The 288,358-nt window shown below is 45.3% G+C and overlaps 2 protein-coding genes across 3 annotated transcripts; one reads left to right on the top strand and one right to left on the bottom strand.

Moving 5' to 3' along the window:
• The first annotated feature begins 18,804 nt into the window (after positions 1-18,804).
• ARHGAP44 (Rho GTPase activating protein 44) lies at positions 18,805-165,651 on the top strand. The gene is made up of 21 exons (XM_068530687.1): positions 18,805-18,892; positions 94,518-94,557; positions 94,931-95,035; positions 105,429-105,505; positions 112,197-112,308; positions 114,393-114,469; positions 120,702-120,819; positions 130,530-130,598; positions 132,829-132,910; positions 133,352-133,479; positions 138,931-139,042; positions 139,455-139,536; positions 143,171-143,251; positions 146,012-146,125; positions 146,732-146,823; positions 148,809-148,989; positions 155,593-155,610; positions 156,302-156,523; positions 158,049-158,206; positions 161,376-161,756; positions 165,515-165,651. Exons 1-21 carry the CDS (start codon positions 18,840-18,842, stop codon positions 165,649-165,651), a joined length of 2,439 nt encoding a protein of 812 aa, XP_068386788.1. The 5' UTR covers positions 18,805-18,839.
• A 1,289-nt stretch (positions 165,652-166,940) lies between these two features.
• On the bottom strand, positions 166,941-194,936 carry ELAC2 (elaC ribonuclease Z 2). 2 transcript variants are annotated; one of them, XM_068530888.1, is made up of 24 exons: positions 194,624-194,936; positions 194,006-194,056; positions 193,807-193,877; positions 193,002-193,066; positions 191,720-191,777; positions 190,845-190,913; positions 189,417-189,524; positions 188,106-188,164; positions 176,150-176,208; positions 175,989-176,061; positions 175,300-175,412; positions 175,002-175,097; positions 174,051-174,189; positions 173,885-173,970; positions 172,593-172,711; positions 171,514-171,610; positions 170,309-170,447; positions 170,026-170,064; positions 169,743-169,852; positions 169,397-169,496; positions 169,164-169,284; positions 168,942-169,020; positions 168,333-168,477; positions 166,941-167,984 (listed from the first exon to the last, which is right to left on the bottom strand). In XM_068530888.1, the coding sequence occupies exons 1-24, from the start codon at positions 194,854-194,856 to the stop codon at positions 167,766-167,768; spliced, it is 2,448 nt and encodes an 815-aa protein (XP_068386989.1). In that variant the 5' UTR covers positions 194,857-194,936; the 3' UTR covers positions 166,941-167,765. The 2 variants fall into 2 exon arrangements, with proteins under 2 accessions (XP_068386989.1, XP_068386990.1); XM_068530889.1 differs by lacking the exon at positions 189,417-189,524.
• Positions 194,937-288,358: the final 93,422 nt, after the last annotated feature.

Genomic DNA, 288,358 nt, shown 5'->3' on the forward strand with positions numbered 1-288,358 from the left:
AAGGATGCCAAAAGAAAAAAAAAAAAAAAATTCTTCCACTGCCTTTTCAAACACCAGTCTTTTTTCTAGCCTGTAGTTTTTCTCAGGCATTGTTGGGGCATAATCTCACTTTGTAAGCTTTTCTCATGAATTTGTTACACATACTGCGGAAAGAAGATGTAAGCTCTCTTGGGAGCACAGGGAAGCCAGTCCATCAGAGGTGATGGAGGACGTACCCATGACGGAAGCTGCTTCCTGTCTCTCTGTCACCTGGCTTTCAAAGTAGAAGTCAGGCCCAGTGTCAGGTTCTTAAGGCAGAACAGAGGGACAGGACCAATCCATTCCCAGGGGAGTGAAATGAACTCAGCGTCCCTCAGCCACAAAGCTGCCCCGTTGCAGTGGCCCCAATTCTGACCCACAGCCGACCCACCTTTGGCCTAAAGAACCCCACCTAGTATTTCCCTCCTTCTCAACCAGTAGCCGAATCATTCCCACTGTCTCCGTGGTGATAAGCGCTGTGAAACAGGCAAGGACCCTAAAGCAAGAAGAAAAGCAAAACCTTCTGCCATAGACTGTTCTCCAGCACAACCCCCTTTAGTGTCAAAGACTAGAGAGGACCGTGTAGGCAGATCAGAAGACGGTTCTCTCTAGCCTCAGGAAGCCATATCAGAGAGAATTCAGACAGGACGAGAGAACATCGTTTCACGTGTCATGGAAATAAATACCATGGGTTACTATCACAGGACGATTATTTATAGAAGTCAGGCTGCTTTTCTTGTTTTCTTATTGGTGGGAGGTGGTCCACCTCTGCTTACCTTTCTCCCGCTCTACTTTTCTTTCAAGATATCAGTCCTTTCTTGCTCCTCTTTTGGAGATCTTTCCTTTTCTGCCCCACAATCGGGAGAAGAGAACTTCTGCCGTCTAACCAGCTGTCATACCCCTAATAAAGCCATATGTTAAAAAGCTAAAAAATCGAGGTTCTCCTGGAGAACCCATGCTCCATATGCGTAATTTGCTACAAAAGGAAGTCAAAAGAACGTCCTCGGGAAGAAACCAATGACTTGGCCCATCAGTCACAAAGCTGTCTCTACCCTCATTTGATTAATAGCAATCACTGATTTGGGTTGCTCTGGGGAAGTCGGAAATCATTATGTGGTAAAGATAAATACGAATCATAGTTACAAAGAGAGAGTATTTCAGGTCTGGGTTTCTGAAAGAAAACACAGTTGCACGTTGAGAAGGATGGAAGGAGAAAAGACGTCGGTCTCGTGTGCATTCCTCATCACCTCTTGCGCTTTTGCTGGGAATTGAAAAACTTAAATTGCACGATCGTCTCCCTAAGGCTCACTGTGGTTCCAGCTCACCGTTTCATAGTGTTGCATGCTGTAGAAAGTAGCTATCGCTGTTTTTATTTTTTATTTAAATCACTAAGGCACTGTTTCCTTCGTTTGTAAAAAAAAAAAAAAAAAAATTGTTCACTGTGCACTTATGGAGAAAATAACCGAACATGTTGTGATTTTAGAAGTTCTCTTTTTGAAAAAAAACCAAAGATTTAGAAGTCATTCCATTGTTAACTTGTAAACGTGTGTGAACACAGAGTGTTTTTGGTGACTGCTACTCTGAAAGCTGCCAGATCTTATTGGGGGGTGGGGAGGGAAGGAGAGGGATATGGATATATATATATATATATATATATATATATATATATATATATATATATATATGCATATATATATATATACACACACACACACACGCATGTGTGTATAGATATATACGTATGTATATGTATGTGTGTCTATAGGTGTGTGTGTATATATGTATCCATATATACACATACATATGTACATATACATACACATGTGTGTATGTGTGTGTATCTTCAAGGCAGTGTTAGAGTTCCATACCAAAAGCCTTTAAGCCTCCATCTGCTGTGAAATGATCTTGCCCTTTCTCACTACGAGTTCCTGATTAATCACCCAGATTACACGTTGCCTCTCTGTGTATGACTCATGGCTCCAGCCCAGTGACTCACAACCACCTGCTTACCATGAACAAGCTCGTCTTGACAGTGACTGTGATGTGAAAAGACAGCAGAGCATCACCGTTGGTCGCTGGAAAGGGTACCACCATCTCTCATGGGAGAGCATCAGTGGAAGATGACAGTCGTTTTACATTCCTTCATCTGCATTGTGCTTTAAAAGAGCCACACGGTACACTCTGCTTTTATGTCCGTCATCAGAACCAAAAATCTAGAGGGGAAAATTGCCAATCTCTTCTCTGACAATGAAGCTAATGGAGAAGAAAACCTTCATGACACATTCCTCACATTTGTGTGTTCCTCAGACGTTGAAGTTTTATTCGGATCTTGATAAAGCTCGCTGGTCCGTCCATTTCTCATATGCCACGTTGTGTGATTTTTTTTAATGTTATTTTCGTCCCCCTTCCTTTGGAAAACAATCGCACAGCAATCTCTGAGACTTTGGTCTGAGTGTCAATTATTTTTTCCTTTGGGTGTTTCTGTCTGAAGTGCTAGACTTGGTCAGGAGGCCCCTATCTTTGTAAGACTATGCATTTTCACTGGGATATTTTTAGGATATTATCTGGCACTGACATATACGCCTCACAGTTAACAGAAGATATTCGCTGCTACAGACCAACACACAATCCAGAGCAGACTCCTGGACTGTTGTTTTTGACCTCCTCCCACAGTCTCCACCCACCATATTCACTGTCTCTTCGTAGATCAGATGTGATATTTGCAAGATAAAACTGAGGATAATTGGGAGAAGGTTGATGAAGTTAGTTGCTCCCAGATCATCTGTGTTAATTCACCTGTCTCCTATAGAGGATTTTTTTTTTTTTTTAAGTTCTTTTAAACTCTTAGTTGTGTCTCCTTTTCTGGTGACAAATTGAGCATGACTAAAAGATGTACAGAGACTTAGGAAGATGGCCATTGTCAAGGTTAGCTTGAAACTAGCCACATGTAGTTCTCTTAAGACCCCTGGGACTCCCCCTTGGTAAAGCAGACCTGCAGACATTTGCAGCTTTTCCCAACGCTGGTGCAGTAGGTTCACACTTACCCAGTGGAGTCAGGAAATTCCTTTGTGCAAATGCTTTCCTTAAGCCAGTGCTCACTAGAAGCTCTGCTTCTAACAGCATTATTGAGATGACACACACTCTACTATAAAGGGGGGGGGGGAGGAAAGAAAGAAGGAAGGAAGTAGAAGGAAAGAAGGGAGGGAGGGAGGGAGGAAGAAGGAAAGGAAAGCAAAGAAGGAAGGAAGTTGAAGGAAGGAAGGAAAGAAGGAAGGAAGGGAGGGAGGGAGAAAGAAGGAAGGAAAGGAAAGGAACGGAAAGGAAAGGAAAGGAAGGGAAGGTCCTAACCTCTCAGTTCAACGAAGACTCTGCATTATGAAAAGCAAATCGCAAAATTTTGGATGAGAAATGATTCTCTCCAATGAAACGATTGCACTGGTAAATGAGGAAAGCAAGAGGGTCTTCACCTAAATAGTCAAGGGTCTGTGAACTGGTGGCCTTTGCCATTCAGAAACATTTATTTCCAATCTGAAAAAAAGACTCAAAAACCTACCCCAAGCGTTCAAGACAGTCCTTTTCCAAAAATGTTCAGACACCATCAGCTCTTCTAGAAATCAATGCTGGCCTAGCCGAAAACTCCCACGTCCAATTTACTCATCCAGTGGCTAAGTACTTGATGTCTCACCTGTGCAAAGGACGCAAACCCCCAAATGTATAATACCATGTAGACTCTGCACAGATGGTTCAGATTTTGAGTGACTGGGGAGTTGCAAGAACACTGGGAATCTCCCAGTCCTCCAACCAGAAACCCTTTACCTGTGGTGACAAAGGGATCTTCGTTTCTCCAGAAGGTAGAGGGGAGGGCCCCCTTTTAGGTAAAAGCTGTGCCCATGCTAACATTTTTTTTTTCTTCTCTAACAGCCTCGATGTGTCACTTAGACATCTTTCCATACTTGCACCACTTAAAACATCTGTGAGAGCTTTAGGGTTTGTTTTCATTGCCAGATAGAGAAGCCTCTTGAAAATCAGGGAAGGGTAAAGGAAACTTTTTTTTTTTTGCCTCACCCCCTAGTCTTGATCTTCAGAACAAGCTCTCTGGACCAAAGGGACACTTAAGGGCGGGGGTGTGTCCGCGGGGAGCCTCCATCGTTTAGGAGAAAAGCTGCAGGGTTGTGAGGGCAGCTTGGTCCCCCTTCAGGGCTTGGCTGTGGTCCTCACAGGGGAAGTCCACAGATGCACACAGTTTGCTATCAGCTACGAGAGAACTCGGATTAAAAGAGTCTGGAGTGTTCATTTTCCTATAAATCCAGTAGAAACCAGCAGGGCGGTTCAGATGCTGAAACTGCTAATGCTTTATTAGATGATATTACTAGACACACAGAGTCCAGGTCCTGGAACAAGACAGTCCTGTAAGTCTGAGAGCCGCTCAGTGTGGTGAGGAACTGGGTTCGATTCTGGAATCCACATTTTCAGAGCAACCCTGTCTAGGCTGGGACTACACATTAGGAGATGATTTTAAGACAGGAAGAGGTCTGAGAAAAAATTTCTCTATCATCTTCCAGGGAAACTGTAATAGGATTCATTGAGTTTGATAACATATGTATAAGTTCCCTCCTGATTGTAGGAGTTGGTGGCTTCTAGGCTTCTAGAATTCTGCGGATTAAGACCAACTCCTGATTGTCTCTTGTGCTTATTTTAATCACCTTCAGCCTCATGGACACTGGTCACGTGAGTTTCCTGTACATGTTTTAACAGCTCCCGAGGGTTTATGGGGAAAGGGAGGGTAACGTTGAGGATCCTGGAGGCTGTTGTAATGTTTTCCAAAGGAAGGGAATCCACACTGCTCTCCCCGGGGTCTCTCCAGTGCGCCCGCAGTGAGGAAAGAGGGCAATGTGTGACTGGGTACTTGAAATCCTCCCTTGGCGAAACACAAAGAGACACATTGTGAAGAAGTCAAAAGAGCCAGCGTACGTTCTCTGCAGGGACCCTGTGTGGTGGAGTTTTCACGTCGGCCTCCTTTGCTCAACGATACATAACTAGAAAGAAATGTGGGTGACCAGGAAGAGAAAAGAAGCAATGGCTAAATACCAAAGTTGGCATGTGTTCTTTTTAAAAAATATATGTATATTTTTAAATAAAATGTTTATTTTAGAAAGAGATGGAAGCTTTTTTCTAAACTATGTGATGTACCGGGCATTGTGCTGTTATTTCGCTCAATTCTCACAATGGTCCCATGAAGCGGTACCATGATTATCCCCAGTTTACATTGAAGAAACAGAGTTTGGAAAGGCTAAGTTAATCGCTTCAGGTTACGCGTCTCAAAATTGACAGAACCAGTAATCACACTTTATTTATCTCCGATGTCCCTGATCTCAAACACTGTACATCTCACCCGCACTTACCACTGATGATACTAATAAAACGAGGACTTCAGTGAAAAGGAACAGAGTCTGCAGTTACATATATGCTGTTAAAACACACGCACAGATAAGTCAGCCAACCCGATGTTCTCATCAGTTTCGCAGCTGAGCAAACCGAATGGTAATGTAGAACAAATTGGGCATCAAGGTGATCTATAAAATCTGTAGAGGGGCTTCCCTGGTGGCGCAGTGGTTGAGAATCTGCCTGCCAATGCAGGGCACACGGGTTCGAGCCCTGGTCTGGGAAGATCCCACGTGCCGCGAAGCAGCTGGGCCCGTGAGCCACAACTACTGAGCCCGCGCGTCCGGAGCCTGTGCTCCGCAATAAGAGAGGCCGCGATAGTGAGAGGCCCGCGCACCGCGATGAAGAGTGGCCCCCGCTCGCCGCAACTAGAGAAAGCCCTCGCACAGAAGCGAAGACCCAACACAGCCATAAATAAATAAATTAAAAAAAAAAAAATCTGTAGAGACTCCCCAAGGAAGACTTGAGTTTTTATCTTCTTTTCTCCCCTAGATTTATTCCTGACCATCATTTTCTCATCAGTGCATATATAAACCAAATGGAGGAGCTGAGATTTTGTGAAAGAGCCCTGGAATGGGGGTCCTCAGCTCTAGTTCAGACTAGCATTGATCTTGCCCCATGCCATGGCTCTGCCTTCCCTGCTCTGGCCTTACTTTCTCATGGGTTCTCCCCGCGTAGAAGCAAGAAGGTCACAAGTGGCCAGAAGCCCCAGGTGTTCGTCCTGCCAGATTAGCAGTTCCAGCAAAAAGAGAATTTCTCATTCCTAAGAGTCACAGCAGAAATCTGACAGCTGTCTCTCACTGGTCTCATCCATGAACCAATCTCTGTGGCCGTGAGCATGAGATACAAATTCATCCATAGGGTCTGGATTTCCTGTTTAGCCCTGAGCTGCGGCGTGGGATCATTTGAATCTCGTGGACTGACAGTGGAGAAGGTGAGCTTTTCTAAAGCACGGTTGAGGTGCTTTTACCAAAAGGTGGAAAGGATGCACAAACTATAGATTACTCTATACAGCCCCTGTTGATGAGAAGTTTGTCACCTAGTGGAGGAAACAAACAAGGAATGACAACGTAGCCTAAGTTGCTTACATGCGGGTAAGTGCATACTGCTCCCATGTGGTGTGTGGTAGAGAAAGGGCATTTAAGGAAGTCTTGGGTGGGGAGGATGGTCAAGAAGGGCTCTCCAGAGGAGACCACCAAGCCAGGATAGCTACAACAATGGAGTTAGCCAGGCCGAAGCAGAGGAAGAAAGCATTCCAAGCAGAGGCAACAGCCTGTGTAAAGGCCTGGAGATAAATGAGAATTTGCCATAAGTGTGAACTTATCTTTGAAACACGAGGGTATCATTGAAGCATTTTAAGCAAGGAAGTGCTATAATAATCTTTACACTTTATGTTTTAATTTTTATTGTTTTATTATTTTTATTATTTAGTTTTTATTATTTTTACTATAATTTTTTTATTGAAGTATACTTGATTTACAGTGTTTCAGGTGTACAGCAAAGTGATTCAGTTATACATATATATCTCTATTCTTCTTCACATTTCTTTTCCATTATAGATTATTACAAGATATTGAATATAGTTCCCTGTGCTATACAGTAGGTCCTCGTAGTTTATCTATTTTTATATATAGTAGTCTGTATCTGTTAATCCCAAATTCCAAATTTATCTGTCCCCTAAGTTTCTAAATTTACAATTTAGAAAGAGAACTCTGACTATAGTGTGGAAATGGATTGGAGTGACAAAGATAAGGGAAGGGCAGCCGAGTAAATTGTGAATTCGTTTGATAAATCATTGGTGCCCTTCTTATTCTACAGGCATGAGAACTTCAAGGGAAATTCAACATGTTGAATTTAGTACACGAGGAATGATGGGGTAAGGCTAGGGGTTAGAGTGAAGGTAGTAACCTAAGAACCCGTAATAAACCAGCCAACAAACAGATGGTGACTCGACTAAGAAAACGGTGGTAGGAATAGAGAGATTAAGGTAGATTTGAAATTGGAAAGGATGAGTCTTGATCACTGGATGTGGAGAGCAAAGGAGAGGATTCGGATCTGGGAGGGGTAGGTGGTTGTCCAATGTATGTTCATTCCATTCACAGAGGCAAAAGGCCAGAATGAGTGACTTAATAGGAAAAATTGTGAATTTGAGTTTTGAGCGACTGTTGCCTGTAGGGCGCTCAAGTCAAAAGCATTCACGAGGGAGGTCTGGAACTCAGAGTCCTTTGTGTAGAGATTTAGGGATGGGAGAAGTCAGCATACGGAAATTAACTGAAATCATGGGGATGACTATGAGCTACACAATGTGTGGAGTGAGAAGAAAAGAGGATGCTGAGGACCACCAACACGTAAGATACTGGTGAAGGCGAGGAAAGGGCGTGGCTAGAAAACCAGGAAGAAGACCGGAAGAAGGTGGTATCCCAGGCACGGAGAAAATGTCAAGAAAGAGGGAGTCTTCAATCGTGTCTAGCGCTACTGTTTCAGTAAGGTAAGAAATGAAGAGTGTTGTTTGATTTAATAATAAGGAGGTGGTGAGAGCATCTTGGGTGCAGTGGTGAAGCCGGGTGGATGTAAGACCGAGGAATTGAAAGGCGGTGAGGAAATGGAGACGGTAAATCCAGACACTGCCTTTCAAGAAGCATGCCCATGTGAGGAAGAAGACACACAGGACCAAAGCAGAGAGTCAGAAATTCAAAGGATTGCTTGTCAAGAGGAGAGATATTTGAGGTAACCTAAAAGCGAATGAGAGTTTGGTAGTACACACAAGAGAGAAGGTGGTAGGGATACACGGCTGTATCACCTTTATTTGTCCACTCTACTGTGGGTGGATGTTTCAGTTGTTTCCAATTTCTGACTATTGAAAATGTTGCTGATACAAACATCCTAGCGCATGCCTTTTGGTACAGATATGTACACATTTTTGTTGAACATGTGAAATTGTTGGGTCATGGGCTTTGCATACTGCTAAGCCTTAGCTGATAATGTAAAACAGCTTTCTGAGGGGCTTGTCCTCCCATCAAAATATATGAGCTTCAGGTGAGCTACATCCTCGCCAACGCTTGGTTTTTGCCAATCTTTTTCAATTTTAGCCAGGCTATGGTGGTGTTTTGGTATTCCCTTGTAAAATCGATTGGCATATATTGGATGACTAATGAGGTTCGGCAACTTTTCATATGTCCTTTGGCCATTTGGATTTGTCTCTGTGGTAAGGTGACCGTTCACATCCCCCGTCCATTTTTCTTTTAGGTTTTCTGCCTTTTTCCTATTGTATTGTAGAATTCTTTATATATCCTGGAGTTGAGTCCTTTGACTATTATGTGGTTTGCAAGTAACTTCTCCCACTCTGAGGATTGCTTTTTTTATTCTCTTAATGGTATTATCTGATAAACCGAGGTCTTTCATTGTTAAGTAATCCCATTTATCAATATTTCCTTTAAGGTGAGAGTTTTTGGTGTCATGTTTAAGGAATCATTCCCTACCCCAAGTTCCTATAGAAAATGTTCTCTCTTGTTCTTTATTTTGATTTTTTATTTCTTTTGGGAAGAATAATTTTTTTAGAGAATGGGTGGCTGATAAACCTTTCCAGGCATTGCATGTTTAAAAATGACTTTCTTTTGCCCTTGTTTGTGAATGTCAGACCAGATGTAGAATTTTTGAGTCGCACTTGAGTTGCAACCTGTTTCTATTGGAACTCTGTAAACATGGCTCCAAATTTTATTGCATTGAGTGTTGCCAATAGGAAACATTGAGAGAATCGGCTTTTCTTCAGAGACAAACTTTTCTTGGAACAGTACTTAATATACATTTGTATCTATCCATCTTCGTTTTTTTGTGGTGGTGGTGGCGGTTGTTTTAATTTATTTATTGGAGTATAGTTGATTTACAATGTTGTGTTAATTTCTACTCTACAGCAAAGTGATTCAGTTATACATATATATATATGTATATATACATTCTTTTTTTATATTCTTTTCCATTATGGTTTATCACAGGATACTGAATATAGTTCTTTGTGCTATACAGTAGGACCTTGAGGTTTATCCGTTCCATATATCATAGCTCACATCTGCTAACCCCAACTCCCCACTCCATCCCTCCCCCACCCCCCTCCCCCTTGGCAGTGGTTGTCGTTTTAGATTGAGGTATAATTGATATATAACGTTATATTAGTTTCAGGTATACAACATAATGATTCGATATTTGTATATATTGTGAAATGATCACCACAATTAGTTAACATCTATGCCACACAAATGACAATTTTTTTTCTTATGATGAGAACTTTTAAGATTTACTCTTAGCAAATTTCAAATATACAGTGCAGTATGTGTCTATCTTTGAAATTCAGAAGTTTTACCAAAATACATCTAGGACTCCCACCTCTACCCACTGCAGTAATATATTCTGGCACTTGATGAATGATTTCAATTTTGATTTGGGCTTTTCTTCAGCTGTGCAGAATATCTTTTCAAGAACTTTTATGCTATTTTCTTCTTCATCATCTGCTCTGGAAATGCTATTACATGTATATATATATTTTAATGTTCTGAAAAAGATTCCATGTCTGTCTTCCTTTTCCTTTCATTTCATTGAATTACCTACTTTTTTCCTCTGAATTTTGGGGAGCTTTCTTCCAGCCCGTGTTGGAATGCACCAGTTTTGCTTCGGGCAGTGCCAAATCTGCTATTTCCTGCCTCTGTTGAATTTCATTAGTTTGGAAGTCATATGTTTCTCATCCAAGAACTCTTTCTTGTTTAATATGGCTCTTTTTCGTGGCAACCAGCACCTGTCATATTAAAGCAATGTTCTCTCTGTTCTCACCAAGAATACAAATTAGACTTTAAAAAATGTATTTCCCTTACTTCCTGCTTAACTTTTTCACTGGAGGACATTTCTCTGAATTCTCAGATTCGCCTCCCTGTGTTATGGAGGTAAAAACCTGTAATACAAGCACAGGCATTTGAACTAGAAAAACCTCGGTTTGCATCCCAGTGATGGCACTTGAATGACTGACTATTCACAGAAACCCTCTGTGCTTTGATTTATTTGATGGGTGTAATAAAACCCTCACCCCAGAGTTCTTTTCAGGATTGAACAAGATAATGAGTGTTGAGATACTTACAATATTGCTTAGCTATATGGTTTATTATTATTATATTATTGATAATATATATCATCAATATATTATTATTATATTCACTTGGTATCATCACTGTCGGCGTCATCATCATCTTTACTATTATATTGAACTACTCAGTCTTTTTGTGTGTGTGTGTGTGTGTGTGCGTTTGTTCATTCTCAGAGAGGTCCGGTTAGTCAGGATTTGGTGGCCGAGATGGTGGGGGCAGTGGTCTGTCGGAGATGGTGTTGGTCTCTGTTTAATTTCCCCCAACGGGTTACCACACATAGTAACGTTCTCCTGGACAGCTTCCCTGACTCAGAATCACTGGTACTATTTTCTGCCAAGCTAGCAAGTAGGACGTTTCCCTAATTTTCACCAGTGAAATAGAATTTTTCAAATATATATATATATATATACACACACACACACACACACACACACACACACACACACACATATATTTGAATTATTTCAGAATGATTTTGGAGGAAGAAATGAGTCAAAACTACCGGCTCTAGTTAACTTTTTGGTCCCCAAAGTTGAATTTAAAATTTATTCTAAATAAAGAGAAGTAACACATGAAAGGGCTTAGGTGAAAATACAGTTGAATATTTCTACCCTTTGAGGATAGGGTAGACTTTCTAAGCATTAAACTAAGGGCATAAAACATAAAGGAAAAGATTGATGGATTTGACCACATGAAAAATGTAAAATTCCTGGAAGACAAAAATCAACATTAGAGATTTTAAAAGGGGGAAGGCCAAACTAGAGGAAACATTTGCCATAAGATACAATAGCATTAGTATAGTTAATATAACAAAAGAGCTTTTTAATATCACTAAGAAAATATGGAACGCCATAAGAGAAAAACCAGGCTGAGGATATGAAGAAGTGAGCAATTAACTGAAGAAGAAACACTCATAGCCATGAAACATGTGAGAAAAATGTTTAATGTGATAAAAAAGAAAAACCCTGCAAATTAAAATAGCACTATAATGCTATCTCTTAGCTCTTCAACTGGCAGGATTATTAAAATTGGTACCCCACTTTTAATGGGGTACTTTTAATTAATATGGGGTCCTATATGGACCCCATATAGGTCAGGGTGTGGGGAAAATAGAACATTTATGCATGGTAGGTGGGCCTGCAAAATGTTTCCATTTTTCAATCTAGAGGATAATTTGGCAATACAAGAATAAACTTGAAAACATGACACACTCTGATGCAGAAATTCTCTTTTTAAATTGAACTCTAGTTGATTTACAATGTTGTGTTATTTTCAGGTGTACAGCAAAGTGATTCAGTTATATATATATGTATATATACACATACATACATATATACACACACACATATATATATATTTCAGTTTCTTTTCCATTATAGGTTATTACAAGGTATTGAATATAGTTCCCTGTGCTATATAGTAGGTCCTTGTTGTTTATCTATTTTATATACAGTGGTGTGTATCTTGATGCAGAAATCCTAATTCTTTAATTTTGATCTTAAGAAAGTATATGTGCAAAGTTTTAGTCACCATGTTAATCACAGAGATATTTAAAATAACAGAAGATGGGAATGAACATATTGACCTAACAACTGTGATCCCTTTTTTGAAATATATGTATAAATTCATAATGTTATCTTGGTTAGTAAGAATAGGCACGGTTTTTATTTTTTAATTTATCTGCACTATTCATTCCTCAATAAATACCATGAAAACGTACCTGCATTTATATGTAAACACATGTAGTGTTAGATTTTATTCATTAACATTCTATTAGTGGATTTATTTTATTCATAATTTTTATGTCTACTCTTAAGATACTGGTTTGTTGTTTTTGTGTTTGTTTCATGTTTGTGCTACATTCATCAGGTTTGGTCACAGGGTTAGGCCAATTTCATAAAATGAACTGAGTTACTTTCCCTTTATTTCTGTGCTCCGGAACACTTTAAATAGCAGAAGAGTGATCTGTTTCTTGAATCTTTAAAATAAATTTATAGTTTAAATAAATGAAATAGATATATTTTAAATAAATGAAATTATCTGAGCCTGACTACTTCGGGGAGTGTTGTTTTGTAACAACTTTTCCAATTTTTTCAGTGTTCTTGTTCTACTCATTCTTGCTACCTATTTTATCTATTTTTATTTTTTTAAATTTATTTTATTGAAATATAGTTGATTTACACTGTTGTGTTAGTTTCTGGTGTACAGCAAAGTGATTCAGTTATACATATATATATACATTCTTTTTTGTATTCTTTTCCATTATGTTTTTATCACAGGATATTGAATATAGTTCCCTGTGCTATACAGTAAGACCTTGTTGTTTATCCATCCTGTATATAATAGTTTGCATCTGCTGACCCCAAACTCCCAATCCATCCCTCTCCTACCCTCTCCCCCTTGGCAACCACAAGTCTGTTCTCTTCGTCTGTGAGTCTGTTTCTGTTTTGTAGGTAAGTTCATTTGTGTCATGTTTTAGATTCCATATGTAAGTGATATCATATGGTATTTGTCTTTGTCTGACTTACTTCACTTAGTATGATAATCTCTAGGTCCATCCATGTTGCTGCAAATGGCATTATTTCATTCTTTTTTATGGCTGAGTAGTATTCCATTGTATATATGTACCACATCTTCTTTATCCATTCATCTGTTGATGGACATTTAGGTTGTTTCCATGTCTTGGCTATTGTAAATAGTGCTGCTATGAACATAGGGGTCTTGCTACCTATTTTTTTTGGCTGTACTGTGCAGCATGCCGGATCTTAGTTTCCAGACCGGCGATTGAACCTGTGCCCCCTGCATTGGGAACACGGAGTCTTAACCACTGGACTGCCATGGAAGTCCCCATTGCTACCTATTTTAAAAACATCTGTAGTAATATATATTTTCCTAGTGAAAAAAGAGCTTACTTTGAAACAAGTAGACATAAAATTGCAAAAGTATTCTCATAATTTTTTTGGCATCTGTGATTAAATCCTTTTTCTCATTCCTAAAGTTGTGCCTTTCAGTTTTTCTTCTTTTTCCCTTTCTTGAGCTCTATTCATTTTATCTATCTTTTAAAGTAGCCAGCCCTAGAATGAGTTCATCAATTACTCCCTTAATTTCAGCTGTGGTCCTTATCAGGCCTGCCTCAACAACTGTTCGTTCTGGAGCCCAAGGTGACAGACAGATAGTCCCCTCGGGGAAGTTCATCTTATGGCACTGACAGAGGTGAAGAAAGCCTCTTAATGCATTGGGTGGAGGTGGCACGTGTCCCTTCCACCCACATGCCATTGGCCAAAGCCGTCACATAGCCAAGTCCAAAGTTACTAGGTAGGGAAATACACTCTGTCCATGATAAGGTTCTGGCAAAGATATAGATCCAAGGAGAGCTGAAAAATTGGAGTTGATATGCCCCAAGATGGGAACATCTATCATCCTGTTTAAAGATACTTTGGACTAACAGATATGTTTTAATGGTGTAAGTTTTATACTTGCTGGTATAAAGGTGATTGGAATCTGAAAAGGATAATAATATCCTTCAGTTATAGCGTTAACAGTGAATATAACTTTGGACATGTTAAATCCTGGAAGGCTTAGGCATATCCAGGCCAACAGCGATTTATTGAGCAAGTAGATTGGCCAGTTGGTTGATTTCCCAAAACTTAAGGCTTAGAGATCTTGGGCTATAAACCCCCATATAGTAGGTGAGGGAAGAATACCCTGGAGAGGTCAAATAAAATGACCGGCCATTGTTGACCGGCTCAACACTGAGCTTGTCACTTCCTGTTCGGTTTTCTCTCTTCTGGTGGACTGTGTTTTGTTTTTTTTTAAATTTTTTAAATTGAACTAGAGTGGATTTACAATGTTGTGTTAGTTTCTGGTGTACAGCAAAGTGATTTTATATATATATATATATATATATATATATATATATATATATATATACATACATACACACACACATATATATATATATTCTTTTTCATATTCTTTTCCATTATGGTTTATCATAGGATATTGAATATAGTTCCCTGTGCTCTACAGTAGGACCTTGTTGATTATCTATTTTATATATAATAGTGTGTATCTGCTAATCCCAAACTCCTAATTTATCCCTCCCCCACCCCCTTTACCCTTTGGTAACCATAAATGTGTTTTCTATGTGAGTCTGTTTCGGTTTTGTAAGTAAGTTCATTTGTCTCATATTTTAGGTTTCACATATAAGTGATACCGTATGGTATTTGGATGCTGTATTTTGAATTCTGTTCTAAAGGCCAGTACTGTCCAATAGGACTTTCAGTGATGACATTGATGCCCTATTTTACACTAGCTAATATGGCAGACACAAGCTATGTGTGGTTTTGGGGTATTTGAAATTTGGCTAGTGTCACTGAGGAACTAAATTTCTAACTCTATTGAACTTAATTTAAACTTAAATTTAAATAACCATTTTTCTTTAGTGACTCCTGAGTTGGACAGGGCAGCTCCAGCCAATGCTGGGACTGAGGATTAAGATGCTAAAACCGCTCTAATTCAGGGGCTCCCAAATGGAATATCAGATTTCAAAGGAAACGGATCTCAGATAAATAGTACTACCACATTGTTGAAGCAAGTAAGAGACCCTGGTTTTGTTGGTCAAAGCAAGTCACGTGGCCACATTTAAGGTCCATAGGAGCGGGAAGTATTATAGTTCCATAGATCAAAGTCAGGTATAAAATAAAATAGAATTTTCTTTCTTCTTTCTCTTCCCCCTCCTCTCTCCTCCTCCTCCTCTTCCTCCTTCTCCTCCTTTTCATTGTCTTCTTCAAATGCACTTCACTGAAACATTCAGTCCATTCCTCTGGTGGTAGAAATTGAATGTCAGAGTACTTTGGGGCTTCTTGATTCCACACCTCAGCCATTGCTGCCTTCTCATCATCTCTGATGCCAGCAGCATCACGTGTCCAGCTCTTTCTGGTACCTTTGTAAGCCCTCCTGGCACACACACGTTCGTTGCACGTGGCTTGGTGCAGGGAACTCTGGAGCCACCACAGCACTGTGTTTTGGGCGCTCCAGGCCCTCACATGGAGGCTCTCTGTGACCTTTGCTCTATGACCTAAAGCTACATGATATGTCTGCGTCCAACCTGCCCGTACCCAACTTAAGTTTTGACCCCGGGAAGGGCAAGGGGCAAGTCGCTTTCTCAGAGATTCCCTCTGTGGTAGTCAGCTTAGACTCAGTGACGCTGCAGGAACAAACAGTCCCCAAACCTCTGACAACAACAAAGGTGTCGCTTTTCATTCCAGTTGGATCACCACGACTGTGATCCACAGCTGCCCCTACCTGGCTCATTGCTGGTCTCACGGCAGAGTGAAAAAAGAAGGGGGCAGCGTCTCTAAATGACTCTGAAAACTTCTCCTCTGCAGTGACAAAAATCACTCCTGTGCACATTCTGTGTCCAAGGAAAATCACCTGATCGATTTTGACCTCAAAGAGAAGAGGAAGTATAATCCCTTCCTATAGGGAAGGCAGTGACGTTTTTGAACAGTAATGAAATCTGCACACTCATCGTCTACTTTTCATCTCCCTCTCTCCCCTCCCACTCCCCTATCATCTTCTTCAACACCCCACAGCTTGTGGGTTCTTTATCTAGAGTAGGAAGGACAGGATATTCTTCAAACTCTGCTATTAATGGCGTAGACTATTAACATTCCAAAGCCCGTAGTCTTGAAACTGCAAACCTCTTTCTTTTAAAGCCCTGCTCTCTCACATGTGTTTCTGAAGCCTGCTTTGAAAGATCAAAAGAGTAGTCTTGATGCTCCTTGCTCTTTTTTTCTGCACTGTCATCCTCTCCCTGGGGTAGGAAGCAGAAAAAGCCCCGGCTGAATGGAGGAAAAGCTCATGGGAGAACAGAAATTTGTGAAGAAACCACCAGTTAATAAACTATTATTGGACCACACTCTAGCAGGGTAGGCTGTCTTTTGTGGAGAAGCAGAACTGAACTGAAATATCTCAGAATTGAAGGCAGGGTCTGGCGTGATATTGGAGCGGTCTGCCAGAGTTCTGTGCTGTCCAGTACAGCATCCCCTAGCCACATGGGGCTATGAAGCCCTTAAAATGTGGCTAGGGTGACTGAGGAACTACATTTTAAATTTTATTGAATTTTCATTTCAGTAGCCATATGTAGTTGGTGGCTACTATACTGGACAGTGCGGTTCTAGACGTTACCGGAGACAGTGCTACTAAAAGTCAGCCAGTGCCCTTAATGCCTCACTATTATTTATACATATGAAAACGTGCTGTGCCTTGGTTTTTAAAAAAAAATCTCAAAACGGAAATAACTTCAGTTTGTATAAAAATTAAGTTGATATTATAGACATAACACAGTTGGTTGAAAGCAAATAATGCTTTCACTTATTAATTGGCTAGAGCTGCTGACCTAATAAGCTGAGGCTAAATTCACAACTAATTAAAGATTTCATGTTCATTCAGCCAAGACATGCCTCAAACCATCTTTTTTTTGTTCAGCTGGCCAGCAAGATACTTAGAACCATATTTGGGACATCTTGCAACTATAATCAACGTATGCAACATATCCCGTTTCAAAAAAGTTCTTTCATTTATCACATTAGTACTTCTGTTGTAGGAATAGCATTTTTCTCTATTGCACTCACAATAATCATATTTGTAGTAAATGAAGATGACATAATGTACTACATAGAAATTTAGGTGTTATTTGATTGTTGGTAATTTAGCAAATAGTTCTCTAACTTTGCTATTTCTCATGCAGTATTATTTCTCTATTAGAGATGAGAAAACTGAGGCTTAGGGAGGGTGTGCATTTTTCCCTAAGGGTATATAATTGGTATTTGGAATTCTAATATAAACTCATATCGGTTTGATCCAAAGACCCTACCACGCAACAACACTGCTCTTACTTGGTAGATCATGATAAAACCGAACTGCAATCACCTTTGTTTTCCTAAGGATAGAGGCTGCAGAAAGTCAACGAGCCCTTTTCAAGAGCCAGCTGAGGTCAATGGGCTGCCCCTGTGTAGGACCCTGTGTAGGACGCTGCAGGCGGGTCACAGCTGATGACCCAGCGGCGGAAGGGAAATGAGGCTGGAATGTAAGCCACACAAGAAAGTTGTCCTGGTCAAATTCGGCCCGTGATTACGATGCCACTATCATTATATTGGCTTCTGGTTACCTACTAGGTTTGGTGAAAAGCGAGGATCAAATTTCTGGGATGCAAACTATGCCTGGTTCAAAATCTGACCATCAACTGCTGTGCCCCAAGCTTAACCCCGCCCCTCAGTGTTAATCAGGTGCAACTTTATGAGCCACGTTCCTGCTGGCGTAAATCCTCCTCCTGCGAATTCAAAGCAGCGACGCCTCCCGTTCACTTAAAATACACACAGGTGGTTGCCAGAAGAGACGAGGGTGGAGGGGCTGCAGGCGAAAGAGGTGAAGGGGATTAAGAGGTTCAAACCTCCAGTTATATAATAAGTCACGGAGATGTAATATACAGCATAAGGGATATGGTCAGTAATATTGTAAAACTTGTGTGGGTACATATGGTTACTAGACTTATGGTGGTGATCATTTCATAATGTATGCGAATGTCACATCATTATGTAGTACACCTGAAACTAACAGGATATTGTACGTCACCTGTATTTCATTTTAAAAAAGAGACAATGGAAGACAGATGCTCATAATGTGCCGTTGTATTCTCGGTTCCACTTTATTTCTAAAGCAGGAAAACCTTTCCCTTCCGAGAATGCTAAGGGCAAAGCCGCCGGCGACGCCGCCTCCGCCCACCTCCGCGCCCCGCCGCACGTGGTAACTTCGGGCAGAGGAGAGGTGGGCGCCGGGCGCAGAACTACAAGTCCCAGAATGCACGGCGCCCTCCGCACAGGCGCAGCGGGGACCCCCCGGCCGCCGGCCAGCCAGCCTGCGGAGACCCGGGTCCCGCGCCGGAGCTGGGCTGGGGGCAAGCAGCCGGGGCGGACCCGGCGGCGCCCAGGGCGGCCCGGGCGTTGGGATGAAGACGCCGCAGCGCGCGTGAGGAGGAGGATGCGGCAGCCGGCGCCGCGGCGGCAGGGGGAGTAGGCGGTGGAGCCCCCGGGAGGGAGGCGCGCTCGGGGCCAGACGGCTCCGGAGGCTCCGCAGTGCCGCCGCCGTCGCCCGGGAGGCTCCGCGCGGGAGCCATGTAACCCTGCGGCGGGCTCCGGGCTGCTCCGTCCTCCCCAGCTCCAGGGCTAGCGCGCCAGCGGGGCCACGATGAAGAAGCAGTTTAACCGCATGCGCCAGCTGGCCAACCAGACGGTGGGCAGGTAGGTCACCCGCTGGCCGCCGCGGGCCGGGGCGCGCTGCGAGCCTGCATCCGCCGGGCGCGCAGGTGATGGAGCGGGCGCGCCGGCCTCCCGCCATCCGCCCTCCGCCCTCCGCTCCCTGCCGGCCCTCGCCCCCTCGGGGCGCCGCTCGCGGGCGCAAGCCCTCCTCCCTGAACTTCCCGGACCCCTTCTCATGCTCTGCCCGCCGCTCCGGGGCTCCGGTTGCCAAGCGCAAAGCGTGACGCATCCTTTACCTGCGTCCCCAGCTGCCCCTTCACCTCGTCCTCCCTGCCTTTCCCCGGGACTCCCTTCTCCCTCTGGCCCCAGAGCTTCCTGGAAACAGGTGTTCGCTCTTATGGCGCTGGAGGCCGCCGAACCGCGGTCGCTCTGCGAAGATGCTTTCCCCTGCGCCGAGTTCGGGGCTCCTCGGGGGTCCGGGGGAGTGTTGGGCCTGGTCGGCTTGGCCGAGCTGAGCCTGCCCCTCCTGCCGTGTTTGTTTCCTGGGGCTCTGACCGTATGAGATTCTGGATCTCTCTCTTGGCCGGGTTTGTCGAGGCGTTAGGTGGTGGAGAGAGCATCTGTAGGGGTGGGGGGAGCGGGGGCAGGGCAGGTGCTGGTGGAATGGCGCTGCTGTCGGCTTGGTTCTGAGACAGGTTTCAGCGCAGGGAGGGAGGGAGGGAGGCCCAGCTCTTCTGGAAGATGAGTTAAGCAGAAGATCACAGCCAGGTAGGGGAGGGGGACCGAGGCCTCACAGTCAGGAAGAGCCAGGCCCTAGGACGCTGCGAGACCCAGCCGGCTGTGGCCGTCATCGCGGTGAAAATGGGCTACATCTGGGCTAGTGTCTCCAGAAGGTGCTCCGCGGGGTGCCAGCCTCTGTTGATGTTACAGAAGGGTTCTGGTGGGTCTCTTCCAAAGCTCGACAGGCTCTGCACGCAGGGGGGTTAGGTAGAGGGGTTTTTTCGTGGAACTTATGTCCCTGGGGAGGGATTTCTGTTGCTGCTGTGGTCAAGGAATGCAGGCGTGCCCTACTAAGGCCGGCGGCGGAAAGCAGAGAACGCAGCCTTGGGTGCAGTTCAAGTGCGAGCCCAGCACATCGAGGGCCCTCCACTAGGTTTACCAAGAAACCCAATACCTTTCTTGGGTGGGAAATGGAGCCCGAACTGGCATTTGGTAGGGCGGGGGTGGGGACCTAACTGGGGACACTGAATGCCCATGTAAGCATACTGCCCTAATTACGGTGGGCATTTGAGGGCAGGGGATGTGACGGCTTCGTATGCTTCCAGGGACGCCAGATGGTTTCCAAGTAACCATGTCTAAAATTGACTTGGATGCATTTTCCTTTCCCAAACACATGTGCTTTCACATGGGGGAGAATTTATGAATAGCAGAGTCAGGTTAGCCCAGATTTCTGGCATGGTATTGCCACAGATATAGCTTCACGCAGGCTGCCTTTGGATATGTTGGACGCGGAAACAGTGTTTTCCTGTCTGGGTTGTTTAGCAGATGACAGTTGAGTTGACATGTCTTTAGTGACTTGACTTCTGCATCACTCTGCTGGCTGGCCTCTGTCATCAGGTCATCGCACCAGACCAGCCACGTGACCAAGAGGCCCCTGACCGTAGACTTGGATTGCCCTTCTCACTTGGTCTTGGGGTGTCACTTTGGTGCTGGAAGCGAAATGGTAACAAGGTGTTCACGCTTCCTCCCTGGCGCCCCTGAAACACAGCTCTTTCTCTCTTCAGGACTTGTTTTGAAGTGGTAAGATTTACGAGCCTTGGGCATAAAACCTGATTTCCACCCTCATCCATGGATGTAATGACCAAGGGAAAAGGGAGGAAGTTGGGTTTCAGAATAGGTACCAGATGATCTTACTAATTTGAAAGCACGTTCTTGGAAGTCCAAACAGCTGGTCACTAAGAGGTACTTTCCACTTGTTTATGGCGTCTCTGATGGATGCTGGCGTGTGGATGAGTTCTGGCTCTTCATCGGATGGCATCTGTGGTGTCCTGCACCGGGTAAAGTGGGGGCCAGCCCACTACTGAGTATCACTAGCTTGTATCCATTTTGGTGACATTCTGAGTGAACCTTTTAGAGCAAAAACCAGTTTGTGCCGCTTTGCTGCTTGAAAGCCCCCAGGGGCGTCTCAATGCACCGAGCGCCCCAAATCTTTCCAGGGGTCTACAAGACCCTGTCCGACTTGACCCCCTCCTTGTCTTTCCATACTCCTTCTGTTCCACCCGCCCACCTGCCCGCCCCTCCTCCACTGTGCTCCAGCCACGATAGGCTTCCTTGCCCCAAACACACCAAGCTCATTTCCATCTAGGGGCTTTGTTCGAGGTGTTTCCCAGTTTCCCTGCCCAGCTGAGGGTCTGCTCTTCCCATATTGCCTCTTCCTCATCATCCAGGTCTTAGCTCAAAGGGCTTCGAGAGGCCCCCCTCCCCCCTTCACGCTCCAGCCCATCCTCCTGTTCGTTTTTGTTACAGCACTCATCACTCTTTGAAATGCTTAGTTTTCATTTTTTTGACTTCTTACAGATACAGTGCCACAGAATGTATAGATCGCCACTCTATGCTCATTGTATATAGCACAGTGCCTTGTAGGCAGTTGGTGCTCAGTTCATGTTTATTGACAAGGTTAAAAGAGTTTACCGTCGGGTCCATGCAGGTAAATAAAAGGGGCAGCCTTTACTTTGTCTTATTTTGAGAATGTAGTGAGGCGTGATCCTAACATTGCTTCTTAATTTCTTGAATCGGTGGAAGCAATAGGATTGGACGCTTGGAATTCAGGTGTGGGGTTGGCGGACCACCTAGTGGAGTGGCTTTAACAAGCCGCTGGATTCTTGTCCTTGTGTGTCTTTGAAGTGAGGACATTCTTGTCTTTGAGGGAAGGCTGAGAGGTGGGCTGGAGGGTTGCCCTTCCTCACGGCTCTTCACCCAGCTCGCCTTCCATAAGTTGCAGGTTTTGGAGGTCTTCTGAATATAAAACCTCCAGAGGTCAGATCCAGTCCCTTTAACAGCGTAGGAATTGCCGTGCTTACACGTACCCTGTGGAGCTAATAGTATTTCCTCTTGAAGTGCTCACCTCTCCATGGAGAGGGTGCCGGCGACTGGGAAGAGTTTCATCTCCTCCTTGGTCTGCTTCTCCCATCTTTGCATACATTCCTTCTGCTTTGGACTCTCTCCCCTCTGTCCTTTCACTTCAACTCATCCTCTGGGAAGCATCCCTGGCCCTTCAAGACTGGACCACCGTGTGCCTCATGGTTCCAGCTAGCTCCGGCTTTCGAGTGGGATGGATCTGGTTGGTTGGTTACTGACTACGGGATCTTGAGCTGAAATCTGCACCTTAGTTTCCTCATCTGCAGAATGGGCATAACAGGAGTTGCACTGTGGTAATGTAATAGGGAAGACCCTTTGTGTTCTATTACAAGTCAGTCACTAAAGGGATGTTGCCCTATAAGCTTAAATTACACATAATGGGCCATCTCTGGGAACCCTGCCTCCCAGGTCATGAGCATTAAGCTAAAATACCTTTGTTTAGCTCACAGGAAACATCCTGACCAGGCCCACCTGTGAATGACCGCAGGGAGGAAGAAATGAACACCTCCCCTCTGGAGGCTGATGGGAACCAGGAAGTGTTTGGCTTTACCCCCTCCCCTTTTAGTATAAAAGGAGCCTGAATTCTAACTCAGGCAAGACAGTTCTTTGGGGCACGAGTCCACCATTTTCTGGGTCTGCTGACTTTCGGAATAAAGTCATTATTCCCTGCCCCGTCAACTCGTCTCTCGATTTATTGGCCTGTCACGCGGCAAGCAGCACAAGCTTGGACTCGGTAACAGTAATGTGGTAATTGTGGCAATGAGGACATGAGCTTACCCCTGAAAAGCACCCAACACCGTGCTCAGTACTAGGGCATGCTCCATAAATAGTAGCTACAAGTATCTTTGGGCATATGCTATAACTGTTACTGGGTTGTATGCACGTGGCACTCGTTCATTCTTTCCTTTATTCAGTAAATGCTTATTGGATGCCCGCTGTGTGCCAGGCTCTGCGCTGGTTCAGGGGCTCTTGCAGTGCAGGGTAAACAAAATCCCTGTTTTTCTCCTGGAATCTGTGTCCGCAAGGCATGCATTGTTTTTGTCTCGTCTTGTTTACCTTTCCCACTAGACTTTAAGTTCCTCGCAGGCAGGGACAGCTGTCCTAATGCCTGGTGTATAGTCTTGTTCTCTGAAATTCTTTGGCAGCTGAAGGCATGAGTGAGCAAGAGATCCCTGCATCATAGACAAAGATGCAAGAGGCTCCTGACACCGCGCCTCTTTCATTTTGTGGTGGGAAGGGGCGTACAGAGGCGTGAGCACAGCTGCGCGTCTGGGCTTTGGAAGGACAGAGCAAGATTTAAGGGAGGAACTAGTTCATGCCCGACTTACGTTGCCTTTTTTTTTTTTTTTTTTTTTAATGGAAATGCTAGTTTTTTGGGTTTTTTTTAAGATGTTTTCTGACTTTATTTATTTTTATGGCTGTGTTGGGTCTTCGTTTCTGTGCGAGGGCTTTTTCTCTAGTTGCGGCGAGCGGGGGCCACTCTTCATCGCGGTGCGCGGGCCTCTCACTATTGCAGCCTCTCTTGCTGCAGAGCACAGGCTCCAGACGCGCAGGCTCAGTAGTTGTGGCTCACGGGCCCAGTTGCTCCGCGGCATGTGGGATCCTCCCAGACCAGGGCTCGAACCCGTGTCCCCTGCATTGGCAGGCAGATTCTCAACCACTGTGCCACCAGGGAAGCCCTTTTTTTTTTTTTTTTTTATGCCTTCAGGAGAGTCTATTGGTTGCTGGGGTGAGAGGCATCCTGAAAGGCATAGAGTATGTTTCTTGCAAGTGGTGTTTGGTTTGTGTTGGGTGGAATTGGTTGGTTGGTCTCCCTGAGCTGAGATTTAGAGACCTGCTAAGTGACCGAGAAAATGGAAGTAAAACTGGCACTTGGACCTGGTGAGGAGGAGGGTTTTCTTCAATCTGCACAGTGGGGGGGGTCACAGTAGCCCTTGCCTCAGAAGACGGTTAAGAGCTAAAGGGAGCCTGGCTTACACCAAGTGCCCAAGAAATGGTCGGTGAGGTTCCTTGTCGTTTTCTGCTTCTTGCCCATTCAGTTCTCCAAAAACGCTGGCCTTCCAAGTGTAAGGGGCGTCTTAGACTCCCAGGGCCGCTGCCCGATGACGGCCGTCAATGGGCTCTGTGCTCTCGTGCAAAACGGGGGACACTCAAGAAGCCCGAGAGTAGGCAGGGAGCTCTGGAAGTGTGAGAGAGAGGCGTGGAAGGGCGGGAGCAGGGCCGGTGGGGTTGGATTCTTTGGTTCTCAAGTCTGTGAGTTGGTGAGTGGAAGGCCAGGTTTGGTGTGCACAGCCCCCGTCTTCCGTTCCTAGACTGCTCAGCCTGCCACCGTGATTGGGCTTGGCTTCTGGTGCAGAGCCGGGCTGAGCATCCCTGCTGCTGTGCAGCTCTCAGGATGTCCCTGCCGTCGCCAGCGGTACCCAGATAGATGCGGAGGATGCAGCAGCCTCTAGGAGCACTGGTGCCGCAGGCATTTTTTGCTCGGGCCAAAGCAGCCGAAGCCAGCAAGGATCTTTTCCTTGAAGGCGTCTCTGAGACCCTGCCTTGCCCATCAGCAGGCCTCCTGAGAGCCATGATCCAATCCATAGGGCATCATGGAAAGGTCATTCCAAATTAGTCATCGGCCTGCTTGGCTCCCACCTCTACTTCCCTGTTAGTCCAGCAGGGCTGGGCAGACCCAATCCTGTCCCCCAAGGTGCACGTTTATGAGGTCTCAAAGCGAAGTTTTTCATCAGTTTTATGGAAGCCCGTGTCTGGCCACCTGCTGTGGTGTGTCTGTGTGACAGAGAACAGAATGTACTCACAAACTGATGAACGGGCTAGCGAATCTGGAGAGAATATTCTCTGCTCCTGTCTTCTAAGCTCCTTGCTGTACAGCCCTGCCAGCTTGCAGCCTTCGGCTGGGCTGCCCCCAGTCGTCAGGATTTCCTGCAGAATTCTGTTCTCCCAGACCTGCAAGTCATTGCGAGGGAGCCATTCCTTTCGACAGCAATTAATGACTTGCCCTCCCAGTGTCCATCCAGCAAAGAAATGTATCAGTAGTCATTAGCGTTTTTCATGATGGGTGATAAGGACCAATTTTTTTTCTCTAGAAAGAGTGAATCCGTAGCCATGTGAGCAAAACAGTCATTTAATTTATGGTGGTTCCTTTTAGAGGGGATAAGTAAGGAGCTCTTTTATTAACAACCAAGAGATTCAAATGCTATACTGATAATGACAACATGTATTTCAAATGCTATTTTGATAACAACAGCAGATAATACACTGAGGCTTCAGCTCCGTGTGAAGTTAGTTGTAGGTTGGAGAGAAGCTGGGGGGCGGGCTGGGGGGAGCCGGGGAGAGTTAGGGCTCTCCTGTTGGGTGCAGGGCGTCCCAGCAAGCTGGCACCTGGCACCCCACAGCCTGTGGGAAGTGTGTGGCTGTCGAGCAATTTTAAACTATCCTTTCTGTCCAGGAAGCAGATGTTTTTGCTTTCATTTTCCAACTTCAGAGTTTATTTTTAGGATATATGTTTATTTTCCCACAGAATTCAATCTACTTTTTTTTAACTTTCTTTTTGGTTGCATAAGTGATACTTGTTTATCGTAGAAAAGTTTTAAACTCATGGGTGGGCAAAAAGGCAAAAAAAAAAAAAAATCACCAATAATCTCACTACCTGGAGACCACAGTGAATATTTTGGATATGGTCTTCCAAGTTTTTTCATAGGTGTATATCTGTTCTTAAAGAGCTAGAGACCGTTTGGTGTGTACTGTTTTGCAACCTGATTTTTCCTCCTTTGTCTTTTTTTTTTTTTTTTTATAGAGAGAAAGTCTTGTTATTTATTTATTTATTTATTTATGGCTGTGTTGGGTCTTCGTTTCTGTGCGAAGGCTTTCTCCAGTTGTGGCAAGTGGGGACCACTCTTCATCGCGGTGCGCGGGCCTCTCACTATCGCGGCCTCTCTTGTTGCAGAGCACAGGCTCCAGACGCACAGGCTCAGTAATTGTGGCTCACGGGCCTAGTCGCTCCGCGGCATGTGGGATCTTCCCAGACCAGGGCTCGAACCCGTGTCCCCTGCATTGGCAGGCAGATTCTCAACCACTGCGCCACCAGGGAAGCCCTCCTTTGTCTTTTTTAAAAAAAATTAATTAATTTATTTTTAGCTGTGTTGGGTCTTCGTTGCTGTGCGTGGGCTTTCTCTAGTTGCGGCGAGCGGGGGCTCCTCTTCGTTGGGGTACGTGGGCTTCTCATTGCGGTGGCTTCTCTTGTTGCAGAGCACGGGCTCTAAGCGCGCGGGCTTCAGTAGTTGTGGCACATGTGCTCAGTAGTTGTGACTCGCGGGCTCTAGAGCGCAGGCTCAGTAGTTGTGGCACACGGGCTTAGTTGCTCCGCGGCATGTGGGATCTTCCCGGACCAGGGCTCGAGCCTGTGTCCCCTGCATTGGCAGGCAGATTCTTAACCACTGCGCCACCAGGGAAGCCCCTCCCCCTTCATCTTGAATATCATCCCATGTCAATAATTGTGTGTCTCCAGCATAATTTTTTAACTATGTAATATTCCATTAGAGTCCGCTGATTTCCTTTGGTAATCATGTAGCAAATATATCCTATGGGTTTACTTTCCTAGGATGAAGTCTTAGAAATAGAATTGCTGGGCCAAAGAATATGTAAGTTTTTAAGACTGAGAATGTACGTTTTATATATATGAACACACACACATATTCTATTTTCATCCTCAGAAGAATTGTTAATTTCTTCTCCCCAACTCTATCAGCAACTAATATTATAACTTTGTTAATTACCTGAATAAAACCAAAACCTTCTCTTTTCTCCTCTCAAATTTCTAGTGAGGTTGAGCATTTGTTATGTCTGCTGGACATTCATGGACTTTCCTGAGTTGCCTGCATAATCCTTTGCCCCACTTCTTTAAAGTCATGTTCATAACTGTTTTCTTACTGACTTTTAGGTAATTGTTAATAAGCATATACAAGCTTTGTCTTATGCCATGCATATCTCCCTGTAGCTTTTTCTGCCTTTTATATTTTGTTTTATGTCATTTATAATATTTCATGATCTCAAGTCTATCAATTTATGGTTTGTGCTTTAAATGTTATGCTTTGGAACACTTTTCTCAGCCTAAGATGACATAAATATTTACACATTTTCATTACCATTTATATAATTTTATTTTGCCATCAAATCTTTAATTCGTCAAATTCTTTAATTTTGGTGTGGAACATCACGCAGGTGTCACATTTCGTTTTTCTTTTTTTTTTTTTTAAACAGTTACCGTGATATAAAATTGAATGATGTAACTCATACCCACTGTATTGAAATGTCATCATTATTATGTACTAAAAGATTTCATCTACTTGTATCTGTTTCTGGGATTCTAGTTTGTTCTCTTGACCTGCCAGCTGACAGGGATTTAAGGTGGGCTCTACTGCCCAGGTGAGCAGGGGTGGATCGGTGCAGCCCAGGCTTTGGGCGGGGGGTGCAGTGGAGTTGGTCTGGGCCCCTCATCTCAGCTTCATCTGGGGCAGCTCCTTGGCTTGGCAGTTAGGACTCAACAGCTTTGCCTAAAGATCTTGTTGTGCCTTAATCACAGCTAATTTACAAATTGCTTTCTTACTTAAAAAAAAAAAAAAAGTTGATTATATTCTTTTGGCTTCACTCATTGGTTTATTCTTTGTTAGTATTTTTTAAAATGTATGCATTAATTTGGGGAAACTGACAATTTTGCAATATTTAGTATGATAATTCTTCCCATCTGGGCATAGGGTATGTTAATTCAAGTCTGTTTATGATCCTATAAACTAGTTTTTGTCTACTTGCGTCCTGCATAATTTTGCTTCTGTGCTTTAGGTAATTTGTCATTGTCATTACTGTAGACTTAATGCTTGGAATCTTTTGTTATGTTTTCTTACTCCTTATTGCTGGAATGTAGGAAAGTTACTGATTTTTGTGTATCTTAAACAATCACCTTCATAAACTTTCTCATTATTTTTAAGTACTTTAAAAAAATTGACTCTATTGAATTTTCCAGGTAGCAATCATAAATATTTTCTACAAATAGTAATTTTGCTTCTTCCTCTTCAGTATTATATTTATTTTATTTTCTTGTCTAATTGCACTGTCTAGGACTTGTAGAACAGTGTTAAAATGTTGGTGAATAAATGGCAAAATGTGGGCTTCCCTGTCTTCTCCTTATCCTCTTTGGAAATGCGTGATAATTGGTTTGAGAGATTTTATTTTTTAATCATGTTACATGCTGCATAAATGTATTTTATTTTGAGTTTTTCTTTGGCATTAAAGTTAAATTTGATTAACTATATTATTATGGTCTTTAGAGATAATCATATGTTTTTCTCCCTTAAGTTATTCATATACTCACTCAATAATTTATGCCACAGATATTTATTGAGCACTTACTTTGTTCCAGGCATTGTTTTCTGTGCTGGGGATACACCAATGATAGTTCCTACAGTTCCTACACATGAGGACCTTGTGTTTTACATTCTTGAACCTCAATAGATTTTCTAATATTGAGCTCTCCTTGCCTTCCTGTAATTGATCTTATTTGACTATGGTTTGCTAATTATTCTTATACAATGCTAGATTTAGTTGTTTTATTTAGGATTTTGGCATTCAGTATTCATATACGAGAGCATCTGAATTTTTTTCTTCTGCTAAACTTGTCACATTTTAATAACATTGTAAAATGAACTGTCCGTTTTCTTCTTTTTCTGTGCAATGGTGAGGTAAGGAATTACTTGTTCTTTGAAGGTTCGAAACGACTTTTCCAGGACAGTTTTTGGAGGTAGTTCTTTGACAGCTTTCCCAATTTCTTCAGTGATCATTGGACTATTTATGTTTTCTATCTTTTCCTGAGTCATTTTTAGTAACCTGTTTTATAGAAAAGCATTAATTTTGTGATGATTTTAAAATTTAATAGAATCTTTTTTGAGTATATACGTGTATCTCCTTTGTCAGCCTAATTTGTATTTCTCTCTTTTCTCACCTGGACTAGCTTTGCTAGAGGGTTTCCTTCCCCCAACACCCTATAGAATCAGCTTTTAGGTTTAATCTATTTTTTAAAAAAATTTCTTTCTTATTAGCTCTTGATTGGTGCATTTTTTTTTTCCTATTTGTAGTAAATTCTGCTTCTTTAATTTTTAAATTCCTTCCTCCTGATTTCCTTGGCTTTATTTTGTTCTTTTCCTAGTCTCGAGTCTTCCATGTTGTCTCAATATTAGGATGTTAGGCTCTGCCATGGTAACACCTGAGCTTTGGAACCTCAGTGGCTTAACGTACCAATAGTTTGTTTTAAGCTCATGAGACATGTCATGGGAGTCAGGGGACTTTCTCCATGCATGATTCAGTGATCCACCCCCCATCTCAATATGTGGCTTTCAGTCTCTACTAAAGGTGAAGAGAGGATGTAGAGATGGCATCCTGGCTCTTACATACCTTGACCTGGAATTGACAGATGTCACCTTTGTTCACATCTCATTGGCTTGAACTAGTCACAAAGCTCCCCTAGATATGACTGGTGGAAGGGAGCCTCTGCCACAGTTGAATAACCGGGAGTATATCTCTCTCCTCTCCCACTGCCTGTCTTTGAAATCCTCCTTGTACCCCTGCTCACTCCGGTCCCCTCTGGCTGCTCTCTCCTTCTGTGTGCAGCTATGAGAAAGGTCATTCTTTGTCTCCATCATAGGAGGGTGGCTGTAGATTCTCACGGTGTCCAGGAATCTGTCAGGTCCTTCAGAGAGGAGCATCTTTAGGATAACAAAGTTTTCTCTTGCTGATACCTACCATCTCTCATGTCAGAATTTGTGTGTGTGTGTGTATGTATGCATATATATATAAAAATTTTAAAGCCTTTTTACAGTGGGGAGAGGAACCATGAGAACAGAATTTCTCATCCTGTCACACTGGAATGACACCTAATGTATGGGCTGATTGCCAGGATTAAATAAGATAATAAATAGAATATCCTCAGCCTAACCCCTGTAAGCACTCAATACATTGTAGTTATTACCACGATCCCCTGCTGTGCTGAAAGCCTCTTTGACATGAGACACTCGTTCCGGCCTTATTTATATTCTTAAGTACCTGAAAATTACAAGTTGAAATTGATACCCATTTGTCTTGTTTTCCCAAATCAAACCCAGTTTTTCTATGTTTAGTGGCAAACATGAAACATCTTGAGATATTAATAATACTGGTGGCCTCACTCATTTAAAACTCACTGTGACTACTAGTTATTGTATTCTTCAGGATGGTCCATGTTATGCTGCTGTAACAAAAACCCTCAAGATCTCGGTGGCTTAGGCTCTGGCCAGTCGGGGCTGGGGGTGGCCCCTCAAGGACCCAGGCTCTGTTCCACGTGCACCTCTGTGATGGTACTGGGTGAGTGAATGAAGATGTGGTGAATCATACATTGGCTCCTAAGGTTCCTCCTGGAAGTGACACATGTCACTTCTGCTCACATTCATGGGCCAGAGCAAATCACACAGCCCATGCCACTTGAGCTGGGGCAGGGAAATGCAGTCCCTCATGGATTCGGAAGAGCAGAACCACAAAAGCCACAGCTCTGTCCCCTGTCGCCAAGGACTGCTGGGCTGTGTCCTTTATAGGCATTATTTTTATTGGCTCATGGCAACATGGATAGGCATTGGGTGCTCTTTGTAGCTCCGTTTTGCAGAAGTAGCAGACTAAGAAAGGGGCAGACCATATCTGGGCTGCGTCCTAAGTAGGTCAAGTACAGGCAAATGCTCCCCCTGGTCCGCTGTCTCCTGAGGGTGGATCTTAGCAGCCTCAGGGTCCCTCCAGTTACTTCAGTTTAGGTGGTTCTGGAAATGCTAATGAACCGCTCTTGACATGAATAAAAATAAAACTGTCACATTCATTTAAGGTAATCGAGTGTCTTCTAGGTAGCCAACCACAAAGAGCATACAAGGAAAATCTGCCGATAGAAAATTCTTCACTTTGTTTCCTGACTGCAGTTTCACCAGAAAGGGTAAGAAGAGTGCCCTTTGAAAGTACTTTTTTTTTTTTTTTTAAGCTCTATGTTGAAAGAAAAGCAGTTTCTGTATCTGCAAAAGCCCCTACAGACTCCTACATAACGAATAAACCAAACAGGGACCATTATAAAATAAGGAGTATGATAAGCGGGCAGAGCTTTTAGCTGTTTGCTTATGGGCACTGTTGTGATGGCTGCTCTTGGCTGAGTTTTCATAGCTGCTCTTGGTTGAGTGTGTCCTCCAACAGACACTTTCATGGACTTTACAGATATTCCTGTTTCATCCTCACAGCGACACTTCAGAGTAGGTTCTGATCTGTCCTCAGTTGTCTGCACAAATCTCTGAGCAGGTGAGTACGTGTTGCTGCTGGGTGCGTAGTTGGTAAGAGAAGGACAGTTGTTAAGATTTGCTCCCAGATCTGCTGGCTCTGACACCAGTGTTCTTTATCGTTGTACTTTAATGATTTTGCAGGAGGGGAAAAAGTGGAAAACTTTCAATGTCTAATGTTAGTGGGATGGTTAAGTAAATTCTGGCACATCTCTGCAGTTGTAACAATCTTAGTGTTTTCCTAACATTCAAAAAAATTTAAGGGCTTGGGAGAAATGTTTAAGATAAGGAAACAGGGTACAGAAGTGCATACATAGTTGAGATTGTACACTATTTTTTAAAAAAAGCACATAGAACACACTGGAAGGAAATCTGGAAGGACTGGACAGTTTAGCATGTAGTGTTTACCTTTGGGTAGGATTAGGACTGATTTGGTTTCTTGCTGCTTTCTAAAAATTTCCAAATTCTTTAAAATGAACATTAAAAAAAACAAATCCAAACTCTTCCAGGACTCAAAACAAAGAGGGCAAATGTAAAATGTAGCTGGAAATTCTCATACTGATGTTTTAAGTTTGGGGCCCTGAAAGGTCTGATTAGAAATATGTTTGAAGTTCTCCTGAACCTTAGTTTCAAACATGGGAAACTTCTTATCGTCATGCTCTGGAAAGGACAGATGTCAGATCTCATTTTACAGAATAAAATAGTCTGCTCTTAGGAAGTGATCGGCTAGTAGCCTTTGAGGGTGGCTAATTTCCAAGACACATCACATTTTGAAATTGTCTGCGTGACTTGGAGCTGAGGACCAGTGGTTCCCTGTGACCTGTTAGGGTTCTCTGGTTGCAGCAGTAGAAGGAGCTAATTTAAGCCAAAATGGAGATTTGGGAAGGATGGGGGTGGCTCAGAAAATCAAAGGAGTGACCAGGTGCAGGGCGACAGGAGAGCTCTTCAGAGGCCACCTTCGAAAGGGTTACTTCCCTGCGAATGAACTTATGTATCAAACAGAAACAGACGCACAGACATAGACAACAAACTTATGGTTACCGAAGGGAAGTGGGGGGCAGGGATATATGAGGAATTTGGGTGTAACATATACACATTACTATATATAAAGTAGGTAACCAACAAGGAGCTACTGTATAGCAGAGGGAACTATACTCAATATTTTATAATAACGTATATGGGAAAAGAATCTGAAAAAGAATATATATATATATATATATATATATATATATATATATACTCACACATATACATATATATATATATATATATATATATATATATAAAATTATATATATGTGTATAATTGAATCACTTTGCTGTACACCAGAAACTAATGCAACATTGTAAACCAACTATATTTCAAAAAAAAGATAAATTTAAAAAGTTAAAAAAAAAAAAAAGGGTTACTTCCCAGTTGTTTTCTGTCATTGGGCCACTCAGGATTCCATTGCAGAAGAGAGTCTGATTGGCTTGGTTTGGGTCATGTGACCTGGCCAACCCTTGGGGACAGTGGCAGGGTAGAGAGTTGACTAGATTGCATGCCCACACAGACTGCAAGTGGGGAGAAGCAGTTCCCAAAAGGAAAATTAGAGGCTTCTGCCCAAAGGACCAAGAAGGGATGGTGGCCGTTCAGTCCACCCGGATGGTTGACCAGACCCTAATCAATGACATCAAAGACTCTACCTTGGTCACTTTGCCAGGGATCCATGACCTTAGCAGTGACCTAGAGAGCATGCTTCCTGGTATTCCGAGGTCATCCCTCACCCCTCCATATCCAGTCAGTTCCTGCAGATCTCTCTCTGAATTATAGTTTATCTATCACTATATCTGCTATTTCATCTCTGATTCTTCACTGCCATCTATGTCCCTACCCTTGACTATTGCGGTGTCCTCCTTATTTGTATTCTCGCCTGGAATCTCTTCTCTCTGGCTTCCTGCAGCACAGGGCATATGATGTTTTTGAATACATGGACAGAAGAATGTCCTTTTCCTTCTTTATCAAGTTTTGTTCTGTGGGAAAAAAATCCTCGGATTGTGAGGAATGTGGCACAGTGTAGATTCTTCTTAGGAACTTACAGTCTATATTTCTATTTAAGGCTCTCAAGTTCTGTAGTAAAGAAAACTGTTGATCATTTGTATCACCTAGAATGCTTTTAATTATAGTAACAGCTGTCAATCCAGAGAGACTTAAACAATAAGGAGACTGTTTCAGGTGACAGGGCGTCCAAAGGAAGGGAGAGTCCAAGGCCCTGTGATCTGGGCCCCTGCTGTCTTTCTTGCCATTTCCCTTTGCTTTGCCTTCATCTGTGTCTTGGCCTTTTCCTCAGACTGGCTTTTTTCATGGTCACAATATAGCTGCTAGCAGCAACTGAGGTACTTTGTTTTCATGCTTATAAACCCACAAAGGACCAGGGAGAGAGATGCTTTGCTAAAACTGCTGCAGAAGCTTTAGAGTAAAATAGAAGGAAGCTTTAAATCTGAGTAGAATATGATGAGGGATTATGTTAGAGTAGCAATGGCACATGCCCATCCCTGCCATTCTAAGGAGAATAAGTCATAAAAAGTTCTTGAGTGTGATGAAAAGGTATGAAAAATGGAAAGAAACTCTAAACTGTCATTACTTTCAGATATGATTGTCTATGTAAGAAACCCCAAAACCCTGCAAATAAATAATTAGAATTATTAAGAGTTTGTCAAGTTTGCTCCATTCAAAAGAAAAGGGTGAACATATTCATATCAAATATGGTAAACTTCAGATCCAGGAAAATTACAGCGATAAGGAAAGATATCAATATTACATGACAATAAGAGGTTCAACTAATCAAAAAGACATAATAATCCTAAATGAGAACAGAAGTTCAAAAATACATGCAGCAAGAAGTGATAGATTAAAAAGAGAAGTAGACAAATCCACAGTTACAGGTGGGGACTCAAAAGCTCTTCTCTGGTATTGATAGCATTAGTAGACAGAATATCAACAAGGATATAGAAGAATTAATAACAGTATAAACTAACTGAATCTATTTGGCATTTATAGAACACTTCCCCCAACAGCAAGATGGTGCATATTCTTTTCAAGTGCCCCTGAAACATTTACCAAGGTTGACCATATCGTGGGTCATAAAATAAATCTTAAATTTAAACATTTGAAATCATGCAAAGTGTGTTCTCTGGCCATAATGGAATTCAACTAGAAATCAATGACAGAAAGATAACTAGAAGATCCCAGTGTTACACAATATGCTTATAAGTTATCCATGGGCCAAAGAGGATAGTTCATGGGAAATTAAAAAATATTTTGAATGAAACTGAAACTATAGCATCAAAATTTGTAAGATACAGCTAAAACTTAGAGGGACATTAATAGCATTAAATGCTTACATTAGAAAAGAAAAACAGTCTCAAATCAATAATCTAAGCTCTCACCTTAAGAAAATAGAAAAATAAAAAATAAACCCAAACCAAACAGAAAGAAGTGATAAAGAGGTGAATGAGAATCAATGAAATAGAAAACAGCAAAACAGTAGAGCGGATACATGAAACCAAAAGCTGATGTTCTGAAAAGATTAATAAGGTTGATCTCGCGAAACTAAGGAAAAAGGTGAGAAGACACAGATGACTAATCTCAGGAATAAAAGAGAAGATATCACTGCAGCTCTGACAAGTTATTAAAAGGATTAAAAAATACTGCAAACAACTCTGCACCTAAATTGGACAACGTAGATAAAATGTACCAATTGCTTGAAAACCACAAATTACCAAAACTCACCAAAGAAGAGTCAATATAACTGGAATTGTCTTATATCTATAAAGAAATTGCGTTCTTTCCAAAAACAAAATGCCAGGTCCAGATGGTTTCATTGGTGATTTCTACAAAACACTGAAAGAAATAACATCAATTCTACACAATTTCTTTCAGAAGAGGAAAGAGAGGAGAACGCTTTCCACCTAGTTTGTGAGGCCAGCCTTACCCTGATAACAAAGCCAGACATACGCATTACAAGCAAAAGAAACTGTAGACCAACAGCAGATCAAATATAGCAACAAATAAAAAGAATCATGCACTGTGACCAAGTGGGGTTTATCCCAGGAATGTATGATTGGTCTAACATTCACAAATCAATCAATGTAACCTTCTATATTAAATGAAGAAGAAAAACCAAATGCTCATATTAACTGGTGTAGCAAAAGCACATGACAAAATTTAAAATTCATTCATGATAAAATATCTAACTAGAAATAATAGGAACTTGAGTCTGATAAAGGGTATCTAAGAAAACTCTGAAGCTAACATCATATTTAATGGTGAAAGACTGAATGCTTTTCCCTTAACCCTGGAACCAAGGCAAGGATGTTCTGTTACTTCTATTCATCCTTGTACTGGAGAGCCTCACCAGTGCAAACAGGCAAGAAAAATAAAAGATACACAGGTTGGAAAGGAATAAATAAAACTGCCCCATTTATAGATGACCTGATTACATATGGATAAAATACTAAAGAATCTATGAAAAAGCTCTTAGAACTAATAAGTGAACTTATCAAAGGCTCAGGATGCAAAATGAACATACAAAAGTCAATTGTAGGGGCTTCCCTGGTGGCATAGTGGTTAAGAATCCGCCTGCCAATGCAGGGGACATGGGTTCGAGCCCTGGTCCGGGAAGATCCCACATGCCACGGAGCAACTAAGCCTGTGCGCCACAACTACTGAGCCTGCGCTCTAGAGCCCGGGAGCCACAACTACTGAAGCCCGTGCGCCTAGAGCCCGTGCTCCGCAACAAGAGAAGCCACCGCAATGAGAAGCCCGCGCACCTCAACGAAGAGTAGCCCCCGCTCGCCACAACTAGAGAAAGCCTGCGTGCAGCAACGAAGACCCAACACAGCCAAAAAGAAATAATAAATAAAATAAATAAATTTTAAAAATATATATGTGTTTAATAAAAAAAAAGTCAATTGTATTTTTAATAACTTGCGGTGAACATTTGGAAATAAAATTTAGAAAACAGGAATAAATCTAAGAAAATATGTGCAGGGTCAGTATGCTGAAAACTTGAAAGCAGTGATGAAATAAAGAAGACCTAAATAGGGAGACAGATCATATTCGAGATTGCAAGACTCAATCTAGTTATGATGTCAATTCTCCTTATATTAATCTATAGGTTTAATGCAATTCCAATCGAAATTTCAGCAAGATATTTTTGTAGATACAGAGAAGCTGACACTAAAATTTGCAGGGAAAGGCAATGGAACTAGAGTATCAGAAACACTTTTGAAAAAGAGGAATATTGTTGGAGGGATCATACTACCCAATTTTAATAATTACTGTAAAGCTACTGTGATCAACACAGAGTGGTAATGACAGAGACATCACTTAGATCAGCTGAACAGAATAGAGCGTTCAGAAAAGGACTCACACAAATATGGTCAATTGATTTTGGACAAAGATGCAGAGACAATTCAATGAAGAAAGGATTGACTTTTCAACAAATGGCGCTGGAATGATTGGATGTGTTCTTTTGTGTCTGGCTGCTTCTCTCAACATATCATTTGCAAAATTCATTCACGTTGTAATAAGTATCAGTAGCTTATTCATTTTCCCTCCTCTTTAGTATTTAGTATATTCAGATATACCCACAATTTGTTTATCCATTCACCTACTAGTGGACATTTGGGCTTTTTCCAGTTTTTAGGTTTTTTTTTTTTTTTTTTTTTTTAAATGTGCTCTGAACATTCTCGTGCAAGTCTTTTTGTGAACATAGGCTTGTTTCTTTGGCCACATACCCTGGAGTGTAATTGCTGGTCAATTTTATAAGAAACTGTCAAACGGTTTTCCAAAGTGCTTGTGTCATTTTCACTCCCATCAGTTATGTGTAAGAGTCTATTTCCTCCATACTTGTGACAATACTTGGCATTGTCTGTCCTTTTGATCTTTGTCACTCCAGTGGGTGTGTGGCTTTAATTTGCATTTTCCCTAACAACTAAAGATGTTGAACACCTTTTCATGAGTTTATTGGCTATTCAGATCTCTCCTTTTGTGAAGTGTATATACAATCTTTTGCTCATACTTAAATTAGATTTTGTGTATCTTCATTATTGATTTGTAGGGGTTCTTTATATATTTTGGAGAGAAGTCCTTTGTTATATTATTACCAGTACTTTCTGCCATTTGTTGGCCTTTTCACTTTCTTGATGTCTTTTGAGGAACAGAGGTTTTTTTTTTTTTAAATTTGGAAAGAAATTGTTTAAATTTATTTATTATTTATTTTCTGCTGTGTTGGGTCTTTGTTTCTGTGCGAGGGCTTTCTCTAGTTGTGGCGAGCGGGGGCCACTCTTCATCGCGGTGCGCAGGCCTCTCACTATCGCGGCCTCTCTTGTTGCGGAGCACAGGCTCCAGACGCGCAGGCTCAGTAATTGTGGCTCACGGGCCCAGCTGCTCCGCGGCATGTGGGATCTTCCCAGACCAGGGCTCGAACCCGTGTGCCCTGCATTGGCAGGCAGACTCTCAACCACTGCGCCACCAGGGAAGCCCCAAGAACAGAGGTTTTTAATTTTGATAAAATCCAAGTTTTCTTTTATGGTTAGTAGTTTTTGTACCTTGTTGAAGAAATCATTGCCTACCCCATAGAAGAAAATATTCTTCTATATTTTCTTCTAGAGGTTTATCATTTTACCTTTTACATTTAGGTCTAAAATTCACCTTAAATAGGTATTTGAGTATGTTGTAACATAGGGGTCAATTTCATCTTTTTTCTAGATGAATAGCCCATTTCTCCAGCACCATTTATTAAAAAGCCCATCCTTTCCCCATTACATTGCAGTGTTCTCCTCGTCATAAATCAGTTGATAGTACATGTGGGTCTGTCTCTGGACTATACTTCTGTTGCATTTTACCCATCTTTTTAATGTTTTAAATATTCTTTTGTAACTACTCTATTTAGTAACACATTTTAAAAACCACAGCTAAAGATGAAAAAAGTTACTGGTTATAATAGGTGGAGACTATTTCATTAGGATTTACACAACATTGTATAGCAACTGTACTTAAAAAAAATGAATTTAAAACTTAAAAATCATTTTTAGATTGCGGGCCATACAAAAACAGGCGACGAGCTGGATTTGCCTACTGGCCATAGTTGGCCGACCCTGCAGTAGGTTGCCATTGACTTCCCTTGGCCTGGGAGGGAGAGTGGTGACACCCCTTCAGGTACCTGGGTTCAAACTTCTGTGCCTCAGGGAGTTCAGTGCCAGCAGGTCTACGGAGCACCAGTAAGGCCGTACTCTGTTTAATAAACCATTACTGTTAATTATTCAGAAATTATTCAGAAGGAAACCAAAGTCTAGAATGCAAGTCATTTACAAACCAGGATAGAATCGTCTCATCACTTGAGGCCCTGAGTAGAAGTGATGAGAGCTGAACAAAGACAACTGTGTCCAGCAGTAGAGCCAGAAAGAAGATACCCTGGATAATGACGTTTGGTTCCCCGGCTGTCCTCCTTGCCTGGGGACTCCATCATCTTTCTCTTCCCAAGGCACATATCTGACGCTGAGGCTGGACTTAGGTAATTAAATGTTAAGTCTGCGAAAGAGGCAGTTGTTCTGCTGCACAAGTTGATGGCCAGGCCAACAAGAAGTGTTGGATCTATCCTGTTTTCTTAAAATAGCAAGATGGTGATAGTACTGGGGAGACCTTTTTCCTTCTCTGCTGCGCTGCACAGATAGATTCTGCTTTTCTAGCTTCTTTCATCCACGTAGTCTCGTAACTCAGAAATCTGCTGTGGTTAAATACCAACTTAGTGTAGACTCTCTAATTATAGAGTAATGTTCTGTTTGGCACTCTTGACATTGGAGATCAGCAACAGCTGGTTTCTTGGGAGGGCATGAGAATCTCAGGTTCCTTTAATACTTCTAATCACCTTGCAAACCATTGAACCCTCTTGAAGTATTTCCCCATGAGATTTTTTTTTTTTTTTAAATTTATTTTTGGCTGCGTTGGGTCTTTGTTGCTGTGCAGGGGCTTTCTCTAGTTGCAGCGAGCGGGGGCTACTCTTCGTTGCGGTGCGCGGGCTTCTCATTGCGGTGGCTTCTCTTGTTGCAGAGCACGGGCTCTAGGTGCGTGGACTTCAGTAGTTGTGGCTCGCGGGCTCAGCAGTTCTGGCTCACGGGCTCTAGAGCGCAGGCTCAGTAGTTGTGGCACATGGGCTTAGTTGCTCTGCGGCATGTGGGATCTTCCTGGACCAGGGCTCGAACCCGTGTCCCCTGCACTGGCAGGTGAATTCTTAACCACTGCGCCACCAGGGAAGTCCCTCCCCATGAGCTTTGTGCCTGTATCTGAGGCGGTAAACCCTGCCGTTGGAAGTGACTCAACAAGGCAGGTTGGTACTCTTATGAATTCTTTACCATCCAACTTGAATGGGCCCCCGTTGCTGCCTCTGAATCCTACTGTTTGTCAGGTCAGCTCGTTCTGTCCTTCACCAAAACAATAGTACTTCCCTTTCCAACTTTCCTCAAACTTCCTCATCCCCAGCCCTTTCCCTCACCACGACTACCCTCACCTTCTACTTCCTATAGAAAACTGAAGCTCTGCCAGATGGACGGGATGGCCTTAACTTTCCACTGTGAAGTCCAAAGACCACCTCTCTCTGTATTCTCTCTTCCTTCTCACCTTTTCCAATAGAGGAGGAATCCTTTTTCTCTTCTTTCTATCCTTCCATCTGTGCTGTGGGTCTCATCTCCTCCTGAACCTTATTATGTTATCAGGTCTCCCTTCTTTCTCATGTATATTCAACTACTTTTTCAAACAGTTCATTCCATCAAGATGTGAAGGTGTTCAGTCCTTTCCATCTCGGCAACAAAACCTCCCTTGACACTCCCACACCCTGACTTACCTCTCCTCTTTTATAGCCAGACTTTTTGGAAAGGTGTCTGTATTCACAGCCTCCATTTCTTTGCCTCCTCTTTTTTTTTTGCATTTTATTTTTATTGAAGTGTAGCTGATTTACAATGTTGTGTTAATTTCTGCTGTACAGCAAAGTGACTCAGTTATACACATGTATACGTTATTTTTTTATATTCTTTCCCATTATGGCTTGCCCCAGGACATTGGATGTAGTTCCCTGTGCTCTACAGTAGGACCTTGTTATTTATCCATTCTACATGTAATAGTTTGCATCTACCAACCCCAAACTCCCAGTCCATCCCTCTCCTTCCCCCCCTTCCCCTTGGCAACCACAAGTCTGTTCTCTACGTCTATGAGTCTGTTTCCGTTTTGTTGATAGGTTCATTTGTGCCATATTGTAGATTCCACATATAAGTGATATCATATGGTATTTGTCTTTCTCTTTCTGACTTATTTCACTTAGTGTGATCATCTCTAGTGGCATCCATGTTGCTGCAAATGTCGTTGCCTCCTCTTCACTCTATATTCCCCCCGCCTGGCTTCTGGTCCTATTCCTTACCCACATCACTCTGCCTGAACTCAGTAAGGTACCAAAAAGGCACCAGACTCCATATTGCTAAATCCGCTGGACATCTCTGAGTCTTTACTATTTAACGTTTCAGCAGCCTTGGTTGATCACCTTTTCTTTCTTTTTTTTTTTTTTTTAATTTATTTATTTATTTTTGGCTGCATTGGGTCTTCGTTGGTGCGTGCGGGCTTTCTCTAGTTGCGGCGAGCGGGGGCTACTCTTCGCTGTGGTGAGTGGGCTTCTCATTGTGGTGGCTTCTCTTGTTGTGGAGCATGGGCTCTGGGTGCGCGGGCTTCAGTAGTTGTGGCGCGTGGGCTTAGCTGCTCCGTGGCATGTGGAATCTTCCTGGACCAGGGCTCGAACCAGTGTCGCCTGCATTGGCAGGTGGATTCTTAACCACTGCGCCACCAGGGAAGTCCCTGATCACCTTTTCTTGAAGTGCTTTTTTCTCTCCCTTGGCCTCAGTGATACTGTATTCTTCCGGGATTCTTCCTGTTTTTCTGGTCATTCCTTATCTGTCTCCATTGCAGGAAATAATGGATTTCCTCACGCATCATTCTACAGTCCTGCCTATGCAATTTCCTTCATGCCCTTGGCTTCAGTGACCACTCTGTGCAGGTGACTGAATGCTCATAAGCCCTCTTGGAGCTGCCTTTGGTAGAGCCCCAGGTCCTTAATACACCATGGAAAAGAGTTTGAAATTTTCTGTGAAAAAGTAATATGGTTTTACTGACATTTTAAAAAGATTACTCTTCCTGCTGTGTGCACCGTACATAGTTGAGAGGCAAGAGTGGAAGCAGGGAAACCTCTTAGGAGGCTAATATCCAGAAAAGAAGTCATGGGGGCCTCCAGTTAGATTTCAAACGTGCCTTAAACTCAACATTTCCAAGGCCTAATTCAAGATCTTCTACCCAGGCTTCCTTATTGTTGTGTCTGCGGTCAACACCCATCCAGTTGGATGAGTTAGAAACGCTGACCCCCACCTGTCTTAGTCTGTTCTGACTACTGTAACAAAATACCATAGACTGGAGATCTTATAAACCATAGAAATTTATTTCTCATAGTTATGGAGGCTGGAAGTCCAAGATCAAGGTAGCAGCATGGTCTGGTTCTGGTGGGAACCCTCTTCCTGGTTCAGAGCTGGCACCTTCTCGCTGTGTCCTCACATAGCGGAAGGAGCTAGGGGGTCTCTCTGGAGCTTCTTTTATAAGAACATTTATGTCATGCATGAAGCCTCCACCTCCTAATATCATCATCTTTGAGAGTTAGGATTTCAACATATGAATTTTAGGGGGACACAGGCATTCAGACCATAGCATCACCTTTTCCTTCCAATTCAGTTATGCACTCTGGCCCTCTTCTATTCTGTTTCTTACATAGTAGCCTGAGTCTTCACAAAGCAGATCTGATGTTATCCCCAAACTGATTCCTTTCAGTGCTTTCCCATTGCTCTGAGGATAATGAACCCCATGTAAGGTTCTTCACGGGCTGGCCTTGATGTACCTACCTGACCTCCTTTTCTACCTGCTTCCTTTTGCTTCTTCACTGCTCTGTCTTCTGCCTGAGTCACTCTCTGCCACCCTGACTGCCATTGCCTGCGTATCTCCTCTTCTTCCAGAATCTTGGCTGAAGTGTCCCTTTTGGTGAAGATTTCCCAGAGCACTTGACCCCAGTTTAGGTCAGATTCTCTTATGTCATGTTCCTATAGAATGGGATTTCTTTCCCTTTTGTAGGCTAATCTTAGTTTTAAAATATATGTTCACTTATAGAGTCTTTGATTGCTATTTTTTAATGACACGAGGAACTGTGCTCATCAGAGTTCTCCAGAGAAACAAAACCAATAGGATGTATATATGTAGACAAGAGAGAGATTTATTTTAAGGAATTGGCTCACGTGATTATGGGATCTGGTAAGTCTGAAATCTGTGGGGCAGGCGAGTAGGCTGGAGAACCAGGGAAAAGTTGATGTTGCCATCTGGAGTCTGAAGACGGTCTGGGGGCAGAATTCATTCTTTCTCAGAGGTCCTCAGTGTTTTCTGTAAAGGCCCTCAACTGATTGGAGGTGGTCCACTCACAGTATGGAGGGTGCTGGGGACTGGATGTTTGTGTCCTCCCAAAGTTCTTTTGTTGAAACCTATTTTCCAATGTGGTGGTCTTTGAAATTGGGGCCTTTGGGAGGTGATTAGGTCATGAGGGTGGAGCCCTCATGAATGGGATGAGTGCCCTTTTATAAAAAGAGACCCCAGAGAGATCCTTCTCCCCTTCTGCCATGTGAGGACCCAGCGAAAAGACAGCTGAACCGGGAAGTGGGCCCTCACCAGACATGGACTATACCAACACCTTGATCTTGGACTTCCCAGCCTCCAGAACTTTGAGAGATAAATTTCTGTTGTTTATAAGCCACCTAGTTAATCTATTCTGTTATAGCTGCCCAAATGGACTTAGAGGGTAATCTGCTCTGCTTCAAGTCTACTGATTTAAATGTTATTCACATCTAAAAAATACCTTCACAGCAACATCTAGACTGATGTTTGGCCCAAAACTTGGTGCTATAGCCAAGCCAGGTAGCCACATAAAATTAACCATCACAGGGACCATGTCTGTTTGAGCCCGTCATTGCATCCTCAGTGTCTGTCACAGTGCGTGATATGTAGAAGGCACTCAGTAAATATTGATTATGTGGCTTTGGGAGTGTTAGGTTTCTAGATTTTCTGCCTGCAGCCAATGCCAATGGGAGTAATGCATCTTGCGGCTGCATGCACTGTTCTTTAGCGTCATTCTTTGTGTTCATTCTAAAGTATATTATTATTTTCTTAAAATTATTTATTTATTTTTGGCTGCATTGGGTCTTCATTGCTGCACGCGAGCTTTCTCTAGTTGCGGCGAGCAGGGGCTACTCCTCGCTGTGGTGCGCGGGCTTCTCATTGCAGTGGCTTCTCGTTGCGGAGCACAGGCTAGCTCTAGGCACGTGGGCTTCAGTAGTTGTGGCACGCGGGCTTCAGTAGTTGTGGCTCGTGGGCTCTAGAGTGCAGGCTCAGTAGTTGTGGTACACGGGCTTAGTTGCTCTGCGGCATGTGGGATCTTCCTGGACCAGGGCTCGAACCTGTGTCCCCTGCATTGGCAGACGGACTCTTTTTTTTTTTTTTTAACATCTTTATTGGAGTATAATTGCTTTACAGTGGTGTGTTAGTTTCTGCTTTATAACAGAGTGAATCAGCTATACGTATACATATATCCCCATATCTCCTCCCTCTTGCGTCTCCCTCCCACCCTCCCTATCCCACCCCTCTAGGTGGTCACAAAGCACCGAGCTGATCTCCCTGTGCTATGCGGTTGCTTCCCACTAGCTGTCTATTTTACATTTGGTAGTGTATATATGTCCATGCCACTCTCTCACTTCGTCCCAGCTTACCCTTCCCCCTCCCCATGTTCTCAAGTCCATTCTCTACGTCTGCGTCTTTATTCCTGTCCTGGCAGGAGGATTCTTAACCACTGCGTCACCAGGGAAGTCCTAAAGTATATTATTGATAAACACTTTTCTGGTTCAACAGATCTCTCTTATTTTTGACAAATCTGCTTCTTTATAATTCATTTATAATCCCTCTTAGATTGTTTCTTTACCAGCTCTTTGAAGGAGTCTGGTGAGGAAGCCATCTCAGCCATTTGACTTAATCATTTGATTTCCTCTTCTCTGGTCTTCTTCCTCTTTGTGTCTTTTTCCTGTTTTTTGGGTACGGTAACCAGAGCTAGCTATGTTGCCAGTGTCATTGGACCGTGACTTCACCTAAGGAGGTCGCTTCATTTAAATTTCCCAGTGCCCTTACATTTTATTGGCCATTTTGGCTACAGCAGCACATTGTGCTGAATTTTCTATTTCTGAAATCCAACTTATCCTCCTGGCTCCATCTCCAGAGTTTTCTGTTTCCGTCCTTGGTGCCAGACACCAAGACGAGAAAGCTTGGAGTCATCTTTGTCTTTTCCACGCCCACAATCCCCGTTCAGTTCTAAGATTCTCTTGATTCTTTCTTGATATGGTCCCTCCAAGTTGATCCTTTCATTTTTCCATTTCTTCCAAAGAGGACTCAAGGGCCCCTGCCATGGGAATAGATTTATCACCGGTGTTCCTGCCACTGTCCTCTCCCAGCCTCAACCCACTGTAGCCACCAATGTCAGGTGAGCCTTCCTAAGTGTCATCTTGAGAACATTCTCTTCTCCCCAGCTGTCGACACCCAGTCACTACCTTGAAACTTGTTTACTAAGCCCTCCTTACATACCACGTGATCCAAACTTCATTCCTTTTCTTTATTGGACCTTCAGCACAGAGGGTTAAGTTAGCTTCTCAGATCACGGCACACATCCTCTGGTCTATGTAAGCCTGTTGTCTTTTTAATCTTTTTTTTTTCTCTTTCCCCATAAAAACAGTTTGAATGTATTGTCTTTCATCTGTGTGCGTTCTTATAAAATATGTACTGTAATTTTGGGTGTTTTAATTTACATGAATTGTACTCTAGATCTCATTTTGTTCTGTATGTAGCACCGCTTTTCAGATCGATGCATGATGCAGTGTGAACATATAGGCTAGTGCTTCTCATTACTGTTTTTCTTTTAATCACATCATAATCTGTATTTATTAGAGTTTAATATTTTTCACTGTAGAGAATGTATTGGTTGATTTCTTTATATTTCATGGTTCATAATGCTCTTGTGATTGGTATATTATTATCCTATATTTTATAGTTGGATTTTGCTGCTGTAATGAGATTGATTGGGGGGGCAAGTTATCCTATATCGGCAACCTTGATGAAGTCTCTTATTACTTCTCATAGTTGGTTACCTACTAACCTTACTTTGAACCAAGTTGCTAAACTTACATTGAACCATATGACATTGCTGATGTTTGACCATTTTTGCCTATAAAACTGTAATTTCAAACAGTTTAACCTAATAGAGCATCATATTATCTACAAATAATGATAGCTTTAAAATTTTTTTTTATACTTATTTGTTCTTTTCCTAGGTGTTTCAGAAATTCCAGACCATGTTAAATAGCGCTGATAGTATCATACAGGTTTCCTGTTTATCATTTTGTTCTAGGTTTTTGTTTCATGTATAGGTACTCTAACAAGTTTATCAGGTTCCTTCTTATCCTCATTTGCAATGAGGTATTTTTACTTATTTATTTATTTAAAATCACAAATAGAAGTTGAATTGTATTAAATGCTGTTTCTGCATCCATCGAGATAATCATAAGTTTTCTCCTTGACTATATATAAATGTACATGAAATCAATAAATTTTTATGTTGAATCATCCTGGACTTACTGGGATAAACACGACTTAATTATGTATTTTTAAAATATACAGTTGGACTTGTTTAGCGAGTATTTTATTTTGGATTTTTGTATCACATTCATAAGGAAATTGGCAGGAACTCTGTTTTCTTATAGTTCTTGTGTGGCTTAGGAATTCAGTTCACAAAGTTTAGTCTCATTAAATAAGTTGGGCAACTTTTGTTTCTATTTTCTGGAACACTTTGTATAAGGCAGGTGTCAAGTGCTCCTTGGAAGGCAGAACTCACATGAAAACTGTTGGTTCTTGGGGCCCAAACTACCTGTGCATCCTAACCTGTCACCCTGCTCAGCTAATCAAGCTGGTCCCTCATTCCTGTTTCCATCTGAGCGTGTTTCCTCTCACTGTTCTTGATTGACCAACTTTCTTTTCCTCTGCTTATCTAAACTTTATCCTCTAAAACCCACAGTACACCCCAAATCACTCCTGAAATCCTCTCTGATGCTCCCAGCCTTCCAGCAGCCCTCCTAGTTTTGACTTTCTATAGCATTTATTGTCTGTTTCACTTTTTTGACCCTTAGCACAAGCTACATTGCACAGTTATTTTTCCCCATGTATATATGTGTCTAGGACCCCCTCCGGGTCACCTCTCCCAAACCTGGATTTTAAGCCTCAAACATAGTGCCTCGGTTTTATTATAAGCTCTAATTGTTTTTCTTTTGTTTTATCTTTATAAATTTATTTTATTTATTTATTTTTGGCTGTGTTGGGTCTTCGTTGCTGCGCGCGGGCTTTCCCTAGTTGTGGCGAGCAGGGGCTACTCTTCGTTGTGGTGTGAGGGCTCCTCATTGCGGTGGCTTCTCTTGTTGCAGAGCACGGGCTCTAGGCACACGGGCTTCAGTAGTTGTGGCGCACGGGCTCAGTAGTTGTAGTTCGTGGGCTCTGGAGTGCAGGCTCAGTAGTTGTGGCGCACAGGCTTAGTTGCTCCACGACATATGGGATCTTCCCGGACCAGGGATCGAACCCATGTCCCCTGCATTGGCAGGCAGATTCCTAACCACCGCACCACCAGGGAAGCCCATCAGCTCTAATTGTTGATGGTGATCATTTGATTAGCTCACACTCACCTTTGATCAAACTGACCTTTTCATGTAATAATCATACCAAACATATTTTCACCTTAATTAAGGTATTTCCCTACCTTTACGAAGTCTTTGCCCAAATGTCACTTTCCTGATAGAGCCTCTCTTGGCCACATACCTAAAATCGCAATCCCAGTGCCTTAGCATTCCACCTTAGCACTTACCACCTACTTACTATACATATATAGATATTATGTTTATTTTCTTTCTCCCCCCACTATAATGTAAGATCCTCAAAGGCAGAGATTTTGGTCTGTTTTTTCACTGACTATCTTGGTGTCTAAAAGTGTACCTGTAACATAGTTGGCACTCAATAAATATTAGAATAAATGACTAAAGTCAAATATGCCAGCCTTCAATTAAGAACTTACCCTGCAGTTTAGGCCTCCTCCCACTACATGGCAGCAAAGAAGTACTGGTTGTGTGAGCTCTGGGGGTTTGGGATTTCAAGGAGATAGAAGTCTTTTCATAAGTATTTATTTGAATGCTTTCCTTCTTTGCCTAAAAGAGTGATGAGTCTTTTTGCTCTGATTGCTAAATTCTCTTTGGCCAAGGAACTTATTTTCTGTCTTGAGATGCTCTGTCAGGAAGATCATCTTATGTGCTGTCAGGTGCTAGTGACAAGAGATGCCTTCCATTTCCCTGATTCTCTTACTGCTCTGGGCTCAGACTCTCATCTCTGTCTCTCTTGATTCATTTAGGGGGTGGGCGAAGATTGATTTCTCAGATTCTTAAATCTTTACGTTTCAGATTGTTTTGAACTTAATGTCTTGTAACTCAGATTTCTTGTCCTTATTGGGGATATTTCCTGGGTCGATGTTACATTTTCCTTTATACTGTTACTATGAGAAATTGACAGGGTGTGGTTAGATTACCTTCTAGGTCCAGTCTCATCACTGATTGCCTTGGGACCTTGGGCAAGTCACTTTGCCTCTGGAGGCTTAAGACTTGCCTCCTGTATAACGGAGGAATCAAATTAGGTGTCCTGTAAATTCTTTTTTCCAGCAGCTAAACAAGAAAAAAAATCTATGAAATTTGTTATATTTTTTTCCTTTGGATGGGGACCTATTCCAGACAGCTCTCATCTGGTGTTTTGCTTAATTTACACACAATGATTAATTTACACACAAGCTTAGCCTGTATCCCTTGGCAACACTTAGCAACCGCCTGCTTTAGGAAAGAGGTTTGGCCAGGTTGTTTAAAGGGACATTATCCCATGTATCAGAGAAAAGAAGTGAGGGTAAAGTTGATTTCGTTTGGGAACACATCTTCTGACTTTGCAGTTATTTTTCTTTCAGTGTGTTACATTCCCCTGGCTTTGGTTTTCTGTCCCCTTGTCCAGTTTTAATGAGTCCTTCCAGAGGTTTAGTTCTGTTTGCTTTTTTAGGCACTACTCTGTTCAGCACTTCTGATATTCCGGACATGGCCTACATTCATGCCATGTCTTACTTCATGCTTCAGCAAATCTTGTGAGGTAGAGGCTGGTGTTTCCTTTTACAGATTCAGGAAAGCATCTTGAGGTCACAGTCAGTCGGTGACCAAGCCCAGTGGTCAGAGCCCGGGCTGCCTGTTCACTTCCTGCTGTCATTTTTTCCTTAATTTTGCTAAGGTAAAGCGATAAGGACAAATTTTTATCAGTAAAGTCAAACAGTAATCAGTATCAAGGCTGCGGAGAGCAAAGAGCTTTATCTGGGGTCTTAAGAATTGCAATTCAGGGGACACAGATTTGGATAAAAAAGAGAGTATTCCGGGGAAGAGAAAGAATCAGGGACTTAGGGGCTTCCCTGGTGGCGCAGTGATTGAGAATCTGCCTGCCAGTGCAGGGGACACAGGTTCGAGCCCTGGTCTGGGAAGATCCCACATGCCACGGAGCAACTAGGCCCGTGCGCCACAACTACTGAGCCTGCGCGTCTGGAGCTTGTGCTCCGCAACAAGAGAGGCCACGATAGTGAGAGGCCCGTGCACCGCGATGAAGAGTGGCCCCCGCTCGCCGCAACTAGAGAAAGCCCTCGCACAGAAACGAAGACCCAACGCAGCCAAAAATAAATAAATAAATTAATTAATTAATTTAAAAAAATTAAAAAAGAACAAAAAAAGAATCAGGGACTTACAAAGACAAAAGCTACGAGGTTGTTCAAGAACTGTGGTTGAAGCTGGTGGAAGAAAGGGAATATGTGTCCTTAAGGGGTAGGCTGTCAGGAGTTACTTTAGGAGAAGGGTCTAATATGTATCTTGAGTTTCTGGGACATTGGGCAGATGTTCTGGATGCCTGCATTAAGAAAGAAGTGTCACAGTTCAGATTCCATCTGGGCTGAGATGTACGTAAGTCATACTTTCTCAGTGGCCTCCTGGGCCTTTGAATCATCATCTGGTCCTGTTCATCCTCTTCTTTGAATTCTCAGCCTCCCCACCTCCTTTTTAAAATTGGAAGCACTTACTAAATGCCGGGGCTGTTCCATCCCCTCCCCACTGCTCTCTCTTCTTGTTCCTGCCTCTCAGCTACTCACTTTCCTACCTTGATCTCTTCCTCACCTGTTCTTCCAAATGTCTAATTGACAGTATGCTCCTACAAACCATACCAAATGTAGAGATGAGGTTCACATTCTCTGCATGAGGAATAGAGCTGCTGTGAAATTCTGCAGCATTGGACAGCTAGTTGTGTGAAACTAAAATTCTGCACCAGATTGTGAATTTCACTTATTCATCCAACTAGTAAAATGTCTGCTGTCTCCATCGCTGGGTTGGCGTTGAGGATACAATATAGTCTTTTCCCTCATGGAATTTGTTTTCTAGTAAAAATGATTTCCTCAGAAGAGGCATAACATTTGGGTGTTGGAGAACCAGGTGAAATCAGTGGGAAATAGACAATTTGGGGAAACTTAAAATACATTGTTTGTTTGTTTCTTTTATAATGCTATAGTGTCCCTTTTTTAATAATCATATAAATACATGATATGTAATTTTGTTTTTTTCCTATCATAATATTTAGTATATTAGGTTTTATAAATATAGTTTATTCTAATCGTTGAAGGTTTAATTGCTTTTAATTATTTCAAGGTTTTGATTACTAAGGCACCTGAAAACCAGGCTTGCTAAGAGGGTTGGAAAGGTCTGAAAAATTAAATGCATTTTTCTTCATCCCAGATAATCTTGTATGTGTGAGAGAGAGAGAGAGAGATTGATTCATTGTGATCCAGAGAAAAGAGAACATCCCATAGAAACCCTTGTGGCTTCAGGCTCTAGTCTTTAGACAAGTTTAATTTAGAAAGGACTTATCAAACCAGGGGAAAGGCTTTCAGCTAACCTGTAAATGACCAAATGGTGCCAATCAGTATGAAAAAATTGGAAAAGCTGAAATGAGTGGTGATCATTTTGTAATGTATAGAAATATCGAATTGCTATATATTGTGCACCAGGAATTAACAAAGTGTTGTAGGTCATTTAACTCCAAAACCAAACAAACTCATAGAAAAAGAGATCGGATTTGTGGTTACCAGAGGTGGGAGCGGGGGAGGGGGAATTAAACGAAGGTGGTCAAAAGACACAAACTTCCAGTTATAAGATAAATACGTACTAGGGATGAAATGTCCAACATGATAAAGATAATTAACACAGATGTCTGTTTTAATACAATTTTATTTTATTTTATTATTATTATTATTATTATTTTTTGGGCTGCGTTGGATCTTCGTTGATGCTCACGGGCTTTCTCTAGTTGCAGCGAGCGGGGGTTCCTCTTCGTTGCAGTGCGCGGGCTTCTCATTGCGGTGGCTTCTCGTTACAGAGCATGGGCTCTAGGCACGTGGGCTTCAGTAGTTGTGGCACGTGGGCTCAATAGTTGCAGCACATGGGCTCAGTAGTTGTGGCTCGCAGGCTCTAGAGCGCAGGCTCAGCAGTTGTGGCGCACGGGCTTAGTTGCTCCACTGCATGTGGGATCTTCCCGGACCAGGGCTCGAACCCGTGTCCCCTGCATTGGCAGGCAGATTCTTAACCACTGCGCCACCAGGGAAGCCCCAGCTGTCTGTTTCATGTGAAAGTTGTTCAGAGCGTTAAACCCTAAGAGTTCTTCTCATCACAGGGGAAATTTTTTTTTCTTTTCTTTTGTATCTGAGATAATATGTTCACTAAACTTATTGTAATCACTTCATGATGTATGTAAGTCAAATCATCATGCTGTGCACCTTAAACCTGTACAGTGCTGTATGTCAATTATAGCTCAATAAAACTGGAAGGAAAAAAAAAAACCTTTTGGTAGAGGCTTACCAAAACCCTTAAGAACAAGAAAAGAAAGGGGTGTGTGCGTGTGTGTGTGTGTGTAGGATATTTTCGGTCACGTTCAAACATGATGAAGAACAAGATATATCAGTTTCTGGGCTTCATAATAAAGTGTAGAAAACATAAGCCAACTCCTTGGGCTTGATAATATAAGTTGGTGAATAAAAAGGAGAAGACTAGACTTCTCAATTACTTTTTGTTTTCTATCCAAAGAAGACAGAGAAGAGTGATCTGATTTAAAAGGGTAAAATGAGCTTTAGTGATTTGGTTAAAGCCTCAGATATTATAAGAGAACATTACCTCTTTTTTTATCGTTGCCACCTGGCCTGGTCCAATTGCCAAACAATGACTGGTAAATTTATTTTTAAAATAATTGAAAAAAAATTTTTAATTGTAAAAAAACCCCGCATAACATAGAATTTACCATATTAACCATTTTTAAGCATATAGTTCAATAATGTTTAGTGTATTTTATTTTGCAAGCGATCTGCAGATTTTTTTTTTTCATTTTGCAGAACTGAAACTCCGTTCCCATTCAACACCTCCCATTTTCCTCTCCCCCAACCCTTGGTAACCACCATTCTGCTGTCTGTCTCTATGAACTTAACTACTTTTGTTACCTCATATCCATGCAATCGTACAGTATTTCCCTTTTGGTGTCGGGCCTAGCGTTTCACTTACCGTAATGCCCTCAAAGTGCATCCATGTTGTAGCATGTGACAGGATTTCCTTTTTAAGGCTGGGTAATATTTTACGTATAGACCACATTTTGTCTATCTGTTGATCTGTGGATGGACACTGGGTTGCTTCCACCACTTGGCTATTGCGAATAATGCTGCTATGAACAGGGGTGTACAGATACCTCTTCGAGATCCTGGTTTCCGTTCTCTTGAGTATATAACCAGAAGTGGGAATGGCCGGTATCTTTTAAGAACCTGTGGATCAGGACAGAAATGCTTGCAGAACAGAGCTGAACAAAGTCATGCTAGGGTGTTTTGTTTTGTTTTCTTTAAGGAAAGAGGGTTGATTTTTAAATAGAGTTGATGGGTGTGTCTGACTCAAATCCCAAGCAAGATGCTAGGATGCATGATGACTGTGTTGTCTTGTAGAGATTTAGAAAAGGAAGCAGCGGTCACTAGGAGCTAGCCTAAGAAGAGTCAGAACAAGGGTCAGACTGAGAGGCTAATCACTCTCATTTTTTTAATCAGGTCACTAGTCCTATAGATGTTGGCAGATGGCAGAGCTGATGGATGTAAATGGCTTTGGCAAGGCTGACAGTGATTGAGTAATACGAGGAGATGTGTGGGATGCTGGCATTGGTAGGGTGAGTGGTACATGGATAAATCACTTATTATATATTGAGGGCACCTGTAGAGGTGAGGGGGTTAGAGAGGTGCTTTATAGAACTGTGCTCTGTGGGCCCTGCCCTGTTGATGGCTGGTGTGAGTAATCAGGTGTATAACCTTGTATTTGAAGATGATGAATTTGCCCCATCCAGAATCCCTCCTTGCAGTTTCCCAGCATCCTTCTCCCACTCACAGGCTTTTCCACTTCTCCATCGCCTCACGGCTGTCTGCTTTTGGCTCCTCTTCATCAGTTTTCCTCCCTTTCCATCTCTCTTTTGTAATAGGTAAACCCGTGAACTATTTCTTTATTGTTCATTTCCTCATCATAATAAATATTTAAATAACATCTTGTAAAAAGCAGATGGATCCTTGGGACTTCCCTGGTGGCGCAGTGGTTAAGAATCTGGCTGCCACTGCAGGGGACACGCGTTCAAGCCCTGGTCCAGGAAGATCCCACATCGCGGAGCAGTTAAGCCCGTGCGCCACAACTACTGAGCCTGTGAGCCACAACTACTGAGCCTGTGTGCCACAATTACTGAGCCCACGTGCTGCAACTACTGAAGCCCATGCGCCTAGAGCCCATGCTCCGCAACAAGAGAAGCCACCGCAATGAGAAGTCCACGCACCGCAACGAAGAGTAGCCCCCGCTCGCCGCAACTAGAGAAAGCCCGCCCGCAGCAAAGAAGACCCAACACAGCCAAAAAAAAAAAAAGGATCCTTTTGTATGCCTTACTTAAGAGTAATTCCTAGAGGTATCACTGTCTTTAAAAGTGATGTGTTTACAGAATTTCTCAAGACCTGGAAAGATGTGTTTCCCTGGAAAATGTTAAGTGAGCAGAAAAGTAGGATACACAGTGATGTTTGCACATTCACAGTCCTCTTAAAATACCTGTGTATACGTATCAAAAGTCTGAAAGAAAATACATCTAAAAGTTAGCGAAAGTTTTGAATATTTCAGATGTTGTTTTTTCTTTTAGCAATTTCCTGTATTTTCCAAGTGGCCAGCTTTCCTTTGAATATATCAGCGGTTGACTGTTGTGTCCTTCCTGTGCTAGAAATCACTGGTCTCCAACTTTAATAGTACTCAAGCTCTCCTTATTGTAAAGTGAATTAGTCCTATATTTGGGGTGAGGTAGCCTCACTGGGAAAATTCCTTCTGAGTTTGTGGTTTGGGCCCAGGAGGGAATGGGAAATGTAGTCATCTCCTTCCCAACTCCAAGTTTTTAAATTTTAATTATTTTTTATTTTTTACGATGTGTTAGTTTCAGGTGTACAGCAACGTGATTCCGTTATACATATACATACATTCTTTTTCAGATTCTTTTCCATTACAGGATATTGAATATAGTCCCCTGTGCTGTACAGTAGGATATTATTGTTTATCTGTTTTAACTAGTTTTATATTTACCAGGTTGCTGATTTCATCTCTACCAAACCTTTTTTGATTGTGTTCTATGAGAATTTTACTAGTGGAGAGACAGCTGCAAAAAGATCCCCTGCTAGGCTGTTTATTCAGTGGTTGAAAAGTTGGCATGTCAGTTAACACTTCGCCAGGCGTCATGGTCTGGTCCCAGTGTATCTTATTTCTTGCCAGGGGCTCACCTTTGTAAAAGTGGGATCTTCCTATCTTGAAATTGATGGCAGTTGTCGTGCGTCTTTGCAGCATGTGCTTCTTGCGTGTTCCTGCATCTTTGAGCCAGATCTGGTTTCCTCCTCATCATCCTTTGAATCCTTCTTTACCATGTCCTGTGAGCTTTATGGAAAACAGTTTTCTCTCCTTGAGTTAGTACAAACAACATTCGTTCTTAACAAAATGAAGTGCAGTGGTTGACCACGTGCTTTTACTTACACTGATGAAATTTGGTCCTAGACACTTCTTCTAATTTCCATGTCTCAACTTGCTGGGAATTATTTGTAGATTCTGGGCTGGATTATATTCCATTTTAGAGTTTTTCAAACCAGATGAAAGGAAACCTGCAAAGATTTAGTAGAGGTATTTTATCAATGATCCTAGGCTTAAAGTGTTTTTTGTTCAAGAAGGAAGAATTCAGTACTTGAAATTGAGAGGATATTATTTTTTACTTTCCTCCTGGCTCCTCTTCTGTTTCCAAATTATAGCTCATCTTCACACAGGTCATATTTATTTCCAAATACAGTTAAGAGGTTAACCCCAAAACAAAACAGAGGTCAAGCACTCACACTTACAGATAAATAATATGTTAGTTTTGTTCTGTGATCCAGATCAAGGCTAATTTAAAAAGGACAAGAAATAACAACCAGCATTCACCCTCAAACATTGATTTTTCTCAATTGTAAAAATTTCAGATATACCCAACTCCAGTTCCCAGTATATCTCCCCAACGTTTATTGTTCTTGAGTGAAAGACCAGCATACATTTTGCCTTCTTGTCACGTGCTGTGGATGTAGTCACTAAAACTAGATTTCTTAATCGTTCTTTTATGATTTAGATTTTCAGTATTGAGATTTTTCTGTCATCAGGAAGTTTAATAATAGTAAACATATTTTATTCTATATCCCAATCTTTGAAAATGGATCCGTTTTACTAACCTACCTCTTTGTTTTGTGCAACCTGGTACAAATGCCCCTCACTTTTTCAGCCCAATAGTGTGCATGTGATTATACTGGGCGGGCAGTTTATTGTGGCCAAAACATCTTCGGACTGTGTTCTTTGCTTTGTCAGAATGGCTCTGCCACGTCTTGGTTTTTATCTTCATCTTAGATTTCAAAGGAATGGCAAATTAGGTACACAACCAATGTACCAATGACCTTCTGGATCTCTTGATGCTGACCTAGGGAGCCAAGGTCAAAGAAGGCACTTTTGTTGGTCACTAGTTGGCCACGCTTTCATCTCAACAGTCCTTTAGTTGCTTTCTTTGACCTTCCGCCCCGTTTCTTGGGGCACCAACTTGTGTCCGAGGCCACCACTCCCCCTTCCATGAGGGTAGCAACAAGCAGTGTCTGGCCTGGGAGAGCACAGCAAGGTGAGTGGCAGGTGGTACTGGGTGGCTTATCTGGGTCGAGGAGGTAGAAAAGAGGTGCTGTTCCCCTGGGGAGAAGATTAGGGACCCTTCAGGGCCACCGTGAAGGCAACTGGTGTCACCTGCCCAAGGGGCCTCAGGTAAGGGGATCACCTTGGTGCTCGGCGGTGCCCAGACCTGGCCGGACCCCGAGCATCCCCCGAGCAGGACTCCGACCCTGGCGTGGTCCCCTCCAGGTGTGTGGGTGGCGGGTGCTGTCCCGCAGCCGCGTGTTCAGCTGAGTCCCCAGGGTCCTCCAGGCAGAGTTCTTCACACGGTGCAGATACAGGGTAGCCTTGGCTAGTTTTCCTTGAGGAAGGGGTGCCCTCTCCAGTTTGCACAAAGGCGCGTCCTGAGGCAGCAGCAGTCTGGCTTGAGGGTAGGAAAGAAAGCACAGCTGGGAGGAAATTCACCTTGGGAGTGAGGGCCCAGGACCAGGGAATGGGATTGCCAGTGACTTGAGGTTCTTCAAAACGTGGTCTTTGCAGGGACACCTTGGGCTCTGTTTTCACTGCCACTTCCAAGCTCATGTGATCTCGGGCATGCTAATTACCCTCTCTGAGCTGCAATTTTTTCATTTTTAACATGGAGACAATTGAGGTAGAGCTACTTTATCTATGAAGCTTCAATGATTTGGGGTGGGGGCTTCTTTAAAAAAAAGTTTCACATTTTCTTTTGCGAATTTTATAAGCGCATACAGCTATGTGAACACCTTGGAGAAAGAACATTCCAGGGATGCAGAATACAGCCGGCCCTCCGTATCCTCTGTTCTGCATCCGCCATTTCAACCAATAGCCTTTTGATCTACAGATGCGAAGGGCTGACTGTAATAGGCCATTTTATATAAGGGACTTGAGCCTCCGCGGATTTTGATACACACGGGGGTCCTGGAACCGATCCCCCATGGATACCGAGGAACGTCTGATTGTAGCGTGAACAAATGAAAGAAGTTTGAAACAGCAGAACCACTCCAGGGAAATAAAAGTAACTCTGCAAGGTCTTTGGGGTAACGCGATGCTGAGCTTTGGCTGAACGTGGGAAATCATATGCGGAGCTGCAGATACTGATGCCCACATCCCACCCCCAAAGGCCTGAGACGTCATTGGTATGTGGTGCAGCCTGGCCACTGGGATTTTTAAACCTCCCCAAGTGACTCAAATATACTGGCGAGGTTGAGAACACTGATTGGTTCCTGGTTCACTGGCCCACCAACTAACGTGTGCATCAGAATCGCCTGGAGGGCTTGTTAAAACTGGTCTCCACCTCCAGAGTTTCTGATTCAAGAGGTCTAGAGTGGGACTCAATAAAATGCATCCAACAAGTTTCCAGGTGCTGCTGATGCTGCAGGGCTGGGGCCATACTTTGAGAACCACAGGTGTAGCCAGTATGGGTAGCATGTGACCTTGACTAAACCCTGAATATCCATCCCGGAGGACAGGAAAACAGAGCAAGCAAGGCCTTAGAGTAGATTTAGAACAATATGAAAAAAATTTTTTTGCAGTGTTTCTGGTTACCTTGACCAACCAGAGACACCTTCAAATGCCATGGAATCTCTCCTAATGCCATTCTTGGAGGTACATATATGAGTAAAAGAGACAGAGATGGAATGCGTCAAAGGGCTAGATTGTAGACTACTTCAAATGATTTCAAGTGGGGAACACTTTTATGGTTTGTTTCTTTAGTTTCTTTAGCTATGCAGGTGAAATTCATCATGGTGTTGCTTGTGCTACAAAATAATTTCACAGGGTCTTCTCTCCTTCAGGGGAGAACTTGTATGGTGCTCGAATGGAGCTGAGAATTCTCTGTCGCGGTCTTTGTAGGTTGTTTCAGGTTTACCCACTAAGTAATACCGAGTTGACGAAGTCGTCATTGAAGTGGCCTGCTGTGTTACCTGGGCTTTACCCCGTCCTGAACTACATCTTTCTTATCCAGCTTTAGCTCAGCACACCGCGGCACAATTTGATTTATCCCATTGGATACGTAAAGTTCTTTAAAATAATGCTTAGGGAAACAGTACAGGCTGATTTGCTACAAAGTATGTTTGGACACACTAGGAAAAAAAAATGTGAATTAGACAATGAGTGATGAGTGGGGGGATGATGTCCATAGAATGTGGAAGTTGCATTGTTCCAAAGGCCGTTTTCCCAGCATGTTGTTGTTGTTATTTTTATTTTTTTATTTGTTTTTTACTGAAGTATAGTTGATTTACAATATCGTGTTAGTTTAAGGTGTACAGCAAAGTGATTCGATTATACATATATATATATAGTTATATATATGTGTGTGTGTGTGTATATTTTTTCAGATTCTTTTTCCTTATAGGTTATTACAAAATACTGAGTATAGTTCCCTGTGCTATAAGTAAGTCTTTGTTGTCTACCTGTTTTATACATAGTAGCGTGTATATGTTAATCCCAAACTCCTAATTTATCTCCCCACCCTTTCCCCTTTGGTAACCATAAGTTTGTTTTCTATGTCTGTGAGTCTATTTCTATTTTGTAAATAAGTTTATTTGTATCTTTTTTTAAAGATTCCACATATAAGTGATATTGTATGATATTTGTCTTTGTCTGACTTACTTTACTTAATATGATAATCTCTAGGTCCATCCATGTTCCTGCAGATGGCATGATTTCATTCTTTTTTATGGCAGAAGGTGATCTTGAATAAAGTCAGATATCAGCCCGCTTCTTGTTCCCTGCTATTTGCAATAAGAATAGAATGGAAAATGGGGAAACTCTTATTCATGTTCTTTGGTGAAGTATAGCCTAGAAATCTTTCTGTTAAATGTTATATTAATAGTAACTTTGAATCAAAGGGTAGAAGTGCCATTTTTCAAGTGGCCGTCTTCCCGGGGAGTTCCTGTACTGCCTTTTTTTTTGGTGTCGATTTCTAGCCTTTGAAATGATTTGTTTTCACTGCATGGAAACGCTCTGTGCTGCTTCAGTCACCTTGTCAGCACCAACGCACTCATTTCTCACTTTTTATTGAATTTGTTGGTTGGGTATGAAACATGAATATCCTTCAAGTATTCTTGCTGATACATTTTTCCTGTAATTCATACCAAAGCCTTCCCCTGTTTTTTTTTTTTTTTTTTAAGTCAGAAGCTACTTCCGGAAATTGATTACCAAGTTCTCTGGGAATGTTCGTCAAACCTGTATCAGGGCACTTAGATGCCTCTGAAATCCTGATTTGCTTCACCATCTCTACTAGATTCTAAGATCCATGAGGGCAGAGACAGTTCTTACTGGGCAGTATCCTATGTTTCTAGAAGGAACACAAAATGCATGTTGTTTTATCAAAATAAATGTTGGCTACATTCTCCATTCAGATTCTAGCCCATAAAAGAACATTCAGAGTCTAGCTGCAGAGAGCATTAAAACTATAGCTTTTCTGTTGTCATGAGAATGAGTTGTTGTTTCTAGGGTTTGCAGGTCAGAGAACTTTTCCTGAGGTTTCTGTGTGTGGGCTTTTCACAGTCTGTCTCATGCGCTTTACAGAGTCCTTTCAAAAGCATTTGGGTGAACAGAGCTGTGTGACCCGGCAGTTCCCCTGCCCCTGTGCCTTCCTCTCCGTTCTGTTCATCGCCTGCCTTCCCACCCTGACCCCGTACCAGTCTGTGTCTGTGCTTGGTGCCCACAATGCTTGACACTCTGTGTACTGTTTCTAACCCTGGCTTGGCTTGTTCACATGAATCTGATTTTCTGTTTCTGGTTTGAATCCTGGTTGCTACCTGGAACCTGCTCTCTCTGGTTTCTGATGTTTGTTAAGGAACTTAGTCTTTCCTTCTGATTTTGGTCCTTTTTTGTGTTTAGGCCCTTGTGTTTTCACCTTGTCTGGCCCCAATGAGCCCTGCATTTGCTCATCATTAAGAAACAAAGTCACAGACATAGAGAACAGACTTGTGGTTCCTGGGGGTGGGGGAGAGGGATGGATCGGGAGTTGGGGGTTAGTAGATGCAAACTATTATATACAGAATGAATAAACAACAAGGTCCTACCGTAGAGCACAGGGAACTATGTATATTCAATATCCTGTGATAAACCATCATGGAAAGGAATATGAAAAAGAATATATATGTGTATAACTGACTCACTTTACCGTACAGCAGAAATTAAACACGACATTGTAAATCAACTATACTTCAGTTAAAAAAAAAAAGAATTGCCCAAACCCAGGCCCTAAAAGGGTCTGATGATAAACATTTAACAATATCTGCTAATTATTGGCTTTTGAAAATATTAATTCCTGCCGTGTCCAAAAATATGACGGCACTTATTATAAACGATACATAGCATCTTCTCCTGTATACCTTTGCTTCCTTTTTTCCAGGCAGCATTTGACGCTCCGTGATTGAGGGTGACAAGCTTGTCCATGATAGGTTGCTGTGAGCGTACGACTCTGTGATGAGTCACTTTGTCTGTCACTGAAATGTTCATTTTATCCAAGACCGAAAAACATTGCCCATAAAAGAGCATTCGGATTGTCCTTATGCTTCACTCTAGGCGCCAGATTCACTTTTGCCTGCTAGGAGGGAAGTTGGTAAGCATTGCCAAAGTGGAGTGTCACAGACATATAATGACTTGTCAAGGGATAAATCAACTATAAATATAAAATGATCCAATTTTGGAGTCAAGAAAGCTCAAGAGAGCATGTTCCAACCAGCTCTGTTTTAAAGTCAAGGACATGAGGAAGGCTTAGATGGTTGAAGCGAGTTGCCCAAGACCCAATGCAGAACTGATGGATAAGGAGTCTGGCCCGAGTCAGGCTTTCATACCGACAAAATTATACGGAGCCAATTGCTTTTCACTGCGCGTGTTACACATTGACGGGATCTAACTTTAAAATAAGACAGAGGCAAGGAGTAGAGCACCGTTTTCTCTTTTTTTAGAAATTGCAATTGCCTTACTCAGTTTCACTGACCTGTACGGGATCCTTTGCCTTCTCGTTTGTGGTGGGTAAGACTACCTTTCTCTGAGCCCACATGTCCATGGAGGGGTCCAAGAATGTGAGGGGCTTTCCCGGGCTCTGACCATCATCCCTCTGCTGGCTTCAACCATGGGTAGGAGTGGAGGGAGGGCCCAGGGGCTCCAGAATGTCTCACCTCATTTACCTGCCTTAATCCCATCAGCCTCACCTCCACCTGCTGTCTGCCTGGAGACATCGGGACTTATCCTTGTGTTCCTAGGGCCCAGGCCAGTTCCTGGTCCGTAGCAGTTTTGCTCAGTAAGCATTTGGTGAATGAATGAACATTTGGCTGAAGTTAGAAGCTTCTAATCTTTGAGAATCATGCATATAACAGACAGCTTGGGATCTGGGTGGAAATCAGAAGAACTGGATTTTACTTCCCACTTTGGCTTTGAACACTTGTGAGTTTTGATTTGTAATAGGAAATATATATTTAGTCTTTGTCCCTAGAGCTCCTAAATATATATTTAGAACTCCTAAAACTCTTGGAATTTCCCAAGTGATAAGAGCAGCTAAAGGTGTCTGGATATTTAGAACCAACCCCTTTCAACCACACCTGAGCTTACATAAATGAGAAGACTTTCGGAAAGCACCAAAGCGTGGGGCTGGCTGGAGGGTTAGAACTTTCAATCCCATCCCCTTGACCTCCAGGGAGAGGAATGGGGCTGGAGGTTGAATCGATTACCTATGGCCAGTGATTTAATTAGTCGTGACAATGTAACAAAGCCTCCACAAAGCCCCAGAAGGATTGGGTTTGGAGAGCTTCTGGGGTGGTGAACACTTGGAGGTGCTGGGAAGATGGCGCCCTTGGAGAGATCATGGAAGAAGCTCTGGGCCCTTTCCCCATCCCTTTCCCTGTGCATTGCTTCCACTCTGCTGTTCCTGAGTTATATACTCTAAACCAGTAATCTCGTAAGTACAGTTGACCGTTGAACAACATGAGTTTGAACTGTGTGGGTCCACTTATATGTGGACATTTTTCAACAAATACTCTAGTATTACATGATCTGCACCTGTGATTGGTTGAAGGCTTGGGTGCAGAGCTGCAGGTAGGAAGGCCGACTATGGGACTTGAGCATCCTCAGATTCTGGTCTTGGGCGGATCCTGGACCCAATCTCCTGCATTGTTCAAGGGTCAGCTGCATAATGTTTCTCTGAATTCTGTGAGCCCCTCCTAGCCAATTAATCGAACCTGAGGAGGGGGTCGTGGGAACCTCAGACCTGTAGCAGGTCAGTGAGAAGCACAGGTGACTACCTGGACTGGCGATTGGCATCTGAAATGGGGGGTGGGAGGTGGGTGGTGCAGTCTCATGGGACTGAGCCCTGAACCTGGGGGATCTGATGCCATCTCCAGGTAGATAGTGTCAGAGTTGAGTTGAATTGTAGGAAGCGCAGCTGGTATTGCAGAAGGTTGCTTGGTGGAGTGAAAGGAGCCCACACACACGTGGGAATTGGAATCAGAATTGTACCAGTGCATCAACTTTTGTGAGCCATTTCCACTCTGCTCACGGGTAAAATGAGAGAGTTGGCTGTGTCCATTTGTAGGGTCCCTCCCAGCTGTCTTGTTTCTGTGCTCAAGCATCCGCACAGAACAGCTTCGCCAGCATCGCAGGAAGCAAAGCCCTCTCGTCCTCAGGTCCCTCCTGTCAGGGGTTTTCTCAGCTACGGGGGCAAGGCTGGTAGCTTCCCCACCTCCCGGATCTCTCCTGCTCAACTGGCTGTTGGAATCAGCTTTGGGTTGCATATAACAGAAAAGTCCTAGATGGTTGAGCTTTAAACAAAAAAGAAGCCTCGACAAAGGCAGAAGCTTATTTATCTCTTACAGAGAGGGCTAGAAGGTAGGGAGGACCTAAAGTTTCACCCCAGAACTCTCTTCCCCACGGCTCTCCCGCCCAGGTGACTCTTCTTACATTCTAAACCAGGGGTCCTCAACCCCCGGCTACAGCCTGAACCTTCCCCCGCACCCCCCCTCCCCTGCATCCATGGAAAAATTGTCTTCCACGAAACTGGTCCCTGGTGCTAAAAAGGTTGGGGACCGCTGTTCTAAACAGAAGAAGGGAATTACTTTCTAAATAGATGAAGTCTGAACAGAAGAAGGGAATTACTTTCTAAATAGATGAAGTCTGTGGGAGAAAACTTTCCAGAAACCAGGTTGCGCATGCTTTTGTCTGCGTTTCGTTGGCCCAGAATAGGGACCATCTAAGTCAGAGGGGGGTTAGGGAGTATAATCTTTTAGGAGGAGTGGACTACGCCTGCTGAAAATCTGTGGTTATAAAAATGAGCTTGTCTCATCAGTTTCCTTGTTGCTGTCTGTATTTGATTCTGGTTTCAAGGGTGTAGAAGGCATTGACCCCGATTCCTCTGTTCTTTGGAGTAGTTTGAGGAGATAGGATGGAAATAACCTGTTCCCTGATGGGGTGTTCAGCTTGCCTGCAAGATCATCTGAAACGTGTGAATTGTTTGCTTTATCTTAGGGGGCGGTGATCATGAGGAGAATAGGTTTTAAATTCTGGTTAAATTTATTTCACCAGTAAGTCCTTACTTATAAAGACTTTTTTTTTTTTTTTCGGTTTGTGCAGTTTATATGTTTCTGGAAATTTTTAAAAAACGCTTCTTTTTTTTTTTTTTAACATCTTTATTGGAGTATAAGTGCTTTACAATGGTGTGTTAGTTTCTGCTGTATAACAAAGTGAATCAGCTGTGTGTATACGTATATCCCCATATCTCCTCCCTCTTGCGTCTCCCTCCCTCCCACCCCTCTAGGTGGACACAAAGCACCGAGCTGATCTCCCTGAGCTATGGGGCTGCTTCCCACTGGCTATCAATTTTACATTTGGTAGGGTAAGCTGGGACGAAGTGAGAGAGTGGCATGGACGTAAAAACGCTTCTTTTTCATTCACAGTATTTGTCATTTGTGCCTTTGCTTGGTTTTTCTTGATTAGTTTTCCCAGGGGCTTGTCTGTTTCGCGTCTTTTTAAAGAACCCATATTAGCTTTGGTTAATTCCCTCTATTGCTTATATTATCTTTTTTCTTAATATACATATATATTTATAAATAATACATTTATATATGTTTATATGTACATTTATATATGATACATTTATATGTATATTTTGTCTATGCTATTTGGTTTCATTCTGCTGCTTTTGTTTAATTGATTGCATATGGTCAGGCGAGGTTTTTTGGTTCATTTCTCAGGCAGTTTTGGTGATTTAATATCTCATTACATCGATGTTTGTTCTAACATTCTAAAGAGTTAAAAAAATCTCTACAGTATATGTAGTCATATTGCCTCGTGTTTTTTTTGCTGTAAATGTTTTGAATTTGCTAAATCTCTCTACTGCTTAACTGTCTTGGAAGATGCTTGCATATTCCATTATTTTTTGTTTTATTGATCAATTCTGTTTTCTATTCTTATATACTCATTTCTGTCCTTAACATTTTATTTTTTCCCTTTTTTTTCCTTTGGGTTTACTCTCTTTCCTAGCCTCAAGTTAAACATTTATCTCTTTTCTTCTAATGGCATTTTGCTTGTAATAAATGTAGTCAGTGCTCTCTAAGGAATATTTCTTAATATTTCTAATATATTTAATAATTATTAAATATTTCTCTCTAAGGAATATTTACCTCCACCCCACAACACTGATAAATTATACTTTATCATTTAGTTCTAAATATTTAACAATTTCCATTGTGATTTCCTTTATTTTTTATTGAAGTATAATTACCGTATAACATTGAGTTTCAGGTGTACAAGGTAATGATTTGATATTTGTATGTATTGTGAAATGATCACCGCAATATATAGTTAAAAGTATAGTTAACATCTGTCACCGTTTATAATTACAAAAATTAGGGTCTTTTTTTTTTTTGGCCGCTCGGCATTTGGCATTCGGGATCTTAGTTCCCTGACCAGGGATCGAACCCGCACCCCCTGCAGGGAAAGCATGGAGTCTTACCCACTGGACTGCTAGGGAAGTCCCTTGGGGTCCTTTTGAAGGGAAAAGTAAATGTGTGGCACGCGGGGAAGGACATTCTGGGTGTGGGGCACGTCATTTCATGCAGTGGGTATTTCGAGGCACCACCTATGTTCATGCCCGTGTATTAAGCATCAAAGGGCCTAAGATAAAACAATGGATCTGTACAATCCTGCAGCCTGTGGACCAAAAACCACAGTTACAGAAAGATAGAGAAGATGAAAAGGCAGAGGGCTATGTACCAGATGAAGGAACAAGAAAAAACCCCAGAAAAACAACTAAATGAAGTGGAGATAGGCAACCTTCCAGAAAAAGAATTCAGAATAATGATAGTGAAGATGATCCAGGACCTCGGAATAAGAATGGAGGCAAAGATTGAGAAGATGCAAGAAATGATTAACAAAGACCTAGAAGAATTAAAGAACAAACAAACAGAGATGACCAATACAATAACTGAAATGAAAACTACACTAGAAGGAATCAATAGCAGAATAACTGAGGCAGAAGAACGGATAAGTGACCTGGAAGACAGAATGGTGGAATTCACTGCTGCGGAACAGACTAAAGAAAAAAGAATGAAAAGAAATGAAGACAGCCTAAGAGACCTCTGGGACAACATTAAACGCAACAACATTCGCATTATAGGGGTCCCAGAAGGAGAAGAGAGAGAGAAAGGACCAGGGAAAATATTTGAAGAGATTATAGTCGAAAACTTCCCTAACATGGGAAAGGAAATAGCCACCCAAGTCCAGGAAGCGCAGAGAGCCCCATACAGAATAAACCCAAGGAGAAACACGCCGAGACACATAGTAATCAAAGTGGCAAAAATTAAAGACAAAGAAAAATTATTGAAAGCAGCAAGGGAAAAACGACAAATAACATACAAGGGAACTCCCATAAGGTTAACAGCTGATTTCTCAGCAGAAACTCTGCAAGCCAGAAGGGAGTGGCATGATATACTTAAAGTGATGAAAGGGAAGAACCTACAACCAAGATTACTCTACCCGGCAAGGATCTCATTTAGATTTGATGGAGAAATCAAAAGCTTTACAGACAAGCAAAAGCTAAGAGAATTCAGCACCACCAAACCAGCTCTACAACAAATGCTAAAGGAACTTCTCTAAGTGGGAAACACAAGAGAAGAAAAGGACCTACAAAAACAAACCCAAAACAATTAAGAAAATGGTCATAGGAACATACATATCGATAATTACCTTAAACGCGAATGGATTAAATGCCCCAACCAAAAGACATAGACTGGCTGAATGGATACAAAAACAAGACCCATATATATGCTGTCTACAAGAGACCCACTTTAGACCTAGGGACACATACAGACTGAAAGTGAGGGGATGGAAAAAGATATTCCATGCAAATGGAAATCAAAAGAAAGCTGGAGTAGCTATATCGTATCAGATAAAATAGACTTTAAAATAAAGAATGTTACAAGAGACAAGGAAGGACACTACATAATGATCCAGGGATCAATCCAAGAAGAAGATATAACAATTATAAATATATATGCACCCAACATAGGAGCACCTCAATACATAAGGCAACTGCTAACAGCTATAAAAGAGGAAATCGACAGTAACACAATAATAGTGGGGGACTTTAACTCCTCACTTACACCAATGGACAGATCATCCAAAATGAAAATAAATAAGGAAACAGAAGCTTTAAATGACACAATAGACCAGATAGATTTAATTGATATATATAGGACATTCCATCCAAAAACAGCAGATTACACGTTCTTCTCAAGTGCGCACGGAACATTCTCCAGGATAGATCACATCTTGGGTCACAAATCAAGCCTCAGTAAATTTAAGAAAATTGAAATCATATCAAGCATCTTTTCTGACCACAACGCGATGAGATTAGAAATGAATTACAGGGAAAAAAACGTAAAAAAGACAAACACATGGAGGCTAAACAATACGTTACTAAATAACCAAGAGATCACTGAAGAAATCAAAGAGGAAATAAAAAACTACCTAGAGACAAATGACAATGAAAACACGACGACCCAAAACCTATGGGATGCAGCAAAAGCGGTTCTAAGAGGGAACTTTATAGCTATACAAGCCTACCTAAAGAAACAAGAAAAATCTCAAGTAAACAATCTAACCTTACACCTAAAGAAACTAGAGAAAGAAGAACAAACAAAACCCAAAGTTAGCAGAAGGAAAGAAATCATAAAGATCAGAGCAGAAATAAATGAAATAGAAACAAAGAAAACAATAGCAAAGATCAATAAAACTAAAAGTTGGTTCTTTGAGAAGATAAACCAAATTGATAAGCCATTAGCCAGACTCTTCAAGAAAAAGAGGGAGAGGACTCAAATCAATAAAATCAGAAATGAAAAAGGAGAAGTTACAACAGACACTGCAGAAATACAAAGCATCCTAAGAGACTACTACAAGCAACTTTATGCCAATAAAATGGACAACCTGGAAGAAATGGACAAATTCTTAGAAAGGTATAACCTTCCAAGACTGAATCAGGAAGAAACAGAAAATATGAACAGACCAATCACAAGTAATGAAATTGAAACTGTGATTAAAAATCTTCCAACAAACAAAAGTCCAGGACCAGATGGCTTCACAGGTGAATTCTATCAAACATTTAGAGAAGAGCTAACACCCATCCTTCTCAAACTCTTCCAAAAAATTGCAGAGGAAGGAACACTCCCAAACTCATTCTATGAGGCCACCATCACCCTGATACCAAAACCAGACAAAGACACTACAAAAAAAGAAAATTACAGACCAATATCACTGATGAATATAGATGCAAAAATCCTCAACAAAATACTAGCAAACAGAATCCAAGAACACATTAAAAGGATCATACACCACGATCAAGTGGGATTTATCCCAGGGATGCAAGGATTCTTCAATATACGCAAATCAATCAATGTGATACACCATATTAACAAATTGAAGAATAAAAACCATATGATCATCTCAATAGATGCAGAAAAAGCTTTTGACAAAATTCAACACCCATTTCTGATAAAAACTCTCCAGAAAGTGGGCATAGAGGGAACCTACCTCAACATAATAAAGGCCATATATGACAAACCCACAGCAAACATCATTCTCAATGGTGAAAAACTGAAAGCATTTCCTCTAAGATCAGGAACGAGACAAGGATGTCCACTCTCACCACTATTATTCAACATAGTTCTGGAAGTCCTAGCCACGGCAATCAGAGAAGAAAAAGAAATAAAAGGAATCCAGATTGGAAAAGAAGAAGTAAAACTGTCACTGTTTGTGGATGACATGATACTATACATAGAGAATCCTAAAACTGCCACCAGAAAACTGCTAGAGCTAATTAATGACTATGGTAAAGTTGCAGGATACAAAATTAATGCACAGAAATCTCTTGCATTCCTATACACTAATGATGAAAAATCTGAAAGAGAAATTATGGAAACACTCCCATTTACCATTGCAACAAAAAGAATAAAATACCTAGGAATAAACCTACCTAGGGAGACAAAAGACCTGTATGCAGAAAACTATAAGACACTGATGAAAGAAATCAAAGATGATAGCGACAGATGGAGAGATATACCGTGTTCTTGGATTGGAAGAATCAACATTGTGAAAATGAGTATACTACCCAAAGCAATCTACAGATTCAATGCAATCCCTATCAAATTACCAATGGCATTTTTTACGGAGCTAGAACAAGTCATCTTAAAATTTGTATGGAGACACAAAAGACCCCGAATAGCCAAAGCAGTCTTGAGGCAAAAAAATGGAGCTGGAGGAATCAGACTCCCTGACTTCAGACTCTACTACAAAGCTACAGTAATCAAGACAATATGGTACTGGCACAAAAACAGAAACATAGATCAATGGAACAAGATAGAAAGCCCAGAGATTAACCCACGCACCTATGGTCAACTAATCTATGACAAAGGAGGCAAAGATATACAATGGAGAAAAGACAGTCTCTTCAATAAGTGGTGCTGGGAAAACTGGACAGCTACATGTAAAAGAATGAAATTAGAATACTCCCTAACACCATACACAAAAATAAACTCAAAATGGATTAGAGACCTAAATATAAGACTGGACACTATAAAAGTCTTAGAGGAAAACATAGGAAGAACACTCTTTGACATAAATCACAGCAAGATCTTTTTTGATCCACCTCCTAGAGTAATGGAAATAAAAACAAAAATAAACAAGTGGGACCTAAAAAAAAAAAAAAAAAAAAAACCAACAATGGATCTGCCCAGGGGAGGGGGAGGAGTTAAAACACAGGCTGCTGGAGGCGAGGACAGGAAGGATAGAACGAGCGTTGGGAAAGTGGAGGTGAGCCGTTCGTGAGAAACATTTGGCGGTTACAGAGGACGGAAATGTGAATGTGAGGAAGGGTGGTGCAGGGGACAAGGGAGCTGGAAGCCCCAGGGTAGGAGCAGGATGCCCCCCGCCCCGGGAATTGCTTTACCTCGGACCCAGCAGTCCCTCGTGTCAGCTGTTCCAATTCCCCGAATCCACTGTGTAGAAGACCCCCCGCGATGCGCAGAGCATCACCTGGGTTTCCCGCTCTCGGGTGGCTCTGCTGCACCTGTCGGGGACCCTCAGTCCCTGCACATCTCCTGGTTCCCGACTCAACTGCCTGAGCGCCCTGCCGCCTGCCTTTCTCTCCTGGTGGACTTGTCCTCTGTCTCTGCCTGGCTTCTCACCCACCTCTTAGCCCAGTGACCCCAGCACATGCCATCCCCCCGACTCTGACTCCTGGTTCCTTTTACCCTGATTCTGTCGGGTCTGTACCGATCGTGCTTCCCTCTCCCTTTGGGGCTTCTCAGGGCTGCCCTCTGACTTGGCCTGTCAGGGGGCAGGGTGGAGGGCAGCAAGGATGAGAGGCTGCGTTGAGAAGCACATGCTGCGTGTCATGTTGGTGAGCAGACGGGCAGGCGCCGGCACCATGCGGTGTCCAACCAGAGGCGGAGGTTGTAAATGGTTTCCGCAGCCTCAGCAAGCGAGGGAATGAGGTGGGTTAGCTCCTTGTGAGCAGGGATGTGGGTGAAGTTGGTGCGTGTTGATAGTGGTCTGGTCTGCAGTGTTCTCTCCCCAGAGCACATGGTATCCCTGAATGGGAATTTAGGCAGCTAATGGCTGGGGGGCTGGAGGGTGGTAAGGCAGGCTTGGTGGGAGTTAGAGCTAATGAAGCCCTCCCCAGGATGGTACACGGAGGGATGTTGGGTGGGTGAGCCTTGCATCTCAGGACTCCAGGGTCCTCTTCGCCTTGTCCAAGCAGGGCCCAGCCTGCTTGCAGAAGCCCCAGAGCGGGGCTTCCCGACCTCTGAGACTCCAGCCACGTTACACTGCAGCAAAATGGCCTGTGCAAACACTGTCATTGACATGCCACATCACCGGAACCTGTTTTTGAGATGCTAGGTACAACGTCTTACCGTGCCATGACCGCCATCTTGCGTTATTGGCCACAAGTTCAGCGGTGACTGGCCATCATCACACGTGTGCAGTCAGTACCTCCTAGCATGTGAGCACATTTCGTCATCTGCAAAGCCCGGGAGGGGCCAGGGAGGCTAGACATTTCTAGAGAAACGTGAGTGGGAGGATGGAAGTTGAGTTTGGAGGTGAAGGACCAGTGTTGGAAGGCAGCTCTGATCGTTCACTCTTGAGGTTGGTATATTTGTTCGATCAGTTGCTCCTTTAATTATGTCCACATGACTAGCATAATGGCCCTTAAGGACTCCACGGTCTTACCCAATACAGCTACTTCCTGATAATCTTATTTTCCTTTGGGGTGAGGGACATGGTTCCTGGGAGACCAATTCTGAGAATGCCTGTAGCGCCATCTCCAGGTATTGCAGGTTAACTCGTGGACCTCCCTTCTGGTCCTCCAAGGACCCTCAGCTGTAATCACTGACTTTGCCCCCAAATCACAGCCTCCTCATCCCCACTTGTAAAAGCAGCCGTGCTTCCCACGTTTTGACTTCCGGTAACAGGCGCACTAATACCAGGTGATCCATCAGAGCTCTTCTGTCCTTCACTTTCACGATGTGTAAAAATACACAAGAATCCTGTTCTCACCCAGAGACCATTCTTTAGTAGCCTCCACCCTCTAGAACACAGCTGAAAACCCACAGGTTAAGTGGGGAAAGGCGTCTGAGTGACTGAAATCATTGTCAGTGATTGAAATCGAGAGCCATACCTTCTGTCTCCATTCAGAATTTATTAACTCATCCCGAAACTTACTTTCTCTGATGATTAAAGTATTAGTGTTCACCGTAGAAAAATGATCAACCACAGAAGAGTCTAAACGAACTATGTCACTCAGTCCAATTGTCAGGTTGTATCCACTAGTCATACTTGTGGTATGTTTGTTCTAATTTGCTTTCTCTGTACATATGTGTGTGGTTGTTTTTAAAACCAAGTTAGGGTAATATTGTATATAGTTTTGTAAACTTTTTCCAGTTTGACACTGTTATGACACATATACACAAAGGTGAATGTACATGATGTTGATGGGCACATTTATAACAGAATCACTGGAAACAAATATTTCTCAGTTGGAGAAGGGTTAAATAAATGCTGATACAGTGAGTGGTATCTAACACAGCTGATAAAGTTGGGTAGACGTATATGTAGATGCTTAGAAAGATCTCTAAGATGTGTTATGTGGAAAACATCAAATCACACACAGTACAGACAGTATGAGCCCAATTATGTAAAAAAGAAAAAGGGTGTCTGTGAACTTACATGTATATATATGTATATAGATGTATAGTTGTCCGTTGATTTCCAGGGGGGATGGGTCCCACCACCCCTCATATACCAAAATCTGTGGATGCTCAAGTCCCCTTTATGAAATGGCATAGTATTTGCTTATAACCTACATACAACCTCCCACATACTTTATATTTTTTTAAGAAGTCTTTATTGAATTTTTGTTACAATATTGCTTCTGTTTTATGTTTTGGTTTTTTGGCCAGGAGACATGTGGGATCTTAGCTCCCTGACCAGGGATCGAACCCACGCCCCCTGCGCCGGAAGGTGAAGTCTTAACTATTGGACTGCCAGGGAAGTCCCCTCCCACATACTTTAAATCATCTATGGATTATAATACCGAATACACTGTAAAAGCTATGTAAATAGTTGTAAATACAATGTAAATACTATGTAGATAGTTTCCTGTGTGCCGTCAATTCAAGTTTACTTTCTGGAACTTTCTGGAATTTATTTTTCCCAGTTATTTTGAATCCACAGTGTGGAACGCTCACTGTGTAGAATAAGGATAGAAAGGGTAGGTTTCAGGGGTTCCTCTGGAGGGAAGATTCAGGCTACAGGTAGATGGGAGAAAGGCTTCACGTTTCACCCTACGCTTTGTAAATGCCCTGGAAACCTTTGCAAAGAGGAGTGGGTGCTTTGTTATGTATATTGCAGGTGTTTTCTTCTAGGCTGTCGTTTGTCATTTATTATTATGACTTTTCTCCCATAGCAGTTTAAGAAATTGGTCACAGAATCTTTTGACATTATGACTTATGACTTTAGAATCCTGCCTGGGAAGGCCTTTCTCGCCTTAAGATTATACACTGTCTTGATTTTTTTCATCATCTTATTTTTTTTTTTTTTTTTTACAATGAACGATGTCGTCCACTTCCTGTGTATTTTTCTATGTGGTCCAAGGAATGGAACACTTCCAAATGGATATCCAGTTGCTCGCACACCATTGATTGGACAATCGGCCAATCTGATTTTGTGCCTTCTAAATTCCCACACATACTTGGACTGCTTATTAAAATTCGTCTAAAATTGGGGGTCTGTTTGTCTACAGCAGTGAAGTGGTCCATCGATGTTGAAGAGTTGAGCGACCCTGTGTGATGAAGTGTCCAGTGGGGCCCTGGCACTAAGGGAAAGCTGCTCTTAAAGAAACGTAATAACAGAAGGAGGAGTGGGATGCCTGGGCTGGGCTGTGTGGATGAAGAGGCCCTACTTGTTTGTCTTGGGGCAAAGCCCTAGATTGCAAAATGCAAAACACGAGACAGAAAACCCTCAAGCTGCATTAAGGAAAGGGCAGTTGATTATAAGCACCCAGAAGCAGGCACCCTCGTGATGCTGACCCTGAAGGATAACTAGGTACCTGTCACGGCAGTGAGAGATGTGCTGCCACTGGGAGCCAAGGGGCCGCGTCCCCCAGGCTGTCCTGTCTTTCTCTGCCCTCACCAGTTCTGTTCCTGCAATTTTCCTTATAGACAGCCCATCCGAGCCACTGGCCCTGACAGGTCCAGCCCCAGCTGACTGTCCTCTCTTATTATAAAATCCCAGGAGCATCTAATTAGCTGTCTGTCTTCACTACACCGCCTCCCCCAGCCCAGTCATTTCTGGCTGCAGGGATGGGAGTTGTCACATTGTCCGTGGGGTGGCTGCTTCCAGAGGTGTTAGGGCAGATGAAACCAGAAGTCTACTGGGCCTGGTGGGGAAATGTCCTTCGTCTCTGCTTCCCTATAGGTAGCCTGACGAGCGATGGTTTTCTGCTGTTTTTTGAAAAGCAGTAAGACTATATTTAGAACTCTATCGAAAGCTAAGCCCTAAGCAGTTGTGAAGTAGGCAAAGTTTATTTTTGCCTTCCCTGCCTCACTATCTTCCATAATCGGAGTTTTCATTTGGAAGGCATTTCAAGGATTGCCAGGATCTCTAAACATTTTTAAAAGCTGTGATGATATAGAGGTTGCGAAAGTGGGCTCTGAGCTCAGACTATATTCACAAGATGCTTCTCCAAGCTTTGTGACCTTGGGCGCATTATGTACACTTGCTAAACCTCAATTTCCCCATCAATAAAATGATGTTATTAATAGTCCCGACCTCAGGGGTTGTTGGGAAAGTTAAATGAATGTCAGGTTTTAACATACTGCAGGGTACTTAGTGGGGAATTAATAAATGTTTGTTTTGGTGGTTTTTTTGTTTTTTAAATTTTTGCTTGTGGCCTTTTTTCAAGTTTATTTATTTATTTATTTATTTTTGGCTGTGTCAGGTCTTCGTTTCTGTGCGAGGGCTTTCTCCAGTTGCGGCAAGCGGGGGCCACTCTTCATCGCGGTGCGCGCGGGCCTCTCACTATCGCGGCCTCTCTTGATGCGGAGCACAGGCTCCAGACGCGCAGGCTCAGTAATTGTGGCTCACGGGCCTAGCTGCTCCGCGGCATATGGGATCTTCCCGGACCAGGGCTCGAACCCGTGTCCCCTGCATTGGCAGGCAGATTCTCAACCACTGCGCCACCAGGGAAGCCCAGTTTTGGTGGTTTTTAATGAATAAAGACACTGCCCATGACTCTGCGTTCTCTGTGCATTTTCTGCGTTATCGCTGTGCCTTCCCAAACTTTGAGATTTACTTTCTGTAATCCGTATTCTGAAAATAACATATCACTAGAAGTATAATGATGATACTTTTTTCCAGGAAAACTCTTCCCCCACCTCTTGCCAGACTTTATTGAAAAAAAAAAAAAAAGTCGGCTCACTTCTGTAAACCTCATTGCTCTGCAGCTAATTGATGGCAAAGCCATTTCTGAGTCCTAGAGCAGAGGCCTTTTTCCCCACTTGCTGCCGCTTCCTCTGGAAGCTTGTTCTTAGGCGAGGACCTGGTTGAATCCTCCCTGAGGAGGCCTGCAGTGACTAATGACATCTAATAGAGGATAGCGTCTTAAGCCACCAAAGGATTGGATGCTTCATGGTGGTATTTTAGACATCACTCCCCCCGCATTTGAAAGGATAAGGAATGAACTACCTTGAAATACTAAGTCACCTCACACGGGACTCAGGAGCTTAATTAAATGTGAATCTAGCCGCCATCTGAAAAAGAAAGTTTATCCTTTCACTAGGTTCTGCACTGATCAGACCCTAAATAGACCACTTGGGTTCATGAGCTGCTGATGAATTTGAGGAGGATTTGGAGAACCTACAGTTCAGGACAGATTAAATATTAATATTCAGATTAGAGAGTTAAAAAGGAATATTTTGTCAAAAAGCCAGACACATGCCGTTTAGTGAATGCCCCAGATCATGGTGTTCCTTCCAACCAGAGCTCAAGGCCGTCTGTAATTCGGCCGAAAACTGGCCGTGACTGATCCATAGCCCCATGTGACCACTGGGGAACCAGGAAGTGTTGAAATTGGCCACGGCCCAGATAAGATAGAGTAATTGTCCCCCTCTCCTCTTACACACATGGTGCTGGAGACTGAATATTTGTGTCCCTCCACACACACAATTCATACAGTAAATCCTGTTAAAAAAGCAGAATTCAGCTGCGTAAATTTGAAGATCTAATTTGCTCTAATGATTCATGAATCGGGCAGCATCCCATCTTAGCACATAGAAAGGAGCAAAAAGGAAGCTGTGCAAAGTGAAAGACTTTTATAGGCAGAAGGGGATGGAAAAAGGAAGTTTCTAGCCTAGAGTGGATTGTTTCAGGCAAGGTCGCCTTCCTTTCGGGGAAGGTAGGGGTTCTATCAGGCAGAATCTCACTAGTGCTGGTCACTAGTTAAAGGTCATTTTCCTGCGAGAGGCCAAAACTGCAGTTAGGTGTTGAGTCTCGGTTTGCTGACGTGGGATTTAGCACAAGTGAATCCATTTTTAGCCTGTTTCTTTTTAACAATCCTAATCCCCCAATGTGAGGGTATTTGGAGGTGATTATGTCATGAGGGTGGAGCCCTTGTGAATGGGAGTACCCTTATAAGAGAGACCCCAGAAACCTCCCTTGTTCCTTCCACCACATGAAGACACAGGGAGAAAACGTGGGCTGTCAACCAGAAAGCGGGTCCTCACCAGACTGTGTATCTGCTGGTGCCTTGATCGTGGACTTCCCAGTCTCCAGAACTGTGAGAACTGAATTTCTGTTCTCTGTAAGCCACGCTATCTAAGGTGTTTTGTTATAGTCACCTGAACAGACAAAGACAGGTGGGAAATGGATACTTGCCATTGAGTGTCTGCTCTTTGAGTACGAGTGGATTTATATTCTTGTGGAGGAAAAAAAAAAAAAGGCTTTCCAATGCAACTGTCCTGGAGAATATTCTATAATGGCAGAATGGCTTGGAGCTAGCTGCGTTTTCTAGGAAATGACTCGTGCGAGACCATGTTTCCTGTAAAAGGATACTCTGTCTGCTAACAAGCTTTACTTGCATTGGCTGTTCATGTTATTTATTTGTTTATATCCTGCCCCATGCCAAAAGGGACTTGTAAATTTATTCATCAGATATCATCAGATGTTGCTAAAGATTATGTCCGATTTGGGGCAGATCTGCTTTTCAGGCTAGGGTTGCTGGCAAGGAAGATGCATTTAGTCAGTGCTAGTGGGTTGGAAGGTTGCTGTCACTTGCCCTGTTTGTCCTTGTGCCACTGGTATTACTTGTGCTCAGGACCCCATAGGTTCTCACTTCTATATATTTTGAGAAGCCAACATTTGCTCGAGCTTGGAAGGAGGAACAGGAGTAAGACTTACGCCAAGTGTGTAGTAAGCCTTCGGCTGTGTATTAGCCCACGGCGTGTGGGCACAGGAATCTTATGAATGGAAAGTGCTGACCACGTCTGCTATTCTAAAATCACCCGGGTCAGCCAAGTAGAGGAGCTGTGTGTACAGCGGCCATATCTCATCCCCTTCCTTTACCTGCCCTGCCCTCTGGTAGTTGTGATGATCTGTGAAGTACCCCAGCCAGAGCCCCCTCACTCACCACCACTTTGGTGCCCAGGAGGGAGGACGAGGAGAGTCAGCGGGTCGCTGGCGGGGGTGTGACTATTTCAGCGGGGATCCTGCAGGTGTGCAAGGATTCCTTTCATGGCTCTAGCATCAGGCCAGATAAAGGAACCCTCCTAGACCCCTTTTCCGTAGTTGAAGCTCTCAGCCTGTGATGTTGTGATTTATCATAAGAAATATGTATTTGGTCTTGGTCCTCTTTCTGGCACAGAACTTTTAAAACCCTTGGAATTTCCGAAGTGGTGAGAGCTATAACGGTGTCTTTTTAGCTTTTTAGTTATGTTAATGAGGTGACTTTTGGATGGTACCTGAGGATGGGGGTTGGTGGTCAGGGAAACCAACCCTGTGATTAGAGGCTGATCCTGAGTTATATCCTTTTATAGTAAACCGGTAATCTAGTAAGGAAAATGTTTCTTTGAGTTCTGTGAGCCACTCTAGCAAATTAATCGAACCCAAGGAGGGGGTTCTTTGGAACCTTCAATCTATAGCCAATCAGAAGGCCAGGTGACAACCAGGACTTGAGACTGGCGTCTGAAGTGTATGTGTCGGGGAGAGGGGACAATCTTGTGAGACTGAGCCCTTAAACTGTGGGATTGGACGCTGTCTTCAGTTAGATGGTGTCAGGACTGAATTGAACTGTAGGACACCCACCTGCCGTCTGAAAATTGGTGTTGTGGTGACCACACACACACACCCCACAGGAATTGCATGATCAGAATTGGTGATCTGAACCCTTTTATTGGCCTTCTGGGTTTTACTTTGAAAGTAGCAAAGAGGGGTGGATTGGATGAACTAAAGAAAAAGAACACCAGTGAAATGGATGCGGAGCTCTTATGGGTTGAATTGTGTTCCCCCCAGAAGATGTTGAAGTCCTAACCCCCAGCACCTGGGAAGGTGACCTTATATAGAAATAGTCTTTACGGATGATCGAGTTAAGATGAGGTCATTAGGGTGGGTCCTAATCCAGTGGGCCCGTGTGTGTCTTTATAAGAAGGGAAAATTTGGACAGACATCCACGCACAGAAGGAACATCATCTACGAGCTGAGGAATGCCCGAGGCAACCACAACCTAGAAGAGAGTCTCCCTCTCGGCCCTGGGAAGGAACCCCCCAGCCAGCCCCTTGATTGCAGATCTCTGGCCTCCAGAGCTGCGAGGCAATACACTTCTGTTGTGGAAGCCGCCCCTCTGTGGCACTTTGTTACTGCAGCCCTAGGAGACGAGTACAGGAGCTTTTCATACGTTCTACAGGAAGGGATCTGCCCTCCTCTTCCTGGCGTGAAGCTCTTACCCCAGGGGGTCTGCTTGGACCCAGGAGACACCTGTCCTCATCATCTCGGAAACTTTCCAGGCTGCTTTACTGCCCACGTGTTGGGCTGGCACCCAGGTCCTAACGATCGTCCCTTGACTCTCCTCTGTTCTTCTCTCTCAGTGCTTCCTGAGATGTCCCCCTGTTCTTGTGGAGTCCTGTCTGCCACCCTCTGCTCTAAAATGTACCTGGGACTTGTTCTGAGGAGGTGGAGTGAGACGCATAGACATGCAAATGATGGCCAGGAAGGAAGAAGCTTTTTATTACTCACAGCCCCTTAGAAGCAGGAGTCACGGCCGGCCACTCAGGGCCACGCGGGGAAGCAGCTTGTTTCAGTTGAAGTGGGAGGAAGCGGGCGTAGCAGGGGAAGCAGGTGGCACAGACCTGTGATTGGGTAGTGGGAATAATGTTGGTGGTCAAACATTTCTCTGCCTCATCATTGCGTGGCTTCTCCTGGTGAGGGTGGTGGCAGAGATCCCACGGGCAGGGCATGAATGAATCACGCTTTTATTGCTCTTCAGGGCATAGGGTGCAGCTGTATACTGAGAACATCTGGGCTGATCCCCACAAGCAGAGTTTCATGGTAGCATATTGTTCTGATGGTGGGGATTCTGTTTCTTCCTCTCTTGTCTCTTAATCTCTCACTTGCTTGCTAACCTCTCAGGCTGTCTTCAGTTCTTCCATACGTGAAATGATGGGGTTGGGTGGACAGCATGTTCTTGGTATCGACCTATGAATATTCATTAGATGGCCGAGCTCACAGGATCTTCTTAAAGATCACTGAGCCCAATTTCCTTGCATAACGGATGAGGGAACTTGGAGAGGCTAAGAAGCTTCCCTGGAGAATCAACAGCCCAGAGAGAAGCGAGGACCTCTGCTTGCTGATGCCGTTACCCACGTTTCTAAAACTCCTTGACCTAGTTGAGTGAATTCATGCTTGTCATGTACAGGTAGTTTCCCCTAAAATTTGTAAAATCTAATGTCATTCACTGAGCCAACTCAAAATATTTGCATCTCGACCCGAGAACTGACATAACATTTACATGTCTTCCTCTGCTATACTTGCATAAAATAGAATTATTATTTTATGCCAGTTTCCTCCCATTTTACCTCTCACTGACAGTCATTTTAGTACCAAAGAAGTGGGTGGTTCTAGAATCTTCTCAAAGCCATCCCTAAGACCAAGAAAGCTGGAGATAACGTGAATCCTTGTTGAGAACGATGGAAATTCTGCATCAAAATATAAATGCTGGAGGATTCTAGGGAGAAGCTGGTCTGAGCCCAGGTCCTTGATTTCTTGTGTGGAATAGCATGGTGGGCCATGGTGACCATTCTGGTTATCTAGTAATGTGGTATAACAAACCACCCCAAAAACTAGTGGCCTTAAACTAACAATGACGTTTTCCTCATGAATCTGCTCTTGGGTGGGGCTCAGAGGGGACAGCTCATTTCTGTTGCGCTTGATGTTGGCTGTGATGGTTCAGATGCTGACGCCGGTGTCATCTGAAGGCTTGCTCACCTGTCTGGAGGTCTTTGCTGACCATCAACTGGGACCTTAGCTGGAGCTGTTGGCCAAATACCCACACATGGCCACTCTGTGTGGCTCGGGCTTCTTCTCAACACGGTGGCTGGGTTTTAGGACGGAGTATCCTTGTGACCTAGCCTGGGAGGTTATTTCTGTGCAGCCACAAAGGCCCTCCCAGGTTCAAGAGGATGGAAATAAACTTCACCTCCTGATGGAGCAGTGGAAGTGCCCTGGCAGGGCACGTAGGACTGGAAATCCTGCCGTTTTGAAAACTACTTTCTGCTATAGTGGCAAAGCTTCAGAGGTTGAGTCTGAAGCCAAGAATTTACCTAGGATATCCAGAGATGAGAGACAGTGCTGGGCTCAATTTTGTGTGTGTGCACTTGGGTAGTTTTTTGGGGGGAGGGTGGGGAGCTGCTGTGAATTGAGAGGCCAGAGTGGTGTAGGCTGATCCATCCTCAGTCCTTAGTGTAAGCACTTGTTTGTCTTGCAGGAGCTATTTGATACTTAAAAATAATTTTTTTTTAGTTGAGGTATAGTTGGTTTACAATGTTGTGTTAATTACTGCTGTACAACAAAGTGATTCAGTTTACATATGTATACATTTTAAAATATTCTTTTCCATTATGGTTTATCGTAGGATATTGGATATGATTCCCTGTGCTATACAGTAGGACCTTGTTGTCTATCCATCCTGTATATACTAGTTTGCATGTGCTGACCCCACCCTCCCACTCCATCCATCCCCCAACCCCCCTTCCCCTTGGCAACCACCAGTCTGTTCTCTATGTCCGTGATTCTGTTTCATAGATAGGTTTGTGTCGTATTTTAGATTCCGCGTATAAGTGATATCATATGGTATTTGTCTTTCTCTCTGACTTATTTCACTTAGTATGATCATCTCTGGTTGCATTCCTGTTGCTGCAAATGGCCTTATTTAATTCTTTTCTATGTCTGAGTAGTATTGCATTGTATGTACCACATCTTCTTTATCCATTTATCTGTCAGTGGACATTTAGGTTGTTTCCATGTCTTGGCTATTGTGAACAGTGCTGCTATGAACATAGGGGTACATGTTTCTTTTTGAATTATAGTTTTGTCTGGATATATGCCCAGCAGTGGCATTGCTGGATTGTATGGTCATTCTATTTTTAGTTTTCTGAGGAACCTCCTTACTGTTTTCCATAGTGGCTGCACCAACTTACATTCCCACCGACAGTGTAGGAGGGTTCCCTTTTCTCCACATCCTCTCCAGCATTTGTTATTTGTAGACATTTTAATGATGGCCCTTCTGACTGGTGTGAGGTGGTACTTCATTGTAGTTTTGATTTGAGTTTCCTATTTGATACTTTTGACCGCCAAAGGTTCAGCGAGGACTGACTTGGGAGGCTGAATTACTTCTTAACTTTGTGATTCAGAAACGATGAGCATTGCCATCCAGTACCATTGTGGTACCTCCTCTAACCCTTCAACACCAGCCTTCAGGGAGCTGTATCTCCCCCCATCTGCTTTTGTCCTACTGACTCAACACCAGTAGCCTAACCTGTGCAGGTGCTGAGGGACACGTACCTGTGAGTAGGCGGGGAACCATGACAGCTCACTTCCAAGGTCATGGTAACAAGAAGTTAGGAGCGCGAACTTGAAACTAGAAGAAATAGCTCCTGTCGAGGTAGAGTTGAAGAAAGAGATGGAAGAGGACTTTAACAAAATGCAGTGAACTCTCAAGAAAATACCAGTGTAGTAAATAAAATAGATAAATAAAAGACTTCATGGAACTGAAAACATTGTTTCCACATTATAAGGAACTGTTTTCCAGATGTATGTAAAAAATAGTCACTGCTAAGAACATAATGACTCTCTCTTCTAGAAGATCAAGAGAAACAGATTTCTCAGGCCATAGAGCAAAGGCATTTAGAGGTGAAAAACATGAGGGAAAAGATAAGAAACTTGGAGGTCAGATTCAAGAGACTTAACATGAACCCGGAGGAGAAAAAGAACCAGACAGAAGAGCAACTGTTAAGTAAAAGTAGAAGGAAAGTTCTCTGAGTTGACAAGTCAGGCAGGGTGGGTGAATGTTTCAGGCTATGTGTATAGATGTTTCCTGGTGAAATTCTGGAATTCTGCAGATAAAGAGAAATTTTGCACATCTGGACAGACAGAACCAGAAGAACTAGACTAATATCAGACTTCTTATCAGCAGCTCCAGAAGGAAGAAGACCATTAAAGAATATCTATAGACTTACGGACAAAAAGGTTATGATCAAAAATCCTATATCAAACCCGGTTACCCAATTTGTAAGGTTAACACATAAAAGGCTTTGGAGTTATACTCCTATAGCATCTGTTTATTACTCATGTAACATCACTTTTTAAGGGCATGGAGGCCTTAGAGTTTATTTATTTATTTACTTATTTGTATAATTTAGCAGGAGAAAACTGGCAAAATGGCCAATCTGATGGGGAGCTCCAGAAACTAGAAGAGGACAGAAAAGAGAAGTGAGCAGTGAATCCTGCGACCAGTAGGTAGTTTAGCCTAAACAGATGAGGTGATTTTTTGCCAGGAATCTGTTGTGTATGCTAAGTAGTGATTATTGCAACAAAACAGACAAACTCTAAAGGAAAAAGCTAATAAGAGCCTCAAGTCAAATTGCGACCAAACTCAGGAGTGGGGATGAGAGTTGGCGGTGGGAGAGGGTCATTGGAAAAATAAACATGTTCTAAGTGTTTCTTCTCGTGGATCAGGGGAGAAACAGCTTGGTGGGGGACATAATTATCTTCTACTGATGTGTAGATAGAGGAGATTAGGTTCAGTTATGATTTCAGGGGAAGGAAGTTCCTTTATAAATCAAATCGGGGTTCTCCTCTCCTCTCCTGGGTCCTTGCCCTACCACCGGGAGAAAGCTGATTTTTAACATCTGCGTTTCATTGTTTGCCTTGATAGTTTTGATGCCAGACAAACTGAGGTTTGGACTACTTTGCTTGGAAAAGGTTTCCCCCCAAAACCCTAACCTTGAGAGCATCACCGGAACCCTTGTTTCTGCAGCCCACAGCGTCAGCCTGGACCGCGGTCTGCCTGGCTTCATTTATGGCTGCATCCCTGCCCGGGAGCCTTCACAGTGTGGCTTGGAGATGAATTGAGCCGCACTTGAGAAAGAGTGTGGGAACGGGGTCTAAAATGTGTTCCTCTCGCCCACTAGGGAGTATGACAGGTAACAGGTCTAAGACAGAACTGAGAGAGTGGTGGAGAGGGGGTGCCTGTGGGGTAGAGAAGGACACCAAAAGAGAGGCCAGAAGCCCTGACATCAGTGTTTTGTCCGGATGGGGACACTTCTGGAATAGCACCTGTCTCAGCAAGATAACATTTTGTTGGTCTCTCTGAGCCCTGTCCTGCCAGAACTGCCAAGGGCAGGAGGCTAGTAATGGGAAAGCCCATGTTTGTGGTCCTGGTCCTCTCGCTATAGTGAATTGTGTCCAAAATCCTGCCCGCTGGACCCTGGGGCCAGCCTCCCCGTGTAAAATCTGCAAGTCGCACTGGAGCTGGGCACCAGGGTATTCTCTCATTTTCAGTGTCACAGACTTGCCCCTCAGAGACCTGTACTTCCAAGCCACTTTCCGTTGGTCTGGGATCACAGGTTTCTTTTTAAAACTGTGCCCAAACCATAGACCAGAAAAGGACCTTGGCAAGTCATTGAGTCCAGGCCTTAACTTCAGAGAGAATCACACTTAAAAACTCCACCCCGGAGAACCCTTCTGCAATGACAGATACCATGAAAATTGCTCCCGAGGATGGCTTGGAATCTGTTCATCCTGAGCTGTTTAATCCCTTCACTTTCAGGAAGCACATCAGGTCCTGTTCTTTTGGTCACCAGACCCTGGTCTCTGACAAACACGGACCCCAAATCATGAGCACAGGACACTGTGATAGTCGTGCAATGCTTTTTACTCTGTTCTGTGGCCCCGAGATCATGCTATAATCCATCCTTAAAACCACAAAGGTCCACAGCGCTCAGATTTCACAAGTGACCACGAGGTGGGTGGAGGTGGAAGATGCAGAATGCACTCATGTGTGGGTCTGCAGGGGCCGCCAAACAAAGTGCCACCGCCGGGGGGCTTAACAATGGAAATTTATTTTCTCATAATTTCAGAGGCTGGAAGTCTGAGATCAAGGTGTCCACGGGGTTGGTTCCTTCTGAGGCCTCTCTCTTTGGCTTGCAGATGGCCGTCTTCTCCGTGTCCTCACATGGTCGTCTCTTTGTGTGTCTGGTCTTGATCTCCTCTTCTTATGAGGTCACCAGTCATACTGGCTAAGGGCCCACCCTAATGACCTCATTTTAACTTTATCAACCTCTCTAAAGGCCCTGTCTCTAAATACAGTCACATTCTAGGGTAAGGGAGGTTAGGACTTCCACATAGGAGTTTTGGGGGGAACATAATTTAGCCCATAACAACTCCAGAGATCAGATATCACCAAGACCACTGTATTTGCATCCTAAAATCACTTCCAAAATCATGGGGAAAGCCCATTCTTCACAACCCTGGTCCATGTTCGAAAAATTGTGAGAAATTAAAAAAAGAAAACATTTAAAATAATACATAAAAATATTATATAATTAACATTACTAATTTAAATATTATGAATAATCATATTAATATATTATGTATAGTCTTATGCACATCTATGCATTATTTTTAAATTATATATTCTTACCTTAAACCAGCATAAAATTATTTGGAGGGCACGAGAAATACATATGTAAAGATTTAGTATAATAAGTATCAAGACATTTGAGATTTAAACATCTTATTTTCGAGAGGGAAGTACTAATTAACCGTGGGGCTCGAAAACGTCCTTGGAAATGATTGATACTGTTGGAAAGACTCAAAGGAAGCAATGAGGAATTGGTAGGGTTTGGATTAGAGATTAAAAAATAATGCCTGGATATTTTGGAACCAGCAGGAATATTCCTGTTTTGGGATGAGGGAAAAAGTAACATGGGAGAGAATCTAAAATATTTGCAATACCTTTAAAACTCCTCTTAGAAATGTACTCATTTGGTTGACCTTCGCAATATTAAAATATGGTGTTTATAACTTGCTGTGTTCATAAATTTATCACATGTGACATAAAATATTCCAGTTTACATTATTTTGTAATACAATTATTTTGTTTTTTAAAGACTTTGTTTTTAGAGCAGTTTTAGGTTTACAACAAAATTGAGAGAAAGGTACAGAGATTTCTCATAAACCCCCTCCCCTGCACATGGATATTCTCCCTCATTATCAACATCACTCACCAGAATGTTACATTTGTTACCAAGAATGAACCTACACTGACACATCATAATCACACCCAAAGTTCATAGTTTACCTCGGGTTCACTCTTGGTGCTGTCCATTCTGTGGATTTGGACAAATGTATATATAAACATATCGATCATTATAGTATCACACAACATATTTTCACTGCCTTAAATATTTTTTAAATTTATTTTTGTTTTTTAAATGTAGTAAAAATACAACATAAATTTACCATCTTAACCATTTTTATGTATGCAATTCAGTGGCATTAATCACATTCACACTTTTGTGCTACCATCACCACCATCCATCCATAGAATTCCTCACCTTGCAAAGCTGAAACTGTACCCATGAAACAGTAACTCCCCGCCAGCCCCTGGTAACCACCTTTGCACTACATTTTACAATACTTAATACTGTCTCTTGTATCAATAGAAGAATTAGAACATTCAACACAAGGGAAGAACAGAGGGCTGACAACACTTTGACATATACCTTAGCATATTTTTTTTTGCTTCTGAGTATCCATATATGTATGTTTTTTACTGTGCGTACTGGTTTATAGCTTGTTCCTTCTCGCTTAATTTATCAATACCTTTACATTTCAAATATATGTCATCATTTTTAATACTTATATGAAAGTCCATCCATTTAAACAATCCCCTTTGGATTTGAGGGAAAATCTTTGGATATTTTTCCAATATATCCATATACTGAAGGGCTGGAAACAAAAGATTAAGTATAAACGTAGACCTCCATAGGGCAATGCTCTGATGACCTTTCTTACAGTTAAATCTTCATCTACATCCTCAATTATTTCTTCAGGATGAGTTCCTCCATTTAAGTTACTTTGAGAAAGGTTTTCTATATTTTCAGTCTTTTAAAATATATTGCCAAATTGCCTTCAAGAAAGATCGTACCATTTCATGCTTCCAACAGCTGTGGTGGGCACACCTATTTTCCATGCCTTCAGCAACCTTGTCCCTTAAAAATCAAAATAATAGGTGGCTGTGGTTTTTTAAAAAATCAAGTTGTAGAGAAGGACTTATAATGAAAAGGTATCAGCCGTCTTACCCTGATTCCACTCCCAGCCCTGCTCTCTGGAGACAATTACGTTTAATGACTTCTGTATTCAATTCCTCTGTAATTTAGCTCCCCATCTTTAAATAATATGCTTGTCCTGTGGGTTCTCTCTCATATACCCACAAACACACAATTTGCTTCCTGTTAGGGAGATGGGGTGTTGATTCTATTATACCACTTGCCTTCCCCTCCATACCTATTTTTTCAATTGTTGTAACAAAGAGCATTTTACTTCTTATGTTTAAACCTCCCTGCAGTTGCCACAGATGGTACAGTTTCTCTTGGCTGGCTTTAGTGAGCATTATTCACCTCTCTCTCTCAACTGTTTGCTTCTCCCTCCTTCTTTCCTTTCTTTCCCATTTTTCCTTCCTCTTTTTTCTCTTTCTCTTTTTCACATCTTGAAGATTGATAAAATTTACATTCATTCTCTCCTGTAATCATCATAATTATGTCTTCTGTGTTTTGTTCATGGGTTGATTCTAAAAGTTCAACAGTCAACTAAGTACTTCTTTTATAGCTACTTAAATGTTGTTCATTGCAGAGCCAAGTAATATGTCAATAATATTTCATGCTCTGTGGTTCCAGCATAAAGATATCTGCCCAGATAAAGGAGACTTTGCCTAGTGCCAAGGTTAAATAAATACTCTTTTCTTACATTCTACAGATGAGTCAATCATGCATCACTTTACTTTGATTCATATTTGTTCGTTTTTTGATTCATATTTGAATCCTATCTTTCTTGGGCACTTTTCCTGGAATTTCTTTGGGATTATCTTGTTTTCTTCTATTGGGAGAATCATATGCCTTCATACCTTCCAACTTACTCATTTCATCTATTATTTTGTTTGCTCTCTTCATCTTAGAGGCCACTGAGTTCCGATTTGTATTTATTGCTCTCCGAGCCTCCTGCGGGTCTGACATCCTGGGATTTCCTCTTGGCTGGTCTCAGGTTTATTTCTGTCATTTCTTACTGGATTAAAGTTTTATCCTTATTTTTTCTGGAGTGCATCCTCAAGGGGGTTTCTCAGAAAGAGAGGTAACATCCTTTTCTATTTCTAAAAATGATTTTATTTTGCCTCTATACTTGACTGATAAGTTATCATAATTTTTTTTTTTTTGGATTGAAATGAATTTTCACTCAGAACTTTGGAATTGCTCCGTTATAGTCTAGCATCAATTATTGCTGATAAATTCTGCTGCTGGTCCGATTGTTGCAGCTTGACAGCTTCCTCCTCTTGGAAGGGGCCAGAATGAAGAGTGGGAGATGCCTGGGCATAGAACAGTGGGGACAGTTCGGAGGACCTTGAAGAGAGAAATTTTGTTGACTCAGTAGGATTTTCCAAAGCAGAGATTTTTAGATTTTATTCCATACAACAGTGTTTCTTTTTTTTTTTTTTAATTTGTTTGTTTGTTTATTTATTTATTTATTTATGGCTGTGTTGGGTCTTCGTTTCTGTGCGAGGGCTTTTCTCTAGTTGCGGCAAGCGGGGGCCACTCTTCATCGCGGTGCGCGGGCCTCTCACTATCGCGGCCTGTCTTGTTGCGGAGCACAGGCTTCAGACACGCAGGCTCAGTAATTGTGGCTCACGGGCCCAGCCGCTCCGCGGCATGTGGGATCTTCCCAGACCAGGGCTCGAACCCGTGTCCCCTGCATTGGCAGGCGGATTCTCAACCACTGCGCCACCAGGGAAGCCCACCAGTGTTTCTTAACATGCATTGGAGTCACCTGGAGGGCATCTTAAAACAGATTTTAGAGCTCACTCCCAGAATTTCTGACTCAGTAGGTCTGGTTGGGGCTGGAGAATTTACATTTCTAACAAGTTTGAAAGTGATGCTGATGTAGTAGCTCCAGGACTATATTTTGGTATCTTGCACCAAGGTGATGACTTAATTCAGAGTAACCTCATTTTCTTGTTTAAAAAAATGGGGATAATAACACCTTCCAGGGTTTTTTTTTTTAAGGAATGAGTGATTGTATTCACTATGTTTTCTGTATTCCAGATGCTGAGGCATCTGAAGCCTCACTGACTTGGGAGAGACTGCCCCTCTGAGGCCTGGCTAATTCCTAGAGAGAGCAAACAGTTTGCCTGAAAGCGTATCTTTGATGCGCTTGAATCTTTGATTCAACCAATTCTGAATCCATACCTCCACCTACCTCTTTTCAGGCTCCTGTAGTCTGGACAGTATCCTCCTGCCCCTAAAAAACTCCAGGGCCAAGTACTGGACTATTAGGGCCCTCCCCGCATAGCCCAGAGCCCACCAAAATTACTCAGATTTTCCCACTTTAAACCTGCCCAGCTTGCTTGCTTTGTCAACCCATCCTTCTTGTGGAAACCACAGTAAAGACTGTTGCCCACACTGTCCCCTAGCTCTCTCTGCCTCCTGACCTGCCCTGGTTTATCCCTGTGTGTCCCTGCATGGTGTGCCATGCCTCCTGATTCTAGGAACCTGTAAGTGTAAGTTTCTTCATGACAGTTCCACGTCTGCATGTCTTATCTACCTGATTGAAACAAATCTCAGGTACATTTTTAAACAGTGGTACAAAGCTTGTAAAGCACTTAGCAGAGCACCTCTTTGGCATTAGGTAAAAGGGACATTTTAGGAAGAATATCTAAAGGCAGTGTGAATGATGAATGGGAAGATGCTGGAGACGGGGGCATCGGTTAGAAGGATCTCGTGGCTGCTCCATGGGACCCAGCCTGAGACTCTGCAAATAGAAAGAGAGCAACAGGTGCTGAAAATATTAGTGATAGACAAATTGAGAGCATTTGACAACTTCTTGGGTTGTTATTATTGTCTTGGTTGGTGACTTACTGAAATGTTTTGTAATGAGACTATCTCTGCGTTAAAGGCAGCCTCACTGTTTCCTTCCGTGACTTCTGTAGTGACAGCTGAGAGTCCTCATTGCTTGGCTCTCAATCCAACCGAGTGTCTTTCTGTGATGAGGCCAGAACTCCAAGGTAGCATGTCAGGGAAGATCTCCAAGATGTCCTGTAGTGAATATTACCTTCATCTTCATGTTTCCTAAACTATATTCAGCACTCAGGGTGTAGTCGTTAACTGGTGTTATGTGAAATATATTTTTATAGATTTGGGGAACGACGAGTTAGCCAAAATTAAGCCATTTAAATTTCCTGCAGGACTTCTCAGAGCATTTAATATTTTAATGAAACTCTGTTAATGGAGAATATAGCCTTCAGTGTTTCCTAACTTATTTGTCCACAGAACCTTTTTCTTCAGGGTGTCTAATGAGTCTATTTTTTCATGGAACACATTCTGGGAAATGCTGCCGTGACCTGACAAGCTAATGTATGACACCAGTGACAATCAAGATTTTTGTGGGTGGCAGTGATTGTTCTTCTAAAGCCCATCAGGAGAACAGTGCACAATTTTTAGATCCATTTGCCAAGGCTCTGTTTTGCTTTAGTCTATTGGTGTAAAAAATAAAATGAAAAGACATAACTTGTACCCAGATGTCACCTACACGGTGCCTATCATCCTGTAAAATGACTCATCCTCTGAAAATAGTAGCGTTCATTGTCTTGATAGTGAACAATGCTCTTTCATTTACAAAGATGAGGCCCAAAATACCAGGCTTCCTAAAATTAGCGTCACCTGTTAGCCCGCCTCCTTCCTCGGGTCAGTCTTTTTCATTTTATTTTATTTTTTAAAATTTTATTTATTTTTTATTTTTATTTTTGGCTGCGTTGGGTCTTCGTTGCTGTGTGTGGGCTTTCTCTAGTTGCGGCGAGCGGGGGCTACTCTTCGCTGCGGTGCGCAGGCTTCTCATTGCGGTGGCTTCTCTTGTTGTGGAGCACAGGCTCTAGGCGCACAGGCTTCAGTAGTTGTGGCACGCGAGCTCAGTAGTTGTGGCTTGCAAGCTCTAGAGTACAGGCTCAGTAGTTGTGGTGCACAGGCTTAGTTGCTCCACAGCATGTGGGATCTTCCCAGACCAGGGCTCGAACCCGTGTCGCCTGCATTGGCAGGCGGATTCTTAACCACTGCACCACGAGGGAAGCCGCGAAGCTTTTAATTTAGATGAAGTCTAATGTATCCCTTTTTTTGTTTGTTTTGCGGATCATCCTTTTGATGTTATTTCTAAGAACTCATTGCCTCACCGAAGGTCAAAGATATTTTCTCACGTTTTCTTCAAAAGTTTTATAGTCTCATGTTTTGTATTTAGGTCCATGAACCATTATGAGTGAATTTTTGTACATGATGTGAAGCATGGGTCAAAGTTCATAGTTTTGCATATGAATATCCAATTGTACCAGCACAATTTGTTAGAAAGACTCTTCTCCCTCCTTTGCATCTTTGTCAGAAATCAGTTGCTTACATCTGTCTAGGTGCATTTTCCTTATTCTGTCCCACTGATCTGTTTTTCTGCCCTTTCACTACCATATTCTTTTGATTACTTAGTTTTATAGTAAGTCTTAAAACTGGGTAGTGAGTACTACAAATTTATTCTTTCTAAAAATTGTTTTAGGTCTTCTGCTTCCTTTGCAGTTTCGTATCAGTTTTAGAATCAGTTTGTATTTACAACAAATCCTGTTGAAATTTTGATTGGGATTGCATTTAACCATGACTAATTTTCTGAGTATTGACATCTTTATTAGGTTGAGTCTTCCAATCCACAGACACAGTATTTCTCCCTTTATTTAGACTTTGATTTCTTTTATTATTTTGTAGTTTTCAACAGACACATTCTTTGCATATATTTATAAATTGATACCTAAGTATTTTATTTTCTAAAGCAGTTGTTAATAGTATTTTATTTTTAGTCTCAGTATTAATGTATTCATTACTAGTGTATAGAAATAAAATTTATTTTTGTATGTTTACCTTACGTCCCGCAACCTTGCTGAACTCATTTATTAGCTCTAGGAATTTTTTTTTGGTAGATTCCTTGGCATTTTCTACATAGACAAGCATGTCATCTGGAAATAGGGACATTTTTATTTGTTCCTTTCATATCTATATGTTTTTTATTTCCTTTTCTTGCCTTATTGCACTGATTCAAACTTCCAGCACTATGTTGAATGAATGTTGAGTACAGACATACTTGCCTTGATCCCAGTCTTAGGGGGGAAAGCATCTAGTCTTTCACCATTAAGCATAATGTTAATTACAGGGTTTTTTTTTTTTTTTTTTGCAGATGTTATTTATCAGTTTGAGGAAGTTCTATCTCTTCTGTGTGTTCTGAGAGTTTTTACCAAGAATGGGTGTTGAATTTTTGTCAAATGCTGTTTTTACATCGATTAATGTGATCATGTAGTTTTTTTTCTTTGATCTGTTAATGTGGTAAATTACATTGATTGATTAAAAAACCCCTGGAATAATATCCCTGGACTAAACCTAAGTTGGTCATGGTGAAAAATTCTTTTTATAGGTTGTTGAATTATATTTGGTAATATTTTGTTAAGGACTTTTGCATCTATATCATGAGGAATATTGGTCCATAGTTAGCTTTCTTTGTTACTATTCTTTGTCTGGTTTTGGTATCAAAGGAATGCTAGCTTCATAAAATGAATTGGGAACTATTTCCTCGTCTTCTGTATTCTGGAAGAGATTATGTAGAATTGGGGCTAATTCTTCTTTAAACATTTGGTAAAATTCTCTTGTGAAGCCTTCTGGGTCTGAATATTTTTTCTGAGACTTTTAATAGTACAGGTTCAATTTATTAACAGTTACAGGGCTCTTCCAGTTATTTGTTTCATATTGAGTGTATTGAAATTTATGGTTTTTAAGTACAGTAGTCCATTTCATGTAAATTGTCAAATGTACATATGTGTATTAGTTGTTCAAAGACGTTCTTTTGAAATCTACAGGATTTTGTAGTGATACTTCCTCTTTCCTGTTCTTGGTAATTTGTCTTCTCTTTTTCCTTCTTTTCAATTGTGCTAGAGGTTTTTCAATTGTATTTATCTTCTCAAAGAAGCAGCTCTTTGTCTCATTACTTTTCTCCGTTTTTATTTTTGTTTTAAATTTATTATGCCCTTTGTGCTTGCTTTCCTTCTGCTTGCTTTGGGCTTATTCTTGGTCTTCTTTTTATAGATTGCCACAATAGGAGCTAAGATTCTCATTTGAAAATGTTTCTCTTTTCTAATATATGATTTTAGTGCTATAAAATTTCCTCCCAGCACTGCTTTGGCTGTGTCCACCATTTTGATATATTGCATTTTCATTTTTGTTCAGTTCATTTTTTTTTTCCCCTTGAGACTTCCTCTGTTCCATGGATTATTTAGAAGCATTTGGTACTTTCCTGGTTGTCCAGTGGTAAAGAATCCGCCTTACAATGCAGGGGATATGGGTTCGGTCCCTGGTCAGGAAACTGAGATCCCACATGCTGTGCGGCAATGAAGCCCATGCGCACCACAACTACTGAGCTTGTGCGCCTCAACTAGAGGAGAGAAAACCTGTGTGCCACAACTAGAGAGAAGCCCGAGAGCCGCAACGGAAGATCCCACATGCCTTAACGAAGATCCCGCATGCCGCAACTAAGACCCGGCGCAGCCAAAAATAAATTAAATAAATAAATAAATAAATAATAAATAGAAGCTTGCTGTTTGGTGTCTGGGTGTTTGGATATTTTCTTCTTATATTTCTGTTAGTGATAAGAGAATACACTGTATATGATTTCAGTTCTTTCACATTAGTTATTTTAGGGAATTCCCTGGTGGTCCAGTGGTTAGGACTCTGTGTTTCCACTGCAGGGGGCGTGGGTTTGATCCCTGGTTGGGGAACTGAGATCCTGCAAGCTGCACAGTGTGGCAAAAAACCACCGCCACCACCACCAACATCATCAAATTAGTTATTTTATGGACCCAGATGTTGCCCATCTTGGTATATGTACTGGAAAAGAATGTGTATACTGCTTATGTTGGTTGGAGTGTTCCATAAATGTCAATTAAATTCTTTTGGTTAATTGAATTGTTGTGTTCTCACTTATTCTTGCTGATTTGTTTTTTATCTAGCTGGTCTGTCAGTTGTTGAGAGAGGGGATATTGAAGTCTTTATGTGGATTTGTCTATTTTTCCTTTCAGTTCTGTCAGTTTTTGCTTCACATATTTTTGCAGCTTTGTTTAGTGCATACACATTTAAGATTGCTACATCTTCTTGGTGGATTGATCCTTTTATCATTATATTATGCTCCTCTATGTTTCTGGTCATTTACTTTATTCTGAATTTACTTTATCTAACATTAATACAGCCACTTCTGCTTTCTTTTGATGAATGTTTGTGTGGTATCTTTTCCTACCCTTTTACCTTCAGCCTGCCTATGTCATATTTGAAGTGAGATTCTCATAGATTGAATGTTTTCAATTCACTCTGTCAATCTATCTTTTAATTGGCATATTTAGGCCATTTACATTTAATATAGTTATGACTATGTTAAGGCTTAAGTCTGCCATTTAATTTTTTGTTTTATGTTTGTTCTTTCTGTTTTTTATTGCTTTGTGTTCTTTTTTAAAATTAATTAATAAAATTTATTTATTTATTTTTGGCTGCATTGGGTCTTTGTTGCTGCGCGCGGGCTTTCTCTAGTTGCAGTGAGCGGGGGCTACTCTTCATTGTGGTGCACAGGCTTCTCATTGCGGTGGCTTCTCTTGTTGCGGAGCACGGGCTCTAGGCACGCGGGCTTCAGTAGTTGTAGCACACGGGCTTCAGTAGTTGTGGCTGGCAGGCTCTAGAGCGCAGGCTCAGTAGTTGTGGCACACGGCCTTAGTTGCTCCGTGGCATGTGGGATCTTCCCAGACCAGGGATCGAACCCGTGTCCCCTACATTGGCAGGTGGATTCTTAACCACTGCGCCACCCAGGGAAGTCCCTTGTGTTCTTTTTCTTTTCTTTCTGTGGGTTAGTTTATATTTTGATTTATCTGTTGTGTTTTTGAGTGTATCTCTTTGCGCTTTGCTCCAAGAAGATTTGCATTCTCCTCTGATGTGAGACAGGGGTTGCTAACAGGTTGGGACACTCCAGCTGACGTCCAAGGTCTTTCCCTGAATGTGTTAACCCCCGGTTCCAGCCCCCCACTTTCTGGGTGGAGTAGGGGGGCTCACACTGGTGACCAGATCTCAGTGGTGGCATTTGCATTTGTCACCAGGACTCAATGCTGTCTCTGTGTTTGCTGTTGATCAATCTCTGCTCAGATATTCAAGCTACTTTTGCTTGTTTGTTTGGGGGAGACCAAGGGGGATGGGTGGAGGAAACTACTTAATTCTGTTACTTGGAAAAAAAAAATCTGGAGACAGAAGAAGTGTGTTTGTTGTGCTTCATCCAGTTTCCATGCTGTAGCAGGAGACTCCTCAGACCATCCTGTTTACCATGTTTTTGCTGGAATGCTGGTTCCTTGAGGTTCCTAGTAAATTCCAGTACTGTCTATATTTTCTCTTGATAGAAATAGCTGCTGTTGATGCAAACTTGTGTATATAGGATGGATAAAGAACAAGGTCCTACTGTATAGCACAGGGAACTATGTTCAATATCCTGGGATAAACATAATGGAAAAGAAGATGAAAAAGAATATATTGAATATATATGTATAACTGAGTCACTTTGCTGTACAGCAGGAATTAACACAACATTGTAAATCAACTATACTTCCACAAAATTTTTAAAAAATAGCTGCTATTAATGTCTCTGTTTTTCTAATCTCTCTATAAGTGGGGAGAGAGTGGAGAGTAATTATGAGACTATATTCCTAGTTTTTTGTGTTTTTTTTTTTTAACTGATATTTCTCTCCATTTTCTCTTTAGGGCAGAGAAGACTGAAGTCCTGAGCGAAGACCTTCTTCAGGTAAGGTTGTCGCTGGCCTGTAGCTCATAGATGCCAAAGACATATTCCCTTTTACAGCCGAGCCCTTCCCGATGCTGTTCAAGCTGCTCCACTGCTCCTCATCTGGTCTATTTAGAGACACAGCTTTTATCCTTTATGATAGCCCCTTGCATTGTGAACACCAGTCTGGGTGAGGTTTTTCAGGAGACATTTGAAGGCATTTGATTGCACGGTTAGCAGAGAGTCCCTGAGTCTGTGATCCCCTCCTTTTCTCCTGCATTGGATGTTGTCTCTGCAGGAACATGGGTCAGTCTTGTCCCTTGATTGTCCAGATCTGTGACCCCACTTCTGACCTCCCCTCACCCAGGAGCCCCACCCACTGCTCTGTCCGCAGGTGGAGAAGCGGCTGGAGCTGGTGAAGCAGGTCTCCCACAGCACACACAAGAAGCTCACGGCATGTCTGCAGGGCCAGCAAGGGGCGGAGGCCGACAAGCGCTCGGTAAGTGCCCTCCCAGCCCTGGGGGATGTGAAACTTGCCTGCTGACGGACCAGGCGGTATCTGAGAATTGTCTTGTGGTGTGGCAGCGCCTCCCACCCCTCCGTGCCCTATAACCCTGCCTGAAGCATCCCCTACCCTCACCAAGCAAGATTTGGTCCCCGTCCTTGTCCTCCCCAGACAGGGGCAACCCCTGAGGAGAGGAGGGGCGCGCTGAGATCCCACCGTGAGGGAGACCGTCAGCTTTCTCTTACCCCTGCTGTTTGTTCACAACTTCCGTTTGCCTCCATAGTATCTTAAGATCACATGGAAGAAAATTACACTGCGGTTTTGGAGGTTACAGGTGGCCTATAAAGGCTCTTGTGAAAATTGTTTTTGCTGTAATGAAGCAATAAAGAAAACCTGCTACATGAAAGCGCTCCAGGGTCTTTGTCTAGAAGGGCATTAGTACTAAAGACATTGCATAGTGTGACTCCATCAAATGAGCGGTCCTTGGGGTGAACGATCGTGGAGATGTGCTTCCCTTTGACCCCTCCACCCGCCTCAAGTCCACCAGAGATGAAAAGCTATTCTTAGCTGTTCACTTGGCTTTGTTACAGGGGAGATGCAATCCAGGTGGTTTCTTTCCTCCTTGAGTTTATGATCGACGTGTTTGGTGTCTGTTTGATTTTCTCTGACCTGGAGTTCTTGTTGACTTCTCTTCCCATTGGTCGCCCCGAGCCCCCCAGGTTCTATTGGCCTCACTTGTATTGGTTATCATGGTATGTGCCCTGATAACGCCCACCATCTCATGCTGCAGGACCAGAACGGCTCCGCTTGCTCTACCAATCATTCCATTTTCTCTTCCCAGCCCTGGTTTCTTCTTTCTTAATATTCCCAGCAGAAATCACTCACGTGTGGTAGAAATAAAATGTTTACAGCTTTGGAAAGTGTCTGTGGAAATAACTCTGTGTATATCAGGACTTTCAGCAAGGGGAGCCTGACAGCCTAAAGGCAGAGTTTGCAATACTGCTTTCGACATGAAACCCTTTCATCAAACAAACACGTATATGGGACTCCAGAAGCTGGTCCAGGTGTGGGGCCTGTAGCCAGGCCTACCTGTGACCTACTTCCGTCCTTTTGTTCCAGAAAGCACTGTTTTTAAAACAAGCGGTCAAGGGACTTCCCTGGCGGTCCAGTGGTTAAGACTCCACGCTTCCGCTGCAGGGGGCACAGCTTTGATCCCTGGTCGGGGAACTAAGATCCCACATGTCTCTCGGCCAAAGATAAAATAAAATAAAATAACTGGTCAACAGGAATTGTATATTTTGGTGTCAAGAGTAGCATCTGACTGTTGGCACCAGAGTCTTGAAACTGACCTTTGGTGTTGGTAGGTTGATTACTACTAGCGTTATTTCTTGAGGATAAGGTCAAGTTACCCAGATTTATAAGCTTTTAATTGGATTGAGGGTCTTGTGAATTATATAGGAGGCTTTTGGCTCTCCAAGTTTTCTAAAATATCATGAATCAATAGCAAATTTGGGATATGGCAAGGCCGACAGGTCAGAGGATGATTGGCACTGAAAAGGCAGTTGGTTACTCACACTTCCCCAGAGGAGGGGGCATGTGGGCCACGTGGGGAGCGCCAGGATGCCAGGAGGCACAGGCCACACTGGTGCAGTGATTACCATATGCACCGGACAGCTATGCAGTGGACGTGGAAGACGTGTGCGGTGGAAATAAGCTCAGGCATGTACAGATCAGTGATTTCACTGCACAGATGACAGGTGCTTGATTTTGTCCATGATTTCTTTTTTTTAAAGATTCTTTTGATGAGGACCATTTTTAAAGTCTTTATTGAATATGTTACACTGTTGCTTCTGTTTTACGTTTTGGTGTTTTCGGCCGCGAGGCACGTGGGATCCTAGCTCCCCGAGCAGGGATCAAACCCCCTGCATTGGAAGGCGAAGTCTTAACCACTGGACTGCCAGGGAAGTGCCTGCCCATGATTTCTTGAGCTGAGCAGTCTTTCCTTATTCTCATCTGACTGAATAAATGATCAAACTGAAAAGAAATTCAAAGTGACCTTTAAGGACAAGCTAAAGGTGGCAGCACTGACACTGATAAAAGTGCTTTCAGGTTAGGGTGCGCCATGTGTGGATTTTCCAGAGACGGGAAGGCGTTTGGCATTTTTGAGCAACACGAAGGTGACCCGAGTGACTAGAGGTTAGGGAATGACAAGGAGAGGGTGTGAGATGGGATGGCAGGGGACCCGGTCTCACCACGGTCAGCATCTGGATTTTTTTCCCCCGAGATCCGTGGGAGGCCAGTGTGTTAATCAGAAGTAACATGATGAGATTTGTTGGTGATTGTGTGATGAATGGATAAATGGGGTGGGGCTATGGTGGAAGTCAGGGTCCAGTTAGACAGGTAGGGGCGCAGTCAAGGTGGGACGCGATGGGGTCAGTGAAGATGGAGAGAGGTCGGAGATGTGATGGATGTTGGACGTAGGGTACCAGGACTTGGCAGTTGAATGGATGTGGGGTATGAGGAAGGGAGAGGGGTTTCCAGGTCCCTGGCTTGAGGACTTGTTGAATCCATGGGAGTTGATGAGATCACCCAGGGAGAAAATACAGGTGAGAACACAAGGGGCCTTGAATCAAGACCCGCCAGGAACTACAGCATTTGAAGCTCTCACAGGAGGAGGACCTAGCAGAGAAGGGATGGTACTGTTAATCCACCCACTTGCTCGGGTCTACATCCCGGGCATCATCCTTTATCCTTACTCTTCATTCTTTCCCCACGTGCATTTCAGTAAGTCCTGCTGGCTCTTCCTCCAAAGAATCTCCATTTGCTTTAGCGTTCATCAGCCCGGTCCACGTGACAATCATCTGTTGCCTGAACACAACAGTGTTCCCATCGGGGTCTCTGCTCTCCACTCCGACCCCCCCGGCCCCTTCATCATCTGGTCTCTACAACACTCACTCTGCCTGAGTGAGTGTTTAAAATGAAATCAGATGCTTCAGTCCCACCAAAGGATTCCCACTGTAGCACAAAATCCCAGCTTCTTAGCTTGGCCCTTGGTCCCTAATGGTACATCTTCCACCTGCATCTCTGAGCTCAGCTCTTGCCCCCGCCCACTGTCCTCCTCTGCCCCCATCATCATCCTCCAAGTGCGCTGACCTGCGATTGAACTCGCCTTGTTCATATCCATGCGGAGGCTTCGTGTGGGATCTCCCCTCCACGTGGAATATTCTTACCCAGCATTTCAGGCCAGCAACTTCCTTTTATTTTATTTTAATTTTATTTAAGTATAGTTGATTTACGATGTATTGATTTCTGCTGTACAGCAGAGTGATTGAGTTATACACATATATACATTCTTCTTCATTTTCTTTTCCATTATGGTTTATCACAGGATATTGAATATAGTTCCCTGTGCTCTACATTAGGACCTTGTTGTTTATCCATCCTGTATATAATCGTTTGCATCTGCTAACCCCAACCTCCCAATCCATCCCTCCCCCTTGGCAACCACAAGTCTGTTCTCTGTATGAGTCTGTTTCTGTTTCGTAGATAAGTTCATTTGTGTCATATTTTAGAGTCCACATATAAGTGGTATCATATGGTATTTGTCTTTCTCTTTCTGACTTACTTCGCTTAGTATGACAATCTCTAGGTCCATCCATGTTGCTGGAAATGGCATGATTTCCTTCTTTTTTATGGCTGCGTAGTATTCCATTGTGTATATATATACACACCAGACCTTCTTTATCCATGCGTCTGTGGATGGACATTTAGGTTGTTTCCATGTCTTCGCTGTTGTGAATAGTCACACCAGCAACTTCTCACCGTTTGATTCTCAGTTCAGATGTCACCGTCTCGGTGCAGCTTCCCTTACCACCGGATGTGTGTGCTCCCTCCTTCCCCCAGTCACATCCCCCTGTTTCATGTTCTTCATAGCATGTGTTAGCCTCTAAAATCATCCTGCTCATTCATTTGCTGCTGTGTCTGTTCCCATCACCAGTATGTGAGCTACACGGGAGCAGGGATCTTGTCTTCCCATCACGGCTGCATTCTCAATGCCTAGAACGGGGCCTGCCACATGTAGGCAGCGCTAAAAATAGACGTGTCACGACTGGATGGCCCATGCCTATTTTAGGCACAGAACCTACCCAGTGCATCGCGCCAGTTTGACTCGTTCCTATGCTTTACGGAAGCGATTTAGCGTGATGGCTCTGAGTTTAAGTGCTGGGATCTGACTCTCCAAGGTGGAAGCCCAGCTCTACTGCTTCCTAATTTTGCCTGACAGTGGGCAAGTCAATTACCCCTATATGCCTTGGTTTCTTCCCTTGGAAAATAGTCATAACAATGAATTCCTACCCAGTAGGGTTTGAGAGTTAAGTGAGGGAATGCATGTAAATGCCTAGCGCAGTGCTTGACATGAATACATAGTAAAGAAATAGAAACTGCTGCTGTCATTAGGGCCCCGCCGTTAGTCCAAAATCACCACTGAGAACTGCTGAGCCCCGAGGAGCAAGTCTGCCTGCATTAGCGGACAGTAGACAGCCGTTTTCAGAGATGGAGGGGCGTGTGTGCGTGTGTGTATGTTTAGGAAACAGAGTGGATATTAGAATGAGACTTTCTGTCTCTTGAGTCATCCTACAAGCTGTGCTGCTGATGAAGATAATTTGAGAGAGGGCACTCATCTCAGACAAGTCAGATCGACTACTTCCAAACCCTGGGACGTTCTGTCTCCCCTTCCCTCAGCTCTTAAGGATCTCTCGGCGCACTAGAATCAGGGATAGCTTCTCTTTGACCCGGAAAACCACTGGTCAGGGTGAAGCTTGCTAAGTAAGGTCTCTTTACCTGGGCGCTAACGGTCCCCGGAATAGTGGGTGATTCTCTCAGCCTAGACGCTCGTCTGCAAGAGAAACACATTTTGGCAGCGTTTCTGGACATGTGGGCAATTGAATCCTTCAGAGATTCAGTATCCTTCTACGTGAAGTGGGGGTGAGCAGAGTGTGGAGGAGAGAGCAAAGAATACCTCAGTCACGGGTAGGCGTAAGGTTAAATAAATCAGCACAGTACCCCGCGTCTACCGAGCCCTCAGCTTTTCCTTTGTCTCAGAGCATTTCTTTAGAAATAGAAATAATTTGTAGTCTGTAGTGAGTTGCAATCCATTAACTTCTTCTATTTGCCTGCCTTTGATTATAGATTTTCACCATCCCCTTTTTGACATGAAAGTATGTCACCTTAATCCATTTCTTCCTTCCTTTTTTTCTTTTGGTAGCTTCCTTCTAATCGCTTGATTCTTTTCTTTTCCTTTTCTTAATTTCTTGACTCTTAAAGCATCTACACAAGCAAAGACTCACCACTAATTGAGGTTTTACCCCAGTAACACCTGTGCCCTTGGAATCCAAGTGCTCACATCACCCTCAGTGTCTCCCCTACAGTGAAAGCATTCTTAGGAACCTCACCTGGGCCACAAGCACAGGCCCTAGCTTGTGGCCTATCCCCTTACACCATCACTACAGGACTTGTTTAAATACATGTTGTCATCTTCATTCAATGATCTGTGTAGCCATTTAAAAAAAAAGGATGAGGCAGCTCTCTATGTCTTGGTAGGAAATTACATGAATGATACCTCTACATGAAAAGGAAAGCAAAGTGTAGAGGGGGTTATATCATGTGTTAACAGTTGTGAGGGAAAATGTGTCCGTTAAAAATGGACACATGGGGGGCTTCCCGGGTGGCGCAGTGGTTGAGAATCTGCCTGCCAATGCAGGGGACACGGGTTCGAGCCCTGGTCTGGGAGGATCTCCCGTGCCACGGAGCGACTGGGCCCGTGAGCCACAATTGCTGAGCCTGCGCGTCTGGAGCCTGTGCTCCGCAACAAGAGAGGCCGCGATAGTGAGAGGCCCGCGCACCGCGATGAAGAGTGGCCCCCGCTTGCTGCAACTAGAGAAAGCCCTCGCACAGAAACGAAGACCCAACACAGCCATAAATAAATAAATAGATAGATAGATAGATAGATAGACAGACAGACAGACAGACAGACAGACAGACAGACACATGGGGCTTCCATGGTGGTCCGGTGGTTAAAATTCCGAGCTCCCAATGCAGGGGGCCCAGGTTCGATCCCTGGTCAGTGAGATCCCACATGCCGCGACTGAAGATCCCGCGTGCTGCAACTAAGACCCGGCGCAGCCAAATAAATAAATAAATAATTTTAAAAAAATGGACACACACTCACATATACAACTGGATCTTCTTAGAATATTTATGGAAGGATACATAGAAAACTGATCACTGGCATGGTTTCTGGAGAGGGGAACCCAGTGGCTGAGGGTTAAGGATGGGAGAAGACTTTCTGCTGTAAACCCTCCAGCACCTTTTGAGTTTTGTACCATTCGCTTTTCAAAAATGAATTCATTTGAGATAGAGAAAGAGAGAGAAAGCTTATTCTCCATGTTAAAATCTTAGGAATTAACGTGCAGTTGAAACAGGAATAACTTTCTCATTCTGTGGTCCTTCGTCACTTAACGTGGCTCTCTTTTCCACCTAAAAGCATGTCAAAATCATCAGTGAGGATGTTGAGTGACTGGAAATGACTAGAAGATAAAGTTGGCCCCCTGCTTGGGAGAAGGGCCCCTCCAGTCATACCATTTCCAACTGGTTTTTCCTGTGTGAATCTGGAAACCAGACACCTGGCTGTCCCCTCACCACCTCCCTCCCAAGACCGATGGCTTCGTGGTCCTCAGTGCTGTTCTTGTTCTTGACCTTCAGTCTGCTAGGCATCCTGGGCATGGTTTTCTGCTCCACTCACTGAAAGGACTAATTGGACTGATCTTTTTCATTTGGAAAAACTCCACTCACTGGTAGATATATTTCTCCAAAGGATGTCAACTTCCAGGCCATTAGAAGTTGCCTGTCATCTGCTGTAGGCAAGATCCTCCCTTGCCTTGCTTCCTTGTCAAATTCTGAAGGAGGACTCAGAAAGGCTTCAGTCCTGCCCGAAAGGCAGGTGGGTCATGGGTCTCTGGATCCTCAGCATAAACAAAATGGTCTTGTGTGGCTGTACTACCTGACATTCGTGGGCGGAGCGTGTTCAGTGGTTGGTTATTCAGATATTTTAGGAACTTGCAGATTGAACACCTTTCTTTAAACCCAAACCTCAGCACTCTTGATGTTTTGGGCTGGAAAATTCTTTGTTTCAGGGGGCTTTCTGATGCATTGTAGGATGCGTAGCTGCATCCCTGGCCTCTACCCACTAGATACCGGAGATGTTCCCCACGTCGTGACAATCACATACATCTCCAGACTTTGCCAAACATCCCGGGGGGACAAAAATTAACCCTGGTCAAGAACTCTAATACCTTAATCCATCCTTTTTCTCTGAGCATAACAAATGTTATACCTGCACAACTCCTTTTCTTTTTTAACCATTTTAGACATTTTTCTAAAATGTGCTTTAAGTAACTTTTTTTTGAAAGGTGAGGGTGGGAGCAGATGCTCTCCAAAGATACTGTTCCTCTGCCTTTAATTAAGTCTGTGGAAACCTGGACCTAATAGCTTTGTAGGACAACTAGAAAGTGGTGTTTGAATTTGGATATATTAGTACTTAGTTGCCTGGTCTCGTTTGTACCAAGAAGAACGTCCCATTTTATGTGAAATGATGGGGTAGCAAGATTATTCCTCGAGTGAAAGGGATCTGACCTCTGTGGAGTGGACGTGTCTAAGGGCAGGGAGGGGGTTATATTTTAGACCCGTTGAGGACACCTGGTGTCCTGGGCTCCCCTCCACCTGGACTAACCCCAGGAACCCTAGGAACTTCCATACCACTCTTGGGGGTTGGTCTACCTCCTGTGACCTTCCCCGGAGATACCTAGAGCCCATGGGTCTCCTGGGGATGTTCAAACCAGATTCCTAAAACTCTACCTCCAGCTTGGTACCTCTCTCAAGTCCTCCAGTTGCCTGTCTCAGGATTGAGTTATTTTAATCCGATCATGTTGTTCTTAAACAAGCCCTCAATGGTGCCCAAGTGCCCCTAGAATGAAACCCCAGTGCCTGCCTCTGGCTGGCGAGGCCCCGCACCATCTCGCCTCCGCCCCCTCCCCCAACGTCTCCCCCATCACACACTGTGCTCCAGCCACGCTGGTCTGCTGGGGATGCTGAGCCGGCTACCTAGCCCACCTCCGGGCCTTTGCACCTGCAGTTCCTCTGCCCGGAATGTTCCTTCCCAGGTCATCTGGAGGTATGGCTGACTTTCTCTCCCTTCAGGTTGCTTCTTAAGTGTCCCCCCTCGGGGGTGGGGGGCAGTCTTTTCTCCTCACCGCCCTCTCCCCACAGCTGCCCACTCTGCCCATTGTCCTGCTTTCTGCTGTTCCCATGGCACTTCCAACTCTCGAAAGGGTCTCCTTCAAAGTGTGTGTGTTTAGTGTCTGTCTCCCTGCCCTGGGATGTACGTTCCATGAGAGCAGTGTCTGGTCTCGGACACCATGGGTGTGGTTCCCAGGTAGGCACCCCATTCATGCTGGGGAGTAAGCGAGTTACAGCTGAGGGTCTCTGGGTGCTAAGACAGGAGATTCTGGGCTGGGAGGGGCTCCATCACTTTCTGTTTGAAGATCTGTCTGTGTGGCAGTGGGGACTGGAAGACCCGAGGACATCTGGCTGTTCTTTTTTGAATTTTTTGGCCACGCTGGGCGGCATGTGGGATCTTAGTACCCTGACCAGGGATCGAACCTGTGTCCCCTGTAGTGGAAGCGCAGAGTCTTAACCAGTGGGCCGACAAGGAAGTCCCAGATATCTAGCTGTTCTTATCTTACTGTTCTCCATGTGTGCTGGGTGGTTTCAGCTCAGGAAGGAGAGGGCTTGTTGACACTTAAGGAGGGAAGATGGATCATGCTGTGGTCCTTCTGCCTGCCCACCTCCCTCCCTCCTTCTTTCCTTCCCTCCCTCCCTCTCTTCCCACATAACATAAAGCTTACCAATTTAGCTATTTTAAAGAGTACAGTTCAGGGACTTTTAGTACAGTCACAATATTGTGAAACTACCACCATGATCTACTTCCAGAACATTTCCATCACCCCGAAAGGAAATCCCATACTCATTAATCAGTCATTCCCCTTTCCCCCTCCCCCCAGCTCTTGGCAACCATGAATCTACCTTCTGCCCCTATGGATTTGTTTATTCTGGATATCTTATATAAATAGAACTGTACGTTATGTGCCTGGCTTATCTCACTTATTGTGATGCCTTCAAGATTCACCCATGTTGTAATCTGTGTCAGGAGTTCATTCCGTTTTTATGGCTGCATAATATTCCGTTGCATGGATAGACCACATTGTGTTTATTCATTCATCCGTTGATGGACGTTTTTGCTGTTTCCACCTTCTGGCTATTGTGAATTGGGCTGCTCTTCACATCATGCACATGTTTTTGTTCAGCCATCTGTTTCAAATTACTTTGAGTACATACCCAAGAGTGGAATCACTGGGCCATATGGTAATTTTGTTTAACTTCTTGAAATGCTGCCAAACTTTTCTACAGTGCTGGACCATTTTACATCTCTACTGGCAAAGCATGAAGGTTCCAATATCTCCACATACTCACCAATATTTATTTTTTGTATTTAAAATATAAATTATTAATATTATGGTAGCCATCCTAGTGGGTGTGAGATGGTATCTCATTGCAGCTTTGATTTGGGTTTCCTTAATGACTAATGATGTTAAGCATCTTTTCATGTGCCCATTGGCCATTTTATATCTTCTTTGGAGTATGCCTTATTTTGATGATTATTTTGTTTGCATTGTAATTCTGTGTGAACATTTTTCTCTCTCTTCCTTGACCATAAGCTGCCTTATTTATAAAATGGGGCTAATATATTTCTCGAGAGAGATGATTTTTAGAAATTAAGGCATGGCTCAAATCTTTAGCATAAGTTTGAAGTCTTCTCTTTTTTCCCTGCTGCTATTCTGCTTTATTTTAAAATGCAGCATGTAGGGAATTCCCTGACAGTCCAGTGGTTAGGACTTCACGCTTTCACTGCCGTGGTCCAGGTTCAATCCCCGGTTGGGGAACTAAATTCCCACAAGCTGCACAGCGCAGCCGAAAAATGAAATGAAATGAAACAAAATGAAAATAAAATTAAATTAAATTAAAAATGCAGCATGTAAACCTTAGCCTTATTTTCCAACTTAGCAAATTTAATCGTTTTAATTTTCTGAATTTTGACATCTCTGAGTCTAACCCACCATTGTATCCTCTGAATTTTTAGGTTTTATTCATATTTTAAAGTCAGTTTGTTTCTTAGCTAATGTAATATCTAGGCAAGGATTTGACTCCTTGCTATTTTAGTGTAAGTGGGTGGCTGTTGAAGTAGTTTTCATTACCACGTTTTCTTCCTTTTCAGAAAAAGTTGCCTTTGACCACACTGGCTCAGTGTCTGGTGGAAGGATCAGCTGTGCTGGGAGATGACACGCTTCTTGGGTAAGGCAGTTCCATGTATGGGTTTGTGCTGAATCTAGGTGAGTCCCCATCCTTACAAGGGGACTAACAGCCCTCACGGAGGTAGTGAGGACACCTGTGGTCTGGCTGGAGCCTGGACGGGGAAGAAGGAAAGGTTGCCAGTGAGACATTGAGCCCCCAGGTCCAGGAGTCATAGTGTCTGTGCAGGCGGCAGCTCCCAAGGGGGGAGAAATTAACATGAAACCGTTGGGACTTCCCTGGCGGTCCAGTGGTTAGGACTCTGCACTTCCACCGCAGGGGACACGGGTTCCATCCCTGGTAGGGGAACTAAGATCCTGCATCCCGCATGCCGCAGTGTGGCCCGGAGGGGGGTGCGGAGAAGGCTGTTGAAGGACGCTTGAAATCCCTTGGGCTCCAGCAGAAGCAAATATGAAATCTCTCGGTGTCAGATGTCAGAACTTATAGGATTCCCAGAAGAACAACCCTTGCTGATTTCGAGCTCACAATAAAAACAAACTAAATATAGAATCATCATGAGAGAAGATCAGCGGGCACAGTCGGTGGGAGAATCAGACCCTAAAAACTAAAAATCATGGACAACCTGAAGGGAAATGAACAGTAATTATGTTTAAAATGAAATTTAAAAATTTAATAAAGACAAAACACACTAGGGGTGAAAAAAGAAGAGGCAGGATCAAAGAAAAACCAAATAGAACTTTTAAGAATTCAAATTATATTTATTATAATTTAAAAACTTACTTGAGAGAAACTGGAAGTTGCACACAGATATGGAAATTGGTGAACTTAAAGAGATCTGGAGTTTAGAATTTACAGAATAAAGTACAAGAGGTAAGGCTACAGGCAGCATTAAATGGAGAGACTCAGATGGCAGGATGTAAAGATACAGCATTATGTGTAGCAGTCGCTCCTGAAGAAGAAAGTAGAAAGGGAAGTTTATGGCTGAATTTTCCTTTTCTAGATTTGAATACAGACATGAGTCTTTAGATTTAAGAAGCACCAGAAGTCCTGATTGAGATCAGCCAAAAGAAATCCATCCCTGGACACATCGTCATAAAACTACACACTATTAATAAAAAAGAAATTTAAGGTCAACGAGAGAAAGAGATGATTGTGTATAAAAGAGCAATTAGACTGGTAACAGACTATTCAGGAGCCGCAATAAATGCCAGGAAATAATGGAGGAGTATCTTCAAGTAGTGAGTGAAAATGTAAGATATCTAGATTCAGTGATAGACTAAATCTTTATTCAGGAATAAGGGGAAAATAAACATATTTTCAGGCACAGATTTAGAGAAGTTACTACTTGCGTGTTCTCACTGAAAAACTAGTTAAGGATGTGTGAAGTAGATTATGTCCAGAAGAAAAGAATGAAATGCAGGTAACAAGATAGCATTTTAAAAAAACAGTAGTGGGACTTCCCTGGTGGTCCAGTGGTTAAGACTCCACCTTCCAATGCAGGGGGCGTGGGTTCGATCCCTGGTCAGGGAGCTAAGATCCCACATGCCTCGCAGCCAAGAGACCAAAACATAAAACAGAAGCAATATTGTAACAGATTCAATAAAGACTTTAAACATGGTCCACATCAAAAAAAAAAAAAATCTTTAAAAAAAAAAAAAGTGTGGAAAAAAAAAAAAAAGTAGCGTGGGAATTCCCTGGCGGTCCAGTGGTTAGGACTCAGCGCTTTTACTCTGAGGGCCCGGGTTCAGTCCCTGGTGGGGGAACTCAGATCCCGCAAGCTGTGCAGTGTGGTTATAAAAAAAAAAAAAGAACCAGAAAACAAAAAACCTTTAAAAAAAAAAAAAATAGTGAATGTGGTGTAAGGGACTTTTTCTCTCTTCCCATCTTAGGTTCCTTCACAGGGCCCTGCAAATTAAATTGACAAAAAACAGATTAATAAGAGAATAGCGTACACATTTGATTAACGTGCAGTGCGTACACATGGCAGAACTCAGTGATGAGTAACTCAAAGGGGTGGCTGGAACTTGGGCTTATATAGCATTTTAAACCAAAGAACAGTGATTTTTAGAGAAGTGACAAACAAGACAGAGGAAAAAATGTTAGTTTCTAGGGCAACGAATTGTAGGAAGGTAAGTAAAGGAGGGACTAGTAGAAGATAAGGGTTAGTTGGTGAGGTTTGTAATGTAGAGTCCACTGGTGCCGTCTCTGGGCTGATAAGGGTCTAGAATTATCTCTGGTGATTAACATCTGTCTTTCCTGGTAGAGAGGGGAGGGGGGCACCTTGACAAATTCATGTCCTGCTTTTAGGCAAATAGGGGAAGGGTGGAGAGCTTTTTTTGTGTCTGCTTCTTCTCCATTGCCTTCAGTTCAAACTAATCCTTATGCCAAAGTGGCATACTTTGGGGAGGTGTATCCTGCTACCCTTCAGTGTAAAGAAATATAAATAAACATTGAATTAAGAAATAGCAATGTAATAATAATCTGGGGGGCGGGGGGCAGTTAAAGCAAAGGAAAACTAAAATACTAGAAAATAATGATAGGGAGCTTTGGAAAGGGCATCAGTGTTTCAAGCTCCTGTATGAAAGGAGGATAGAGATATTGCATTAAATTTAAAGTGAAGTGTGCATGTTAGAAAGGTAAGAACGACCACAAGAAGAAAAGTAATAGAACGTGTAACTTCAAAACTAGGTGGAGGATGGAGAGAGGAATAAACAAAATAGAAAAAAAAGCCCACAGAACGGGCTAAAAGAGAAAAAAAGGTCAGCAAAGAAAAGCATAACAAGTAGAAAACAGAAAAATGAAGGTAATAACAATTACTGCCTCTTTGCCTGTAAATCTTACACAGCAAATGGAATAAACTCAACTGTTCATAATGTACAGATTCTCAGGTGGGTAAACGTGGAATCCCGTTGTATCAGTATGTTCTTTCTGAGAGACTTGCCTGAAACGTGACACAGCAAGGTTGAAAGTAAGGGATGGAGGACACCAGGTAAAGATGCCAGAGTGAACACACTTATCTAATTTTTGTTCCCTTCCAAAACGGGCTATAATCCAGGGGGGTTTTTTCTGAAAAGACATAAACCCACAAAGGCAGGAAAAAACAGGAGAGAAGACAAGAGGGTTTTGTAAAGCATATGATTGACTGGGACCTGACTCAGCACGTCCCAGAAAGCTGACTCCCAAGCCAGAAGTAGATGTGCAGAGAGCTGAGATGTTTATACCATGAAATGCTGACAAGGCTCAGGAATTGGTGGCCCCAGGGATCTCAGGAACAGTGGGTCGTTGCAGGGAGGTGGTGATGAAAATCACAAATGGGGGTTGAAAGCTACTCAGGTGCTATTTGGATCACTCAGACCCAGCTTTTATCCACACCGCTGGGACACTCTCATCCCCTTGCCCCCAAGCCCAGCAAAAGTCTGGAGCTTTATCTCTGGGGAGGGTAAAACAGAGCATCCCGAGACTGGGGGCACCGGGCACAGTGGAGTGTAGGGGTAGCAGTCAGTAAGGTAGTTAGATTTTCGAGAGATAAGAGAAGATAATGTGTCCATGAAATAAAAAACAGGACGTTAATTAAGAAATACAAGAAAGAAATATTCAGAGGACGTTAATTAAGAAGTACTTACAGGAAAGAAATATTCAGAGATCAAAAGCAAACTCACAGAAATGAAAAATATGACCTTCTCAGTAGAAGGTTTGGAAGGTAAAGTTGAAATCATCCAGAAAAGAGAGCAAAAGACAAGGACACGCAAAATAGAGAGGTTAGAAGAATAGAGCGCCAATCCAGGAAGTCTTAGGCCTGAATAACAGGAATTGCAAGAAGAGGAGAGGAAGAAATCATAATTATAGTTTAAAAAATAATCCAAAGATATTTTCCAGAAGTGAAGGATGTGAGTTTCTATATTGAAAGGGCCCACCGATCTCCTAATACAATAGGAAAAATTAAACCTATGCCAGGACTCACCAGTAGTGAGTACTAGTGACAAATAAAAGAATTCTACACCTTCTAGAGAAAACATTATCATATATGAGGGGTCAGGAATCTGAATTCTTCCGGCCTTATCAAAAGCAATAGTGGAAGCTGGAAGATTATTATTATTTTTTAAAATAAATTGATTGATTGATTGATTGATTGATTGGCTGTGTTAGGTCTTCGTTGCTGCTCACGGGCTTTCTCTAGTTGGGGTGAGCGGGGGCTACTCTTTGTTGCGGTGCGTGGGCTTCTCATTGCGGTGGCTTCTTGTTGCGGAGCACGGGCTCTAGCTGCACAGGCTTCAGTAGTTGCGGCACGCAGGCTTCAGTAGTTGTGGCTCGTGGGCTCTAGAGCGCAGGCTCAGTAGTTGTGGCGCATGGGCTTAGTTGCTCCGCGGCATGTGGGATTTTCCCGGACCAGGGCTTGAACCCGTGTCCCCTGCATTGGCAGGTGGATTCTTAACCACTGAGCCATCTGGGAAGCCCGAAGCTAGAAGATTATTGAACAATGCCTTCAAAATTCTGGGGGAATATGAAGCATAGAATGTAGTTTCCTGTCTAACTTTCATTCAGCCTGAGGGTAAAGAGAAGTTGTGACATGCAGGGTCTCAAAAAATGGACTTCCCACACACTTTCTCAGAAAGCCAATGTGTGGTGGGCCCACAGTGAGGCAGTGACCGAGACAGGCAGGGGTAGGGGAGTAGGAAACAGGATCTCCATCCCAGGACAGGGAGAGAGAAAATCCAGCAAATGGTGAAGGGAGATTTCAGGAAGACCGCCGTGCCTGGAGAGAGAAGGAAAACTCAATGCAGATGGACATGGGTCTGGGAGAGACTGATTCAAGAAGATGAAATACGAATTCACATCGGGGTGGTTCAGTGGCTTAAGAGACAAATAAGAAGAGCGGCAGAGGATTTGGGGTGCAGTCAGGTACACAGAAAACTAAACAAGCAAGCCGAAATAAGGCAATTATTAACTCCCAAGAGAACAAATAAATGTGCAGGAAGGACCAGTAATCATCGTCCACAACCCAGCTTTGCTCCGAATAGCAGATGGAGTCAAAAGGTAGTGTAAATACTAAATATCTACTGATAGAAATAAATGGAGGAAGGAGAAATGTAAATAGAGCTAATTCTTCTTTCCCATGGTTGAGAGTCAGTAGTGAATGCTTAACAATTCTAAAAAGAAGCAGCCATTGAAATAGGGAGCTAAGAACCAGAAAAATCAGAGAAAAGACACCATTAAAAAGATACAGAGATAAACCCACAACCTGGGAGTTGACATTTGCAGCAGATCTGAAAAAGAATTTAAATCTACTCTACACCCACACACATACCTGTAAGTATATAAAGAACTCCTACAAATAAAAAGATCGTAATACAAAAATCACCAAAAAATACGAATAGACACTTCATGGACGAGGGACCCTAAGTGACCCAGTTAAAAACTTTTACATCCATGGTTTGACACTGAACCTATTCTTCTATTACTTGCTTTTTAAATTCATCATTATGTTTGGGGCTTATCCATCCAGATATACATGCAGAATTAGCTGAAACCTAATGATGAATGTAAAAAGCAAGCAATTTAGCTGGCTGAAGCAGCTGTATTATGTATTGCATGTGAACACACACATATGTAAGAAAAGTGTAAAAGTGTGGACAGGGGGACTTCCCTGGTGGCACAGTGGTTAAGAATCCACCTGCCAATGCAGGGGACACGGGATTGAGCCGTGGTCCTGGAAGATCCCACATGCCGTGGAGCAGCTAAACCCGTGTGCCACAACTACGGAGCCTGCACTCTAGAGCCTGTGAGCCACAACTTCTGAGCCCACGTGCCACAGCTACTGAAGCCTGCATGCCTAGAGCCCGTGCTCTACAACAAGAGAAGCCACCGCAATGAGAAGTCCGTCCACCACAATGAAGAGTAGCCCCCGCTCGCTGCAACTAGAGAAAGCCCATGCGTAGCAACGAAGACCCAAGGCAGCCAAAAATAAAAATTAATTAATTAATTTAAAAAATATATATGGACAGGAAAAGTACATACTAACTTTAGAATAGTATTACCGCTTTCTATACTTTTGTTAATTTGTAAAAACTTTTTACATGAGTTTCAGGTAACATTGTACCGTGAAAAGGGAGGGCTGCTTGTATGCCCTTCAGGGGAAATGAACATCTTTGAAATATTGTATTCTCCCGTCTAGGAATATGGCATAACTTTTTCTACTCATTCAGGTCTTATGTAATTCGCTCATTATTAATAAACTTTTACATGGTTTTCCATTCCAGTTTTTCGTTGGAAAATCGTCCGCTCATCCTATATTAAATAAGTTTTCATGGCTTGGGAGAAGGAGTTTTCTTTCTGTTAGAGCCCACTGGCATTGAGGTTTTGGTATGTGTTTGAAGGTATGTTGGTTTGTTGGCACATTGACTTTAGCTGGTTTCTCCAGTGGTCTCAGGAGGGAGAAGCATCTGGCTCTTTCTAAGCCTGTGGATTTGGCATGTGTGAATCTGTTCTCTCCACATCTCTCTTACTTTCCCCACAAATCCCCTTTTAGCCCAGGCACACAGTAGGTACTCAGCATTCTTCAGAAAGTAGACAGTGTCAGAAATGAAACCACATGCAGCCAGTTGGTCAGTGGGACGGCACAGCAGTCAACTACTTTATTAACACCATCTCGTGCGTGTTTACCTGGCCGGGGGGTGATGGGTCACATCTTTCTCTGCAGGGTACTCAGGATGGTTTTTCTTCCCTTCTGTCACAGGAAGATGCTGAAACTCTGTGGCGAGGCGGAGGACAAGCTGGCCCAGGAGCTGATTCATTTTGAATTGCAGGTCGAGAGAGATGTGATCGAGCCCCTGTTCCTGCTGGCCGAGGTCAGAAGCAGGAGTGAGGCTGGGCCCGCGCGAGCGGGGAGGGTGGAGTGGTGGGCTCTGGGGTCCTTCTGCTTCGGCCTCATGGCTATTTCTACCCCTCACCCCGCTTTGTGGCACAGTGTTTCACCGGGGATCGCTCCTACCCGACTGGCTGGGGTTCCCCAGCCTGGTAGCCCTTTGAGCTGCGGGCTGCCCCCTTCTTCCACCCACCCTCTCCTCTGCTGGCATCCCCATGGGTGAAGCTGCAAGGCTGGTGGCATCACCGCGTCCCCCGCAGGGTCTCCGCCCCATCTCCACCCCTGCCCTCCACCCATCTCAAGTCTTCAGTGAAATGAGCAGTGGAATCTAAAATATGACACAAATGAACGTAGCTACGAAACAGGAACAGACTCACAGGCATAGAGAACAGACTTGTGGTTGCCAAGGGGGAGGGGGAGGGATGGATTGGGAGTTTGGGGTTAGCAGATGCAAACTATTATATATAGAATGGGTAAACAACAGGGTCCTACTGTACAGCACAGGGAACTATATTCAGTATCCTGTGATAAACCATACTGGAAAAGAATATGAAAAAAAAAGAATGTATATATATGTATAACTGAATCACTTTGCTGTACAGCAGAAATTCACACAACACTGTAAATCAACTATACTTCAATTAAAAACTTAAAAAAAAAAAAAAAATGAACAGCAGCCCCTACTCACAAGGGTTGGGGACCCGTGTCCAAGAGAGTCTCTAAGGCCCCCTCACTGTTTCTGTTTACATAGGGCCCTTCTCTTTCTACTTTAAAGGACCCTAAAGAAAACTGTCTTCTTAAAAAGAAGCCTTAATGCCTCTGTGACAGTTTTGCCAGCTTCAACCAAGTGAAATTTTAGCAAGAAAGAAAATCACTGGGGGATGTTATTTGTCCTGAAGCCTGGACCTCCTCCCAGTCCCCTTTAATCGATCGTACAAGTGTCCACGGTGCCGTAGTGATGGAGATGTTCCACGTCTGCACTGCTTGGTGGCCACTAACCACCTGTGACTACAGAGCTCTTGAAACGTGTTTAGTGCAACGAAGCAACTAAAGTTTTAATTCTGTTTTTGTTCTCTTGAATTTATTTATGTATTTATTTTTGGCCGCGCCCAGCGGCATGTGGGATCTTGGTTCCCCGACCGGGGATTGAACCTGCACCCCCTGCAGTGGAGGTGTGGAGTCTTAACCACGGGACTGCCAGGGAGGTCCACGCTCCCTTGTATTTGAAATGGCATAGCCACCGGTGGCTCAAGGCTACCGTATCGGGCAGCCTTGCCCTGGACCATGTCTGGTTTCCTTTCTAGACCACTCCCAGGACCTCCCCATCCCCTGGTGCAATTTCTGGGACAGATGAATGGGTAAATAATTACCGAAGTGCTTAGAAGTATTCAAGGAGAACGTTCTAGATACGGTGCTTTGATATGGGCCAGCTCTCGACTTCTCAGATGCCATCCTGGTACAGCCTAGAGCATTCCTGAGAGGCCCTCTTGCTCTTTATAAAGGTCCTCTGGGGTCCCAGCCAAAGCAGCAGGCGAACTCAAGGGGGCAGGTCTGAGCTGGGTGCTGAGACTCGCTTTGCGTCTGGGCTCCACGAGATTCCAGTGAAGAAAGAGCAGAGTTTAGCTCAGGAAAGGGAACCAAGAATTTCCTCTGAAACTGAGGATTGGGGGACCTCGAGCAAACTTGTTGGGAAGATATCATTAATTCTTTAAGAATCTGTCTTTTCTCGCAGGCATAGAAAACAAGCTTATGGTTACCAAAGGGGAAAGGGAAGGGAGGGATAAATTAGGAGTTGGGAATTAGCAGGTACACACTACCATATATAAAAGAGATAACCAAGAAGGACCTACTGTATAGCACAGGGAACTATATTCAGTATCTTGTAATAACCTATAATGGAAAAGAACCTGAAAAAGAATATATATATATATATGTATAACTGAATCAATTTGCTGTACACCTGAAACATTTTAAATCAACTATACTTCAATTTTAAAAAATTAAAAAAAAAAAAAAGAATCTGTCTTGGGCTTCAAATCAACTGTTTTTTTTCTCCTGTACCCACAGGTGGAAATCCCAAATATCCAAAAACAGAGGAAACATTTAGCAAAGCTGGTGCTGGACATGGACTCTTCACGAACGAGGTGTGGTGGGATTTCTTTGCTTTCATTTCTGCCTCTTTGAAGGAGCTGTGATCATGTTTGAGGGGTAGGGTTTTGTGTGTGAGCATTTTCATTCATCGAGTGTTTCTTATACCCACCGTGTGTCAGGCGCTGGAGGTCCTGGGACCATGCTCTCATGGAGGCTACCACCTGGTTTGGGAGTTAGATCTAGGCAAGAGAACACACACGTGAGGCTGTTTCAGAAGCAATAAGTCCTATCAAGAAGAGAGCACAGTGTAATTTTGGCAGGAGATGTGGAGAAGCGGGCTGCAGCATTAGATAGGGTGAATGAGAGAAGGCTTTTCTGAGGAGATGACACTGGATCTCATAAGAAGGAGGCAACCATGCAAAGATCTGGTGCAGAACTGCCCATGACAGCAGGAACAGCAGATGCGAAGGTCCTGCGATGGGAATGAGGTTGACGTATTCAGGACACAGAATGAAGACCAGCATGGCAGGGGCGGAAGGGACAAAGTGGGGAGTGGTAGGGGCAGAGATCAGAGAGGCAGGTAGCGTGATGTGTCGTCCTGTTTACCACGAGAGGAGGATTTCTGATTCTGGGGACCCGGTCTCCTTTTCCTGTGGTCGATGGTGTGACTGTCTCTTCTGCAGCCATTCTGTAACCCTGAGACCATTATGGGAGAAGTGCAGCTCCGACAGTGCTACTCTTCCCCTGCTCCCGCCTCCCAGAATCTACCGGAAAGTTCCTGTTCCAGCAGGGGCGTGCTGTGGCCCTGCAGTGGCTTTGACTGTGGCCGTCATAAGTCATGGTTGTGTGTAAACGCCTTTTTATTTCTTACAGTGGCATGTGTGCGTACGTGTGCACGTTGAAGCAGTGCAGACTCGTGAATAATAATACGGAAGGAACCTTTTGGTTCCACCTTCAGTCCTTTGTAGGTCAAGTTTAAGAATCTCCGCATCTTATTTTAATTTTCTTGAGAAAAAGAAACAAAAACAAAGACAAAACTGGAAATACTTTGGCTGTGAACTATAGGATAACGAGTCCCAAACCAGGAGTGAATGATGAGGTCCAAGATCCAGGTTGCCTGTTCTCTAGACCTGTGACCTTGGTCAAGTCACTGAACCTTCCAGAATAGTAGTCTCCTCACCTGTACACAGACAGTAGCAACATTTGCATTTTTTTTGGGCTGACCTGGGAGGTTGTTTGGAGTGTCAGATGAGATCCTGTTTGTCACAGCACTTCCCAAGAGCTTTCCAAAAGGAAGCTGCTACTATAACTAGTTGAGGCACCAGAATTCTGCGTTTGGATCAACAGAAAGTGTAGCACAGTCCCCAAGACCAGAAATAAATCAGGCTAGATTAGCAGAGAAACAGAGTTTCTTTCTTCTTCTTTTTTTATTGCAGTATAGTTGATTTACAGTGTTTTGGGTGTACAGCAAAGTAATTCAATTATACATTTATATCTATCAATTGTTTTCAGATTCTTTTCCATTATAGTTTATTACAAGATACTGAACATAGTTCCCTGTGCTCTACAGTAGGTCCATGTTGTTTATCCACCGTATATATGGTAGTGTGTATCCGTCAGCGTTTCTTTAATTCACCTAGTGTTTCCCAAACTTCAGTCCACCTGAATGATCTGTGACATCTGTGCCAACACACCTTGTGAAATGTCGATACATTTTTTCAAAATGAGTCTATTTAAAAGAGAAATCTTAACAGCACTACCATAAAGTGAAAGGCAGTGCCCTTAGCTACAAGTACCAGGTAAATGTACACGTGGACAGGATGAAAGCAGTACCCGTGCTGTTAAATTTTAGGTCCTGTTGCCTGTGGAAGGCTGTGATCCTGAAGCTTGTCTCCAGCTGCTGAAAAGGGAAGAGGAGGAGGGATTAGAAAGTTGTTGAAGTTACTCTGACCCAGATCTGAGGCCCTCCCCCTAGGGCCCTTGGAGGAACAGAGAGAAGGTTGCATCAGGCATAATGGTGTGGTATGACTTCCTACAGTGTCCGTGCGCCACGTAAATGCGTCCTGTAACCCCAGTGTTCAAGTCCCACATCCCGGAGTCACATAAGGTGATGGCGGGTATGCTGCTTGTCCCACCGTCCGGGTGACGGTGGACACCGGGCTCCTGGGTTTGCAGAGTCATTTCCTTCTGTGAGGACCTGGGTTTTAGCTCTGAGATCTCTTCTCTGCTTCTCTAAGGAACACCTGCGTTCCCAGCCCAGAGCTTCTGCTCAGAGGGCTGGATGTGAGCATCAAAGCTTGTCATTGCCTTGTCCGCTTACGTATTTTCATTCAGCCCCCTTAGGGGAGAGAGAGTTTCTGCCTGGTGACAGCCGTGGTCAACCTAGTTTTGTCTTATGTTTTTAACGGTGACACCAAGGGGTGTGTAGATTCTGAAACCACAGAGAAGTGTCATCAGGGACCTCTCTTCCATGATTTAACAAACTTCTTCATGTCTTCAGCACATCCTCTGTGTATTGGGATTTGGTAAGGAAATAATCTACTATCCCCTCCAGATTTTTATGCTTCTAACCTTTAACTTAGACCCTTGACAACTTTGGTTGTTTCTGAAGCCAACTCACCCCAGCTTCTTGCCTTTTCCTCTAACCCTCCCCCTGAGCCAGCATGAGCACTGTTTCCCAACATGGAGCAGTGAGCGTAAGACCAGATGCTGTGCTACTGAAATGCAAACGTCACCAGCTACTCTTGGAGGAGCAGTTGGGTTCTCACTGCCCCCACCTCTGCCCCACCCCGCTTCCCCATTTGGCCAGTCTGCATACATTAGGATCTTTTCCTTGTAACATCCTCCTTCTGAGCCAGGACCTCAAAGAGTGGAGGATGCCAGAGGCAGAGGAGCGGAGAAGACTGGGCAGATGAAACAAATGTCCCACAAAAGCAACTTTCCCGTTTCCTTCCAAAACTCCTTCCGGACTTCCTGTCACCCTGAACTGATCTTGAGTTTGCCTTCTATACCCTTCTCCTGGTCTCTGAAACATCTTACCCTTATTTCTGGCCTTTTTCTTTCCATTAGCCTTTCCGTAAAGCTTGTATTCTGTCTTCATCATCCCCAAATTATAGACTGGTGGCATCTTTCCCAGAGAATGATGGGGTCACCTCAGCTACCTTAGTGGGAAGAAATGAACTTTCTTTTCTTCAAACTTCAAAGCTCAAACTCTTCTTGGACAAGAAACCTTATTTCTTCTCTTAACAGAGCAGAACAATTGTTGAGTTTACTTATAGAGCCTCTGAATGAGAAGATCATCCTTCCTCGAAATTCATGATTTTTAAAAATATTTTAATTTTATTGGAGTATACTTGATTTACAATGTTGTGTTAGTTTCAGGTGTACAGCAAAGTGATTCAGTTATACATACACATATATTCATTGTTTTTTAGATTCTTTTTTCATATAGGTTATCACAGAATATTGAGTAGAGTTCCCTGTGCTACACAATAGGTCCTTGTTGGTTATCTATCTTATATATAGTAGTGTGTGTATGTTCATCCCAAGCTCCTGATTTATCCCTCCCCACCATGTTTCCCCTTTGATAACCATAAATTTGTTTTTGATTCCTGTAAGTCTGTTTCCTTTTTGTAAATAAGTTCATTTGTATCTTTTTTAAAAATTAGATTCCACATATGAGTGATATCACATGATATTTGTCTTTCTCTGTCTGACTTACTTCACTTAGTAGGATAATCTCTAGGTCCATCCATGTTGCTGTAAATGGCATTATTTCATTCTTTTTTATGGCTGAGTAATATTCCATTGTATATGTGTACCACATCTGCTTTATCCATTCCTCTGTCGATGGACATTTAGGTTGCTTCCATTTCTTGGCTGCTGTGAATAGTGCTGCAGTGAACACTGGGGTGCATGTGTCCTTTCAGATTATGGTTCTCTCTGGATACATGCCCAGGAGTGGGATTGCTGGATCATATGGTAGCTCTATTTTAAGTTTTTTAAGGAACCTCCATACTCTTCTCCATAGTGGTTATACCAATTTACATTCCCACCAATAGTGTACAAGGATTCCCTTGTCTCCACACCCTCTCCAGCGTTTATTGTTTGTCGAAATTCATGATTAGTGGCACTTTTCCCAGTTAGTTGCTACCTATACAAATGTTTCCAAGTTTCCCTTGATATTTTGCTATTCAGTCTCCACAAAGGGACCAATTGGGGGGCATTTTATCACTATTTTATAATATCAAAGTAGATTACTTATCCATTACAAGTAAAATTCCTTATAAATGGAGGGGAAAGGTATATGTTTTTAAACTACCAGGACAGAATTGGGGGTGGGGGGGGGGAATAAAGGGGAATAGGGAAGAAAAGAAAGAGAGAACTTTGGAGAATGTCTTCATTTTAATATACATATATTAAGTGTAATTTGGATTTAAAAAAAAAACAAATCTAATCCAGATCTATAAAACCCTAAAAATCAGCTTAGTGTTTGTGGCCACTTTGTTTATTTTTTACACTTATACATTGGTTAGTTTTTTTTTTTTCCTTCAGGTAGCATGAATGGGATGGTGGTTGTAGCTCCATAATCTACCATAATCAGCCAAGGAAGTGTATTCATTATCTGAGATCTAAATTACAGCCATGACATTTCACATTTTATTTGACTAAGCCTGGGAGGTATTAATTAAATATTTCTGTAAGGCAAACCATTATAAGAAAGAATTGCCCAGGAATTTTTACTAATCCTTATATGTTAGCTTAGATTTTTTAATTTGCCTTGAATTCTTATCTTGGATGAGGAATCTTTCTCGGGACACATGTGTCCATCTCTGGAGCTTCAAGCCAGCTTGATGTCCTAAAGCCTTTTTAAGTAATTTTCACATGGGTGCGCTTTTTAAGTGACAGAGGATCCTTCATTTCGCTACTTTGTGCTAATAGCAAAGAGAACTAATGTCCCCTTTTTCGGTATTATAATGCCCCACTCTCTAATTTTTTCCTGCACGTAACACAAGAGGAAAGAAGAATTGTACAGAGAAGACACTTAGTGATTCAATTCTTGATTCTCAAAATGAGGGTAACATTGCACATTTTGCCTCTACATTGGATGGACAGTCCAAGAGCCAGATGGAGCCCGCAGGCCTCTTTGGTTTGGTCCATACACTGTTGGCCTGCGTGGTTTTAGAGGATGCTATTTAATCTCTTGTCACGTTTCATCTGATGAGTTCACTTGACAGTTCGCAGCTTGTCAGTTGAAACATCCAGCAACCTGTGGGCCACACCCCCCCCCTGCCTGGGCCCCATCAGCCCTGATCACCCTCCAGTGAACCCCCGCCACGTCCCCGTCCCCTCCCTGTTCCTGCTGACTTCCCAAGACTGCAGCCAGGCATTGTCAGCCTTTGTCATCCTGATTATGCGATTGTTTTTCTTAGAGCTGAGACACAGCTTTATATCTCATGTCCCTGTCACAAGTAGGAAATAAAGGATTGAGTGGATGAGATTTTAAGATAATGACCCATTTGACTTATTTTTCCTACTTGCTGGACCCTATAGGCTGTTGAGTTTACAGCCTCAGGGGGAGAGGCCCGCTGCTGTTCCTGCTACAGCTACTAGCATCTTAGCATAATTAGAACCTTCTTTCAGGGCCTGCTTTTGGTAATTCCTTGATAATGACTTAGCAGCCAGAAATATTTGTGCTTCCCCATTAAAGCTTCCCAAGGGGCTCCCTCAGAAGGCCAGTATTCTCTGCAGAGAGATAAATGTTTAAGAAAATATAAATGAAGTGTCGAAATGTTGATCAGAGGTTGCTTAGTGCTTACCAGTGGAGACTTTTGCTTTCACATTTGTTTTAATCTTACCCACTTGTCCTCTCACTTAGCACCCATGATTGGCTTCAGCCAAGTAGGTGAATGTTTCGAAACTCACAGCCCGCAGGAAAGGCAGGAAGCTAATGGGAATGGCATGGACCGTGCTTCAGAGGAAGCAGTGGTGAAGTCATTTGGCCTGAGTGTTCAGAAGGGAGGCTGATGGCAAAGTGGGGAATCCTTGCTCTGTCTGAAGTGGCCGCTATCCTCAGCCTCCTTCAGTCCTGCCACTTGGACATTGGAGCCCCCTTTCTCCTGGTCTGGTACTGGGTACCTTTTCATTATCTCTCCTTTGGAATGAGGCTGTGTCGTTTCCTGGGTGATACTCATAACCAGCTATTTCTCTGCTTCCCACAGTGTCCCCAGGGCTTTCTCTACCTGTCTCACACCTCTCTCCTCTTTGTCTCCTCTTTCCCATCAGGTGGCAGCAGACTTCCAAGTCTTCGGGTTTGTCCAGCAGCTTACAGCCTGCAGGTGCCAAAGCGGATGCCCTCAGGGAGGAGATGGAGGAGGCTGCCAACAGAGTGGAGATTTGCAGGGTACCCAGCTCTTTGCTCCTCTCCACTGAGAAAGATGGGGAAGCCCTAAGGGAGTCCCTTTTTGTTGGCTGGAGGTTTATGAAAACCCTAATAGTGAGCCTCTGGTTGAATCACTGTCCCCAAGCTTGCCTGCTGACACCTCCAAAGAGTCCTGCATGAGCCCTAAGAGTTGGGGCTTTCATGGTGACCTGGATGCGGGGGGACAGCAGTGGGTGATCACTGATATTCCTGCGTGGTAGGCAAAGAGGAAATGGCCTCGGTTTCTCCACGAAGATTTTGTAAGTCATCTGAGCCCCACATCATAGATTCTAGGCCACCCAGAACAGTTGAGAGTTTAGACAATAGATGAGCCTTGACTCCCTGTTGATATTACATTATTTTCTTGTTTGCCTTTTACTGTTTCCTGAGTCACTTTATCAGTCCTTTGCTTTGCGGGAGACATACATGTGTCTATGAAGTTGAAATGCTAGCCAAGGAGATACTTGCAGCAAAGAAAACCTTCCACTTGCCAGGAGAGGAGGACCTCATTCTACAAAGTGTGCCTCTGCCCTCGGGAGTGATAGGTGCCCCTCATCACCCATCACCCTTGTTCAAATGTTTCTCATCTACTTTCCCCACAAACGTTTTACGGGGCTTTCTTAGCAATACGCCATTCTTGATGCTCTGTGTATATGTACATCTGTATACGTGCAGATGTGCCAGTTTTGGTTTGGATCTAAGGAACAAAAATACCACATTTCTGGAATTATGCTGGTATCTGTTGTCTTCCTAACGTACAGTTTTACAAGAGAGAGGCCACTTTGCACGCATACATCTTTGTTCTTTGTGGCTTTATCGAGTCTTACCTTGTCCATCAGCTTCTGCTTTTATGACCACCCTGTACAGGTGATTCTGACCTTGCATTCAGGTGACATTCAGAGTCAGATAGAATTTCTCTCTGGAGTTACAAACATCAAAAATATCTCGAAAAGATTTGTTATCTCTCAGCCTCCAGTTCTATGGAGCCAAGCAAAGTTAGACCAGTACTTCAGACCCAAGACTCATTGTGAGTAAAGCTGGTTTGTCATTTGAATTCCTGTGTATATGGCAAAGATCTAGCTGGTGCTATTCGTGAAGAATCACTCTTCTCTCATGTTGATTTCCCTTTTACTCTGTGTCTTCTCTACCCATTTACCATGGGTGCATGTCCTTCAGTTAAATCTTGTTTCTTACAAAATTCCTTCTTCACTAGACACAGCAGGGTGATGTTAAGAGGGGCTGCTGGGGAGTTCCCTGATACCCTAGTGGTTAGGATTCCAGGCTTTCACTGCCGTGGCCTGGGTTCAATCCCTGGTTGGGGAACTGGGATCCCACAAGCCTCACGGAGTGGCCAGAAATGAAAAAAAAAAAAAGTGGTGAGGGGAGCTGCTGAATGCAAATATCCAAACGCATCAGAGTAAAAGTTTAATAGCTTCACTCAGTCTTGGGTAGCTTCTTACATAGGCTGTTTTTACCAAAAAATATATTAAAATTCCTTTTCAGAGATTACAAAAGTATTGCATGTTCACCAAAACCAGTAGAAAAAATTTGAAAATATATTAAGAAAACACCAATAATTCTTTCCCTTCCTACCCAGCAACCCACCAACCAACCCCTCCGTTTGCAAAGGAGGTGACCAGTTTGCCTTTCTCAACAATATTTATTAAGAATTGTTGTGAAAAATGTGCTCTGTGACGTGCCAAGTGGCCATAAAAGTTATACGGATAAGGAAGTAAGTGTTAGGACCTGTTACATAGCCTCCCACCCTTTTTTCTTTTTTATAATCATACAAATATGCCCTCATATATAGCATTTTTCTAGGTGCTTGTTTTGTGTTTGTGTGTATGTGTGTGCTTATAAAACAGTCATGTTATTTCTATTGGTCTATCACTTTTCTCAATTAACAATACATCCTGGACGTTTCTCCAGGTTAATAGCTGTAGATCCAACTTAGTCTTCTTAATAATGTGCACAGTATTCCTTAGTAGGGAGGTATCTACCATGATATATTTAGCTATTTTTCCTAGTGATAGATATTCAAACTAATGTGTTTTGTCTCTTTGTTTTTTGCCATCAACAAAAATGATATAATCAACATCGTTTTAGGTATATTCTTATACACTGGTAACTTTTTCCCCCTATAGGATAGATCCCCAAAAGTGATATTTTTAGGTAGAAGACTACGTATACTTGTTAAGTTTTAATAGATATTGACAGTTTACTTCTCTCTTTTTTTTTTTTTTTTTAGATTTATTTTATTTATTTATTTTTGGTTGCATTGGGTCTTCGTTACTGCACGCAGGCTTTCTCTAGTTGCGGCGAGCGGGGGCTACTCTTCGTTGCAGTGTGCGGGCTTCTCATTGTGGTGGCTTCTCTTGTTGCAGAGCACGGGCTCTAGGTGTGCAGGCTTCAGTAGTTGTGGCTCGCGGGCTCTAGAGCACAGGCTCAGTAGTTGTGGCACACGGGCTTAGTTGCTTCGCGGCATGTGGGATCTGCCTGGACCAGGGGTCGAACCCCTGTCCCCTGCATTGACAGGCGGATTCTTAACCACTGTGCCACCAGGGAAGCTCCAGTTTACCTCTCTTAAAAGGAAATTGCAATTTATATTCCCACCACTAATATACGGAATTGGACATTTCACTTTATCTTTCTCTGTAAGGTATGTTTTTCCTGTTTTCAGTTTTTGCCCGTCCAGTGAGGGAAAAAAAGCTATCCCTATGTTATTGTAACTTTAATTTCCCAGGATGTTAGTGGTCCTAAGTATATCTTTGTGTATTTATTGGACATTCTTCCTATATTTCTAGACATTCTTAGTTTGTCAAATTGTCTATTTGTACTGGCAATCGGACCAGTATTTCTATTGTTTTTAATAGCAATTTGTGTAAGTTCTCTGTATAATTAGAGATATTAAACTTTCTTCTCTCTGCTGTGCTGCAGATACTTTTTCCAGTCTGCCGTTGTATTTTTTGTTTATATTGATGTCTGCCATTAAGAACTTGATCATATACCTGTATTTCCTCTGTATGGGAGAAGACCCCAGGTGGTCCATCAGGCGCCTTCCACCTCAAGGTTAAGAAATTTTTCCTCTTTAATTTTGTTTTAATGTCTTTAATGCATCATATACACCTATTTTGTGCATGTTAATATACCTGAAATTTATTTTTGTATGTGGTGTGCAGGAGAGACTTGGGTTTTTTCCCCCCCATATGAAGAGGTAATTCATTTATTAGATAAGCCACCTCCCCCTGAAGTGAAACCCTATCATCTGATTCCTCAAATTTATTTCTGGGCTCTGTATTCCATTCATCTGCTTGTCTGTTCCTGGGATAATATTGTGCAATGTCTCTTCTAATGACTTCATAGCAATTATAATATTCAGTAAAATAACTCCCACTCTCTTTCATAGCTATCTTGGCTGGTCTGTGGCCCCTGTTTCATTACATGAACTGTAGAATGATCATATCCAGTGGATAAAACCACGCATTGTGCTCTCGGCAGCTTTATTTGTGTGCTGAGCAGATCCCCTTGAGAGCAGGCACTGATGTTTTCTTTAAAGTTCTCTTCTGACTACTCTTTTATTTCTGCTTCATTGGCTGCCAACTGTTCTAAACATCCACCGTGGTCCTCCTCCCTTCCCTTTCTGGGTTGCCCTAATCGGGTCATTTCCCCTTCTATCTTCATGGTTTTGTATTCTCTCAGCTGGATCTCCCACACTGTGGCAGCCCAGCAAAAGGAAAGTTTGTGGGCTGAAGGTGAGCAAGGTGGCAGTCTGGTTTCCCTGTGTTTAGGCACAGCGAGGCCCAAGCAGAGCTCCCCAGATCTTTAGACCCAGAGAGCTTTTTTTTTTTTTTTTTTAATTTTTATTGGAGTGTAGTTGCTTTACGGTGTTGTGTTAGTTTCTACTGTACAGCAAAGCGAATCAGCTATACATATACATAGATACGTATAGCTTTTTTGGATTTCCTTCCCATTTAGGTCACTGCAGAGTATTGAGTAGAGTTCCCTGTGCTTTACAGTAGGTTTTCATTAGTTATCTATTTTATACATAGTATCAATAGTGTGTATATGTCAATCCCCATCTCCCAGTTCATCCCACTCTCCCCTCCCCCTTGGTATCAGAACTCTTGTTCTCTACGTCTGTGTCTCTATTTCTGCTTTGCAAATAAGATCATCTATATCATTTTTTTAGATTCTACATATATGTGTTAATATACGATATTTGTCTTTAGACCCAGAGAACTTTAGATCAGGAAAACCAAGTCAAGGTGGGTTCCATAAGACGGAACCTGCTGGTACCTGGGGCAGGTGGGCGGGTGCGGCGTTTTTTTTTTTATTCCTTCTTAGAATTTCCATGTCTCTACTTACACGATCCATCTGTTCTTGTGTGCTGCCTACTTTTTCCATTAAAGCCCTTAGCATGTTAATCATATTTTTAAAAATTCCTAGCCTGATAACTCCAACATTCTTGACACATCTGACTCTGGTTCTGATGCTTGTTCAGTTTCTCCAAACTGTGTTTTTGCCTTTTAGTATGCCTTGCAAGTTTTGTTTTTTTTTTTAAATTTATTTATTTATTTATTTTATATTTATTTTTGGCTGTGTTGGGTCTTGGTTTTCTGTGCGAGGGCTTTCTCTAGTTGTGGCAAGTGGGGGCCACTCTTCATCGCGGCGCGCGGGCCTCTTCACTATCGCGGCCTCTCTTGTTGCGGAGCACAGGCTCCAGACGCGCAGGCTCAGTAGTTGTGGCTCACGGGCCTAGTTGCTCCGCGGCATGTGGGATCCTCCCAGACCAGGGCTTGAACCCGTGTCCCCTGCATTGGCAGGCAGATTCTCAACCACTGCGCCACCAGGGAAGCCCTGCCTTGCAAGTTTTATCGAAAGGTGGACACAATGTATACTGGGTAAAGGGAACTGAGGTACGTAGGCCTTTAGTGATATAGCAGTCAGGTGTGGGAGCCGGGTGAAGCATTCTGTAGCCCTGTGATTAGGATGAACAGGGAGATGGGGTTGAACCGGGTTCAATCCCTGGTTGAGGAACTAAGATCCCACAAGCCACACGGCGCGGCCAAAAAAAAAAAAAAAAAAGTTTCTCCTAAGGGTAGGTCTTGTTAAGAGTAGAATGCTCTAGTACATTTCAAAATGGTACCTTTCCTCTTCCCCTTGGCAAAAGCCAAAGAGGGTTTTTCTCTGATGTTCACTGTGAGAACGTAACTCAGCAAAAGCGTGAGGTCTCCCCCATTCCCTGGAGTTTTTAATTCTCAGACTTGTCCGCCCTGAGCCTCCTGCGGTTTGTCAATTACAGTTCAGGGTTTCCTGAAACTATGGAGGTTCTGCTCCCGGATTTCTTCTCCAGTAAGTTGTGATTCTCGTATTCCGCTGTCTGTCTCTCTGGTTTGGGGGCAGTGGTTTGCCCTGTACCCTCACTTCTCTGATGGATCTAAAAAGAGTTGTTGATTTTTTAGTTTTTTGCAGCTCTTTACGTTTGTTAGGACTGAGCTCCTACGTGCCAAATAGGAAACCAGAAGTCAACAGTAAAAATCAAGGTTTCACTTTTTACCAAGAAAAAGTACTTAAGAGACCAGTATTTATAAATATCTTGGGGATTTTTTTTAAACAACAGAAATATCTAAAATCCTACCATAGCATTTTGTAATGTAGGGTAATTATAAAATATTACTAAGGAAATCAAAGAAGGCTTTATAAAACTGAGAGGTGTTTTTAGATGAGAAGAGTTAATACTATACAAATGGAATTTCCCAAAATTATTTTGATTACAACTGTAGTATTTTGATTGTGGTAAATTGCAATAAATGTTTCAAAGGGTAGTAAAAAGTTTCTAAAGTTATGGTGGGAGAATTATTGGAGCTTTGAATTATTATCTCCTAAAATATATTATAGAATTACATAGTTAAAATAGGTACTATTTAAGAAATAAATATATCAGTGGGAAAAAAAAAAGAAAGGCCTCCCAGCCGGAAGAAAATCCAAAATCCAAGTATATGAGAAGTTTCATCTGTGAGATTTCTAATCCATAGGGACAATCTATTCATGAGTAATTCTCAGACATTTGGTTAGTTCTTTGAAAAAAGAAATCTGTATCTGATACAAGTACCAAAATAAATTCCTAATTTATTAAAGATTTAAATGTCATATTCTCTACTGAATATATATATATGGATATTTATATTGTTGGTTGAAAAGCACCAAGCAGATTACCAAAGGAGGAAGTTGTAAAGAGAAAAATTTCATGGATACTACTATTTACAGAAGCCCTAGAAAAATGCAGTACCAAAAAAAAAAAGTTACAGTTTCAAACAGGAAATTGGGGAAGATATTAGCAGTATTTGATAAAACTGATGGTCTCATCAATCTAAAAAACTCTTAGAAATCTTATAAATGAGAAATAGATGAAGACTCTCATAGGAAAATAGATACTCAGGGTCACAAGGAATTGACAGTGGATGACACAAATAGGTAATAAAGGTAGAAGAAAGTTAAGCTCTTGATCAAAAAATACAAATTAAAAACATATTATTTAAATTTCCTCTCTAAATTTGATTGTGATTAAACAGAATTAAATGGTTATTATAGAAAACAAACAAAACTCATGGATTACTCCTCGTAGTATAAATAGTGATCTTTCTGATCTTTCAGCAGTATAATGCATAAGATCTAATTTCCCAACTCATAATTATCTTTCTAATATGTTTAAAGTTAACTCTAAGGAATTATACAATCAGAATTAATTTTAACTGCAGAATTTATCCAAAGAAATAATCAAGAGATGGGTGGAAAACTGTATAAACAGATGCTTTTTCAAGTGTTGTTATAATCGTGATAAATTAGAAACACAATAACCGGCAACAGAAACAGAGTCCATTCATACAGTAAATGTCATGGCCAATAGAAAGCATGTTTCTCTGGGGGCGGTAATGAGCTACCAAGCAGTCTGATCCCATTTTTTGTAAACCAGGCAATCATATGACTGATTAAAATAAGTACAAAATGAGCAAATGTCAGTATTTATAGTGGTTATCTCTGCACGGTTATCTCTGTGTGGTGGGATTACAGGTGAATTTGTTTTCTTCGTATTATTTTGAGTATGGATCTGTTGCAAAATCAGAAAACAAATGATTTTTTAAATACATAAAATTCTGGTGATTATTAATGGAAGGTTTTTTTCCCCCTTTATAAAGAAAATTCACTAATGATTTAGATTAATGGGAATTTATTTTTAAAAATATTATTCTCTTGATACTTATGAATAAAATAAATTTAATTAATAACATTTATTAATAATTATAAATAACTTAGATTAATATTTATTTATTTTTATTTTTTGGCCGTGCTGCGCAGCATGTGGAATCTCAGTTCCCCAACCAGGGATCGAACCCGGGCCCCCTGCATTGGAAGCGCAGAGTCTTAACCATTGGACCGCCAGGGAAGTCCCAATATTTATTTTATTTATTTAGATGAATAGAAATTTGATTTCGAGTTTCCACTTTTATTTCTCACTTGTGTGGCTTACTTGGAGTCTATATTGTTAACTTCCTAAGACGGTAATGTGATTGTACCTTTAGAAAATCCTGTCGTGTTCCTGAGGGCACACACAGTTGGCCCGACTTTTCTAAGATCATCTGCTGAGTCGTTGAAGGTGATTTGATATGGCATTTAGTCCCTTCTGAGGCTCCCTTCCTTTCCTCTGTCTGCCGAGCCATTTTTATCACTCCACCCTTTGTTTTTCCCTGACTTGAAATATCTCCCTTAGGCCTGTCAGGCTGGCGATGGATGTTTCCAGACCAAGGCTGCTGGGGGGATGGCAGACAAGGTTGAGTTCCAACAAAACCACTTTCTCTTGCACCTTTGACAGATTAGGCATTCATGGTAGGGCTACTCTGGTGGAAGGGAGCTGAGGTGGGTGGTCCTAGAGCCCCTTTTATTCTTTGGGAAAGTTACCTTGAACTCTTGGTAGCTACTCATCTGAAATCGGGATCTTGGTGGTTCTATCGTCTTGTGTACAAGAATGCTTTAAGGCTGTTTGCCTGTCAAGGATACTGGAAAAGGAAGCAGATTACTCCTCCCATCCCCGTGCTCACCGAGAACAGCTTAATCGGCAGCTGGAGAGGCTGCTGAGGTTATTGCAGTCGGTGCAGAATGCTCTTCCTGAATCATGTAGTTGCCTGCTTTAATTCCTTCGGCATCTGGGTCAGCTTTCTTGTGCTGTTTTTTTTTTTTTCTTCCTTTTTACTGAGATATAGTTGACATACAGTATCATGTTCGTTTCAGGTGTGCTACATGATGATTTGACATTTGCATGCATTATGGAATGATCACCACGATAAGTCTAGTAACAATCTGTCCCCATACAAAGTTATTGCAATATTATTGACCATCTTCCTTGTGCTGTATATTACATTCCAAGGCTTATTTATTATGTAACTGGAGGTTTGCACCTCTTAATCCCCCTCACCTATTTTTCCCACCCCGCAACCCCTTCCCTTCTGGCAACTACTGTTTGTTCTCTATCTATGAGTCTGTTTTCGTTTCGTTTTGTTTTTTAGATTCCACCTATGAGATCATGTAGTATTTGTCTTTCTCTGTCTGACTTATTTCACTTAGCATAATGCCCTCTAGGTCTGTTCATTATTACAAATGGCGAGATTTCATTCTTTTTTCATGGCTGGGTAGTAGTCCGTTGTATATACACCACATCTTCTTTATCCATTGGTCTATCAGTGGACACTTAGGTTGCTTCTATATCTTGGCAATTGGAAATAGTGCTGCTATAAGCATTGGGGTGATATTTTCATGTTACTTCAACTTGAACATTATAGACTCTTTTCTCCTTAACTAAGCATCTCTTCTGAAGATCTACCTCAAGGCTACCAAATAGGGAGGGATGTCAGAGATCACGTGACTTGCACACACAAGTTTAGAGATGTGACATGCTCAAAGATACGGTTATTGACAAAGTCTACATCCGCTCAAGATGCACTTTTATCGCACCTTGCAGGGAGTGTTTCTGTGAAACAGACAACTGTCCTCCTTGGAGGGAACACTTTCCAGAACCAGACACAGCATTCAGCCATTGTTCTCGGTCCCATGGGAAGCTCAGTGGTGGAGGACTGTTCACACTATGAGATTTGTGTGTGATGTTGGACGAGTCCAGGTTTTGCCAAGTTTGGAATCAACAGTCCTTCCCCTGCCCACCTGTCTTACCCAGCTTCCCGCGACTTGGTGTGTTTCTGTTTCTTTCCCGTATGCTGGTGATCAACCAATCAGAATTGAGAATGAAGGAGAGCAAGGCAGGTAGCCTCACCAAAGGGAAGAAACGGCAAGACGAGGAAAGCAGAAGCACAGTTTGTACCTGGCGGGGCTGCCTCAGACGGTGGTGCCTGCCACAGAGATGTAGGGAAGTAGTTTGCACATCACTCCCCCATACCAGCTTTCCTAACTCTCGCTGTAGCCCACGTGTTAAATAAACGCCCTGGGAAAACACTGGCATAGGTGTTCTTTTCCCGCTTATTCATCCTCTAGAGCCGTGGTTGGGAAATGTGGGAATGTCCACGGGCAAAGTTTGTAATCTGCCAAGTATTATGAAAAATGAGATCAACCACGGTTAAGGCTCTTTCTTCTGTGATGCCTAGACTCCTGCGTGACCCACTCTCTGTCTTGTGTTTTACCCCCTACAGGACCAGCTGTCGGCTGACATGTACAGTTTTGTGGCCAAAGAAATTGACTATGCAAACTACTTTCAGACGGTAAGGGTCCAGAAAGGTGAGGCTGCTTGAAGTCTGTTTACAGGCATCACGGTGCAGACAGGGAGGAACGCTGGCCTCAAACTGAGGACCCCTGGATCAAGCACGTCCTGAGAATGGATGGGGCTTTGACTGTTCTACCTGTGAATAAATCCTGCCTTCTGGTTCTCCTTGTATGGATTTCTCCAAAAGCTCAAGAATAAAATTCAGCTTCATCCATGAAGATGACTGCAACTCGGTGATCTATGGCAGTGGTTCTCAACCAGGGGTGATTCTGTCTCCTCTTCCAGCAGAGGTTTGGCCATGGTCTGGAGACATTTTTGGCTGTCACCATTGAGGGGAGGTGTTACAGGCATCCAGGAGGTGGAGGTCAAGTTTGTTGCTAAATATCCTGCAATGCACAGGACGACTCTCACAACAGAGGATAATCCAGCCCCAAAATGTCAGCAGAGCCAAGGTTGAGAAACCTGAATCTATCATCAGTAAGGAACTTGGGAAGAAGAAGAAGAAGAAGAAGAGAACCCCACCTGGCGCGTATTTGTTTTTTAATCTAGATTTTTGCCCAAGACGGTGGCAAGTAGGTAAACGAGGATTGATGAGGCCTGTTTGCCTGTCTTTCATCTATGAGAGCAGATTTAGAGAGTAGAGAAACAGGGTCTGAGTCATCCGTACTTGAATGATGGGGCCCAAATAATTAGGACCCTGGCTATTTACCAGGGAAAATACAAAGCAACTGGAAAAAAAAAGAAAACAAAACTTGAGAAGAGAAAATACAAATGAAAAATCCAGTTAATAAGCTCACCTGCTTTTAAAGTTGGGAATGAAACTCAAATCTCAAAGCATCTCTTTATGGTCAAGGAAGTAACAGAAGAGGAAGGAAGGTAAAGGGAAGAAAGAGGAGGAGGAATTCTGAGAAGCTTAAATGTGTTGCTGAGCGTGGGGCGGAGCTGTGGGCCGTCAGCACTCTCCCTGCACGGGCATCAGTGGCCGAGAAGGCCAGAGTTTCTTGAGCTGATAGGCATTTCTTCCAACTTGGAAAGTTTATTTTAAAATAGTGGGATTTGGCTTCCCTGGTGGCGCAGTGGTTAAGAATCGCCTGCTAATGCAGGGGACACAGGTTCGAGCCCTGGTCTGGGAAGATCCAACATGCCGTGGAGCGACTAAGCCCTTGAGCTGCAACTACTGAGCCTGCGCTCTAGAGCCCGCGAGCCACAGCTACTGAGCCCACGAGCCACAACTACTGAGCCCGCATACCACAACTACTGAAGCCCACGTGCCTAGAGCCTGTGCTCCGCAGCAAGAGAAGCTACCGCAATGAAAAGCCTGCACTCGCCGCAACTAGAGAAAGCCCGCGCACAGTAATTTTCAAGTATGTTCCATCAGTTTTACTTGTGAAGATAATATTTCATTTTAGAGTTTCTAAAACGAATGACATTGTTGACATTCCAGGCGTTATTAGCTTACCTGATTGCCATTTGGGTACCATTTATTGCAACATTCTGATTTTTTTAAAATTCCCTTTTCGTTTTCCTTGGGGATAACAGTAGCTACTCTTCACACCAGACTTCTCAGCAGAGTGACTCCCACCTTTTCCCTCACACATGCGCGATTTTTTTTGGAGGAGGAGGAGGTAGAGATTCAGAAGATAAATGAAGTGACTGTTGTTCACAGGTTTTCCTCTGCTCTTATCACCATTTCAGCAGCTTTTTTAGTAGTGAGATGGGCAAAGTAGAACATCTTGAAGAACTTTGTTCTTTGGCCTGCATCACGATAACCAAAGCAATTTTACCTCCCAAGATACTTGAAGAGGACTGTGGAGCAAGCATGTTTTCCGACCAGTTATGTCTTGAACTGTTTTGGCAGAAATCAAGATATATAGAGGCTCATGGCATTTAGCGCCATCTCATAGGCACACGGATTTCTGGTGTTCTCCATTTATAGTCGTTCATTGTTGCACCTCTTCGGTGCCTTTTGCCGGGAGAACTGGGGGCGGGGTGCTCGCTAGGTGGGGCGACGGTGGGGGCAGGCTGAGCTCTGGGGTGTCCTGTCTTCTTCCCCGATTCCCCTGCTTTCTGGACTTCCATGTGTGGTCACTCCCCTGCTACAGAGGCTAAGGAGACACATGCCCATCATCGCGGGTGGATGGAGGAGAGAGCAGGGCACCCCAGTGGCGCGGCAGCCTGTGCTCTCCACCCTTCAGCAAAGGGTGATGCTCGCTCTTGTGTTTCCTCAGCTCATAGAAGTGCAGGCCGAGTACCACAGGAAGTCACTGACGCTCCTGCAGGCTGTGTTGCCTCAGATAAAAGCACAGCAGGGTGAGTGCAGACCTCGCCTGGGCCGGGGAGGCTGGGGAACCTGCTTCCCAGAGAAGCCTGGTGCCCTGTGCTTGGCTCACCTGCCGCCCCCCGAGCAGGGCCACGTTTAGGTGAGCCCCAGGACCTCCCCCAGCAGGCGCCTTGCCCCAGCGGCAGTGAAGCCAAGCACACTCACACACACTGCCCCACGGGGATGAGCCGGGTGTGCGTGGGCATGCGTGGAGGTGGGTGGGTGACAGGAAGCCCACCAGCTCTGCTCACATGGGCCGGCCGTCCATTCCACCCCCCCCCCCCATCATCCCCCAAAACCACAAGAATGGAGACTCAGCTGGGCTCCGTGTCTTTGGTAGACTTAGGAGAATCAGTGTGAGCAGAGGAAGGGAAGATGCCCACGTGGGTGACCTCCACTGACCCCTCTCTTGCTCCGCTCCCCCTCCACAGAGGCCTGGGTGGAGAAACCTTCCTTCGGGAAGGCCCTGGAGGAGCACCTCCTGATCAGCGGCCGGGAGATTGCCTTCCCCATCGAGGCGTGTGTGACGATGCTGTTGGAGTGTGGGATGCAGGAGGAGGTGGGTCTGGGCGCAGCCGAGCTCTGCCTTGAGCAGGTCTCCTCGTCCGCGACATGGAGCCTCTGGGGTCTCCTCATCCCTCTGTTACCGTCCTCGCCCAGCCCCACAAACCCAAACCCGTGAAGACGCGGTACAGCTGCCCCTCCTCAAACCGGTCCTGCTTTCTCCCATGAGCCTTCGCTCTCCGGGGACAGTGGGGGATTGCGGGACATGAGGATCTTACAGCCCCGCTCTGGCCCTTCTTTCTGCATTTTTAACGTGACTGGGACATTCTCCTCCCCCTCCTTCCCCTTCCCCTCCCCCTCCTCCTTCCCATCCCCCTCCTCTCCCTCCCCTCCTCCCCCTCCCCCTCCTCCCTGTCCTCCTCCTCCTCCCCTCTCCCTCCTCCTCCTCCTCCTCCTCCTCCCCCTCCCCCTCCTTCCCCCTCTGATCCTCCACCTCCTCTTTCTCTAATTGAAAAAATAGACCTTTTAACATTTTTGATCCTAACCTTTTTATAGAGATCCTGAAAATATGATTGATACAGACATTAGAAAGCATTTCATATGAGCCACATGTAAAGAGACATCAGTGACTTTTGTTTTTCTTGTTGTGTAAATGTTTTCCTGGGAGATAGACCTCATCTTTGGCTTCTTATACAGGCAACTTAAAAATCATTACTCCATCTTCATTTGATCTGATCAGACAATCAATATTTTTTTAGGGCATTTATTACTGAGCAAAGTATAAAAGAGTGAGCTGGGGGCTTATGAACTTATGAGGGGAGAGGAGTCTAGCATCTGTCACATAAACCTGATTCATTCAAAACAGTCCATAGGCACTCTAAGTATCACTAAGTCCAGGGGGGGCAAGGGGGGGCAGAGAGGGAGGGGGCAGAAGGGGGGGAAGCTGATGAACACTGAAACTGTATGTCTGCTACCCCCTATAAGCCAGGCGTGTTTTAGATTCAGCTATTCGGAACGGATGGGAATAAATGGGTTTTTTGACCCCATTTTAAGTGCCAGGCATTTTCATGTATATTACCAATGAAAAGATGGTAAGGTCTTTTCAGCCCCTGAGGGATGGTTTCATGGAGGGAGGTGAACTTGGCCTATTCTTTCCCCATCATTTGTTTTTAATTATGGAAAAACTGAAAGACAGAAGAGAAGATACTGCACCTCATCGCCTGGCTTATGGTCAGTCAGGTTCCATCTCTACCTTCACCTTCCGCCCCAGCCCCTGCCTGGACGTTTTGAAGCCTATCCCAGACATTCTGTCATTGCGTCTGCAGGACTTCAGTGTGTGTGTCTCTGAAAGATAAGGAATGTTTCTAAATGTAACTGTACAATATTATTCTATAAAAAAGTGAAAAGAATTTATTGCTGCCTTCACATGCCTACTCAGTGTGAACAGTGTCTGGAAGATCAGGTCCTCCGACTTCTCCCGTGTTGTCTCATGACTCTCCCACCTGCTCTTTCTGGACCTTTCCGCCTCTCACCAGGCCTCACTCTCACTTGTGTTGTCCGCCCCACCCTCCAGCTTTTCTTCAGCTCTTCTCCTTTCATAATAAGTAGGCTCAGGTTGCCCCAAGCCTAGAAAAATCTCTTCTCTCAATCCAACCACAGCCTCATATTCCTTCCCTTGCAGTTTGGTTTTGTGTTTTATGCTACCCAATTTCTTTTTTTAAATTTTTTATTTTACGTATTTTTTATTGAAGTATCATTGATTTATAAATCAACACATTGTGTTAGTTTCAAGTGTACAGCAAAGTGATTCAGTTATACATATACATTTTTCATATTCTTTTCCGTTATGATTTATTGCAGGATATTGAATATAGTTCCCTGTGCTATACGGTAGACCTTGTTGTTTATCTCTTTTATGTATTGTAGTTTGTATCTGCTAATCCCAAACTCCTAATTTATCCCTCCCCCACTCCCGTTCCCCTTTGGTAACCATAAGTTTGTTTTCCAAGTCTGTGAGTCTGTTTCTGTTTCGTAAATAAGTTCATTTGTATCATTTTTTTAGATTCCACATGTAAGTGATATCCTGTGATATTTGTCTTTCTCTGTCTGACTTACTTCACTTAGGATGATAATCTCTATGTCCATCCATGTTGCTGCGAATGGCATTATTTCATTTTTTTTATGGCTGAGTAGTATTCCATTGTATATATAGACCACATCTTCTTTATCCATTCATCTGTTGATGGACACTTAGGTTGCTCCCATGTCTTGGCTGTTGTGAATAGTGCTGCTATGAACATAGGTGGTCATGTATCTTTGTTAGAGTTTTCTCTGGATATATGCCCAGGACTGGGATTGCTGGATCATATGGCAACTCTATTTTGAGTTTTTTAAGGAACCTCCACCCTGTTCTCCGTAGTGGCTTGTGCTACTCAGTTTCTTAAAGTAGCTCTCGTCATCTGTTGCTCCTGCATCCTCACCACCATTCACTCACTCACTCCTCTTCTTTTTTTGGTCTCTTCTGCCCCCACCACTGGGCTGAAGCTGTCCTCAGTGGTCCCCAGGGATCCCCACTGCTACTTCCCATGACTTAGTCCAGCCGCCTTGGCCATCACTGCCTGTGAAGTTGCTAACATAGTCGTCCTTGAAGCCAGCTCTTCCCTGGACTCCTGGGTCCCCCCCGCCCCTGCCGGCAGCATCAGGGCAGCATCGGGGGGAATCTGCACCGCCCGGCCCCGCCCTCCGCTTGCTCTGATCTTTGCTGCAGTGCCATCACCCTCTCTGAGAGCTTCGCCCGACCTTAGTGAGGACTCAGGGTTCTCGTCCTCCTGTGGGCTCCACTCCTGAGTTTTCTGCCACATCTTCAACATTTCCATGCAGATTTTCCTCTCACTTCCCGAAAACTGGGCTCACAAGCTATTTTAACAACCCTCCCACTCCTGCACCCCCGGTGTTTGTCACTGCATGAAGCAGCCGTCTCAGTGACACGGTCAGAAATCTAAAAGCTTCTCTTTGAAATCTCTGCCCCCTTCGCTTTGACTCTGTCCATCACCGGGTGTGGTTGCTCTCCCCCCAGGGCCGTGGCGTGGCTTGACGAGGGTCTCACCCGCTCCTTCAATGCATGTGCAGCCTGCTTTTGGGCTGTAGCAGCCTTACGTATGCACTGGTCCAAACGTGCTCATGAGGCTTCCTCACAGGGGTGCCATAGAGCTTTGGACATCAATTTATCTGACATACCCTATCCTGAGAAGGGGGCTAGCAGTCTTAGCAGGCAGAAAACTCAGTGTTCCGGATGAGGAACGTTTTCTTCTGAAGGAACTTGGAAATCTGAGTGGCCATAAACAGTTAAAGGAGCAAGGGGGACCCTGCCAGCGTCTCAGTGTCTGGGTTGCATCATAGAATTCAAGGAGCTGAGCAGGTGAAACAAACCAACGGGTCTTCAACCCGCGTCTACCTTCCCCGTGACTTGGGGGCTCCCCTCCAACTCTGACCTGCTCGCGTCTCCCCTTCCACACGCCCCTGGCTTCCTTCTCCCTTTATACGGTAGTAGCTCACTTTTGCAGTGGTTCACGTGGAAGAGGTGACAATGACTCAAAAGTAACTTTAAGAATAAAACACGAAGGGGCTGCAGGAGACGGAGGCGTTGCTCCCTCGTAAACCACCCCCAGTCTGCCCATCCCCTGAGGGCATGGCCTTGATGAGTTCCTCAAGGTGTAGCCCTGTGCCTCCTGAGATACGCAGACATAGAGACATACACACACAAAGACACACACACACAAAGACAGACACAAAGACATGGACACACACAGACACACAAAGACCCAGACACACAGAGAGACACACACACAAAGACACACAAAGAAACGGACACAGAGACACACAGACACATACACAAAGACACAGACACACAAAGACACAGCCACACACACAAAGACACAGACACAAAGACACGGACACAGAGATACACACACACACAAAGACACACAAAGAAACGGACACACAGACACGCACAGAGACACACACACACAAAGACACGCAAAGAAATGGACACACAGAGACACAAAGACACAGACGCACACACAAAGACGCAGACACACAAAGACACAGACACACACATACAAGAACACAGATACACAAAGACACAGACACAAAGACACGGACACACACAGAGACACAGGTGCACACACACACTGTAGACCTTTGTGCATGCATCCACCTCCTAGACCTCCAACTCTGACCAGGTCTCAGTCAAAGTTTTCTCCAAAATATATCCTTTTTTTAAAATTGAAGTATAGTTGCTGTACAATATTATATAAGTTACATGTATATAATATAGTGATTCACAATTTTTAAAGGTTATACTCCATTTATAGTCTCTATAAAATATGGACTGTATGCCCTGTGTTGTATAGTATATCCTTGTAGCTTATTTTATACCTAATAGTTTGTACCTCTCAATCCTCTACCCCTATATTGCCCCTCCCCATTGGTAACTACTAGTTTGTTCTCTGTATGTGTGAGTCTGCTTCTTTTTTGTTATCTTCACTAGTTTGTTGTATTTTTTAGATCCCACATATAAGTGATATCATACAGTATTTGTCTTTCTCTGTCTGACTTATTTCACTTAGCATAATACCCTCCGAGTCCATCTGTGTTGCTGCAAATGACACAGTTTCATTCCTTTTTACAGCTGAGTAATATTCCGTTGTATATATACACCACATCTTCTTTATCCGTTCATCTGTTGATGGACACTTAGTTTGCTTCCCTATCTTGACAATTGTAAATAACGCTGCTGTGGACTTGGGGGTGCATGTATCTTTTCAAATTAGTGTTTTTGTTTTTCCAAAATATATCTTAAATACACAAGAACTGGAAGTCGAAGTGCCCAGGGTTCATTTATCCAACAAATAGGTACTGAACCAGAACGCTGAGTCACCCCGTACTAGGCGCTGGGGACACAGCTGTGGGCGAGGCTTGGGTCCTGCTGCTCCAATATCGATAAACGGTGATGGGAAGCATGCACCTAGGAGATCATGGAGGAACGGGGTGGGTCGGCTGCCTGTCAGGTTTTTTTAATTAATTAATTAATTAATTAATTTATTTATTTATTTATCAGTTGGCTGCGTTGGGTCTTTGTTGCTGCACACGGGCTTTCTCTACTTGCGTTGAGCAAGGGCCACTCTTTGTTGTGGTGTGTGGGCTTCTCATTGCGGTGGCTTCTCTTGTGGAGCACGGGCTCTAGGCACGTGGGCTTCAGTAGTTGTGGCACACACGCTCAGTAGTTGTGGCTCATGGGCTCTAGAGCGCAGGCTCCGTAGTTGTGGTGCACGGGCTTAGTTGCTCCGCGGCATGTGGGATCTTCCTGGTCCAGGGCTTGAACCCGTGTCCCCTGCATTGGCAGGCAGATTCCTAAGCTGGGCCACCAGGGAAATCCCTGCCTGTCCGTTTTGCTTTCGTGCCTTGGAGGTTCAGGCTGTCCCGTGACCCTCTGTCCTGTCGGCAGGGCCTCTTCCGAGTAGCCCCATCTGCGTCCAAGCTAAAGAAGCTCAAGGCTGCGCTGGATTGCTGCGTGGTGGATGTGCAGGAGTGCTCAGCAGACCCCCACGCCATTGCAGGTGGGCCTCGCGACTGGAGGGGCTCCGGGGGAAGGGGTGGGCGTGGAGGGTGTGCGGCCACGTGTCGGGGCCACTCGAGCCACGGGCTTCCCGGCGTGCTCCAGGCATGTCCACTCAGGACCCTGCTTGAGCCCTGGTGGCTGTGGCCCTTGAAGGGAGGCCTTCCCATCCCCCACCTGCCAGGGGAAGGGGCAAGGGTGGGAAACATGAGGGGGGAGGCCAGTGTGATCACCAGCCCAGGGCCCACAGCCGCGCCAGAGCCTCGGATCCGGTCACGCGGCAGCCACTGTGTGACCTTGTCACGTGGGTCGGGGAACCGTCCCCGGACGTGGCCCCCATGGTGACGCTGGCTGGTAGCATGTGTCTCTGCCGTGTCCCAGTGGCTCACGGACCATATGGTGTTCATGTCCAGGAGCTTTGAAATCTTACCTCCGGGAGCTGCCAGAACCTCTGATGACTTTTGAGCTCTATGATGAGTGGATTCAGGCTTCCAAGTGAGTACAGCACGTTTTGGGGTGTCTTCTGGGTTGTGGTTTTTTTGGAAGTCTTTATTGAAATTGTGAAAGCATGCCACCTGGGATCCAGCGAATCCCTTTCTTGGTATGTGTCACGGGGGAAGGCTTGTACGTGTGCCCGGAGAGGTGTGTACCTGGGTGTTGGTCGCGCGGTCACCTTGAATAGCAGAAGGGGATGACCGAATAAAATACGGTATAGCTACACTCTCACATGCCCGGCAGCACTTCGAAAAATGGGTAGAGCTATTCCTGCTCACGTGTAAAGATACGAAGATTTAATTTTGAGTGAACTAAAGTTAACAAGGACCTACAGGATAGTCTGTTGTCTTAAAAAGAAGAAATACAAAAAACACCCAACACACTCAAAACAATACAATTTTACGAGTGCCTCTATAAATGTGTAACTGCATAAAAGAAGGTTCTGGAAAGGCTCACACTGGTGGGTGGGGGTGATTCCTTCTGGAGAAAAGAGCAGGACAAGGGAGTGGTGACAGGGGTCTTTACCCTCCTCTGTAATAGGCAAAAAATATTAACAACAACTAACGAATAACTAATACCAAAATACAATGTCCGGGCAGTGGACACCATCCCACTTTCCTGAAGGTGGGCCTGGAGGGGGGGCCTCAGCAGGGAGGTGGCAGGAACGAGGCCTAGACCCTGGTCATGCATCGGGAAGATGGGGGTATGGAGATCGGGGGGCTGGTGCCCAGCAGGTGATGCCCCAGCCATGTCACCTGTGTAGCTCCGAAGTGTGGGATTCCTGGCTTCCTTCTGCACTTGATTCGTGATTAGGATTGTATTATGTATTTTCTTTGGCCCTAAGTAAGAGCTGATTTTGCTACTGTTTGGAGGAATCGGTTTTTGCTGAGTAAATGGACACGGCTAGGGAGGACACAGGAGAATGGGCACCAGAGAGAGGCTGGGAGAGATGAGGGTGGAGATGGTCCAGGAGAAACAGATACAGGAGGGAGAGGAACATTTCATGGGAGGACTGAGCTCAGTGCCCATGAAAGGATGATTTCTGGGGGTCTCTAGTCATGGGATTTAGTAGTGAAAAGCAACCAGCTGAGCTGCTCCAAAAGGATGCTGGAGTATGTATGTGCTTCTGTAAGAACTGGGGCTGCAAGAGAACCCAGCTGACCTGGAGGTGAAGCCAGGCTGGCGTGTGCAGAGTTAGAAAAAGCTCGCTCCGGTTACTGTGCACACCTCTGGTTTTTTATCCAAGGTAGAATGGAGATGATGCATTTTAAAAGGCTGGCTGACTTCCTGGTATTCCTGCATCTCATGGTGGAAAGTGAGTTTGAGAGCCCACAATGATACGAATAATCACAGGTGATGCCATTTGTTGAGTGTTTATTAGAGGCTTGTCATCGTTCTAAGCTCATTACATGTTTTTAACTCATCTGATTTTCACAACAACCCTATGAAGGGGGTTGTGCTGTTTTCCCTATTTTATAGATGAGGAAGTCGAGTCACAGAGCAGGTGTTCGTGGCAGGTTACTTGCCGTCTAATAAATGACAGGATGAGGATTTGACTCCAAGGAGTCCGGCTCCGGAACCCACGTGCTTAACGGCACTCCACGCCTCTCTAGAATGACACGGGGGTCCTGGGGATGACGATGAGTGAGGACATGTCTTGATGGACACTGCCCCTTTTATTTACTGAATGTATGGGTGGTCTGGATGACACCAAGCTGGAGGAGGAGAGAGCAGCCCGGTGCTTCGGGATCAGAGAGGGACCATTCCCGATGATTTACAAAGCTGGGCTCCATTGGGAAATAGGGGTGAGCGGATGCCTCGAAGAGCTCAGGTCTTTGAACCAAGGGAAAGCAAAGGCTCCTTTCTGCCCCTGGAGGAGATGCATGTTGTGCGTGAAGTTTCTGGGCATGGTGGTGGCAGCCATCAGGGCCACAGTCTCTAACGAAGGTAATTTTGCCCAGGACAGCCGACTTCAACCCTCTGTGTGCATCAGTCTCCTGCGAAGCTTTAAAAGATACCTAGGTTCAATGCCTGGACCTCCTTTTCAGAGATTCTGGTTTAATTCTCTTTGTTTCAAAGCTCCCAAGGCTACTGGGTTGATAACCATTGACCTTTGGTGAAGCTGAATCTCACCAAAGAGCCACACTCGCCGTAACGGGGGCTCGGCCTTCAGGGACGCTCTGCCACGCGCTGGGCCATCCAGGAGTCGGGGTGGGGGCTGGCAGGAAGCAGCGGGAGCGCTGGTGAGGGATCTGCCAGGCGAGGTGGCCTGGGACTTCGCTGGCCACGTGTGCTGAGTGTTTCCATGCAGGAACCCCGCCGAGCAGCCCAGAGGCGGCAGGAAGGCCCGAGGCTCCCGTCACTCCCAGGACTTCTCCCTCTTCGTGCTGGCCATCCCCTCCCATGCGACTGTTCCCCCGAAACCTTTGCCTGGTGGGCTCCTTCTGACTCTTCGGGCCCGCCTTCCTGGCACCCGGATGTCAGGCAGCTGGCAGTCAGGATCTGTCCCATCCCCGGTGTTCCTTCTCTGCAGAGAACTGATCTGCGGGTTTGAGGCTGTGTTTGTGTAGCTGGTTAGATTGTGAGCTGGGCTGGTGGGGCAGGCGGGGGAGGCAACGGTCTCCTCTGATTGCATCCTGCTTCCCAGCCCTTGGGACTCTGCCCGACACACGGGAGACCCTCAGTACGTGGGTGCTGATTTCTATCGAAGGGAAGGTCTTGGCAGTATCTGCCCTTTCAAGGGTTGAGGAGTGGAAAAGGGAGTTTTTCTTGCCTGGGTCAGGATGGGAGGGAGGACTCCTGGGGACCCAGTGATGGCCACTGCCCTGCCTTGGGCCCCGGGTCAAGAGGTCAGAGCTGGGCCTCCCTGTTGGCGTTTGCTTTTTAGTTTTTCTCGAGAAAAGGTTCTTTGAACATAAGGCCTTCCTAACCGTGTCAGCCTTGAGGTAGGTTTTCATGAAAAGTAAATAGAAAAATATAGTCTTATAAGTAATTTCTTTTAATCCTTACAGGGTTTATCAATAAAGAAACCCTTAGAGCAAATCTTTTTGTAGAGTAGAGAATCCTTTGGTCATGGAAATTATCCATCTCTGAGTTATGTCTTCAAGGGTCAGATGTCCTTATGTTTGCATGAGTTCATGTAATTTACTTGTTCAGAAGGTGTTTATTGAGCATCTATTATGTGCCAGATGACAAGACACTTAATGTACATTAACTAATACCTGTGGAACTGGCCAGTCAGCTGCCACTGTCGTGTGGAAGTGGGGTTGACCTGTTTTTGGTGTCCTGTTGCTGTGACAGAATCGCCCTCCTGATGACACCACGGCCCCGCCCACTCCAGAGCAGGTGTCTGGCCTCTGCCCTCCTCCCTCACCTGCTGCCCCAGCACCCATTCACCTGGGCCGTGTGACCTGTGTAGGGGAAGTTTTGTTCAAATAGCCCAGGCAAGACAGAAAGAGACCTTAGAGGGGGAAATAATAAGAACCAAACATTTGAATGATAATAGTTTACTGATACGATCACTAACAACGTCTGGTTCCTTTTTCTCAAATATTTCGATGGCTGGTGAATATGAATCCTGGTGGGACTTCATCGATTCGTGTTCAACCAATGGCTTTTCCTATTAATTTCCCAGCATCCAGGAGCAGGACAAGAGGCTCCAGGCTCTGTGGAATGCTTGTGAAAAATTGCCCAAGGCCAATTACAACAACATCCGGTGAGTGGACCCTGGAGACACTGGGTCAAGGTTATTTAAGCCTCAGACACGTGTTTCCGGGCCAAAAGGCATGGTCACTGGCAGGCATGGTGTTATATGGCGTCCAAAGCATGGTTAACATGCAGGGTCTCTTTTCAACCTCAAGCAGCCCTGGGAGGCTGTGAATTACCATTTTGCACATGACGAAACAGACTAAAAGGGGCTGTGAGACTTTGCAGGCTACCTGACCAGCTGTTGGCTAATGCAGTTAAGTTCTTTGATTTGCAAGGAGCAAAGATGAATGCAGGCTGTTTCCAGATATCGGGGGTTTATCGTAAAGATAGGTGCCCGTGGACACTGTGGAGAAGCTGGACTTGGCAGGTGTGTCCTGGAGCTAGGCTGCAGGAAGAAGAGGCTGGGAGAATATTCTGAGGTTTCCGCCTTTCACCAGCGATTTTCCACGAGTCTGTCTCTTACTTTTCTTGCTACCGCTAGGATTTCACTTCCTGCTGCTCCTGCAGATCTTTTCCCTCCCGGGCTTCTGCCCCTTCCCACTTTCTGCTTCCTCATCACTTCGTCTGTGCCAGCATTGCCCCTGGTCCTCCCCCTCTCCTGGGTGCTTCCTTAGATGCAGATTTTCAGCTTCAGCTCCTGCTGCCATCTGCCTGATTATTTCTGTTTTCCCGTTAAAAATCCCAGGAGCGACTTTTCATGACTTAAACATAGAATTACTGTACGACCCAGCAATTCCACTTCTGGTTGTATTCCCAAAAGATTTTGAAAGTAGGGACTTGATTTTGTACACCTATGTTAATGGCAGCCTGATTCACAATAGCCAAGAGGTGGGAACAGCCCAAATGTCCAGTGATGGATAAATGCGTAAACAAAGTACACATACAGTGCAATATTCAGCCTTCAAAAGGAAGGACATTCTGATTCTTGCTACAGCATGGATGAACCTTGAAGGCTTTACGCTGAGGGAAGCCAAGCACAAAAGGACAAATACTGAACAGTTCTACTCATAAGAGGTACATAGAGTAGTCAATTCATAGAGACAGAAAGTAGAATGGTGGTTGCCAGGGGCTTTGAGGGGGTGGGGCAGCAGGTGGTCTGTCATTTAATGGGTGCAGAGTTTTAGTTTGTGGTGATGGTTGCATCACAGTGTGAAAGTATTTAACGCTACTGAATTATACACTTTAAAATGCTTAAATGGGTCAATTTATATATACAAAATTGAAAAAAAAATCCCAAGAGCAAGAATCAGATCGGTATGACTCTTCAAGTGCTTCTAGGCCACTGGCCAGCCCGTGGATTGACTCAGCTCAGGTCCCACATCCTGGTCCAGGCATGTGTGGCCTCTTGGAGGGTATGACATGGCGGGAGACGCTGTGGGTAGAGGTGGCCCAGTGGCAGGAGACGCTGCAGGAGACGCTGTGGGTAGAGGTGGCCCAGTGGCAGGAGACGCTGCAGGAGACGCTGTGGGTAGAGGTGGCCCAGTGGCAGGAGATGCTGCAGGAGACGCTGTGGGTAGAGGTAGCCCAGTGGCAGGAGATGCTGCAGGAGACGCTGTGGGTAGAGGTAGCCCAGTGGCAGCTTTAGGGGCCTCTGTGGTCTTTCTGCTCCATGGGCAGAAGGAAAGCCAGCAGTTCCTGAAGGAGCCACTTCACTGTCGTCCAGGCAGAATGGGACTGGACCCGCCACCTGTGTAACTGAGAGTCCGGGGCCTCCGTGGAGCCTGGCAGATTTGGTGTGGTTTGTGAGAGCTCTTTTTGTGCTTCATTTGTGCACAGCTCACTTACTGATTTTTTTTTTAAATAATAGCTTTACTGAAATACAATTCATATACCATTGTACCCTTTTAAAGTGTACAATCGAGTGGCTTTCTGTAAATCTGTAGAGCTGTGAAGCTATCCCCACTGTCTAATTTTAGAACATTTTCATCACCCCAAAGAGAAACTCTGCCCGGTAGCAGTCATTCCCCGTTTCTGCCCAGCCAATCCTTGGCAGACACTCATCTACGTCCTGTGTCCGTCTGCCTGCGCTGGGCATTTCATAGAGATGGAACCATTCAACATGGGGTCTCCGTGTCTGGCTTCTTTCCCTTGGCATCATGCTTCTGAGGTCCATCCGTGTGGTAGCATGTGTCAGTATTTCATTCCTTATTAGGGCTGAATAGTATTCTGTTGTCTGGATGGACTGCATTTGATTCATCTGTTCATCCCTTAATGGACATGTGGGTGGTCTCCCCTTTTTGGCTGTGGTGAATAATGCTGCTGGGAACATTTGTGTCCACATTTGCGTGTGGACATATTTCTCTAGGAGTGGGATTGCTGGGCCACGTCCTAAGTCTAGGTTTAACTTTTTCTTCATTGGCTCTCAGAGCCCCACTGAGGTTAACCCCAGGGGCCGCCACCCCTAGGATGTAAATGTCCCCACCAGTGACACCTACACACTGCTTCTCACCTCTGCACACAGGGAGGATGGCAGGTGACAGAGGTTTGAAAAGAAGGAAGGACTTTCAGTCATTGTGTAGTGGGTCAAAAGGAAAGATGGAGAATTTTTCTGGCCTGGGTTAATCGAAGCAAATGTTGACAGCTAGCCGAGTGACAGCTGAGTCCGTCTGTTTTTGGAGCGTTCTCATGTCCTGACACGTGACACGTCTTGATTATATTGTAGGATGTATGAATCTTGTTATCAGTAAGAGAAGTTTCCACCCGGTGCTGGGGGACCACGGCTGGTTTTGAGCCCTTGTTAAACCTGGCCCTTCTCACTTCCTTTCAGATACTTGATCAAGTTTTTATCCAAACTCTCAGAATATCAAGATGTCAACAAGATGACTCCCAGTAACATGGCAATTGTATTAGGACCCAACTTGCTGTGGCCACAAGCGGAAGGGTGAGTCCAGGGAGGAAGGGGTGTGTGGGTCACGTTGGGGGCAGGGGGCTGCTGGGGCCTGGGCGGGATGGCCAGGGCCCCGGATAACCACCAGCCTCATGTATGTGTCAGGTCATATGTCTGTCTTGGCCTGCTCCTTCTTTAGACTCAGGAGGAGACCCAGCATTCTTCAGATCTTTCCCATTGGTAGTCTCAGAGCTAGGCCTGCAGTCAGGGTCTTCTCTGAGCTCATCTGAGTCAGCACTAGGCACGGCAAGCTCTTCCAGGCCTCCCTGGCCCCTGTGAACAGCACACATCCCAGCATCGGAGGGACAGAGGGCTGTCTCAAAAGGGAGAACAGAGCTGGGAAAAGGAAGAATCTGGCAGTTATGAGAATCATACCTCACACCGAAAGGTGCCTCATACTTGGCGATTTTGAGTATGTTACTTGCTCGTCTCCTGTAGGGAGGGCTCCTGGGGTATCTCCATTCCGTAGAGGCGGAGAGAGGTTCAGAAAGGTGAAGTGTCCTTCCTGAGAGGATGCTTGCTCTCAGACTTCTGGTCCGGGGCCCCTTCCCTGCCTTGGCCGCTCACCCCGCCCTGCCCCGCTCTGTCCTGTGCTCACAGGAACATCACGGAAATGATGACCACGGTCTCGCTGCAGATCGTCGGGATCATCGAGCCCATCATCCAGCACGCAGACTGGTTCTTCCCCGGGGGTACGTGTCAGCATCCGGGTGTGGGAGTGGGCTTCTGTGGAAATGGGAGTGTCGCTGTGAGTTCCGAACCTCTGAAACCTTTGAGTACCACTGGCCAAAGGTGTGTGTATATTTGGCTTGTTTTTAATCCTCCTACACACGTGCACACGTGCACACATGCACACACACACACACCACTCAGGAATGGGGTCAAGTCATGGCAGCTTCTTACTCTCATCCCTGGTCAAGGGACATTCTGGCCTGAAGGTGCTGTGCTAACCATACCCTCAGATTTTATTGGTCTAACATCTACACCATAGTTTCTTTAAATCTGTGAATCATGAAATGCTGAAGCAGAAAAAAAAAAAGAGAGATGTTATGCTCTGTAGATGCAGAGGATGAACCTGGAGTTGAGGTGAACATGAACTTTGTTTTTTTTTTTTTTTTTTTTGGCAATAGTCATGCCTCCTTTCCATATTTTTTTTTTTTAACATCTTTATTGGAGTATAATTGCTTTACAATGGTGTGTTAGTTTCTGCTTTATAACAAAGTGAATCAGTTATACATATACATATATCCCCATATCTCTTCCCTCTTACGTCTCCCTCTCTCCCACCCTCCCTATCCCACCCCTCTAGGTGGTCACAAAGCACCGAGCTGATCTCCCTGTGCTATGCGGCTGCTTCCCACTAGCTATCTATTTTACATTTGGTAGTACTAGAGAATGGACTTGAGACACGGGGAGGGGGAAGGGTAAGCTGGGACAAAGTGAGAGAGTGGCTTGGAGATGAACATGAACTTTTATTTCGGGCTTGGGGATCACCTGGGTGCCATCCATTCACTGCGCTAGGCTGTGTCCTTGGAGTTGCCCTCAACATGTAAAGATGGGGCTCAGAGGCAACAAGATTCTTTTCCGTACCTTGTTCAAAATGAAGCTCTCAAGACAGCTCCCTAAGATGGAGTTTCATAAATGTTCTTAGCGTGGAAGCACCATTGGATAAGGGAATGACTCGCAGTGGTGACAGCTTTGAAGAGACAGACAGCAGTTGTTACATTAAATTCAGTGTTTGCTTTTTAAAAAAGTACTGTACCTTATGTTTAGTAAATATTAAGGGTATGCTTTCGGCTGTGCAACAACAAACTATTAACTCATGTGGGGATATAATATTAATAATTCTCTGTTCATCAGAAGTAATCACTTAGTGTTGATCTAACGTTAAAGTTTGATTGTCTTTTGGCTTCATGTGTTTTGACCGTGACAGCTCTGAAATAAGAGTTCAATTGATGACACAGTCGGGTGAGGATAGGAAATCAGGATAAAGAAATATAGGAGGTAGGAGTTAAAGGCATAATTCTGTAAGTTCTGTGCTCATTCATTATCATTGCACATAAATAGGCTGTGACCAGGAAAGGATGAGACTAGAATCCATTTGATAGCCCACAGTCTTAGTGAGATCTCTTTCTATTTCTAATCCTTTAAAATTTCTTTTTCTCTTTGGTTTTCCAGAAAGACATCATCATCATCTACAGATAATAATATTGCCTGTTATTTTCTTTTCTTGACTAATTCCATTGGCTAGCACTTCTTCAGTAGTGTCAGATAACAGTGTTGAGAGTGGGCATTGCTCTTTTTCCTGATATGATTTAGACCGCTCTGGCATTTCACTTTTAAACATAAGGTTTGAGATAGATTATTTTGCCTTTTTCAAAAAGAAAAAGTACCCATCTGTTCTTATTTGGCTAAATTTGTTTTGTGAATCACAAATGAAAAATGCTTTATTAAATGCCCATCGTATTACACGCTAGGTGAGCACATGTGTTCACCTGGTAATAGGATGAATTATATTAAGATGAATTAATATCAATAGATGATCTAACACTGAACCATGGGACAAGATTTTCAGGGGTGACACATAAAGAAGTGGCCATCTCTGCTATCTCCCTCCTGCCCAGGAAGGGTGTGGCCGACCCACAGACCTTGTGCACCCATTCTGTCTTCCCCGCAGAGATAGAGTTCAACATCACGGGCAATTACGGGAGTCCGGTGCACGTGAACCACAATGCCAACTACAGCTCAATGCCCTCCCCAGACATGGACCCTGCCGACCGGCGCCAGCCCGAGCAGGCCCGCCGGCCCCTCAGCGTTGCCACGGATAACATGATGCTGGAGTTTTACAAAAAGGATGGGTATGAACTAGCATCCCTTTCTCAGTGTTGGGGGTTGTGGGATGGAGGGATTGATTCAGATGGGATGGCAGGAAGGCTGCACTTACCAGCAGCAGTTTAAGTGGGTTGTGTCTCTTAGCATGTCAGTTCATTCTTGATGCTTCCATCTGTGCTATTCGGGGTACGAGGCTTGCTTCCCACCCTTCAGGCCGGAAGTAAGTGCAGCCTTCCGAGCTGATGGTTGTGATCAGTATTGATTAGTTCTCATCAAAAGAAAAAAAAAATGGGTCAAAAGGGGAAACTGAAAAAAAAAGATACTGAACACTTTATTTTGACTCAAAATTTACAAATGTGCATCAGTTCTCAAATCTTCAGCGGTCTTATTCTGATGATGGTTCTGCCCGTCTGCACCCCTCAGCAACATTCTTGCATCAGTAGCACCTGCAGTGTGGAGTTTAACATTCCCAGTTTCCGTCTCTTCGAAACAGATTGAAAACCTAAACCTTGAAGCAGTCTGAGTGTAAAATCCTTGTAAGTTTCTAAGAGTTGTTTTCCCGTCTTTTATGATCGACACCTACACCTACTTTGATGCAGTTGTTATGAGACTCATAAATGCGCCCAGCTTAATTCGCATAGGAATGACCCTCTTGCACTCATATTAAATCAGTTCACATAATATGTAATTGCATGATGTGATTCCCATAAGAAGTCAAATGGGCGTAAACAGGTTTCCTAACGAGCACAGCTGATTCATGGGAGGTGTCAGCTCAGCCCTGGCACCCACATACATGGGCTTGAGTCATCGGCTAATGTGTCCTACAGAGGAAAGGTTGAAAAACCCAGAACTGTGTAGGTACGTGAGTCTTACTTTCCACCCCTCTTCTCTTCTGAGTGGGAGTCGACCTTGGAGACCCACACCTGTGTCCTGTGATGATGGGGAGTGTTCACAAGGACCAGTGTCCCTGCTCGTTCCCTTCCCCAGCAGAGACCCTTCCCGTGAGAGGCGGGTGTGGGGCGTTTCTCTGCTCTGCGCTGTTGTTCATTGTATTCTGTCTGGTGGGGAAAGAAAAGCTGGAAATTCTTAGAAGTTAAAGGGAGTAGGGGGAGATATCGCCAATCTATGAAAAAAAAAAGAGCATACTTAGAATCTGATCTTTGCCTCATGGGGGAGACAGACAGAGATGCAGAGAGAGAGCGAGAGAGCTAGCAAATGCGTTGGAATTTGCTTTTAAAAGTCAGTTTTAAGCGACTCAGTTCCTGTGTGAAGTGTCTCTCGCCGGGGGGACGCCCTGGAGGGGCAGTTCTGGTCCTTTGGTCCCAAGTGTTTCTGCATCAGAGGTGGGCTCCACCCTGCCAGACCTCGTCTGATTCCCAGTCCCCTCTGAAAAGCCATCCAGGTGACCTCTATGAGAAAGTTATCACTGTGGAATCTCAGGACGTTCAACGTCCACTGGCCCCTACAGTATGGTCTTCTGAGTATAAAAAGCCAAGGTCATTGGGATTTCTGTGGACAGACTGCCATCCCACTGGGACCCCAGGGGCTGCAGGCAGCTTTACAGATGCTGCTGGGGCCTTACCACCAGAGGGTTTTTAGGGGTCTACAGAGGCTAGAACTACACAAGTCAAACCACCTCAGCTAGTTCTGTGTAGACTAGTCAAGCTGTCCCTGCCAAACTCTCCCAAAATTGTGGATTTGTGGCCCGGATTAATAAGCTACTAAATTTCGAGGGCGGTTTGTTATGCAACTAAAGATAATCAGAACAAGCTTTAAAAAAAAAAAAAAAGGATACCAATGTTCTGCCCCCGTGCAGCTCGGTGCAGCTGCGCTTTCCACTCCTGAAACCTGATGTGCCTGTAGCCAGTTCACTTGCGTTCTGATCCTGAGGGGGCCTCCACCAGGGCCAGCCGACAGCAGCCCCCGAATCCACGAGGATATTTACACCAGGGCTGGCGGCCTCCCTCAGAGCTCAGTTTAGTGCGTGAGTCATCCTCAGCCTGTGCTGGAAACTGCTCTGCAGGGGTCTTGCCTCACCAGCGGCCCTGCCCCCGGACCTTAGCCTGGACGTTCTGTAATTTGGAATAAGCACATGTAATTGAGAAGTTCGGGAGCGATCTGAACAGTGCTCTATGGAACACTAGTTCCACTGATGCTAGGTTATGTTGGGGCAGGAGGCAAGGAGAGGGAAATCTGGGGTCTCATGTGTCCCTGAAACACAGGATTCAACACGTCGAAACCCCTTTCTTGAGTGTATGACTTCTTAGGGTCTTTTACACGCTGTGACGTGCCATGCGTCTTCACAAGGGGCTGTGGCATCATTTCCCAAATTTATTAGATCATAAAACCTGTTGTCATGAGACAGTCAGGACTCGTGTTCCAAGGGACTTGTTTTTTTCAGTTGTGGATACTGAGGTCCTCTGCAGACCTAGTGGAAGGATGGAGAGCCTCCAAAAGACAGCCACCCTGAAAGGGGTTACGTCGTGGATGGGGGGGTGCGGGAATTTTACTTCAGAGAGAGCCCGAACCTGGGGTAAAACAAGCTTACCTAGAGAGTTCTGGGTACCAGGGGAAACTTTGACTCATATTTGGGGGTTGGATTGGTCAGCTGGGCCTTTGGGAGGTGCATTCTTGGCCCAGGCCCTGCCTCTGCTTCCACATTTCCAGGATTTACACATCTGTGGATGCTGAGACCAGGTCTGTGAAATGTTGCCAGGTGACTCCAGGTTTTATTTGTACTGGGGAGGTGAAGAAACTTTGTTGTTATGCATTTAGGAGAGGAATTATCCCTAGAGGAGCTGCAAATACCGGATTTTGGCCTTCCTGGGGGACTGCAGACAAGGCCAAGCCAGGATTTTTAGGATCCTTCTTATTCATCATTCACCTTGGCACCCATCCTGCCACTGCTGCCTGACCTCCAAGTTCACCTTAAATGGTGCAGGAACTCCCAAAGCTTTTGTGGGTTTTTGGGGAGATACCAGGTTTTCTTTCCTCCTTTCTCTTGGTGGGTCTTTCCCAAGCGTAACTGATCTCTAGAACAAAAATCTAAACCTTTCTCATCTCTGTAGACTTGAATTCCTCAAAGCCATACGTTGGCTGACATCTCTGCTTAGGACTGTTCCTGACCAGGATTCAAAAACAGCATGACAGGGGACTTCCCTGGCGGTCCAGTGGTTAGGACTCTGCACTTCCACTGCAGGGGGCACGCGTTCAGTCCCTGGTCAGGGAACTAAGATCCTGCGTGCCGCACAGCACAGCCAAAAATGAATAAAATAAAAACAGCATGACAGATGTCTACCCTACAGGGGCCAAAAGAAAAACAAAAAACAACCACTGACCCCTGACGGCTCGTCACCTGGAATGGTCCACAGCAAACTTCTGTTCTCAGTAATACCTGTGTTATCTCTGTAGATACCTGTTCTTATGCTGGAATCTCCAACTTTCAGATTTTTTTTTTCTGGGGCAGGGCTTTGTCTCCTAATTTTTAAGGTCCTAGATCTTATCTTTTCCCTGTGTGGCCTGCCAGGTTACAGACTTTAAAACAGGAATGCCACTCCAATGCCTGAATCAAGGAGACCTGTTCCATGATACAGTGTCTCATGGAAAATACAAAGTGTAGCTTAGGGTAAGTTCCCTGCAAATATGAGGTCCCTGTAGACCGGGAGGAGTGAAACAGGGTAAAGTAGACTTCAGCGGGGCTGCCTTGCCAAGGTGAGGATTTGCCAGCTGCCCTGCCCTGCCCTGTGTTAATCCTGAGGGTGAGCAGGTGTGAGAAGCCTGAATTCCCTGCCCCTTGTCACCTTACCCCAGTGGAGGAACAGGGGCCACGTGTCTCAGGGTCAGCTCCCCAGATGCTGCAGGCCCCTCGCCTCCCATCACCTTGCTCCCTCCTTAGAAGACCCAGGAAGTCCAGAAGGGAGGCTCTGCCCAGGTCCCCTCCTGGACTCTGCCACGTGCCCCTGCCTTCTGCTTATTGATTTCCAAACCCTTTGCTTCTCGGAGGTTCTTCCTGGCCTCTGGTTTCTCGCTTCTCCCTTGATTCAGCCATAAAGGGATCCGAAAACCAAGTTCCTCTCGTTTTCACCGGAAGCAGTGGCCATGGGAAATCTTTGACATCCACACGAGATGTAGGTATCTGTGCAGTGACTTCTAAGGGAGTTGGTTGTTTCTGATTGATTGAACTTGGTCATTTTAATTTTATTTTATTATTTATTTATTTATTTATTTAGGCTGCGTTGGGTCTTCGTTGCTGTGCGCGGGCTTTCTCTAGTTGTGGCGAGCGGGGGCTACTGTTCGTTGCGGAGCAGGGGCTTCTCACCGCGGTGGCTTCTCTTGTTGTGGAGCACGGGCTCTAGGTGTGTGGGCTTCAGTAGTTGTGGCACGTGGGCTCAGTAGTTGTGGCTCGTGGGCTCACTAGTTGTGGCGCACGGGCTTAGTTGCTCCACGGCACGTGGGATCTTCCCGGACCAGGGCTCAAACCCGTGTCCCCTGCATTGGCAGGCAGATTCTTAACCGCTGCGCCACCAGGGAAGTCCCAGTTGTTTTTAAATAACACGCAGTTGTTTGATTCTGGCGAGGCGACTGTTGCTTCTTTATGTGATAAAACAATGAGCGGAGACTTGTGACCTGCTTACATAACCTCTGGTTGTATTCTTCCTCCTCTGAATAGCTCCCCCCTCTCAGCAGCGTGCCAAGCAATTTTGTAATTTTTGTCTTTGGGTGGAGTTCTAGCTAGACGTTCGGACACTTAAATCTACCAATCTTCCAAGCAAATCTTTATTTGCTTCTGAAGGTAATATGCTTTGAGGCCTCTGAGAGTATTGCTGTTGCCACTGTGATTGATTCGCTCTGTAAAGATTTTTATTGCCTTTTGTATGAAGGAACTAGAACGCTCATAGAATACTGGCGGGAGTGTAAAATAGAACAACCACTTTGGAAAACAGTTTGGCAGTTTCTGCAAAAGTTACACATTTACCCACCACGTGATCCAACCATTCTATCCCTAGATATTTACCCAAGTGAAATAAAAGTGTATGTCTATACAAAGACTTGAAAAAAAAAAAAAGATTTTTATTGCCTTTTGAAAATGTCAGTGAACCTTTGTTGTGTGTTTCCTGGACACAGAGGACTCCGCTTCCCATATGAAAGTCACTTCAGCTGGGAGAGTGGTGATTACAGTCGGCACAGCTGTCTCTTTATAAAAGCAGGGGTGTGCATTTCACCTCTCGACTCTTGGTCGCTGATGCTTTGCCGATGATATTTAGCGGGTCTCGTTGGTCCTCCCCCCGACCGTGCCCTCCCCTGGGTAAACCAGGAGAAGATCACCAGGGAGCCTGGTGTCTGGGGTCAACAGTGCTGGAAGGTGTGTTTGGAAATAGAAGGTGTCCCCCACCAGCCCTGGTCCCAAAGCCCACGCCTCTCATCCCAAATGGGGAAGGTCTTTCTAAGTGAGAGAGAATAGAGTAAGGAAGAGAGCACAGCGTGAGACCTCCATCCCCTAGGGCTTCTGTTGATCACCACGGGAAAAATCCCGCCCTCCTTGCCAACGTTGCAACTAAGTGGTATCAGTTTGCTTCCGCAAGTGGAATATTAAGCTTTTTGCTCTTTTTCAGCCTGATAAACTTGGAAGCCCAAGAGGCATAGTTTGATACTCCCCTGCAGCCCACTCTAAATACCGGGGGACGCAATTGGACCCTGTCCCAGAGTTTTGAGTGGCCTCCAGGGGTGATTGGATCTCGTATAGAAGGTGCTTGTTTATTGGTGGAGGGTCCTCAGAGGCAAGATGACTTGCAAGGTGGGTCCTGGAGAGAGACTGACCGCCCTCAAGATGCCTTGGAGATGAGAACTATTAACAGTGACACTCGACAGGAAGGGGTCTCTGGGTCCCCGCCCCCAGGGGAAAGCGTGTCAGAAGCCGTCCGTCCCCTACGTGCACGGCTGTAGCATCGTTCTCCTCTGTGTTTCTCACTGAGGGTCCGTCCCCGCACATTTCCTTAAAGGACCCACATCCCACCTGCTACAACCGATCCCCAAACGTGGACCTTTTCTTTGAATCTTGCTGCCCCTCTTGTGAGGTGGCTAGAATGTCGTGGTGTAATAGCTCTTTGCTTCTGACCAGCGTGGGTGTGAGTACGGCCCTCTGTGCACATACGCAGGGGAGGCCGGTGCTGGCTGGTGTCCTCCCTGCGTGGATGTCCGTGTCTCCCTTAATACTGGAAGGATTGGCTCTGGCCTTAGTCAGTGGAGGCCTCGACTGCGTACCCTGGAACCAGTTACCTCCTAGGCCAGAGGAAGGGATTAGCCACCTTCTAAACCATTAACTGAGAAGAGAGTGGACTGCTGCTTCCACGGATCTTTTTCCTCCCTTATTCCTGACCAGTGTCAGCTCTTCGGCTTCTCTCTTTATTCCCCTGCAAGCTTGGTAGGATGATTTTCACCCGTACAAACAGAAAAGTCACTTTAACTAGAGAGACCAGCTAAACTGAAACAGTTTCATGGCACAGTAAAAGCCCCAGGCTTAGCTTTGACAGACACAAGAGACAAGACAGACCTTGACAGAGACAAGCTGTGTGTCCCAAGGAGGGCGCAGTTTTTTCGACACTAATATCTGTATGTTTCTGTCCCTGCAGCCTTAGGAAAATCCAAAGGTACGGTATCCTTGGGTAGCTACGAGGCCACGCTCAGTCTCTGACCACTAAGCGAGCTATGCCGTAGGGAGCTCTGCAAGGGGGTGAATGTGTGCGGCTGGTTGCTTTGGCCGATTTACTCAAAGCTGACTGTCTTCCCCCTCGTTAAAGTGGAGTCGGGGTGGGGACTGACCAGAGGCATGATCAGCCTTCCCTGCTGTGTAGACCCTGCAGAGGTTGTAGCTCAGCCAGCACCCTGGGGCTGGCACGGGAATCCTGAGTCGGTCCCGTGCTCTCCACCCCCAAGTGACAAAAAGAAGAAAGATGGATGTTTAGATGTCCCCTACTGGCCGGTGCCCTGGTGTAGTCTGGTGCTGCCCCTCCCTCGCTGTCCCGCCCGCCTCCACCTTCCACTTGGGAGGAGTGGGTGCCCCCCAGTGAGGCCGCGCTCTGCTCTGAGGGAAGCTTGGATTCTGGGGAGCTTGTTGGGCGGGCGGTGGTCCTAAGGCCCGCGGTGCCCGGGCCGCTGGTGGGAGCCCCGCCCGGAGCTGCCGTGACGCTCAAGCACCTCTGTCCGTGGAGCACGGCTGGCGGCTGCCTCGCTTCCCTGGTCCAGCAGATGCTCGGGCTGCGCTGCGGGGCGCTTGGTGGGGGAGGGAACCCCGGCGCCCGGCGCGCGCGGCTAAGCATGGGTGTCTCTGTCCCTGGCCAGCATGGGCGTGAGGGTCATGGACACGTCGTGGGTGGCTCGAAGAGGCTCCTCGGCCGGCCGGAAGGCGTCCTGCGCCCCGCCCACCATGCAGCCCCCCGCCCCATCCGCGGAGCTCGCCCCGCCCTTGCCGTCGCCCCTCCCGGAGCAGGCCCCCGACGGCCCCGCGGTGCCCGCGCTCTCTCCATCCGGCCTCAGCCTCCAGCCCGGGGCTGAGCGGATCAGGTAAGCAGGGTGCTGTCGTCCTCCCCCCACCAACCCCCCGGCCTGGGTCAGTCTGGCCTGCGGTGCACACGGGGAGGGGGTGGTCTGGGTTTGCTGCATCCACTCAAAACCTCTTGGAATTGGTCATTTTCCCCCCTTTTCTAAGCATCCTGGTTTGGCTTCTGCAGCAGGTAAGTCATTCACAGACCCCTGGATCATCAGATGGAGCCCAGGCTTTCCCAGACCAGCATCCCGGGCACACGTACGTGTCAGGTGGCAGCTTGCTACGGCCAGGCGAGGAAGCTGAGTCCCAGCTCCCTGTGTCCCCCTCCTACGCTATTACGGCTTTTCCCTGTTGTGAAATTTAGAATTTCGCTGTTTCTCCCTTCCTCTCCTCTACCTCTACCTCTACCTCTAGACGCATAGGGACCATTTTACTGCTAAAATGGGTGCAAATCAGGTAAAGAATGGAGGTGCCGTGGTCATGCTGGGCCTGGTGACCTTTGCAGCCTGTGGTGTGACTGCATCTCGTTCTTGCAGAGGAAGAAAAGAGACGGGGAGCACGCTCATTCCAGCGCTAGTTCCGTGAACTTTTATGCAGGGCAGCCCTTGTCACTCCAAAGATGAAAAGTGCAATCTGAGCCGTCAAGGCACACGTCACGGCGTGTGGTCGTTCATACCCAGGGGCGCAGGGGAAGGAGGCCATCCCTGGCCCTTCCTTGAAAGGGACGTGGTCAGAGGAGATTCGAGGAGTGGGGATTGCACAAGGAGACTGCTTTGCCGTTTGTTTCTGTCTGTCCTAAAGCAGCAGTTCAGAGAAGCAGGAAAGCTCCTTCACTCAGAGGCACTGTGCTTTCTGTTAGGGTGTGCGGTATTCCTCCATGGCCACCGCTGGAAACATTTTGGAGACTCTGGGAAGCCGAACCTCTCAACCCAGTCTTTGCACGTACGCGTGTGCGCGCGCGCGCCCACACACACGCGCACACACGCACGCACACACACACACACCCCCCTAAGGGAAGGGATTGCAGGGTTCTTTTTTTTTTTTTAATGAGTAGAAGGTATTTTCCCTGAGAAATGGGTAAGTGACAATCAGAGCTGGTAGGGAGGGTAGTGACCCTGGATGGCGTGGTTGCTGATGGCTCCACTGGAGAGGACGAGGGGTCACCAGCTCTGGCCGTGGACTCATGGGCTTCAGTTTCGTTTGAGGGATGTGGGAGGGGAGAGGGAGTTCAGCAGGAAGCAGCGGCTGATGGCTGGCAGAGGAAATGGACAAATAGGAGATTTGCTGGGATGGTCTCCTGCTGGAGAGAGGGCACAGGCCAGGAGAGGGAGCTGGCCACGGGTGCCACACGGGGATGAGGGTGGAACCCAGGCCCTCAGAGCCCCAAGAGAGGTCGGTCACCTCCGTGGGCATCTTTGAAGGCTTTCAGAAGGGCTGAGAGGACCATACCTGCCTAGAGGAACATGTATTCAGTTCACAGTGCTGATGTTGAAGTTACCCGAGTTCAGGGGCTTTCTTTTGTCCTGTGTGCTTGTGTTTCAGCACCTCTAAAAGCAAGGAACTTTCTCCAGGATCTGGGCAGAAAGGAAGTCCAGGTTCCAGCCAGGGGACGCCCAGTGCAGGGATACAGCCTGGGATGCAGCCGGGTGCCAGCCCCAGCCAGCTGCCCGCAGACCAGAGTCCTCACACCCTCCGGAAAGGTATGTCACTGCCGCCGGGCTCGGGGGTCTTGGGGGTCTCGAGCCAGAGAGCTGTCACACCGTCTGGAAACATTTCCCTCCATTCGCACGGAGATTTAGAAACTGGTTTCATGAAAAATTACTGCGCGTGAGAGCTTTGGGAAGTTAGCCAACCCCAAGAGGGATCGTTGCATCGTTATTCCTCGGTTTATTCATTTGAACAGTGGGCTCGGGGGTGTGGCGGGGGCAGACACGGGGCACCGCTTCCCGTCCACCAGGACCTTTGTGCAGAATCATCGCCCAGGATGACACGTGTCTTCATCGACTCTGCCAGGCTTCCCACCACCATTTAAAATGCAGTGTGGAGTCTTCCCCAGGAGCCCCCTGCCCCAGCTGGGGTCCAGCCCAGCTGCCTACCCCTGGGTTATTTGTAGAAGAGGACACAGAGGTGGAATTGAGACTGTCCTGCAGGAGGCCTGCCCTTTGATATTTCTTTAGTGGAGGCCTGAGCATCTGTCCACTGGCCCATGAGCTGCCCACCCCAGATTTCTGCCACTGAAACCCACTACAGAAGGCTCCGTTATTCTCCCTGAAATGATTCCCCAAAACATGGAGACATGCTCCATGGTGATATTTCATAAATGGGGGCTGCATGGAACGTGTATTAATCAGAACCACCTTTTTTTTCACCTTCTGTCATCACGAAGTCTGTAAGGTGCTTAAAATAGCACACTGTCTAATTTGTTCTCAGTGCAGGCCTGTCCGGCTTCTAGGTGTGCCTTTAGCTCCGGGACGTGGGACCGGGCTGGTTCTCCTTATCCTCACACAGGGCCCCTCCCAGCCATCCTGGCTGCGGGCTGCTGTGTGAGCCCATCATCCGAGCCTGCCCTCACCCAGCCCTTCCATCCTGCTCATCCCCATTCATCCCTTATACGCCCTACAAATGTTTGTTGAGCCTCTGCTATGTGTAGAGAGCCCCGAGGCTCTAACAGAGCAGCAGACGTGGCCTCTGCAGACGGGTGAACGTGGAACCGCAGTACAAGGGTGTTGCCGCTGGACCACCTGTGGTGAGCTCAGGACACCGAGGGTCATGTGAGGGCACCTTGCAACACAGGCGGTTGGCCAAAGTGGCAGTGGAGGGATCTGAGCATGCCAGGGCTTTATCCAGCAATAACACGTTTCCCTTGGCGGTCCTGATAGAATTCTCTGGCTGTCTTAGTTTACACGGCTTTTAACCCTCCCCCAGCTGCGCAGGGCAGGGTGATGGCTAAGCTGTTCTTCTGTCCAGTGGGGTCGGGGCTCCTGTTCCAGGCCACGCGGCTTCCCACAGCCAGTGGGACATTGGCCCTCTCGTTCTTCACAGCCCATTGGACCAGGCAGGGGTTTCCCAGGTGACAATTCAGCAGCTCAGCACCATCATTTGAAAGGCACACCATTGCCCACAAATGGCACACTGAGTTTTGTTTTGTACCCCCTCAGTCTTTTGACGATGTGCCTACAGCCTTACATCATGACCTAGGCCTGTCCCTACCTGGGGTGGTAAATGTCACCACAGACATCACGGCGATGTCACTGCATCCTCCGTCTTCCGGCTCCCTCGGGGGAAGACGTGTTCAAGCACTGACCCCTAGAGTCTCCACTGGATGAGAAGCACGTAGTGCCTGCATCAGCCAGTAGGGCTGAAAAGTGGTTTTAAGTCATGACTGTGTGGTGCTTGACATACATGATCCCATGTAATTATTACAGTACTGTGGAGAAAATGTGATTCTTTCAAGTGCACGTAAGAGGTTTATTTTATTTATTTATTTATTTAGGCTGTGTTGGGTCTTCGTTGCTGCGCACGGGCTTTTCTCTAGTTGCAGCGAGCGGGGGCTACTCTTCGTTGCAGTGCGTGGGCTTCTCATTGCGGTGGCTTCTCTTGTTGCAGAGCACAGGCTCTAGGCGCGCAGGCTTCAGTAGTTGTGGCTTGCGGGCTCTAGAGCACAGGCTCAGTAGTTGTGGCGCATGGGCTGAGTTGCCCCACGGCATATGGGATCCTCCCGGACCAGGGCTCGAGCCTGTGTCCCCTGCATTGGCAAACAGATTCTCAACAACTGCGCCACCAGGGAAGCCCCATACAAGAGGTTTAAATAAAATCCCCCAGCTTGCAGCAGGTGAGACGGGATAGGAATTTGAACTCAAGTTGATGGGACTCAGGAGAGTGGGACCCTTACTTGTCCACACCGCGCACCAAGGAGCCAGGGAGGTACACGCGGCATTGTTGGAATAGATTCTGTTCCGTCGGGGGGGCTGGGGAGTAGGGGGAAGAACGATGCCTCCTTGAGGGCTTAAAAAGACAGTTTCCTCGAGAGTAAGTGCTACCCACAGCCAGCCCTCAATCTGATAGATTAGTGATCGCTTTCTCGAGACATTTGTCCACCAAAGGATCTTCTAAATATTAGAATTTGTCATCCTTGCCAGTTCCTTTCCATTTAAAGGCATAATGTGTTTGTCATCCTTTAGCATGACTAAGTAAATAAAAAGAGGGGAATGAAGGCAGTGCAGAGGGGTTGGGGCAGTGATGCACTTAGAACAAACAGTGCAGGTTCGTACACGTCTACACCCAGGGTTCTTGAAGGGAAAACACCTCTGAGGCAAGTCCACAGGACCGAGGGGAAGCACAGGGAAACACAGGCAACGTGATGGAGGCTCTGGGCCTCTGTGGCCAGAGGACTTGGTCATAGGTCACTGTTACGGGATCCCGGAGCCATTGGGCAGGTTCAGCCAAAAGTCAGAGCTTCCTGCCCCGAGGACGGTTGCTCTCTCCAGGGTCCGCTGCCGCAAGCCGATCTCTAGTCGTCCCGTCCTGGACGCTGCATCCCAGACTCCTCCCTCCTCGGAGCCCCCCTGATAGGTGCACCACTTTGAAGTGATGCGAGGACCCTGGGAACTCAGCCACGGCCTGGGTATGGGAAATGTGTTCTCCCGTTTGGCTGGGGGTGTGTGTGCTGATCATAGCAGGAATCTAGAGGAGAGGAGGAGAAATTAGCGAACAGATGGGCAGATATGCAGTTCTAGGTGAATTTTAAGAAACGGTGTTGGCTGCTCTCAGCGTGGCAGGAGCTGGGGGTGGGGGGCGAGGGGGGGCTTGCTGGCAGCCACAGGGATGATGGGTGTCACTGAACCCCGTGTCCTCTGCTTCCTCTTTCAGTTTCCAAGAAGCTGGCACCCATTCCGCCCAAGGTCCCCTTTGGCCAGCCGGGGCCCCTGCCTGAGCCGCCCGCCGGCCAGCCGTCCCCGCTCAGCCTGTCCCCCACGCCCCCCAGCACCCCGTCACCCTACGGACTGAGCTGCCCCCCGGGGTACTCCCTGGCCTCGGGCCAGCTCTCCCCGGCGGCCGCGGCGCCCCCGCTGGCCTCCCCCTCCGGCTTCGTGGGTGCTCTCAGCAAGTCGCGGCCCACCCCGAAGCCCCGGCAGAGGCCCACCCTGCCGCCGCCTGAGCCGCCCGCCGTCGGCCTTGCAGCCTCCAGCCCGCAGTCCGCTGAGCACCCCGCGCTGGACGGCGTGTCCCCCGGGGAGAGCATGTCCACAGGTAACCGCCGTGCGTGCAGCGTCTCCGTGAGCTTTAGTGCGGCGGCCGCGCAGAGCGACCTCTGGGGACTGTGCGGGGGAGGGACCCTGCTGCGCCAGGCGCGTGGCATCCGGGCTGGTCTCCTTAGAAGCCCCCGTGAGCCCGTGGAGAGCCCTGGTGGCCAGGTGTCCTGCGGGGAGGGGCTCCCTGCGGGATTTCTCCCAGCTGGACACCCGCCAGCCCGGGGCGCTGATCCTGCTCTCCATCTGGGGGCTGAGCGCCCTGCGGCCTTGGAGGGGCCGCTGCGGGAGGGGCTGGACTGCGCCGGCAGAGCAGAGGCTGTGTGTTCCCTCTGCGCTAAAGAAGCCTTGTTAGAAAGCTGCTTTTCTAGCAACACGTATTTAGAAAGGGGTCAGTTTCAGAAAAGATGCGGGCCCCCTGGTCGGAGAAGCCCACGAGGACGGAATTTAGTTTTGCTTTAAATTTAAAGTCAAAGACGAGCTATTTTCCTGCAGGAAAGTGTGTAAGCATAACACACACACACACACCACATACACACCACATACACCACATACACACACCACATACACACACACCACATACACCACAGACACACCACATACGCACACATACACACCACACACACACGCACACCACACACACACCCCACATACACCATATACACACACACACCACATACACACATCACATACACACCACATACGCACACATACACACACATACCCCACACACATGCACACCACACACACCCCCCACATACACCATGTACACACACACACCACATACACACCACATACACACCACATACGCACACATACACACACACACTTGAGAGAGCAGTCTGGCCCTGGGCCCCGGGTGCCCTGGGACTTGTAACGGGTCGCGCTGTGACCGCCGCGTCCCTCTCCAGGCGCGCCGTTTCCCCTCCGTCAGGTGGAGGTGAGCCTGCGGGCCTAGCGCCTCGCTGCACAGGAGGGGCCGGCCCGGCGCGCATGCGCGGTGGGGCAGAGGTACACACTGCACGGAGCGGCCGTCCGGTGACGCGGCTGCTTTATGTTTGCTGTGACGAGCGGTGCAGGTCCAGCTGCGCCACCCACCCTGAGGCTTATAAAACGCTAAGGAAAAGTTCTCACCAGTGAGCACCACTTCCCGCTGGTGGTTCTAGAGGAGCCCTTGATGGATGGGAGGGGCCCAGGCCGCTGCCCTGGGGGCGGGGGGCCCTGGGGAGGTGTGACGGCCCCCTTCCCTCCTGCCCGGCTCAGAGCTGCTGCCCTTTAGCAGTCATCTCGTGCCCCGTCTGTCCTGTCCCGATGTCCTCCGGCGGCGGCAGCCCGGCCCGTCGTCCCGCAGGGCGGGCGGGGGTCTGAGCACCGTGGTCGGTGATGGTTTATTGTGGTCCGTCTGACCGTGATGCTGGGCGTGGTCCGTGTTCCATTCGTCTCATCGTATTTATTCCTTTCTCCGAATCCTGTCGCTGTGTCCTCGCAGCTGTGTGACGCGGGGGACGCAGTTGTGGACACGTGAGGGGGATTCCAGGGTAAGCGGCCCCGGCCTCGCCCCTCCGCTCGCAGCCAGGCCGCGGCCCCGTGCTCTGCATGCGCCCCGACCTGCACGGCAGCCTCCGCGGCCTTGGGGCTCACTGGCCGCCTCCTTTCTTTTCTGAGGAGATGGGGGAGAAACAGGCCTCCCTCCCCTTCTCTGGCCAGAGTCACGTAATCCCAGCTGCTCCCTCCGCCCATTTTGCTTTAGATTGAGAGGGTGACAGCCCTGTCCCTCATCCCGTGTGTCCTTGTGTCACTGGCTGACCTGCTACAGACAGGTGCCCGGTGTCGGGGAGATGCATGTACACCCCTGGTTCAGGGAAGGGCCCCGGGGAGAGGACCCGCCCGCTGCCATGGCCGCATCCCCCACCGCGGGGCCTGGAGCCTGAGCTCCGGCTAGGACGGTTGGCAAGTCCTGGAGTGTCCGTAGTGTTCGTTCTAGAATTTATCCTGAGCTCAGTGTGTCCCCAGTGTATAGAGCCAGCCAGGGCCTTTCTGTCCAACTCAGTGAAATACTCTGAGAGCCTTTGTACCAGTTTCTGCCTGGTCTCCTTCTCCTGTAAGTAGATGCTCAAAAGGAAAACGAAGGCAAGAACAGGAAGGAAGCCGGAGGAAACAAGTGTCTTGGCCTCACTCAGAAAGGGGCAGCCAGAGCAAAGCAGGGGAGGGTCCCCCCCAGTGCCCCCAGGGAAGCTGCTGAGCTGCGGGCAGCAGACCCCTGACAGACACAGCTCCAGGGCGTCCGGCGCCCACACGGGCCCCGGGACAGGCTCTTCTGGGGCCTCTGACACAGAGACAGGCCTCCCTTTCCCGGCAGCCAGTCGGCCTTCTCCCCGCCCCAAGCTTAAGCTACCTGAGTCGCCTTCTGGCTTAAGTGTCCAAGGGAACAGCCAGGATGGCAGCTGGGCAGCTCGCCTCGGGGCTGCACGTCCTTCACCTGCAGGCACCTTCCCGCCTGTATCCCCCCCAGCGACTGCTGAGGCCCAGGCAGGGTAGGAAACCGCCCGGGGTTACGCTCCCCTGCCCTGGCGACAGGGACGGAACTTTGAATCCAAAATCCAAGCCTGAGGGCTTGTGCTGCCCCTCACCGTCTAGGCCGGCGGTGAGGCACCGGCAGACCCCCAGGCTCTGCTCGGTCAGGCAGGGGGACCGTTTGGGGGGTGGGTGGAGAGAGAAGGACCTTTGTCCCAGAGCTTCCATGTTTGTGTGTCTTTGAGGACAGTGTCTGAACGTCTGTCTGTCCACTTGCGGTGGTCCTCCTTGGGCGGAATGTTTGCTTTACAGAACCACGGGGTGCCCCACCCCGTCTGGCCCAGGGCTGCTCCCTGTCCAGCTGCATATCCTCTGTCCGGGGACAGCACGCTGCCTGGGGACAGAGAGGCTGTGTGGAGCCAGAGGCTGAGCAGGCCCGGGAGGGAGTAACAGGCCTGAGCAAAGGTTGCCAGGGTCCCCTTAGCCCCCTGCGGCCCCCGAGGAGTCAGGGAGCAGCTGTCCGGTGCCCGCCTGGGGGCAGCCGCCCCTCCAGGCCCCGCAGCCCTGTGGCCTGGCCTGCACTGAGCTGCCAGCTGAGGTCTGGACAGACGCCGAGCCTGTTGCCTCAGGGACCTTCCTCCTGAGCGTCTCCCAGGAAGTGACCCTTCAGTGCCCCCAGCAGGGGTGTAACTGGAGGTGAGTGGTTTCCCTAGTGCCGGGTGGCGGGGTGCCCACAGTCAGGGAGCAGTTTGCTTCCCTTACTTCTGGGGTCCTGAGGGGGACCCCGCCCTGCCTCCACCAGCCACCCCAAGGGTACCAGTCGTGGTCTTGAGCGAGGTCCCCCCGCGTTCATTCACGCACTTGGGGGAAGGCTGTCTCCCCAGCCTGTAACCCTAGCCCCGCAGACTTTAAGGAACTACAGGCAGCCCTGAAATTCCCCGGGAGGTGTCACCGAGACCCAGCCAGAAGCATCCTTTTTTTATGGAGTCAAGCTCAAGGGTGTTAAGTGTCACGTGGCCCGGCTTGGCAAGCTGGCCCACGGGCAGGATCTGGACGTCTGGGTCCACAGGCAAAGCAGGCTGGCCCTGCCCTGACCTTGCAATGTGGTGGATGCCACGGCGGCCCCCAGACGCGCTGGCCCTTCTGTGACCGAACCCCTGCCTGCTCCTCGCGCCGTCCTGCCTGCCAGCCGCGCCTCGGGGGCGGGCAGCCCCCCCCTCAGCGCCTCTCTCTGCCGCCTTCCAGATCTGGTCCACTTCGACGTCCCCTCCATCCACGTGGAGCTGGGCTCGGCGTTGCGCCTCGGTCCCCGGGAGCACGTGCGGCGGCACTCGGTGGCTGAGAAGAGGGACTCGGAGGAGTCGGAGAGCACGGCCCTCTGAGCAGCGCCGCCGACACGCGTGTACCTACGGCTCCGCGCCGTCACGGCCACCGCGAGGTTGGAGCGTGGCGGACACCCGTGTGGCAGGTGTCGGCCACACAGATTTTGTGCGTTCCCTCCGGGTGGGGACTCTGGCCTTTTGTTTGATCTTGCCTTTCGACTTTGTGCCTATTTTGACCTCCTTTCAGCCTCCACGCCAAGTGACAGTCAGCCCTGTCCACCCAAGGGCCTGTGTCTCAGAAACGTCCTCCGCGGGGTGGGGCGTGGAGGGCCCAGCGGCCGGTCCGCCCTGGGCTGCCTGTCGCCTGAGCTGACGGCCACGGCGAGTTCTGCGCGACCAGCCTGGTAGTACAGAGCGGGGACGGGGTGGGGGGCTCGCTTACAGGAGCCGAGAAGCCCGGGGGCCCTGACCGCCCTGCTGCTTCGCAGGGGAGGGCCGGCCAGGGCAAACCTTCATCCGTGGGCTGTACAGGAAATGGCTAAAAAACGACATCTAACAAACAAACAGTTTTACTTCTCCACGCCGTGGACTGAAGCTCCCTTTCCTATCCTAAGGTTTTCTATTTCTGAATTTAAAAAATGACCTTGAGCATGTCTGGAGGGCCCAAAGGTAGCTCCCCAGGCCACCTCCCTTCCCCCCCCACCCACCCGCCAACACTAGGTGTCGCTCAGTAATTGGCAGCCGCCCAGGAGCATCGGGGCATCCAGGGCACGAAGATGTGGGGTCGCCTCTTTCTGGAGGTCCCAAGTGAATAGCAATAATCCTGTTACCCAAAGCTCAGACAGGAAGGGGAAACCAGCCCGCGGAGACCCAAGGCCTGCGCCCTCGGCCCTGCGGCAGGGAGAGCTTTGCTCACCCTCCCCACGAAGCCCCACCTGCCCTCGGGGAGGAGGAGACCCGGGGTGCCTGGTCACAGCTGGGATGAAGGGAGTGAGAAATAGATTCGGGTCATGCATGCATGCAAAGCCCAACCTTAACAGTTTTATCCTTTTAAAATAGACATACCTATACAGGATATAATATTTGTATATATGAAATCTATATTTGTTTAATTTGAGCCATTCAATCCAAACCCATGTACAGGTGTACAATGAGAAACTTAAATGTTTAGTTATTTTTCCCAACCAAAAGTGTAAGATAACCCTCCTCCAACAGGGGGATTTGCAAACTTTTGATGTTAACAGCTTTGCTCGCTTGCTGGCAGGGCAGTTCAGTACCCAATTTGTAATGAAGCCCGGGGGGTTGAAAGTTAGTTACCTTTAAATACATGTACAAATAGTTGTCAATGGTAATGTTATTAAAATAGATTTATTATCCCTGAGTGTGGCCTATCTTGTTTTAATAACAAGCTCAAGGGGCCACGGGAGTTGATGCCAGGCGCTGCCTCGGGAGGGACCCCGAGGTCACGGCAAGGCAAGTTCAGTCCTTGGTCTGCGTCTCCCAGCACCTGAAACTTTAAAGCTCCTTCTCTACTCTCCTGGGAGGGAAGAATATGCAAATACTAGAGGCATCTTTCTTTGAAAATTCACTTTTCAAACAAACACTAACCTCAGTGTTGTTCATCCTCAAAAGGCGGGCACCGGAGCCACCTGACGCGGTATTTATATTTCTCAGCACTCTGTAGGGCGGTGAGTGGCTCTCGTCATGGGGCAAGAAAGCAACAGGGCTCCTCTTTCGCCGGAACGGGAAGGCTTGCGTTTCCCCGGAGCCCCTGCGTAGCCGGGCCTGGCCTATCCTGGCTGTGGGTCTGCACAACTTCTGCCAAAACACCAGGCTGCTGAGGCGTGGTGGCTCCCTGGGGACAGGTCCCCGCCACGATCATGCTGTTTCCGGGCACCCTGGGTCCCCAGCGGCGGCACAGGGACAAAGCACTCAGGTTCCAAACGCGACCTTCACTGTGTTCCGTTCTTGGAGACGCTTTTCCTGGAGGCTTTGCGTCCACAGCCACGTGCTCCTGGGGCCCCGCTGCCTCTGGGTACAGAGGGGACGGCTGGGCCGCAGCGGGGTGGGGGGGGGGGTGCGCCCCGACTCCACCTGACAGACTGAAGACACGGCGTGCGCGGAGACGACGTCGGCCTCCTCCACCGCGCAGCGGCTGCGCAGGCCCCGCGTTGCTACTGGGCCCTGACCTTCTTGCTCAGCGGGCTGGGGGGCTGCTCGGCGGGGGCCCGTTTCCGCAGGGGCTCCGCATCCTCCCCGGCGAGCAGGGCCGCCCGCACCTGCCGCAGCTCCCGCCGCTCCCTGCGCTCCTCCATCTCCTCCAGGTCCCCGGCGAACAGGGCCTTCAGCGGCGCCATCAGCTTGGGCACCGTCGGGAGGTCCCCCAGGCTGACCTACGAAGCGAGACGAAGCAGAGAGGCTGGGGTGAGGCTGTCACGGCTCCCAGGCGCCGGCCACACCCCCGTCAGCAGACGCAGCCGTCATGTCAGGCCCAGGGGTGGGACAGGCCCAGCTTGACCACTCAAGAGAACACTGCCTCCCAGGCTTGTGCAGAAGCTCAAATGATGTCACTCTGGGGACCGACTGGGCCTCCAAGAGGCTCTCAATGGACTGTGTGCAGAAGGCCCCGTGCCAGTCGTGCTGGGCAGTGGCCCGAGCCTGGCCATCTGCGCGTGGACGGAGGGCATCTCGGCCCCGCCCCGCCCCGCCCCGCCCCCACCCCCGCCCCGGCGGTCCCGGACCTTCATGTGGTCGAAGGCAATGCCGACTTTCTCATTGAAGTCAGGGCTGAAGAGCGGGATCTTGGCGTAGCGCTGGCTGAAGTGGTTCAGCATGACGAACCCTGCGTTCATGCGCATCCCCACGCCGATGGCCTGGGAGGTGGTGCTGCAGAGACGGGGCGACACAAGGCTGGAGGGAACGGGTCACGCAGACCCCCGCCCAGACTCTGCCTGCTCCGGCACCAGGACTTCCTGCCCAGAGGCGGTCTTCCCACCGCCCCCAGGGAAGCCCAGGCTCTGTGCTGTCAGACCTCCGCCAGTGAGGGCCTCTGAGAAAAGCAGGGGCTGCCGACTTGGGGCAACACGCTCTTCCCTTAAATAGCGCAAGATCCGCCCCCGGCCCCCCTTCCCCGGCTTCCCGCTTATTCAGCGTTATTTCCAGTTCTTTCCCGAGCCGCGCCTCCCCCAGAACCTTGCCTGGAGGGCGCTGCAGAAATAAAGGCAGAGGCTCCGGAGACAACTGCCTGGGGTCAGAAGCCCCCAGGGCCCCTGGAGAGAAGCAGACTAGCCGAGCATCACCGGGGAGGAGCGGGAGGGACCGGCTGACGCAAGCTCAGGGGGCTCCGCTACCTGTGTGTCTTTTCCACGGCTTCCTCTTCCAGACCATCTTCCAAGGTGGCCTCGTGGATCAGGAGGGTGGCGTCCTTCCCTAGAGCATAAGCACAGGCCCTCTGAGAATACCGCTCGGCCTGGGGTGGCCACAGCACTTGCCCCCGGGCCCTGGGACAAGGCTGCGAGTCAGGACACCCACCAGAATCGTCGGGGGGACCAGAGGTGGCTGCCCGTACTCACCCATCTGGACCAGAGCCTCGCAGGGCATGGTGTCCCCCGAATAGACCACCTTCCAGCCGGACGTGTGCACCAGCGCGCAGCCGAAGGCGTGCTTGCAGTGCCGGACCAGGCAGGTCTGAAACTGAGGGAGCGGGTGATGGGCTCGTGGGCCAGCTACCGCCTCGCCCTCTCCTCCCCATGTCACACGCTCCTGTCCCCCCACCGGCCCTCCCGCGCCCGGGCCCTCCCCATACCTCCTCTAAGCCACAGGTTTCCAGCAGCAAACTAATCAACCTTTCCACTTTGGGGTTGGAGACCTCAGCTCCTTTCTGAAGGCATTTGGCAGGAATAATACTGTGAGAAGATAAAAATACAAACACTTAATCTGAAGTCACTGATTGGAGAGGACCCCGAAATCGCTATGATAAAGAAACAATTCAATTCCGTCATTGAGGCAGGGAGCGAGGGCGCTCGGCCCTGGAACCGTGTCTGGCAGAAGTGTGGCAAAGATCCAGAAACGGGAACAGACGTGAAGAGGGCAGAGGAAGTGGGAACCGCCTCACCCTGCCCCCGCGGTCTAAGCCCGCCTGGCGCACTCACCTGACGTGGTGCAGCAGCGGCTGGCACTGGGTGTGGTACTGCTGGAGCCAGGCCCGGAGCTGGGTGGGGGCCACCACGAGCAGAGGGTGGCACGGCTTCCCCAGCGACACCTGCAACGGGGAGAGCAGAGCGCCAAGCGCACGGCGCGCGTTGCAGGGAAAACGGCGTGCCGTGGCCCGAGGCATGGCTGTGCGCGCGCATGCATGTGTGCGTGTGTCTGCGCGCGTGCGCTTATTCCAAAGAAGGGCAAAAGGGCAGGGCGGTCCCGTCCTGCGCGACTCACCAGAGCCCGCTCCCTCTGCAGCAGGATGTTCAACAAGCCCTGGGAAGGAGGAGGGGACACGATCAGCCAGGTCCACACCTGACCTCCTTCCCGCGCTGGGGCCCCTGGGTGCCCGGCGCTCTGGCGGCCACCGCCCTCCTGCCCCCAGCGGACCCAGCCGCCCGCCTCTGGGCGGCTCCGAGCAGCCGTGTGGTGAGGGGAGACGCACGTGGCGCCGGGCTTGCGGAAGAGCCCAGGCCCGGGCGTAGGTGCGCGGCCGGGGAGAGGGAGGCGGCCCGCTCACCGTGTGGTGGTCCGCGTGCAGGTGGGACACGAACACGGCGGCGAGGGTGCCCAGGAGCCGGTCTACTTCGTCTCCGTAGTGGCGGCACAGCTGCCCGAAGGTGCCCTCCCCGCAGTCCAGCAGCAGGGACGCGTCGGAGCTACGGGAGGAGATAGGTTTGCCCTCAGGGAGGAGGGCAGGACGAGGCTGGGTGCCCGTCTCCCGGGACCGCTCAGCTCCTCCCGCGGGAGCTGCTGTCAAGGGGATGGTGGTCTCACACGTCCGTCCTTGTGACACGAAATACTGTCGCGACGCTCTGTGAAGTTAAGTGCACGGAGCGTACCTAGAGCTACACAGATGCTGGGTACCCGAGAGAGTTTCTGCGGAAGGAGAGGGTGAGGACATGAAATCCACAAGACTCTACTTAGAAGGAACGTGGCGACAGCCGCTGTGGCCGCCAGGAGACCTGGAGGCTCTGCTTTAGCTGGCGCGGCCCGGGGACAGCGGCTGCACCAACGCCCTCTGGGAAAGGCCGGGGCCGCTTCCCGCCAGCTCCTCCGTCACAAGAGAAACACGTCCCAGACCCGTGCGCTTCTGTTGTCGGGGTGCCCCTTACGACTGCCAAGTACGTTTAACGCATTTTTCGGCTGTTAGCCATTCACCACCAGCACCCGGATGACAAAGCAAAACTTAAAAATGAGCCTGGCTTCCCGCAGACAGCCCGGGTCCACCTCCCTGCGGACCTACACCACCAGGCAAACCCAGGCGGCTCGCAAAGCGAACGCAGGAGCCCCGAAGCCGCTCCGCACCCCAGCGGCACCAGTGAGAGGCCCTGTGACACAGAGGCGGACGGCAGTCCTGGCCTGGGTCTGCCCCACCGCCAGCCATGAGCAGCCTGGGGCAGGTGCACCGATGATGGGGCTGCGGGAGGTGGCCAGTCACGGGTTCACAGGAGGGACGTGGAAACTCAGCGAGACCGCCCCTCGGCAGGGCGACGGCATACACGTCAGCGGTTTTCAGCCGAAGACGTAACTACGGGTGCCTCCCTCCAGTCCAGCGAGCTACGGAGGCCGTAACCGCCTGACCCCTCCCCCCAGGCCCCAGCCAAGATGGGCCTCCAGGGACGTACAGGCTGTACCTCCAGGTTAGCCTGGCGGGTGGAACAGGATCTGCTGAGAAAACCCCGGGCTCCCGATTACGGGCGCCTCCCATGCAAGGATTAATACCTGATGTTGATGAGAGTGGAGCTGACATTCCGGATCTTCATAGGGATCGCGGACCCCGTTCCGAGGAAGACCACTTCTGGATACTGGCCTCTCTTCTCTATGGAAAGACACACGTCAAGCTGTTCACTTCTTCGGGTCAGAAGTGAGCCAGCACTGGAGTTAAGTCCAGCTCCACAGGAGGGGCTGGTGGTCCGACCTCCTTACACATGGGCCTGGGGCGAGGGGCCCCGGCGCTGCCTGGGAAGGAGAGCAAAGGAATTCCACAGGCCTTTCTGCAGCAGAGTTGCTCTAAGTGTTAAATAGCAAAGGCCACCTTTTCATGCTACAAGTCAGCATTTATCTCCCGGGGATGGGGACCCCCGGCCAGGCCCTGCTGCACTTTGCAGCGGTTCCGAGGGCCAGCTCCCAGAGAAGAGGCAGAGCCGCCTAGATTCTGAAGATGGGCCCCGCTTGGCCTGACAGGCCCCGGGTGCACGTTCACGAGTATGATCTAAATGGACCTTTAACGTGCAAACCAGAAACCCATCTCAAGCCCACGGCACGTGCAGCCAGGAGGTCATCTTCCTGAAATACCAGACGGGTGCCAGCTGGATTAAACCTGAACCCGCCCTCTGGTCCAGCCTTGTTTCTCCGCCTCATTCGTGAGCTGAAAACACCACTGGGAAAACCAAGTACTGGAAAGAGGGCACGGAGTTCCCGACTGCTCTTCCTGTCAGGGCGGTGAGAGCCCAGCAAGGTGAGTGACATGGCCGGAATCTTCCGTGGACCCTTCCCGGCAAAGCCAGGACTAGGCTGCCAGCTCTGTCCAGGGCCTCACGGGAGGCCCCAGAACCGCCGCACTCAGCTCAGCGTGGGCCTCGCCAGGAGAGCCTGGGCACCGTCACCTAACCTCCAACCTAACCAAGCGGTCTGGGCGGGGGCCGGCACTGGTGGTCTTAAGCAGAGGCCAGAGAAGCAATGGCTTCAACAGGTACACGGGGCTCGATTGGGCCACGCGGACCCTCCACTCAGTGCTGTGCGAACAGCTGCAGGAGGGCAGAGGCCAGGAGACACCGGGGCTGGGCCCTGGTCTGGCTCACCTGCCGGGGCCGGGCCGTCCTGCACAGTCTTCCTGTACTCCTGCACGCTCTCCTGGAAATTAGGCAGCTCCAGGGCCTCAGCAATGAATTCCTCAGGGTCGCAAGTTACGATGGCATCCCTGCAAGAAGAAGGCATCTCGGGGCATCAGGGGAGCGTGTGGCCCCAGGCAAACACCCTGCCCATCCAGCTCAATCCCTGGGGACCGCCTGCAGAAAATGCTTTCAAATCTAAGTGACTGGGGCCTGGGGCGGCTCCGCTCTCCTGCCCGGCAGACCTTTTCCCAGCTCAGGGCGTCTCACAGCTCCGGCTCCTCAGAACCTCTCAGCTCAAAGCGGGACGGGGCAGCCCTGGCACTCCTGACATTTGGGGGGGGGGGGGCGGGACGGTGCGGGCACTCTACGCAGCCCCCTGACCTCTGCTCGCTACACCCACTAGCATTGGGCATCCCCCAGGACCGGGGGTAGAGAAGGGGGCCCTTCAAGGGCCCCAACTATTCACCGCAACAGTGCCTGGTGTCCAGCAGTGGTCCAGAACGGGGTCTGCCCGGACACAGACACCACGGTGTGCACAGGACACTTCCAGTTATTCAAGGGTGAGATTTTAAAAGTTAAAGATGCAGGGCCGTAAGCACCTCTTGGGTGACTGGCTAAGGTGAACGCTGCAGCGCCTTTCACCAGGTACCTCGGGCAGTGCCGCCCCGACCCGCTAACCCCGCTCTCACGATCACCCTAAGGGAACACGGTTCTCCTCAAGGACTTTTATATAAGGCACTTGTTTCGCTACAACAGCAAAAAGCTGGAAATGCCTCCAACGCACCAACACCCTTATCTGGAACACCGGCGACAGTCTCCTTACGAAGACTATCGTGACGCAGGAAAAGACTGGCAGCGCGTCAGGCCCTAAACCCACGGTGTAGACGTGTATTTTAACACATCCCCACGTACTCAAAGATAAAAAAAACACAAAATGTTAACCATCGCTGTGTCAGGGTGATGGGATTACGGCTGACTGATTTTCTTCACCATACGCTCACTCATTTTCCACGTTCCAAAACAACGAACACACACAGCTGTTAGCAGAGGCAACTTTCGGGAAAAGACAGCCGTCAGTCCCCGCCTCCCCGCGATCAGCTTAAAATGGGACGCAGCCACCGTCTGCCACCTATCGTCTGTGGCTCTTCCTGGGTCCGACACAGAGACCATGCGGCTGTGGAGCCTGCGCCATTGACCCCCCGGCCCCTCCCAGAACGAGCCCGACGCGCCCCGCCCCCGCCGACTGAGACCACACCGACCTCTGCCACTCGCGCCGGGGCCGGAGCTGGTACTTGAGGAGACACTGGCCGCGGACCAGGGGCACGCAGGGGGCAAGCCCTCCTTCCTGTAAGAGACGGAGCCACGGTCCGCGGGGGGGCAGCTGGCTGGGGGCTGGGCAACGGGCCGGCCAAGCTGGGCCGCTACCTGAGGGCGGAGGCTGGCGAGCAGGGGGAAGATGCCGGGGTGGATGAGGCTGAGCTGCGTCTGGATCTTGTGGCTGCGGAGGTTGTGGACCGACTCACAGTGCTCGTTCAGGACCAGGTGCTGGGTGTCGGGCCCGAACCTAAGATGGACGGACACACGGTCAGCACGGCGTCCTTCTGGGAACACTCCCACCCGCGGGGTGGCACCGGGGACGGGGCGGCCGGGTGCTGGGAGTGTTCAAGAGGGTGAGTGACCTGTCCACCGAGGTCACCCTACGTGGCCAGACACAGCCCTGCTCCTCCTCCTCAGAGCCCGGCGTCTCTGCAAAGTCAGAGGCCCTGGGCGTGTGGGAAGGACACCAGGAAAACCAGGAGCAGGTACAGTGCTGGGGACTTGGAAACACAGGGAGCACAGGGGGGAGAAAGAGGAAGTGATGTGATGAAGTGAGTGATGGGCATCAGCACTCAGACCCCGGGGGGCAGAGGACCAGGGCGCCGAGGAGGGACTCCCGGGGCCGGCGGGGGAGGGCGGTATCACCACGCATCACCACGCGCCCGGGTCCAACCCCAGCAAGTCCTTCCACCCGGCGCCGGCCTTGGCCAACGAAACCAGGAGAGTGGGACCCGTCCTCCCGGTCGCTGAACGTGGGTTGTCGGCAAGATCAGGAGAGGGAAATGAAGCGTGTTTAACGCGCTGCCTGACGTGTCGCGGACGCTTAGTAAACTGAAGCTGCGGCTTTATCCTTGCAAGACTCTTCTTTAGGAAACACGCACAGGATGGTCCAGAGGCAGGATTTGTTCAGAGCTGAGGAAACCAGCCCCACGCAAGCGGGGACGGTCTCCACAGCGGGGACGCCCCCAGAATCCAGGGAGGACAGGAACCCCAGGGAGAGCTCAGGCGGGGGGCAGGGGCGGCGGCAGAACCGCGGCTGGCGTGCGCCGGGGCTCCTACCTCTCCATCCACTGCTGGTATCTGCTGTCCAGGAGCACATGCTCCGGGGTCATGTGGACCACCAGGGCCACGGGGGCTTCGGCTCTTCCTTGGAAACTGGGAGGAAGGAAGCAGGGGGCTCTGCTGGGTCAAGTGGTACAAATTCAGGACACGCGGATCCGGGGCCAGGCAGCCAGGGAGGGCGCTGTGCGGAGCCGTGGTGGCCCAGGCCTCGGCAGGGGCAGCCATTGGTCAGTGCCAGGCCGGCCTTCCCGAGCCGTGTCGGCTCTCACCTCTCCGCCCGGAGACCCCTCCTTACCTCCCGAAGGTGGCATTCTCACAGAGGGGCTGAATGAATCCTTCGTCTGGACATTCTACCACAACAAAAGCGATCCTGGGGTCTGGGGCAGTGCAGATCTCTTCAGGCAGAATCTGTGAAGTCACTGAGGTCAGGACGTGCTCCCAGGGCAGGCCCTCGAGTGACCCGCTAACACCGCATCACCCTCCAGAGAAGCGCCGACATAAGATCACCACCTGCACCCTTCTTGCCCTCTCCGCTGACACGCAGACAGGCGGCCGCCGGCTGGCAGAGGGCATTTCACACCTGAAGTGGCCAGACGGCCCGGTGTGGCATGCATGGTTCTCTCAGGTCGTGTGGTCCTGACGTCCTTACATCTTGTGACAACGTCATTCCCTTGGGCCACGCATCCGAATTCCACCCTTATGGGGTCCACCCTGAGCTCAAGTACAAGGGAAAGCATCCATCCTATAAGGAGACCCCCAAATCCTAAAGAGACAACCTCCAGAAACGGCCCGACATGGCCAGCTCTGATGTGCAGGACAAGCCTAGACAAGAGACCCTATTTTATTGCTCAGCTAAGTGCTGAAATCCAAGCTGTTCAGTCCCCTCAAAAGTGGTGTCTGCAGGGCCTGACCCAGGCAGTGACTCGGTCCAGCGTCCCAGTCCCTGCCTGTCACTGCTGAGACTGCAGCAACAGGGCACCTCACCTCTCTTCCTTCGAATGTGATGCTTTTCCCGTCCTTGACAGCAGCAATAATGGGCGCAATGGCAGCTGTTCCGCTGAAACGAGAGGCGAGGCCTCGGTGAGGGCGGGGCTCTGGGAGCTCAGCGCGCCCGGCGAGGCCCCCCAGCTGTCCCCGCCACTCACACTGGGAGGCCCAGCTCCTTCGCTTTGAGTACTAAGAAGTTTCCCTTCTTCATGTGGAGCTGTAAGGAAGAGATCTCCATGTAATTCCCGTGACTGATGAAGAAGCTTGGTTTTCGTCATTCGTTTTGAAATCAGTTGAGTTTAGCACTAAAAGCTGAATGATTTAAAACCAAGGTGTTTTATTTCCCATTAACTCCTTACACATCTAATAAAATGCAATCCATTTCCATATCAAATAAGACGTGTCCTCCAAGTACCTGGAGGAGAAAACACTGTTGCTTTTATTATCCTGCGCGGGTCAAGTAACAGCCAAAGGAGTGTCACCGGAACACGTTCTAGCAGAAATGATCGCGTAACCACCAAGTGACATGGCATTCCAGTGACAAGGACAGGGTAGAGCGTGTGGATGGTTTTTCTCCTCTACTTTTCATGTATTTGGCAAAACTGTGCTGTTGCTTTTATACGAAGTTACAATAAAAAGTTCCCAGTATTCTCTTATTATGTTAAAAGGGAAATCAATAATCCTAACACAAAACCTCATAATCATTCTGTACTTAAAAACTCATGTCCCAACGTTTTAGAAATCCACATATTTCCTACCTAATAACAGGAAAAAGTCAGAAATGGCATAAAATGTTAATAAGTCTTTCAGGGTTGACTTATATTTGAATTTCATTTTCTTCCTTAGATCTTTAGAAGCTATTTGCATTTCCTTTTAACTTCCTGAATTTAGGAAACTACTCTTAGGGCCAAGTCTCCAGTTTGGAGCCGAAAGCCTTATTAGGATTCTAGGATTTTCTATCTTGGAAAACGTTATCCTAGAGGAATGATGACAGCTTAATGTGAGCACATAATACAAACATGACAGAACTTAGATGACACCTTCAGATAACGACATTAACAGGCACTGTGGTGACCACAGACCCAGATGAAACTGGATGGAAGCAAAATGTTTCTAATGTTTAACAGGAATGTCAGGCCTAAGGCCGGTAAAACCTGTGCCTCCACTACAAGCTCAATTCAACCCGTGGAGGAAGTTGTTCCCGTCTGAAAACCGAACGCCAGCTCACAGGCCCCAGGGCAGCAGACGGCTGCCTGAAGCCCAGGCTCCTATCAGACAAGAGCTTCTCAGACCCTCACACCCAGAGCCTATTTCTCCCACCTCCCAGAATTTGAACTAGCTTTGCTTTACCGCCTTCTGAACCCTTAGCCGAGAAGCAGCAAATTTTCAGGAAAGGGAAAAGGGGCTGCAGCATGACACAGTGGGAGGAGCAGCAACAGATGGGAGGAGCCAGAGGCCAGGACACAGCCTGCGGCGACTTGGTGTTGGCGCCTCGGCTCCCAGGACAGCTGCCCCCAAACAGCTCCCTGATCACACAGAACACACCATGGTCGACGTAATCTGTTCAGGAAGGATTGATGCAGGGCCACTCAAAAGATTACCACGTAAACTGCTCTGAAAATTATTCTGCTGCCTAAAAATACAGACACACAGAAGTAACAAGCCTATGGGCAACAGCACTTAACTTTTATAAAAGTTAAGTACTTTTTATATCTAAGTAAAATAGATATAAACTATTTTTATAGATATAGATATTACTTTTTACTATCTAAGTAAGTTGATGGAAGTTATACTGGCAATGATCTTACAACTAACAACTAATATTACTACTAACCTTTCATAACTGTTCACTTGCTGGTGTTAAAAATTTTTACAAATGGATGAAAATTACAAATATATTTTAAAATCAACTTTACCAAGTCGACTTTAAATCAAATATATTGCTTTAAAAAAAAAAAAAAATCAAAGCTCACGAAAAAGCAATGTAGTCTTACCGGAGATTAGACAACTGTTTGCTGCAGGTTCTAGTATAATAAAATTTTAATGCAAAGTCCTATTGAAAGTAGGCAATTAGATCTGAAAAACACGTGATTGTAATAACATTTTCATATAATTTGACCAACTTCAGTTTACCAATCTTCTAGGCCTTTGTGAATGCTAGCCAACATTAAAATTAGTCCAGGTGCTTCCCTGGTGGCACAGTGGTTGAGAATCTGCCTTCCAATGCAAGGAACACGGGTTCGAGCCCTGGTCTGGGAAGATCCCACATGCCGCGGAGCAACTAGGCCCGTGAGCCACAACTGCTGAGCCTGCGCATCTGGAGCCTGTGCTCCGCAACAAGAGAAGCCACGATAGAGGCCCGCGCACCGCAATGAAGAGTGGCCCCCACTTGCCGCAACTAGAGAAAGCTCTCGCACAGAAACGAAGACCCAACACAGCCATACATACATACATACATACATACATACATACATATATATATATATATATAAATAAATATTAGTCCAGTGTCGACCCACCAAGGTCATGTGACTTTTCTGGACTGTTAAACTTTGTTGTAATAAAATGAGAGAGAAAAAAAAGTTAGTCCAATGTCAGCAGCTCAATGACTACGGTAAGATGATATAAACTAAAACAGAGTTGAAGGAGCCTTAATAAAGGCCTGATTCATTTGAAGGGAAATGAAGCTTTTTGTGAAAAAGTAGTCTTTTGATCCTTCTCAAACTCTTCCAAAAAATCGAAGAGGAGGGAACACCCCCAAACTCATTCTATGAGGCCACCATCACCCTGATACCAAAACCAGACAAAGATGTCACAAAGAAAGAAAATTACAGGCCAGTATCTTTGATGAATATAGATGCAAAAATTCTCAACAAAATATTAGCAAATTGAATCCAACAACACACAAAAAAGATCATACACCACGATCAAGTGGGATTTATCCCAGGGATGCAAGGATTCTTCAATATACGCAAATCAATCAATGTGATACACCATATTAACAAATTGAAGAATAAAAACCATATGATCATCTCAATAGATGCAGAAAAAGCTTTTGACAAAATTCAACACCCATGTATAATAAAAACTCTCCAAAAGGTGGGCATAGAGGGAAACTACCTCAACATAATAAAGGCCATATGTGACAAACCCACAGCAAACATTATTCTCAATGGTGAAAACACTGAAACGATTTCCTCTAAAATCAGGAAAAACACAAGGGTGCCCACTCTCGTCATTATTATTCAACATAACTTTGAAAGTCCTAGCCACAGCATTCAGAGAAGAAAAAGAAATAAAAGGAATCCAAATTGGCAAAGAAGAAGTAAAACTGTCACTGTTTGCAGGTGACATGATACTATACATAGAAAATCCTAAAGATGCCACCAGCAAACTACTAAAGCCAATCAATGAATTTAGTAAAGTTGCAGGATACAAATTAATACACAGAAATCTCTTGCAATCCTATACACTAACAACAAAAGACCAGAAAGAGAAATTAAGGAAACAATCCCACTTACCACTGCAACAAAAAGAATAAAATACCTAGGAATAAACCTACCTAAGGAGGCAAAAGACCTGTATGCAGAAAACTTTAAGATACTGATGACAAAAATCAAAGATGACACAAACACATATAGAGATATACCATGTGCTTGGATTGGAAGAATCAATATTGTGAAAATGACTATACTACCCAAAGCGATCTACAGATTCAATGCAATCCCTATCAAACTACCAATGGCATTTTTCACAGAACTAGAACAAAAAATTTTACAATTTGTATGGAAACACAGAGGACCCTGAATAGCCAAAGCAATCTTGAGAAAGAAAAACAGAACTGGAGGAATCAGCCTCCCTGACTTCAGACTATACTACAAAGCTACAGTAATCAAGAAAATGTGGTACTGGCACAAAAACATATATATCAATGGAATAGGATAGAAAGCCCAGAGATAAACCCACGCAGCTATGGTCACCTAATCTATGACAAAATCAGGCAAAAACATACAATGGAGAGGACTTCCCTGAATCAGGCAAAAACATACAATGAAGAGGACTTCCCTGGTGGTGCAGTGGTTAAGAATCCGCCTGGCAATGCAGGGGACACAGGTTTGAGCCCTGATCCGGGAAGAACCCACATGCCGCGGAGCAACTAAGCCCGTGCGCCACAACTACTGAGCTGCGCTTTAGAGCCTGCGAGCCACGACTACTGAAGCCTGTGTGCCTAGAGCCCGTGCTCTGCAACAAGAGAAGCCACCGCAATGAGAAGCCCACGCACCGCAACAAAGAGTAGCCGCCACTCGTCACAACTAGAGAAAGCCCGTGCGCAGGAATGAAGACCCAACGCAGCCAAAAATAAATTAATTTCTTAAAATTAAAAAAAAAATACATACAATGGAGAAAAGACAGCCTCTTCAATAAGTGGTGCTGGGAAAACTGGACAGCTACATATAAAAGAATGAAACTGGAACACTCCCTAACATCATACACAAAAATAAACTCAAAATGGATTAAAGACCTAAATGTAAGGCCAGACACTATAAAACTCTTAGAGGAAAATGCAGACATAATGCTCTTTGACATAAATCACAACAACATCTTTTTTGACCCATCTCCTACAGTAATGAAAATTAAAACAAAAATAAACAAATGGAACCTAATTAAACTTAAAAGCTTTTGCACAGCAAAGGAAACCATAAACAAGACGAAGGGACAACCCTCAGAATGGGACAAAATATTTGCAAACAAAGTAACTGACAAAGGATTAATCTCCAAAATATACAAGCAGCTCAAACAGCTCAATATCAAAAAAACAAACAACCCAATCAAAAAATGGGAAGACCTAAATAGACATTTCTCCAAAGAAGACATAGATGGCCAACGAGCACATCAAAAGATGCTCAACATCACTAATTATCAGAATAACGCAAATCAAAACTACAATGAGGTATCACCTCACACTGGTCAGAATGGCCATAATCAAAAAACCTACAAACAATAAATGCTGGAGAGGGCGTGGAGAAAAGGGAACCTTCAATACACTATTGGTGGGAATGCAAACTGATTCAGCCACTATGGAAAACAGCATAGAGTTTCCTTAAAAAACTAAAGATAGAACTACCCATTACTGGGCATATACCCAGAGAAAACCATAATTCAAAAAAATACATGCACCCCAATGCTCATAGCAGCTCTATTTACAATAGCCAAGACATGGAAGCAACCTAAATGTCCATCAACAGAGGAATGGATAAAGAAGATGCGGTACATATATACAATGGAATATTACTCATCCATAAAAAGGAACGAAATTGAGTAATTTGTAGGGACGTGGATGGACCTACAGAGTGTCATACACAGTGAAATAAGGCAGAAAGAGAAAAGCAAATGTCGTATAATAACGCATATATGTGGAATCTAGAAAAAAGGTATAGGTTATCTTATTTGCAAAGCAGAAATAGAGACACAGACGTAGAGAACAAATGTATGGATACCACGGGGGAAGCAGGTGGGGTGGGAGGAACTGGGAGACTGGGATTGACATATACACATTATTGATACTATTTATAAAATAGACACCTGATGGGAACATACCATATAGCACAGGGAACTCTACCTAATGCACTGTGGTAACCTAAATGGGAGGGAAGTCCAAAAAGGAGGGGTTATCTGTACGTGTATGGCTGATTCACTTTGTTGTGTACTGGAGGCTAACACACATTGGGAAGCAAACATACTCCAATAAAAATTAATTTAAAAAAAAGCAATCCCCAAATCCTCAGAAATATTTCTGCTGTAATTTAAAACAAACAAACAAACGAACATGGGGTCCATAGACACAATGGAATATTATTCAGCCATTAAAAAAGAAAAAAATAAAATGCCATTTCCAGCCACAGGGAAGGAGGTAGAGGTGATCGTACTAAGTGAAGGTAGTGAGACAGGGAAAGACAAGTATAATAAGACACCACTCACGGGTGGAATCTAAAAGTGGATACACATGAACTTTACAAAACAGACACAGCCTCATGGACTTAGAAGAGAAACCTGTGGTTACTGAAAGGGAAAGGTGGTGGGCAGGGAGACATAAGCAGGTTGAGGTTAACATATACACACTACTATTTATAAAATAATCAACAAGGACCCAGGCTACAGCACAAGGAACCCTACTCAACACTCTGGAATAACCGACATGGGAAGAGAACCCGAAAAAGCACACACATAGGTCTACGTATAAGGAAATCAAGTTCCTGTACACGGAGGAAAAAACAGCAGCGGTAACAAAACCTGCAACGCTGTAAATCACCTACGCTCCAATAAAAAATAAAGTTTAAAATAGAAAAAAAGAAAAAAAAAAAAAAAAGCCAAATCTGTTCCCCTCAGGCCTTGGTGCCCTGAGCTGGTGTCACATCCCTGGAGCCCGAGCAGGCTTGGGGCCCAAGGCTGGACTGTCAAGGGCTAAGGGAGCCAGGGAGGACATGCCAGCAAATGAGCCCCGCCTGGGACCTGGCCTGCCTGGTGCCCTGGGCACGTGCCCACCCTCTCCAGACCCAGGCGGGCCCTCCTACAGCGAAACCAAGCAGGTGCGCCCAAAGGATGGTGGAGCCCGTGGGCTGGAAGAGCTCCGAGAGTCCCCTGGGCTCCACGCCTCCTTAGGGTCGCCCCACCTACCTACAGAAGACAGCACCCTCGGCAGAGTGGTGACGCCGGAGTGGGGACTGGCTGAAGACGGGAAGGGCCGTAAGGGGTGAGGGGAAGAAGTCACGAGACACAAGCCTGGGGCATTTCTTCTGGCCCATTCCCCTCTAACTGGCAACCCGGGAACAGCACTTTGCCTCAGGCTCTGGTTGCCGGGGAACCAGAGCCGGTCACGGAGAAATGCTGCCGCCTTGTGGCCATTTCCCGTAACAACAACTTTAAAACCAGTGCTGAGGGGCAGTTGATCTTCCCAAGGCTTTTGGGGCTGTGAATGACACCTGCCCTCAAGAAATGCCCCGGGGTAAATCATCGGAAAAGAATTCAAAACAGGGCTGACTTTCAACAGGCCAATTTCAAGAGGTAAATTATGCACACACTGTATTAAAAAAAAAAAAAAAAAGCACATGGAAAGATACTCAACATCAGTCAGTAATAAAGAAATGCAAATCAAAATTACAATGAGGTATCACCTCACACCAGTCAGAATGGTATCATCATCAAAAAAAGTCTACAAAGAATAAATGCTGGAGAGGGCATGGGGAAAAGAGAACCCTCCTACACTGTTGGTGGGGATGTAAACTGGTACAGCCGCTATGGAGAACAGTATGGAGGTTCCTTAAAAAACTAAACGTACAGTTAGCATATGATCCAGCAATCCCAGTCCTGGGCTTAGATCCGGAGAAAATCCTAATTCGAAAGGACACGAGCACCCCTATTTTCAGGGCAGCACTATTTACAATAGCCAAGACATAGAATCACCCAAATCGTCCAATGACAGATAAATGAAGCATATGTGGTACGTATATGCACTGGAATACTACTCGGTCATAAAAAAGAACGAACTAATGCCATTTCCAGCAACACGGATGGACTGAGAGATTATCATACTCAGTGAAGTAAGTCAGAGAGAGAAAGACAAATATCATAAAATATCAATTACAGGTGGAATCTATATATTCATACAATCCAACTAATTTACAAAAGAAAAACAGACTCACAGACTAAGAAAACAAACTTATGGTTATCGAAAAGGAAAGATGGGGGAGGGATAATTTAGGAGGTTGGTTATATTCAGTCGATATTCAAAAAGGACCTACTGAATAGCACAGGGAACGCTACTGAACACATTGTAAGAACTTATATTGGGAAAAGAAACCGAGAAAGAATACACATACGTCAATGTATAACTGAATCAAGTTCCTGTATGCCTAGAACAAACACAATCTTGGAAAACAACTCTACTCCAATATAAAATAAAAATTAAAAGAAAAGAAAAAGAAACAACAACAGTGGGGCATGGAGAAGTGCTGCCGCCTTGTGGCGCTTTCCTGTAACAACTCTGAAACCTGTGCTGATGGGCATTGAATACTCACAAGGCCTGTGGGGCTGTCAAGGAAAGACATCTGCCCTCCAGAAATGCCCTAGGTAGGGCATCGCTGAAGAATTCAGAAGAGGGCAGACACTTGAGAAGCCAATTTCAAGAGGTGCATTTTACTTACCCTGTTTACAAAAACCCACATGAAAAGATGTCCAACATCGCGAAACATTAGAGAAATGCAAACCAAAACAACAAGGTTATCACCTTACACTGGTCAGAATGGCCACTGTCAAACAGTTGACAAACGATGAAGGCTGGAGAGGGTGTGGAGAAAAGGGAACCCTCCTGCACTGTTGGTGGGAATGTAAATTGATACAGCCACTATGGAGAACAGTATGGAGGTTCCTTAAAAAACTAAAAATAGAACTACCATATGACCCAGCAATCTGACTACTCGGCATATACCCTGAGAAAACCATAATTCAAAAAGACACATGCACCCCAATGTGCATTGCAGCTCTGTTTACAATAGCCAGGACATGGAAGCAACCTAAGTGTCCATCAACAGATGAATGGATAAAGAAGATGTGGTATATATACAATGGACTATTATTCAGCCATAAAAAGGAACAAAATTGGGTCATCTGTAGAGATATGTATGGATCTAGAAAACTGTCAAACAGAGTGAAGTAAGTCAGAAAGAGAAAAACAAATATCATATATTAAAGCATATATGTGGAATCTGAAAAAATTGGTGTAGACAATCTTATTTACAAAGCAGAAACAGACACACAGATGTAGAGAAGAAACGTATGGCTACCAAGGAGGGGGGATAAATTGGGAGATTGAGATTGACATGTATACACTATTGGTACTATGTATAAAATAGATAACTAATGAGAACCTATTGTATAGCTCAGGGAACTCTACTCAATTCTGTGGTGATGTATATCAGAAGGAAATCCAAAAAAATAGGGGATATATGTATATGTATAGCTGATTCACTTTGCTGTACAGTAGAAACACAATATTGTAAAGCAACTATACTCCAATAAAAAAAAAAAATTAGTCCAACGTCAGCAGTGTAACAACTACAGTAAGATGATATAAACTGAAAGAGTTGAAGGAGTCTCAATAAAGGCCTGATTCATTTGAAGGGAAACAAAGCTTTTTGTGAAAAAGTAGTCCTTTAATCCTTCTCAAACTCTTCCGAAAAATTGAAGAGGAGGGAACACTTCCAAAGACGTTCTATGAAGCCATCATCACCCTGATACCAAAACCAGACAAAGACAATACCAAAAAAGAAAATTACAGGCCAACGTCTTTGATGAATATAGATGCAAAAATTCAACAAAATATTAGCAAACTGAACCCAACAATACACAAAAAAGATCACACACCACGACCAAGTGGGATTCATCCCAAGTTCACAAGGATGGTTCGGCATACTCAAATCAATGTGATACACCATGTCAACAGAAGAAAAGACAAAAACCACACGATCATCTCAATAGATGCAGAAAAAGCATTTGACAAAATTCAACATCCATTCATGATAAAAACTCTTATCAAAGTGCATACAGAGGGACCATGTCTCAAGATATAAAAGCTATTTATGACAAACCCACAGCCAACATAATACTCAATGGTGAAAAGCTGAAAGCCTTCCTGCTAAAATCTGGAACAAGGATGTTCCACTCTCACCTCTTCTATTCAACATAGTATTGGAAGTCCTAGCCACAGTAATCAGAGAAGAAAAAGAAATTAAAGGTATCCAAATTGGAAAGGAAGAGGCAAAACTGTCATTATTTGTAAATGATATGATACTATATATCGAAAACCCTAAAGACTACACACAGAAACTACCAGAACTGATAAACCAATGCAGCAAGGTAGCAGGATACAAGATTAACACACAGAAATCAATTGCATTTCTTTACATCAACAATGAAATATCAGAAAGGGAATGCAAAAAAATAATACCTTTTAAAATCACAACCCAAAGAATAAAATACTTAGGAATAAACCTTGCCAAGGAGGTGAAAGACATATGCTGAGAACTATAAAACATTAATAAAAGAAGTTGAAGATGATTCAAAGAAATGGAAAGATATCCCATGCTCTTGAACAGGAAGAATTAATACTGTTAAAATGGCCACACTACCCAAAGCAATCTACAGATTTAATGTGATCTCTATCAAATTACCCATGACATTTTTCAAAGAAGTAGAACAATCCTAAAATTCATATGGAACCACAAAAGATCCAGAATTGCCAAAGCAATCCTGAAGAAAAAGAACAAAGCAGGAAGCATAACCCGCCCCCCAGACTTCAGACAATACTACAAAGCTACAGCAAGCAAAACAGCATGGTACTGCCACAAAAACAGACATATGGATCAATGGAACCAAATAGAGAGCCCAGAAATAAACCCACACACCTACAGCCAATTAATCTTCAACAAAGGAGGCAAGAATATACAATGGGAAAAACAGTCTCTTCAGCAAGTGGTGTTGGGAAAGTTGGACAGCCACATGTAAATCAATGAAGTTAGAACACACCTTCTCACCATACACAAAAGTAAACTCAAAATGGCTTAAAGACTTAAACATAAAACATGACACCATAAAACTCCTAGAAGAGAATATAGTCAAAACATTCTCTGACATAAACCCTACCAGTGTTTTCTTGGTCAGTTTTCCAAGGCAATAGAAATAAAAACAAACAAATGGGACTTAATCAAATTTACAAGCTTTTGCACAGCAAAGGAAACCATAAACAAAATGAAAAGACAACCTGTAGAATGGAAGAAAATATTTGCAAACAATGCAACTGACAAGGGCTAAAATATACAAACAGCTCATACAACTCAACACCAAAAAAAACAACCCAATCCAAAAATGGGCAGAAGACCTAAAGAGATATTTCTCCAAAGAAGACATACAGATGGCCAATAGGCACATGAAAAGACGCTCAACATTGCTAATTATTAGCGAAATGCAAATCAAAACTACAATGAGTTACCACCTCACACCGGTCAGAATGGCCATCATTCAAAAGTCTACAAATAAATGCTGGAGAGGGTGTGGAGAAAAGGGAATCCTCCTACACTGTTGGTGAGAATGTAAATTGATACAGCCACTATGGAGAACAGTATGGAGGTTCCTTTAAAAACTAAAAACAGAACTACCATATGACCCAGCAATCCCACTACTGGGCACATACCCTGAGAAAACCATAATTCAAAAAGAGACACGTACTACAATGTTCATTGCAGCACTATTTACAATAGCCAGGACAGGGAAGCAACCTAAATGTCCATCAACAGATGAATGAATAAAGATGTGGTACATATGTACAATGGAATACTCCTCAGCCATAAAAAAGAATGAAATAATGCCATTTGCAGTAACTTGGATGCCAACTAGAGATGATCATACTAAGTGAAGTCAGAAAGAGAAAGACAAATACCATATGCTATCACTAATATGTGGAATCTAAAATATGACACAAATGAACTTATCCATGAAACAGACTCACAGACATAGACAACAGACTTGTGGTTGGCGGGGGGCGGGGGAGGGACGGACTGGGAGTTTGGGATTAGCAGATGCAAACTATCATATACAGGATGGATAAACAACAAGGTCCTACTGCGTAGCACAGGGAACTGTCTTCAATATCCTGTGATAAACCATAATGGAAAAGAATATAAAAAAGAATGTATATGTGTGTATAACTGAGTCACTTTGCTGTACAGCGGTAATTAACACAACACTGTAAATCAACTATACTTCAAACAAACAAAAAAATTCCTAAAAAAAAAAAAAAAGTAGTCTTTAACTTCAGAAACTTATCAACTATTTCTGAAGTTCAAGAGGGAGGCTCACAGCCAAATATGAAACATGTCTCTGTAGACTGACTCTGGCTGGAAGAGAATCTGGAAGTACATACAAGCATAGGTGGTTTACTGGGAACCAGGACAACTGTTTCCTCTGAACACAGGTGACAGTAGGAGCTGCTACCTTCAAATTACCGGAAACCCTTAGGTCACCAGACACACGTTCATGTAGAGTGTCCAGCAAGGTGCTTACCTTACAGACAAAAGCTACGACCAAGGAGGGGTCCCTGCCATGCGTTTTCTGGCCAGCACCTGAGGAGAAACAAATCCGACCACACGAGGTAAATGGCAATGTCTCCAGGTGCCACAGATCGGTGATCATCTGATACCTAATCTGACTTCACACAAACTTAAATGGATGGAACTGTTCGGATACAAAGGTCAAAGAAACACTGGTATTTTTTCTCAAGCAGATCTTTTCTTTTTCCTACTCGTGTTGAGATCTGAGTAAACAAAAATGCAAAATGCCAACCAGAAAATGGCAAGTGAAATATTTTTAAAAAATGACGCATTTTACCTAGAAGTGGAGATGAGAGGGAAAAATAAGTTGTAACGTGCTTTACAAACAAGTGTAAGAATATGGGAAATAACACAAAAGCTACAAGGCCTGCAGAAGCGACGTGGGTGTCAGCCCTCACCCGAGCCACCCAAAAAGGACAGCAGGGAGGGCCAGCCCCTTGTCGGTCCTCAGACGGACACGGCCTCGGGGCAGAGACAGGAACTTATCAGCCCTGCCCATCCCTGGACAACAGCACCCTCAAGCAGCCCAATTCGTGTGATAAGTCTCATCCTGGAATTTTAATCCAGTTTCCCAGTAGGCTGTCATTCTGGAAGAAAAGGTGCAAATCCACTCGTTGATATGACTGTTCTGTCTGCTTAGCTGTTAGGTTCTGCACTCAGGAAAAATTAACTTGCGTTACTGCTGCCTTAACGAGAGACAAAAAGTTCATCGTGCCTTCTCTGCAGTGCTGACGCTGTGCTGAAACACCTTCTTTGTGCGTGGGGTTCTGCAGATATGATGGGTGCACATATAAGGAAGTGATTTTGATTTGGGGATGATACTGACTTGCTACAAGTGAAATGGGAATTCAAACAAAAATCCAAAGACTGTAACGAATTGTAAAGACTTAATGATCTATACTGTATGATGAAATAAACAATGTAACTTTATACCAAAAAAAAAAAGAAACACAAAGCCTCCCAATCAATCATTTGCCAGGTCCTGCTCTTCCTCTGGTTAAACTGAACCCGAAGCTTGGGGCTCCCCAGGGCTGCGGACTGGCCCCTACAGCTTCGTGTGGCCGCTTTTAAAGACAACCTTCTCACCTGCCCCACAGCTGAATCCTAACGCGATAAGAAGCGTCTGTTTTGCACCCAGAACTTCCTCATGACAGATTCGAATGCAGCGCAGCAGGAGCCAGCGGATTCAGACAGACTCCCGCCCCCACCAGCCCCCAGCAGCCCCAGCAGCCCCCCCAGCGCGCCGCCGTCCAAGCACCATTACCGGCCGCCAGGTGCTGCTCCCCCTCCGCTGGTCCCGCGTCTGGAGACGGCTCTGGACTCAGCCTCTCTGGACTCCGCGCTGGCTGGTGCTCCCCATTCACCTGTTCCCCTGGTCGGGAAGGGAAACAAGCAAGTGACACACGCCGAGGGCAGGCTCACAGCCAGGTGGCCCACTCTGCCGGCCTGTCCTCTACTGGCCACCTCCCCGCCTGGCTCTGGCCCGCACACCCATCCTCCTCATCTTGAGGTTTCTGCCCGGGTCCCGGCCTGACTGCAGCAGGGACTCAAGGGTGCGTGCCAAGCAGAAAGCACCGCGCACTCAGCTGGCTTATCCGCCGCCATCACGCTCCGTACAGGCCTTGGCCCAAGGTTCCCCATCGCCACGAGGAGCGGCATAACCGGGCAGTCAGTTCAGTCTCAAGGTCAAAAAAACACTTCCCTAGCTGTCCAGCGGTTAGGGCTCCATGCTTTCACTGCAGGGGCCCCGGGTTCGATTCCTGGTCAGGGAACTAAGATCCCGCAGGCCACGGTGTGGCGAACGGAAGAAATCCCTGCCCTAAGAGGCGGGCACACGGCTGCTGGTCTCAGCGACCCCCGCCCCGCCCGGCCCTCTGAGCTGCCCGGTCTTCAGGGCTCGCCGGGCGGGCTCAGCACTGATCCCTCGCACGTGTGGAGGGTGCGGGGCCACGTGCTGGAGCGGGGAAGCGGGCAGGGACACACCAGGCTGGGGGCGCGGCCGGGGGAGGACACGCGAGGAGAGTGAGCCAGGCCGGGCCGGCGCAGGCCCGTCTCCCGGCGGGTCCCGGGCTCCTCCGGCCAGGGGTGGGGGCTCGTCTGCGCCCCATCTGCACGCGGCAAGCTCAGACCAGGTAACGGGCGAGGAGCCGGCCCTGCATGTCGCTCACAGTCGGGAGACCCGACACAGAGCGTTAAGCGGACCCCAGGGCGGCGCGGACACGGCAGTGACTCGCGTGCAGACTGCCTGTCTCCACGTCAGGACCGCACCTCGGGCCCCGGGACCTGAGGAGGTCCTCGAGCCCTTCTGACCCCCAACCACACTCCCGCCGGGCTGCCGCTGCTGTTTATGAACAAGGCTCGTCTGTGCCCACCTCTCCAAGTCCTTGCGTCCCAGGAGGGCACCCACACCTGTGGCAATGACCCCTGGCAATAAACGGGCAGATCTGAGGGCAGAGCCTGATTACCTGACACCCCAAAGTGCAATCACGATCGTTACATGCGAGGTAAACGCGTCTGTCCTCAAGGTCATAAGCTCCTTAAGGCCAGGAACTCCTTGGCTAAACTTCCTAATTGTGCTCAGAACACAAAACCGGGTACACAGGCCCGCGATCAGGCAGTTTCTGTTGCCACCTGCCTTCCTGACCCCGGACCCCCGTCCTCCCACTCCTGGGAATCGCGGCTTCACACTCACTGTGGATGGGGATCTGCAAGACCGTCATGGTCTCGTCCTGGTATTCCGGCGCGGAGTGGGGTCGCACGGCTGCGGGGAAAAGGCCACAGGACAGTGACTGCAGCAGCAAACGAGGCGTGAACGTCAAGTCCACGTCGCTGCCCACGAGCAACCAGCCTGCTCTGGAATTCTGGCGCGAGTCTGCACTAAAGCCAGAATTTCTGAGGAAACGGAAGTGTTCAGGGAAACGGCGAAAACATATTTTCATCAGCCACTAGTATTTAGGTCAGCCACAGGAGAAGACACACGACGATCATAGGCGATAACCCGCTAAAATAAACACGAAGCCGAGACTTAAACGTGAGAGACACAGGCAAACGCTCAGCACTGCGAGGCCAGAGCCGATCCTCTCAACTCGGAGACCCGGGACACGTTCTGAAATAAAATACTAGTGTTTCTACAGAAGAACAAGCCAGAGATGCACCGGGCTCTGCCGGCACATCGGCCAGGCCTCTTCCCATCAAGCGGCCACGCGCCTCCCAGCCCAGCCAGAGCCGCTCACAGCCCTTCCCCCTACAAGGGATCCAAGGCCATTCGATGATGAGAACCACCTGTAGGGCCAGGGCGGAGCCTCGGGGCCCCAAGAGAGACCCCCCCACCCAGCACGCATGCAGCATGCAGCAGCTTTTAACTCACTCCTGCCTCCCCTGCCCATGTTTGGGGAGGAGCGGGAGGTGAGGGCATAGAAAGTGCAGCAAGCGATATTTTAAAAATTCATCTCGCGTGGATGAAGCGCTTGATTTTAAGGTTTAATTTCGTCAGCTTTTATGGATTCTGATTTGAGAGACGGGGACACGTGAGACAGAAATGGCAATGAGTCATCATCAAGGACATACCCAGGTCTATTCCTTTCAGTGGACCAGAAAATATTTTGATAGCTTCCAGGTACTTTTCCTAAGAAAGAAAAATAAGGAGGTGAGCAGTTATGGCTGCACAGATGGAGGACACAGCAACACGTTCAAGTACACGAGAGGCATCAAAGGTACCGACATAAAACCCAGTTCAGAGAGCATTTTGAACTTCCTTCATACAAATATTTACTGAGTGTCCACCATATGTTAGATGCCAAGGGGTCAGCAGTGAAAAGATGGGGTACCTGCCCTCACGGAACTTAGAATCCAGGGGAGGAGACAAAAACAATACAAATGACAACCAGCAGCCGTGGTGCTGAGGGACCTGCAGATGTGAAAAACGCGGGGAGCTGGGATCCGACCCATCTGGAGAGTCAGGGGTGGCTCCTGAGCAAACACCCTTTGAGATGAGCCCTGAAGGAAGGACACAGGCGGGGCAAGAGGGGAACTGGTGCGTGGACGGAGGCCCGAGACAGGAAGGGGCTTCCGGGAAGAGCTAAAAGCCGGCCCACAGCCCCGCCTGGTGACCAGGGCACAGATGCCGGGGCAGGCGAGGGCCTGGGCCGACAGGACCTGTGGGCCACGTGAAGGCATTTGGACTGTGTTACAACAAAGACCCTTGAAGGGTTTTAGGATGAAGTGACCCGCCTGCAGTTCCGCTTGGGAGGGGTCCCTCTGGCCGCGGTGCTGGACGGTCACAGTGGGGCAGGATTGGACATGGGAAGCAATGGCAGTAGAAGGTGTAGGGACAGACCAACGAGAAGAAGACAGAGGGATGGCCATGCAGCATTACTCTGGGGACAGACTTTACAGGGCTGGCCTTTTACCCTAGCACCTGGGAAGTGAACCCTTATGCTAACAATGCGTACACAACCTCTAGACAGTGTCCTAAGCTGGCTGGGAAGGGAGGACGAAGATGTCCGAAATTTAATAAATAAGGATAAAAGCTGACATCGGTTGTGTCCACATGCTGTGAAACACCTGATAAAGAGTGAGTGTTTTGCGTGTTACCTCGTTTAATTCTTAACAACTGCAAAACATTTCACAGGTGAAGACACTGAGGCTGCAGCAGGGAAGGTAACTCAATCAAGGTCATAGAGTTAATAAGGTTTATGGACTCAGGTGTCTTTAACTCGAAAGGCAAAGTGTTTATGCCACTGTCAATTAACTCTGGAGGACAGAAGGCTGATTTGTAAAATTGGAAACCCTTGTTACTCACACTGAAATGGAGGGCTTAGCTTTGACAGCTGAGGCAGGAGAGACTCACCAGTTGTGGAGGTCCAGACAGCACACACTTTGGAACCCCGGTTTCCTTTAAGGTAAGAATCATTCCTAAAAGGGACGAATCAGATCACATCTCTCATCACCCTGACCCGCGGTCGCGGCCAGGAGGCGCACTCCTTCCTCAGTTTGCTAGGTTTCTGCTTGCTGCGCACGTGCAGAGCAGAAGTGATGCTGGCTAGAGCTGCGAGGGACGCCGACCATCACTCAGATGCCTCTGGAACGGGCAGGACTTGATACCAGGGCGAGGCACCTCGGGTGCAAAATCGTGCCAAGTCAGAGGCAGGCCATAGATGCTGCACCCTGGGTGCTTCCTGGCCTCACCTGAGTCTCAGCTCTGGGAATGAGACTCGTTCAGCCTCCACTCCCTCCTACCCGCTCCACGAACCTTACAGAATCTGGCGGCAGAACAATCTCGATCCTTCTAATTGACGGGCGTAAACAAGGGGGTAATCTGGACCCTGGGCATCTGTGTGCAGCGAGCGGACCGTCTCAATGGTGAATACTGATATATTGACTGTAATCACCATCACCACACTCTCCAGTTTGTCCCATACCTCCGGTCCAGCAACTCAATAAATGAGGTGGATGGTGAACACCTGAAGGCAGCATCTACGTTAAAATCTACTCTTCTGAGTCAGCTTTTGATTCTCCCTGCTGCAGCTGATGGGGCTGGCATAAAAAGAATTCCAGAGACCCTGGACTCCGAAGTCAGGCAAAAAAAAGGGCCAGGCAGGTTAAAATCCCAGACACCTACCCCCAGCCCCTGACCTGGGAAAGAATATACTCACCACACAGCCCTCCAACATTAGACCAGTGCATTCGGGTCAGGAATATGTTGTCCAAACGAGACACCTTCAGCCTAAGAAAAAGAAAGCGTTGGAGCAGGACAAAACAGAAGGACCAGGGACCCATTCTCCTGCTGTAACAACCCTCCTGCCTCAAAGCCGCAGAGTCATTCCCCACCCCGCAGGAAAATGGCTGGCTCACTTGTGCTCCTGCATGAGTCGCTGGATGCCTTCCCCACAGTTGAAGAGATACCTACAGGACGAACATTACACCAGAGAGTCATTAGATTCGGTTCTGTAAAACCTCTGCCACCATTTATATGCTTTGTTGTACACCACAGGGGAAAACAACTAAAAACACGTGCTGTGCTACCAACCGCATTTCTGCTGTTGGGACGCTGGGGTTTGAACCCTCCTCAGCAGAGGCAGGGAGGGATCTGGGGCCTGAGTAGGCTCGAACTGGGGCGAGATGCGTCCTTTCCCCATCACCTCCTCCGCAGACCTGCCCACCCCCAACACGGACTAGGAGGCCCTGGTCCTGGGATGCACGGGAGGCGGCTCGGGGCCGAGGCTTGGGAAGGGAACGCTTATACCCAAGTCTGTCTAAAGGTCAGCGGGGCCTCCCGGAGCCACACGGACGGGGATGTAAGGGATCTAGGCTCTCGCATCCACACTGGGAAGGGGGGGAGGGGAGGGGTACCAAGCCCAGGAAAGGGCCCCGATGCTCTGGGCGCTCAGCACTGCGGCCGCGGGGCGGGGCGGGGCAAGGCTTGGCCAGGGGACCCGCTGGGCCGGCCAGACCCCGGCGCGGCGCACTGACCGGTTGAACTCGGAGAAGACGTAGAGCGCAGCGCCTGCATCCCGGCCGCCGGCCGCCACCACCTGCAGGTACACGGTGTTCGGGCCCCCGGGACCCCACGACGGGCCGCGCTTCTCCCGCGTGCGCAGGTGCCGCAGCGGGTCCTTGGGCGGCCGTGGCCGGCGAGTCGGCCCCTGCGACATGGCGCGCCCGGCCGCGCACCGCAGCCCCAGCAGCGAGCGGAGAGCCCACATGCGCCCCCTCCTCCAGCTCCTGGGCGCAACCGGCGGTCTCGGTCCGCGTGCCCCACGCGCCGCCCCTCCGCCCGCGTGGCGCCCCAGCCAGTCAGCGCGCCGCCAGCCAGGCCGCCCGCCTACGCGAGGCCGCGCGTCCAATAGGGAGGAGCCTCGCCGCTCCGGACGTGTCAATTGGCGGTGGCCATAGAGAGGAGGAATGCTAGAGCGCCCTGAACGGCCCCGCCCCTGGTCTCTTTCCGGCTTCCCCGCGTCAATTCTTTCCGGAAATCTTCCCTCGCCTGGGCGGGACTTCTGGGAGGGCAGGACCGGAAACGGCAATGCCAGCCAGAGACCTGGTCCTCGGAGTGGAGTTGGCTGAGGGGTGGTCGACCCGTCCCCACCGACTCCGAGGTGTCCCCTTAGACAAGTCACCCCTTTGTGGTTGTTTTTAGGATTAAATGTGAGGAGATAAACTAGAGCTTTACCACAGAAGTTTTGCTAATTTTATTTCCATTGTAATTCGCATGAATACACGTTTCAGATGTTTTTACTGGCTTGTGGAAAGAAAAGCAAGAATAGGGGTTAAGAGAACAAGCTCTGGAACAAGCGAGTCCTGGGTCTCTTATTAGTTGAGTGATCTTGACCTCTCTGAGCTTGTTTCCTTATCTGTCAAGTGGGGATAGTCACAGTATTCACTTCATAAGGTTTTTTAGAATCAAATCACCTAATAATATACGTTTTATTATCAAAATTATTTTAATGATTTATAAGCTGAACATCCTCCTTTAATTTTTTTTTAATTGGGGTATAGTTGTTTTACAGTGTTGTGTTAGTTTCTACTGGACAGCAAAGTGGAGTTACCTGTGCCATACAGCAGGTTCTCATTAGTTATCTATTTTATAAATGTTAGTGTATATATGTCAGTCCCAATCTCCCAATTCATCCCATCCCCCCTTCCCCCCTTGGTGTCCATACCTTTGTTCTCTACATCTGTGTCTCTATTTCTGCCCTGCAAACGTGTTCATTTGTACCATTTTTCTAGATTCCAAATATATGCGTTAATATATTTGTTTTTCTCTTTCTGACTTACTTCACTCTGTATGACAGTCTCTAGGTCCATCCACATCTCTACAATGACCCAATTTTGTTACTTTTTATGGCTGAGTAATATTCCATTGTATATATGTACCACAACTTCTTTATCCATTCATCTGTCAATGGGCATTTAGGTTGCTTCCATGACCTGGCTATTGTAAATAGTGCTGCAATGAACATTGGGGTTCATGTGTCTTTTTGAATTATGGTTTTCTGTGGGTATATGCCCAGTAGTGGGATTGCTGGGTCATATGGTAATTCTGATTTTTAGTTTTTTAAGGAACCTCCATACTGTTCTCCATAGTGGTTGTATCAATTTACATTCCCACCAACAGTGTAGCAGGGTTCCCTTTTCTCCACACCCTCTTCAGCATTTGTTGTTTGCAGATTTTCTGATGATGCCCATTCTAACCGGTGTGAGGTGATACCTTGTAGTTTTGATTTGCATTTCTCTAATAATTAGTGACGTTGAGCAGCTTTTCATGTGCCTCTTGGCCATCTGTATGTCTTCTTTGTAGAAATGTCTATTTAGGTCTTCCACCCATTTTTTGTAAATCACCTAATAATATATTGACAGCTCTTTGAGTGGCACTGCCACGGAACAGCCGCTCAATAAATGGTAGTAAAATTGAAAAGGAAATAAAATGTTTCAACCCGCATAAAATATATTTAAATAAGCTACGGTGGTTAAAGAAATGTTTACCAGGGATGTCCTGGGGCAGATGGCCCAATACAGGCCTTTTGAAAACCAGAAAAAGACCTACTATCCCCTTACAAAGCGAATGAGGATTTGTCCGTGAGAGATCTCAATTAAACCACTAGAAATACAGGGAGCTTCCTTAAGTGGGGATGATCCTTTACTTGGAAGTTTCACTCAAATATGAAACTGGTTCTCTGGAAGATTACCACCCAACTGTGTAAAAAGCATATTTTGCACTTGAAGTAACCTTCCCCAAAAGGATCAGGAAAACTGCATTTCTGTGACTTTACACTTTTCACGGGCTTAAGCCCTGAAACGATGATGATACTACCATCCCCATAAATATTCAAAATAAATATTTGATCAACAAAATGAAAAGGCAGCCTACGGAATGAGAGAATATATGTGCAAATCATCGATGATAAGGAGTTAATATCCAACATACATAAGGAACTCATACAACTTAATAGCAAAAAGCCAAATAATACGATTTTAAGATGAGTGACAGACCTGAATAGACATCTTTCCAAAGAAGGCATACAAATGCCCATCAGGTACATAAACAGGTGCTCAATATCACCAATCATTAGGGAAATGAAAATGAAAACCACAATGGGATATCACCTCACACTCGTCAGAATGGTTATTATCAAAAATTTAAGAGATGACAAGCGTTGGCCAGGATGTGGAGAAAAGGGAACCCTGGTGCACTGTTGGTGGGAATGTAAAGTGGTGCAGCCACTATGGAAAATAATATAGAGTTTCCTCAAAAAATAATTTTTTTTAAAAATAGATCTACCATATGATCCAGAAATTCCACTTCTGGGTATATATATGAAGGAAATGAAATCACTATCCCAAAGAGTTATCTGCACCCCATGTTAATTACGGCATTATTTACAATAGCCAAGACATGGAAACAACCTAAGCGTCTATTAATGGATGAATGGATAAGAAAATGTGGTATACAAATACAATGCAAATTAGCCATATCACATAAAGATTTGCAACATCATGGATGAAACTTGAGGGCATTATGCTAAATGAAATAAGAGAAAGACAAATACTATACCATCTCACTTATATAGAAAATCTAAAAAACAAACAAACAAAAAAACTCATAGAAACAGAGTAAATTAGTGATTACCAGGGGCTGGGAGCCTGGGGAAAATAGGTAAAGGTGGTCAAATTGTACAAACTTCTGGTTATAAGATGACTAAGCTCTGGGGATGTAATGTACAACATAGTGACTATAGTTAGCAATACTGTATAGTATGCTTGACAGTTACTAAGAGAGTAGATCTTAAAAGTTCTGACCACACACACACACAAAAAGGTAACTATGTGTGGTGATGGGTATATTAATTAACCTTATGGTGGTAATCATTTTGCAATACGTACTTATATCAAGTCATTACACTGTAAACCTTAAACTTACACAATGTTATATGTCAACCATAGCTCAATAAAGCTGGAGTAAAGACAGAAACAATACTAAACTTAAAAAAAAAGTTCAGAAGTGCAATAAAATATTGATCTTTTTCCCCTTGGTGACTACTTTGATCCTTTTTAAAAAAAATTTAAATTCCACACACACAAAAAAATGTTGGTTCTGTTTTACTAGTTCCCTAGTCTCACATCTGTCAGGTAATCCCAGAATGTTTATACCTTTACATATAGGATGAATCACTTATATAAAGTACTTGTATAAAATTCTGAGATCTGGATGAAGAAATTAGGGAAGGCCTGGGTGCTTATCAGGTTGTTTTCAGGGCACAGTATGCCTTTCTGCACTGATGCTCTGGGTCACATTTTATGCCTGGTATGTGAAGACAAAAGGTAGTCTGAGGTTATACTTGAATTAAATTCCTTGAGTACAGGGCTCTCTTGGTCTGGTTCTCTCCTGTATCATTAGCTCCTAGGACTGGGCCTGGCTTATGGCAGGCAATTAATATTAGGAATTTAGGAAGAACCCAGTAACTTAAATGAGACTGTGGCCTTGCAATTAAACAGGGCCCAAAATTCAATCAGGACACCAAAGACGGTGTTATCAGAGGGAGGAGTCTGGTACGTTCAAAAGGGTACATCAGAGAGTCAGAGACAGAAGGGCGACCCCAGACTTGCTGGAGTGGAGGGAGCCTGACATCAGGGCAGCAGGGAGAGAGGCAACGGAGAAAATGGGCTTTCAGAACTCAGTGACACCGGCAATTAACAGAATCCAACCACTTCCTCTTGCTTTGAGTCTCTTAATTGTCTGCTGCTGTGGGTGCAAACTACCTTCAAACCCAGTGGCTTGAAAACCATTTCAATCATTTTCTTGCCCACAGTTGTGCTCATTGGGGATGGCTCGTCCCTTCCTCGCAGTGGCTACTAGGGCAGCTCCATGGTGGGTGGAATATCCACCATGGCCTCACTTCCACGTTCGGGCTGCGAGCCAGGGTGCCTCGCTTCACCTCCACAAAGCCTCTCCCTCCCCGTAGACGGTTCTCATTCAGTATTCAGGCCAGGGTTTTTACATGGTGGTCAGTTTCCAAGTTTCACTGAAAGTGAGACTTCAGGCTTGGAAGTCAAAGCGAGTCACAGCCAACACCCACTCAGGTACCACCATTTTTAAAATCTCTGGTGTATTTTTTTTTTTAATATACCAGGAATGTTAAAAGAAAAAAAAAAAAAGGTGGCTCAGGCTGCATCAGGCTCTGAGAGACTGCAGCTCTGCCGTAGTTAATGCCTCCCAGGCTTCATCCCATCTTATTGTGTTTTGTTTTGTTTTGTTTCTGTTTGTTTTTGGCCGTGCTGTGTGGGATGCCGGATCTTAGTTCCCCAACTAGGGATCAAACCTGTGCCCCCTACATTGGGAGCATGGAGTCTTAACCACTGGACCGCCAGGGAAGCCCCTTCATTCATCTTTAGATCAGCATTAAGCAGTATCTAAATTAGATATGAGACGGGGCACAGGAAATGTTTGCTGAGGCATAGAGGATCTGCCTAGTATTAGTTTGCTCAGGCCACCATAACATAACACCACAGACTGGGGGGCTTAAACAACAGAAATTAATTTTCTCACAGTTCTGGAGGCTGGAAGTCTGGGACCAAGGTGTCAGCAGGGCTGGTTTTTCCTGAGGCCTCTCTCCGTGGCCTGCAGACATCCACCTTCTCCCTGCGCCCTCACGTGGCTTTTGTGCTGTGCATCCCTGGTGTTTCTCTGTGTGTCCAAGTGTCTTGGCTCCAGTCAGATTGGACTAGGGCCTACTGCCACGGCCTCATTTTAACTGACTCACATCTTTAAAGGCCCTATCTTCAAATTCAGTCACATTCTGAGGTACTGGGAGTTAGGACTTCAACACATGAATTTGGGGGATGGACACAGTTCAGCCCCAAACAGCTCACTCCAGCCTCTCCTCCCCCAGCCCCCTTCTACTCAGGACCCCTCAGCTTTCCTGTGTCTGCTGCCCCTCGACCTTCAAAGGGAGAACGTTAAGGTCCCTCTTTTCCTATGATCCCAGCTGGTAGCTCTGAACCAGAGTCTGAAATGAGGGGTTGGGGTCCTGCACAGACGCTTGCCCAGAGGTAGAGAGGCCGTGAGGCAACTCCCTATCCACCTGATTGGAATATTCTTCCCAGTTGAGGGGCGCTAGCCCCTCCCCCAGTCGGCAGGTGCTCTCAATTGACACCAGGCTGGAACACTTAAGCCTTCTAGATCCTCAGCGCACGTTTATTTATTTTTAAAAATATTTATTTATTTATTTGGCTGTGCCAGGTCCTTGTTGCCGCGTTTGGGATCTTTTAGTTGCAGCATGCGGGCTCTTAGTTGAGGCATGTGGGATCTAGCTCCCTGACCAGGGATGTAACCCGGGACCCCTGCATTGGGAGCACGGAGTTTTAGCCACTGGACCATCAGGGAGGTCCCTCAGCGCACGTTTAGATCCATCCCACATCCTCCGTGGAGCATCTTCTGGGTGGCTGCCACCATCTACCTGCCCTGCGGCCCTTCCTCCAGGTCAGAGCCTGGCGGGTCGCCCCCCCGACTGGTCCCAGCCCAGGGCCGGGTCTCAGGGAAACGTCCAGAGGAGTGAGAGCGCCTTCGCCACTAGAGGGCGCAGTGGCGCTGCAGCCAAGAGAATTGCGGAACCTCCGAGGAGGTGGCTCCTTCCTTCAGGGTCCGCTCCTTTTAGAGCTTATTTCTAGCGCTACCGAGTGCCGAGCACATTGTTGCCAATAAAAAAACAAACAAACAAAAACAAGAACAAAACGAACAACCCCCCCCCCCCATATTTCACCGAGGAGCTTACAGGCGGAAGGCTGGCAAATGTGAACTGTCATATTCCCCCTCCCTACACGCACACCAATTGATCATGAAAAATGTCAAACGCTCTTTGAACACGCACTGCTTAGATCCCAATGTTAACATTTGCTGTACATGCTTTTTCACACATCTGTCCTCTGTCCATCCCTCCATCCATCCAACAGTCTGGGCTGTTTTTATGCATGTCGAACAAAGCGAGGCATATTATTTTGAGATTGTTTTTTGGGTCTGACCTTCCCCGCCGCTTCAAGCAGCTGGCGAGCCCCCTTGAAAGTCGCAGGAGGGGGCTGTGACCGGGATGAAAGCAAAAGTAGCCCTGGAGTCTCCCTTGCTTTCGTTTCAAAAGCATCCGCTTCTGGGAAGAGAGGATTTGTTGGATAAATTTGTTGGACAGAGACCAATGTCTCTGGCAAAAAGGTGAAGGGAGAAAGGATTCTCTGTGAAACCAGGGAGAGTCCCTTGGGCTGAAGGAAAGGCAAATGTCGGCTGAGGCACAGGGAGACGTGTGCCCCTTTCCCTGGCAGAGCCCCTGAAGGCTGCAGGACTCCAGGCAGACTGGCTGCCTGGGCATCTGGGCATTGTGGACCGAGGGTATTTCTGATCAAGATGATGAGCATCGAAGAGCCCCGTGGCCCGATGACTGAGGACCAGATGTTCCCCCCACCCCTATTTGCCTTGATAACGTGTGAGCTGCTGCTATACCCCATGTTATGGACTGAATTGTGTTCCCCCCACCCCCATTTGCCTTGATAACGTGTGAGCTGCCGCTATACCCCATGTTACGGACTGAATTGTGTTCCCCCGAAATTCACACGTTGAAGCCTAACTCCCAGTACTCAGAATGTGATCTTCATGGGAGTTAGGGCCTTTAAATAGGTAATTAAGTCAAAATGAGCCATCAGGGTGGGCCCTAATCCAATCTGACTGGTGTCCTTGTAGGAGGAGATTAGGACACAAAAGAAACACCAGGGATGTTCCAGGACAGAGGAGAAGCCGGGTGAGGACACAGGGAGAAGCTGATTGTCTGCAAGCCAAGCAGAGAGGCCTTGCAAGAAACCAAACCTTGACCTCACTCTCCCAGCCTCCAGGACTGTGAGAAAATAAGTTTCTGTTGTTTAAGCACCCCTGTGTGTGGTATTTTGATATGGCAGCCTAACACATTGATGCACGCCACCTCCAGGAAACTGACATGGCCCCTCAGGAGCCTGGGGACTCAGAAACCCTGAGGTCTGAACTTTCTGCCAACCCAGCATGGTAGCTCAAAATAGAAATATGTGAAGGTAGAAGAAATATAGTTAATATATATATATTTTTTTGCACAGTTGATTTTTTTTTGCTGAGAGCATAAGCATGTGTGTTAGTGATAGTTATTTGCTGGGTACAGAGGATGGTGTCAGAGGAGCCTTCTCACAGAACATGTGGCATGCTTGGGAGTTTGAAAAATGAACAGGAGATTTCCAGAATGGCAAGATGAGGAAAGTTATTCCAGCCAGGGGGAACAGCAGGGAGATACGAAAGATGGGGGTGTATGCAGAGAACCACACACAGTAGTTCAGTGAGTGCAGACTGTGATGGGCACGCCTCCATGAGTTTAAATGTGTAAATCATCTAATCTTCACCACGGTCCTGCCATGTGTAGCCTATTAGTATCCCATTTCACAGATGAGAAAACTGAGGCAGAAAGGGATTAATTTGCCCAAGATTACAAAGGTCATAACTAATAGAGAGATTTACTCTCCCAGTGCTTCACCAGTAGATAGCCAGTATTCTGCTTTTCAATCCACCAGCGTAGGGGTAGGGCCCTGATTTCCTCATATTTATGTGGATTCTATAATGTTCTTGTAGAATCATTGTCTATTCGTCAGGGTTCTCCAGAGAACCAACAGGGTGTGTGTGTGTGTGTGTGCGTGTGTGTGTTGAAAGAAGGCTTTGTTTTAAGAAATTGGCTCATATGTTTGTAGCTCTGTGCTTTCACTGCCGAGGGTGTGGATTCAACCCTTGGTTACCAGTCGGGGAACTAAGATCCTGCAAGCTGTGCTGTGAGACCAAATGAAAAAAAAAAAAGAAAAGAAAAAGAAAAGAAAGAAAGAAAAAAGAGAGTTGAAAACAAAATCTGCAGGGCGAACCAGGAGGCTGGAGACCCAGCAGAGTTGTAGTTGAGTCCAAAGGTCATCTGCTGGCAAAATTCCTCCTTTCTCTGGGATGGTTAGTCTTCCGTGCCTTCACCTGATTAGATGAGGCCCACCCATGTTATGGAGGGTAATCTACTCAAAGTCTACCGACTTAAACATTAACCTCATGTAAAAAATATACAGAAACATCTTGAATAACGTTTGACCAAATATCTGGGTACCATGGCCTAGCCAAGTTGACATATAAAATTCACCATAACATACTGATTTAGATTGGCTCATTGAGGAAACTGAGTTAAAAGTAGTCTTGTCTGATGTGGGGAGAAAAGGTAGAAAGGGGGAGGGAGAGGGGGAGAGGGAGGGGGACCTCTGTCGGCTGTCCCTTGCTGAGGAAGCATCCCACGGGGAGCTGGCTTTGGTGATTCTAAAGGCATCTGAAATATGAGCATCCTCACAAAAGCAGTAACAGCTGCAGTTCTCTGAGCACATGCTCTGTATCTGCTAAGTGCTCTTCATGGGTTATCTCATTTGGAATCACTCTGGCCCCAAATGGCCAGATGCCGCATGCAGCCATGCCCTGTCTGGGGTCTGCTACCCACCCAGGGCTCTAACCCAGGAAGTCAGCCACAGAAACTCCTTCCCTGATACCCACCTGAAGTCCTGCTCCCCGATCCACAGATTGGGGGGTATTTTTCAAGAAGGTCGGTGGGGCAGGAATTCCTCCTCTCCTTCAGGAGCCTGAAACCACAGCCCCAAAGAATTCTTTGTTCTCTGCTCTCTACTCGGCCTAATTCCTCCTGCCTGTGGGCATGGCTGTTTGGATCCCAGCGCAGAGAGGAATCCCTGGGAGGAAAAGTCAATTACAATTTAAAGACATTATCCCACCTGATTGGTGATGGTCAGCGGCGTCCCCTTCTCCTGGCCAGGTATTTTACTTTCTTCTCCCCTCCATCCCCAGCACCCAAACTTCATGATGTTATCAAGAAGAGGAGGATGTATTCTGAGGATTGACTTAACACTACAAGCTCTTATTTTATAAGAGAAAAAAAATCACAAAAGATCTTGAATGCTGCTTTATGTTCATATGCATTTTCATTCTCTCTCTCTCTCTCTTTTTTCCTCTCTCCATAACTGAAGGGAGCTGGTAGCAACCTCTCTGCTTTGCAGCTCAGCTGGTAAAATGCCTGGAAAGCAGCCAGTGGCCTGGGTTCAATCTATGATAAGTCATCAATTTCTTTCTCACCCAAAACATCTGGTTTCGGATCCTGAGTTATGAGCTAATATTAAGTATAAAAGTTTATAGCATCACATATATAATACTGTTGATTAGAAACATCAAGAAAAGTAATTGACTGGAGGGGACTCGGTGTGACCAGCTGGTTGAACATCTGGATGGGATCCAAGGGGCTTGAACTGAATTCCCTATCCATCTACACTTTTCTTGGTCAAGCAATATCTGGTCCGGGATCTTTAAAGGGTTTGACTCTCCTCCTTGGATACTTCTTTCTCCCAGTGTTTTCTATGCAAAAATGGGAATGTGTGTTTCAGTTCACTGGAAAAGACGAAAATAAAATAATCATAGTGTTTATCCTCTCATGCATCCATTCTTTAGACATTTCCTGGTTTTCATTATTTCCTTAGCCACAGCGTGTTACCAGCCATGACCACTTGGTGGCAGCGTACCCTCGTTTTTCCCCCGCCGGTTGGGGTGGGGGAGGAAAAATTCTGAGACCCCCCGCCCCCCCTTCCTCCATCTGGTTTGCAGCTGAGCCTCCCGGGAGGCGGAAGAGCCCCTACCAGTCTGGGCTTTGTCCTCAGGGGGCTTCACTTGACATACATTACTCCACAAAATTCCTTTGCCAACTGCATCCCTGTGACCAACGACCTGAAGATAACCAAGGCTTTTGGTGACACTGTGTTCTGTTTGCCACTCCCCCCGCCCCCCAGAACACCATGGATTTCTCCATCTCCCTGGATACATTAGAGGATTTAAGAAGGGCAGTGGTTTCTGGAATCTCCTCCAAAGCAGCTTCTTTCCAGGATATCAGGCAGAAAGCAATCTGCATCTTGTGCACCAACTCAGAGCGGCTGATGCAGTTTTAAGAAGGACCCTGAGGCCTCACAGCCCAGGCTCAGAGAGCAACAATTTGATGCTTGATTGGCCACACTTTCACTTCACCGTGTGCTCTGGGGAGAGCAGTGGGAGATGCCTGATAGCTGATAGCATCCTAATCTGATCTGTATCACTGAAGAGTCCTCTACTCCTTCTCTCCCTCATTTTTCATACCTTTTGTATCCAGCAAGTTGTTGCTCAAGGCAGAAGGGCGGGAGGCCTTCCTCACTACAAATAGGAACTCTCTCCCCTGCTTCGGGGTGGAGTGGGGGCAGGAAATCACCATAGCAGCCCTTTTCCTCCAGAGCACTGCAGGAAGGGGGAGTAAAAGCCACTCATGTATGTGTCACAGAACCACTATTTATGGAGTACCTGCTATATTCTACAATAAAAAGACAGGGGTGAAAGAAGTATTGAAAACCTGTAAACTATTTCTAGAAGCTGGTCTTTTGAAAAAGAGTCACCGAGAGCAGACGTTCTCAAAAATGTGGGTCCTGGGCCAATAGCTGAGCATCACCCAAGAACTTGTTATAAATGCAGACTCTTAGGCCCCGCCCAGCCCTACTGAATCGGAAACTCTGCGGGTAGGGCCCAGCTGCTGGGGCTGTAACCAGTCCTCCAGGGGATTCTGATGCCCACCTGGGCTTGAGAACCAAGGATGTTTGAGTACACCCTTCCCCTCCCTTCCTTCTTTCTTTGCTTGTGTATTGAATTCCTTTGAGGAGCCAGGTACCCAATTATCTTGGTCCCTGCCCCCAGAGAATTTACAAATTAATGGGAGAGACAGTAAAAATCTGGGCCCGTGATAATATGGTAAACTCTAAGGTAGGGAATCTTTCGTGCACTGTCGGCACGTATTAGAGGCACCTCGCCCAGCTTTGGGCAGAAGTAAAATGGGCTTGCAGACAGTAAGACCAGAGTAAAGCGTAAAATAATAGAACAGAAGAATGTGTGCAGGCACTTCTCAACTTACATGGTGCTGCTCTGAATCAGTAATGGTCTAAAAGACACCTATATACCTCACCAGACACCCCTTTACGTGGCTTGGGGGCTACTGGGGTGGCAGACTCTTAGCCTGCAGAGGCCAGGAGGTGACATGAGTGAGTGACCAGCAGGAAGAGGAGAGGACGGGCAAACCCGGCGCCCCGTGCTCCACCTGGGGGAGCACCTCTGCTCAGAGCCAAGCCGTGGTTCCCCGAGAGATGCACGCCCAGGTGATGCCAGATCCTGGGACTGTTTGGCAAGTGAGCCTGGTGCACTATATTTTTACGTGAAATTTCCCAAAAACATGTACAAACATTTTATGGGCCAAAAGGGAGATGCACGGAAGCCGAACGGGGGCCCCCCCGGGAAGGTCCCCCGATATGAGCATTTGCTTCCACGACCGCCATCTAGCGGTGAGCGTGGGCTGCTGCGCCCTTTGCTTTCCCAGGAGCTGAGGGACCCGCTTCTTCCTTCCTTCTTAAATTGGGGTTTCGATTTCCAAAAGTCTATTGTTATGAAAAGGTTCAGAGTGCCACCCGGATGGCCGTTCTCCTCCTTCTCCTTTTGGAAATCGGTTAAACTGAAGGGGGTGGGGCGCACTGTTGAGAGGGTGCTTTGGGGCCCTGGAGCGGCGAGCCAGGCTCACGTCCCTGCTTTGCTGCCGGGAACTTTGCGGGGTGAGATCAGTCCTCCGAGTAAAATAGAGTAACATCTGACCTGTCTGCAGTCCAGACCCAAAGCCCCTGAATGAACGTGAAGGATACAGTTGGGTTCTGCCTGCCGCTGGCTCTGCCAACTGAAGATAGAAAATAGTCAAGGGAAAAAAATTCCAGAAAGTTCCAAAAGACAAAACTTGAATACGCTGCACATTGGCAACTATTTACATAGCATTTACATTGTATTAGGTATTATAAGTTATCTAAAGATGATTTAAAGTATATGAAAAGAGGTATGTAGGTTATAGGCAAATACCATGCCATTTTATAAAAGGAACTTGAGCATCCATGGATTTTGGGATCCACAGGGATGCAGAAACAAACCCCTGGGAGATGAAGGGATGGCTGTACGTCATTCTCAGCCATGGTCCCCAATGCTCTTCTTGAGTGACCTTCATGGTCACCTTGAACAGCACCCTACCCCTACCCCCAAAAGTCTTTGCTTGTGTATTTCTCTTGGGGAGAGCTGCTGGCCTGAGTCAGATTCTCAAAGGGGCTTCTAACTCAGGAAGGGGGAAGACAAGTCTGTCCCCTGGAGTTCTCAAACCTTGAGTTGCACTGGAATCCCCGGAGGGCTTGTTAGGACACAGATGGCTGGGCACCTCCCTCAGAGTTTGCTTCCACAGGTTTGGGGTGGGGCCCAAGAAACTGTCTTCCTAACAAGTTCCCAGGTGATGCCGAAGATGCTGGTCTGGGACCACAGAGGAACTTCGAGAACAGACCTCAGACTTTCTGCTCTGACGGGGGGACTCATGGTTGGGCTCTTGCTTTCACTCACCAGCTCCAAAAACAAATGAAAAAACACTGTGTTTCTTGGTGCCAGTGATTCCTCTCTCCATCCTTTGCTGTGTCAGAAATAGTTTAGAGATTCTGAGCAGCAACATTTCATGTTGGACACTCGACAACGATTTTCTGCTTAGAAGTGAAAAGACAAAGAGCTGGCATCTGAAGCCAGCTGGGGAGGTGGAGAGGGTCATAGCAAAGACTAATGGTATCAGAGGACAATATGACGTGCACACTACCTGTCTCCCTGCACACTTTTGTCACTGTACTAGAATTTGCTCAGAAGAGCGTCTTAATGGTGGCCGCTCGGATTGGTGCTAAGGGACATACTCTGTTTCTTTCCTTGTGTCCCTTTTGGATGCACCTGAAGTTTGATTAAACAATAGCTAAGATCCTCTTTCAATTCTAAGAATTTCTGACCCCCGTGAAAAAGACACATTGGCTCTCGAATTCTGTGAACAGGCAACATTGGTCCACCCGCCACTTCTGGTCTCCACGAGACAGTCTGCAGCTTTCTGCTGAGCTACTCTCTGGACACAGCCAACATCATCGGGCAAAGCCACTGGGCCCTCATCGCATGCTAGCTGCTGGGCTGAGGGCTTTGAATGTGCTCACAGAGGTCAGAGCAAAACAAAAGAAAAAAAAAAAGCGCCTTTGCCATTCTCTGCCTCTTGAGGCTCTTGTTGCAGGAAGTGTAATAATAAACGTGAAAGGACTTTGAATTCTCTGCAAAGCAGGCCCTGCAAAGTAGGAGGTGACAGATGACAGAGAAAATCGTCCCAAGGCTTGGGGCAGGAACCACGTCACTGTCCTAGAGGCTAGGACTTTCCAGCTGGAGTGGTGGCCAAATATACGTGATGATGGGCTGGTGGGATCCCTTTGCAGCCAGGAACTGGGTCGGTGGGTAAAGGGTAGGGCACTCAGGAATGTGACCAGGTCGGGAGGCGGGCGCTCCCTGACTTGGGAAAGTGGAATTTCATGAGGGGAAATCGGTTTCATCTTTGTAACTGCTATGCCCTCAGCTAGCTGCTGGGCAGTGGGCGGAGAAGGAAATTGTTGGTTTGATCCTCATTCCCCTGGGAAATAGGAGAGTGGGATGTCTCAGCATCTGGGGACAGAACATGGGGACCAGGAAGGTTCTGGGTTTGCAGGAAAGAAGGCAGCACGTCACTGCGGGGACAGCACTGCCCTGCCCTTCCTGGGTGTCCCAGCGTTAGAGGACAGGGAGAAGCAGAGCCCTGGGTGGGAAGTAAAATCCTGGCTCACCTCTGTCCCTGCTGGGGCAGAACCGAGGTGTGACGTGGCGCAAGTCACTTCCTGTCCCTGAGCCTCTGTTTCCACACCTGTAAAGTGTGGACATTGGACACGATTCCCCAGTAAAGATCAGAATCCAGTGGTCTTGCTTTCCTCCTTAGTAGGAAGAATTAGAGACACTGAGAAACTGAAGGAACGTTTCTTTTTGAAAACACTTGCTTTCAAGTCAATCGATGTATAATTTTCGTACAGAAATGCATCCACTTTACCCACTTTGAGCAAAGTTTGAGGAGTTTTCACAAAGGTCCACCCCTGAGGCTGCACTGCAGTCAGAATATGGAACATTTCCGGGGCTTCCCTGGTGGTGCAGTGGTTGGGAGTCCGCCTGCCAATGCAGGTGACACGGGTTCGAGCCCTGGTCCGGGAAGATCCCACATGCCGCGGAGCAGCGAAGCCCGTGCGCCACAACTACTGAGCCTGCGCTCTAGAGCCCGCGAGCCACAACTACTGAAGCCCGCACACCCAGAGCCCGTGCTCCATAGCAAGAGAAGCCACTGCAATGAGAAGCCCGTGCACCGCAACGAAGAGTAGCCCACGTTCACCGCAACTGGAGAAAGCCCGCACGCGGCAACGAAGACCCAACGCAGCCAAAAATTAAAAAAAAAAAAAAAAGAATATGGAACATTTCCGCACAAAATAATTACAGTGGGGAGAGGGAAGGGGGAGGGGCAATATAGGGGGTAGGGGATCAAGAGGTACAAAACATTATGTATAAAATAAGCTACAAGGTTATGTTGTACAACATGGGGAATGTAGCCAATATTTTATAATAACTATAAATGGAGTATAACCTTTAAAAATTGTGAATCCCTATATTGTACACCTGTAACTTATATAACATTGCACATCAACTCTACTTCAATAAAAATAAACGGCTTTTTAAAAAAGGAATATAGAACGTTTCCATCTCCCCTGATGCCCTTGGGGGCCCTTCACGGGCACACGTCCTCTTGGCCCCAGGCAGCCTATGGCACGTGTCTTAAACCTCATTTCTCTGTTTGCTCCCTGTGTCAGCTTCCTGCAGCTGCTGTGACAAACTGCCACAACCTTAGTGCCTTAAAGCAACACACATTTATTCTCTTACAGTTCTGGAGGTCAGAAGTCTAAAGTGGCTAAGGGGCTTCCCTGGTGGCGCAGTGGTTAAGCATCCGCCTGCCAATGCAGGGGACACGGGTTCGAGCCCTGGTCCGGGAAGATCCCACATGCCGCAGAGCAACTAAGCCCGTGCACCACAACTACTGAGCCTGCGCTCTAGAGCCCGCGAGCCACAACTACTGAGCCCACGCGCCACAACTACTGAGCCCGCGCGCCTAGAGTCCGTGCTCCGCAACAAGAGAAGCCACCGCAGTGAGAAGCCCACACACCGCAACAAAGAGTAGCCCCCGCTCGCCACAACTAGAGGAAGTCTGCATGCAGCAACGAAGACCCAACACAGCCAAAAATTAAAAAAAAATAAAAAAATAAAGTGGGTTGGCTGAGCTGCGTTCCTTCTGCCGGCTCTAGGGGGCACGGGTTTCCTTGCCTCCGCTGGCTTCTAGACGCTGCCTGCAGCCTTGGCTCTTGTGCTTGCCTCCCTCTGACCTCTAATTCCATCCTCCCGTCTCCTTCTCTGACCCACTCTCCCTCTTATTAGGAGCCTGGTGATTTATGGATAATCCAGGCTAATCTCCCCGTCTCTAGGTCTTCAACTTAATTGCATCTGCAAAGTCCCTTTGCCACATGAAGTGACATATTTACGGGTTCTGGACATCTTTGGGGGACATTATCGAGCCACCACACTCACACGCACAGAAAGGACTTCCAGGCCTACAGCCGAGCTTTCCAGAGCGCGCCCTCCATCAGGGGCCCCTGCTCACCTGCCCAGCACATCTGCTTTTCCACTTCTACTCCACATGCCAAAGAGGCTCCAATAAAACTAATTCTAGCAAACATTAATTCTGCATTTACTATGTGCCAGGCACTTTCCTAAGCCCTTCATAGACCCTAACTCACTTAATCCTCACGGCAAACACAGGAGGGGAGTGCCATTTTTATTCCTGTTTTACCGCTGAGGAAACTGAGACACGAGAAGTATAAGGAGCTGTCCCAGGTCGCCCAGCTGGATGGAAGAGCAGGGATTAACTCTGGGAAGTGAAGGAAGCTATGGCACATCCTCCACTGCCTCTCCAGAGCCCACCTCCACATTTGCTGAGCCCCGTCCTTGGGACCAGACAGTTTCCTCTGTGCTTGTGAAGGGGATCAGAACATGCCACCCCACTTTTTTTTTCATTGTAAGTGACAAAAAAACAATTTAAAGAATTAATCAAAAAAGAACAAGTACTAGCTCAACTGACTGAAAAGTCCAGTGGTAGATTTGGAAAGAGATCTTCAGGTTCTGCTGGATCCAGATGCTCTCAAGGTGTCACCAGGAACCTGTCCCTGCTCTCTACCTCTGAGCTGCCTGCTTCTCTTTATTGGCTTCATTCTCAGATGGGCTCTATCCAGGGGAGAGCAGATGGGCATCCACAGCTCCAGCCTGATGGTCTTATCATCTTAGCAACTCCAGCAGAAAAAAACTGCCAGGGGTTACGGATGCTTCACTCTCCTTTGCCAAGACTGCTTGACTTGCCCACATACAGAGTGAAGGGAAAGGGTTGGTCCATCTGAACCTTAGACACTGACGGTGGCAAAGGAATAATGGTCCTCCAAAGGAAAACTGGGATGATGTTACCATAGCAAGAGGAAACTGTCTCTGGGCATCCAAAAATGACAGATGGTTTTTCATATGCTCTCCTTGGAGCTGGTCATTCTGGAGGCCTGCTTTCCTCCTTCTGGATTGGCCTTTGATAGATCTCTTTTGCCAGGGGGCTTTGCTTTATCTCCCTGCTCAGAGGTGATGTTTCTCTTCTTCATTCTCTTTTGAATTCTGTGTACTTATAGCAGGGGAGTCACATGGGCTGAATTTGGTCCAGCCTTGCCAAAATGTGTCCTGTAACTCATAAGTGTTCTGGGCCAGCTCACCAGGAAGCTACACTCAGATTTGGAGCCAAACCTCAATAGGAACACAGAGTTAACCTGAACATAGATCTGTGTTAGATCCTGGGGTGCAGTGTGCAGATGCCCTTCGCAAGGCCTATGCACCCATCCCCTAGCTCCTGGGAATATTGTTCATGGGGGTGATGGTCGTAGCTATGTCCTTCACTGAGCATTGCCCACATCTGTGCTATAGGGATCTGTTTCAGCCGAGATTACACACCCTCCTAAGGTTCAGCCCAAGGTCAATGAAATGAGGTCAGCCACCTAAATGCAGGGCTCCCCACTAGACCAGCCGAGGCCTCAGTTGCACCCACACTGCATCCTGCGCGTTCCCGCCTCATCTACTTCCTGACAGGCGTCCCTCCCGAGAGCTCTTCCTAAGAAACCTTCTGCACACAAATCTCATCTCGAAGTCTGTTTCCAGAGAACCCAACCTAAGACATCTGGTTTTCTCTCCTTATGGTCAACGGACTTGCTGTCGCCAAAGAAATGAGGATCCCTTTTTAAAGGCTTTAATGTTGGGGAACAGGTTCTTTGTGGTCCTGGTCCAATCTCAGACTTGGATAGGCCCTTGGTGTTTGGGGTTTGGGGGCATCTTCCTGGGTCAATCTCACCTGTATGAAAATACCAATGCAGCTGTACAGCTAAAGTGACTGATTTTCTTTTTTCTTTTTTAAAATAAATAAATAAATAATTCTAAAAACAAAATTATTTATTTTATTTTTATTTATTTTTGGCTGCGTTGGGTCTTTGTTGTTGTGTGTGGGCTTTCTCTAGTTGCGGCGAGCAAGGGCTACTCTCCGTTGTGGTGCGCGGGCTTCTCATTGTGGTGGCTTCTCTTGTTGTGGAGCACGGGTTCTAGGCGTGCGGGTTTCAGTAGTTGTGGCATGTGGGCTTCAGTAGTTGTGGCTCGTGGGGTCTAGAGTGCAGGCTCAGTAGTTGTGGCTCACGGGCTTAGTTGCTCTGCAGCATGTGGGATCTTTCCAGACCAGGGCTTGAACCCACGTCCCCTGCGTTGGCAGGCAGATTCTTAACCAATGCACCACCAGGGAAGCCCTAATTTTATTTATTTTTGGCTGTGTTGGGTCTTCATTGCAGTGCGCGAGCTTCTTGCGGTGGTTTCTCTTGTTGCAGAACATGGGATCTAGGCGCACAGGCTTCAGTAGTTGTGGCGCACGGGCTCAGTAGTTGTGGCTCAAGGGCTTAGTTGCTCCGTGGCATGTGGGATCTTCCCAGACCAGGGCTTGAACCCGTGTCCCCTGCAGTGGCAGGCGGATTCTTAACCACTGAGCCACCTGGGAAGTCCCTAAAGTGACTGATTTTCTATTAGCTTGGCCAATATTTGGCTGAATTTTCAGGTGATTCATGAAGAATAGGTACTCAGCGTTGGAATTAGGTGATCAGGTTAAGAAATAGGGCGAGAAGAGAAAAGCAGATTTGTTGTGCCAGCTGAGAGCTCTTGTGTAGTGACAGAGATTCTCTTCTTGACCAAACTCTCTGCTCAGGCTCCTCTGAGGTCTTTGTCAGTGAGGCCTTGACTTTTGGACTTCTGGGTTCATCTCTGCATTGTCCAGTTTTAGCAAGAATCCCGCTTAGTCAGTTTAGCCAGAATCCTCCATGCTCCATATCTGAGCAGGCTTCACGCCCAAGTTCCTCAACCTCCAGCATCCCCCAGGGGATGTCTGATCACCCTGGCCTTCCTTCAGAGAGAATCCTGTTAGGTCAGTTTACCGGAATCCCCGCTACTGCTGATACTTCTGCTTAGTAATTTTCCATCCACTGACCTCTCCCCGCCTCCCACCCCGCGACCCCAGCTCCTCGGCTATAAATTCCCACTTTTCCTTGCTGTGTTCAGAGCTGAGTCCAGTCTCTCTCCTCCACTGCAAAACCCCGTTGCGGTGGTCCCTAGGCCTATCACGACCGTTCCCCTCGAATCAATTCCTCCTCACCATTTTTAACAAGTGTCATGAATATTTTTTTTCTTTGACACTGTTGGAGGTCTGCTCATCATTCAAGACCTAATTTGAGGTTATTTCTTCTAAGAAGCCTTTCCTGCCTGTTAATGTCACTTCTTGTCTGGGCTTTCATTGTGTGTTTTACATGTTTTAGTAGAACCCCCTAGACATGGACGCAAATCATTATAAATACTCTCTAATGTTTCTTCTAGTAAAGTGTTTCTCAAGCTTTAAAAAAAAAAATTACAGAATACAGGATTCATTATAGGAATCAGACCCTACACGTTGTAGAAGGAACAGGGGGAGTGAAGGTCCAGAAAGGGAAATTGAAGGATCAGAGAAACATCAACCGTCAGCCCTCCTGAAACGCTGGCACTGTTTATGGGTCAGAATTCACAAGGCAACCTGGGAGGCAGGCATGTCTCAATGCTAGAATTTCTAAACTTTTTCACCACAATCCATATTAAGAAATACCTTTTATATCAAGATCCAGTAGAAGGACAGGCACATACACATATACGAGTGACTGAGAACAAAACTTCCACAGGAAACACTAATCCCTACTGTGTGCAACTATGATATAATAAGAAATACATTCGGTCTTTTCCCCTGGTTCCGGAAACAGAGCTCCTAAAATTTCCTGAGTGATAGGAGTGTCTTTTGTTATTTATAAGGAGCCCCTTTCAACCATATTTGAGTTTATAGCGATGAGGTGACTCTTGGCAGGACCCTACATAGCTTCAGGATGGGGGCTGGTCACCAGAGGACCCAACCATTTGATGAAGGTTAGAACTTTCAGCCCCACCCTCTGGCCTCCAGAGAGGGGAGAGGGGGCAGGGGGGTTATGAACTGAGTCAATCATCAATGGCCAATGGTTTAATCAAATGTGCCTACATAATGGGATAAAAACCCTCAGAACTACTAGTTTTGAGGAACTTCGTGGTTGGTGAACATACCCAGGTACTGGGATGGTGGTGCACACCAACGCCATGGGGATGGAGGCTCCTGCACGGGACCCTCCAGACCTCTTCATCTGACTATTCATTTCTATTCTTCATAATAAACTGCAATGGTAAGCTTCACACTTTTCCAGGTTCTGTGAATCATTCTAACAATTTATCGAACCCTAGGGGTGTCATGGGAGCTCCCAAATTTGTAGTTGGTCGTTTAAAGTGCAGGCGCCTGAAGACCCCATTTGTGGTTGGCATCAGAGGTGGCGGCAGTCCGTGAGCTGAACCCTTAACCTGTGGGGTTTGCACTAACTCCAGGCACTTAGTGTCAGAATTGAATTGAATTGTTGGGCACCAGTTGGTAGACAGAGTCAGATAATTGGTTGCTGGTGCTGTAAAAAGGACAAACAGCAACATAAAGTAATAGTTTCTATTCTATTCATTTTTGTTCTATTCACTTTTTTTCTATTCTATTCATTTTTTGTTCTATTATATTTATTTTTAAGGGCTATTTGTAACCAACTAAATCGATCTTATACCTCTCTACCTGATCACAACCCATAGGTTAAAAAACAGTCTGTAATACGCTGGAAGCTTCTTCAGAGCAGGAACATTGAGATCCCTTGGCATCCCTTATGCCTCATGCAGTATCCAGTACAGAGATGGCACTACCGTAAGTTCATGGAATACGTGAGCGAGAGAATGAATGAATGAATGAATGAACGAAGTTGTCTGATTTGGGGTATGGTCCTCGCTGGCTCAGGTTTCAGTTGAATGAATCTACCCAGGGACATTCAGACTTAATTAGCATAAATTTGTTCCTCAGAATAGGCAAGGCTCACCTATTGGAATGTTAACTTATTAGTTCATCGTGGGAACCATTTGGGGTGAGGTATCTGGGATCAGTCAGTGGGGATAGTTTGCTTGCCAAGAACAGAATGAATCAAAGGGCACTGGTTGTTTCTAGCAGTTATTTCCTTCAAGGTGGGATACCTAGATGAATTGACCGTCTCAATTTTGAGATGTTTCTCCATCTGCCAGGGGCACGGTTAGGGCGGCCCCTCGCATCAGTTCTGAGAGTTTCACAATAACAGCTGTCCTGTGTTCCTTACAGTTTATTGTTCTTGAACAGCTGTGAAGACCTCCTAGGTCTCCATCCTAGGTGGAGGTTTAGGGCACACCCCAGGCTCATCTGCAACGCATTGCCAAAAGCCGGTTTACTCCCCTGCAGGTGGCAAATTGCTTCAATTTCATGTTGCTTCGTATTAGCTTCAGTTTGGAAAGGTGACATTTCCTGACCTCGTTCTAAAATCCTGGGGCTGAACCCTGTCTGAAGCCTGTTGACCCTTCTGCACTGCATATACACAATAAAGAGCGGCTAAGGGATTCAACTGATATTATCAAAGTTTTGATTTGCGGTTGACCCAGTCTGACCTTCAATGTCCTGGTCCCAAAGGCTGTTGGGATGATCAACGGAGTCGTCTATATCCACGGTTCGTGAAGACCGCATTCCCCACTAGGTCTGAACCTCCAGCCAATTCCAGCTTCACACGATACTCAGTACAGATTTCCTGAAACAGATGACGAATGCATGAAACACACCCCTATTGGTTTTCCATGTGGAGCCTCCAAAAAAGACTTCCCTCTCCCTTGCAGAGACTCTTTCACCCATCTGGTTTAAATTTGCGTGAAGTGCTGCCTGCCTAGAAAAGGGTTAATGACAACTGAGAGGGAGAGTTCTGTTTACTTGGCTGGACTTTGCAGGAGTCCAGTTTCTCCCAGAAGTTGAGTCTAATCAAAACCAACCCAGGGGGCTGAGGAGGACTTCCTGTTCACCCCTACAGGACTCTATAAGAGCAGGACGAATGTGGCACCGAGATCTGGAAATTTCGGCAATGGTGGCGGCAGCAATAACCGTGCTGCTGGGAAGATCGTCTGCAGAGAGCGTGGCCTGAGTAGCAACAACTAGCACTTTAATAACATAATGAAAATCACAGTTCTGTAATTGTATAATACACAGGCCCAGGACTGTGTCATCACTTGTCTAAATATGATACAAATTGGACGCAGAAGCTTGGGCCCTTTGGCAAATGCTGACCCAGGGGTTATTTTCATAGAGACTTTATATCTGACGGGACTTCAGTCTTAGGAAGCTGGACTTCTTTTTCCGACGGCCAATTCCAAAAATGAACACCTTCGAGTTGTCCTTTCTGGTCCTCCTGAAGGTTTCCAAGAATGTGACATCCTCCCAAACAAAGAGGAACACTTGGATGTGTTGCCGGCTGGAATACTTTCAGTAATTACTTCCTTAAGGGTTGACATTAGAAAGGAATTCACATGAGGCCGAAAGGAACCATTTTTCAGAAGGGCTGCTCTCCAGGGACGTTTCAGCTGGAAAGATGGCCAAGCTTGAATTAAACAGACTTGTATAAATCTCACTGTTATGGTATTAAGAAAATGAGCCGGACTGTTTGATCTCTTTATGTTTTATGTGAATGCCGTTGGGATAATACAATATCTTCTTTGGCTGAAAGAGCCATTATTATCCTGTAAGAGGGATAATTAAATGGGGGTAGTGTATTAAGATGCAATTTAGGATAGAGTGGCACCATGTGTGACTGAAAATGTTTGCCGCCTTCTTTATAAGAAGGCTATTTTACATCCCACATTTGCTAATCCTCCTGGAGCCCAAAGGGGGTTGTCAATACTTTACCATTTGAAATTGCGTTGAAATTTTCCAGATTTTACCTAGTTTAACCTTCCAAGCAGCCCTGTTAGGTTAAGTAAGACGGTTATTGTTTCTTTCCATTTGTCGAGCGGTTAGCAGCACACTCGGTGCCCACTAGTGATGGGGCAAAGTTGACATTCATGTCGCGTCAACTTCTGATCCCAAGGCCAGTCAAGTTTCCACCCCACTATGTCAGATGTCACGTTGCATAATTCCCTTCTGCTCTCAGTATAATCGAGAAATGCCCCGAAGTGGCATCCATAATGCTGAAGTTTAACATGATCATGGGCAGCTACCGCACAAATAAAATCCATTTGCATTAAACCATCACTGAGATGAGAGACACACGTTTAACTTTGGCCCCCGGTATCCCAGGGGATGATGTAGAATAGCACTGCACCTCTGATCTGGTTTCAGTATTTTCCTGTGATCCGCTACAACTGTGTCATTCATTCAACTGTGTCATTCATTCAACTGTGTCATTCGGTTCGCAGGCCAGCAGCCTCAGCATCACCTGAGAGCTTACGCAAAAAGCAGCAGCTCAGGCCTCATCCCAGACCCACTGAATCAGAACCTGTGTTTTCACAAGAGCCCCAAGTGATCCAGCGCATGTCAGGGTTTGGAGGTGCTGCGTCCGGAGCTCATGCCTTTGCTCAGCCCTGCCCATTTTACGTTGTGGGCTCTGCAGGAGGTGAGGAGGAGAGACCAGGCAGAATATATCCACCTAACTGCTCATTTTCATAAGGATTGAAGGAGAAGTTAGACTGGAGGTGGATGACAGCTGTGGAAGGAAGAAGCTGGGAAAGAGTTCGGAAACAGAGGAACTTGCCAGTAGCTGCCTTCAGACATCTGGTTTGAGGTCTCAAGGAAACAGACAGTGATACTGATATTTTGAAATGACGGGCACTCCAAGAGCCTCTTGCTCATGGGCACTTCGGGAAATAGTGTTTGAGAAACCCCGGTTTGCTCCTGAAGTGGGGCACGGTCAGGCTGACCATTCCCGCGGTGACCTGACGGCTGTGGGCTGGAGCAAAGCCCAGACTCCTCATTTCTTCCAGTCACGTCCGAGCTCCTCCCCTCTCGGCTCTGCGGTCCCAGAGGCAGGTGTGAGCCTTAGGGCTCCCCAGGTCCAGCATCAGGAAGCCCCCAAGGCTGTGCTGACTTGGCTCTATCTGGTTAGCTCAGAACGTATGCAACCCAAGCCCCTATTCCTTCTCACGTGGCTCTGAACACCCCGCCCCGCTTCCCAGCCTACATCTCTGCTTTTTGCAGGAGCTGCCAGATGTCAAATTGCTCCTTTTTCTGTGGCTTCAGGATCCAGGCGGATGTCCACGAAGGGGTGGATTGTAACCACTGAGACGCAGCGTGAACGCAGGGCCCTGGGTTCGGTTGTGAGCAAGTACGCCGAGCGATTTGCAATGACTCTCCTGGGAGCTGGCTGTCAAATTTTTGGTGTGTTCAGGAAATGTCTGCCACATTTTACATCAACATATTCAAACTGCAGATACGTGAAGTGTTGAATGGTAACAATGAATGAGTGAAATGAATGGATCACCGTGCCAACGGTGAACAGTCTTGGGTAATAGAAGCAACCTGTTTCTTAATTAAAAAAAAAAAATAATTTCCTTGCTGTGGTGCCACTGTTCGTGGTGCTTGGCGGCAGGGACGATAAATCCCACCCTGATGTCATGTGAAGCCACACGACTCGGAAGGCTTTGTATGCAGATTACGGTGGAAAGAACTGGGGGCCTTCTGGCTTTCTGCCATCGCTCATATTTCAAGGTCCAGACGGTGGAAGTCAATCAAAATATACTTAAATAGGCCTGTAATTGCTCCCGGACTCAGTATCCCGGGGTTTGTTACTCAAGGGCTCAAGGCATCTATGTTACTATCACGATGACTTCCAGATGCATTTGATCCTTCTCAAATTGACTTCCTCGCCGAGGCCTCCACCCCGGCTGGGATCACCATCTCTTATCCCTTCTGCTACGTCTCGCCCAGCCAGCAAAGTCCAGCGCGGGCCAGCGGCGAGGGCCCTCTTTCCTTCGCCTGACGGCTCACTTGCAGTCATTCTCCCTGTGAGTCCTCCCAGCCCAGGAGCTCAGCTCAAGATCACACAGCCCTGGCGGGCGGGCGGATCGGGCTGTGTGCTCCCAGGGCCGGCTTCGGTCGCCACGCCAGTGGTTCTCAAAGTGGTGCCTCCGGAGCTGCGGCAGCATCACGTGGGATCTCGTTGGAAATAGAAGTGCTCAGGCCCCACCCCAAACCTTCTGAAACAGACACAGCTGGGGTGAGCCCAGCATACAAATCAAAACCAACACGCAGGAGGGCCCTGTGTTTTAACACCCCCCCCCCCCCACTCTGAGGACTCACATGCAGGCTCAATTTAGAGAACCGCTCTTCTCTGCCAAGCGCAGTGTCCTGCACTGTGTGTTATTCCAGCCACTAGACTGTAAGCTCCCCGAAGGCGGGACTTCTGCCTTCTTCGTCTCTGAGCGAGGCACTGTACAAAATCTAATCGTAATGAAACGGGAGCAGGACGCTATGGTCCTTCCCCCTACAGCCTCGCCTGCCTTTTGTCTGTGGAAAAACGTTAGCCAAAGAGTAAACTGAATCAGAGAAGTGAGAAAACGCAGAAGCAAAGGGAAAACAGTCCAGCAAGACTGAATAATAATAGTTAATCCGTAAGCAAAGTCGAGGACCTTTAGTTCCTCGTCAAGGGCTACAGATAATATTCTGAGCCACGTCCTGGGAGCTGCCTTATAGACACTGAAACCCCCGCCAGGTGGAAGAAGTTAACTACATGATGACCAGGCTGTAGCCATGACATGAGCTGCCACAGTTCCGAGAACTGGCCTCAAGGAAATGGGAACAAACCGACCCTGGAACTGAAGATTAACGGTATAATCAAGATGATGCTGGTCAGACCACCGCAGGACTGATTTCAAGATGACGGTCAGAGCTGCCGGTGCTGTTTCTGCACGCAGCCCCCTCCCTCTGCCTATGAAAGCTCTCGCTCTACTGGTTGTCGGGTGGGGGGTGGGGAAGTCGGCCTTTGGACAGGAGCCCACCCTCCCTTCCCCCCCAAACCCCCATTGCCAGCCTCCAAGATAAAGCAAACTTTCCACCAACCTTGCCTCTTTATTGGTCTTAGAACGGCGAGCAGCCCAACCCCACTTTCAGTAATAGTAACAGCAAACCTTACTGAGCTCTTACTGTATGCCAGAGGGGCATCTCTCTCATTCAACCCTCAGAAGGACCCTTGGAGGCAGGTACTATTCTTACCTGCCTTTTACAGATGAGGACACAGGAGCAGGGAGAGGAAGCCGCTTACTCAGAATCCAAGGTTACCACCTGGGGAAGCCGGGATGTGAACCCTGGGGTCTGACCAAGCTCTTCCTCCCCAGGTCCCCCTGCTCGGCGGTTGCTTAGTGAATCAACTCTAACCACCTGGACCCTCCCATGCACCATGTGGAGGAAAAGGCTAAAATGTAAAAGAGTCGACACACGGAGCAGCTTAGGGGGATAGGGACGGCAGAAAGGAAGGCGTACTTTTCATAGGGAAGCAAAGATGAATGATTAAGCCCCCTCATTTCACCCCTCACAGATCAGGTTATCTTGACCTCTGATGCAGGGATGGTGCCGAATCTACTCAGTACTGTTGGTTCTAAAGATACCTGAATGTCTTGAACTCCTGCCTCAGAAGGTGCAGGCTTCTGGGGAGTCAGGGGAAGGGGGTGGTGGGGTGAAGGGAGAGAACGATATATGGGTGAATGCTCCGGTGCAAGCAGACCTCAGAGAGATTTTGGGGTCAGTTCCAGACCACCGCAAAAAATCGAATATCACAATAAAGCAAGTGACACGAATGTTTTGGTTTCCCAGCGCATATAAAAGTTATGTTTACTGTAGTCTATTAGATGTGCAATAATAGCATTATGTCTATAAAAAACAATGTACATGCCCTAATTTAAAAATGCTTTATTGCTAAAAAATGCTAACCCTCATTGACAGCGCAGGGTTGCCACAAACGTTCAATTTATGAAAAAACGAAGTATCTGCGAAGGGCAATAAAACAAGGTCTGCCTCTAGAGACGCTTGAATTCAAAACACCTGGTCCAGCTCATGACTGTGCTGCTTAGAATCTGTGTAACACATAGGCCATGAGCCACTTTCCCTCTCTGGGCCTCAGTTCCTTCACCTGTAAAATGGGGATAATGAAAATAGCTGTTTGACTTGTGTGTGGTGTGGACGAGCTGGTGGCTGTGAGAGATGCGTGCTCTTTGCTGTGACCAGGACATGGTGCAATGCAGGCAGGGTGTTGAGGAGATGCCCACCCAGGCTTGATTTCCAATGTGAGATCCTTCCCTACATGCGCTCCCTTCCCCAGAACATATGCGTGTGATTTCTCAGCACTCAAATCAACGCAGCACCCAGGCCTGATCCTCTGAGCCTGGAAACCAGTTCACGGCCCTTTTGAAACAGGAAATTTCTAAAGAGAAAGGGCCGGACCAAACGAGGAGGAGCAGAGGGTCCCCTAAGGATGCGATGCTGTTTTGCATCCCAACCCTCAAAACAATGGCCTTTCTCAGCCTGGATTTACAGAATCCCATTTAGATATCGGGGTTTCCCCACTGAACAGCCTCTTTCCTCTCCCTCTCACCCATCCCTCTTCAGGCACCAAAGCCCTTTCTAAAATGTCTTCACCTTTCACGGGACACCAGCTCACAAATCCCCCATTCCAAATAAATGAGAAGGAAACCCCTTTCCGCCAGGTTTCGGGTGTGCCCCGAGCCACCCGAAGCCAGGATAAAATTTCGAGTCGGGGTGCACGTGTATGTAATTGCTTCCTGAGAGGAAGACCGCGAGAGCCTGTTGAGATGTAAATGATGAAAGCCACAGGATCTGTTACTGTAGCGAAGTCCCATCTGGATCGACTACATTAAATCGCTTTTTATGTGGATGTGGCCCTTAACAGAATCCCTTCCCCTTTGGTAGGGAGCTTCCCACAAGGGGAAAACAAAGCAAATAAAGCACACCCCACTCACTTCGCTCTACGGAGTAACACTGCCCTGGCTGACCCGCAGATCTTGTGATCAAATCTACGCAGGGGTTTCCTTGTAGGGAAAGAACTTGGAGACTGTTGGTGGATGCATTGCTCTAAGCATCACAGTTGGGCGCCTGATGAGGAATCACAGTATCTGGTGTTTAGTCTGAAATCCGAGGTTCAGAGGAGACTGAGGAACTTGAACAAAATTCTGGAAGATCTATGACGAGTAGGTTTTTCACCTGTAAAACAGGCTTGATAATACCTGCCCTTTCACCTCATTTTAACCTTACAAAAACTAAGGTGATGTCTTAGGTCCATAGAACGATAGCATGAAAAGGAACCATAGTTTGAGGTTGGGTCCTACTTCCTTCTTTTATTAACAGGGAGACAGAAGCTCAAAGAAGCAAAGCATTCTGTCCAAGGACACATATTGCTCAGGGGTTGAATGATCCAGAAACCCGGTCTTCCAATTTTGAGGGGGATTGGTTGTTGGCTCTCATTTTGGCTAAAATAGAACTTTGCTCATTCCCAATCCCTCCCTTTGCAAGTGACTTTAGTCTCATTTACCCAGGCAGCAAAGTGACTTGGCAGACTGTGGCTGGGGCCATGGGATTCTCCACTGACTACATTCGCCGCACCTGTTCTAGTTGCCCACGTGCCCAGCTAACAAGTCATCCTACTGCCTACAGCCATGGCCTCGGGGACCCTAGCCAGCCAGGGAAAGCATCCTTGGCCCCTTCTGCCAGGAAACCAGTGCCTGGAATGCAATACAAGTAAACGCTGAACTAGCTAAATCAAAGTAAAGTTCTAAGTTCCCCCAACCATGACGTTTTATTTAATCTTTCCTGTATGAAGATAGGACAATTAGCTCCATAAAAATGGAAATAGAGCTTTCCTGTTTGGGTGTCTGTGATACCACCAGAGAAATGACAGTTTTGATGATGTAGCTCCCCCCCCAACAAAAAAAAAGTAATATTCCTGGTCCAGATTTGGAATTCGTTTCAGCCAACTGACTGCCCAAATAAATACAAGAGTTTCCTTTATCTCATTAAAAGGCAAAAATAGATTTCTAGAATGTTTGCTGGGTGGAGCAAATGGGAGATGTTAATGTTTTCTAAATGCTCTCAAGAAAGACCCAATGTTCGTGGCCGTTCACCTATATTTGGAGGAGGGATCTGGTTGTGGAGCCTTGCAGTGAACACGATTGGATATGTTTCATTAAGACGGCACCTCCGGAACTTCCCTGGTGGCACAGTGGTTAAGAATCCACCTGCCAATGCAGGGGACACGGGTTCGAGCCCTGGTCTGGGAAGATTCCACATGCCACGGAGCAACTAAGCCCATGCGCCACAACTACTGAGCCTGTGCTCCAGAGCCCACAAACCACAACTACTGAAGCTCATGTGCTACGACTACTGAAGCCCGTGTGCCTAGAGCCCATGCTCCGCAACGAGAAGCCACCGCAATGAGAAGCCCGTGCACCACAACGAAGAGTAGCCCCCGCTCACCACAACTAGAGAAAGCCCGCGTGCAGCAACGAAGACCCAACGCAGCCAAAAATAAAATTAATTGAAAAAAAAAAAAAAAAAGACTGCACCTCCGTCTTTGAATTAACTTCTCGTTCCTGTCTTTGGTGCAATTTAATTATTTTTTAATCATCACGGGGAGGCACTTGAAGGAGAAGCAGCTGGAATCGTCCAACCTTAGTTTCATTATACAGATAGGTGTTATAAAAATTAACTTAATTGGCTTGTCACTGCTTGCATAAAATATGACTGCATTTGGAGAGCGGATATTGCTTTGCTGATCCAAGGTTAATTACAACATGGAGTGTGCAAGAGGTCAGGTTCCAAGGAGTGGGCAGCACCCTGATATCTGGCCAGCGCAACAGAGGATGTTCCTGCAGTGGGCCCGCCTGGAAACCAGCCGTGGCAGAGTTCCAAACCCATCCTTGGGGAATCTCAACATCATCAAATCCAGTGGCTGCAGCCCATCTCTGGCGTTCTCTTCTTATTCTGGGGCCCATGAACCTCCACAGGATAGAGGGGGAAATCAACAAGACACTTTAAGGGGAAGATGGTTCTATGGGATCCTTTGTGCTAAAACCAGGAAAGAGTGCTCTGTGCGGGCTGCAGCTAACATTTACCAAATGCTTCCCACATGCCAGGTACCAAGCTAAGGGATTCCCATGAATGACTCACTTAATCCTTACCCAAGTTCTATGAGGCAAATAGTATTATCCCTATTTTGGAGTTGAGGAAACTGAGGCCCAGAGAGATCAAATCACTTGTTCAAGGTCACACAGCTACTTAGTGGTCCAGCCAGGATCTGAATCCAGGTAGTTTGTTTCCAGAGGCTAATTCTCCGTCACTAACCCTCAAAAATTGCCTTTGAATGGAATATTACTATAGCATGCTGTCTTGTCATCTTCATCATAAAAATAAGTACTGTTTCTTAGGGAAAAGAAAACTTTGTAAAACAGAGAGTTTTACAGAGGCAGGATCCCTTGCAATGAGAAAGCTGACACCAAACCAGAATGTTTCAACCTAATTAAAACACTGAGGAGCTGATATGGGTTTGGAAGAATCATTCCACTCACTCCTTGAAAACGCGGGTGTGTTTCATGTGTGTAACTGGTTTTGTTTTGTAATTATGCAGCGGCCCATTAAAGGTCGATTTGCTTCTACAATCAGTCAAGCCTTCTAACAACTCATTTGGAGGAGTAAACGGACTTCTCGGAGAAATTTACAGCTTTGGAGACATTGAGATAAGCGCACACCACATCCCTTGAAAACGGCTCACCCAGTAAGGGCTGGGACGTCTGCAAAATAATGGAAATCTCGAACTGAGCTGGTTACAAAATAGCGCGAGACGCGGTTGGCGTCAACCCTGAAATGGTAACGGTGGCGATTGGAAGGTAATTTCACTCTCGACAGATGTTACCTGCATTATGGACTGGGACGGGCTATGCTTGACCGGGAAGATTTGTCCACATTTCTGAGAAAATGATCTTAAAATCATTTGCTCTGATTCCTCACGGACTCCTCCTGGGTTTGATTTCACATGATGGCATACTGACTTTCTCCACTGGAATGACTTAAACTCACTTTAAACTTAACTATTTGCTCAGCGCTGCTATTATTTTACTTGAGGCTGTTATTAATTTGCCCTAGAATGATGTGTGGTTTGGACTGGATCGCGCTGATGTGGTTTGTCATAGACGATGTGAAATGTAGGACAGAAGCTTGGAAAGAAGGAAAATGAGAATGTGAAAAAATAGTCAGGGAATGTTACTGTGGCTATGAGTAATGTGTCCTATGCTGCTACTACTTGGATCCATACTGTCCTTTTTTTTAGACTATGTGATCCAAAACGTGGGAAGTAACATAGAAATAGGGCAAGCCATTATAGGAGTCATTTATATATATATATATAGGAACAAACGTAGAGTCCAGAAGAAAAAGGGATAAAGTGCAAAAGGATATACAATACGTTGCCCCTCGCTGCGGAAGCAGTGATGTCTGGGAAGAAGAGCACCACGGAAGCAGCATGACCCTGAGAATCAGACACTTGAGATTTCCGTATTGCTTTCCCCTTCCTTGAGTTGATGGGAGAGGGCAGATGACAGGAAACATTACCCTGAATAATAACTATAAATAGAGTATAACCTTTAACAATTGTGAACCACTATGTTGTACACCTGAAACTTATATAATGTTGTACATCAACTATACCTCAATTAAAAAAAAATTTAAAAACCTATAAGAGGGACTTCCCTGGTGGCGCAGTGCTTAAAAATCGGCCTGCCAGTGCAGGGAACATGGGTTCGATCCCTGGTCAGGGAAGATCCCACATGCCGTGGAGCAACTAAGCCCGTGCGCCACAACTACTGAGCCTGCGCTCTAGAGCCCGCAAGACACAACTACCGAGCCCGTGTGCCGCAACTACTGAAGCCCGTGTGCCTAGAGCCCGTGCTCTGCAACAAGAGAAGCCACTGCAATGAGAAGCCCACACACCTCAATGAAGAGTAGCCCCCGCTTGCCGCAACTAGAGAAAGCCCGCGCGCAACGAAGACCCAACGCAGCCAAAAATAAATAAATAAATGAATAATAATAATAAAAAAAAAACCTAGAAGAAGCCATGTTAAAGAAAAAAAGAAGAAGAAATAGCACTGGGATTTTGTTGGGGTGATACACTGTTCTGTACTGAGTGTGATGGTAGCCCTACAAATCTATGCATGTGTTAAAATTCACAGAACTGTACATCTAAAGAAAAAACATCAATTTTACTGTTCAATAATCTTAAAAACGTTAATCATATATATTTATAATTTTATAAATATATAATTTGTTTGTATAAAAAATATCACCCCAGGTGGCACCGGGAAGGATGTCCTTGTGAGGTGGAGGAATTAACAAGCTGTGGTACGTCCATACAATGGAATACTACTCACCAATGAAGTCTCCAAACTGTCGGTACATACAACAGCATGCACTCATTTAAAAGGCTTTTTGCTCACTGTGTAGCACAGGGAACTATATTCAATATCTTGTAATAACCTATAATAGAAAAGAATCTGAAAAAGGAGATACATATATATCAGATTCTTTATATATATATGTATAAACATATTCTTTTATATATATATAAAACTGAATCACTTTGCTGTACACCTGAAACTAACACAACATTGTAAATCAACTATACTTCAATAAAAAAAATAAAATAAATAAAAGGCTTTGTGCTGAGTGAAAGAATCCAACCTCAAAAAGTAATGTTATAAATAATTCTATTTACATGACATTCTAAAAAAGACAAAATTATAGTAACAAAGAATGAATCAGTGGTCGCCAGCGGTTCCTGTTGAGGTGAGGGAATGAATGGCTTTGAGATGATGTAATTATTCTGTATCATCACTGTAGTGTTGTTTACACAAATCTTTACACAATCTCATAGAATTGTATACACACACACACAACTTACTGTATGTAAGTTGTGTGTGTATGCAATTTTGTTAATTTGAAAAACAAGTATTGAGAGGTATCATTAGTTTTTCATTTTAATTACTGTCCATGTTTGTATTCTAACACTGACTCAACACACTATCACAAAGATATACTATGTTTCTTTTATGTTAAATTGATGCCATGTTATTTTATGTCTGAGAGTGGTCCAGGGTTTACCGTGAAATAATAAAAGAGTCTAGAAGGCTTATGGGGTTTGTTGGTTCCTTGGGGGACCCCTGTAGATGGGGCCCCAGGTTCGGCATTCAGGCAGGTGTCAGGTGGGGGATGGGATCTATCCTAGGAGAGCTCTGCTGAGCAGTGAAGGCAGTTTGCTGATTCAACCCCGATCTCCTCAAGCCACGCCTCCATTGTATGCACAAAGACCGTGCCAAGGAATGGGTGAATGCATGTTTGTTTCACTGGGGACTTCAGTTACTTCAAGTATTGGGGGTTTATTAATAGTATGCACAAGCATAGAACCCCAGGGAGACCCAGACAAGGGGGCCTCGAGAAGAGCAGTAAGTGGTGGGTGATTTTGAATCCAAGATGGTCAATGGGCTTCCACAGCTGGAGCTGATGAATCTTTGTTATGTGTTCCACCATCAATCATAATTCAGCTGATATTCTCACATCTGGTTCTTCCTAATTACTAACTGGTTTATTCCTTCTCTCGATTCTTTATATCTTTTCTCTGTCTCATAGCTTTTGTTCATTCTTACTGTCTGCTTCCTCATAGCTTCAGCTAATGACTGTAATGATACCTCAGCTCAGCTCTCACTGCTAACTGTACATTTCTTGATCCACTGAATCTGGCCCAGCTCATATTTTTGTGCCAGTTCACATCACAGATTACTGGCCAGCTCATAAACTGGCTGTTCTTTAATTCCAGTGCCCACTCCAGGTCCAATTAGCTGTCACCAGGTGTGGGAATAGTCACCTGGCCTGTATCAAGCTGTATCTTCATGACACAGTCCCACTTAGAAGAGGCTGTGGGCTTGGAGGCACCATGATCACCCTGTCTACTACAATATCCCACAGTTAGCAAACTGTACAGGATAGAATACAACAAAATGCTAAATTTTGTTAATATATAAGTGCCAAGAACTATAAAGGATCTGGGAGTCTATCCTACTTGTAGGCTATTAAGCTAAGCTATTATTATTTCATGGATGTTGGCAGAAGACACGAGATTCCTGGGTCAGAGATAATATAATTATAGCACAGCAGGCAGCTTGAGTTTCCTGTCATGTCCATTCCCTATGGCTCCCAAGTCCCCCGGGGAGCGATACAGATGAACCTAGATGGATGCCTTCACAAACAGTGGGTTGCACTAAAGAAGAGGAACACTGAGCTTGGTGTGAGTGGTAAGAATGCCCTCTCTCTGGCCAGGAGGGCTTGGTACTTCATCACTCAATCTTGCTTGCTGCAAACACAATTTTGAGAAATGGACCAGGCAGAGAGTGGTCAGGATCTTGCATTTTTGGCAGACTCAGCTAGAGCATGAAGGGACACTCAGAGCCCGTGGTAGTGGTGGATTGCCTCTCCCAGCAAGAAATTATCCTCAGCCAATGTAGAAATGATGGAGAATGCAATCAGACAGTAACTAGTGTCAATAAATAATCTCTACTTTGTACCACAAAGTATTCCTAGAAACATCATCATTACAAGATTAAAAAGTTAGAGTTCCCACTTTCTTCCCAATCTCAAGCCTGCCCACCTCCCTCTGGAAAAAAAAATGTTTTGGCTAACCCTAAGATTGCTATGACCACTTGTGGGTGTGGGATGGCATACTGTCAAAAGTCAAATTTTCTGGGAGAAGTTTCATTCTTCCTAGTGTGATGCAGGGGCCTAAAGAGAAAGCAATCATCCAATGAGAGCTGAAAATAATCCAAAAGTACCCTACCTGGGGTGGTAACTGTACATCGCACACATCTCCGAGCATGCTGGATCCCCTTTCACTCCTGGGGTCTCAGCCTTGATCTCCCAAGGCCGTAAGGCAAACTTATCCATCTCAACACGACTCTAGTCTAAGAAGTGACTTTCTTCTTCATCCATGATCAAATCCCCAGTCCTTCTCTTCCGGGTGATTTATCAGTCTTTTATGGAATCTACTTGGTGATTCGAGATGCAAAGATCATCTTCCTCTCCTGGAAGACAGGTCACTTTCCAGGGGCTGTTCTCGTGGGCACATGTAGAAACTGGACTGGTGATAAGAACTTTCCTACTGAGTGCCTACTGTATACCCAGGAGTGTGCTAGATATTATTTCATTTTCACAACAACTCTGTGAGGGAGAGAATGGGATTATCCACGTTTTACAGCTGGGGTAACTGATGCTTATAGAGTTTGAGGAATTTCCCAGGGTCACACAAATACTAAGTGGTGAAGGCAAGTTTTGAACCCAGTGCTCTAGCTGACCAACTCTTCACCACTGCCCTGGTTTACTCTTGGACGTGGACAGCCCTGGGTTTCTTGGGGGCTTTCCTACTGCCGTCTGAGTGAAGCAGCAGCTCAATGTTGCAGAAAGAGCCCTGTGTTTAGAGTCACGTGATCTAGGATTACGCCCCTTCATCACAACGTACCAACCTAGCGATCGTAACAATCACAATATTACTACATTACCTAGTGAACAAGGGCCTGTTTCTCAGGTCAGGAAAGTAACACCAGCCTTTTCTAACTTCATAGGGTTATTGAGATATTCAGCTGTCACAAGAGTGCTTTATAAACTTACAGCAGTCTATAAATATAAGACAACAGCAAATTGCTGTTTGCTCTCAACTGTCCAAAAATATAGAGTCTAGCTTCAATATGGGCTCTGCTCTCACTGAACAATCATACGACAAACTTTAATTTTGGGGGTCAAATAGCTTTCTTTTGGTATGATGGGTGATGGCTGTCCTGTGTTGAGAAGGACGCTGAGGCCTCATTGGACTCAGCAGAGAAGGGTACTGTGACTGATAAATGCAACAGTTAGGAGAGAGGAGGAAGGTTATATTCATGCCTGATTGTTCCATGCTGGTCTTGGGGTGAAACAGTGATAAATGAAGACAAAATGAGTATTCTGTGACAGCCCTCAACAGTTCTGGAGGAGCCCCAGGTATGGGCATCTGCTACAGTTGTGGTGATTCCTTCGGTACCAGAGGACTTCTTAAGTGTATTGAAGTGCCCATAGTGGGAGAATTACTTCTCCCACTGTACCAGCAGCTTGGATAATTTTTCATCCTGGAGGCATGCCTGGGCCTGACTCCTGGGATGGGGAACATTATGGCTGGGAGCCATAATGAGAAGCAAATCTCCCAGGATTGGGGCCCATGATGTGATGAAAAGCTCTGACAGTGGATGAGATAAGAAGTGCTGAGTGGAAGCATGCATGGCTGATCCCACAACTTCTATTAAAACCAGGCCTCCCGCCCCATCATTCACACAAGTTTTTCTTACTCTCTGCCCATCAGTTAAGAAAACTGTTAGGAAAGTAACATTGACCAAAGCCCAGGGCTGTGACTCTGCGGAAGTGATCCTTGGTGTGCTGGGATATGGGGCAGTGACATCTGGAAAGGTCCTTGGGAAAAAAACTGGGGGCTCCAATTAAACATGATCCAGTCTGGGTGGCCAGGCAAACGCATCCGGGACCCACATAAGAGGTTCAGAGTTTACACCACTCTCTGCATAGAAAAGTGTTTTCAAACCAGTTCATAGCACTTCGTACTCCTATTTGGGAAATAACTCTCCTTGCCCACATATTAAAACAAATTTAAACATATTTAAACAAATAAAACACCCAGAGTGCCAGTCTTCAGGGATAACCATTGTTTACATTTTGGTGTACATCTTTCCTATATTATGTAGATAAAAATATCTACATAATATATATTATGCACATATATATATGTATATGTGCATAATATATATGCACATATATATGTAGATAAAAATACGATCAATCTATAGATCTGACCATCAATTATGGCAGCCAATAGCCACATGTGGCCACTCAAATTAGAATTAATTAAAACAAATATTAAAAAAATTCAGTTTCTCAGTTACCCTAGCCACATTTCCAGTACTCAAAAGCTGCATGGGGCCATTGGGCAGTGCAGATAAAACACATTTCCATCCACACAGAAAGCTCTGCTGGACAGTGCCTCTCATAGATACAGTCCTGTGAGCTTTTCTCACTGACTGTGAACATCTTTCATGTCATAAAATATGACTGTAAGAGTAGCCTTTTAAATGACTGCATAGTATTCCTCTTTGTACATGTTCAATCACTTTTTTAAACCACTTCTCTAAAGTTGAAATTCAAATCATTTCTGGTTTGTCACCATGATTCAGTTAACTTTCTAAGAGCTAACTGTTGATTGTCCTGTGTGGTTACTTTCTTACTATTACTTCCAAAGCAGACTGCACAGTTTTTAGGTCACTTTCATACCTATGACAAAATTAACTTCCAGACAGGTTGCATAAATTTATACTCCTCCCAAGCAGGGTACACAAGTACCTCTTACTCTAATCTAACAAATAATTTTTAAAATTATTGCCAATTTGATAATAACTTTTTATCAAAGCAGCATTATCTCAAAGAGGTTTTGGTTTGCAGTTCTTGGATTTCCAGAGTTTATTTGGGTTTATAACCACTTGTATTTCTTTTGCCACCTGCTTTTGCTGAGCTTTTAATTGAATCATTTATCCCTTTCTAATTGATTCATACAAAATCTTTATATGTCGAGGAGTTAAGCTCCTCCATAGAACTTACAAAACTTGTTTTGGTTTGTCGTTTGCTTGTCAATTCTTTTTGTTTTACTTACAAACATTATAAAATTGCATTTAGTCAAGTCCCTCGGTTTTTTTCTTAGATTTCTATTTTTGATAAGACACTTAGATCTACCCTGCTAAAAATTATATATAAATATTTACTGTGTTTTATAGTTTACTTTTTTTAAGCGCCTAAAACTTTAGTACATCTGGAATTTATTAGGGTGTAGTGTGAGTTTGGTATTTACGTTTACTTTCTAAATGGTTAGCCAGCTTTCCTCAAACCATTTGTTGAATTATTATTCTTTGTTTTTTAACTGATTTTAAATTTCACCTTTATCAAATATTACATTTATATATATATACTTGGGTCTGCTGTTATGTTTCCTATTCTATTTTATTACTCTGTCTTTCTAATTTGGTACAAATAACATATTGATTTAATTATTATACTATGTATTACATGTTAATATTTGTGTGGTAAGTCCTTCTTGTAACTTTTCTCTTCCAAAATATTTTTGGCTTTTCTAATTTGCTTGTTCTCCAATATGAATGTTAAAACCATTTTGTGAAATTTCAGACAATAGTCCTGTCAGAGTTTTTACTGGCATTGTTAATATGAAACTAAATTTGTGAAAATTTGATATTTTATCACTATTAAATCTTCTCATCAAGGAATATGGTATATCTTTTCATTTATTCTCATTCTTGTATGTGTCTTGTTAAAGTTTATCAGTTGTTCTCTTTCTATAGGCCTTGAACATTACTTACGAATTTCACTCCCACTTTGCCAAAAACTTGGCCCTGGCTGCTGGGGTGGGGAGCAGGGGTGAACTGCACTGGGAACCACACTAGAAAGCAAATTCCCTGGACTGGGGCACATGATGTAATATTTTAATTTTTTAAAAAATGGTTGTGGGGCTTCCCTGGTGGCGCAGTGGTTGAGAATCTGCCTGCAAATGCAGGGGACACGGGTTCGAGCCCTGGTCTGGGAGGATCCCACACGCCACGGAGCAACTAGGCCCGTGAGCCACAACTACTGAGCCTGCGCGTCTGGAGCCTGTGCTCTGCAACAAGAGAGGCCACGATAGTGAGAGGCCCGCGCACCGTGATGAAGAGTGGCCCCTGCTTGCTGCAACTAGAGAAAGCCCTAGCACAGAAACGAAGACCCAACATAGCAATCAATCAATAAATCAATAAATCAATAAATCTTAAAAAAAAAAAAATGGTTGTTGTGGACTTCCCTGGTGGTCCAGTGGCTAAGAATCCACCTTCCAGTGCAGGCGACGCAGGTTCGATCCCTGGTCGGGGAACTGCGATCCCGCATGCCGGGGGGCAACTAAGCCCACTCGCCACAACCAGAGAGCCCGTGTGCCGCAACTAAGACCTAACGCAGCCAAAAATAAATAAATATTATAAAAAAAAATAGTTGTTGTGAATGAGATCTTTTTTTTTCAAATCTCATATGATATCACTTATATGTGGAATCTAAAAAAATGATACAAATGAACTTATTTACAAAATAGACTCACAGACATAGAAAATAAACTTATGGCTACCAAAGGGGAAAGGGGGGAGGTCTTTAAATACCATTATATCTTGAGATACTGCAATAGTTTCTAGGTTGGATATCTTGGGCTTTGCAAAGAGATGATCATTTTATTTGCAAGAAATATTTGTCAATATTTAGAATTTTGACTTCTTTTTCTTATTATAGATCAATATAGTGCAGTGCTTAAAAAGCATCACTGTTTCAGACAGACAGACCTGGGTAAATTCATACTGTACCGCCTACTAATTCAAACCTTCTGCATTTTACCCAATTTCTAAGGCTGTTTCCTCAGTTGTAAAAAGGGATAATGATACCTACTTTATAGGGATCTTCTGAGGATTAAATGAAATATTGTCCATAAGGCACAAAGCCCAGTACCTGGCACATACAGAGTCTATTATTATTTGTCTGATTGCAGTTGGCTGGAACTCCCAGAACCTTGAATATTAGCCATAATGGTGGACATCAGGCTTTAATGGCATGAGATTCATTGCTAAATAGAAATACCAGGCACTGTTGATGACAATGTTGATGATGATGATGATGGTGATGATGGTATGATGGTGATGATGGTGATGACTAACATTTATTCCGCATTTGTGCCCCATCCAGCACATGCACTCTAGAGACGACTGCAGGAAATGACTCCAACATCTTGCAAACTTGCTCCTAATCATATTGCTTTTATTCATTCATTCCGTGATTCAGTTAATTCATTCAACAATCACTTGTTGAGCATGCACCAAAGCTCTCACTTAATATGCCTCAATTCTTACTATAGTCATTTTGGACAGGGTGTTACTCATTGGATGAAGAGGAAAGAAACAAATAAATCAACAGACAACGGAAGGTAAGTGCACCTATGCTCTGTGTATAAACCACCTATGGAACCACACGCACGCACATGTGATGGTGCAGTTCATTGCCATGATCCTTCCCGTCCATTATGGAGGGACACTGAAAAGCAAAGGATGAGGGGCAGGGTTTGTAATGGGGTAAAGAATGGGGCTGGCCTTCCTCTGATGAAAGATCATCCATTCAACCATCATTTACTGGTGCTAATAATAAAAAGATGAAGAAGATGGGGATCTTGCCATTGAGTCACTCGTAGTTGAGAAATCCAGACGGGTAAGGAGCACCACAGCAGAAGAACGTACAAACGTAAATGAGGACCTAGAGAAGTGCTTGTGCAGGGAGGTGAGGGTTGCTGGCTTGTTATGGGTGGGAAGGAGACAGGGCTGGGTGAGTGACGAGACTAGGCGGTAAGGGAGAAAAGGCAGGCCAACGCTGGGTATGGCTTACGCAGAGGCACAGAGGCACACTGGAGCCCACTGCTTCACTTGCCAAATAGCCTGTTTTGCAGTGAACTGGAACTGAAAGGAGGTGGGCTTTGTGATTAAATTCAATTTGAAGCCTGGCTACAAATGAGAGCTTATCTTATATGGTTTAATGAGGTCAACAGAAGGGAAACAAATTGCGCCTGGTTAGTATTCCTAGTCAAGGTATGTACTGGGGCAAAGCAAAATGAAGAAAGTAAATACAGCTTTCACTGGGAAGAGATGGGGGACAAAATGAGGAACAGAAGGAAACTACTGATTTCAGGAGGTGTTAATTTTCTTTGGATTAGCTCAGTTTCTCCATTTTTCTCTTTCCATCCTTATCTTTTTCTTCTCCTAGACCCTTAGTCAGCCGCAGGTTTCTAGGCTGGGTGGATTTCTTATAACACCGAGGAAGAATATGAGCTAGGGGTAGAAGAAGATTATTTAAATTTCTCCCTAAAGTCATACACAGGCAGGATGTAGCCCCTTGGCCTCTATTATATGCTAATGAATCCAGAATTCGGGGGATTGATTCATTTGCCCTCCAGAGTCAGCTTCTCCTTTTTCCTCTCTCTCTACCCTGCTTCCTTCTCAGGTATTTGGGTTTGGCAGGCTGTTTAATGGGCGGAACCCACAGACACAAGGAAGTGATTTTATGGACTTTCTTCTGGGCTCATGTACAATTTTCTTAAATTCCTTTTGATCCTCTAAGATCCCAGCAGCCTACTCTGGTTAACATCATTAAGAAGCTAGCTACACCCAGGGCTGTCCTAGGAGCCACGCTTCTCATGTGCTAAGCTGCAGGCAATTCTGTCTCCCTGCCTGGAACTGAAGGCATCTTGAGAAGATTCAAGCAAACTGAAGTGGAGAGTCAGATCATTAACATGTGAATTTTATCAATGTTTACACCTGCGCAAAGCATTTCATACCAAATAAATCTCTGAGAAATTCCACTGCCATCTTCCCCACCTTTAGGTTGAAGAGCTTAACCCTCAGTTCTTGTATATAAATTTCCTGATGCAGTGCCTAGTAAGGTTTTAAGGTTGATCCTGTTCTGAAACTTTAGCTTATTCTCCTGAAATTCCTAGGGGTGTCTGGGTCGGAACTACTACCTGGACACATTGGGGGACTGCAGGAAACGGGTTCTCAAAAGAGACTTCAGACTCTAACCAGACCTGTGAGCCAGCTCACCATCATTGCCTAAAAATGCCTGAGGCCAGGCTGTTAAACCAGCTCTGTGTCTGGCTTTTGATCAGACCTTCCTGCCTGACTTTATGGATGGCATTATGAGCACATACAGATAAAATACAATAAAATACAGATAAAGTTGTTTGTTATGAGTGTGATGCCAGGTTAGACCCATTCATTTTTTGATGGGATTACTAGACTAGTTCTATCAAGAAAGTACAGCTATCCTAGTGCATTTTTTTTAATTTGCATTTTTTTTTTGGTTCTGGCTTCCCTCCCCTGCCACCCCCAGTTTTATTTTTTTTATTTTTTAACATCTTTATTGGAGTATAATTGCTTTACAATGGTGTGTTAGTTTCTGCTCTATAACAAAATGAATCAGCTATACATATACACTATATCCCCATATCTCCTCCCTCTTGCATCTCCCTCCCACCCTCCCTATCCCACCCCCCCAGTTTTATTCAGATATAATTGACATATAACATTGTATGAGTGTAAGGTGTGCAACATAGTGATTAGATACATGTATATATTGCAAAGTGATTACCACAATAAGTTTAGTTAACGTTCATCACCTAACATAGTTATCAGTTTTCTTCCTTGGGATGAGAACTTTTAAGACCTACTCTCTTAGTGAAAACAAACAAACAAACAAACAAAACACCTGAAACTAACACAACACTGTAAATCAACTATACTCCAAAAAAATTAAAAACAAAAAATCTACTCTCTTAACAATTTTCAAATATACAATATATATGATTAACTAGTCATTATGTTGTACATTACATCCCCAGAACTTATAAGTGAATATTTGTACCTCTTAATTACCTTCACCCAGCTCCCCCTACCCCCCCAATCCCTGCTTAACTAATTCACTGAATTTGAGTTAAGGTATTTGAGCTGTGTATTCATAGTGTCTCCATGTACATAAAAAACTGTAGTTTGAATGACAATACAATTAGGAAGAATGGTACCTTATTGAGTACCTGAGTCTGAAAGATGAAGAACAAAGATCAGCATCAATCCGGGAGATTGTCTCTAAAGATGACACACAGGGCTCTACCCTATGGGGCATTTTTACTTATGCCAAGTTTGACGGTGGATTTTAGGCTCATTAAATTTGTGGATAGCACAGTAGAAACACTAAATAATGGAACCGAGTTCACCCAGTGGACTCAGACAATGGGTCAGGTGGTGGTGGGCAGGGAACAGTGGAAGCTGGCCATGTGTTTTCGTCTTCCTCCCCTCCCCCATCACACCCTTCTCTCATTCACCTCTGTGGCATGTACAAGTTTATACACCCCACACAGGGCTATGGAGGGATTAAACGAGATGAAGGGAAGTGGGTGAGGTAGCATCATTCCCTACATTCTTCAGGACTACTGGCAGTCCGGTGGTTAAGACCCTGCACTTCCAATGCAGGGGCCACGGGTTCGATCCCTGGTCGGGGAACTAAGATCCCACGTGCCTCACGGCCACACAAAACAAAACAAAACACACATTCTTCAGTCTTGGCCCAGGATTTCAGGGTGGGCCAAGATGACAATCTTCTAAGCAGTACTAGCAGGGGCAGAAATCAAACCCTAGCTCCCCTTCTTTGCAAATTATTCTGACGTCTCTAGAAATATTCTCTGGGAGTGACCACATCTGCCTCTGTGAACACGAGCAGTCGGTGCAATAAAATGGTGGTTACGGAGATCTGCACATGCTTGATGCGTTCTTTTCATCAGGCAACCAGGCCCAGGATAAAGCAACTGCCGCTAACATGTGCTTCTGCTGAGGCAAACACATCAAAGAGACCACCAGAGCTAAAAATAGACAGGACATCAGATGCATTCAGGCCACAAGCTCGAGAAGCAGCCTTTTACATGGGTTACCACATATGCGGAAAATAATGATTCAGCGATGAAGACGAACATTTTGGAGCTAAAAGAACTGTAAGAAATCACGTGGCCTAACTCCTCACTTGAATGTGGAGAACACTGGGCAGAGAGAGGTCTGATGTGCCCAAGATCACCCAATGAATTATTGGTGTGGTTGGTTTCTTGGCCTGGTCCAAGTTTCCTTCTACTCTGTTATGTTGTTCTGGTTCTAATAATGATAATAACAGTAATAATTGTGATGACTTAATGTTTTTATCACTTTTTATACTTTAAATATCTTGGATGGTCTAATGGGGCCAGCAGAGTAGAGAAGGTGAACCGTTGTGCCCTGTTAAATATTCATAGTCACGCTATTTACTGGGGCAAAACAAAGATAAAGTAAATATAGCTTTCACTGGCAAAAGACTGGGGACAAAATGAGGAGCTGAAGGACTCTATGGCCTTTATGTAAAAACAACGAGATATTAACTTTCTTTGAATTTGCTCAGTTTTTCCATTTCTCTACCCATCCTGTCCTTCTCCCCTCCCAGAATCTCATTCAGCGGCAGGTCTCTACAACAGAGCCGAGCCCTATGGGGCCTTCCCCAGACAGACCCCACCTCCACCCCCCACCACGTCCTCCGCCTGCCTTTTGTCTGTAGAAAAACTTTAGCCAAAGAATAAATTTCATCAGAGAAATGGAACGAAAAATGCAAAAGCAAAGGAAAGCAGTCAAACAGGACAAAATAATATAGTTCAGTCATTAAAGAAAGTCAAGGACCTTTAGTTCCTCCTCAGGGGCTATAGATAATATCCTGAGCTGTGTCACTAAGTTTGCAGTAGTCTGTTGCGGCATGCTATAGTGCTACAGCCACCCTTCAGAGACAGGGTGGACCCCTACCCCAAATTTGGTTCAGATGTTGAGACTGATGATGCCACACAAACACCAAAAGGATCTGAAAAAACTGTTACTCACATAAAGGAGGCTTTCAGGATGGCTCCCAATCAGGTCCAAAAATAGCTTGAGAAAGTGGGACAAGGAGACTGGCTTGGAGGTTTTGTGGTAGTTATAAAGTGGGGACAGCGTGAAGGTTCCTGTGCATGGTCTTCTCGTCGTCCCAATGATACCAATTCTTATCAGCTTTCCCAGGTGTGGGGCAGAAAGAGAATTGTGTGGGGTGAAGCTTAAATACTGTCAGGAAACATCAAAACATGGACTCAGACTTTATTACCCAACAACAATAGGAGATCAACGCACCAATCTTCCTCTAGCTCCATCTAAGCAACAATCCATCCATCCATCCACCCACCCATCTATTCGTTCAATATTTTATTGCATATCCATCATGTGCCGGCCACAGCTAGAGTTTATGGATACAGTAATGTCACTGAAATAGTTTTTCCCCCTCTTGTGCTCACTATCTGGTAGGAGTGACCACTGAATTTGAAACAGCAGGGAAGGGGGCAGGGCACAAACTTTAAAAGAATGACATAGCCCGAGGACACGACATAAAATGATTAGAACCAAATAGGTCCAAGTCAACAAGTCGACTTCCACTAGACCATGAGCCTCAGTATGCTCACTGTAACACATCAGCAAGCTAAGTGACACACCCACCAGCGCCATGACATTTCCAGGCCAACCATCAAAGATCAAAAAGTGGGCAGTGGCCCAATTCCTGGAAATCCCTACCCCTTCCCAAAATAGTTGGAATAATCCTCCCACTCATTAGCGTATGAAATTACCCAGCCCAGGATTTCCCTGGTGGTGCAGTGGTTAAGAATCTGCCTGCCAATGCAGGGGACACGGGTTCAATCCCTGGTCCTCGAAGATCCCACACGCCGCGGAGCAACTAAGCCCGTGTGCCACAACTACTGAGCATGCGTCCTGCAACTACTGAAGCCCACGCACCTAGAAGCTGTGCTCCACAACAAGAGAAGCCACCACAGTGAGAAGCCCACGCACCACAACGAAGAGTAGCTCCCGCTCACCACAACTAGAGAAAGCCCGCGTGCAGCAACGAAGACCCAATGCAGCCAAAAAAAAAAAAAAAAAATTACCCAGCCCATAATAACTAACCATATTTTGAGGCTGCTCTCGCCTTTTGAGATGGCCCACACTCTGTCTGTGGAGTGTGTGTTTCTCTCTAAATAAATCCACTTCTTACCCATCACTTTGTCTCTCACTGAATTCTTTCTGCGATGAGACATCAAGAACCTGAGCTTCAATAAGTCCTGAAACCAGGTGTGTGATCTCACTTAAAAGACTGTGGGTTTTGGCTGGGTTTGAGTCCCGGCCTCGTGGGTTCAAGTCCCAATCTGAGATACATGGTTTCAAATTGTTTTATAAATATTTGATAATTTGTCAAGTATCACGATTGTGGTATATGAAGAAGGCTAAGAAAGCACAGTGGAGAAAGATTTTTCTTCCTAGGAAGTTTAGGGGAATTTTCTGAGAAGGCAACAGTTTGCACTGCTCTTGGATAACAAACCAGGAGTTCAACAAGCAGAGACACAAGTTAAAGTACTTTAGATCCCTAAAGGGAACACTGTAGGCAACAGTATAGATGCATGATGTTTATCTGTGTGACAGTGAATGGGATTAGCAGATGAGGGCTTTTCCGTCCTCTGACCCCATGTGGATTTGGGATTGGGGAATGATGGGATTTCATGAGATAATTTGAAAGGAAAAGTACTAGAATAGTGGGACAGAACGGCTTTAAAGATGACCAATAGCTGGTTATCTGCAGGTTAACCTAATTTAATGATGCGTGTTTGTTTTTAACCTGAAGCCATTGACTCATACCTGGTTTAACATACATGAGGGAAAATATATGAGACCTACAGCATGAACAAGATCAGGAAGAAATGGTTTCAAGAAAAGGGAGTTAATCTATAATCAGGAATGAGCCGTTCTGGCATAGACTACAGTTTTTTTATTTGTTTGTTTGTTTGTTTTCCAATCATGCTCCAAGCAAATGAAGCATAGATTATGTAGAATTACAGGATGGCTTACTGAGAGGAGCCTGGATCTGCAGGGCTGGCAGAGAAAGAAAGCTGCTGCTCATCGTGATTCAGAATGGGTCTCCTCCCCCTCCGGTCCTCCTCTTTGTGACATCCTAGAACATGCTAGGATGCTGCTGGTCTTTGAACTCCACTCCCTCACCCCAGAGGTCTGACAGCCTCGGTATCAGCCTCCACCCTCATGTGGGTATCAGCTGGGCAGCCTGGAATTTTATAAGAATTCCAATGTTAACGAGTAGGCTCTGTTGGAGACACAAGTCTTTTCTCTAACTCCTACCCCCCATCTCATGCTGCATCCCCACTTCTCTCTCCCTCTGTTTTGTGTTTTAGATGCAAGAGGATCTTTCATATATACAAGTCCTTGATTTGAACTTAAAAAATAAATAGTATGAAAGAAAAAAAAAGACTGTCCAATCTTACTTGAAGTGCTCAAATATGATTAGTATTAGACTGTGAAATACCTCTGCCTTATCTCTAGTTGCCAGCTGCTGGGAACATTTTGAGGGATAGGGCTGGTGGTTGTGATGTGATTTTTTTTTTTAAACAAAACATAAGCCCCAAATGATCTGTGTATAGACTCTCCACAAAATCCTCTTTGTCTAAAGCTCAATCTTTCTAATTTTTATTCCCTCATCATTTGGCCTGATCCCAATTCATGGAAGTCAGCATAGAAGTAAAATAGAATCCAGTCTCAATCTAGCCATTTCCCTCTTACTTCTCTCTGTATTTCTGCCTTTCTCTTTTCTGAACTTGCCTGGCTACATCTAAGGATTTCCCAATTGAAGAAACAAATTATTTGGGTCATACAGGCCACTGTTGCTGTTTATGAGCCAAAAAATGCTGCCTGGCATTTTGCAAAAATGATTTCTGAATCCACACAGGGGGGGTCTTGCATGTCAACTACTTCAAATTATGTATAACAGATTTGCATCTTCTATAATTTCATGGCCTCATTCAATGGGACTTTTTAAAAAGGCTAAAAGGATAAAGTGGTTTTTTCCCTCAAATCTCTTTTTGAACCAGCTGCCTACCTCTTTCATCAAAAAGAAAGAAGAGAAAACAAAAAATATGTTTCTCTTAATTCACTGAAAAGTTTAGCTTTAAAGCATAAGACAAGTTTAAATCCACGAATTACTATGTGCATGATGTATGAGCCAATTATAGAAAGAATAGGAAATAGCTAACCATCTCACATCAAGCTTCAGCTAAACTATGTTCGGGAAAATAAATTTATGATTCAATCATACAGGGAGCTAACTTTAAGTTCCTTCTGAACACACTACTCTGGAAAAATATTTAAGGGATACTAAAAGTAAAAGATAATGCGTATTTATCTTCATTGAATGTGTACTTTTGGGGGGAGACAAGACTTCAAAAGTTGCGTGTTGATATTGAAAAGTTTTCTAGCAATTTACTCCCAAGAAAAGGCCAAGTAGCACAGGATCATTAATTAGTAAATAAGCAATAAGATAATAGGAGCCACTAATTGATGGCAATGCAGCATTACTGCAGGATTGAAGAGGTCTGAGAGGATTTCAAGTAAAAGATGGAATTTTTTTTTTCTGGATTTCAAATATAATTGAAATCCTAGTAGGTAGGAAAAGCAAAGAGGACATCTCAGAAGACTGGGGCTGGGCTTGGAAAGGACGTTTCAGAGATTCTCAGGGGCCAGTGATTAGAGCTGCTTCATTGGTTTGGAGGATTTGTGGGGAGTTGCAGTTCAAAAGAATATTTAAAAAACCAAATACCTAGGAAATGCCCAAAGAAAGATATTCAAGACTTCTACACAAAAAACTATACATAATTACTGGCCATAAATGGAAGGAAATGCCATGTTCATAGACTGGAAGATTCAATCTTGTTACGTTATTTTCTTTCTTGAAATCAATCTATATATTTAATGCCATCCCTATCGAAATCCCAGCAGACTTTATTTCTGTGGAAATTGATAAGCTGATTCTAAAATTTATATGGCAATAGAAAGGGCTAAGAATAGCCAAGGTAGAAGAAGAATAAGATGATTATACTTTATGATTTATGAAAAAAACTGCAGTAATTAAGACTGTGCTTTTCTAATGCAGTATAAGGATAGGCACACTGATCAAGGAAATGGAATAGAGTCCAGAAACAGAATCATTCATATTCAATCACTTGATTTATAACAAATTTACCATTTATGTTGCTGGTAACAGTGTAAACTGGAGCACCAGCTTTAGAAAACTGTTTGGAGAGACCTTCAGGATGGCGGAGGAGTAAGACGTGGAGATCACCTTCCTCCCAACAGATACATCAGAAATACAGCTACATGTGGAACAACTCCTACAGAACACCTACTGAATGCTGGCAGAAGACCTCAGACTTCCCAAAAGACAAGAAACTCCCCACATACCTGGGTAGGGCAAAAGAAAAAAGAAAAAACAGAAACAAAAGAATAGGCACGGGACCGGCACCCTGGGGAGGGAGCTGTGAAGGAGGAAAAGTTTCCACATACTAGGAAGCCCCTTCACTGGCGGAGATGGGGGGTGGTGGGGGGGAAGCTTCGGAGCCACGGAGGAGAGCGCAGCAACAGGGGTGCAGAGGGCAAAGCGGAGAGATTCCTGCACAGAGGATCAGTGCCGGCCAGAACTCACCAGCCCAAGAGGCTTGTCTGCTCACCCACCAGGCTGAGTGGGGGCTGGGAGCTGAGGCTCAGGCTTCAGAGGTCAGATCCCAGGGAGAGGACTGGGGTTGGCGGCGTGAACACAGCCTGAATGGGGCTAGTGCGCCACAGCTTGCCGGGAGGGAGTCCAGGAAAATGTCTGGAGCTGCCGAAGAGGCAAGAGACCATTGTTTCGGGGTGCACGAGGAGAGGGGCTTCAGAGCACCGCCTAAACGAGCCCCAGAGACGGGCGCGAGCCGCGGCTACCAGCGCGGACCCCAGAGACGGGCAGGAGACACTAAGGCTGCTGCTGCCGCCACCAAGAAGCCTGTGTGCAAGCACAGGTCACTGTCCACACCTCCCCTCCCAGGAGCCTGTGCATCCCGCCACTGCCAGGTTCTCGTGATCCAGGGACAACTTCCCCGGGAGAACGCACGGCGCGCCTCAGGCTGGTGCAATGTCACGCCGGTCTCTGCTGCTGCAGGCTCGCGCCGCCTCCGTACCCTTCCCTCCCCCCGGCCTGAGTGAGCCAGAGCCCCCTTTAACCCCCTCCTGTCTGGGCGGGGAACAGACGCCAGAGGGCGACCTACACGCAGAGGCGGGTCCAAATCCAAAGCTGAACCCCAGGAGCTGTGCGAACAAAGAAGAGAAAGGGAAATCTCTCCCAGCAGCCTCAGGAGCAGAGGATTAAATCTCCACAACCAACATGATGTACCCTGCATCTGTGGGATACCTGAACAGACAACGAATCATCCCAAATTGAGGAGGTGGACTTTGGGAGCAACCGTAGACTTGGGGTTTGCTTTCTACATCTAAATTGTTTCTGGTTTTATGTTTATCTTAGTTTGGTACTTAGAGCTTATTATCACTGGTAGATTTGTTTATTGATTTGGTTGCTCTCTTCCTTTTTTTTTTTATATATATACAGATATATATATATTTTTTCCTTTTTCTCGTTTTGTGAGTGTGTATGTGTATGCTTCTTTGGTGATTTTGTCTGTATAGCTTTGCTTTTACCATTTGTCCTAGGGTTCTGTCTGTTTTTTTTTTTTTTTGTATAGTTTTTAGCGCTTGTTATCATTGGTGGATTTGTTTTTTGGTTTGGTTGCTCTCTTCCTTCTTTCTTTTCTTTATTATTTTTTAATTTTTTAATTTTTAATAATTTTTTATTTTTTATTTTAATAACTTTATTTTATTTTATTTTTTTCTTACTTTCTTTCTTTTTTTCTCACTTTTCTTCTGAGCCGTGTGGCTCACAGGGTCTTCATGCTCCGGCCGGGTGTCAGGCCTGTGCCTCTGAGGTGGGAGAGCCGAGTTCAGGACATTGGTCCACCAGACACCTCCAGGCTCCATGTAATATCAAAAGGCGAAAGCTCTCCCAGAGATCTCCATCTCAATGCTAAGACCCAGCTCCACTCAATGACCAGCAAGTTACAGTGCTGGACACCCTATGTCAAACAACTAGCAAGACAGGAACACAACCCCACCCATTAGCAGAGAGGCTGCCTAAAATCATAATAAGGTCACAGACACCCCAAAACACACCACCAGACATGGTCCTGGCCACCAGAAAAACAAGATCCAGCCTCATCCACCAGAACACAGGCACCAGTCCCCTCCACCAGGAAGCCTACAGAACCCGCTGAACCAACCTTAGCCACTGGGGGCAGACACCAAAAACAATGGGAACTACGAACCTGCAGCCTGCGAAAAGGAGACCCCAAACACAGTAAGTTAAGCAAAATGAGAAGACAGAGAAACACACAGCAGATGAAGGAGCAAGGTAAAAACCCACCAGACCTAACAAATGAAGAGGAAATAGGCAGTCTACCTGAAAAAGAATTCAGAATAATGATAGTAAAGATGATCCAAAATCTTGGAAATAGAATGGAGAAAATACAAGAAACGTTTAACAAGGACCTAGAAGAACTAAAGAGCAAACAACCAATGATGAACAACACAATAAATGAAATTAAAAATTCTCTAGAAGGGATCAATAGCAGAATAACTGAGGCAGAAGAACGGATAAGTGACCTGGAGGATAAAATAGTGGAAATAACTACTGCAGAGCAGAATAAAGAAAAAAGAATGAAAAGAATTGAGGACAGTCTCAGAGACCTCTGGGACAACATTAAACGCACCAACATTCGAATTATAGGGGTCCCAGAAGAAGAAGAGAAAAAGAAAGGGACTGAAATATTTGAAGAGATTATAGTTGAAAACTTCCCTAATATGGGAAAGGAAATAGTCAATCAAGTCCAGGAAGCGTGGAGAGTCCCATACAGGATAAATCCAAGGAGAAACATGCCAAGACACATATTAATCAAACTATCAAAAATTAAATACAAAGAAAAAATATTAAAAGCAGCAAGGGAAAAACAATAAATAACAGACAAGGGAATCCCCATAAGGTTAACAGCTGATCTTTCAGCAGAAACTCTGCAAGCCAGAAGGGAGTGGCAGGACATATTCAAAGTGGTGAAAGGGAAGACGCTACAACCAAGATTACTCTACCCAGCAAGGATCTCATTCAGATTCGATGGAGAAATTCAAACCTTTACAGACAAGCAAAAGCTAAGAGAATTCAGCACCACCAAACCAGCTTTACAACAAATGCTAAAGGAACTTCTCTAGGCAGGAAGCACAAGAGAAGGAAAAGACCTACAATAACAAACCCAAAACAATGAAGAAAATGGTAATAGGAACATACATATCAATAACTACCTTAAATGTAAATGGATTAAATGCTCCAACAAAAAGATATAGACTGGCTAAATGGATACAAAAACAAGACCCGTATATATGCTGTCTACAAGAGACCCACTTCAGACCTAGGGACACATACAGACCGAAAGTGAGGGGATGGAAAAAGATACTCCATGCAAATGGAAATCAAAAGAAAGCTAGAGAAGCAATTCTCATATCAGACAAAATAGACTTTAAAATGAAGACTATTACAAGAGACAAAGAAGGACACTACACAAAGATCAAGGGATCAATCCAAGAAGAAGATATAACAATTGTAAATATTTATGCACCCAACATAGGAGCACCTCAATACATGAGGCAAATGCTAACAGCATGAAAGGGGAAATTGACAGTAACACAGTCATAGTAGGGGACTTTAACACCACACTTTCACCAATGGACAGATCATCCAAAATGAAAATAACTAAGGAAACACAAGCTTTAAATGATACATTAAACAAGATGGACTTAATTGATATGTATAGGACATTCCATCCAAAAACAACAGAATACACTTTCTTCTCAAGTGCTCATGGAACATTCTCCAGGATAGATCATATCTTGGGTCACAAATGAAGTCTTGGTAAATTTAAGAAAATTGAAATCGTATCAAGTATCTTTTCCGACCACAATGCTATGAGACTAGATATCAACTACAGGAAAAAAACTGTAAAAAGTACAAACACATGGAGGCTAAACAATACACTACTAAATAACCAAGAGATCACTGAAGAAATCAAAGAGGAAATAAAAAAATACCTAGAGACAAATGACAATGAAAACACGATGACCCAAAACCTATGGGATGCAGCAAAAGCAGTTCTAAGAGGGAAGTTTATAGCAATACAATCCTACCTCAAAAAACAAGAAACATCTCAAATAAACAACCTAACCTTACACCTAAAGCAATTAGATAAAGAAGAACAGAAAACCCCAAAGTTAGCAGAAGGAAAGAAATCATAAAAATCAGATCAGAAATAAATGAAAAAGAAATGAAGGAAACAATAGCAAAAAGCAATAAAACTAGAAGCTGGTTCTTTGAGAAGATAAACAAAATTGATAAACCATTAGCCAGACTCATCAAGAAAAAAAGGGAGAAGACTCAAATCAATAGAATTAGAAATGAAAAAGGAGAAGTAACAACTGACACTGCAGAAATACAAACGATCATGAGAGATTACTACAAGCAACTCTATGCCAATAAAATGGACAACCGGAAGAAATGGACAAATTCTTAGAAAAGCACAACCTTGGGAGACTGAACCAGGAAGAAACAGAAAATATAAACAGACCAATCACAAGCACTGAAATTGAGACTGTGATTAAAAATCTTCCACCAAACAAAAGCCCAGGACCAGATGGCTTCCCAGGTGAATTCTATCAAACATTTAGAGAAGAGCTAAAACCTATTCTTCTCAAACTCTTCCAAAATATAGCTGAGGGAGGAACACTCCCAAACCCATTCTATGAGGCCACCATCACCCTGATACCAAAACCAGACAAAGATGTCACAAAGAAAGAAAACTACAGGCCAATATCACTGATGAACACAGATGCAAAAACCCTCAACAAAATACTAGCAAACAGAATCCAACAGCATATTAAAAGCATCATACACCATGATCAAGTGGGGTTTATCCCAGGAATGCAAGGATTCTTCAATATACGCAAATCAATCCATGTGATAAACCATATTAACAAACTGAAGGAGAAAAACCATATGATCATCTCAATAGATGCAGAAAAAGCTTTTGACAAAATTCAACACCCATTTATGATAAAAACCCTCCAGAAAGTAGGCATAGAGGGAACTTACCTCAACATAATAAAGGCCATATATGACAAACCCACAGCCAACATCGTTCTCAGTGGTAGAAAACTGAAACCATTTCCTCTAAGATCAGGAACAAGACAAGGTTGTCCACTCTCACCACTATTATTCAACATAGTTTTGGAAGTTTTAGCCACAGCAATCAGAGAAGAAAAAGAAATAAAAGGAATCCAAATCAGAAAAGAAAAAGTAAAGCTGTCACTGTTTGCAGATGACATGATACTATACATAGAGAATCCTAAAGATGCTACCAGAAAACTACTAGAGCTAATCAATGAATTTGGTAAAGTAGCAGGATACAAAATTAATGCCAGAAATCTCTTGCATTCCTATATACTAATGATGAAAAATTTGAAAGAGAAATTAAGGAAGCACTCCTAGTTACCACTGCAACAAAAAGAATAAAATACCTAGGAATAGGGCTTCCCTGGAGGTGCAGTGGTTGGGAGTCTGCCTGCCAATGTGGGGGACACGGGTTCGATCCCTGGTCCGGGAAGATCCCACATGCCATGGAGCAACTAAGCCCGTGCGCCACAACTACTGAGCCTGCGCTCTAGAGCCCGTGAGCCACAACTACTGAGCCCACGTGCCACAACTACTGAAGCCCACGTGCCTAGAGCCCGTGCTCCACAACAAGAGAAGCCACTGCAATGAGAAGCCCGCGCACCGCAATGAAGTGTAGCCCCTGCTCGCTGCAACTAGAGAAAGCCCGTGCACAGCAATGAAGACCCAAAGCAGCCAAAAATAAATAAACAAAAAAAAAAAAAAAAAGAAAAAAAAAAAAGAGTCCACAGCTGAAGTCTGTTCTATAATGTAGAACTGAAACTGCTCTGTGGTCACACATGGATGGGGTTCCTCAGATATCTTCTGACCATTTCCTGTATGCCTTGTTGATATCAAGTCAAATAAAGAGATTTCCGTTTTAAAAAAAAAGAAAAAAAACCCTAGGAATAAACCTACCTAAGAAGACAAAAGACCTGTATGCAGAAAACTATAAGACACTGATGAAAGAAATTAAAGATGATACATGCTGGCAGAGTCAACATTGTGAAAATGACTCTACTACCCAAAGCAATCTACAGATTCAGTGCAATCCCTATCAAACTACCAATGGCATTTTTCACAGAACTAGAACAAAAAATTTCACAATTTGTATGAAAACACTACAGACCCCGAATAGCCAAAGCAATCTTGAGAAAGAAAAACAGAGCTGGAGGAATCAGGCTCCCAGACTTCAGACTATACTACAAAGCTACAGTAATCAAGACAGTATGAAACTGGCACAAAAACAGAAATATAGATCAATGGAACAGGATAGAAAGCCCAGAGATAAACCCACGCACATATGGTCACCTTATTTTTAATAAAGGAGGCAAGAATATACAATGGAGAATAGATAGTCTCTTCAATAAGTGGTGCTGGGAAAACTGGACAGCTACATGTAAAAGAATGAAATTAGAACACTCCCTAACACCATACACAAAAATAAACTCAAAATGGATTAAAGACCTAAATGTAAGGCCAGACACTATAAAACTCTTAGAGGAAAGAAAACATAGGCAGAACACTCTATGACATAAATCACAGCAAGATCCTTTTTGACCCACCTCCTAGAGAAATGGAAATAAAAAGAAAAATAAACAAATGGGACCTAATGAAACTTAAAATCTTTTGCACAGCAAAGGAAACCGTAAACAAGACGAAAAGACAACCCTCAGAATGGGAGAAAATATTTGCAAATGAAGCAACTGACAAAGAATTAATCTCCAAAATTTACAAGCAGCTCATGTAGCTCAATATCAAAAAAACAAACAACCCAGTCCAAAAATGGGCAGAAGACCTAAACAGACATTTCTCCAAAGAAGACATACAGATGGCCAACAAACACATGAAAGGATGCTCACCATCACTAATCATCAGAGAAATGCAAATCAAAACTACAATGAGGTATCACCTCACACCAGTCAGAATGGCCATCACCAAAAAACCTACAAACAATAAATGCTGGAGAGGGTGTGGAGAAAAGGGAACCCTCTTGCACTGTTGGTGGGAATGTAAATTTGTACAGCCACTATGGAGAACAGTATGGAGGTTCCTTTAAAAACTAAAAATAGAACTACCATACAACCCAGCAATCCCACTACTGGGCATATACCCTGAGAAAACCATAATTCAAAAAGAGTCATGTACCACAATGTTCATTGCAGCTCTATTTACAATAGCCAGGACATGGAAGCAACCTAAGTGCCCATTGACAGATGAATGGATAAAGAAGATGTGGCACATATATACAATGGAATATTGCTCAGCCATAAAAAGAAACGAAACTGAGTTATTTGTAGTGAGGTGGATGGACCTAGAGTCTGTCATACAGAGTGAAGTAAGTCAGAAAGAGAAAAACAAATACCGTATGCTAACACATATATATATGGAATCTAAAAAAACAAAACAAAACTGGTTATAAAGAACCTAGGGGCAGGACAGGAATAATGACTCAGATGTAGAGAATGCGCTTGAGGACACGGGGATGGGGAAGGGTAAGCTGGGACGAAGTGAGAGAGTGGCATGGACATATATACACTACCAACTGTAAAATAGATAGCTAGTGGGAAGCAGCTGCATAGCAGAGGGAGATCAGCTCAGTGCTTTGTGACCACTTAGAGGGGTGGGATAGGGAGGGTGGGAGGGAGATGCAAGAGGGAGGAGATATGGGGATATATGTATATGTATAGCTGATTCACTTTGTTATAAAGCAGAAACTAACACACCATTGTAAAACAGTTGTGCTCTAATAAAGATGTTAAAAACGAAAAGAAAAGAAAAGAAAAAGAAAACTGTTTGATAGTATCTAATAAAATTAAACACATGAATATTCAATGACTCAGCAGTTCCATATTTAGGTAAATCAATAGAAATTTGTATGTATGTGCAAGAATGTACATAAGGGGGCTTCCCTGGTGGCACAGTGGTTGAGAATCTGCCTGCCAATGCAGGGGACACGAGTTCAAGCCCTGGTCTGGGAAGATCCCACATGCCATGGAGCAACTAGGCCCGTGAGCCACAACTACTGAGCCTGCGCGTCTGGAGCCTGTGCTCCACAACAAGAGAGGCCGTGACCCGTGATGAAGAGTGGCCCCCACTCACCACAACTAGAGAAAGCCCTCACACAGAAACGAAGACCCAACACAGCCAAAAATAAAAATAAATAAATAAATTAAAAAAAAAAAAAGGAATGTACATAAGATCACTGTTTATTATTGCGCCCAACTGGAAACAAACCAGATACCTAACAACAATTGAATGGATAATAAATTATAGTTCATTCATACCGTGGAACACTATATAGCAGGTTTGGGCTGCTATAGGAAAGTACCACAGATAGCTTATAAACAACAGAATGTATTTCTTACTGTTCTGGAGGCTGGGACATCCAGAATCATGACACCCGCGGGCTCCGTCTTTGGGGAGGGTTGCCTTCTAGGCAGCTGTCCACTGCTTCTGTAAAGGGTCAGATAGTAAATATTTTAGGCTTTGCTGGACATATTGCTTCTGACACAAGTACTCATCTCTGCTGTTGTAGCGTGAAAGTAGCCACAGACAACCCACAAACGAATGAGCATGGCTGTGCTTCTAGAATTTTATTTATGGACACTGAGACTTGAATTTCATACAATTTTCACATTACAAAATGTTATCCTTTAAAAACATTTCTTTCAACCATTAAAAAATTATACAAACTGCTCTTAGTTCATGGGCTGTACACAAACATTTCCTCTCCTTGGGAATGAAATGAAGAGAAATAACCACTGCCACACACTCGACAGTATAGATGAACTTCACAGTTATTAACGGCAAGTGAAGAAAGCTTCACCAAAAGGAGACTTTACGATTCCACTTAAATAAAGTTCAGAACCAGGCAAAGCTAATTTATGGTGATAAAGAGCAAAACAGTAATTATCTGGGAGGTAATATAATAATCAGACAGGCTTCTGAGCTGTGGCTAATGTTCTATTTTGTGATCTGAATGGTGGCCCCCGTGGCTGGCTCTTTGGGCCTGGACAGCCCCTGGGTGGTCCTCAATGTGTCTGTCGGCTTATTCTGACCTAGTACAGCATGCTTTTTATTTATTTATTTTTTATTTATTTATTTTTGGCCGTGCAGTGCGGCATGCGGGACCTTTGTTCCCAGACCAGGGCTCGAACCCGTGCCCCCCACAGTGGAATCGTGGAGTCTTAACCACTGGACCGCCAAGGAAGTCCCAATAATTTTTTACATTGCCCTGTAGAAATACAGCGAATTTACAGCACAACTTGAGGGCTTTTATAAAGTCAACACAGCTGATTATCCACCATTCAGTGGCTTTTTTTTCATCATTCACTTTATGTTTATTTTTTTATTTAAAAAGTATTAATCTAGGGTCACTTAAGAGCATCATGGGCTGGCTAAGCCCATGGAGTCTGTAGACAGATTGCTGGGTCTAAACCTCAGTTCTATCATTAGCTGGGTGACCTTAGGTAAGTTTCTTCACCTCTCTGTTCCTTAGTTTTTTCACTTGTGAAATGGGGGATGACTATGGTTCCCACCTCATAGGATTTCTGTAAGAATTCTGAGTTAATTCATATAAAGCTGTCTACAACAATGCTGGCGTACCCAAAGCACTCAATAAATGTTAGCTAGTATTACTGTGGCCAATAACTTTTTTTGCTTGGGGTCTTATGTTCCAGTCTGTTAAGATGTTTATAAATTCTTGATCCTGCTAGATACTATGTTTACTTTTAGATTACGTCTTGGGCCAGGAGCACAAAGAAGTCTTTCTAACTCACATGTGGTCCAGCCCGGCTCATCAGGAATACGATTCTGGAGAAGAGCCTGGAAGTGTAGGCTTGTGGTCGTAAATAATATAAATACCCCTCGTCTTATTTAGAATGTACATACTGCCTGTGAAAAGTGGCAGTGTCAGTAGGTGCCAGTTGAAGACTCTGAGATCTGGGATTCCAAACAAATATACATTTCCATCTGAACTAATCATTTTTATAGGAAACAGAAGGGGTTTATTGGAGGGGGTGCATAAACAATATAATTTGTTGCGCGTCTGTTCTCCAGGCCTGGGTCTTGCATCCAAGGAGTGCCCGAGGCGGGGTCTCTTCCCCTCCAGGAACTTTATAAGGTGTAACCCCCAGCTCACCCACTTTAAATCTTTTCCTGGAAAAAAAGGCTTAAAATAAATACAGAAATAAACATAATCTAGAGGGTACACTCTCCTTAGGTACTATAAATGACCACTCTACCATCCTGGAAGATATAATGTTCCACGGCTTTAAAAAAGTGAAACCAATAGCTTTTTTCCTGACTGTAAATATTCACTTTCTGTTCAATCGTTCAGAAGATTGTCAATCATTCAACAGATTTTATCGAGTACTTAATATCTTCTGCATAAAGGGCCAATGAAATTCCACATGGAAGAAATCTTTTTCTTTTTCTTTGATTAAGATGATGTTTCTTTAAAATTGTTGACCATGAATGTCACAACCTCCTCCTTCTTTTTTTTCCCCCAGTCATACCCATTAATATCACAGAACAAACTCTGGGAAATGCTGAGTTCACCATTCCTTTATTGCTGAACACTGAGGTTTCCCGTTTTGCTGCCATAAATAACACTGTGGTGAACATTCTTGTACCTACAGCTTTGCACACATGTTAGATTATCTCTTTAGGATAAATTCCTAGGAGTGGAATTGTTGAGCTAAAAGCTCTGTTTCTTTTTATGTGCATAAAAACCCTATGCCAGTTTCACAAATCTTAGGTAGTTGCAGACTCCTAAAACATCAGAGTTGGAAGGGCTCTCAGAGAGCATTATCTCAAGCCCTCCTGGGGCGCTGGGCCGACCAGGGCTAGAAGCCAGGTCAGACCTCATGCGCTTCTCAAGGCTCTATGTGGGCTCTGGGGACAGCCGTCCAACAGAAGAAAGACATATTGGAGAGCATCAGCGAGGCAAAGCTGAACTAGCGTTCACATCTGCCGGCTCAGCTACCCACCCATCTCCTTCCTAGTGGGCTTTCTCCTTCAAGCCAGTGTGCAGATTTATGCACCATGGGGCATTTACCAAGAATAAATGTCAGGGAAGCTAAGATCCAATTTAGCACCCACTCTTCCCTTTAAAGGGTAGCCAAGAATCCAAAGAAGTCCACAAAGGGCTGTGTGTGTGTGTGTGTGTGTGTGTGTGTGTGTGTGTGTGTGTGCGCGCGCGCACAATGTGTATCCTTGTGTGCTAATTGCTTGGGGAAGTTTACATGAGACACACTTACGACACCATGTGATACTGATTTCCCGGCAGCTCAGCTATGACCCTGCCACTTAGATTGCCTTAAGAAAGAACTAGGGGGGCAGTTGTGTGAACCATTTCCTAGACTTGCGCCCCGTTTCCAGGAGAATTGGCTGCCATGTGGCCAGCGCATGTGTTCGGAAAGGCCTTAGTAGGAGGTAGCAAGCAGCTCTGGTCACTCGTCTGAGCCGCCTCCTGGGCACGGGAGCAAACTGGGGACCAGAGAAACCCAAACCGAACTCAAACGCTGGAGCACCAGCCAACCTCTCCTCACCACGGAGACCCAGTGCGTTCCCTGGGCATCCCTCCCCGTCGTGGATTTGACTTGCACAGAGTTCAGCTTTACTCAAAACGAAAAAAGGGACGGAGCTCTTGACATGCCTCTAACTTTCATTTGGGGAGAAAATAACTTTACCACATCAGAGCGAAGGCCTTCAAAGCTCGGTTCTTATTTCTGGCTTGAAAAAGTTCTTGATGTTTCATAGAAGACGTTCCTACATCCGCCCACACCCGTCTGCCCGTCTGGTTCCTCCACGCTGACTGGGCATCTTCTACCTTGTGATGAGGTAGTGTTAACAGGACAGGATACGGGCTGGGAAGAAATCTCGTCAAGGGCTGCCCAACGGGACTCCCTGGCCTCCGCCGTCCTGGATCACGTGGCTCTGGGGATCCCTCGGAGCCTTCACGCCAGGAGGGCTGGTGCACTGTGATTTAGGATACAGGTACTCTCTTTGGTCCACCCTAGGGCACACTAACCCTGAGGTCAGCTCTAGGGGCAGAGGCAGTGTAGCATCTCTTTCCTTCCACATCACCTCTCAGGACTTCTGACCCTCCTCTCCCAGCTTTTAGGTAGTCTTTTTAATGCTCCTTATACACTGACTACTAAATTACTGGTGGTTTAAAGTCCTGGTTTTAGCCCATGTATTTACAGCCAAGGAGACCTCCAGCTCGCAGTTCCCATGGTCATTCCCAGGCCTCCGTTTTCCCATCTCTAAAATAGGTGTGTCCATTGATATCACCCTTGAACAGGAGGATGGACCTGGGAAAACCTGTGTCTAGTCAAAAGCGGTCCTGGGCTCCCAAGTGCCTCACAGCCCAGGCATTGATGCCCCTACTGGCTCTGTTCTTTTCTTGTTTTATGAGCAGTAAATCATCAAAGACTCAACACTTGACATCACAGCTCACCCTGAGTGCCCCCACCCAGATCTCTCCTTTCCTCCTTAATTCTTCCTTAATTTATAGACTTTTATGTAAAGAAGCTATAAATAAACTGATGTTTCTGGATGACACTCCATTCTTTAAATCAAACTTCAGGCAGCAGCAATATCACGTGAGTAAAGATAATTCTCCCCAGGAGGTGAGAGATGGGGTTCAGAGGAGATTAAGTTCGTAACGTGATGAACCCTCCTCTGCCTCCCTAACGTCATTTAAAAGCAACAGCAGGTTCTTTGGGGTTTGGACAAAAATCCCTTCTAGGGCTTCCCTGGTGGCGCAGTGGTTGAGAATCCGCCTGCCAATGCAGGGGGCACGGGTTCGAGCCCTGGTCAGGGAAGATCCCACATGCCGCAGAACAACTAAGCCCGTGCGCCACAACTACTGAGCCTGCGCTCTACAGCCTGCGAGCCACAACTACTGAGCCTGTGTGCCAAAACTACTGAAGCCCAAGTGCCTAGAGCCTGTGCTCCGCAACAAGAGAAGCCACCACAATGAGAAGCCCGCGCACCGCAATGAAGAGTAGCCTCCGCTCGCCGCAACTAGAGAAAGCCCGCGTGCAGCAATGAAGACCCAACACAGCCAAAAATAAATAAATACATAAATTTAAAAAAAAATCCTTTCTATCTGATCTACTGACAATCTTCTTCAGTTAAATGTGAAATTGGAGGGTGAAGGATTAAAAAAAAAAAAAAAAAAGCAGGTTGGTGAGACTGAGAGCTTATGTTTCTTGACCTGGATCCAGGTAGGTGCTAGCTGAGACATTGTGATGTATGTGTATGTATTCACATAGCAGTATATTCAGAAAAGTCTTCTTTCCTACATATGTCCAGTGACTGGGGAAAAAATATGTATTGAGAGCTCCATGTACTAAAAAGAAAACATTTTGCTGGACTTCCCTGGTGGTTAAGACTCTGAGCTCCCAGTGCAGGGGCCCGGGTTCCATCCCTGGTCAGGGAACTGGATCCCACATGCCGCAACTAAGAGTTCGCATGCTGCACTAAAGATCCCACGTGCCACAACTAAGACCCAGCGCAGCCAAATAAATAAATAAATAAATGTTAAAAAAAAGAAAACATTTTGGAACTAAGATGTCAAAGTAGACTAATTTGAGAGAAAGACGCACATATGAAATGTCTTAAATACCTTGTACATTAAGGGACGATAAAATTAGTTTAATAAAATACCAACATATAGTTTAATTCTCTATTACAGCCAAAAAAAGAAGAAGGATGAGGGGTAGGAGAAGGGGAGTAAGAAAATAGGAGGAATATTTTAGAAGGATGGTGGTGGGGAGGTAGGAAATGTGAAGAGAACATGAGACAGAAAAGACAGAGGATGTAGGAGACCCATCATTTATTCCCCAAACATTTATTGAACTTCACATTGTGCTAGATCCTTCCCCATGGGTTATCTCTATGGCCTCGTCCCCCCCAAGCCACGGTGGATGGATAAAGATCATGGATGGGGCTCAGTAGGGGTTGGAGGCTGCAAAGTTTTGAAGGGAGACCATTACGGGATGTGCCAGGTCGGAAGTGCTGTGTGAAGGAGGGTTTCTGGGCATATCACCTGTCGGATGGAAGATGCCCTGGACCAACCGGAGGATGAGGCATCCGTGGCCAGCATCCTTGCTAGGGTTAAGTCCCAGAGATTGTGCCTCTGGACGAAAACACCGTCTTCAACTTCTCTGATGACATTTCAAGTGATTGTTGAGCAACTGGAGATTTAGGGAGAGCGGGGTGAAGATCATAAAGTAGTTGTATCAGAATGGCTTGGAGTGTTTGTTATAAATGCATACACCATAGCACCTTGCCCCCCAGATCCAGATTTGGTTAAGTCTGGGTAGGGACCACGAATATTGACTTTTCATAGGTTCCCTCTAGGTGATTCTGAAGCAGGAGATCATGGGCTGAAAGCGAAGAAACCCTCACTCACTGGGTATTTCAAACCCCAGCTTCTAATTCTGGGCTTCCATGTTCCATGGAACCTTAGACTTGGGAGAAAGTCACAAATGGGGTCAGCTGCTGTTATGAGAGTGTCCGTGCCACTGATGATTTCATTTTAAGGCTATTTCCCCCCAGACCGGTTTCATTTGTGAGCTAGTCTGTGTCCCTGCCCCTCCTACATGCCTCGGCTCCATCTGCATCTTCCGTGGATGGTTCCTGCGTACCCCAAAGACTTCCTCCTTAAGACCCTGCCTCTCTCTGCCGGAGGGTGTTACCTGGCTTCTGGAGTGTTCTCAGCCTGTGCCAGAGCTGGCCAGAAGAACACCAGGGAGTGAATTCCTAGGAGAGGACAAGTGGGAGGTGGTGGATAAACACCCCAGCGTCCTCACCTCCTAAAGGGGCAATTCTGAGGTGCCCTCTGCACAGTGTGTAAAAGGGCCCAGGAGGACCAACCCCTGCTACCCACAGCAACACACTCAGTTCTGTGCTCAGGACTGGCTTTTCTTTCTTTCTTTGGCTGTACCACATGGCATATGAGATCTTAGTTCCCTGACCAGTGATGGAACCCATGCCCCCTGCAGTGAAAGTGTGGAGTCTTACCCACTGGACTGCTAGGGAAATCCTGGGACTGGCTTCTTTTCCCTCCCAGTCACACACTCCCACCCTCTCAAAGGGCCTCCTGAATCTCCTCACAAATAAACCACTTACACCCAAATCTTTGCCTTGTGTTCTACTGGGGAGGACCCCAAACTAAGACCTTCTTTTTTCTTTCTTTTTTTTATTATTATTTAAAAATTTTAAATTTTATTTTATTGAGATATAATTGTCATATAACATTATATTCATTTCCGGTGTATAACATAATGATTTGATATTTGTACACATTGTGGAATTATCACCACAATGTCTAGTTAACATCCATCACTATACATATTTATGAATTAATTTTCTTGTGTTGAGAACTTTTTTTTTTTTTTGGCTGCGTTGGGTCTTTGTTGCTTCGTGCGGGCTTTCTCTAGTTGCGGCGAGCGGGGGCTACTCTTCGTTGTGGTGCACGGGCTTCTCATTGCGGTGGCTTCTCTTGTTGCAGAGCACGGGCTCTAAGGTGCACGGGCTTTAGTAGTTGTGGCTCGCGGGCTCTAGAGCACAGGCTCAGTAGTTGTGGCGCACGGGCTTAGTTGCTCCACGGCATGTGGGATCTTCCCGGACCAGGGCTCGAACATGTGTCCCCTGCATTGTCAGGTGGATTCTTAGCCACTGCGCCACCAGGGAAGCCCCTGTGATGAGAACTTTTAAGGTCTACTCTCTTAGCAACTCTCAAGTATGCAGTACGGTATTGTTAACGAGAGCCATCATGCTGTACAACATATTCCCAGGACTTACTTATTTTATAAGTAGACGTTTATATGTTTTGACTCCTGTCACCCATTTCTTCCACCCTCCCTTTTCTCTCTTTTTAATGCTCCTTGTCACTCTGCATAAATTCTCAAATACAACCAAGATTTCTGCCAGGGGAAAAAAAGCACGCAATAGAAATTTATTTTACCGTGAATCATGAAAAAAAGCAAGATAAAAAGCAAAGGAAAATTTCATAACAATCCTACAAACTCCCCACTATCCATACATATTTCTTATAATTCAAAGGCCTGATTGATATGTCGACTGATAAAAAAAATGCACAACCTAAAAATTGAGAATTATGTTTTATTCAGCACACTTACCGAGGACTTAAGCCCAGGAGGCAGCTCAGATCGCTCTGAGGGACCGCTCTGAAGAGGTAAGGGAAGAGCCAGAATATATAGGAGTTTTTGCAACAAACACACACACAAACAAACAAAACAACAAAACAAAACAAAACAAAACACCCCAGGTAGTCAAACATCAAAAGATTAATGTTAATTAAAGAAAACCAGATACCTCAAGGTAATGAATTTAATGCTTTTCTGTGTACGGGAAGATGCAAGAGTCTGGACTCCTTGAAATCATTCCTTTGATATGCACCTGAACTACCTAGGGCCTGTATCCTGCTTTTCTCCATCCTGAATCCCTCAGGGGGCACCGTTGGGGGGCGGCTGCCGTGGCTGATGACAGTGGCCACAACATCCTTTGTTACTGATAGGGCAGGCGACATTGTTCATCCACAAATACTTGCCAAACCAGTAGAATTTCTTTATTAAAACTATTCATTGCATCTTATTAAACTTGATTAGTTGAACTTAACTGACTTTGGCAACGTGGTGACCAGTGTTTCCACGGCTTTCCGTACCCTGAGCACCTCCATCTCTGCCGTCAGTGGCACAGAGCTCAGGCAGCCGCGTGATCGCCCTGCTACCTGCCTTGGATTTCCTTGTGTTCGAATTTGGCTTTAGAGCTGATGAGGCACTTCCAGACACATTAACCTTATCTGAGCTAACACCAGCCCTGCAAAGTAGTCAGGATACATTGCTCTATTCTACGGTTAAGGAAATGGAGGTTTAGAGACGACAAACAATTTGACCTGAGTCGCAAGACAAGGACGTGTCATCCACAATCCTAGAATCCATACATCCTTCTTCCCAGTGTGGAGTGCTTTCCGTAACACTGCAGTCTCCCTGCAAGGAGCAACCTGGGCAAGTCCGTTCATTGACTCATGCATCATCAGACGTTCGACAGTTATTTCAGCTCGGGTAACTGAAGCTCGCATTTCCCCACCAAAACAACCTTTCCTCAGCCTGTAGAAGGCTCTATCCCAAATTGCCTTCAAAACATGTTTGTTGGGCTTCCCTGGTGGCGCAGTGGTTGAGAATCCGCCTGCCAATGCAGGGGACACGGGTTCGAGCCCTGGTCTGGGAAGATCCCACGTGCCGCGGAGCGACTGGGCCCGTGAGCCACAACTACTGAGCCTGTGCTCTAGAGCCCGCGAGTCACAACTACCGAGCCCGCATGCCACAACTACTGAAGCCCGCGTGCCTAGAGCCTGTGCTCTGCAACAAGAGAAGCCACCGCAATGAGAAGCCCGTGCACCGCAACGAAGAGTAGCCCCTGCTCACCGCAACTAGAGGAAGCCTGCGTGCAGCAATGAAGACCCAACGCAGCCAAAAATAAATAATAAATAAATAAATTTATTTAAAAAAACAAAACAACAAAAACACATTTGTTTGTTTTGTTTTCTGACTTCTGCTAAATGGCTGACACTTTTTTTTAAGCAAATTCACTCCACGAAGTCCTAGGTCTTTGCATTCCTATCTGCGAATTGGAGAGAAAGAAATCACCTGCCCCAGCTCTCTATGGTCTGCAGCAGAATTGCAGAGATGGTGACCTTGGTGAGGAGCAAGACCCCCTCCCCAGCCTTCTTCCTGCCCCAGCCAGGGGGGCCCCTGGTCTTGTGGGAGCCTTGCTCTCTGGCCCGCTCCCCTGAAGAAACAGTCCTTCCTGGAAATCCACTCCTAGTCTCCCCCAGCCTTCCAACAACGAGTGTTTATGGCTGCAGTGTTGCAGCTGGGAACCATAAGGCATGAATGAATGTGTGTCCATACACTGGAGCCGATTTTCGTCAGGAATGTACTAAACACTTCATATATTAAGTCCTGGGCTGTCAAGCCCCTCTGATATTAGATTAGTCATTGCTAGCCATTCCCTGGACAAAACCCAGGGGACGGATATACCGCATGGTGCCAGAGTTTTTATTTTTTTTCTTTTTGTTAATGGAAAGTGTGCACAGAGGAATAAGTTACTCTGTCCCCCGCTACACAGTCACAGATGTGTGTGATGGACATTCCTGCTGGTTTCCCCAGTGCTCCAGCCTTACTGTCCTTCCCCCAGCACAGTCCTTGTGCGGAGGGGCTTCTGGTGGAGCATTGTGAGCTGGCCAAGACCCTGAATGCCTAGGATTTCCCTCAGGTTTCGTGTGTGTGCCAGGCACTGATGTCAACATTTTATATGTTTAGAGGAATCAGTCCTCAAGGATGATCTCATGATGGGGGCACTCCTATTTTCTCCCACTTGGTTGCTTAGGAAGCTGAAGTACATGAGTGAGTAACTAGTCCAAGGTCACATAACCAGTGCACAGAGGAGATGGGGTTCATGAAGCATGCCCTGCCCTTAACCACCTGCTGCCCCACGGGTGTCAGACCCGTGTCAGAGCTACTCTGCTGGCGGGATGGGGCAGAAGTGTTGAGCTGGGGGCCTGAACCTCAGCCCTCGAAGCCTACACATTCGTTTATTAAGGCAATAAAGATTTGCTCAGGGTCTACTGCCCTAGAGGGTCTTAGGCAATTTTCTTTTATCAGTTGTTCCTTTTAATACATTTTAGTATATTCCAGTATATGAAGTAATTATATATTCCAATATATAAAGTAATGCAAAGAAGAGCTTTCCTGGTTGAACAGGAGGTGGGGACACAGTATCCCAACATACCCTGTCTCTCGAGGTGGCCCCTGAAGTCCTCTCCAAGCAGGGCCGCTTTGAGACAGGCGGGCATCTTCAAATCAGTATTTCCTCGTGTCTATTTAGAAGAGGTGCAGGTGTTGCCTAGGAAGAAGGACAAAGCAGGATTATAGTGGCACCAGCAGTTCGGTTTTCTTCCATTTCCTGGAACCACTTAACTCTGGCCACAAATTTGCATGAATCTCAATGCGTGGCATTCTGTTAAATGACAGTAGAGGTTAAAACCAAGTATGTGGCACAGGACCATGGAATGTGTACATCATTTGAACCACATGTGGAGTGGGAATAGTTGGAAGGAAAAACGAGTTCGTAACTCAGGTATGTTGTGCCCCTCTGAAGGGATTTACCAGTAAATGGATCATTCTAGATATGCACAGTCTATTGACAGCTGTTCTTAAGTGCAATTACATTGAATTCCCCACTATTCTTTTGCCTGCAAGTGACAGGAACATAACTTAAGCTAGCTTAAGCAGAAAAGGGAATTTATTGACTTTCATAAGCAGGAAGCAGTGGTTGATGTGGCCTGGGCACAGTGAAGACCAGAGGCTCCAGTGTTGTGGTGATTTTCCTCTCTCTCTCTTTTTCTCTCTCCTGAGAAATGCTTCCCAGTGTGGGCTGGCCAGTTGCCCTCTTCATGTAGATGAAGGAACCGAGGACCTACATGCATCTGGGAGAGGCGGCTATCTCAGCTTCAACTGCCCATCTTCTCCATGCCAAGATTCCCAAGATAAGAAGTAGACTTTCTTATTAATCACCAACAAAGAAGTCTTGCTAGGGGCTTCCCTGGTGGCGCAGTGGTTAAGAATCCGCCTGCCAATGCAGGAGACACAGGTTCAAGCCCTGGTCCGGGAAGATCCCACAGGCCACAGAGCAACTAAGCCCGTGTGCCACAACTACTGAGCCTGCGCTTTAGAGCCCACGCGCCACAACTACTAAAGCCCGTGCATCGCAATGAAGAGTAGCCCCAGCGCACAGCAACTAGAGAATGCCCGTGTGCAGCAACGAAGACCCAACGCAGCAAAAAAAAAAATAAATAAATAATAATTAAAGGAGCATCAGGGCAGCCTGCCCCAGTTTAAAAAAAAAAAAAAAGTCTTGTTGGCTTGGATTGAATCACATGCTTAGCGCTGAACTAATCCTTAGAGTCAATGACTCTTTGACCGACCAGCCCAGGTCACACACCTGCCCTGTGCGAGGGCAGTGGGTACCATGATTTCCAACTGTTGGAAACACAATAAGTAGGAAAGAGGTTGTTCCTCAAAGGAAAAGACACATATAGTCACTACAGATTATTTATATACATTCTGTGACTTGAGTCACCAAGAGCCTCAGCTTTCCATTCATGGGTTCACTTATTTATTCATAAAATCTCTGTGGATATCTAGTAGGTGGCAGGCTGTCCTGGCTACTCTTAGATCCTATGTTCAGGCTCTGGTATCTCTATTCGTTTGGTAGGGGTGCTATAACAAAGGACCAGAAATTGGGTGGCTTGTAACAGAAATTTATTGTCTCACATTTCTGGAGGTCAAAATTCCAAGATCAAGGTGTCAGCAGAGTTGGTTCCTTCTGGGAGCCATGAGGGAGAATGTTTTCCATGCCTCTCTCCTAGCTTCTGGTGGTTTTCTAGCAATCTTTGGTGTTTCTTAGCTGTAGAAGTATCACCCCAATCTCTGCCATCACTCCCATGTGCATGTCTGTTTCCAAATTTCCCCCTTTTATAAGGACACAAATTGTATTGGATTAGGGCCCATACTGATGACCTCACTGTAACTTGAGTACTTATATAAAGATCCTATTTCCAAATAAGGTCACATTCTGGGGAACTGAGGGATAGGATATCAACAGATGAATCTCCAGCAGACGCAATCCAGTCCCTAACAGTGTCCTAGTGAGAGGGTAGGTCAAAGCAGGTAAGAACAGTGCAGTGGGAAAGCATTTTAGATGAGATGCAGGATCAGATTCCCCAGCTCTGCTTCCCAGAAGATGCCCCTCTCAGTTATGAAAACTCACTAATTTTACTGGGGAAGAATTCTGGTTCACTTATAATTTTAGTCAGTGAGTTTTTGAGCAACAGGAAAGATGGATTTTTAAACCTGGATTTTAGTGGTCTGAACATATTGGCTCTGTACCTCAGGGTCCTTTTGTATCTTGAGATGGATGTTCTGAAATCAACTGTCCTTTTCTAAATATCTCAAGATGGAGAGAAGTTACCATCCCAGCTCACTCTCCATGGATCTTCTCAACCTCTAGAGCATGATCCGGAAGCCTCGCCCTCCTTGAATGCCTGCCAGCTGATGGCATCATTAACTTCTTCCGCTCAGATTGCTATCTCACCAGGACAGGTCAAGTTATCTTGCTTCCTGTTGCCACATCAACAACCAATAGCCCAATAACCTGTTCCAAATATGCTGAAGAAGGCTAGAGCCAGCTCGTACCAGCTTTCACTGGCTCACCAGAGTTGATCACACACAATAGTTTGTTCCTCAAGACCTGCTGCAAAAATCCCACTCCTGGGCACATGGCCAGAGAAAAATCTAATTTGAAAAGATGCAGGCACCCCAACGTTCATAGCAGCACTACTGACAATAGCCAAGACATGGAAGCAACCGAAGTGTCCATTGGCAGATGAGTTGATAAAGAATATGTGATATATATATATTATATATATATTATATATATATATAATGGAATATTTATATATATATATATTATATATATATAATGGAATATTTCTCAGCCATAAAGAAGAATGAAATAATGCCATTTGCAGCAACATGGATGGACACAGAGATTATCATACGTGAAGTAAGTCAGAGAAAAACGAATATCATATGATATCACTTATAGGTGGAATCTAAAAAAATGATACAAATGAACATATTTGCAAAACAGAAACAGACTCACAGACTTAGAAAACAAACTTATGGTTACCAAAGGGAAAAATGGGGGGGGAGGAATAAATTAGGAGGTTGGGATTAGCATATACACACTACTATATATAAACTAGATAATCAACAAGGACCTGCTGTATAGCACAGGGAACTCTACTCAATACTCTGTAATAATCTATATGGGAAAAGAATCTGAAAAAGAATATATATACATATACATATATATATATATATATATATATATATATATATATATATATATATATATATATATATATATATATATATGGCTAAATCACTTTGCTGTACACCTGAAACTAACACAACATTGTAAATCAACTATACCCCAATATAAAATAAAAATCTAAAAAAATCTCTTTATGGGAAAAATTTGCCACTCCAAAATGTCTCTTTGTCTTGTTAATTATTTCAAGTTGAAAACAAGCAAGGGCCAAAAGACTTAGGAAGAATCTTTGACCTTCCCTCTAACCGCCTAAAAGAATATAGAACAAGGACATGGGGACTTCCCTGATGGCACAGTGGTTAAGAATCTGCCTGCCGGGGCTTCCCTGGTGGCGCAGTGGTTGAGAATCAGCCTGCCAATGCAGAGGACACGGGTTCGAGCCCTGGTCTGGGAAGATCCCACAGGCCGCGGAGCGACTAGGCCCGTGAGCCACAACTACTGAGCCTGCGCGTCTGGAGCCTGTGCTCCGCGACAAGAGAGGCCGCGATAGTGAGAGGCCCGCCCACCGCGATGAAGAGTGGCCCCCGCTTGCCACAACTCGAGAAAGCCCTCGCACAGAAACGAAGACCCAACACAGACATAAATAAATAAATAAATAAACAAATACATAAATAAATAAAAACAAAAACACCCCCACTATCCCCTATTGTATAGTGCTCTCAAAAGAAAAAAATTAAAATCATTCTCGTATTCCTTTAAAAAAAAAAAAAAAAGAATCTGCCTGCCAATATTTTCACTTTCTATTTTTATATACTTCTATATCCCTTAGGTTTATTTTATTTTTTTTTAATTTTTTATTTATTATTTATTTATTATTTATATTTTTGGCTGTGTTGGGTCTTCGTTTCTGCGTGAGGGCTTTCTCCAGTTGCGGCGAGTGGGGGCCACTCTTCATCGCGGTGCGCGGGCCTCTCACTATCACGGCCTCTCTTGTTGCGGAGCAGAGGCTCCAGATGCGCAGGCTCAGTAGTTGTGGCTCACGGGCCCAGCCGCTCCGTAGCATGTGGGATCCTCCCAGACCAGGGCTCGAACCCGCGTCCCCCGCATCGGCAGGCAGACTCCCAACCACTGCGCCACCAGGGAAGCCCCCTTAGGTTTATTTTTAATTTTTTTTACTGCCAATATAAGTATAAACGTCTTTTACACTATTTGCATATGGGCATATGTTTTCAATTCTTTTGTGCAAATACCTGAGAGTAGAATTGGGGGATTATTACATTCCCATCAGCAATATTCAAATGTGATGCTGTTTGATGCTATTGTTAGTGGTACATATTGTTTTTTCACTTCTATTTCCAACTGTGGCTGCTAGTATGTAAAAATACAATTGATTATTGTAACTTGGTCTGGCTAAACTCATTTATTGTAGTGGCTATTTGTATGTTCCTTAGAATTTTCTGCCTACGTGATCATGTTGTCTAGGAATAAATATAGTTTTACTATTTCCCTTCTAAAAAAAAAAAAAAAAGAATCTGCCTGCCAATGCAGGGGACACGGGTTCGATCCCTGGTCCAGGAAGATCCCACATGCCGCGGAGCAACTAAGCCTGTGCGCCACAACTACTGAGCCTGCGCTCTAGAGCCCACGAGCCACAACTACTGAGCCCACGTGCCACAACTACTGAAGCCCGTGCGCCTAGAGCCTGCTCCAGAACGAGCGAAGCCACCACAATGAGAAACCCGCTCGCCGCAACTAGAGAAAGTCCGCTCGCAGCAACGAAGACCCAACACAGCCAAAAATGAATAAATAAAATAAATAAATTTATTAAAAAAAAAAAAAAGAAACTGATGCTTTTAAGAAAATGGTTCTCTATTAAAAAAAAAAAAAAGAACAAGGACCTGTTCCAGTAAGTGAGCTATCCCCATAGATATCTACAGTATGAACTAGGTGTGGCAGACAGGGAGGAACATAGTAAAGTCTGTTAAAATTCCCCTCTGCGTCCCATTGTCTCTGCTGGCCCAGCAAACACTTGTTTACCAAACGTTTGCTTTTCCATCTTCATGTGAATTGCCTTCCTCCCCTTTGACATCCCAAACCACTACCCCCAACATCTGCTTTTGTCTTTAGCTGAAGATGGTATTTAAGGTGAGAGTTTTGGCCCTTTTGGTGAGTTACTCAGTTTTCCTGGGTCTCTCCCATGTGTTCATGTTATTAAACTTTTGTTTGATTTTCTCCTTTTAATCTGCCTTGTGTCAATTTAATTCTTAGACCAGCTGGAAGAACCTAGAAGGGCAGAGGAAAGTGTCTTCCTCCCCAGTACTGAGCTTGAGGTTGTGAGTGGGAGAGGTTTAATTTAAAAGGAGGGCTTTGTTGGAGATCCCTCAACTCCACAGTTTTCTATAGGACCTGCTTAGGACAGTGGATCATTTTTGGATGAATGAGGGAGTTTCCACTGAAGCCCTTGGGAACAGGTTTTCTATGCTCTTCTTTTTTACCCATATGGCACAGCTGAGAACTCCATTAAGAATTCTCAAGAGCTTGTCTCCTGAAGGGGAACAGAATATACCATCCCAAAATATGCTTCTTTGGGGTAAGGATTATTTTGAGATTATTTTGATTATTTTTAAGAAACAGCAGGCACAGGAAAAACTCTTAAAACCAAGCAGAAATTACCCCTGGTAAGAAAAATTTACATTTACAAGGGAAATCTCCATTTGTAAGGGTGTCTCCCTCTCTGTGCAGGATAAAGGGGGTGACTAAATCTCTAGAAACTGATCAATGGAGAAGGCAAAGACCTAAATCTGCGTAACAACCTTACCCTTGTTTACTGTGCTTTTCCTGATAACCTCCCTAACTGTCCCACCCTACCCACAACATCCTCCTTTGTCTTTAGCTGGAGCTTGTATTTAAGGTGGTGCCTTGGGCCATTTTGGAGAGTGACTCAGTTTTCCTGGATATCTCCCATGTACGGGAGGAACACAGGTTATCAAACTTGTGGTTTTTTCCTGTTAATCTGTCTTTTTTATTATGGTGGGGGCATGGGGGGGGGGGTGGTTAGCCATAGAACCTAGAAGGTTAGAGAGAAGATTATTTTTCATCGTCTACATGCTCATATCCTACATAAATTATCACCTCTTTTTTCTCCAGGAGATTTTGTGATGTCTAAAGGTAAACCATCAGGCCATCTAAGTTAGCTTAGCTCTTTCTGCCACCCTGCCCTGGTCCTTGCTGTACCAGGGTTCTTTTGAGCAGTCTATAGCTTTGGTGATAGTGTATGCAGGTACGAGGTCCCCAGGGAAAGAGAAACAGGCGTGGCTTTCTTGGCCTAAGTCATTTTGTGATCTAAGCCACAAAGCTTGCCCTTGAACAGGTCTCAGTAATTAACGATCTTAAGGAAACAGAAGAATGTAGGAACAAACAACTGTTATCAGGCAAGAGAAGTAACAATAGCACAGATAACAAATCAGTTGTGAAGACTCCCAGTTCTGTTTCAATGGTGAAGATTAGTCTGAAGAACTTTCTTGAGCTCTCTTGCAGAATTTAAACCCTCCTTGAGCACTCAACCACCAAATCAACTGGAACTTAAGGGATGAGGATATTGACATTTTCTGATCCTTGTGACTTCAATCAACTAAAGTTTGGACTCTGTCAACCTTTGCCCCAATTCTATGCTAAATTCTCCTCTGCTCAAGCCACTTCATGAATATGCATGTACCCTTAGCTTAAAACCTCTCCAGTTTTGCTGTTTGGGGATCCACGGTGTTCTCCTTACTTGCTGCAAGTAATAAATCCTTCTCCCGATCTTTGGCTTGGTTGTGTCTTTTGGCTTGACACCCACCAAGAGGAGAACCTAGTTTTTGGGTAACAACAGCACTGAGCCCTGCTCAGCGCCCACTATCTCCTTGATCTTGGCACTATTTAACCTCTCCGAGCCTTGGTTTCCTCAAAGTGGAGGCATTGCAATGGTTTTGCCTAGCTTACAGATTAAAAAAAAAAAAAAAAAAAAAAAAAAAATTTGCTTGTTTGTTGATTAATTGATTGGTTGGATACCTACTTTCTCGAGCACTTTGCAAACGTTAATTAGAATCTTCATAACAACCCTAGAGGCAGGAGTCTATCATTGTCGAGAAGGAAAAATATTCAATTTTTTGGGGGGAGACAATGTTTTTCCCTAAAACATTCAGAACTCAGATCTAGACCCCTCTGAAATTTTTAAAAATTGATTTTCATGAGAGCAAAAGTAAGAAGCTCCATCCAGGGAAAATGAACCCAAGCCAAACCAAACTTCTAAAATCACAGGTGTTGATTATCAACTATAGCCCTGTTGGGGCATCTCATCTACTGCCTCGTGTATAAGGGATGATTGTCAAATGCGTGACACATGCCCATGTTCAGAAATTGTTCTGCCATTTATTTACCAATCACACCTCAATAAATCTGGAAAAATAATAAATAAGAACTTGTTCTTCAGCTGAAAAAGACATATCAGAATGCAGATGAGTAGAAGCAATATTTATACTGGGATGACTTGGGATTTGTTCTAATTTTTGAAAAAAGTAAATCAGAAGCTTAATTATTCTGAAACAAATTACAAGGGTTTCATTAACTTCCGGCAGGTGAGTAGAAGCGATATTTATACTGGGATGACTTGGGATTTGTTCTAATTTTTGAAAAAAGTAAATTAGAAGCTTAATTATTCTGTAACAAATTACAAGGGTTTCATTAACTTCCGGTTGATGGGATTTGGTGCTGGTTTGGTACCTCAGTGTTTTAATCCAGGTAACAGCCTGATTTGTCAGAAGGGATCTTTCTCAGGTTCTGTGAAAGCTGGGAGGAATTACTTTGGTGGGGCAGGTCTTTGGGATGACCCAGACTGGGCTCTGCTTGTATGTAAATCCAGCCTTGTGGGGTCTTGTAACACTCAGAGACCATGTAAATCCCCTGGTCCTCTAGTTTCTGAGATAGCTCACCACAGCTCCATAGATCTGGTGAAGAAGTTTTGTTTGTCTCCTATTTCCTCAGAGAATAACATTTTACACCATGTTGTCAAGGAATTCTTTCAAGACAGTCTTTAAAGTACCTATAGAATAAACAACTCTTGCTTTCTGTTTTACACGTATACTTTGTGTCAAAGAGATTCTCAGTTAAGCATGAAAGGAAACTTGAAGTCCAGGCTCTGGCTCAGATTAGAAATTTGGATTCCTCAGCTGGAAGATAAAAGGGCCGCAGGGACCCTAATGTACCTGCTAGTTCTGACTTTATATGATGCTAATGATTTTTTTAAAAGTTAATTAATTTACTTTTTGGCTGCGCTGGGTCTTCGGTGCTGCGCGTGGGCTCTCTCTCGTTGCAGCGAGCGGGGGCCACTCTTTGTTGCGGTGCGCGGGCTTCTCATTGCGGTGGCTTCTCTTGTTGCGGAGCACGGGCTCTAGGCACGCGGGGCTTCAGTAGCTGTGGTGCGTGGACTCAGTAGTTGTGGCGCACGGGCTTAGTTGCTCTGCGGCATGTGGGATCTTCCCGGACCAGGGCTCGAACCCGTGTCCCCTGCATTGGCAGGGTAACCACTGCGCCACCAGGGAAGCCCCAATGCTAATGATTTTGATAACCTTTATTGACTGCTCATTAAGCACCAGGCTGTTAACTCATTTATGCTTCTTCGCAATCATTTGATAAAGGAAGTATTTTTATATACCTCTGTTTTACAAGGGAGACATGGAAGACAAAAAGAATCAGAACCTCCAAGTTCACTTTGCAGAAATAGGGTTCTCATTTTTGCAACATGGCTCTGGAGACTTGCTTTTTCCCATGACACTTAATTGCCAATTTTAGGAGGATATAAGCGAGATGAGAAATAAGGCAATGAGTGAATGAAGATCATTTATCATTAATGAACAAGTAGCAAATAGTTATTTTGCAAAAGTGAATAAAGTTTCCTTTTACCTGAAACATATTCATCTAGTTTATAGACTTGAATTCTGCAAAATCATTTTAACAGAGGAATTAATTTCTTCCATAACAAAGCTCTGTGGAGCTATTAAAATTCTTATTGCATAAAAATTTGATTACAGATGGTTTTTCTTGAAATAAGCAGATGATCAGATTTGGCTTAGGCAGGCTTTTTTATATATATATATATATATATATATATATATATATATATATATATATATATATATATATATATGCATATATATATAAAATATTGATTGTTGTTATTAATCTAATTCATAGCCTCCGTGTGCTGGGTTTGCCCCAGCCCTCGATTCCTGGGGTTTCCAGAGCATGATAATCAGCAAGGATACCCAGGCACAGTGAGGCATCCACTGGCCTTTTCCTTCCTTCTGCTCTCCTGGCACCTTCCAAGCACTGCTTCCTCAGCTGGCTGCTCCATCGTGGGTTCCCCTGGGTCTAGGCGCTACTGCCACACCTGGGCTCCTAAAGGGGCTGAGGCAACTGAAGTGGGGAGAGTGCTCCTCTCCCTCTGTGATAACCTCCCTTCCTTACAGGTGTTGACCTAAAGCAAATATGTTGCAGGAAGGGGGACCCCTTCCAGGGCCCAAGAGTGGGCTCTTGTCTAACACTCGGTAATGAATTGTCGGGACCTCCCTGGTGGCTCAGTGGCTAAGAATCCGCCTGCCAATGCAGGGGACACAGGTTCAAGCCCTGGTCTGGGAAGATCCCACATGCCGCGGAGCAACTAAGCCCATGTGCCACAACTACTGAGCCTGCGCTCTAGAGCCCGCGAGCCACAACTACTGAGCCTGCGTGCCACAACTACTGGAGCCCGCTTGTTAGTTCCAGTTCTTTACCAGGACCTCCTGTTGTAAAGTAACTCATGCAAGTGGTTACTATCATGCCTGGCCAGGGCAGGAGGTTTCAGTCAGTGTTTCCCCTAACAAATAAAATGCCAGATATTTCTCCAGCAAAGATGGGTTTATTTGGGATCAGCAGAGAATTGCCATTTGGGGTCTGCAACCATGGTGAACTACGTGTAAGTCCCCACACAGCAAGGGATGGAGAACACTTTTATAGAGGGGAACGGAAGTTGGGAGGTGATAGTAAACAAAGAGTCGGTGGCTTGTCATTGGCTGAGTCCTGGCCAGGAAGGAAGAGGAGTCTTTCTTCTTCCTATTGGGCTTTGCCATCCTTACAGGGCATGAGAGCTCCCCCTGCTGGTCTCTCAACTCTATTTAAATGAGGTTTCAGTTTATTAATTTTTTACAGAGGGTGGCAAAACTGTGCTTCCGGCACAGGAGTACTGGGAGCTTTCCATGAAAATAGAGCGTGGAGATTTACTTTGTCTCTGAAAACCAGGCATGAGTCTGAAGGACAGGACTACCAATAGCACCTTGCCATACAGTTTCTCTCCGCTGGTCAGGAAGTCCTGTCACCAGGTCACACTGTCTCCCTGACACTTTTCCCTTTGATTTATTTCAACCTGGGACCCTCCTTGGGCTTGATGATAATCCACTCTGACCAGCAGCCCCTAAATTGTGTCAGAGGTGCTTGGACTTGCCTGAACTCCAAGTAGAAGAAACAGCTTAGGTACAGGCTGGGGATAAGGGACCAACCTACATAAAGCTCATTTCCTAAAATGTAGGTTGGTTTCTTTTAAAATCAATCCCCCTTTGAGGGAATCTGCAATTCTAGCATCCCCTGCGAGGGGAGTGAGGCAAATTTGGGGGGCTTAAATAAATTTTAAAGAAATCGGTTTTTCTAAAGACACTTTTACTACATGTAATATTTTTAACAAGTATTTTTGGTTTTTTAGAAAAAGAGATGTTCAGGCTTTTTTTGTTGTTTGTTTGCTTGTTTTTTGTTTGTTTGTATCTGGGGGAATAACATCAGCTGCCTGAGCTCTGCCTATGGGGTGCGGGTACTGGTGCTAACAGCTCCGTCACACACAGACCTTCATGAGCCTCTCTGTTTTGGGCATCACATTTTACACCACCCTTCCCCACTCGGGGGTCTCCCATCTGCTCTGAACCCCTCACTTCGGGCTCCACGCCCCCGCTTTCAGCTGTGCGTTGTTTGTCTGCTTCACCTGTCAACACTCTGGCATCCCTTCTACATCATCTGGAAATCGGATGACACTGATAGTTTTCCCCTCCTGTTATTTTAATTGCTCCAGTCTCAGTGCTTTCTGAACTTCTCTATTTTTATTTCAGAGGAGTCTCGGGAAGGCTCCGTAGATCTTGAGCTGAAAGACTGCCTTCTTGGTTTTGGAGAGAGGAGAGGGCACTCTAAGGAAGACGAACTCACAGAATCCAACCTGACTCGGAGTGGTGAGAGGTCTTTGAGGAGGATGCCCGTGGCCCTCAGGTAGGTATCTCAGGCCCAGATCACGTCTAAGGGCTGTGATGAAGGCCAACCAAACGGGACAGCAAAGGCTATTCTTCACGCTGACCGTGCCCTGGGAAGGGGGTAGCCTTGGCACTTGAGTCTGGAGAGACTCCAAGGCAGGCCGAGGAGGGGGAAGGATTCACAGGGGGAGGAAGAGAAGGTCTGTGCCCTGATGGAGGCCTTTGGCCTGGGGGGGCTGGGGGCGTCCTGTGTGATTGGTTAAGGGCTCAAAGAGAGCGTGGATATCTTTGAAAGGTCAAAGGTCAAATATCTCAAGAGGGGCAGAGTGAAGATTGAACCCAAGTCTAAGTCTTTCAAAGCTCACCCGTCCCTCCACCAGTGTGACACAACTTCTTAGCAGAGCTTAGCTGCTGCAGGAAACAGGTTGGTCTGGTTAGAAAATCAGGGAGCACAACCCCCTTCTCTGTGGCTCTGCTGTCTGCGTGCTCCCGAGGGCTTTCCCCTGAATCCACAGTGAGGTCTAGTTCTCCCCTTGCCTGCTTTACCTAGGTTTTTTTTTTTTTTTTAAAAAGAGATTTTAATTAATTAATTAATTAATTTATTTATTTATTTATTTATGGCTGTGTTGGGTCTTCGTTTCTGTGCGAGGGCCTTCTCCAGTTGTGGCGAGTGGGGGCCACTCTTCATCGCGGTGCGCGGGCCTCTCACTGTCGCAGCCTCTCTTGCTGCAGAGCACAGGCTCCAGACGCGCAGGCTCAGTAATTGTGGCTCACGGGCCTAGTTGCTCCGCGGCATGTGGGATCCTCCCAGACCAGGGCTCGAACCCGTGTCCCCTGCATTGGCAGGCAGATTCTCAACCACTGCGCCACCAGGGAAGCCCCCTTGCCCACTTTAAAAACTATCTTTTGCATTTTAAAACCTGTGATAAAATACACATAATAGTTACCATTTTAACTATATTCAAGCGTGCCATTCACGATGGTGAGCAACTACCACCACTATCTGGTGCCAGACCTTTATCATTGTCCCAAATGGAAACCCTTAACCATTAGTAGTTACTCTATTTTCCCCTCCCTTTACCCCCTGGCAGCCCCTAATCTGCTTTCTGCCTCTATGGTTTTGCCTATTCTGGGTATATACATGGAATTATGTAACAAGAGGCCTTTTGTGTCTGGCTGTCTTCACTTAGCATAACGTTTTCAAGGTTCATCCATATTATAGCATGTATAAGCACTTCATTCCTTTTAAAGGCTGAGAAATATTCCATTGCATGGACAGATCACATTTTGTTTATCCACTCATCCACTGATGGACATTTGGGCTGTTTCCACCTTTTGCTCTTGTGAATACCGCTGCTATGAACATTCGTGTACAAGGTTTTGTTTGGACTCTGAGACAACTTTGCTCCAGACAGCTGTCTGTGCAATCATCCCCTGGTTCCCGTCCTGAGCCTAGAATCCCACCCTAGTGCAGCTCGTCTTCTGGAACCAGCTGGGCAGGCAGACAGACAAAGGAGAGCTGTGCAAAGCACCTTGTGAGATCTCCACGACCGTACCCCTCCCAGGACCGAAAGTCATACTTTGCAAACCACTCAGGACAGAAACTTCTTTAGACCTCTGTGCACACGAATGTTTTCTTAGGCTGAATGTGCTACTCTTTTTCCTTCCTGTCCAACTGCTATTCCTCTTTCATATCTGGTTTAAATGTCACCTCTCTGACTTATGTTCTAAGCAGTGTTCTTTTGGGTACAAGCTACTGAAAGAAAAGGCAAAGTATATCCTAAATAAATTCATGTGTCCCTTGGGACAGAGCGGCTGTGATAGCGGGATTCACGGTAACTATGAGCAAGGAGCTGACGGCTACCAGGACGAGATGGCCACTTTCTCCAACTTTCTTCTTCCCTCCCTCTCCCTCCTGAATTCTCTCCCTCTCTCACCGGGTGGATAATTATCTTTGCCTTTCTCTTGACCTCATCTCTGGGGCTCTGCCTGCACACGACCCGTCACAGCCATCACTAGCCTCACTGTGGTCCTTCCCTCCATCACAATCCTTCAGCTTCAGGTTTATACTGCTTTCTCTCCTTCTGTTAATTCAACCTATAATTTCTGGTTCAACATGGGTGCGTCCTCTCATGTAATGTGTGCCCCTTCCTGGTCTGTGACCCTTGAAGCCAGGGTCACATGGCCCCCTGCCCCCTGTGGATAGGGACCATTAGCCATGGGGTGGACCCTCAAGTCCATGGGGTGGACTTGAATCTTCCAAACACATGTAATTTCTCTTGCTTTTTTGTTCTGAGGGCACTTTGTAGTTTAGACAAATAAACAAGTAAATAACATAAAAATGCCTTTTTTCCCCTAAGATGATGAATTACTGCACAGTAGAGACTATTTTGGCTATGGATGGTATTTTCAGCACCCAGAGCAGTAACTGGCATATAGTTGTTTACTTAATTTGGTTTAAAAACATAGCAGTGGAGGGAATGCCCTGGCAGTCCAGTGGTTAGGACTCCGTGCTTTCACTACCAGGCCCGTGTTCAATCCCTGGTAGAGGAATTAAGATCCCACAAGCCGTGCGGCAAAACAAACAAACAAACAAACAAACCCCACAGCATTGGATGAGATTAAACCACCAAAGTTCCTTCTAAAGATACGTCGGAGGACAGTATCTGAAAATTCCAAACTAGCATTGGACTTCAGACAAATGCTCTAGAGCACAGTGGGTTTACAGAACTTGCCTTCCATACTCTGAATAGGCCGTTCCCTAGCAGGGAGATGGGAGGTGGGAGAGCCCTGGGATACAGGGTGGGGCAAGGCAGCTGTAGCCGATGCAGAGCTCGGCAAGGACTTAACCTACCAAGTTCAAAGTCAGCAGCGGGCAGGATGGTGTCAGGAAGGGTGTGAGTGGGCATCGTCAGGGAGAAGCACTTGCTCACCCGACCAGCTCACTTTCTTCCAGAGCCCTTATACCACAGCTGCCACTGGAGCCTTCATTAGGCCCTTCTTGGATCAAGCAGACCAAGGAAACTGAAACATGGGCCTAGGATAGGGGTCGAAACTTTGCTTAATGTGGTGGAGATTTAATGTGTCAGTTAGGTTGAATGGGGAAGGATGAAAGTAGCTGAATAGGCATTTTATCCTAATGATGATCAAATACCTCTGTTCCCCCTTCTACACTGTTGATGGGAATGTAAGTTGGTATAGCCACTATGGAAAACAGTATGGAGGTTCCTTAAAAAGCTAAAAATAGAACTACCATATTATCCAGCAATCCCACCCCTGGATAATAATCCAGAAAAGACGAAAACTCTAATTCAAAAAGATACATGCACTCCAATGTTCATAGCAGCACTATTTACAATAGCCAAGACATAGAAGCAACACAAGTGCCCATCAACAGATTGGCTTAAGAAGATGTGGTATACACACACACACACACACACACACACACACACACACACTGGAATATTACTCAGCCATAAAAAGAATGAAATAATGCCATTTGCAGCAACATGGAGGGACCTAGAGAATATTATACTTAGTGAAGTAAGTTAGAGATAGACAAATATTGTATGATATCACTTATATGTGGAATCTAAAAAATAATACAAATGAGTCTGTATACAAAACAGAAACAGACTCACTGACATAGGAAACAAACTTATGGTTACCAAGGGGGAAAGGGGGTGGGGGAAGGATAAATTACGAGTATGGGATTAACAAACTACTATACATAAAATAGATAAGCAACAAAGACTTAATGTATAGCACAGGGAACTATATTCAATATCTTATAATCACCTATAATGGAAAATAATCTAAAAAGAAATTTTATATATATATATATATATATATATATATATATATATAAAACACTGAATCACTTTGCTGTACACCTGAAACTAACATAATGTTGTAAATCAACTATACTTCAAAAAAAAAACAATACCCCTGTTCCCACTCCTTTTACTTTCAAATATATTTTTGTCTCTGAGGCCTTCAGGCTGCCTGCAGGGAGGAACACTGTCTACATATCAGGCATTAAGACTAGGGCACTAGTGTCAACTAGTGTTGACATGGCAAAGATGCTTCTTGAGGGCTATTGGATTCAAAGACAGATGCCGTATTGGATGCAGTTAGTCTGGGACCAAATGGCAAAGCAAGTCTCAGGCATCCCAAGAAGAAGAATTTGGAGCAGGTGGTGGGAAGGCCAGATGGGTTCTTTGGGGCAGGACCAGCTGGAGGATTCTCCTCTGGAACTTTGTTTCTAGTATTTGCCTAAAATGTGATCCACAAACCAATGATGATCTAGAATATTCTAGTATGAATTTCTATGCATTAATTTTAATGTGTTTTAGAAAAAGCAATATAGCTTGCACTTGAAGTGCATGATTCCACTGAAGTTTTTAAGCTCAGGTTTAGGTAGACAAAGCCTTGGATATCCACTTTATTCAGAACACCATCAACATTTTAAACCTTCTGTAACTTAACTTGCTGTCACAGTGTATTTGGAAGTAATGATAGGATGAATCGCCATTCTATACTTCCCCACATCCAATAGGTTTCCCCCAACTTCCCTCTTTGGGCATCGCAGGTATCTGCTGGGGAGGATGGCTTGGGAAAGATTCCCCAAGAGTGACTGCATGAAAATGGGCAGGTGAGCAAAGGTGGGCTGTTTTCAGTGTGCCCTGGCCTCTGGAACAAAGCTGCTGTGAACTGAGGAAAGCCTAGGTCTGTTCTGATACTAGTCACCCAGCCAAGCCTTCTGAAAACATAGGACAGGAATCTAACAGGGACTGCTTTTCAGGTTTAAAAAAATATATTGAGGTTTCTCAGTGCTAGTATTATTCTATTGTTATTTTACAATTTTTAAACTTAAGAGCATTATTTTGTTTTTATCCCATGTACTGTTGTGGGCTACTTCTTTACTTTCAGCTAAATGATTCTACTTTTCAAATTGCAGCATCGATATAAAGTTTCCTTTAAAATCTTTTAAATCTTTTGTTTAAAAAGTAATGTGTTTTAAGAAAAATATTGAGAAATAGTAGTAGATTATCCAGGCAGGAATTTGGTACCTGGGGTGTCCAGGTGGCAAAAATCCTCAAGGTGGCACAAAGAACCAAGTTAGGCAAACACTGACATATAAGAATTCTACAAGAATTCACTTTTCCCTTTTCTCCACCTGCCCCCACTCTATTTTTTTAAATTCAGAGTATCCTTAAAGGTCAAGATTGAATTCCCCTCTATCTTAAACCCGAGAGCAGGTGTTCCCTTCTCTGAACTTCTTCAGCAATACAATTAGCCCTCCATGTTCGTGGGTTCTGCATTTGCAGATTCAACAAATCGAAAATCAAAAATATTCAAAAAAAAATTCCAGAAAGTTCCCAAAAGCAAAACTTAAATTTGCCACACACAGGCAACTATTTCCATAGCATTTACACTGTATTTACAACTATATACGTATGTACAAAATATGCATTACATTGTATGAGGTATTACAAGTAATCTAGAGGTGATTTAAAGTGCAGATGGCCAACAGGCACATGAAAAGATGCTCAACATCACTAATCATCAGGGAAATGCAAATCAGAACCACAATGAGATATCACTTCACACCTGTCAGAATGGCCATCATGAGAAAGTCTGCTAATGACAAATGTTGGTGAGGACATGGAGAAAAGGGAACACTTGTACACTGTTTGTGGGAATGTAAATTGGTGCAGCCACTGTGGAAAACAGTATGGAGGTTTCTCAAAAAACTGGAAATAGAACTATGATATGACCCAGCAATTTCAATCCTGGGTATATATCCAAAAAAAACAACAACCCCAAAACACTAATTTGAGAAGATATACGCACCCCAATGTTCATAGCAGCATTATTTACAATAGCCAAGACATGGAAACAACCTAACTGTACATCAACACTTGAATGGATAAAGATGTGGCATACACGCACGCATACAAACACACTATGGAATACTACTCAGCCATAAAAAAGAATGACATTTTACCATTTGAAGCAACATGGATGGACTTGGAGGGCATTATGCTAAATGAAATGTCAGAGAAAGATAAATACTGTATGGTATCATTTATATGTAGAATCTAAAAAATTCAACAAACTAGTGAATATAACATAAAAGAAGCAGACTCGCAGCTATAGAGAACAAACTAGTGGTTACCAGTGGTGGGGGAGGAGCAATATGAGGGTAGGAGAGTAAGAGGTACAAACTATTGGCTGTAAGATATGCTCAAGGATGTATTGTACAACCCGGGGAACATAGCCAATATTTTGTAATAACTGTAAATGGAAAGTAACCTTTACAAATAGTATAAAAATTAAAAATTAAAAAATAAAGTATACAGGAGGATGCGTGTAGGCTATATGCAAGTACTACACCATTTTATATGAGACATGAGCACTTGTGGATTTGGGGGTCTGCAGGGATCCTGGAACTAATCCCCCATGGGTACCCAGGGGCGACTGGGCTCTGTGTCCCTTTAGCTGCCATTGGGTTCCTACAGCTGCAGTCTGGCATGGCTGGTTCTGTTTCGATGTGCTCAAGTCCTACCTTTCCAACAAGACCTAAAACTCTTTGAGTGTAAGGACTGGGTCTCGTACATTGGTCCAGCCCCACCTCACCCATCCACAGCCCGTGGTGTGTAATGCTGCTTAGCGACCAAATTCCTCACCCTCTCCAAGCTTCAGTTTTCCCACCTGCAAATGGGGGTGATAAGCCTTTCACTGCCCTGTCACCAGGATCAAGTGAGATAATGCTGTCGAGGTCTAATCACAGAGCCTTGCAGAACCTGGCAAGTGGGAAGCAGCCCATCGATGCTGGTGGTACAATCGACACTTCCCTGCAGGACCATACACACAGACACAGCTCTGTTCTCTTCGATCATGAAATTTTAATTTTTTTTTAACTTTTTATTTTATATTGAAGTACAGTTGATTAACAATGTTGTGTTGGTTTCAGGTGTACAGCAAAGTGATTCAGTTTAACATATACATGTGTCTATTCTTTTTGAAATTCTTTTCCCATTTAGGTTGTTACATAATATTGAGAAGAGATCCCTGTGCTATAAGTAGGTCCTTGTTGGTTATCCATTTTAAATATAGCAGTGTGTACATGTCAATCCCAAACTCCCTAACTATCCCTCCCCGCCAGCCTTCTCCCCTGGTAGCCATAGGTTCATTCTCTAAGTCTGTGAGTCTGTTTCTGTTTTGTAATAAGTTCATTTGTATCACTTTTTTAAGATTCCGCATATAAGCGATATCATACGATATTTCTCTTTCTCTGTCTGACCTACTTTACTCAGTATGACAATCTCTAGGTCCATCCATGTTGCTGCAAATGGCATTATTTCATTCTTTTTTACGGCTGAGTAATATTTCATTGTATATATGTACCGTATCTTCTTTATCCATTCCTCTGTCGATGAACATTTAGGTTGCTTCAATGTCTTGGCTATTGTAAACAGTGCTGCAATGAACATTGGGGTGCATGTATCTTTTTGGACCATGTTTCCTCTGGGTATATGACCGGGAGTGGGATTGCAGGATCATATGGTAGAAATATGAAATTTTAATCTTAAATTAAAGAGCTGGAGAAGAAAAAGCATTTAAGGGGCCAGTTTCAGAAAGAGAGAGTGACGATTTGTTTCTCAGAGGGCACAGCCTCCCCAGAGCACGGGCAGGAATGTCCCGGGTCACATTTAGAACCACCTAGACACATATTAAAACTCCGGGGGTGTCTGAGTTACTCAGAGCACTGAGTGAGCTATTGTGGGCACTTCAGAAACAGTAATAAACGTCTCTGTAGTGGAACAAAATGTGTCCTTTTTCTGGGTTGAAATTCCCAAACTCAAGGTTTAAAGGGATCTGACTTTATCGTTATTTTCTTTAGCAGAAGACCTTGAGGTGGGAATGGAAGCTGCTGTTCTCCCCCGAGTCCAATGCTGGATGGCCCAGCTGCCACCAGCACCCTGAAATGAATGGGCATATTATGCTTTCCATTAAAAGTTGTGGCTCTTAATTAAAAACGTGATCGTGGGTCTTTATGGAGACATTGTTTAGGTTTTCTTTAGCTGTTAACACGTAATAAATCATTTTAAAAGGACCTTTCCCCCGGTTGCTTAATGGTTAGTGTATTTTTAAAAAGCGATTTGAAAATAAAACTGGGATTAAATTTAGTGTTTGACAAGGTGCTAAGGGGCTCACCATCTCGCTGGGCTAAGACAAGAGGGCTTTGCTTCATCTGCTACTGACGTTCTTGTCTCACCAGCTCCAACCAGGCTTTCCTGGTTGAAACAGCAGGGTGACTTGGGTGTCAAAAGTTTAACTTGTGGGTACTGGGAAAAAGTGCAGCCAGCCCATTCACTCATGCAAGGTCCCCTTTACTATTTGTAATTGCAAAACATGCAACTCTGCTGAGAAGTAAAGCCTGCTTCTTTTATGAACTCTCCTGTGATGCCATAAAGCAGGGAAGGTGTGGGTCGCATGTGGGAGCATGTGAATAATCCATAAATCCCGAAGACCTTGGCCTCGTTTCTTCTTCCTAGTGAGACTCCCCGAGGGTGGAGTAAACGGGGTGAACCCTTGGGTTTCAGCCCATTGGGGGGGTTCTGTGTTTACACAGGCAGGAACCGCTGTGAATCTGAGGGGCAGTCACGAACATTTCCTGATTTATTGGGCTGTTCTTAGGGCCTTTGGGTTGGATGGTACAGAGGGGACAAAACTAAAGGTCATGCCTGGAGTTGATGTGGGACCTTAGTTGTGCAATGCTGTTATGCTTTCGGGATGCCTGTGTTTTCTGCAAAGGAGGAAAACAGTACTTCCTAAGGGTATGATGAGATGATGTCAAAGTGTTTGCAAACTGCCTGTCACCCGGCAAATAAAAGAGGTTATGATGATGATTCTAACCAAGTTTTACAATCATTTTAAAAAAAAAATCATTTCTCTGCAAAATTTCTAGTTGGCTGTGAAGATGGTTTCAGCTTTTTGTTTTCCCTTCCCTAATGGAATTTCCTGGTAGAGAAAGGCGTTATCTTGTTGGCTACTAGTCGAAAAACTTGCTGTCCAAAAGTTTTCCTGGCTTCAGGTGCCCATCTCCAAGCTGGGGGCTCAGCCTCCAAGCCTCCGAGTGGCAGTCCCCCCAGGAAGCCAGTAGAGGGCGTGCTGCCCTCTGCTCTCAGCACCTGGGACGCCAGCAGCTGCTGGGCTTCCCTTTTCATGTCCTGGCTGTGACCTTGACTCTTGTGTGCCACGGAGACCACACACATGGCGGACAGCGGTTTTCATCTTGTTTACTGAAGCGAAAGGGAATTTAATTGGAATTCTTCAGAAATTACAAAATGCTAGACCTCTCATTCCTGGTTACCGTCCATTCCAAAGTTTATCCCTGATTCAACTTGTGGTCCATCCGGCTGCGAGCCTCTCCCCATGAAGGGGCAGCTTTCGCCTGACTTGGTCTGTCCGCCTGCCTCCTGTGCTCTCATTTTCAATCCTGGCTCTGCCCACCCTTGCCCCCCAACTCCCAGATTTTGAAGAAGAGTAGCTTTCACCCAAGTAGGAAGGATCCCAGCAAAACTCATGATGTCAGCATATTGTTTACATTCTCTACTTTAATTTTTAAAAAGCGTTGTATTTTATGGTTGACCTTAATTTCTTCCTTTATTAACAGATATGTCTGTGTGTGTGTGCGTGCGTGCATGCATGCGTGTGTGTGTATCTGTTCTTTTGGGTGTTGTCTCTATACAGATAAAGAGTACATTTATGTTACCAATTCTGGAGTCCACTCCAATTGTTGACTGTTGTCTTTCTGCTTGATAGATAAGAATTTTTGTCACTTTTATCATCACCAATCCTATCCCCCAAGTGTAGTGTATTAATATCTTCACCCAGCTCCTTCTTTAGTCACATCTGCATATTCAAACATTATCCTCTTATTCCCAGTTCTTTTTCTAGCAACCATAAGACATCTCCATTCTGCACTGGTAATTTGCCTTCCCCATACTTTACCAGTGCTCCTGTCTACCTCCTAAACTTTATGCACAAAAGCTTTATGTTTCCATTATCAAGGTTTATAATGTTTGCATTTTGTTATGTAAGCAAGGTTGCCTCCCATGATTTGGCTAGAACTGATTCCAGAAGTTGAAAACTCATCCACAGCGTTTATCTTCTTCTGGATAATATAATTACTATTCTTTGCAGAACCAAGCAATGTGCTATGATTACATTTCCATTAATATGTGTAGAATATGATAACTTCAATACTCAAAGGAGAATCTTTCTGTAAGTTCAAGTTCAAATGGGGTCTCCTTTTTTTCTATCCCATTAATTGCCTTTATTATATTACCAAAATTTCTCCAGTTCTCAATCATAAGAATTATTCCATCAATTTCTCCTACTCTGCCCCTCTCCTCAGACTCACTCTTCCCCTGAACTGGTTGTGATTTCAGCTTAATGCTCTCATCTCGAGAATTCTCTTTACTCTTCTTCTGGGTTGGATTCATTGTAGATTCCACATCTTTTTCTCTCTTGGTTTATTCTCTTGCTTTGCGAGTAATTTTCTAAGAATAGGTTTGTTGGAGGTAAACTTTCTGACACCTTAGGATTCTGAAAAATCTTTTTTTACCCTTACATTTGATTGATGCATGAGCCAAAAGCACAAGGCAACATTAGTCAACTTTTTCATAAAGTCACTTACTTAGCAAGCATTTAATGACTCTCTACTATGTACCATGCACTAGAAATAGAAAGATGAATAAAACAAAATTTCGCCCTGGAGTTATTCATCGTGTGAAGGGAAAGAACAAATACACACACGTAATTATAATACAATGAGGTAACTGCTCTCACAGCAATACGCAATAAAATACTGAAATACGTGCTACAGATAATAAGCGCAATAATGTCCAAGAATAAATAAATCATTTTGTGGGGGGGAATAGCTATGTTCTAAATATTTGACATTTCTCATTTAATTATCATATCCTATGAGATAGATTCTATTGTTCTCCCAGTTTTTAAAGATGAGGAAACAGAGGCTCAGAGAGGTTAAGTTGTCCACCTTCCAGAGGGTATTGTTAGAAACAAGACAACAGGTCACAAATGGAGTCACTTATGCTAAGCCCCACATCACTAAACCGTGACTTAATTACAGTTTTGGTTCTCCCGGAAATGGAATCTTAAACCAGGGAGTCAGGAATCCCCTGATCAGCACTAGTGAGGCCATCTGCCTGGTGGACCCCTGCATCCCCTAAAGGAAAGTGACCTTGCGATAACCAACCCACTTTTTGCTGAGTACAACTTCCTTGTCCTGCTCCCTTCTGCCCGTAAAAGTGTTTCATTTTGTACAGCTCCTCAGAGCTTCTTTCTATCTGCTCGGTAGGATGCTGTCTGATTCATGAATTATTGAATAAAGCCAACACGATGTTTAAAATTTACTCACTTGAATTTTGTTTTTTAACAGTACATGGAGGAAGAAGAATTGTAATGCAACTTGGGTAACTCTGGAGTTCCCCTTCTTAACCATCCTATTATTCTATACTTGATGAATGTTCAGCAAAAGAAGTTAGAACTGGGCTTCCCTGGTGGCGCAGTGGTTGAGAATCTGCCTGCCAATGCAGGAGACACGGGTTCGAGCCCTGGTCTGGGAAGATCCCACATGCCGTGGAGCAACTGGGCCCATTGGCCACAATTACTGAGGCTGCGCGTCTGGAGCCTGTGCTCCGCAACAAGAGAGGCCGTGATAGTGAGAGGCCCGCGCACCGCGATGAAGAGTGGCCCCCACTTGCCGCAACTAGAGAAAGCACTCGCACAGAAACGAAGACCCAACACAGCCATAAATAAATAAATAAATGATTTAAAAGAAAAAAAAAAAAAAAAAAGTTAGAACTGTAGCCGGCATCCTTAAAGATGGCTTTCTGGGGAAGGTGAGGAAGGAACACAGCCTTGAAGGATTTTTTAACATTTGTATAAACAAAAGACACAGGGGAGAAGATTCCTAGTTAAATTCCCTTGCAGTGGGTGAAATTCGGGTGTGCAAATATGAGTTCTCTCTTTACCTTGAAAGTAATTTTCCAAGGACATTTTAAAACTGGGCATTCTTCCTTCTCTCCTCCTCCAGGTTATATAATAATCCTGGACGGTCAACTGTCCAGATCATCGGGGCTGGCGGGTGGCGTGTGGCCCTCTCTTCCTATCCCCTCCCCGGTGATGGCTGGGATGTTCAGCCTTATGTCCACAGGGTTTCTGAAGTCCGGCATCTCTGCCAGTGCTGTGCTTTCTGGAGGGTGGGAACCTTCTCGGGCAGCCTCCCAGCCACCCCTCTGTGGTCCTGCCCCCGAGGACTGAGAGGGTGCCCCCTGCTCAAGGAGCGACCCACCACAGTCTGAGCAAAATCTCTCCTCTTCTCTTCTGGTGGACTTCAAAGCTCCCCCTGCCCGCACCAACCCCCTACACACACCCCTCTTCTCTCTGAACCCCAAGCATTTGCAATCTTTTCAATGAATTCCAGCTCCTAAAACACATGAGGGTCTGTTGACCCAAGCAACGTCTATTTGCAGCTCTGCAAACATCTCCAAGGCAAGAAACTATGAAGGGAAAACATACGGCAGCAGGACAGCGGGGAAGGCTAAGTGTGCACCGCTTTGGGGAGCTGCTTGGCCAGCGGGGGCGATGCTGACGGTGCTCTCGCTGGGGACAGAGGTGGCAGTTTCCTTGGAGCACGAGGGCACTCACTTGCTTTGTCCACGGCTCTTTCATGCCACAGGGGCCGAGCTGAGTAACTGTGACAGAGAGCTCAAAACCTAAAATATTTCCTATCTGGTGTGCTGACCTCCTCTCTGGATGAGCAATTCCACTTCTAGGTCTAGAGGCTTCACTCCCCTAGACGCTTCACTCCCCCAGACGCCTCACTCCCCCAGATGGGTCCTGGAAGATGAGCTCCTGACGGCACTGTTTGTAATCCGAAAGCCTGGAAACAGCACAAATGCCTGTCAATAGGGGGTGGTTGGATATACTGTGGTAACTCATGCTCCAGGTTCCACAAAGGAAGAGCAGTGAGTGAACCAGGGTGGGACGTATCCACGTTATCTACACATCCCGGAAACATAATGCTGAGAGAAGAAGAAGGTACGTGTTCCATAGAATACATTTATTCACGTTTCAGTAAAACCAGAAAGCATTACATGTATTGTTTACCTATGTATGCATGTATGTATGTGTCTCCCTCCGTCTGCCCATCCATCCATCTCCCTATCTATGTATCTATCTATAGCTTATCCATATATGTACATATATACACACACATATATACACATACATATATATATATGAGAGAAAGTGAGGGAGAGAGACAGGAATGTGTTATATGGTACATTTATATAGATTTAAAAAACCCACAAAGCATAATATTGTTCATACATACATATCTGTGCATGTATATATATGCTTATATGTATCTGTGTAATTTTCTCTGGAAAGGGTAAGGAAAAGCATTGGAAATGGGAACAAAGGATGCTCTCTCTATAATGTTATATTCCTACTGTTTTAAAAAAGTTCGGAAGCAAACGTGGCAAAAAGTTAACATTTACTAATTCTGGATAGTGGGTACACAGATGTGTCACTTTATCTTTTTTTTCCCTTGTACCTTAAAAAAACTTTTTAAAAGAGACCCCACTAAGGGCTTAGCAACTTGTTTGGAAGCAGGCAGGGGGAAGGAAGGAGGCAAGGGAAAAAAAAATCAAACTCATGATGCCAGTACCCACTTGTCATTTATTTTCTTTTAATATTTATTTATTTATTTTTAAATTATTTATTTGGTTGTGTGGGGTCTTAGTTGCGGCAGGCAGGCTCCTTAGGTGCAGCTCGTGGGCTCCTTAGTTGCAACATGCATGTGGGATATAGTTCCCTGACCAGGGATCGAACCCAGGCCCCCTGCACTGGGAGGGCGGAGTCTTATCCACTGTGCCACCAGGGAAGTCCCCCACTTGTCATTTAGCTCAGAGGCTGCTGCAGCGGGAGAGTCACTCTCTTGGGCTCAGGGGTCTGGATGTCCTGCTCTCATTACTTTGGCAGCCGTCCTGCTGTTTTCTGCAGCTTCTCTCCAGCAAGGATGGGATGCAATTTCACAACTTAGGCCTTTAACCTCCCGGGCTCTCTGTGACCCCAGAGACTGGTTGGTGCTTCGTCCATTGTCTTCGTGTTTAAGACTTGTCACGGGGGTCTCCCATCCTCCACGATGACCCTGCTGCTCACTGGAGCCCCGGGGTTCGGGGGAGGAACTGTGTGCTCATGTGTCTCTCCATCACACATGTCTATGAGGCACTGAAACTGGCACATGGCAAACAGCCTTTTGAGCTTTGTTAGTTTTGTACGAGATCTTCCTGAGGACTAGTGAGTTCTCTAACTTAGAGTTGTCTTGTTTAACACTCTTATTACTAGTGTAAGAGGAATGGATTCCAGCTGAG

Source organism: Eschrichtius robustus, chromosome 20, assembly GCF_028021215.1.
Source record: "Eschrichtius robustus isolate mEscRob2 chromosome 20, mEscRob2.pri, whole genome shotgun sequence".
NCBI classification, from domain to species: Eukaryota; Metazoa; Chordata; class Mammalia; order Artiodactyla; family Eschrichtiidae; genus Eschrichtius; species Eschrichtius robustus.

What these genes read in the sequence shown, in the direction of transcription:
- ARHGAP44 (XM_068530687.1), top strand. Translation starts at nt 18,840, where the DNA reads ATGAAGAAGCAGTTTAACCGCATGCGCCAGCTGGCCAACCAGACGGTG. An exon ending in GCCAACCAGACGGTGGGCAG is followed by an intron (nt 18,893 to 94,517) that starts GTAGGTCACCCG and finishes TTTTCTCTTTAG; the next exon opens with GGCAGAGAAGACTGAAGTCC. An exon ending in ATGGACTCTTCACGAACGAG is followed by an intron (nt 114,470 to 120,701) that starts GTGTGGTGGGAT and finishes CTTTCCCATCAG; the next exon opens with GTGGCAGCAGACTTCCAAGT.
- ELAC2 (XM_068530888.1), bottom strand. Translation starts at nt 194,856, where the DNA reads ATGTGGGCTCTCCGCTCGCTGCTGGGGCTGCGGTGCGCGGCCGGGCGC. An exon ending in CTTGCAGATCCCCATCCACA is followed by an intron (nt 189,525 to 190,844) that starts GTGAGTGTGAAG and finishes CTTCCCGACCAG; the next exon opens with GGGAACAGGTGAATGGGGAG. An exon ending in GCCGTGGAAAAGACACACAG is followed by an intron (nt 168,478 to 168,941) that starts GTAGCGGAGCCC and finishes CCGTCTCTGCAG; the next exon opens with CACCACCTCCCAGGCCATCG.